Source organism: Oncorhynchus keta, chromosome 28 (assembly GCF_023373465.1).
Source record: "Oncorhynchus keta strain PuntledgeMale-10-30-2019 chromosome 28, Oket_V2, whole genome shotgun sequence".
In the NCBI taxonomy this organism is placed as follows: Eukaryota; Metazoa; Chordata; class Actinopteri; order Salmoniformes; family Salmonidae; genus Oncorhynchus; species Oncorhynchus keta.
Window position 1 is genome coordinate 67,443,005 of NC_068448.1, and position 288,358 is coordinate 67,731,362.

General features: G+C 47.5%; 7 protein-coding genes across 47 annotated transcripts in view; 1 reads left to right on the forward strand and 6 right to left on the reverse strand.

The window, feature by feature from the left end:
- LOC118374197 (suppressor of tumorigenicity 14 protein) overlaps positions 1-19,366 on the reverse strand; it is a 44,480-nt gene extending 25,114 nt beyond the window's left edge. The window contains exons 1-7 of the mRNA XM_052484243.1: positions 19,233-19,366; positions 15,330-15,537; positions 14,198-14,322; positions 8,188-8,255; positions 7,782-7,972; positions 7,362-7,466; positions 6,990-7,209 (exon numbers count right to left, since the gene is read on the reverse strand). Coding sequence (XP_052340203.1) covers positions 6,990-7,209; positions 7,362-7,466; positions 7,782-7,972; positions 8,188-8,255; positions 14,198-14,322; positions 15,330-15,537; positions 19,233-19,319 — 1,004 coding nt within the window. The 5' untranslated portion in view covers positions 19,320-19,366. The remainder of the gene's footprint in view (positions 1-6,989; positions 7,210-7,361; positions 7,467-7,781; positions 7,973-8,187; positions 8,256-14,197; positions 14,323-15,329; positions 15,538-19,232) is intronic.
- A 5,122-nt stretch (positions 19,367-24,488) lies between these two features.
- On the reverse strand, positions 24,489-45,359 carry tmprss7 (transmembrane serine protease 7). Its single transcript, XM_035760575.2, has 18 exons — positions 45,034-45,359; positions 34,400-34,625; positions 34,155-34,285; positions 33,938-34,005; positions 33,656-33,846; positions 33,552-33,587; positions 33,200-33,428; positions 32,968-33,092; positions 32,151-32,257; positions 31,960-32,066; positions 31,430-31,566; positions 28,366-28,473; positions 28,146-28,253; positions 26,656-26,772; positions 25,552-25,744; positions 25,028-25,296; positions 24,810-24,946; positions 24,489-24,656 (listed from the first exon to the last, which is right to left on the reverse strand). The coding sequence occupies exons 1-18, from the start codon at positions 45,097-45,099 to the stop codon at positions 24,489-24,491; spliced, it is 2,523 nt and encodes an 840-aa protein (XP_035616468.1). The 5' UTR covers positions 45,100-45,359.
- Positions 45,360-45,627: 268 nt separating this feature from the next.
- spata13 (spermatogenesis associated 13) lies at positions 45,628-136,072 on the reverse strand. Of its 2 annotated transcripts, XM_035760573.2 has the most exons (14): positions 135,486-136,070; positions 118,843-120,492; positions 114,600-114,641; positions 112,249-112,692; positions 109,384-109,534; positions 108,989-109,116; positions 108,356-108,535; positions 107,187-107,384; positions 106,336-106,515; positions 105,836-106,068; positions 105,584-105,713; positions 104,316-104,694; positions 46,496-46,570; positions 45,628-46,390 (listed from the first exon to the last, which is right to left on the reverse strand). In XM_035760573.2, the coding sequence occupies exons 1-14, from the start codon at positions 135,492-135,494 to the stop codon at positions 46,200-46,202; spliced, it is 3,990 nt and encodes a 1,329-aa protein (XP_035616466.1). In that variant the 5' UTR covers positions 135,495-136,070; the 3' UTR covers positions 45,628-46,199. The 2 variants fall into 2 exon arrangements, with proteins under 2 accessions (XP_035616466.1, XP_035616467.1); XM_035760574.2 differs by lacking the exons at positions 112,249-112,692; positions 114,600-114,641 and having other exon boundaries at positions 135,486-136,072.
- Positions 136,073-136,685: 613 nt separating this feature from the next.
- Positions 136,686-138,033, reverse strand: c1qtnf9 (C1q and TNF related 9). The gene is given in 5 exon segments (XM_052484244.1): positions 136,686-136,870; positions 136,955-137,234; positions 137,237-137,480; positions 137,586-137,640; positions 137,751-138,033. Coding segments are annotated over 5 exon segments (951 nt in total). The 5' UTR covers positions 137,938-138,033.
- A 989-nt stretch (positions 138,034-139,022) lies between these two features.
- Positions 139,023-143,952, reverse strand: tagln3b (transgelin 3b). Its single transcript, XM_052483723.1, has 4 exons — positions 141,458-143,952; positions 141,090-141,264; positions 140,554-140,656; positions 139,023-140,441 (listed from the first exon to the last, which is right to left on the reverse strand). The coding sequence occupies exons 1-4, from the start codon at positions 141,635-141,637 to the stop codon at positions 140,300-140,302; spliced, it is 600 nt and encodes a 199-aa protein (XP_052339683.1). The 5' UTR covers positions 141,638-143,952; the 3' UTR covers positions 139,023-140,299.
- Positions 143,953-144,125: 173 nt separating this feature from the next.
- On the reverse strand, positions 144,126-153,849 carry abhd10b (abhydrolase domain containing 10, depalmitoylase b). The gene is made up of 5 exons (XM_035760578.2): positions 153,692-153,849; positions 152,499-152,682; positions 152,067-152,178; positions 145,096-145,233; positions 144,126-144,923 (listed from the first exon to the last, which is right to left on the reverse strand). The coding sequence occupies exons 1-5, from the start codon at positions 153,813-153,815 to the stop codon at positions 144,582-144,584; spliced, it is 900 nt and encodes a 299-aa protein (XP_035616471.1). The 5' UTR covers positions 153,816-153,849; the 3' UTR covers positions 144,126-144,581.
- A 312-nt stretch (positions 153,850-154,161) lies between these two features.
- Positions 154,162-161,545, forward strand: LOC118374201 (YTH domain-containing family protein 3-like). 40 transcript variants are annotated; one of them, XR_008083887.1, is made up of 6 exons: positions 154,162-155,308; positions 156,032-156,056; positions 156,471-156,550; positions 157,554-160,106; positions 160,267-160,330; positions 160,363-161,545. XR_008083887.1 is itself a non-coding variant. In XM_035760576.2 (4 exons), the coding sequence occupies exons 1-4, from the start codon at positions 155,285-155,287 to the stop codon at positions 159,273-159,275; spliced, it is 1,851 nt and encodes a 616-aa protein (XP_035616469.2). In that variant the 5' UTR covers positions 154,162-155,284; the 3' UTR covers positions 159,276-161,545. The 40 variants fall into 40 exon arrangements, 1 of the variants encoding a protein (XP_035616469.2); XR_008083886.1 differs by adding an exon at positions 160,139-160,170 and having other exon boundaries at positions 157,554-160,074; positions 160,267-161,545; XR_008083894.1 differs by adding an exon at positions 160,139-160,170 and having other exon boundaries at positions 157,554-160,074; positions 160,299-161,545.
- The last annotated feature ends 126,813 nt before the right edge of the window (positions 161,546-288,358 follow it).

A 288,358-nucleotide genomic window follows, 5' to 3' on the forward strand; every position in this document is an offset into this window, starting at 1 on the left:
CTCGGTAGTTCAAAGGGCCCATCTGCTCCACAATTCTATATGGTCCTTGCCATTTAGGAGCAAGCTTGGCCGAGAAGAATTGTTCAGCTTTCGAGTAAGGATGAGAGCGAAGCCACACCCGATCACGAAGCTGGAAATGCATGTCTCGTCTGTTCTTATCATAATTTTCTCTGCTTGAGTCGAGCCTGGATCATGTTCTTTGAGACAAGAGCTCAAGTCATGGAGATGGCCTACCTACGCAAGCAGCGTCTGGAGTAAGCTGCTGGGGCTGTAGCACCATATCCAAGGGTCCTCTGAGAGGACGACTTAGGTTCAGCTCTGCAGGTGTGACTCCAGTGGACTCTGCACAGCAGAATTCAGGGCAAATCGAAACTTGTGAAGGTGCTTGTCCCAGTGTTTGTGCTGGGTCCCTACATAGGAAGCAATCATTGTCTTCAATGTTCGATTTACTCTCTCAGTGAGATTGGTCTGTGGGTGATAGGCGTGGTCAACTTCTGTCTCAGGTTCCATCTTTGGCAGGTCTCCTCAAAGAGATCAGAGACAAATTGGGAACCTCGATCAGACAGGATGTAATCAGGCACTCCCCAGCGAGTCAGGATCTCTTTCGTAAGGATGTTAGAGACGGTCCTTGCTGTGGCCTGACGCAGGGAAAAGAGCTCCACCCACTTTGAATAATAATCAACAAAAACAAGCATGTACACATTCTGATTGGAGATTCTAGGAAATGGACCCATCAAATCCACTCCTAACATTTCCCAAGGTCGGGTAACCACCGTTTGCTGCAACTTGCCAGCAGGCTTTCTACCTTCTGGTTTGTACATTTGACAAACCTGACAATTTCGGATGTGTGACTTCACATCCATGCTCAGATGTGGCCAGTACAGTAACGCTTGCAACCGCTTGTAGGTTTTGAACCTGCCCAAATGACCAGCTAATGGGTCTTCATGGAAATGTTGAAGCAGTTGAAGGCGTAGAGTTTCCGGTATGTACATTTGGTAGAGTGTTCTGTGAGGTAGTTGTACAACTCGATAGACTTTATCTTCAATGATGGTCAGCTTTGTGGTAGGATTGACCATCTTTTCTCCATCTTCCAGGATAGTCTGGTACAAAGCCTGTACTTCTGGATCATCCTGTTGAGCTTTCCATATGGCCTCATCAGAGATGGGAAAGTCCGTTTTGGGCGAGTCTCGACTGCTTGACAGGACAGTAGCACATGTAAGATGAGGGCCACCGTTATCACAAGCAGGAGCTCTGGACAAGGCATCTGGAACAGTGTTGTATTTTCCTTTCCTGTATTCTACTGCAAATGTGAACTCTTGCAACCGTAGAGCCCATCTTATGAGTCTGGTGCTTGGTTTGTTGGTCTTGAACACCCACACAAGGGAGGAATGGTCAGTGACCACAGTGAAGTGTCTTCCTCCAAGTAGTACCTCCACTTTTCCAAAGCCCAGACAACTGCAAGGCACTCTTGCTCGGTTGTGGAGTAGTTCCGCTCTGCTCCATTCAATGTCCGACTGGTGAACGCTAGCACTTCTTCAGTGCCAAGTCCAGTCTGTTGACTAGGATAGCACCAAGTCCAACATCACTTGCATCAGTGTAAACAACAAAAGGGCAATCGAAGTTGGGATGACATAAAATGGGAGGTGTGACAAGGTGTCGTTTCAGGGTTTCAAAGGAGGTCTGGCACTCTGCCGTCCATTGGAATTTCACTCCTTTTCGCTTCAACGCGTTGAGGGGTTCTGCCACCTGGGAGAAGTTTGACACAAACCGATGGTACCATCCAGCCATACCAAGGAACCGTTGAAGGGCCTTGAGTGTGGTTGGCACAGGGAAGTCTTGTACAGCCTTTGTCTTTTCAGGATCCACATGAATGCCGTCGAAAGACACAATATGGCCAAGGAACTTCAGGGAGGTTTGGCAGAAGTTGCTCTTCTTCATATTTAAGGTCAGACCAGCTTCTCTTAGCTTGTCCAACACTGCTTGAAGATCTTGAAAGTGTCTTTCTCTGTTCTGAGAGTAGATAATTATATCGTCCAGGTAGACGAAACAGATCTTCCCTTTGAGCTCACCTAACGCAATCTCCATGAGTCTTTGGAAAGTGGCAGGGGCATTCTATAATCCAAAGGGCATCACCTTAAAGGAAAACAAGCCCTCGGCACAGACAAACGCAGTCTTGTCCTTGCTTTCCTGGTCCATCTCAACCTGCCAATAACCACTATTGAGGTCAAGGGTAGTGAACACAACAGCGCCAGACAATGACTCCAGGATCTCATGGATGGTGGGAAGAGGATAGGCATCAGTCTGGGAAACATTGTTGGTCTTCCTATAGTCCACACAAAATCTAAGACCACCAGTCTTTTTTGGGATGAGGACAACAGGAGCAGCCCAGGGAGAGGAGGAACGTTCTATTATATCTTGGGTTAACATATCATTTATGAGTCCCTTTTGATGATTAGCTTCGCTGGGGACAAACGATATGGCTTTTGCTTGATCGGCATTTCCGTGTAAGGAATATTTTGTGCTTCAGGAGCCTGGTGCGTCCCAGCTTTGAAGTACATACATCAGCATTATTCTGCAGCTGTTCCAACAGCCTTAACTCCTCTGGCTGTTCCAGCTGAGCTCTTCTCACAGCCTGTAAAAGGAGATCGTCAGAAGGATTATCGAGGGTTAGTGGTACCGGAGCAATGGCAGAGAAGACTGCCACATTTGAACCCCAATCATGTAACTTCATAGCTTCTGATTGGAAGAAATGCTTCTCGCTCGGATTGTATGGAAACCAGTAGCAATTGTGTGCGATATCAATCTGGACACCACTGAAGTACATGAAATCAATTCCCAACACGACAGGAAAAGCAAGGTTCCTGGTTTGTAGGATAACAGAAGGAATCATATAGGAGCGGTTACACAGGCGGAACTCTACCTCACTCCATCCAAGTGGTCGTCTAGCCTCACCATCAGCCAAATAGAGTGGACCTTCTGTCCACGGCTTCAAGTTGTATTGTGGACCGTTAACCTCCTTCCACAGTTTCTCATTGAGCAGTGTGTAGGATGACCCGGTATCCAAGATGGCTCTTCCTGTCCATGGGCCTATGGACAGGGTAACACCAGTTGGTGCGGTATTAACTGAAAGGAAGGGGATGTCGATGGGGGGCATAGGCAGTGACTCTTGGGTTTCAGCTCTGGTTAAAGCACCCAGAGAAGGATGGTCATTGCTGCGAAGACAGTTAGGTGTGTTGGCCTGTTGTGATTTGTGGTTTCTGGAAGGGTTTACTTGATACGGTCTTGGACATGTAGCTGAAGAATGTCCCTTTGGCTACATCTCCAACAAAACATGAGAGGGGTCTTGGCTGGAGACTCTGGCTGTTGTTGATGGTCTGTCTTGGGTAACTGTTTGGGTGTCTGTTTCTTTCTCTGGTCATATTGCTGTTGGCATTCTCTGTCCTTCTCAAACTGCTGTCCCAAGCGAACCAGTCCATCGACAGTGGTGACTCGTTCTCGGAGTTGACTGGCTAGTAGTGGGTTGATGTTCTTCAAGATCAATTTAATGACCTCTTCCTCCTCAATGCCAGGTTTCCACCTTCTGCACAGGGAGTGGTAACCGTATGCAAAGTCACGGATACTCTCTTTCTCTCCTTGTACTCGATTTCTGACTCTGTCTGCCAATTCATCTGTGTAGTCCTCAGATAGAAATGCAGAGGAAAACTTGGCCTCAAAGTCAGCCCAGGAGGTAGTGGTGAGCCGTGCCACATCCCACCAGTCTCGAGCTGTTCCATGCAACACATTCCTCAATGTGGCAAGGAGTTCTTCGTCAGCCAGGGATTGAGGGCAAGAAAGTCACGACATCTTTCTAGATACATTAGCGGATCAGGACTGTCATCTTTTTTTTTTCCCAAAGGTGGGAAATTGCAATTTAATGGGCATCGCCCCCAGATGAAGTCTACTCAAATCACCATGAACAAACGAGCTAGGAGGGATTGAGGAAGTAGAGGGGGAGTGCGTTATCGGACAATGAAAATGAACACCAGGATGCATGGTGGATTGCATCCTGCAAGGGGTGGCTGCAGCATGGCCTGGTCTTGGCTGTTCAGAGGTGCCAGCTTGGCCCTCAGTGGTCTGAACTGAAGTGGACACCAGGGAAACTCTGTGTAAGGAGTTGTGCCTAATGGAGGCCATGTCCACAGACACGTCATCCAACATTTTAACACAATTAGAGAGCTCTGTCTGCAAGTGGTCTACAGTGTTAACCATGGGAGAAAAAACAGAATTAACGTCCTTGAGGACCTCAGTGTGGTGATGTTGCAGGCGCCATTGGAGAGTGGCAGTGAGTTGGTTTCGTTGGTAGTCACACTGCCTGTCCATGGCACCAGTCATTTCCGTCTTCCACTCTCACTGAGCTCTGTCAGGTGTGGGTTAGAGTGCTCAGTGAGTTTCTGAATTCCATGGCACTCTGTTGTTGCTCTTCCCTCAGACATTTGAATTTATGGTGGATAAGAGTTTGGAGATGTTGTTGAGTCCGACGAATATCAAGGATGTCACCTTGAAGTTGTAAGACTACAACCTCTGGAGATAAACCAGACAATGGAGGAAGGTTGGGTGTCAGAGGGAGGACTAGCTCAGTACTTCCACACAGATCCATGTCAATAAGTGAGTAACTGGTTAGACCTCCTGTGGCCTGTGGCTCAGACCGAGCATTCAGATTCCCAGGGCTCTGGCCCAAATCAACTCCATTATCTCCATTCACATTATGATTTGTGTTGTCAGCTTGATGGTCAGAATGGCCCTGTGTATTCCCATTGACAGGTATGACATGGATGAGCACATTATCTTGGGGTGAATCCATTGTTTTAATTCCACACAAAATATTTGCTTTGGTTAGTTCTCAATGTTGAGCGGTCCCATCTGGGGTGCCATTTTTATGTAACGGTTTTGACTTGAGGTTATTATTTATAGGGGTGCCAGGTAGGTTGTGCCTACCAGAGAAAACATTGGTTTCTCCTTTTAGTTTGGGTGGGAATGAGTCCTATCTGGTCCGTCAAGTCTACACCAATACAAAGGACTTATGTAAAAGTCAGGATGGAAATAAACTTTTCATAAACCCTTAAAACATTGGAAAGAACTTCAAAAACAACTATATTCTGTTGCGTGGGTTGTATTAGCAACAACAATGATTACACACACACACATATATAATAATATCACAATGAGTTCTGGTTCCTCCAGAAATGTCCTGTACCTCGGGCCTAAAAAGAGTCCAGCCCGGTAAAGGAGTTCAGTGAACTCAAGTGACTTTTGTTACCAATGTTTGTCCGTTCATTCAGTGTAGCGTAAACCCAGTACTAAACATACAATCAATATCAATAACAATTACTTTACCACAGAACTTTAAAGCGGATCAACTCTTAATTAAGTCCTCAACTACAACTAACTACATAAATCACAGTATACATCACATCCAAACAAATGAAATACCGTATACAAAAAGGTGGTAGTCAGTCGGTCAGTCAGACAATCCAATCCGCCAATAGATCTCCAGCGGAGAAAGGCCACGAAGAACGGAGAGGTAGTCCAGGGACGCAAAGAGTGGATCCGATCCTGGGTAAACTCTCTTAAGCTACAAAACACACGTTTAACGGCAACAAAACAAACGGAATAGAGAAGCTTCGGAACTGAGGGTTGAACACATCCTCATGCACGTCTCCATCACAACCCCCTTTCGCGCAGCTGATGCTGGCTATTTAATTGGGAATTAAAGGGAAAGCGCCCTATTGGAAGGAGCTGCACTGAGACGGTTCAGAAAAATTCAGGGCCGTCACAGCACGCACGCACCCACGCATCCACGCACCCCACGCATCCACGCACCCCACGCACCCACGCACGCACCCACCCACGCACGCACGCACCCACGCACCCACCCACGCACGCACCCATGCACCCACGCACCAACGCACCAACGCACGCACCCACGTACGCACGGACGCATGCACCCACGCACGCACCCACGCACCCACCTACGCACCCACCCACCCACGCATGCACGCTAAATACACAAGAGTGTGAATGACACCCCTTCAATTTAGTGGAAGTGGCTATTTCAGCCACACCTGTTGCTGATAGGTTTGTAAAATCGAGCACACAGCCATGCAATCTCCATAGACAAGCATTGGCAGTAGAATGGCCTTACTGAAGAGCTCGCAGACTTTCCACGTGGCAGTCAGTTCATCAAATTTCTGCACTGCTTGAGCTGCCCCAGGCAACTGTAAGTGCTGTTATTGTGAAGTGGAAATGTCTAAGAGCAACAATGGCTCAGCCCCGAAGTGGTAGGCCACACCAGCTCACAGAACAGGACCGCTGAGTACTTAACTGCGTAAAAATTGTCTGTCCTCATTGCAACAGTCACTAACAAATTCCAAACTGCCTCTGGAGGCAATGTCAGCACAATAACTGTTCGTCGGAAGCTTCATGAAATGGGTTTCCGTGGCAGATCTGCCGCACACAAGCCTAAGATCACCATGCGCAATGCCAAGCGTCGGCTGGAGTTGTGTAAAGCTTGCCGCCATTTTACTCTGGAGCAGGGTAATTGCGTTCTCTGTAGTGTTGAATCATGATCATGAATCATGAATCATTCATCATCTGGCAGTCTGACCAACGAATCTGGGTTTGGCGGATGCCATGAGAACGCTACCTGCCCGAATGCATCGTGCCAACTGAAAAATTTGGTGGAGAAGGAATCATGTTCTGTTCTGTTCTGTTTTAAATTTTTCTTGACTGGCCTGCACAGAGCCCTGACCTCAATCCCATCGAACACCTTCGGGATGAATTGGAACACTGACTGTGAGCCAGGCCTAATCATACAACATCAGTGCCCAACCTCACTAATGCTTTTGTGACTGAATGGAAGCAAGTCCAAGCAGCAATGTTCCAACATCTAATGGAAAGGCATCCCAGAGGAATGGAGGCTGTTATAGTTCATGTATTGTTATATGTCCTACCTGGCGATGATCTTGTTCTGTAGTGGCAACAGGAAGTCGTAGGCAGACAGTTTGTGGGAGGAGCAGCTTCCGGGTGTGGCTCCGTGCAGGGTGAGGACAACCAGACGCACCACATGACCTGACGGGACACGAAGGCGCCACTGGTAGTATGGCTTCTTGGGACTCACCAAGCTCAGGGTACGGTTGTTACCGTACTTCGCATAGAGGTCAAAGGACATTGCTAGGGAGAGGAAAAGATTGGTGGAAGTGTGGGGTTGCTGTCACCAAGGTTGTGGGTTCATACTTTATAGGTCATACCAGGAAGTGTCTTTGGGTGAAGAGTCTTTGGAGTGACCGTATGTTTATGTTCTAAGAAAGACAATGATTCCTCACCTTGGAATCCCAGCTGCCACTTGCCACTCTGTAGAGAGTTCTGCAGGGAGTTGGGGTTCTTGATTTTAGCTGCCTTGTCATCTGAATCATAGTCATTGTCTAAACCTGTACACAAATACATACAATATGGTAGGTACAAAATTGAGTTTTAAATGGCATGAGAAGCAAGAATACACACTAAAGAAAGGATTCTGGGAGCTGTAGTCACAGAGAGACAGAGCGTGAGTGAGCGAGAGAGAAGCAGAGAGGGAGAGAAAGAGAGAGAGAGAGAGATAAAGGGATAAAGAGAGAGACAGAGAAAGAGAGAGAGAGAGAGAGGGAGAGGGCAAGGGTGAGAGAGGGAGAGAGAGAGGGATACAGAAACAGAGAGAGAGAGAGAGGGAGAGGGTGAGGGTGAGAGAGGGAGAGAAGTTACAGTACCCAGCAGGTTGAGTGATTCGTCGTCTCTCTCCATGTAATAGCGCTCCTCGTTCTGGCTGTACAGCAGCTTATTGATGCCAGGGAGACGGCGCTGTACACGCTTTGTACTCCACCGCTGGATCTCCATGGCAACGCCCCCAGGGCCCGAGAACTTACTCCAGTAGAACACGTTCAGTCCATCTGCTCCTTCACTGTCAACACACACACACACACACACACACACACACACACACACACACACACACACACACACACACACACACACACACACACACACACACACACACACACACACACACACACACACACACACACACACACACGGAAGCAAACACCGTTACAAAGGGACTGCATTACTAACAGTGATTATCTGGTTTCCTGGTGTAGGCTGACATCCAGGGCTCACCTGAAGGCAGTAATTCCTGAGCGTAGGTAGTAGGCGCTCCAGGGAGAGGACTCATACAGCTCTGAGAACTGATCACAACATTGTTATAATGCCATCTCAACATTGAGAAAAAAACACACATTGGAAAACATACAATGGGATAAACTTTTAACTGAGGAAATGTTCAACTGAATGTGATGTCACAGAGTGACATCACAGCACCAAGACTGAGGTCACAACTGTGTGTGTGTGCATATGTGAGTGTTTTTGAGTATGTCTGTGTATATGTGACACCAGCGCACCTGGCAGAACCTGCAACCTGAGAACAAAAGCCCTTCTCTTTTTGTGTGTGTGTGTGTGTGTGTGGGGGGGGGGGGCATGTGGATGTCTGTGTGCATGTGGATGTGTGCATGTGTGTCTGTGTGTGTCTGTCTGTGCCCATCTGTGTGTGTGACTGGTTTTGTGCAGCACAGAGCTCCATTGTCTCCATACATCCCAGTCAGCCATGTAGAGGTAATGTATATCCTTGGTGATATGGGTCTGTGGCCCCGGGTTTAATCAACAGAGACCTAATATGGTAACGGAGACCAGTATAGCCAAATTACAGCAATTACTGCAGACCTATTAGAACTTTCAACCCTTCAATTAACTCTACCATGTATATTAACCTTTCTCTGTCTAAAGAGTGTATTCATCTCTTCTCTTGTCTTTCAATGCTTTTCACTCTCTCCTTACACTATCTCTGTGAGTCCTGATCCTTCCTTTCAATCAGTCTCCGCAGTTTCCCTCTCTCTTTGTCTCCACCGCGGCACCTAAATCCATCTCCTTCCTCACCCTGTCCCAACCTGATCTCTCTCTCCTTCCTCACCCTGTCCCAACCTGATCTCTCTCTCCTTCCTCACCCTTTCCCAACCTGATCTCTCTCTCCTTTCTCACCCTGTCCCAACCTGATCTCTCTCTCCTTCCTCACCCTGTCCCAACCTGATCTCTCTCCTTCCTCACCCTGTCCCAACCTGATCTCTCTCTCCTCTCCTCTCCCTGTCCCTCTCTCTCTCTCTCTCTCTCTTCCTCACCCTGTCCCAACCTGATCTCTCTCTCTCTCCTTCCTCACCCTGTCCCAACCTGATCTCTCTCTCCTTCCTCACCCTGTCCCAACCTGATCTCTCTCTCTCTATCTCCCTCCTCATCCTGTCCCAACCTGATCTCTCTCTCTCCTTCCTCACCCTGTCTCAACCTGATCTCTCTCGCTCCTTCCTCACCCTGTCCCAACCTGATCTCTCTCTCTCCTTCCTCACCCTGTCCCAACCTGATCTCTCTCTCTCTCTCTCCTTCCTCACCCTGTCCCAACCTCTCTCTCTCTCTCCTTCCTCACCCTGTCCCAACCTGATCTCTCTCTCTCCTTCCTCACCCTGTCCCAACCTGATCTCTCTCTCTCCTTCCTCACCCTGTCCCAACCTGATCTCTCTCTCTCTCTCTCCTTCCACCCTGTCCCAACCTCTCTCTCTCTCTCTCTCTCTCTTCCTCACCCTGTCCCAACCTGATCTCTCTCTCTCTCCTTCCTCACCCTGTCCCAACCTGATCTCTCTCTCTCCTTCCTCACCCTGTCCCAACCTGATCTCTCTCTCTATCTCCTCCTCATCCTGTCCCAACCTGATCTCTCTCTCTCCTTCCTCTGTCTCAACCTGATCTCTCTCTCTCCTTCCTCACCCTGTCCCAACCTGATCTCTCTCTCTCCTTCCTCACCCTGTCCCAACCTGATCTCTCTCTCTCTCTCCTTCCTTACCCTGTCCCAACCTGATCTCTCTCTCTCGCCTTCCTCACCCTGTCCCAACCTGATCTCTCTCTCTCCTTCCTCACCCTGTCCCAACCTCTCTCTCTCTCTCTCCTTCCTCACCCTGTCCCAACCTGATCTCTCTCTCTCCTTCCTCACCCTGTCCCAACCTGATCTCTCTCTCTCTCTCTCTCTCTCTCCTCTCCTCTCTCCGAATCTCTCCTCTCTCTCTCTCTCTCTCTCTCTCTCTTCCTCTCTTCCTCACCCTGTCCCAACCTGATCTCTCTATCTCTCTCTCCTTCCTCACTCTGTCCCAACATGATCTCTCTCTCTCTCCTTCCTCACCCTGTCCCAACCTGATCTCTCTCTCCTTCCTCACCCTGTCCCAACCTCCTCTCTCCTTCCTCACCCTGTCCCTCCTCTCTCTCTCTCCCTCCTTCCCTCCTTCCCTCCCTCCTCCCAACCCTTTCCCCTCCCTCCTCCCAACCCCCTCCCCTCCCTCCTCCCAACCCCTTTCCCCCCCTCCCTCCTCCCAACCCCTTCCCCTCCCCTCCTTCCCCTCCCTCCTCCCAACCCCTTCCCCTCCCCTCCTTCCCCTCCCTCCTCCCAACCCCTTCCCCTCCCCTCCTTCCCCTCCTCCTCCCAACCCCTTCCCTCCCCTCCTTCCCCTCCCTCCTCCCAACCCCTTCCCTCCCCTCCTTCCCCTCCCTCCTCTGTAGCTCCCTGGTAGAGCATGGCGCTTGTTGTCCCACCTGTAAGTCGCCTCCCAACCCCTTCCCCTCCCCTCCCCCTCCTCCTCCCAATTATCCCCTCCTCCCTCCCTCCTCCCAACCCCTTCCCCTAAATCCTTCCCCTTCCTCCCAACCCCTTCCCCTTATTATTCCCCCCCTTCCCAACCCCTTCCCTCCCCTCCTTCCCCTCCCTCCTCCCAACCCCTTCCCCTCCCCTCCTTCCCCTCCCTCCCCCCAACCCCTTCCCCCCCCCCCCTTCCCCTCCCTCCTCCCAACCCCTTCCCCTCCTCCTCCCCTCCTCCTCCCCCCCTTCCCAACCCCTCCTTCCCCTCCCTCCTCCCAACCCCTTCCCTCCCCTCCTTCCCCTCCCTCCTCCCAACCCCTTCCCCTCCCCTCCTTCCCCTCCCTCCTCCCCACCCCTTCCCCTCCCCTCCTTCCCCTCCCTCCTCCCAACCCCTTCCCCTCCCCTCCTTCCCCTCCCTCCTCCCAACCCCTTCCCCTCCCCTCCTTCCCCTCCCTCCTCCCAACCCCTTCCCCTCCCCTCCTTCCCCTCCCTCCTCCCAACCCCTTCCCCTCCCCCCCTCCTCCTCCCAACCCCTTTCCCCTCCTTCCCCTCCCTCCTCCCAACCCCTTCCCCTCCCCTCCTTCCCCTCCCTCCTCCCAACCCCTTCCCCTCCCCTCCTTTCCCCTCCCTTCCCTCCTTCCCCTCCCTCCTCCCAACCCCTTCCCCTCCCCTCGTTCCCCTCCCTCCTCCCAATCCCTTCCCCCCCTCCTTCCCCCTCCCCTCCTCCCAACCCCTTCCCCTCCCCTCCTTCCCCTCCCTCCTCCCAACCCCTTCCCCTCCCTCCTTCCCCTCCCTCCTCCCAACCCCTTCCCCTCCCCTCCTTCCCCTCCCTCCTCCCAACCCCTTCCCCTCCCCTCCTTCCCCTCCCTCCTCCCAACCCCTTCCCCTCCCCTCCTTCCCCTCCCTCCTCCCAACCCCCTCCCCAGTAGATATGGGAGTTTATTAAAATTGCATTTGTTTTTGATGTTCTTGTGGGTCTGTGCGATCTGAGGAAAATATGTGTCTCTAATATGGTCATACATTTGGCAGGAGGTTAGGAAGTGCAGCTCAGTTTCCACCTCATTTTGTGGGCAGTGAGCATATAGCCTGTCTTCTCTTGAGAGCCATGTCTGCCTACGGCGGCAATTCTCAATAGCAAGGCTATGCTCACTGAGTCTGTACATAGTCAAAGCTTTCCTTAAGTTTGGGTCAGTGAGTACTCTCTCTCAGTTTTTTTGTCAATTCTTTCCAATGTGTCAAGTAATTATTTGTATTTGTATTTGTGCTCATGGCAACTGAACCTTTTTTGGAACACCATTATTTTTTGTCTTACTGAGATGGACTGTCAGGGCCCAGGTCTGACAGAGTCTGTGCAGAAGATCTAGGTGCTGCTGTAGGCCCTCCTTGGTTGGTGACAGAAGCACCAGATCATCAGCAAACAGTAGACATTTGACTTCAGATTGTAGTAGGGTGAGGCCAGGTGCTGCAGACTGTTCTTGTGCCCTCGCCAAATCATTGATATATATGTTGAAGAGTGTGTGGCTTAAGCTGTATCCCTGACTCACCCCACGGCCTTGTGAAATGAAATGTGTGTGTTTTTTGCCCATTTTAACTGCACAATTTTTATTTGTCTTTGTTTTGGTCTCTCTCTCTCTCTCTCTCTCTCTCTCTCTCTCTCTCTCCTGTCTCTCCCTCTCCTCTCTCTCTCTCTCTCTCTCTCTCTCTCTCTCTCTCTCTCTCTCTCTCTCTCTCTCTCTCTCTCTCTCTCTCTCTCTCTCTCTCTGCCAAAGCAAATGGAATAGACAATAAACAAGGGAAACATAAGTAAACATGAAAAGAGTATTGACATTTCAAATGTTATATAATTGGCTATGTGCAGTGTTGTAACAATGTGCAAATAGTTGCAGTAAGAAAGGGAAAATAAATTAACAGAAAACGGCCACAAATCTTGGTATTTCGCCTAACAGATATGGGAATTTATCAATGTTCGATTTGTTTTCAAATTCTTTGCGGGTCTGTGTGATCTGTGGGAAATATGTATCTCTAATGTGGTCATACATTTGGCAGGAGGTTTGGAAGTGCAGCTCAGTTCTCTCTCTCTCTCTTTCTGTGTGGTGTGGCGGTAGTGAGACACAGAGTAGCTGATTGTGTGAAAGCCAGATAGACAATGTTTTTATTGAGGGCCTGCTCTTCCTCTCACTCCAGCTACTTGGGCCCTGCGGTTCTCACAAACGCTGGGCTTGTCCTCGCTGCTGAAAAGGGCCTGGTCTCTAGGGGCCTCAGACCTCAGCGCCCCAGGACTCACACACACACACAGACCTGGGCTCCTGTTACACACCCGCTTTACATTTAGCATTGAGACACAGAGAAGGAGGGGGAGAAAGGGAGGAAGGGATATGGGGGAGAGAAGCTGGGTGCTTATATTTGTCCTGTTTCACACATGTACAAGGGGAGAGAGAGACGGGAGAGAAGGAAAGAAGGAAGAGAGGAGAGAGAGACCAGCAGCCTTCAGGAGTAGAATTAGTACCTCAGCATTCTTTAAAGTGCCAAATAGATGCATATCATTCAGGAGTATGCTCGAAAATGACACAGGGAGGGAGGTTCTAGAAACACCAGGGTTCTAGACTTGATATGTTCTAATCTGAGTGTACAAAACATTAGGAACAGCTACACTTTCCAGGTGAACGCTATGGTCCCTTATTTATGTCACTTGTTAAATCCATTTCAATCAGTGTAGATGAAGGGGAGGAGACAGGTTAAATAAGGATTTTTAAGCCTTGAGACAATTGAGACATGGATTGTGTATGTGTGCCATTCAGAAGGGTGAATGGACAAGACAAAAGACTTAAGTGCCTTTGAACAGGGTATGGTACTAGGTACCTTTGAACAGGGTATGGTAGTAGGTACCTTTGAACAGGGTATGGTAGTAGGTACCTTTGAACAGGGTATGGTAGTAGGTACCTTTGAACAGGGTATGGTAGTAGGTACCTTTGAACAGGGTATGGTAGTAGGTACCTTTGAACAGGGTATGGTAGTAGGTGCCTTTGAACAGGGTATGGTACTAGGTGCCTGGCACACCGGTTTGAGTGTGTCAAGAACTTCAACGCTCAACAGTTTCCTGTGTGTATCAAGAATGGTCCACCACCCAAAGAATATCTGGCCAACTTGACACAACTGTGGGAAGCATTGGAGTCAACATGGGCTAACAGCACTGTGGAACACTTTTGATACCTTGTAGTCTATGCCCCAATGGATTGAAGCTGTTCTGTGGGCAAAACGGTGTGCAACTCAATATTAGAAACGTGTTCCTAATGTTTTGTACCATCAGTGTATTTATGAGAGAGAGGAGAAAAAGAGAGAAGTATTATCTCAGAGCATCACAGGACAGGAAAAGACAGGGCAGGACAGGGCAGGACAGGGCAGGGCAGGACAGGGCAGGACAGGGCAGGAAAAGACAGGACAGGGCAGATAGACCATAACACTTACATAAATGCTTAGAGCCTGAGCCTGAAGGCGGAACTGTGGAGAGGCGGGGTCAGTCAGGTCCAATGAGAAGCTAATGTTGGGAAACTCCACGCTGCCACCAAGGTAGAACACGGAAGGGGGTGGAGCTTGAAGGCAAACACATTATTGTTATGCTTTTTAGCCAGTAGTCCTGAAAGTAGAGCTCACGAGCCAAAAATGGTCCCCTGAAAATTGCATTCTGCGTGACATATGTGCATATGTAGGTACCACATCACTGCTCTGCTGTGGGTGCATCATGTGCATATGTAGGTACCACATCACTGCTCTGCTGTGGGTGCATCATGTGCATATGTAGGTACCACATCACTGCTCTGCTGTGGGTGGTGCATCATGTAGGTACCACATCACTGCTCTGCTGTGGGTGCATCATGTGCATATGTAGGTACCACATCACTGCTCTGCTGTGGGCATCATGTGGTGCATCACTGCTCTGCTGTGGGTGCATCATCACTGGTACCACATCACTGCTCTGCTGTGGGTGCATCATGTGCATATGTAGGTACCACATCACTGCTCTGCTGTGGGTGCATCATGTGCATATGTAGGTACCACATCACTGCTCTGCTGTGGGTGCATCATGTGCATATGTAGGTACCACATCACTGCTCTGCTGTGGGTGCATCATGTGCATATGTAGGTACCACATCACTGCTCTGCTGTGGGTGCATCATGTGCCTCTTGCTAGCTGTCAGTTATATGACGAGGGGTTGGAAGCTCACTGATTGAACTTGAATTGCTAGGTGGCTGGCCCACCTGGGGGAAAAGGCAGCACAGCTTCCAGATAAACAGTTGCTTTCAAACTAAGGATTTCACGGCTAATTGGGGTAAGACAGTAATTCTGTTCACAGATTATGCACATATGAACTACAGATTATGCACACCCAGCCCAAAGCGGGAGGTTTAAAAAATACTAGTCACCAAAGATCCAGACCATGTCTTTAAATAATTGAAGCATAATTTCTAAGAATATATAAAAAAGGGAGGGTTTGTGTCGAAACCCAGAGTCTGCACACACACACACACACACACACACACACACACACACACACACACACACACACACACACACACAAACGTGATACTGCTTACTTACATGTAAAGAAATGGAGACTCAGTGCAATGGCGGCAGTGAAGGGCAGGAGGGGTAGGACCCCCAGAGCCCACCTCCTCCTTCCCAAACAGACAGGTCCTCTGCCTCCCTGGTCCTCCTGGCCTCCCTTGTCCCGCTGGTCCTTCCAGTCGCTCTGAGCCTTGGACTCCGTGGGGGGGCTAAGTGACTGGGTGGGCTCTGTAATGACCCCCTATATCAGATACAAACCTGCTTCACTTATTCACATCACAACACCCCCCGTCTCTCTTTGTGTGTGAGTAGACCTCTCTCTTTGTGTGTGAGTAGACCTCTCTCTTTGTGTGTGAGTAGGTTTCTCTCTTTGTGTGTGAGTAGGTTTCTCTCTTTGTGTGTGAGTAGGTTTCTCTCTTTGTGTGTGAGTAGGCTTCTCTCTTTGTGTGTGAGTAGGCTTCTCTCTTTGTGTGTGAGTAGACCTCTCTCTTTGTGTGTGAGTAGGTTTCTCTCTTTGTGTGTGAGTAGGCTTCTCTCTTTGTGTGTGAGTAGGCTTCTCTCTTTGTGTGTGAGTAGACCTCTCTCTTTGTGTGTGAGTAGGCTTCTCTCTTTGTGTGTGAGTAGGCCTCTCTCTTTGTGTGTGAGTAGGCCTCTCTCTTTGTGTGTGAGTAGGCCTCTCTCTTTGTGTGTGAGTAGGCCTCTCTCTTTGTGTGTGAGTAGGCTTCTCTCTTTGTGTGTGAGTAGGCCTCTCTCTTTGTGTGTGAGTAGGCCTCTCTCTTTGTGTGTGAGTAGGCCTCTCTCTTTGTGTGTGAGTAGGCTCTCTCTTTGTGTGTGAGTAGGCCTCTCTCTTTGTGTGTGAGTAGGCCTCTCTCTTTGTGTGTGAGTAGGCCTCTCTCTTTGTGTGTGAGTAGGCCTCTCTCTTTGTGTGTGAGTAGGCTTCTCTCTTTGTGTGTGAGTAGGCCTCTCTCTTTGTGTGTGAGTAGGCCTCTCTCTTTGTGTGTAAGTAGGTGTGAGTAGGCCTCTCTCTTGTGTGTGAGTAGGCCTATCTCTTTTGTGTGAGTCTCTTTGTGTGTGTGAGTAGGCCTCTCTCTTTGTGTGTGAGTAGGCTCTCTCTTTGTGTGTGAGTAGGCCTCTCTCTTTGTGTGTGAGTAGGCCTCTCTCTTTGTGTGTGAGTAGGCCTCTCTCTTTGTGTGTGAGTAGGCCTCTCTCTTTGTGTGTGAGTAGGCCTCTCTCTTTGTGTGTGAGTAGGCCTCTCTCTTTGTGTGTGAGTAGGCCTCTCTCTTTGTGTGTGAGTAGGCCTCTCTCTTTGTGTGTGAGTAGGCTTCTCTCTTTGTGTGTGAGTAGGCCTCTCTCTTTGTGTGTGAGTAGGTTTCTCTCTTTGTGTGCGAGTAGGCCTCTCCCATTGTGTGTGAGTAGACCTCTCTCTTTGTGTGTGAGTAGGTCTCTCCCATTGTGTGTGAGTAGGCAATGTCAGGTAGCAGGTAGCCTAGTGGTTAGAGCGTTAGGCCAGTAACCAAAAGGTTGCTAGATTGAATCCTCGAGCCGACAAGGTAAAAATCTGTCGTTCTGCCCCTGAACAAGGCAGTTAACCCACTGTTCCTAGGCCATCATTATAAATAAGAATTTGTTCTTAACTGACTTGCCTAGAAAATAAGAAAATATGTCTGTATGGTCTCTCTCGCACTCCCTCTCTGTCTCAGCATATTTAGTTTCTGCCAGTCCCCAACCACCGGATGTGCCGGTTTTCAGGGAAAATGGAAATAGAACCCATAACACAAGTTCCTCTTTTGGACATTAATAACAAGGTGACACCAAAGATCATGGATATACTGACAAGATACTTTTCTATCCGCTCTAACAATGGTAGTCGTTGTCCACAAAGCGGCACGGCGGACTGTCTAACTCCCACCTATCTTTTCTTTGGATTGGTGAATACATCTCGTTACTTTTTGCACTATTCGATGAGGTTTGTTGATGTCAACTGCCTGTATTCAATGGAGAGAGATGCTATGCTACAAGCCTCATGCCATGAACATGCATAGCCATCTGGAGACAACTTCAATATGAAGTATTTTTACTCAAAGTTGTGGGCTTGTCATATCAGTACACTCATAACAACGTAAGAATTACGAAACGTATATTAAATCAAATAAACCTCTGTAGCAAAAAGCCATAAATGTTTTTGTTGACCAAATTCGACACTCTCTCATAGAGCCCCACAGTGGATGTGTCATAATACCCATAAAACCAAGCGGTCAAACAGGGAAAGTGTTCCAATCGTTTTTCCACCATTCATTTGTTGAATTTGGCTCGTGTAGGCTGACCCTGGCATGATGTTTTGATAACTGTGTAAATCTCTCTCGGACAAGGTGACTTTTATCAATATATTCGTCTCTATCTACTTTCGGATTAGAAAATGCGAATTAGCATAAAAGTAGACATCATGCAAGACTTCAACTCCCTGCTAGCTCCTACACGCCATCTCTAGCTGAGACCTGTTCTTACAGGTATTGTGTCAATTTAAAACTTGCACAAGACAATTTACAGATTTGTCAATTTAAAGAAATGTAGCTAATTTATTCATTACTAAATTTAGCTAATTTATTCATTACTAAATTTAGCTAATTTACTCATTACTACATTTAGCTAATTTATTCATTACTAAATTTAGCTAATTTATTCATTACTAAATTTAGCTAACATTAGATAGTTAATCCAGAGATTCTTCCCTTTGCCTTGATTCAGCAGTCTCATCCAGATCATCATGGCATTTGTAGTTCTTTATGATAGCGACATTAGCAGCTAGAAAGCACTTCATTTTTGCGGGGTAAATACCTTGTGCTAGAGAGATTTAAACAGTTATCAAAATGTCACGCCAGGGTAAGACTACACGAAACACAGCCATTATTTGAAGTTTATTAAATCCCCAATGGGAAAAATGAATGGTGGAAAAATTATTGGAATAATTTCTTTGTTTGACCGCTAGGTTTTATGGGTATTATAACTCATACTGTGGTAGCCTATAGACCTCCATAGAAAAACTCCTTGCTTGGTTGGTGGGAGACAGTTGGGCCTCTCTCTTTACCTCTTCCTCTCTGGCCACACTCCATCTTAACTCCTCTACATTTACAGGATTGGTTGAACAGTTTAGAAGTCAACCTCTACCCCCGTTTTTTATTTATTCTCATCAAGATCAGTATGTAGGGAATCTAGTTTCAGCCATTTATTTTATGCCTGCTACATTATAGGTTAGAGCATATTCAAGTGATGGGTCAGCATTACAAAGGTTTAACAGGCCACATCGTCAATAAAAATAATAATTAAAAACGTAATTTATCTTACATGTAGGCCTACCCAGTACCCATCTTTCCATTCCACCATGTAGCCTACTGTTTACTTAGCGCAGTAGGGTAAACACCAAACACATACCTAAATCAAGTTACCCGAGAGCGACAACAGCAGCGAACCGTCCTTTGTTTCTGAAGGAATTGAAGTAAAACATTTGGCGTCTTGGCAGGATTCCCCAAGGGAGCACACAAAGCGTGGCTCCAGGGGTCTGCTTTCCCACGGCCTTGCGCAGCAGTGTCAGCACTGAATCAAGCCGCGTCCTCTGACGGACATTCATGAGAGTGAGAACCAGATATCCCTAGAGACTGATTTTACAATTAAGATGAACCAGAACTAAGTGGGGAAAGTTGGCGACCGACTCAAAACCATTACCGGTGAGCCAGCACATCCAATTATAACAGCACATCCAATTGAAACAATTTATAACAGCTAAAAGTAGACCTAATATGATGAAAAGTAAATTGATAAAAACCTATACCTGAGAAGACTGTTGCTTTGATTGTGCAGCCTGAACAGCATCCCTTTGTCTCCCCTTGTCTGTGCGAACAGGGTGAAAAGTGCAGTGAGTGTTGAAGCCATCTCTCTTACCTGTGCAGGTGAACCAACAGCAGAACAATGTCCATATCCCGAGACACTGTAAACCTCACAAGTTCTGCTTTTAGGGAAAGTCCTCATGGCACTGTCCCGTTTGGCTCCGTGGCGGCGATATGCAATGATACCCCAGGCATAGAAATTACCGAGGGAGGAGATCCTTTTTGCGACCCTAAAGTTCCTTTGAAAAAGCTCAGAAACCGGACCTGAGCGGGTCGGATGCGGCGGGAGCATTCACTCACTCACTCACTCCCCCATATACCTGTGCGAGCAGGTGTCACACGGAGCCCCAGCATGCAGTGCGGCACAATGGGACCACTATGAAAGAGTACAATCCACACAACCATCCGTGCGACAGAAATTGGGGGCAAACTTGCTCCCCCGCGTGCCTGGCTGGACAAAAGAATGTTTGATGCCACTGTGTGTAAGGTATTACAAAAATGGAAACTTGGCTGCCATGTCCGTGGGTGTTACATAGGGCTCTGTGGAACCACAATAACCTGTAATTATTGGCCAGACAGTGTAACAAGACAGATCGAAATTTACTGGGGGTTTAGGAGCCAGGTCCAACTCGCGGTGTCATAAAAACATATCGCCCTCCCCCAACGTTACAAATATTATCACATGACCCTCCCCTTGTACTGTAAATAAAAATGTGCACATCCTCCCCAGTCATAGACTTTACCAAAAAATGATTAGCACCACAAGTAATGACTTTAGCAACTTGGTGTTTATGTGGATGTCACTTGACCACTTCAGCATGGTTTTGTGGGACAGTCGATGCCACGCTGGGCTACAACCCAGAAGGTTGAGGAGCTCTCTTCTCCCTGTCTGTTTCATTACTTGACAATCAGAGCAGACCCGAGAGCGGGTCGCTAGGAGGAAATCAGATTAACATTCTGATGCTATATTTGTAATTATATAAAATACATGCAATGCATTTCAATGCACCACACAACCAATGAGCAACACTGCATACATATTACTTGGAGCATTTCATCATGGTTTGCATTTTCCACACCACAATCAAATAGAGCATGTCGATCTTGACAAACAGAAATAACATCCCTCCTTACTCATATACGAAGGTTTGGCTTGACAATCTCCAAATGTCATTAAACTTTTTATTGTTTTGTAATAGATGTCTCTTTCCATTCATCGCATGGCAGGTGGGCAGTTTGGACCCTGGAAAAAATATAAGAGTGTCGTAGATGAACATGTGCAGGTAGCCTACAGGAGACTTTTGAAGTAGTCTGATCAGATTAACACATTGTGACTGGTTGTGTTTATGCCACACATAAATTAAATGACAAATGGAATATCTACATAGGCGTACAGAAGCCCATTATCAGCAACCATCACTGTTCCAATGGCACTTTGTGTTAGCTAATCCAAGTTTATCATTTTATGTTAGCACAGCTGAAAACTGTGGTACTGATTAAAGAAGCAATAAAACTGGCCTTCTTTAGAAGAGTTGAGTATCTGGAGCATCAGCATTTGTGGGTTCGATTACAGGCTTAAAATGGCCAGAAACAAAGAACTGGAGCTCGGCCCCAGTGATGTACTGGGCTGTCCGCACCAACCTCTGTAACCAAGATAGAGCACAGCCCATCGTTTCAAATGGAAACAAATGAGTCATAGTGGGCAGATCAAGCAAGCAGGTGGGCAGAACCAAGCACGAGCCAGCAGGATCCTATTGACACATTTGTAGCATGCCAGTAGGGTCTTGCTAGTTGGTTTTAGTATACGTGTATAATAACTCAATTAATTGTTGCACTCCTAAACACTACTTTGGAAAAGGGTAAAGTCTACAAAACTTAGTCCACTCTGTCCGTAACAGATTCTAGTTTTGGGAACAGAAAACTATATTGATGTGGATGGGGGTTTGCTCTCCCCTCTTTCTCCTATAGTCCTACAGCCTTTTGGTCTTACTGAAGTTGAGGGAGGTTGTTGTCCTGGCACAACACTGCTAAGTCTCTGACTTCCCTGTAGGCTGACTCATCGCCATCAGTGATCAGGCCTACCATGTCGTGTCAACAGGAAACTTGATGGTGTTGGAGTTGTTTGCGGCCATGCAGTGTGGGTGAACAGGGAGTACAGGAGGGGACTAAGCCCACACCCCCGAGGGTTCCCCTTGTTGAGGTACACTGTGGCGGAAGTGTTATTGCCTACCCTCACCACCTGGGGCCAGCCTTTCAGGAGGTCTAGGATCCAGTCGCAGAGGGAGGGGTTCATTCCCAGGGTCCATAGCTTGGTGATGAGCTTTTCGGGGAACAGGGTGTTGAACGCTGAGCTGTAGTCTATGAACACCATTCTCACATAGTTTTTTCCTCTTTTGTCCAGGTGGGAGAGGGCAGTATGAAGTGCAACTGAGATTGTGTCATCTGTGGATCTGTCGGGACGATATGTGAATTGGAGTGGGTCTAGGATGTCTAGATGATGGTATTGATGTGTGTCATGACCAGTCTTTCAAAGCACTTCATAATTACAGTTGTGAGTGCTACAGGGCGATAGTTATTTAGGCAGTTTACCTTGGAGGTCAATGCTGATCATCTTGAAACATTTTGGGATTACAGACTTGGACAAGGAGAGATTGTAAATGTCTGAGGACACCTGCCAGCTGGTCTGTGCATGCTTTGAGAGCGTGCCCTGGTATTTTGTCTGGCCTGTTAACCTGTTTAACTTTTTGTGGCTGGGGGGCAGTACTGAGTAGCTTGGATGAATAAGGTTCCCAATGTAAATGGCCTACTCCTCAGTCTCAGTTGCTAATATATGTATATTATTATTAGTGTTGGATAGAAAACACTCTAAAGTTTCTAAAACTGTTTGAATGATGTCTGTGAGTATAACAGAACTCATATGACAAGCAAAATCCTGAGGAGAAATCAAAACAGGAAGTGAGATAATGAAATCCCCTTGAGATATGAATGATGTTGCACTGCCTAGGGTTTCCACTAGATGTCAACCATCAATAGAAATTATAATGAGGCTTCTATGTTGTTGTGGGAGTGAATGAGAGCAGAATATATCAGCTGTCCATCAAGCAGCCATTTTGTGATTGCGCTTTTTCCTCATGGTACCCACTTGCGTTCCATGGCTCACGAAGACTAGAAGGAATACTCTGGTTGGAACTTTATTGAAGCTATATGTTAAAAACATTCTAATGATTGATTCTGTACTTAGTTTGAAATGTTTCTTCAACCGCTAATATCACTTTTTGAAGTTTTTGTCCGATATAATGCTGACCAGAATTAGCGTTTGGATATGTATACCAAACGCTCTAACAAATGAAGGTATTTGGACATAAATAACAGACATTTTTGAACAAAACAAACATTTGTTGTGGACCTGGGATTCCTGGAGTGCTTTCTGATGTAGATCATCAAAGGTAAGGGAATATTTATCATATAATTTCTTGATTATGTTGACGCCATCTTCGCCATCTTTGCTATATTCCTCAAAGAGAGCATAAAACGCATTTAGCTCGTTTGGGAGTTCTTTATTGCTGGGCAACTCATGGCTGGGTTTCCCTTTGTAATCTGGTATCGTCTGCAAGCCCTGCCATATACAACGAGCGTCGTAGCCGGTGTCATCGGATTCCACCTTCCTCCTATACTGTCCTTTTGCATGTTTGTAGCGGAACTTCTTTTGTGCGTCCATGTCATTGTTTATGTTCTTATAGTCACTGTGGGGACGACATCCTCTATGCACTTATTGATGAAGCCTGTGACTGTTGTGGTAAACTCCTCAATGTTATCGAATGAATCCCGGAACATATCCCAGTCTGTACTAGCAAAACAGTCTTGTAGCCTCGCGTCTGCTTCGTTCGACCACTTCCGTGCATCACTGGTACTTCCTGTTTGAGCTTTTGTTTATAAACAGGAAGGAATCCAAATAAATCACACATCCCTCAAAACCAAAAAGTAAGCTAGACAACCCTCCCCTATTTTGGACCAGCCCCCCCCACCCCAGTACATTTTAAATTGTCTCTTAGAACCTCTAAGGATTTATGAGTTACAAAGTTGTAGCCTTATAAATGACAAATAGCGTACTCGACATTAAGGGGGAAATTTAGTCTCCGAGAAGCAGTTTTTTCATGGAATATTTATTGTTGAAAGTGATGACTCAACAACATATCAGTTACTGTTACATAGAGTACAGTATATAGCTGAGCCAGTGTAGCCCAGGCAGCAGCCATGGATGTGCAACATCCTAAATTGTCAGAAAATGCAAAAATGGTGGGAAATTGTTTCATGACGAAAGTATGCATATTTCCCCCGTTTTCTCTGCCTTCTCTTCATTAAAGGGGCGGCAGGGTAGCCTAGTGGTTAGATCGTTGGACTAGTAACCGGAAGGTTGCAAGTTCAAACCCCCGAGCTGACAAGATACAAATCTGTCGTTCTGCCCCTGAACAGGCAGTTAAAAAGGTAGTTAAGGAGGAAAATGACGCCTTCACAGCTTGAATAGACGATGCTTTACGTACGAGCAGTTCCACAGGGGACTCAAGTGTATTACCAGGAATGGACATAGTACCTAAATGATAGTGCAGGCAGCCTAGGCTAGAGCTAGACATACAGAGACAGAGATTTGGAGGCCATATGGTTTAGGTCTACGCTCTAAAAATGTCTAGGTTAAAAACAACCCAATTTGGTAACCAAGCGCTGGGTAAATATTGGACAGAACACACGCTGGGTTACTTTGACCCAGACAGCTGGGTTGCGTGAATAACACAACAAGTTGGGTTGTTGGGATTACTCAAACATGGGTTAATTTAACCATCAACTGGGTATTTTATACTCTCATGCTGGGTTGATTTAGCAGCTGGGTATTTTATACTCTCATGCTGGGTTGATTTAGCAGCTGGGTATTTTATACTCTCATGCTGGGTTGATTTAGCAGCTGGGTATTTTTTATGCTATTTTCAGGAGCCGTGGCTTATTAGGGGTGTGGCCTTCAGCTAGATCTAATGCAACATTTGGGTCAACCAAACATATCTATTTTTTTACACTATGTTTGTGGTTAGGGTTGATTGGCTGAAGGGGACCAGTGCTGCGTCTAACTTGTCAGTCTCTCCTGATCTTCATTCCTGTAACAGCTTTATATACTGTCCACTCATTACCTGGTGTTTTCGAAGATGATATAGATAGTAATTACATTTTATATGGGATTCATTGAAGTAGACACCAGAAAGTACACATTGTAATTTCATAGTAAATACCAGTTGACAATGAAATAAAGGGTGTTGAAATTGACTCAGGTGACGATGTGGCTCTGGATCCAGGTGGTGAACTTGTTGACACGGGTGTAGACGCCTGGTAGGTTTGGTCTGCCGCACCCCGCCCCCCAACTCACGATTCCTGTGAGGAACCATCGCCCCTCTGAGCCTGGGGCCCAGCACGACAGAGGACCCCCTGAGTCCCCCTGGGGAGGGCGAAAAGGGCACAGTAAGGATTAGGGCCTATGGGTAAAGGGGATAAGGACATACTATGAAAGAGGGCTAAATGGTACACTTAATGTAAAGGGCATAGGAGAATAGGAGCACACTAAGTCTGAGGGTGATTGTGGGCCACTCACCCTACAGGCGTCCCGCTGTCCAGAGGGGACTCCGGCACACAGCATGCGGGGCGAGACGGGGCCGTACCTCCTCTTACACTCACTCTGATCCAGGACAGAAACCTCTGCCTTCTGTAACACTGTGGGAAGGGTCTTATCTGAGGATAGAAGGGAACATGATCTCTGTATGTGTGATTCTTGTACACCAAACTCTGTATATCCATGGTTCTGTCTCTCACCCTCCTCAGAGCGGTACCCCCATCCTGTGACCCAGCAGCGGTGTGCATGTGTGAGGGTCTGTGAGGTGGCCGGCAGACACACGGGCTGGATGAGGAAGCTGAGGGAGGGAGGCCAGGGGCTCCTCAGCTGCAGCAGGGCGATGTCGTAGTCAAAGGTCAGCCTGTTGTAGTACTCGTGCACAACGATGCGCTGGATCTCTGCCACGTGCCTGGCACTACCCTGGTACAGCATACCCAGATGGGCACTCCACTGGCGCGGGTCTGACAGCCTGGGGAGCGTCAAGAGAAAGTGGTTAGAGGTCAAAGGTTATGGCTGAACAGGGATCATGTAAATAAACTGTATTCAATGAAGTGAAAAGCTAATTTGGTTCATTACTGTCATTGCCAGAGAAACGTTGCATGTGGATGATGATGTTGGGCTGGGGTCAATCTGGTATCAGTGTGTATCTGGTCCACTTCTATTCAGTACAGTAGTTATAACAGGATCATAATGTGGTCAGTCAGTCTGTAGACTGCATACACACCTGTCCCTGCTGAAGCAGTGTGCTGCTGAGATGAGCCAATCAGAAGAGAGGACAGAGGCTCCACAGTACAGGTAGCCAGAGAAGTGCAAGCTGACCTGCCATGGCCACTCCCCCTCCAGGGCATTGCTTCCACCGACCACCCGAAGACCCGAGGTCGAGTCTACTTTCTTCACAGTAGAGGACCGGCCACAGGCTGTGATGCAGATCGTTAATAAAACTTTGGAAAGTGTGTGTGTGTGTGCATGTCTCTTATGTGTACATTATGTGTCTTTGTGTGAATATCTCTGTCTGTGTGAGTATATACATGTATGTTGGTGTGTGTGTATAGTACGGTACACGTGTGCTGAGTCACTTCTGTGACAAACTGTTCTGCCGCAGCCTGATTAAAAACGATCGCTCTATGAGGTGTGTGATCAAAGCCTCGGCCGCTCCAATCACAGCATATTACCAGCAAACACAGAGAGCCATTACAGTGGGGGCAGAACAGAGCTACAGGGAAGCAGCTGCAGTACCCCACTAAATAACTGCAGCATAGTAAATACACATAATCAGAGGAAGGCTCACACAAAGCCACGTGGGGATTCTTTGGGTCTGGCTAGACTGATTGAAACTGTGTAGATAAATGGTAGTGATTAAAGTGGTTGAGACACAAGGTTGGATCATTTGTTTGTGTGTTTTTATATTGAGGTTTAGTTGCCATAAATGGAATATGTTCACGTTGTGGTTGAGATGAACTAAATGAATGGTTATGTTGTGGTTGAGATGAACCAAATGAATGGTTACGTTGTGGTTGAGATGAACCAAATGAATGGTTATGTTGTGGTTGAGATGAACTAAATGAAATGGTTATGGGTTGAGATGAACCAAATGAATGGTTATGTTGTGGTTGAGATGAACTAAATGAATGGTTATGTTGTGGTTGAGATGAACCAAATGAATGGTTATGTTGTGGTTGAGATGAACTAAATGAATGGTTATGTTGTGGTTGAGATGAACCAAATGAATGGTTATGTTGTGGTTGAGATTAACCAAATGAATGGTTATGTGGTGGTTGAGATGAACCAAATGAATGGTTATGTTGTTTCGTTCCGGTTGAGGACTCACCACAGTCCCTCTCGTCACTGTGGTCTGAGCAGTCGGTGACTCCATCACACCTGGCGTTCTTCTTCAAGATGCAGGACCCACTGTTACACCTGTACCTGATGTCAGAGCAGTTCGTCTCTGTACAGCACCAGGGAACACACACTCAGTATACTCATCCACAATGGCAGATTAGTGGTACACACACATATGGACAGAGACATGCATACTGTAAAGCTTATTAAAGAGCAGTGATACTAGCAAGAGCAGTGTGCCGGTTTCTTCTTTTTCCTCATACATTACATGACCAAAAGTATGTGAACACCTGCTCGTCAAACATCTCATTCCAAAATCATGGGAATTAATATGGGAATTAATATGTCCCCCTTTTGCTGCTATAACAGCCTTCTGGGAAGGATTTCCACTAGATGTTGGAACATTTCCGCAGGGACTTGCTTCCATTTAACCATGAGCATTCCTGAGGTCAGCCACTGATGTTGGGCGAATAGTCCTGGCTCGCAGTAGGCATTCCAATTCATCCCAAAGGTGTTCGATGGGGTTGAGGTCCTCACTTTGTGCACGGAGGCTGAAACAGGAAAGGGTCTTCACCAAACTTTTAGTCAGTGGTACAACTTGGGGATTCGATCCAGCAACCTTTTGGTTACTGGCCCAACGCTCTAACCACTAGGCTACCTACCTTGCCACAAAGTTGGAAGCACAGAATCGTCAAGAATGTCATTGTATGCTGTAGCGTTAAGATTTCCCTTCATTGGAACTAAGGGACCTAGCCCGAACCATGAAAAACAGCCCCAGACCATTATTCCTCCTCCACCAAACTTTACAGTTGGCACTATACATTCAGGCAGGTAGCATTCTCCTGGCATCCGCCAAACCCAGATTTGTCTGTCGGACTGCCAGATGCTGAAATATGATTCATCACTCCAGAGGACGTCTTTCCACTGCTCCATAGTCCAATGGTGGCGAGCTTTATACCACTCCAGCCGACGCTAGGCATTGCCAATGGTGATCTTAGGCTTGTGTGCGGCTACTCGACCATGGAAACCCACTTCATGAAGCTCCCGACGAACAGTTATTGTGCTGACATTGCTTCCAGAGGCAGTTTGGAACTCGGTAGAGTGTTGCAAAGTTTTGTGAGCTTGTGTGGCCTACCACTTTGCAACTAATCCATTGTTGCTCCAAGACGTTTCCACTTCACAATAACAAAATTTACAGTTGATTGGAGAAGCTCTAGCAGAGCAGATATTTGACTAATTGACTTGTTGGAAAGGTGGCATCCTATGACAGTGCCACGTTGAAAGCCACTGAGCTCTTTAGTAAGGCCATTCCACTGCCAATGTTTGTCTATGAACATTTTATGGCCTTGTGCTCAATTTCATACACCTGTCAGCAACGGTTGTGGCAGAAATATCCAAATGCACTAATTTGAAGGGATGTCCACATACTTTTGTATATATAGTGTACACACACAAAAACAGGATAGGATTCCTTTCTACCCAGAGTGCAGTTGGTTTCGTCCCTGCCGTCATTGCAGTCTCTCTCTCCGTTGCACATGTACAGTGGGTGAAGAGGACTGGAGCCTCCACAGTTCTTACTAGGCCTTGCTGAACAGGAAAATATCAATTCAAAGGAATATATCAGTTCTTAACAACATTTTTGATGTCAATACTGAAGTTCTAGCATGTATGATGCTGTTGTTAATTCCTGTTTACATACCACAGAAGACCTCATCACTCTCGTCCTGACAGTCATCCAGGCCGTCACAGCGTCGGGTCTTCTCCACACACAGCCCTGTGGAGCACAGGAAATGGCCCTCTGCACACGCTGGGGGAGACAGGGGTGAGGGAAGGGGGAGACAGGGGTGAGGGAAGGGGGAGACAGGGGTGAGGGAAGGGGGAGACAGGGGTGAGGGAAGGGGGAGACAGGGGAGAGGGAAGGGGGAGACAGCGGAGAGGGAGACAGGGGGAGACAGCGGAGAGGCAGACGGGGGAGACAGCGGAGAGGCAGACAGCGGAGAGGGAAGGGGCAGACAGCGGAGAGGGAAGGGGCAGACAGCGGAGAGGGAAGGGGCAGACAGCGGAGAGGGAAGGGGCAGACAGCGGAGACAGCGGGAAGGGAAGGGGAGACAGCGGAGAGGGAAGGGGGAGACAGCGGAGAGGGAAGGGGGAGACAGCGGAGAGGGAAGGGGGAGACAGCGGAGAGGGAAGGGGGAGACAGCGGAGGGGAGACAGCGGAGAGGGGAGACGGAGAGGGAAGGGGGAGACAGCGGAGAGGAGACAGGGGAGACAGCGGAGAGGGAGACAGCGGAGAGGCAGACAGCGGAGAGGCAGACAGCGGAGAGGGAAGGGGAGACAGCGGAGAGGGAAGGGGAGACAGCGGAGAGGGAAGGGGGAGACAGGGGAGAGGGAAGGGGGAGACAGGGGAGAGGGAAGGGGGGAGAGGGAAGGGGAGACAGGGGAGACAGGGGAAGGGGGAGACAGGGAGAGGGAAGGGGGAGACAGCGGAGAGGGAAGGGGGAGACAGCGGAGAGGGAGACAGCGGAGAGGGAGACAGCGGAGAGGGAAGGGGGAGACAGCGGAGAGGGAGACAGCGGAGAGGAAGGGGAAGACAGCGAGAGGGAAGGGGGAAGCGGAGAGGGAGACAGCGGAGAGGGAAGGGGGAGACAGCGGAGAGGGAAGGGGGAGACAGCGGAGAGGGAAGGGGGAGACAGCGGAGAGGGAAGGGGGAGACAGCGGAGAGGGAAGGGGAAGACAGCGGAGGGGGAAGGGGGAGACAGCGGAGAGGGAAGGGGGAGACAGCGGAAGGGGGAGGCAGCGGAGGGGGAAGGGGGAGACAGCGGAGGGGGAAAGGGGAGACAGCGGAGGGGAAGGGGAGACAGAGGAGGGGGAAGGGGAAGACAGCGGAGAGGGAGACAGCGGAGAGGGAGACAGCGGAGGGGAGACAGCGGAGAGGGAGACAGCGGAGAGGGAGACAGCGGAGAGGGAAGGGGGAGACAGCGGAGAGGGAGACAGCTGAGAGGGAAGGGGGAGACAGCTGAGAGGAAGGGGGAGACAGCGGAGAGGGAAGGGGGAGACAGCGGAGAGGGAAGGGAGACAGCGGAGAGGGAAGGGGAGACAGCGGAGAGGGAAGGGGAGACAGCGGAGAGGGAAGGGGGAGACAGCGGAGAGGGAGACAGCGGAGAGGGAGACAGCGGAGAGGGAAGGGGGAGACAGCGGAGGGGGAAGGGGGAGACAGCGGAGAGGGAAGGGGAGACAGCGGAGGGGAAGGGGAGACAGCGGAGAGGGAAGGGGAGACAGCGGAAGGGGAGGCAGCGGAGGGGAAGGGGGAGACAGCGGAGGGGGAAGGGGAAGACAGCGGAGAGGGGAAGCGGAGAGGGAGACAGCGGAGGGGGAGAAGGGGGAGACAGCGGAGAGGGGAAGGGAGAGGGAGGGAAGGGGGAGGCGGGAGAGGGAGGGGAGAGGGAGACAGAGGAGGGAAGGGGTGACAGCGGAGGGGGAGACAGCGGAGGGGGAGACAGCGGAGAGGGAAGACAGCGGAGGGGAGACAGCGGAGAGGGAGACAGCGGAGAGACAGCGGAGAGGGAGACAGCGGAGAGAGAGGGAAGGGGAAGACAGCGGAGAGGGAAGGGGGAGACAGCGGAGAGGGAGACAGCGGAGAGGGAGACAGCGGAGAGGGAGACAGCGGAGAGGGAAGGGGGAGACAGCGGAGAGGGAAGGGGGAGACAGCGGAGGGGAGACAGCGGAGAGGGAAGGGGAGACAGCGGAGAGGGAAGGGGAGACAGCGGAGAGGGAGACAGCGGAGAGGGAAGGGGGAGACAGCGGAGAGGGAGACAGCGGAGAGGGAAGGGGAGACAGCGGAGAGGAAGGGGGAGACAGCGGAGAGGGAAGGGGGAGACAGCGGAGAGGAAGGGGGAGACAGCGAAGAGGAGACAGCGGAGAGGGAGACAGCGGAGAGGGAAGGGGGAGACAGCGGAGAGGGAGACAGCGGAGAGGGAAGGAGGGAAGACAGCGGAGAGGGAAGGGGAGACAGCGGAGAGCGGAAGGGGGAGACAGCGGAGAGGGAGACAGCGGAGAGGGAAGGGGGAGACAGCGGAGAGGGAGACAGCGGAGAGGGTGACAGCGGAGAGGGAAGGGGGAGACAGCGGAGAGGGAAGGGGGAGACAGCGGAGAGGGAGACAGCTGAGAGGGAAGGGGGAGACAGCGGAGAGGGAAGGGGGAGACAGCGGAGAGGGAAGGGGGAGACAGCGGAGAGGGAGACAGCGGAGACAGCAGAGAGGGGAGGAGACAGCGGAGAGGGAAGCGGGAGACAGCGGAGAGGGAAGGGGGAGACAGCGGAGAGGGAAGGGGAGACAGCGGAGAGGGAAGAGGGAGACAGCGGAGAGGGAAGGGGGAGACAGCGGAGAGGGAAGGGGGAGACAGCGGAGAGGGAAGGGGGAGACAGCGGAGAGGGAAGGGGGAGACAGCGGAGAGGGAAGGGGGAGACAGCGGAGAGGGAGACAGCGGAGAGGGAGACAGCGGAGAGGGAAGGGGGAGACAGCGGAGAGGGAACAGGGAGACAGGGGTGTGGGAACAGGGAGACAGGGGTGTGGGAACAGGGAGACAGGGTGTATAGTAGAAGAGAGGTGAGTGAGCAGTGTGGTTCTTCTACTGTCTCAGGACTATGGTAGTGAAATAAAATGAATATATAAATGAACAAGATGCAGATTCAGTGAAGGTGATGGGTAAGGAAGTAGTGAGAGAAGGAAGGAAGACTGAGAAAAAGGTCCTGGTGAAGTTGTTACGTTGGCTGATGTTGAAGCTACTAGATTCGGCCTGGAAGGGTTGATCAGAGCTCCGGGAGCTGCTGCGAAACTCCACCTCAGCGGTGGTGTCAGGGATACGGAACACTGTGGTGTGGCCTATGTAGCTTCCACAGTATCTATGGACATCAGCACACAATCAATCAAATAACAAACCAATCTGGAAATCAATCTGTCCATCGGTTCTGGAACACAACATACACAGTCATTTTACCCCTACCTACATCTACAAATGATCTCGACTAACCTCTACCCCTGCACGTTGACTCAGTACCCCCTGTACACAGCCTTGTTATTGTTATTTAATTATGTTACTTTTTATAATTCTTTACTTTATTTTATTTGGTAAATATTTTCTTAACTCTTTCTTGAACTGCATTGTTGGTTAGGGGCTTGTAAGTAAGCATTTCACGGTAAGGTCTACCTACACCTGTTGTATTCGGAGCATGTGACAAATCAAGTTTGATTTCGATTTGAGGTTAAAACAGACAGTCACACACACACACTCTTACATGATCTCCTTGACCTTCCACCAGCCGTGCTCACAGGCCGCTATGTCCTTCAGCTTCAGCACATAATTGTGGAACTTCAGAGCCACTCCCAGAGCAATGTGGGGGGTCTGTGGATGACAACACATGACGTCTGTTGACATTTCATCAATATTAGTCAGTGGGGTGAATGTGAACCAAATAGACTTAAATACCTGAAACCTCCATATGAAGGAGCACTGAGGAGGCAGCAGACTGGGGTAGAAGGGACTGGTGATCTGACTGGAGAAATCTGGCTCTGCCTGGATCTCTACGTAAGTCACTGTTAAGGGAATTTTTATCAATGATGACTATGTATACATTTCAATCAGAACTGACTAATCAGAATACTATTATGTTACTGTATATGTACTAATCAGAATACTATTATGTTACTGTATATGTACTAATCAGAATACTATTATGTTACTGTATATGTACTAATCAGAATACTATTATGTTACTGTATATGTACTAATCAGAATACTATTATGTTACTGTATATGTATGAATTTTCTTTTTAATCTTAGTACTGAATATATGTGTGTGAATATAATCAAGAATTAGAACAATGACTGTTCCTTGATAGAAATAAATGAACTATATCATCAGAAGGCTTATCTTCAGAAGCATGTCCTTGGCTTGGTCGTATATTATCTTAATAGGGAAAGACGATGTGAGAACCATGCAGCCTTGGAACTGGAACTAATGACGTCATTTTAAGTTAATAACCTGTGGTAAAATGTGTAAGGAGTAGTACTCTCGTGAATAAAGGCTGCTGTTTGACTTTAAGACTGGGCTCTGTCCATTACTATAAAATAAGGGTCTTACAAATCCTTATGAATTGACAGTGTCTCATTTTAATTGGGTGTTAAAACATAGAGCAATTTAATTCCTGCAACAGTCACATGCTCTGGTAGGGAGACACACATCAACGAGATAAAATACCAGTCTGTCAGTAGTATAGTATTATTGTCAGAGAATCTGTCTTACGTTCCTCAGCGATGGCCTGGAAGTGTCCTCTGAAGTGCTTGTTGCCCTGGGTCATCCTGAGGGACAGCAGCATGACGTTGGACGTGGAGACCAGAGACAGGGACTGGGACACGGGCTCACACACCCTGCAGGGTATGGGCAGAGTTAGACTGTTCGGTCGGTCGGGGGTTCTGTCAGTCTGTCTGTCTATTCAACTTCATCCGTAGATCCATCCAGAGTCACACTGACTCACCTGTAGAGAGTACGCCCCCTCATGGGCAGCAGGGCGTCGTACATGGTGAGGGCATCACTGACACAGTCGCTGGGCTCAATGTGCAGGGAGGTAATGGTGAGGCGGATCAGAGAGCCAGGGGTAGACGTCAGCTTGATGTAGCAGCTCAGACCTCCCCATGACGAGTAGACGTTTAGGGGAACACTGGAGCCTGGCAGGCTGGCATACAGCTTGTCCACACACTGAGAGCCTGTAGCACAGAGAGAGAGACAAGGGATTTGGCTTGTACTCTTACTCTACCACAGCCATGCTAGTAAGTAGGAAGATACTCAACATAATATGGCAATAAAACAGATGAATTGAGTTAACTCACCCGCTGCAATTGATGTATAATCTGATCGTAGAGCAGCTGAGGAGAACAAAAAGAACATCAACAAAGGATATATAGAGATCACACAAACTTACACACACACTCACCATTAACGAGTATGGAATCTATGTCTACGGGCAGGCCCAGTAGGTACCCTACAGAAGACCTGTTCCTCAGGCTGGTGAGGACTGAGTCTCTGAGGATAGCTCCTACACACTCCTCACACACGGCTGGGGTCTTCAGTCTCGGCACCACAAACACCATCCAGAAATGCACCAGCAGACCACCCTTGTTATCACTGTGAGGAGATGTATGTGTGTACAGGGGTTTGTTCCAACCAAGCACTATAACATCTTATTCAACCAATCACTGACTGATTCACAGTGTACCTGAGGTCTGATATGGCGGTGAGTTTGTAGAGTTTGGAAACTGAGGACATTCTGTACACACTGCTCACCTGTGGGGGGATACGTTTAGTAACCATGAACATAATGAAGGACTTGTATTTCTACGCTATAGATATAGATATAGAGTTCCAAGCTTAGGGTGTGTGTTTGCTCAGTGTATTTGACCACTGCAGAAAACAGTAAATCGTCTCACACACACCACGTGCTGTATCTTGTTTGCCATGGAAACAAACTCATGGGACTCTGCCTGGCGGTACTCGGGGATGAAATCTACGTTGGCAACACGGAACATTCCGGCAAAATACACTCCGCTGTTGCTCTCCCTGCGAACTGGAAATAAATATACAATGTAAGAAACTATTCATGAAGATTTAGATAACTAAAATGTTTGTGTGTACATGTGAGAAAGACATTGCGTTTGAGTCTCCTTGTAAGTTAACTCACATATGAAGACCCAGAGCAGTGACCACACGATGACCACGACCACAAATACAACCACGGTGATGAGGATGGTCAGGTTCTGGAGGTTCCACAGAGGAGCCCAGCTCTTCCTGGGCAGCTGGGTCCTGATGCGTGACATACGTCTGGCTCTGCTGCGGCCGTTGTACCTCGTACACAGCCTCTGGAGGGTGTGGTCAACCGTGGCCACCTCCACAGTCACATCCTTAACCTGGAGATCATACAGCACATCAACACGTAACAGCATCTCCCCACACTGCAAGACAGCAGAACAAATAGGGCATAAAGTGCCACTGTCTTTGTGGGCCAGTATACTGTAAGTCACCAACACTCTCAGTCGTATCATCAACGGAGCGCAGACTGTTTAATATACGCAGTATGTATGTACACTGTTGCTTATCAACCACAGACATCATGGTAACAAATGGTGTTTAATTACATTTACAGTGACACTTTATTTGCAGATATCATGGCGCCGTTTGTTGCCATGATATCTGTGTTTGATAAGCAACAGTGTACATACAGTTGAAGTCGGAGGTTTACATACACTTAGGTTGGAGTCATTAAAACTCGTTTTTTCAACCACTCCACAAATTTCTCGTTAACAAACTATAGTTTTGGCAAGTCGGTTAGGCAATCTACTTAGTGCATGACACAAGTCATTTTTCCAACAATTGTTAAACAATTTAAAGGCAATGCTACCAAATACTAATTGAGTGTATGTAAACTGGGAATGTGATGAAAGAAATAAAAGCTGAAATAAATCATTCTCTCTACTATTATTCAGACATTTCACATTCTTCAAATAAAGTGGTGATCCTAACTGACCTAAGACAGGGACTTTTTACTAGGATTAAATGTCAGGAATTGTGATCCTGACACTTGGCGATCAAATAGATATTACCTTTTTTTCTCACGGAAGGCGTACTAAACAGGCACTGTGACTAGTACTGTTCTTGGGGACTGGAGGGTCGGAAACCAATGGGTACGGTAGGGAAGGAAGGACTGGTCAAATGGCCTATGTTCAGAACCATTTCCATTTTTACCCGTGCTTAATGGCGGTGTAGGGAAAACTGGAGTCGACGTTATTTATAATAAGGGTTACATTGAGAAAATGAATGGCCCTCCCTTCAGCTAAATATATTTGACCTAAACCCTCCATGAACACTTAAAACTAAAAAGTGACCCTACCCTATATCCCAAATAATAATTACAACATAAAGTGACCCTACCCTATATCCCAAATAATATTTACAACATAAAGTGACCCTACCCTATATCCCAAATAATAATTACAACATAAAGTGACCCTACCCTATATCCCAAATAATAATTACAACATAAAGTGACCCTACCCTATATCCCAAATAATAATTACAACATAAAGTGACCCTACCCTATATCCCAAATAATAATTACAACATAAAGTGACCCTACCCTATATCCCAAATAATAATTACAACATAAAGTGACCCTACCCTATATCCCAAATAATAATTACAACATAAAATGACCCTACCCTATATCCCAAATAATAATTACAACATAAAGTGACCCTACCCTATATCCCAAATAATAATTACAGCATAAAGTCGATAGCAGAGAACATGTCTACCCTCACTTCTTGGACAGACCAGAGCCTTAGATATGCAGTTTTAGAAACTGTTCTTCGTCCTGTAAGCCTTATATGGCAACGAAGGAATGTTGATAGCACGCAGGGTTGCAGGCCAGAAGGTTGTTGGTTCACAGACCACCGTGGACAAGAGTAGGGGTGGAGAGACCTTTATAGTAAAAACATTGAGTGAATCTATGATCGTACTTGCAGGTCAGATATATATATTTTTTATAAACATTTCATGCAATTCTACGTCATTTTACATATTACCAGAATATTTTTTAATACAACACTAATGACCGAAATTGCAGAATGAACAGAGATAGGCACGTAGGCCTTTCTTATCATATTTCTCCAATGACAAATCAGTATGTCTTGTTTGCAACAAAACTGTCCCTGTTTGCAAATAATTAAATCTGAGATATTATTAGGGATCTGAGCATAGTACTTTAAAAAATTAGGCCTACTTTTCCACCCTAGACAGCGTAGAACTACCGACACAGAAACATTCACGTTTTAACTGCTGGTTATTCTTCTGTGGCTTAACCCAACGACAGGTCACCAGTGTTTCCCTAAAAGGTGTCTGGGTTTAAACATGTATTGTACAGTCCCAAGCAAAGTCCATTTTTTGTCTCCTCGGCTATAGAAGGTTGTAGCTCAGCCTCATCCAACCTCAGCCTCAACCCCACATATCTACCCCAATCTCTCATATTTTTAATAAGTGGTTGATGTATGGGGTGTGCCCAGAAGTCAAAGGTTATTCCACTACCTAAGGGAAAAGGATCTGCATTCACTGGTTCTAATAGTCATCCTATAAGCTTGCTGCCTGTGTTAAGTAAATTATTGGAAAAAAATGTGTCAGTACAAATTAAGGATTATTTCTCATATGATCTGATAACAGGTTTCCGGCATGCATACAAGAAGGGCATTCTACGAGTACGGCCTTTAAACAAATGACAGATGATTGGTTAAAGAGCATGGATGACAGGAAGTTAGTTGGTGCAGTGTTGCTAGATTTCAGTGCTTCTTTTGATGTAAATGAACATGAACTGTTACTAGGTAAACTCAAATGTTATGGTTTTAAGTCTGCAGCTCTATCCAGGATGGAAAGCTGTCTATCCAGGAGAAGGCAAAAAGTGTTCTTTAATGGTAGCTTTTTAAACAGTAAATGTAAACAATGTGGTGTTCCTCAAGGAAGCTGCCTAGGCCCACTTCTCTACTCTCTTTACTAATGATTTAGCTTCAGTAATGAACAAAGCAAGAGTGGTAATGTATGCTGATGACTCTACAATGTATAGTGCAGCATCAGAATGTAATGAGCTAACAGATGTACTGAGCAGTGAATTAAGAATGGTCTCTGAATGGGTTGATATGAACAAATTGATGTTGAACATTTCTAAAACTAAATGTATTGTATTTGGTTCAAGATATATGCTTACAACATTGATGATCCCTACCCTGAATTTGTTCCCAAATAAGAATTACAGACATAAAGTGAAAACCCTATATCCCAAATGTTAATTACAGCTTTATCATGGTCAATAACAATTACTGGTCAAAAGTTTTAGAACACCTACTATTCAAGGATTTTTCTTCATTTTTTACTATTTTCTACATTGTAGAATAATAGTGAAGACATCAAAACTATGAAATAACACATATGGAATCATGTAGCAACCCCCAAAAGTGTTGGGGGGTATGCAGCAAAGAAATCACTCAGAACAGGGCTGCCATATTAGCTCTTCATTGCTCTATCCAAATGAATGCATCAGAATCTCTCATGGATTCACATTGTGAAACAAATTACTATCCAGTCTTCTGATTTTCGTTAGGAATGGTATACACACAGTATTTTTCAGGCCAGTTAGTACATAATAGCAACATGCATAACCACCAAACCAGACAGGTAAGTTCAGGGCATCTAGGACAACCCAAGCCAAGGACAAATCGACTTAAATCTACAGTTTTATATACAGCCATAGTTGAATGGAACGCTAAATCAATGCATATTTCTCAGGCAAAAACTAAATCCACCTTCAATAATTTTTTAAAAGACATCTAACCATATGACTGGACAGGGAATAGAAAGCATCAACTGAATGTTAAATGTGCTTCCTGTCAGGTAATTTAATTGTCTGTATTGTCTATTTGGTAATTGTTTGTAATGTCTTACTAAACTGGTGTTGGACCCCAGGAAGATTAGCTAACGTTATGGCGTTAGCTAATGGGGATCCTAATAAAAATTAGCAAATTCTCTGAATATTAAAGAAAAGAAACCAAGACATCCCCATATGCTTCAGAATCACGTATTTTCAGGTATTTTCCAGCTTGTTTCTAGCATAAAACATTGCGGACCAAAGGGCTGTTACAGATAACTTTTTGTCAACTGTATGGGTCGAGCCCTGAATGCTGATTGGTTGGCAGCCGTAATATATCAGACCGTATACCACGGGTATGGCTAAACACTTATTTTTACTGCTCTAATTATGTTGGTAACCTACAAATCTATGGCTATAGCAGCCTATAGCCTAATTTAATCTGTCAAACAGGTAGGCCTACCCCATATTTTTTTAAATAGGAAGAAATAGGCTGCAACACAAAGCCCTCTTGTTGTTAGTAAAGTGTAATTAAAATGAAGACAGTTAAAATGAATTATGCTTAGTCGAATTTGACTACTTTCAGCACCACAAGCTGTCCATTTCTGATTGATTGTGCCACAGCTGCTGCTTCAGGTTTCAGCACCAAAGTAAATCACTCAAATCTGGTTTATTGTGAGGTCAATAACTCTGATAAATAGGCCTACATCACAGGCAAGAAACATATTGTTTATAATAAAAATCAATTATAGTAGTAGCAAAGCTAGTCCGCATGCATTTTCTAGACTAGACTTAATCAAAAATAAATTCAGAAGGAGCCTTTGAATCTCCTCCTGAACTGCCCCTGTAAGCCTACACAGCACAGCCATTGGTTAGGCAGCCCACAAAACAGTTTTTGATCGGCAAGAGCAGAGCAGACCAAGGCTTGGAACATCCATTGTTATGTGTAATGCAGCCTAGTTTTATTTACACCATCCCAGCAGCTCTCTTAGAAATATAACTTTGCTCTGTACTTCTCCGAGCATGCACTTCATAACCTATAGGCTTTGGATCATTTGATTGAGGCCACACTAAATAGCCTATAGGCGCACTTGACATTGTGCGCCCAGTTGGAGTCAGATGAGGTGCGACATCAGGCACCCATCTATGTATAGTCTAATAAGCAACTAATACTAAAACACTGAGACATATAAACATTGTTAACTTCCGGCGCCGACAGAGATGGCCGCCTCGCTTCGCGTTCCTAGGAAACTATGCAGTTTTTTGTTTTTTTACGTGTTATTTCTTACATTAGTACCCCAGGTCATCTTAGGTTTCATTACATACAGTCGAGAAGAACTACTGAATATAAGATCAGCGTCAACTCACCATCAGTACGACCAAGAATATGTTTTCCGCGACGCGGATCCTGTGTTCTGCCTTACAAACAGGACAACGGAATGGATCGCATGCAGCGACCCAAGAAAACGACTCCGAAAAAAAAAAATAGGGAAACGAGGCGGTATTCTGGTCAGACTCCGAAAAAGGGCACATCGCGCACCACTCCCCAGCATTCTTCTTGCCAATGTCCAGTCTCTTGACAACAAGGTTGACGAAATCCGAGCAAGGGTGGCATTCCAGAGGGACATCAGAGACTGCAACGTTCTCTGCTTCACGGAAACATGGCTCACTGGAGAGACGCTATCCGATGCGGTGCAGCCAACGGGTTTCTCCACGCATCGCACCGACAGAAACAAACATCTTTCTGGTAAGAAGAGTGGCGGGGGCGTATGCCTCATGACTAACGAGACATGGTGTGATGAAGGAAACATACAGGAACTCAAATCCTTCTGTTCACCTGATTTAGAATTCCTCACAATCAAATGTAGACCGCATTATCTTCCAAGAGAATTCTCTTCGATTATAATCACAGCCGTATATATCCCCCCCCAAGCAGACACATCGATGGCTCTGAACGAACTTTATTTAACTCTTTGCAAACTGGAAACCATTTATCCGGAGGCTGCATTCATTGTAGCTGGGGATTTTAACAAAGCTAATCTGAAAACAAGACTCCCTAAATTTTATCAGCATATCGATTGCGCAACCAGGGGTGGTAAAACCTTGGATCATTGTTACTCTAACCTCCACGACGCATATAAGGCCCTGCCCCGCCCCCCTTTCGGAAAAGCTGACCACGACTCCATTTTGCTGATCCCTGCCTACAGGCAGAAACTAAAACAAGAGGCTCCCACGCTGAGGTCTGTCCAACGCTGGTCCGACCAAGCTGACTCCACACTCCAAGACTGCTTCCATCACGTGGACTGGGACATGTTTCGTATTGCGTCAGATAAAAATATTGACGAATACGCTGATTCGGTATGCGAGTTCATTAGAACGTGCGTCGAAGATGTCGTTCCCATAGCAACGATAAAAACATTCCCTAACCAGAAACCGTGGATTGATGGCAGCATTCGCGTGAAACTGAAAGCGCGAACCACTGCTTTTAATCAGGGCAAGGTGTCTGGTAACATGTCCGAATATAAACAATGCAGCTATTCCCTCCGCAAGGCTATTAAACAAGCTAAGCGTCAGTACAGAGACAAAGTGGAATCTCAATTCAATGGCTCAGACACAAGAGGCATGTGGCAGGGTCTACAGTCAATCACAGACTACAAGAAGAAACCCAGCCCAGTCATGGACCAGGATGTCTTGCTCCCAGGCAGACTAAATAACTTTTTTGCCCGCTTTGAGGAAAATACAGTACCACTGACACGGCCTGCAACGAAAACATGCGGTCTCTCCTTCACTGCAGCCGAGGTGAGTAAGACATTTAAACGTGTTAACCCTCGCAAGGCTGCAGGCCCAGACGGAATCCCCAGCCGCGCCCTCAGAGCATGCGCAGACCAGCTGGCCGGTGTGTTTACGGACATATTCAATGAATCCCTATACCAGTCTGCTGTTCCCACATGCTTCAAGAGGGCCACCATTGTTCCTGTTCCCAAGAAAGCTAAGGTAACTGAGCTAAACGACTACCGCCCCGTAGCACTCACTTCCGTCATCATGAAGTGCTTTGAGAGACTAGTCAAGGACCATATCACCTCCACCCTACCTGACACCCTAGACCCACTCCAATTTGCTTACCGCCCAAATAGGTCCACAGACGATGCACTCTCAACCACACTGCACACTGCCCTAACCCACCTGGACAAGAGGAATACCTATGTGAGAATGCTGTTCATTGACTACAGCTCGGCATTCAACACCATAGTACCCTCCAAGCTCGTCATCAAGCTCGAGACCCTGGGTCTCGACCCCGCCCTGTGCAACTGGGTACTGGACTTCCTGACGGGCCGCCCCCAGGTGGTGAGGGTAGGCAACAACATCTCCTCCCCGCTGATCCTCAACACGGGGCCCCACAAGGGTGCGTTCTGAGTCCTCTCCTGTACTCCCTGTTCACCCACGACTGCGTGGCCACGCACGCCCCAACTCAATCATCAAGTTTGCGGGCGACACAACAGTGGTAGGCTTGATTACCAACAACGACGAGACGGCCTACAGGGAGGAGGTGAGGGCCCTCTGAGTGTGGTGTCAGGAAAATAACCTCACACTCAACGTCAACAAAATTAAGGAGATGATTGTGGACTTCAGGAAACAGCAGAGGGAACACCCCCTATCCACATCGATGGAACAGTAGTGGAGAGGGTAGCAAGTTTTAAGTTCCTCGGCATACACATCACAGACAAACTGAATTGGTCCACTCACACTGACAGCGTCGTGATGAAGGCGCAGCAGCGCCTCTTCAACCTCAGGAGGCTGAAGAAATTTGGCTTGTCACCAAAAGCACTCACAAACTTCTACAGATGCACAATCGAGAGCATCCTGGCGGGCTGTATCACCGCCTGGTACGGCAACTGCTCCGCCCTCAACCGTAAGGCTCTCCAGAGGGTAGTGAGGTCTGCACAACGCATCACCGGGGGCAAACTACCTGCCCTCCAGGACACCTACACCACCCGATGTTACAGGAAGGCCATAAAGATCATCAAGGACATCAACCACCCGAACCACTGCCTGTTCACCCCGCTATCATCCAGAAGGCGAGGTCAGTACAGGTGCATCAAAGCTGGGACCGAGAGACTGAAAAACAGCTTCTATCTCAAGGCCATCAGACTGTTAAACAGCCACCACTAACATTGAGTGGCTGCTGCCAACACACTGTCATTGACTCTGACCCAACTCCAGCCACTTTAATAATGGGATTGATGGGAAATGATGTAAATATATCACTAGCCACTTTAAACAATGCTACCTTATATAATGTTACTTACCCTACATTATTCATCTCATATGCATACGTATATACTGTACTCTACATCATCGACTGCATCCTTATGTAATACATGTATCACTAGCCACTTTAACTGTGCCACTTTGTTTACTTTGTCTACATACTCATCTCATATGTATATACTGTACTCGATACCATCTACTGTATGCTGCTCTGTACCATCACTCATTCATATATCCTTATGTACATATTCTTTATCCCCTTACACTGTGTATAAGACAGTAGTTTTGGAATTGTTAGTTAGATTACTTGTTGGTTATCACTGCATTGTCGGAACTAGAAGCACAAGCATTTCGCTACACTCGCATTAACATCTGCTAACCATGTGTATGTGACAAATAAAATTGGATTTGATTTGATTTAATCAATTACAAATTGCATGAACCTTCCCTGGACTAGATTTAAAAAAAGACTAAAGCCTCCTTGACTGAAACTGAAAAAGCATGACCCTTCCCCATTTCCTCCAGGTACTCATTATGTAAATGTTGATCCATCCTTAGGCTGGATCACATGGAAAAACCATCTGTAACGGGTTGCATAAGGTGGTACCGGTATGTATATTCTGTTTTAATGTCTCAGGTCTTGGCGAGGTGCCATGTAACCCCATCGGCTCCAAAACGCTCATGCTCTGCATTATTCATGTCGCGTCATCCCATCCTGTGCGTGGAACTTAATCCACCATGAGATAAATGGGGGTGTAGATTCTCTCCATGGAAACGACCATAGCCGAAAGAAGTAGGAGTGCTGCAGCACCCCTGAAAAATCTGAATTTAAAAAAAGTATATTAATAAAAAATATGTTTTAAATCCTCACAAAAATAGTACACTGGGCCTTTACTAGTCCTATATAGCGGTCTGGAGCACGAGAAAAAAACATCTTACAAAAGTAGTACACTGGTCCTGTATTAGTGGACCGATTATAGCCTTCTGCAGCACAGCCCCAAAATGTTTTACAGCCCCGCAATATATCTCCGTTTATTCCATAAATCGTGCATGCATTGGATTGCAATGCTGGTGCGGTAAAATGATCCAGTTTAATGAATTACAGTGTAGGCTTATCCAAGTGTAGGCTATGACACAATGTAAATGGAGAAGAAACCCTGTTCATAATGAGCAGGTGATGGTTGCAGTTTGCGGGGAACACATGCAGCACAGAGACACCCCTGTCTACAGACCATAAATCTTACTTGCAGTGGTGTAGCGCAAAAATATGTATATGACGTCACCATTCTCTCAAAGTTTGTAAGGACAGATGTAGTCAAAAATCTGCATAAAATGCGTCTGCCTATGCCCACACATATTGCCTCAAGAAAATTTTATATTTTTAAAACCCATTATCACTGGCAATTGTGAATGCTAAATATTCACGTTTTACCGGTGAAACTGCATCTCCATGCCAATTTTTTGATTGATCTCAATCAGTTTAATGGGAATCAGCATTTCCATCTTCCCGAGTTACTGTTTCGTGAGACAATTAGAGCGGATGATGTTAACTATTAGCCTTTCTTGCATTTTGTTTCAATTAAACCATATATCCTGCATAGTGGCTCTGAGTTTTGGCGCATTCTATATTTTTTTAGACTATTCAGCTTCAACTAACCATCTTAAAATCTCATTAGAAATTAGGTGTTTTTGGTGTAACAGTGGTGTTATTGGCCTGCTATGCTATTAGGTTCTGTTATATAAAATCCGAATTAATCGTTGTGTGATCTTGCAAGACATTGACTCAGATTTGATCTACCTTTGCTAAACGAGCACCATTGTGAGAAGTGATAGTCTACTATTTATAATAATAATAATGTGATGAGTAGGAATATTAGGTAACATCTTGATGAGGGTTATTTTTAAAAGATTGGCGCGCCCTTCGTTGTTTTAAACGGACAGCGCTGAACTTTGATTTGATTAGCTTGAATACATGGTTAAAATATTCCTATTACAGAATAAAAGAAAAGGGCTGAACTATCAATTCATATAATTTATTTGCATAGATTTAATAATTAAATCAATTGTCCAAGTAGTGAAGATAAATCATTACCACACATAATGGCAGGAAATTTGTTTGAAAATAGCCATAAAAACAAGCTTTTGGTGTGATGTATTCATGCCACTCAATAAACTATAACCTAAATACATTACTACCTCCAACTTGGCCCAATTCACATGTCCAATTTCCCACCCTGACATAGTCTTCCCTAACGGGTCCTGAGTCTCAACCAATAGTCAATATAGGCTAAAGATCCCAAGCAGGGCTACAGCAAAGGCTCTTGGGCATTACTGTGGACACTGGTTTGGGTGTCCTCAGAAGAACGGTGTCGCTGTAACCAAGTGGTCACATAGTCAGTCACACACTGTACACGTTTTTATTTTAGTGTATGCCTAAAACCTACGTTCTCTATTAAGGAACTTAAAGCTAATTTTATGGAGACGAAAAGTGCGTAATAATTCCAACTCATAGGCTTCTCGGGTGATATGACAACAAAATTAGTTTTACTCGTCACTTGTTTTGGTTGTTAATTAAAAAATCGAATTATTCCCATTCACCAACATCAGGTAATAATATTCCAATAATATGCTATACTTACACTGGCAGTGTCTCCGGCATTGCCATCTCTGTCATCTCCGCTCGTCAGCTCGCGCTCTGTCCCCATGACACCGGCAAAGGGACATTACTTCCCGCCTCTCATATCATCCGATTGTTCGCTTCTGAGTGAGATCGGTCATTTCTACTGTTCCACTCTAAGATGAAAAATATAAAGATGGAAAAAGCAGCACCCCTGTGTACTGGTTAAACCGTGCTACTGTGGGGCGTCTCGCTATCTACCCTGAGCCGCCAGGTGAATGTAACCAGATCCGACCGCACAGGTGAGGAAGCAGCGACTAGCTGGGGCTCCTTCAGGGTTTCCACTAGTTACCACAGCCACAAAGTATAAATAGGTTATATCGTAAAGAAAGTATATTAACAAACATTTGCTTTTTGTTCTTAATTTAAGGTTAGGTATAAGATAAATTGTAGAAATAGGCGGGTTTATAACTTTGTGGCTGTGGTAACTAGTGACGTCCCTCATTCATGTTGACAGAATTCTATGATTATAATTCATGATTACAGCAGATGTTACATATCTTTGAGAGATACATTTCTCACAACCAACCAATAAAATTATTGTGAAATACACTACTTGTATTTGGTACTTTTTGTAAAAGAGTTTATTTACAACAGTGTTAACAGGGTTACTGAATGTGCAAATGCATGTGTAGACTGTCCTCTGGGCATTCAGCTCTCAGAAGAGCCACTTGTGCCTTCACTAGCAGTCCAACTCCAACAGGGACCAGCCTCAGAGAAATGAACTAAAACCAAGGTAGCAGGTAAGTACTCAACTCCTAATTGAAAAGCTAAAATGTACTGCACATCATGGTCATAATTACATGAATACAGGTTTGTGTTGGGCGGTTGGGAACCTCAGACCTACAAAAAGCAGCATCTTTACCACACCAGCACATGGAGGGAGTCCGTCTCTATGCATATTAACACTTATGGGAAATCTCTCCCAATTTGCAGGCACAGATTTGAATAGACACAAATAGAAACCGAACAGCCATAATGCACACAAGACCACAACAAAATATACATACACTTTAAGAGGCACACAAACACATTGATAAAACACACAAAGTAGTACATGCACAGATACTATGCTGAAATATGTAGGTCCATAATTGTATGTTTTTCTGAGTCCTCAGGGCGAGATCCTCACTTCCTGAACAAGGCATGTCGGGTAAAGGTGTACCACAGGTGGGCGGGCTTTTGCTTGGGCTCGGCCAATGTGAACACCTGCTGCTGAGGCACACTGGTTGGCACAGTAACATGGCGCTGGTGAATTGGATGCAGGGGTTGGTGGTGGTGGTGGTGGTGGGGCGGGACAGAGCCAGAGTAGCCTATGGCTGAGAATAAAGAACATTTTTAAAACATTATTTGCAATAAGAGTATTTTACTAAATCCAACACCACAGCAATTGTAAGAACACAGAAGTATGATTGCTTGCTTACTCTTCATTTTCCCTTGTTTGGATCTTCTTGCATTGAAGATTGCTTGTTTTCTCTGCGTTTCACTGATCTTCATTCCTGTCATGAATTTAAAAAAATACCAGTCAACCCAATGTCATTCAACATGGACTTACTTACACGTTCTCCTCTTGTGAATGGTTTTCGATTTTATTTATTTGAAACCAAAGAAGAAAAGTGAAAGACAAAACAGTACAGAAAACAGTTTGCAGGTGAGGTTGAAAACAAGAGCTTATACAATAACCACACACACAAAAAAAAAAAAAATATATATATATATATATATATATATATATACACTACCATTCAGACGTTTGGGGGTCACTTAGAAATGTCCTTGCTTTTGAAAGAAAAGCACATTTCAAGTCCATTAAAATAACATCAAATTGATCAGAAATACAGTGTACATGTTGTAAATGACTATTATTGTAGCTGGAAACGGCAGATTTCTTATGGAATATCTACATAGGCGTACAGAGGCCCATTATCAGCAACCATCACTCCTGTGTTCCAATGGCACGTTGTGTTAGTTAATCCAAGTTTATCATTTTAAAAAGGCTAATTGATCATTAGAAAACCCTTTTGCAATTATGTTAGAACAGCTGAAAACTGTTCTTCTGATTAAAGAAGCAATACACCTGGCCTTCTTTAGACTAGTTGAGTATCTGGAGCATTGGCATTTGTGGGTTCAATTACAGGCTCAAAATGGCCAGAAACAAATAACTTTCTTATGAAACTTGTCAGTCTATTCTTGTTCTGAGAAATGAAGGTGATTCCATGCGAGAAATTGCCAAGAAACTGAAGATCTTGTACAACGCTGTGTACTACTCCCTTCACAGAACAGCAAACTGGCTCTAACCAGAATAGAAAGAGGAGAGTGGGAGGCCCCGGTGCACAACTGAGCAAGAGGACAAATACATTGGAGTGTCTAGTTTGAGAAACCGACACCTCACAAGTCCTCAACTGGCAGCTTCATTATATAATACAGTCTCAACTTCAACAGTGAAGAGGCGACTCCGGGATGCTGGCCTTCTAGGCAGAGTTGCAAAGAAAGAGCCATATCTCAGGACTGACCAATAAAAATAAAAGGTTAAGATGGGCGAAAGAACACAGACACTGGACAGAGGAACTCTGATGTACTCCTCTTGCTCAGTTGTGCACCGGGGCCACCTTTCTATTCTGGTTTAAGCCAGTTTGCACTGTTCTGTGAAGGGTGTAGTATACAGCGGTGTACGAGATCTTCTGAGAAATGAAGGCTAGAGAAATTGCCAAGACTCTGAACATGAAAAGATTGATGAGTTTCAGAAGAAAGTTATTTGTTTCTTGCCATTTTGAGCCTATAATCTCCCAAATTCTGATGCTACAGATAATCAATTAGTCTAAAGGCCAGTTTTATTGCTTCTTTAAGCAGAACAACAGTTTTCAGCTGTGCTAATGTAGCAGTATGATGTTGTTCCCCTAGATTATGCACCAAGTTGCACACAAGGACCAATTCAAATAGGCCAGGTCAAGGGGGGATGTTAATAATTTGATAATAATCATTCAATGTGTTTTTTAAATTGAATTACAGCTGCATAGCTAATGTTATTCTTTCGTGTACAAACACTTTTTCATATCAACATTTGTGATTGTAAAAGTGTTGTATATTTTGGTTTGGCCCATCGCGGGTTATCTGTATTTCCATACCCCCTTATTGTTCTCTTTCGCCTGACCTTCGGCTAGCAAGGTGCCTGAGAGCTATGACTGCGCCAAGGGCTAACATAATGTGTGTTGTCTCTTCGTGCGTAGTGCAAATAAAAATTATTCAACTAGCAGACCTCCAGTTGTGGCAGCGTCGTAATTAAAAGTACACAACGCAGAACGAACCACGCTACACTAACATATTTGCAAAAGGGTTATCTAATGATCAATTAGCCTTTTAAAATGATAACCTTGGATTAGCTAACACAATATGCCATTGGAACACAGGAGTGATGGTTGCTGATAGTGGGCCTCTGTACGACTATGTAGATATCCCATAAAAAATCTGGCATTTCCAGCAAAAATAGTCATTTACAACATTAACAATGTCTACACTGTATTTCTGATCAATTTGATGTTATTTTAATGGACCAAAAAATGTGCTTTTCTTTCAAAAACAAGGACATTTCTAAGTGGCCCCAAACTTTTGAACGGCAGTATTTGTATTTGTGTTTAATCAGTTAAAGCATAATAATTATAGCAGAACTTGCTAGTCAGTATACAAAAAAAATGTGCATGAATGTGTGTGTTTAAGAGTTAGGCTACATGAAGAAGACATGGGAAACACCTTCCCATCAACCCCTCTTCTAGTCGCCACCCCTTAACACTTCCCTCATCAGTCTCTCCTTCCCTTTCCACTTTCTCCATCCTTTTCCACTTCCCTCAGTCTTTCCATCCCTTTCCACTTCCCTCATCAGTCTCTCCTTCCCTTTCCTCTTCCCTCCTCAGTATCTCCATCCCTTTCCACTTCCCTCATCAGTCTCTCCTTCCCTTTCCTCTTCCCTCCTCAGTATCTCCATCCCTTTCCACTTCCCTCATCAGTCTCTCCTTCCCACTCCTTCTCACCCATCTCCTGTACCCTCTGTCTCTCCATCCCTTTCCACTTCCCTCAGTCTCTCCATCCCTTTCCACTTCCCTCATCAGTCTCTCCATCCCTTTCCACTTCCCTCATCAGTCTCTCCATCCCTTTCCACTTCCCTCATCAGTCTCTCCTTCCCTTTCCTCTTCCCTCCTCAGTCTCTCCATCCCTTTCCACTTCCCTCATCAGTATCTCCATCCCTTTCCACTTCCCTCATCAGTCTCTCCATCCCTTTCCACTTCCCTCAGTCTCTCCTTCCCCCTCATGTCTCTCCATCCCTTTCCACTTCCCTCAGTCCCTCCATCCTTTCCACTTCCCTCATCAGTCTCTATCATTTTCCACTTCCCTCATCAGTCTCTCCATCCTTTTCCACTTCCCTCATCAGTCTCTCCATCCTTTTCCACTTCCCTCATCAGTCTCTCCTTCCATTTCCACTTCCCTCATCAGTCTCCTTCCCTTTCCTCTTCCCTCCTCAGTATCTCCATCCTTTCCACTTCCCTCATCAGTCTCTCCATCCCTTTCCACTTCCCACATCAGTCTCCTTCCCTTTGCACTTCCCTCAGTCTCTCCATCCTTTTCCAAGTCCCTCAGTCTCTCCATCCTTTTCCTCTTCCCTCCTCAGTCTTTCCATCCCTTTCCACTTCCCTCCTCAGTATCTCCTTCCCTTTCCTCTTCCCTCCTCAGTATCTCCATCCCTTTCCACTTCCCTCCTCAGTATCTCCTTCCCTTTCCTCTTCCCTCTTCAGTATCTCCATCCCTTTCCACTTCCCTCATCAGTCTCTCCATCCCTTTCCACTTCCCTCATCAGTCTCTCCATCCCTTTCCACTTCCCTCATCAGTCTCTCCATCCTTTTCTACTTCCCTCATCAGTCTCTCCATCCTTTTCCTCTTCCCTCATCAGTCTCTCCTTCCCACTCCTTCTCACCCATCTCCTGTACCCTCTGTCTCTCATTCCTTTTCCACTTCCCTCAGTCTCTCCTTCCTTTTCCACTTCCCTCAGTCTCTCCATCCCTTTCCACTTCCCTCATCAGTCTCTCCATCCTTTTCCACTTCCCTCAGTATCTCCATCCCTTTCCACTTCCCTCCTCAGTCTCTCCATCCCTTTCCTCTTCCCTCCTCAGTATCTCCATCCCTTTCCACTTCCCTCAGTCTCTCCATCCCTTTCCACTTCCCTCATCAGTCTCTCCATCCCTTTCCTCTTCCCTCATCAGTCTCTCCATCCCTTTCCTCTTCCCTCCTCAGTCTCTCCATCCCATTCCACTTCCCTCATCAGTCTCTCCATCCTTTTCCTCTCTCTCCTCCTTTTCCAGTCAGTCTTTCCATCCCTTTCCACTTCCCTCATCAGTCTCTCCTTCCCTTTCCTCTTCCCTCCTCAGTATCTCCATCCCTTTCCACTTCCCTCATCAGTCTCTCCTTCCCACTCCTTCTCACCCATCTCCTGTACCCTCTGTCTCTCCATCCCTTTCCACTTCCCTCATCAGTCTCTCCATCCTTTTCCACTTCCTCAGTCTCTCCATCCTTTTCCACTTCCCTCAGTCTTTCCATCCCTTTCCACTTCCCTCATCAGTCTCTCCTTCCCTTTCCTCTTCCCTCCTCAGTATCTCCATCCCTTTCCACTTCCCTCATCAGTCTCTCCTTCCCACTCCTTCTCACCCATCTCCTGTACCCTCTGTCTCTCCATCCCTTTCCACTTCCCTCATCAGTCTCTCCATCCCTTTCCACTTCCCTCATCAGTCTCTCCATCCCTTTCCACTTCCCTCATCAGTCTCTCCATCCCTTTCCACTTCCCTCATCAGTCTCTCCTTCCCTTTCCTCTTCCCTCATCAGTATCTCCATCCCTTTCCACTTCCCTCATCAGTCTCTCCATCCCGTTCCACTTCCCTCAGTCTCTCCATCCCTTTCCACTTCCCTCATCAGTATCTCCATCCCTTTCCACTTCCCTCATCAGTCTCTCCATCCCTTTCCACTTCCCTCATCAGTCTCTCCTTCCCTTTCCTCTTCCCTCCTCAGTCTCTCCTTCCCTTTCCTCTTCCCTCCTCAGTATCTCCATCCCTTTCCACTTCCCTCATCAGTATCTCGATCCCTTTCCACTTCCCTCATCAGTCTCTCCATCCCTTTCCACTTCCCTCAGTCTCTCCTTCCCACTCATTCTCACCCATCTCCTGTACCCTCTGTCTCTCCATCCCTTTCCACTTCCCTCAGTCTCTCCATCCTTTTCCACTTCCCTCATCAGTCTCTCCATCCTTTTCCACTTCCCTCATCAGTCTCTCCATCCTTTTCCACTTCCCTCATCAGTCTCTCCATCCTTTTCCACTTCCCTCATCAGTCTCTCCTTCCTTTTCCACTTCCCTCATCAGTCTCCTTCCCTTTCCACTTCCCTCATCAGTCTCCTTCCCTTTCCTCTTCCCTCATCAGTCTCTCCTTCCCTTTCCACTTCCCTCATCAGTCTCCATCCCTTTCCACTTCCCTCATCAGTCTCTCCATCCCTTTCCACTTCCCTCATCAGTCTCCTTCCCTTTCCACTTCCCTCAGTCTCTCCATCCTTTTCCAAGTCCCTCAGTCTTTCCATCCCTTTCCACTTCCCTCCTCAGTCTTTCCATCCCTTTCCACTTCCCTCCTCAGTATCTCCTTCCCTTTCCACTTCCCTCATCAGTCTCTCCATCCCTTTCCACTTCCCTCATCAGTCTCACCATCCTTTTCCTCTTCCCTCCTCAGTCTTTCCATCCCTTTCCACTTCCCTCCTCAGTATCTCCTTCCCTTTCCTCTTCCCTCCTCAGTATCTCCATCCCTTTCCACTTCCCTCCTCAGTATCTCCTTCCCTTTCCTCTTCCCTCCTCAGTATCTCCATCCCTTTCCACTTCCCTCATCAGTCTCTCCATCCCTTTCCACTTCCCTCATCAGTCTCCTTCCCTTTCCACTTCCCTCAGTCTCTCCATCCTTTTCCAAGTCCCTCAGTCTCTCCATCCTTTTCCACTTCCCTCATCAGTCTCTCCATCCCTTTCCACTTCCCTCCTCAGTATCTCCTTCCCTTTCCACTTCCCTCATCAGCCTCTCCATCCCTTTCCACTTCCCTCATCAGTATCTCCATCCCTTTCCACTTCCCTCCTCAGTATCTCCTTCCCTTTCCTCTTCCCTCCTCAGTATCTCCATCCCTTTCCACTTCCCTCATCAGTCTCTCCATCCCTTTCCACTTCCCTCATCAGTCTCTCCATCCCTTTCCACTTCCCTCATCAGTCTCTCCATCCTTTTCTACTTCCCTCATCAGTCTCTCCATCCTTTTCTACTTCCCTCATCAGTCTCTCCATCCTTTTCCTCTTCCCTCATCAGTCTCTCCTTCCCACTCCTTCTCACCCATCTCCTGTACCCTCTGTCTCTCATTCCTTTTCCACTTCCCTCAGTCTCTCCTTCCTTTTCCACTTCCCTCAGTCTCTCCTTCCTTTTCCACTTCCCTCATCAGTCTCTCCATCCTTTTCCACTTCCCTCAGTATCTCCATCCTTTCCACTTCCCTCAGTATCTCCATCCCTTTCCACTTCCCTCCTCAGTATCTCCTTCCCTTTCCTCTTCCCTCCTCAGTATCTCCATCCCTTTCCACTTCCCTCATCAGTATCTCCATCCCTTTCCACTTCCCTCATCAGTCTCTCCATCCCTTTCCTCTTCCCTCCTCAGTATCTCCATCCCTTTCCACTTCCCTCAGTCTCTCCATCCCATTCCACTTCCCTCATCAGTCTCTCCATCCTTTTCCACTTCCCTCATCAGTCTCTCCATCCTTTTCCACTTCCCTCAGTCTCTCCATCCTTTTCCACTTCCCTCAGTCTCTCCATCCCTTTCCACTTCCCTCATCAGTCTCTCCTTCCTTTTCCACTTCCCTCAGTCTCTCCATCCTTTTCCTCTTCCCTCATCAGTCTCTCCATCCTTTTCCACTTCCCTCATCAGTCTCTCCATCCTTTTCCACTTCCCTCAGTCTCTCCATCCTTTTCCACTTCCCTCAGTCTCTCCATCCTTTTCCACTTCCCTCAGTCTCTCCATCCTTTTCCACTTCCCTCAGTCTCTCCATCCTTTTCCACTTCCCTCAGTCTCTCCATCCTTTTCCACTTCCCTCAGTCTCTCCATCCTTTTCCACTTCCCTCAGTCTCTCCATCCCTTTCCACTTCCCTCATCAGTCTCTCCTTCCTTTTCCACTTCCCTCAGTCTCTCCATCCTTTTCCTCTTCCCTCATCAGTCTCTCCTTCCCACTCCTTCTCACTCATCTCCTGTACCCTCTGTCTCTCCATCCCTTTCCACTTCCCTCATCAGTCTCTCCATCCCTTTCCTCTTCCCTCCTCAGTCTCTCCATCTCTTTCCACTTCCCTCATCAGTATCTCCATCCCTTTCCACTTCCCTCAGTCTCTCCATCCCTTTCCACTTCCCTCAGTCTCTCCATCCCTTTCCTCTTCCCTCAGTCTCTCCATCCATTTCCACTTCCATCAGTCTCTCCTTCCCTTTCCTCTTCCCTCCTCAGTATCTCCATCCCTTTCCACTTCCCTCAGTCTCTCCTTCCCTTTCCTCTTCCCTCATCAGTCTCTCCATCCCTTTCCACTTCCCTCATCAGTCTCTCCTTCCCACTCCTTCTCACCCATCTCCTGTACCCTCCGTCTCTCCATCCCTTTCCACTTCCCTCAGTCTCTCCATCCTTTTCTATTTCCCTCAGTTTCTCCTTCCTTTTCCACTTCCCTCAGTCTCTCCATCCTTTTCCTCTTCCCTCAGTCTCTCCATCCATTTCCACTTCCATCAGTCTCTCCATCCTTTTCCAAGTCCCTCAGTCTCTCCATCCCTTTCCTCTTCCCTCCTCAGTCTCTCCATCCCTTTCCTCTTCCCTCAGTCTCTCCATCCTTTTCCAAGTCCCTCAGTCTCTCCATCCTTTTCCTCTTCACTCCTCAGTCTTTCCATCCCTTTCCACTTCCCTCCTCAGTATCTCCTTCCCTTTCCACTTCCCTCATCAGTCTCACCATCCTTTTCCTCTTCCCTCCTCAGTCTTTCCATCCCTTTCCACTTCCCTCCTCAGTATCTCCTTCCCTTTCCTCTTCCCTCCTCAGTATCTCCATCCCTTTCCACTTCCCTCCTCAGTATCTCCATCCCTTTCCACTTCCCTCCTCAGTATCTCCATCCCTTTCCACTTCCCTCATCAGTCTCTCCATCCCTTTCCACTTCCCTCAGTCTCTCCATCCCTTTCCACTTCCCTCATCAGTCTCTCCATCCCTTTCCACTTCCCTCATCAGTCTCTCCATCCCTTTCCACTTCCCTCATCAGTCTCTCCATCCCTTTCCTCTTCCCTCCTCAGTATCTCCATCCCTTTCCACTTCCCTCATCAGTCTCTCCTTCTCACCCATCTCCTGTACCCCTCTGTCTCTCCATCCCTTTCCACTTCCCTCATCAGTCTCTCCATCCTTTTCCACTTCCCTCAGTCTCTCCATCCCTTTCCACTTCCATCAGTCTCTCCATCCTTTTCCACTTCCCTCAGTCTCTCCATCCTTTTCCACTTCCCTCAGTCTCTCCATCCTTTTCCACTTCCCTCAGTCTCTCCATCCCTTTCCACTTCCCTCATCAGTCTCTCCTTCCCTTTCCACTTCCCTCATCAGTCTCTCCATCCCTTTCCACTTCCCTCATCAGTCTCTCCATCCCTTTCCACTTCCCTCATCAGTCTCTCCATCCCTTTCCACTTCCCTCATCAGTCTCTCCATCCCTTTCCTCTTCCCTCATCAGTCTCTCCATCCCTTTCCTCTTCCCTCCTCAGTATCTCCATCCCTTTCCACTTCCCTCAGTCTCTCCATCCCATTCCACTTCCCTCATCAGTCTCTCCTTCTCACCCATCTCCTGTACCCCTCTGTCTCTCCATCCCTTTCCACTTCCCTCATCAGTCTCTCCATCCTTTTCCACTTCCCTCAGTCTCTCCATCCCTTTCCACTTCCATCAGTCTCTCCATCCTTTTCCACTTCCCTCAGTCTCTCCATCCTTTTCCACTTCCCTCAGTCTCTCCATCCTTTTCCACTTCCCTCATCAGTCTCTCCTTCCTTTTCCACTTCCCTCAGTCTCTCCATCCTTTTCCTCTTCCCTCCTCAGTATCTCCATCCCTTTCCACTTCCCTCATCAGTCTCTCCTTCCCTTTCCACTTCCCTCATCAGTCTCTCCTTCCCTCTCCTCTTCCCTCATCAGTCTCTCCTTCCCTCTCCTCTTCCCTCCTCAGTATCTCCATCCATTTCCACTTCCCTCATCAGTCTCTCCATCCCTTTCCACTTCCCTCATCAGTCTCTCCATCCCTTTCCTCTTCCCTCCTCAGTATCTCCATCCCTTTCCACTTCCCTCATCAGTCTCTCCATCCCTTTCCACTTCCCTCATCAGTCTCTCCATCCCTTTCCACTTCCCTCATCAGTCTCTCCATCCCTTTCCACTTCCCTCATCAGTCTCTCCATCCCTTTCCACTTCCCCATCAGTCTTTTCCTTCTCACCCATCTCCTGTACCCTCTGTCTTCCATGTTTCCAATCAGTCTCTCCATCCTTTACTTCCTCAGTCTCTCCATCCTTTTCCACTTCCCTCAGTCTCTCCTTCCCTTTCCTCTTCCCTCATCAGTCTCTCCATCCCTTTCCACTTCCCTCAGTCTCTCCTTCCCTTTTCTCTTCCCTCCTCAGTATCTCCATCCCTTTCCACTTCCCTCATCAGTCTCTCCTTCCCACTCCTTCTCACCCATCTCCTGTACCCTCTGTCTCTCCATCCTTTTCCACTTCCATCAGTCTCTCCATCCTTTTCCACTTCCCTCAGTCTCTCCATCCCTTTCCACTTCCCTCAGTCTCTCCATCCCTTTCCACTTCCCTCATCAGTCTCTCCATCCCTTTCCACTTCCCTCATCAGTCTCTCCTTCCCTTTCCTCTTCCCTCCTCAGTATCTCCATCCCTTTCCACTTCCCTCATCAGTATCTCCATCCCTTTCCACTTCCCTCATCAGTCTCTCCATCCCTTTCCACTTCCCTCAGTCTCTCCTTCCCACTCATTCTCACCCATCTCCTGTACCCTCTGTCTCTCCATCCCTTTCCACTTCCCTCAGTCTCTCCATCCTTTTCCACTTCCCTCATCAGTCTCTATCATTTTCCACTTCCCTCATCAGTCTCTCCATCCTTTTCCACTTCCCTCATCAGTCTCTCCTTCCCTTTCCACTTCCCTCATCAGTCTCCTTCCCTTTCCTCTTCCCTCCTCAGTATCTCCATCCCTTTCCACTTCCCTCATCAGTCTCTCCATCCCTTTCCACTTCCCACATCAGTCTCCTTCCCTTTGCACTTCCCTCAGTCTCTCCATCCTTTTCCAAGTCCCTCAGTCTCTCCATCCTTTTCCTCTTCCCTCCTCAGTCTTTCCATCCCTTTCCACTTCCCTCCTCAGTATCTCCTTCCCTTTCCTCTTCCCTCCTCAGTATCTCCATCCCTTTCCACTTCCCTCCTCAGTATCTCCTTCCCTTTCCTCTTCCCTCAGTCTCTCCATCCTTTTCCACTTCCCTCATCAGTCTCTATCATTTTCCACTTCCCTCATCAGTCTCTCCATCCTTTTCCACTTCCCTCATCAGTCTCTCCTTCCCTTTCCACTTCCCTCATCAGTCTCCTTCCCTTTCCTCTTCCCTCCTCAGTATCTCCATCCCTTTCCACTTCCCTCATCAGTCTCTCCTTCCCTTTCCACTTCCCTCATCAGTCTCCTTCCCTTTCCTCTTCCCTCATCAGTATCTCCATCCCTTTCCACTTCCCTCAGTCTCTCCATCCCTTTCCACTTCCCTCAGTCTCTCCATCCCTTTCCTCTTCCCTCCTCAGTCTCTCCATCCCTTTCCTCTTCCCTCAGTCTCTCCATCCCTTTCCACTTCCATCAGTCTCTCCTTCCCTTTCCTCTTCCCTCCTCAGTATCTCCATCCCTTTCCACTTCCCTCAGTCTCTCCTTCCCTTTCCTCTTCCCTCATCAGTCTCTCCATCCCTTTCCACTTCCCTCATCAGTCTCTCCTTCCCACTCCTTCTCACCCATCTCCTGTACCCTCCGTCTCTCCATCCCTTTCCACTTCCCTCAGTCTCTCCATCCTTTTCTATTTCCCTCAGTTTCTCCTTCCTTTTCCACTTCCCTCAGTCTCTCCATCCTTTTCCTCTTCCCTCTTCAGTCTCTCCATCCCTTTCCTCTTCCCTCAGTCTCTCCATCCTTTTCCAAGTCCCTCAGTCTCTCCATCCTTTTCCTCTTCCCTCCTCAGTCTTTCCATCCCTTTCCACTTCCCTCCTCAGTATCTCATTCCCTTTCCACTTCCCTCATCAGTCTCACCATCCTTTTCCTCTTCCCTCCTCAGTCTTTCCATCCCTTTCCACTTCCCTCCTCAGTATCTCCTTCCCAGTCTCTCCTCCCTTTCCCTCCCTCAGTATCTCCATCCCTTTCCACTTCCCTCCTCAGTATCTCCATCCCTTTCCACTTCCCTCCTCAGTATCTCCATCCCTTTCCACTTCCCTCATCAGTCTCTCCATCCCTTTCCACTTCCCTCATCAGTCTCTCCATCCCTTTCCACTTCCCTCATCAGTCTCTCCATCCCTTTCCACTTCCCTCATCAGTCTCTCCATCCCTTTCCTCTTCCCTCATCAGTCTCTCCATCCCTTTCCTCTTCCCTCCTCAGTATCTCCATCCCTTTCCACTTCCCTCAGTCTCTCCATCCCATTCCACTTCCCTCATCAGTCTCTCCTTCTCACCCATCTCCTGTACCCCTCTGTCTCTCCATCCCTTTCCACTTCCCTCATCAGTCTCTCCATCCTTTTCCACTTCCCTCAGTCTCTCCATCCCTTTCCACTTCCCTCATCAGTCTCCTTCCCTTTCCTCTTCCCTCCTCAGTATCTCCATCCCTTTCCACTTCCCTCATCAGTCTCTCCTTCCCTTTCCACTTCCCTCATCAGTCTCCTTCCCTTTCCTCTTCCCTCATCAGTATCTCCATCCCTTTCCACTTCCCTCAGTCTCTCCATCCCTTTCCACTTCCCTCAGTCTCTCCATCCCTTTCCTCTTCCCTCCTCAGTCTCTCCATCCCTTTCCTCTTCCCTCAGTCTCTCCTTCCCTTTCCTCTTCCCTCCTCAGTATCTCCATCCCTTTCCACTTCCCTCAGTCTCTCCTTCCCTTTCCTCTTCCCTCATCAGTCTCTCCATCCCTTTCCACTTCCCTCATCAGTCTCTCCTTCCCACTCCTTCTCACCCATCTCCTGTACCCTCAGTCTCTCCATCCCTTTCCACTTCCCTCAGTCTCTCCTTCCCTTTCCTCTTCCCTCCTCAGTATCTCCATCCCTTTCCACTTCCCTCAGTCTCTCCATCCTTTTCCACTTCCCTCAGTCTCTCCATCTTTTCCACTTCCATCAGTCTCTCCATCCTTTTCCAAGTCCCTCAGTCTCTCCATCCCTTTCCTCTTCCCTCTTCAGTCTCTCCATCCCTTTCCTCTTCCCTCAGTCTCTCCATCCTTTTCAGTCCCTCATCTCTCCATCCTTTTCCTCTTCCTCCTCAGTCTTTCCATCCCTTTCCACTTCCCTCTCAGTCTCTCCATCCCTTTCCACTTCCCTCATCAGTCTCTCCATCCTTTTCCACTTCCCTCCTCAGTCTCTCCATCCCTTTCCACTTCCCTCCTCAGTATCTCCTTCCTTTCCACTTCCCTCCTCAGTATCTCCATCCCTTTCCACTTCCCTCATCAGTATCTCCATCCCTTTCCACTTCCCTCCTCAGTATCTCCATCCCTTTCCACTTCCCTCATCAGTCTCTCCATCCTTTTCCACTTCCCTCAGTCTCTCCATCCCTTTCACTTCTCAGTCTCCCATCCTTTCCACTTCCCTCAGTCTCTCCATCCTTTTCCACTTCCCTCAGTCTCTCCATCCTTTTCCACTTCCCTCAGTCTCTCCATCCCTTTCCACTTCCCTCATCAGTCTCTCCATCCTTTCCACTTCCCTCATCAGTCTCTCCATCCCTTTCCACTTCCCTCATCAGTCTCTCCATCCCTTTCCCTTCCCTCATCAGTCTCTCCATCCTTTCCACTTCCCTCTCAGTCTCTCCATCCCTTTCCACTTCCCTCATCAGTCTCTCCATCCCTTTCCTCTTCCCTCCTCAGTATCTCCATCCCTTTCCACTTCCCTCAGTCTCTCCATCCCATTCCACTTCCCTCATCAGTCTCTCCTTCTCACCCATCTCCTGTACCCTCTGTCTCTCCATCCCTTTCCACTTCCCTCATCAGTCTCTCCATCCCTTTCCACTTCCCTCAGTCTCTCCATCCCTTTCCACTTCCATCAGTCTCTCCATCCTTTTCCACTTCCCTCAGTCTCTCCATCCTTTTCCACTTCCCTCAGTCTCTCCATCCTTTTCCACTTCCCTCAGTCTCTCCATCCCTTTCCACTTCCCTCATCAGTCTCTCCTTCCTTTTCCACTTCCCTCAGTCTCTCCATCCTTTTCCTCTTCCCTCCTCAGTATCTCCATCCCTTTCCACTTCCCTCATCAGTCTCTCCTTCCCTTTCCACTTCCCTCATCAGTCTCTCCTTCCCTCTCCTCTTCCCTCATCAGTCTCTCCTTCCCTCTCCTCTTCCCTCCTCAGTATCTCCATCCATTTCCACTTCCCTCATCAGTCTCTCCATCCTTTCCACTTCCCCATCAGTCTCTCCATCCCTTTCCACTTCCCTCCTCAGTATCTCCATCCCTTTCCACTTCCCTCTCAGTCTCTCCATCCCTTTCCACTTCCCTCATCAGTCTCTCCATCCCTTTCCACTTCCCTCATCAGTCTCTCCATCCCTTTCCACTTCCTCTCAGTCTCTCCATCCCTTTCCACTTCCCTCAGTCTCTCCTTCCCATTCCTTCTCACCCATCTCCTGTACCCTCTGTCTCTCCATCCTTTCCACTTCCCATCAGTCTCTCCATCCTTTTCCACTTCCCTCAGTCTCTCCATCCTTTTCCACTTCCCTCAGTCTCAAAATCCCTTTGACTTCCCTCATCAGTCTTTCCATCCCTTTTAGGCTTCCCTCAGTCTCTCCTTCCTTTTCTCTTCCCTCCTCAGTCTCTCCATCCCTTTCCACTTCCCTCATCAGTCTCTCCTTCCCCTCCTTTCACCCATCTCCTGTACCCTCTGTCTCTCCATCCCTTTCCACTTCCCCTCAGTCTCTCCATCCCTTTCCACTTCCCTCATCAGTCTCTCCATCCCTTTCCACTTCCCTCATCAGTCTCTCCTTCCCTTTCCTCTTCCCTCCTCAGTATCTCCATCCCTTTCCACTTCCCTCATCAGTATCTCCATCCTTTCCACTTCCCTCATCAGTCTCTCCATCCCTTTCCACTTCCCTTCTCTCTCCTTCCCCTCATTCTCACCCATCTCCTGTACCCTCTGTCTCTCCATCCCTTTCCACTTCCCTCAGTCTCTCCATCCTTTTCCACTTCCCTCATCAGTCTCTCCATCCTTTTCCACTTCCCTCATCAGTCTCTCCATCCTTTCCACTTCCCTCATCAGTCTCTCCTTCCCTTTCCACTTCCCTCATCAGTCTCTCCTTCCTTTCCTCTTCCCTCCTCAGTATCTCCATCCCTTTCCACTTCCCTCATCAGTCTCTCCATCCTTTCCACTTCCCCATCAGTCTCCTTCCTTTCCACTTCCCTCAGTCTCTCCATCCTTTTCCAAGTCCCTCATCTCTCCTTTTCCTCTTCCCTCCTCAGTCTTTCCATCCCTTTCCACTTCCCTCTCAGTCTCTCCATCCCTTTCCACTTCCCTCAGTATCTCCATCCCTTTCCACTTCCCTCTCAGTCTCTCCATCCCTTTCCACTTCCCTCATCAGTCTCTCCATCCTTTTCCACTTCCCTCATCAGTCTCTCCATCCTTTTCCACTTCCCTCAGTCTCTCCATCCTTTTCCACTTCCCTCATCAGTCTCTCCTTCCCTTTCCACTTCCCTCATCAGTCTCCTTCCCTTTCCTCTTCCCTCCTCAGTATCTCCATCCCTTTCCACTTCCCTCATCAGTCTCTCCATCCTTTCCACTTCCCTCATCAGTCTCCTTCCTTCCACTTCCCTCAGTCTTCCATCCTTTTCCAATTCCCTCAGTCTCTCCATCCTTTTCCTCTTCCCTCCTCAGTCTTTCCATCCCTTTCCACTTCCCTCCTCAGTATCTCCTTCCCTTTCCTCTTCCCTCCTCAGTATCTCCATCCCTTTCCACTTCCCTCCTCAGTATCTCCTTCCCTTTCCTCTTCCCTCCTCAGTATCTCCATCCCTTTCCACTTCCCTCATCAGTCTCTCCATCCCTTTCCACTTCCCTCATCAGTCTCTCCATCCCTTTCCACTTCCCTCATCAGTCTCTCCATCCTTTTCTACTTCCCTCATCAGTCTCTCCATCCTTTTCCTCTTCCCTCATCAGTCTCTCCTTCCCACTCCTTCTCACCCATCTCCTGTACCCTCTGTCTCTCATTCCTTTTCCACTTCCCTCAGTCTCTCCTTCCTTTTCCACTTCCCTCAGTCTCTCCATCCCTTTCCACTTCCCTCATCAGTCTCTCCATCCTTTTCCACTTCCCTCAGTATCTCCATCCCTTTCCACTTCCCTCCTCAGTCTCTCCATCCCTTTCCTCTTCCCTCCTCAGTATCTCCATCCCTTTCCACTTCCCTCAGTCTCTCCTTCCCACTCATTCTCACCCATCTCCTGTACCCTCTGTCTCTCATTCCTTTTCCACTTCCCTCAGTCTCTCCATCCCTTTCCACTTCCCTCCTCAGTCTCTCCATCCTTTTCCACTTCCCTCATCAGTCTCTATCATTTTCCACTTCCCTCATCAGTCTCTCCATCCTTTTCCACTTCCCTCATCAGTCTCTCCTTCCCTTTCCACTTCCCTCATCAGTCTCCTTCCCTTTCCTCTTCCCTCCTCAGTATCTCCATCCCTTTCCACTTCCCTCATCAGTCTCTCCATCCCTTTCCACTTCCCTCATCAGTCTCCTTCCCTTTGCACTTCCCCATCATCCTTTTCCACTTCCCTCAGTCTCTCCATCCTTTTCCTCTTCCCTCCTCAGTCTCTCCATCCCTTTCCACTTCCCTCCTCAGTATCTCCTTCCTTTCCTCTTCCCTCCTCAGTATCTCCATCCCTTTCCACTTCCCTCCTCAGTATCTCCTTCCCTTTCCTCTTCCCTCAGTCTCTCCATCCTTTTCCACTTCCCTCATCAGTCTCTCATCCTTTCCACTTCCCTCAGTCTCTCCATCCTTTCCACTTCCCTCATCAGTCTCTCCATCCTTTTCCACTTCCCTCATCAGTCTCTCCATCCATCCCTTTCCACTTCCCTCATCAGTCTCTCCATCCCTTTCCACTTCCCTCATCAGTCTCCCTCCTTCCCTCTTTCCACTTCCCTCCTCAGTCTCTCCTTCCTTTTCCTCTTCCCTCCTCAGTCTCCATCCCTTTCCACTTCCCTCCTCAGTATCTCCTTCCCTTTCCTCTTCCCTCCTCAGTATCTCCATCCCTTTCCACTTCCCTCCTCAGTATCTCCTTCCCTTTCCTCTTCCCTCTTCAGTATCTCCATCCCTTTCCACTTCCCTCATCAGTCTCTCCATCCCTTTCCACTTCCCTCATCAGTCTCTCCATCCCTTTCCACTTCCCTCATCAGTCTCTCCATCCTTTTCCACTTCCCTCATCAGTCTCTCCATCCTTTTCCTCTTCCCTCATCAGTCTCTCCTTCCCACTCCTTCTCACCCATCTCCTGTACCCTCTGTCTCCATTCCTTTTCCACTTCCCTCAGTCTCTCCTTCCTTTTCCACTTCCCCTCAGTCTCTCCATCCTTTCCACTTCCCTCATCAGTCTCTCCATCTTTTCCACTTCCCCTCAGTATCTCCATCCCTTTCCACTTCCCTCCTCAGTCTCTCCATCCCTTTCCTCTTCCCTCCTCAGTATCTCCATCCCTTTCCACTTCCCTCAGTCTCTCCATCCCTTTCCACTTCCCTCATCAGTCTCTCCATCCCTTTCCTCTTCCCTCATCAGTCTCTCCATCCCTTTCCTCTTCCCTCCTCAGTCTCTCCATCCCATTCCACTTCCCTCATCAGTCTCTCCATCCTTTTCCACTTCCTCAGTCTCTCCATCCTTTTCCACTTCCCTCAGTCTTTCCATCCCTTTCCACTTCCCTCATCAGTCTCTCCTTCCCTTTCCTCTTCCCCATCAGTATCTCCATCCCTTTCCACTTCCCTCATCAGTCTCTTCCATCCTTTTCCACTTCCCCCTCAGTCTCTCCATCCTTTCCACTTCCCTCATCAGTCTCTCCATCCCTTTCCACTTCCTCAGTCTCTCCATCCTTTTCCACTTCCCTCAGTCTCTCCATCCCTTTCCACTTCCCTCAGTCTTTCCATCCTTTTCCACTTCCCTCATCAGTCTCTCCATCCCTTTCCACTTCCCTCCTCAGTCTCTCCATCCCTTTCCACTTCCCTCATCAGTCTCTCCTTCCTTTTCCACTTCCCTCAGTCTCTCATCCTTTTCCACTTCCCTCATCAGTCTCTCCATCCCTTTCCACTTCCCTCATCAGTCTCTCCATCCCTTTCCACTTCCCTCATCAGTCTCTCCATCCCTTTCCTCTTCCCTCATCAGTATCTCCATCCCTTTCCACTTCTCATCAGTCTCTCCTTCCCTCCTTCTCCCATCCCTACCCTCAGTCTCTCCATCCCTTTCCACTTCCCTCAGTCTCTCCATCCTTTCCACTTCCCTCATCAGTCTCTCCATCCCTTTCCACTTCCCTCATCAGTCTCTCCATCCCTTTCCACTTCCCTCATCAGTCTCTCCTCCCTTTCCTCTTCCCTCTCAGTCTCTCCTTCCCTTTCCTCTTCCCTCCTCAGTATCTCCATCCCTTTCCACTTCCCTCATCAGTCATCCTTTCCACTTTCATCAGTCTCTCCATCCCTTTCCACTTCCCTCAGTCTCTCCTTCTCATTCTCACCCATCTCCTGTACCCTCTGTCTCTCCATCCCTTTCCACTTCCCTCAGTCTCTCCATCCTTTCCACTTCCCTCATCAGTCTCTCCATCCTTTTCCACTTCCCTCATCAGTCTCTCCATCCTTTTCCACTTCCCCTCATCAGTCTCTCCATCCTTTTCCACTTCCCTCATCAGTCTCTCCATCCTTTCCACTTCCCTCATCAGTCTCTCCTTCCTTTCCACTTCCCTCATCAGTCTCCTTCCCTTTCCTCTTCCCTCATCAGTCTCTCCTTCCCTTTCCACTTCCCTCATCAGTCTCCATCCCTTTCCACTTCCCTCATCAGTCTCTCCATCCCTTTCCACTTCCCTCATCAGTCTCCTTCCCTTTCCACTTCCCTCAGTCTCTCCATCCTTTTCCAAGTCCCTCAGTCTCTCCATCCTTTTCCTCTTCCCTCCTCAGTCTTTCCATCCCTTTCCACTTCCCTCCTCAGTCTCTCCATCCCTTTCCACTTCCCTCATCAGTCTCTCCATCCCTTTCCACTTCCCTCATCAGTCTCTCCATCCTTTTCTACTTCCCTCATCAGTCTCTCCATCCTTTTCCTCTTCCCTCATCAGTCTCTCCATCCCTTTCCACTTCCCTCATCAGTCTCTCCTTCCCTTTCCTCTTCCCTCATCAGTATCTCCATCCCTTTCCACTTCCCTCATCAGTCTATCTTTCCTTCCCTCCCTTTCATCCCTTTCCACTTCCCTCTCAGTCTCTCCATCCCTTTCCACTTCCCTCATCAGTCTCTCCATCCCTTTCCACTTCCCTCATCAGTCTCTCCATCCCTTTCCTCTTCCCTCATCAGTCTCTCCATCCTTTCCATCTCCTTCCCTCAGTCTCTCCATCCTTTTCCACTTCCCTCAGTCTCTCCATCCTTTCCACTTCCTCATCAGTCTCTCCATCCCTTTCCACTTCCCTCATCAGTCTCTCCATCCTTTCCACTTCCCTCTCAGTATCTCCATCCCTTTCCACTTCCCTCCTCAGTCTCTCCATCCCTTTCCTCTTCCCTCCTCAGTATCTCCATCCCTTTCCACTTCCCTCATCAGTCTCTCCATCCCTTTCCACTTCCCTCATCAGTCCTCCATCCCTTTCCTCTTCCTCCTCAGTCTCTCCATCCCTTTCCACTTCCCTCCTCAGTCTCTCCATCCTTTTCCACTTCCCTCTCAGTCTCTCCATCCTTTCTCCATCCTTTTCCCTTCCCTCAGTCTCTCCATCCCTTTCCACTTCCCTCATCAGTCTCTCCTTCCCTTTCCACTTCCCTCCTCAGTCTCTCCATCCCTTTCCACTTCCCTCATCAGTCTCTCCTTCCCTTTCCATCTCCTGTACCCTCTGTCTCTCCATCCCTTTCCACTTCCCTCATCAGTCTCTCCATCCTTTTCCACTTCCCTCAGTCTCTCCATCCTTTTCCACTTCCCTCAGTCTCTCCATCCCTTTCCTCTTCCCTCATCAGTCTCTCCATCCCTTTCCACTTCCATCAGTCTCTCCTTCCTTCTCACCCTTCCCTCCTCAGTCTCTCCATCCCTTTCCACTTCCCTCAGTCTCTCCATCCCTTTCTTCCCTCATCAGTCTCTTCCTTTCCACTTCCCTCATCAGTCTCTCCATCCTTTTCCACTTCCCTCATCAGTCTCTCCATCCTTTCCTCTTCCCTCAGTATCTCCATCCCTTTCCACTTCCCTCATCAGTCTCTCCTTCCCCTTTCCACTCTCCCTCCTCAGTCTCTCCATCCCTTTCCACTTCCCTCATCAGTCTCTCCATCCCCCTTTCCACTTCCCTCATCAGTCTCTCCATCCTTTTCCACTTCCCTCATCAGTCTCTCCATCCTTTCCACTTCCCTCATCAGTCTCTCCTTCCTTTCCTCTTCCCTCATCAGTATCTCCATCCTTTCCACTTCCCTCAAAATCTCCATCCTTTCCACTTCCCTCATCAGTCTCCATCCTTTCCACTTCCCTCATCAGTCTCTCCATCCCTTTCCACTTCCCTCATCAGTCTCCATCCCTTTCCCCATCCCTTCCACCCTCAGTCTCTCCATCCTTTCCACTTCCCTCAGTCTCTCCATCCTTTTCCACTTCCCTCCTCAGTCTCTCCATCCCTTTCCACTTCCCTCATCAGTCTCTCCATCCCTTTCCACTTCCCTCATCAGTCTCTCCATCCCTTTCCACTTCCCTCATCAGTCTCTCCATCCTTTTCCTCTTCCCTCATCAGTCTCTCCATCCCTTTCCACTTCCCTCATCAGTCTCTCCTTCCCTTTCCACTTCCCTCATCAGTCTCTCCATCCCTTTCCACTTCCCTCATCAGTCTTCAGTCTCCTTCCCTCCTTCCCTCCTCAGTATCTCCTCCCTTTCCTCTTCCCTCCTCAGTATCTCCATCCTTTCCACTTCCCTCCTCAGTATCTCCATCCTTTTCCACTTCCCTCATCAGTCTCTCCATCCTTTTCCACTTCCCTCATCAGTCTCTCCATCCTTTTCCACTTCCCTCATCAGTCTCTCCTTCCATTTCCACTTCCCTCATCAGTCTCTCCTTCCCTTTCCTCTTCCCTCCTCAGTCTCTCCTTCCCTTTCCTCTTCCCTCCTCAGTATCTCCATCCCTTTCCACTTCCCTCATCAGTATCTCGATCCCTTTCCACTTCCCTCATCAGTCTCTCCATCCCTTTCCACTTCCCTCAGTCTCTCCTTCCCACTCATTCTCACCCATCTCCTGTACCCTCTGTCTCTCCATCCCTTTCCACTTCCCTCAGTCTCTCCATCCTTTTCCACTTCCCTCATCAGTCTCTCCATCCTTTTCCACTTCCCTCATCAGTCTCTCCATCCTTTTCCACTTCCCTCATCAGTCTCTCCATCCTTTTCCACTTCCCTCATCAGTCTCTCCTTCCATTTCCACTTCCCTCATCAGTCTCTCCTTCCCTTTCCACTTCCCTCATCAGTCTCCTTCCTTTCCTCTTCCCTCAGTATCTCCATCCCTTTCCACTTCCCTCATCAGTCATCTTTCCACTTTCCTTCCTTTTTCCCCAGTCTCTCCATCCTTTTCCAAGTCCCTCAGTCTCTCCATCCCTCTTCCCTCCTCAGTCTTTCCATCCCTTTCCACTTCCTCAGTATCTCCTTCCCTTTCCACTTCCCTCATCAGTCTCTCCATCCCTTTCCACTTCCCTCATCAGTCTCTCCATCCTTTTCCTCTTCCCTCAGTCTTTCCATCCCTTTCCACTTCCCTCCTCAGTATCTCCTTCCCTTTCCTCTTCCCTCCTCAGTATCTCCATCCCTTTCCACTTCCCTCCTCAGTATCTCCTTCCCTTTCCTCTTCCCTCCTCAGTATCTCCATCCCTTTCCACTTCCCTCATCAGTCTCTCCATCCCTTTCCACTTCCCTCATCAGTCTCTCCATCCCTTTCCACTTCCCTCATCAGTCTCTCCATCCTTTTCTACTTCCCTCATCAGTCTCTCCATCCTTTTCCTCTTCCCTCATCAGTCTTCCAGTGGCCCCAAACTTTTCGGCAGTATTTGTATTTGTGTTTAATCAGTTAAAGCATAATAATTATAGCCTAGTCAGTATACAAAAAAAAATGTGCATGAATGTGTGTGTTTAAGAGTTAGGCCATCAGACATGGGAAACACCTTTCCCATCAGTCTCTCCATCCCTTTCCACTTCCCTCAGTCTCTCCATCCCTTTCCACTTCCTCATCAGCATCTCCATCCCTTTCCACTTCCCTCATCAGTCTCTCCATCCCTTTCCACTTCCCTCATCAGTCTCTCCACCCCTTTCCACTTCCTCATCAGTCTCTCCTTCCTTTCCTCTTCCCTCAGTATCTCCATCCCTTTCCACTTCCCTCATCAGTATCTCGATCCTTTCCACTTCCCTCATCAGTCTCTCCATCCCTTTCCCTTTCAGTCTCTCTTCCCTCATTCTCACCCATCTCCTGTACCCTCTGTCTCTCCATCCCTTTCCACTTCCCTCAGTCTCTCCATCCTTTCCACTTCCCTCATCAGTCTCTCCATCCTTTCCACTTCCCTCATCAGTCTCTCCATCCCTTTCACTTCCCTCAGTCTCTCCTTCCCTCATTCTCCATCTCCTGTACCCTCTGTTTCCCTTTCCTTCCCTCAGTCTCTCCATCCTTTTCCAGTCCCTCAGTCTCTCCATCCTTTTCCTCTTCCCTCCTCAGTCTCTCCATCCCTTTCCACTTCCCTCCTCAGTATCTCCATCCCTTTCCACTTCCCTCATCAGTCTCTCCATCCCTTTCCACTTCCCTCATCAGTCTCACCATCCTTTTCCTCTTCCCTCCTCAGTCTCTCCATCCCTTTCCACTTCCCTCCTCAGTATCTCCTTCCTTTCCTCTTCCCTCCCAGTCTCCATCCCTTTCCACTTCCCTCCTCAGTCTCTCCTTCCCTTTCCTCTTCCCTCCTCAGTATCTCCATCCCTTTCCACTTCCCTCATCAGTCTCTCCATCCCTTTCCACTTCCCTCATCAGTCTCCTTCCTTTCCACTTCCCTCAGTCTCTCCATCCTTTTCCAGTCCCTCAGTCTCTCCATCCTTTTCCACTTCCCTCATCAGTCCATCCTTTCCACTTCCCTCCCAGTATCTCCTTCCTTTCCACTTCCCTCATCAGTCTCTCCATCCTTTCCACTTCCCTCCTCAGTCTCTCCTTCCCTTTCCTCTTCCCTCCTCAGTATCTCCATCCCTTTCCACTTCCCTCCTCAGTCTCTCCTTCCCTTTCCTCTTCCCTCCTCAGTATCTCCATCCCTTTCCACTTCCCTCCTCAGTCTCTCCTTCCCTTTCCTCTTCCCTCATCAGTCTCTCCTTCCCTTTCCACTTCCCTCATCAGTCTCCATCCCTTTCCACTTCCCTCATCAGTCTCTCCATCCCTTTCCACTTCCCTCATCAGTCTCTCCATCCTTTTCACTTCCCTCATCAGTCTCTCCATCCTTTTCCTCTTCCCTCATCAGTCTCTCCTTCTCCTTTCACCCATCTCCTGTACCCTCTGTCTCTCCATCCTTTTCCACTTCCCTCAGTCTCTCCTTCCTTTTCCACTTCCCTCAGTCTCTCCATCCCTTTCCACTTCCCTCATCAGTCTCTCCATCCTTTTCCACTTCCCTCAGTATCTCCATCCCTTTCCACTTCCCTCCTCAGTATCTCCTTCCCTTTCCTCTTCCCTCCTCAGTATCTCCATCCCTTTCCACTTCCCTCATCAGTATCTCCATCCCTTTCCACTTCCCTCATCAGTCTCTCCATCCCTTTCCTCTTCCCTCCTCAGTATCTCCATCCCTTTCCACTTCCCTCAGTCTCTCCATCCCATTCCACTTCCCTCATCAGTCTCTCCATCCTACTCCTTCTCACCCATCTCCTGTACCCTCTGTCTCTCCATCCCTTTCCACTTCCCTCATCAGTCTCTCCATCCTTTTCCACTTCCCTCATCAGTCTCTCCATCCTTTTCCACTTCCCTCAGTCTCTCCATCCTTTTCCACTTCCCTCAGTCTCTCCATCCTTTTCCACTTCCCTCAGTCTCTCCATCCTTTTCCACTTCCCTCAGTCTCTCCATCCCTTTCCACTTCCCTCATCAGTCTCTCCTTCCTTTTCCACTTCCCTCAGTCTCTCCATCCTTTTCCTCTTCCCTCATCAGTCTCTCCTTCCCACTCCTTCTCACTCATCTCCTGTACCCTCTGTCTCTCCATCCCTTTCCACTTCCCTCATCAGTCTCTCCTTCCTTTTCCACTTCCCTCAGTCTCTCCATCCTTTTCCTCTTCCCTCAGTCTCTCCATCCATTTCCACTTCCATCAGTCTCTCCTTCCCTTTTCTCTTCCCTCCTCAGTATCTCCATCCCTTTCCACTTCCCTCAGTCTCTCCTTCCCTTTCCTCTTCCCTCATCAGTCTCTCCATCCCTTTCCACTTCCCTCATCAGTCTCTCCATCCTTTTCCTCTTCCCTCATCAGTCTTCTAAGTGGCCCCAAACTTTTCAGTATTTGTATTTGTGTTTAATCAGTTCTAGCAGAACTTGCTAGTCAGTATACAAAAAATGTGCATGAATGTGTGTGTTTAAGAGTTAGGCTACATGAAGAAGACATTCCCTTTCCCATCAGTCTCTCCATCCCTTTCCACTTCCCTCATCAGTCTCTCCATCCCTTTCCACTTCCCTCATCAGTATCTCCATCCCTTTCCACTTCCCTCATCAGTCTCTCCATCCCTTTCCACTTCCCTCATCAGTCTCTCCACCCCTTTCCACTTCCCTCATCAGTCTCTCCTTCCCTTTCCTCTTCCCTCATCAGTATCTCCATCCTTTCCACTTCCCTCATCAGTATCTCCATCCCTTTCCACTTCCCTCAGTCTCTCCTTCTCATTCTCACCCATCTCCTGTACCCTCTGTCTCTCCATCCCTTTCCCTTCCTCAGTCTTCCTTCCTTTTCCTTCCCTCAGTCTCTCCATCCCTTTCCACTTCCCTCATCAGTCTCTCCATCCTTTTCCACTTCCCTCAGTCATCTCCATCCTTTCCCTTCCCTCCTCAGTCTCCTTCCCTTTCCTCTTCCCTCCTCAGTATCTCCATCCCTTTCCACTTCCCTCATCAGTATCTCCATCCCTTTCCACTTCCCTCATCAGTCTCTCCATCCCTTTCCCTTTTCAGTATCTCTTCCCTTTCCACTTCCCTCAGTCTCTCCATCCCTTTCTTCCCTCATTCCCTCACCCATCTCCTGTACCCTCTGTCTCTCCATCCCTTTCCACTTCCCTCATCAGTCTCTCCATCCTTTTCCACTTCCCTCATCAGTCTCTCCATCCTTTTCCACTTCCCTCAGTCTCTCCATCCTTTTCCACTTCCCTCAGTCTCTCCATCCTTTTTTCCCCAGTCTTCCCTCCATCAGTCTCTCCATCCCTTTCCACTTCCCTCATCAGTCTCTCCTTCCTTTTCCACTTCCCTCAGTCTCTCCATCCTTTTCCTCTTCCCTCATCATCTCCTTTCCTTTCACTTCCCTGTCAGTCTCTCCATCCCTTTCCACTTCCCTCATCAGTCTCTCCTTCCTTTCCACTTCCCCAGTCTCTCCATCCTTTTCCTCTTCCCTCAGTCTCTCCATCCATTTCCCTTTCCTTCCCTTTCCTCTTCCCTCTCAGTATCTCCATCCCTTTCCACTTCCCCTCAGTCTCTCCTTCCCTTTCCTCTTCCCTCATCAGTCTCTCCATCCTTTTCCACTTCCCTCATCAGTCTCTCCATCCTTTTCCACTTCCCTCATCAGTCTCTCCATCCTTTTCACTTCCCTCATCAGTCTCTCCATCCTTTTCCTCTTCCCTCCTCAGTCTCTCCATCCCTTTCCACTTCCCTCCTCAGTATCTCCTTCCCTTTCCTCTTCCCTCCCAGTATCTCCATCCTTTCCACTTCCCTCCTCAGTCTCTCCTTCCCTTTCCTCTTCCCTCCTCAGTATCTCCATCCCTTTCCACTTCCCTCATCAGTCTCTCCATCCCTTTCCACTTCCCTCATCAGTCTCCTTCCCTTTCCACTTCCCTCAGTCTCTCCATCCTTTTCCAAGTCCCTCAGTCTCTCCATCCTTTTCCACTTCCCTCATCAGTCTCTCCATCCCTTTCCACTTCCCTCCTCAGTATCTCCTTCCCTTTCCACTTCCCTCAGCCTCTCCATCCCTTTCCACTTCCCTCCTCAGTCTTTCCATCCCTTTCCACTTCCCTCCTCAGTATCTCCATCCCTTTCCACTTCCCTCCTCAGTATCTCCTTCCCTTTCCTCTTCCCTCCTCAGTATCTCCATCCCTTTCCACTTCCCTCATCAGTCTCTCCATCCCTTTCCACTTCCCTCATCAGTCTCTCCATCCCTTTCCACTTCCCTCCTCAGTATCTCCATCCCTTTCCACTTCCCTCAGTCTCTCATCATTCCACTTCCCTTCCTCTCCTTCTCACCCATCTCCTGTACCCTCTGTCTCTCCATCCTTTCCACTTCCCTCATCAGTCTCTCCATCCTTTTCCACTTCCCTCATCAGTCTCTCCATCCTTTTCCACTTCCCTCAGTCTCTCCATCCTTTCCACTTCCCTCAGTCTCTCCATCCTTTTCCACTTCCCTCAGTCTCTCCATCCTTTTCCACTTCCCTCAGTCTCTCCATCCCTTTCCCTTCCCTTCAGTCTCTCCTTCCTTTTCCCTCCTCAGTCTCTCCATCCTTTTCCTCTTCCCTCATCAGTCTCTCCTTCCCCTTTCTCACTCATCTCCTACCCTCTGTCTCTCCATCCCTTTCCACTTCCCTCATCAGTCTCTCCTTCCCTTTCCACTTCCCTCAGTCTCTCCATCCTTTTCCTCTTCCCCTCAGTCTCTCCATCCATTTCCACTTCCATCAGTCTCTCCTTCCCTTTCCTCTTCCCTCCTCAGTCTCTCCATCCACTTCCCTTTCTCCTTCCCTCCTCAGTCTCTCTCTCCATCCTTTTCCACTTCCCTCATCAGTCTCTCCATCCTTTTCCACTTCCCTCATCAGTCTCTCCATCCTTTTCTACTTCCCTCATCAGTCTCTCCATCCTTTTCCTCTTCCCTCCTCAGTCTTTCCATCCCTTTCCACTTCCCTCCTCAGTATCTCCTTCCCTTTCCTCTTCCCTCCTCAGTATCTCCATCCTTTCCACTTCCCTCCTCAGTATCTCCTCCCTTTCCTCAGTATCTCCATCCCTTTCCACTTCCCTCATCAGTCTCTCCATCCCTTTCCACTTCCCTCATCAGTCTCTCCCTTTCCACTTCCCCTTTCCATCCTTCCCTCCCTCAGTCTCTCCATCCTTTTCCACTTCCCTCATCAGTCTCTCCATCCCTTTCCACTTCCCTCCTCAGTCTCTCCATCCTTTCCACTTCCCTCAGTATCTCAGTCTCTCCATCCTTTTCCTCTTCCCTCCTCAGTCTTTCCATCCCTTTCCACTTCCCTCCTCATCTCCTTCCCTTTCCTCTTCCCTCCTCAGTCTCTCCATCCCTTTCCACTTCCCTCCTCAGTCTCTCCATCCCTTTCCTCTTCCCTCCTCAGTCTCTCCATCCCTTTCCACTTCCCTCATCAGTCTCTCCATCCCTTTCCACTTCCCTCATCAGTCTCTCCATCCCTTTCCACTTCCCTCAGTCTCTCCATCCCTTTCCACTTCCCTCATCAGTCTCTCCTTCCCACTCCTTCTCACCCATCTCCTGTACCCTCTGTCTCTCCATCCCTTTCCACTTCCCTCATCAGTCTCTCCATCCCTTTCCACTTCCCTCATCAGTCTCTCCATCCCTTTCCACTTCCCTCAGTCTCTCCATCCCTTTCCACTTCCCTCAGTCTCTCCATCCTTTTCCACTTCCCTCAGTCTCTCCATCCTTTTCCACTTCCCTCAGTCTCTCCATCCCTTTCCACTTCCCTCATCAGTCTCTCCTTCCTTTTCCACTTCCCTCAGTCTCTCCATCCTTCTCCATCTCCTACCCTCAGTCTCTCCATCCCTTTCCACTTCCCTCATCAGTCTCTCCTTCCTTTTCCACTTCCCTCAGTCTCTCCATCCTTTCCTCTTCCCTCATCAGTCTCTCCATCCCTTTCCTCTTCCCTCCTCAGTCTCTCCATCCCTTTCCACTTCCCTCATCAGTCTCTCCTTCCATCCTTTCCCTCTCCTGTACCCTCCGTCTCTCCATCCCTTTCCACTTCCCTCATCAGCCTCTCCTTCCTTTTCCACTTCTCAGTCCCTCCATCCCTTTCCTCTTCCCTCCTCAGTCTTTCCATCCCTTTCCACTTCCCTCAGTCCCTCCTTCCCATTCCTCTTCCCTCATCAGTATCTCCATCCCTTTCCACTTCCCTCATCAGTCTCTCCATCCTTTTCCACTTCCCTCATCAGTCTCTCCATCCCTTTCCCCTTCCCTCAGTCTCTCCATCCCTTTCCACTTCCCTCATCAGTCTCTCCATCCCTTTCCTCTTCCCTCCTCAGTCTCTCCATCCCTTTCCTCTTCCCTCCTCAGTCTCTCCATCTCTTTCCACTTCCCTCATCAGTATCTCCATCCCTTTCCACTTCCCCAGTTTCCATCCCTTTCCCTCCTCAGTCTCTCCATCCCTTTCCTCTTCCCTCCTCAGTCTCTCCATCCCTTTCCTCTTCCCTCCTCTGTCTCTCCATCCCTTTCCACTTCCCCTCAGTCTCTCCATCCTTTCCACTTCCCTCAGTCTCTCCATCCCTTTCCACTTCCCTCATCAGTCTCTCCATCCTTTTCCACTTCCCTCAGTCAGTCTCTCCATCCTTTTCCACTTCCCTCATCAGTCTCTCCATCCTTTTCCACTTCCCTCATCAGTCTCTCCATCCTTTTCCACTTCCCTCATCAGTCTCTCCATCCTTTTCCTCTTCCCTCATCAGTCTCTCCATCCTTTCCACTTCCCTCCTCAGTATCTCCATCCCTTTCCACTTCCCCAGTCTTCCATCCCTTTCTCCATCCTTTTCCACTTCCCTCATCAGTCTCTCCATCCTTTTCCACTTCCCTCATCAGTCTCTCCATCCCTTTCCACTTCCCTCATCAGTCTCTCCATCCTTTTCCTCTTCCCTCTCAGTCTCTCCATCCTTTTCCTCTTCCCTCCTCAGTATCTCTCCTTTCCTCAGTATCTCCATCCCTTTCCCTTCCCTCTCAGTCTCTCCATCCCTTTCCACTTCCCTCATCAGTCTCCATCCTTTTCCCTTTCCTCTTCCCTCCCCTCATCAGTCATTCTTTTCACTTCCCTCCTTTTTCCTCTTCCCTCCTCAGTCTCTCCATCCCTTTCCACTTCCCTCATCAGTCTCTCCATCCTTTTCCACTTCCCTCAGTCTCTCATCCTTTTCCACTTCCCTCATCAGTCTCTCCACTTCCCTTTCCTCCCTTTCCTCTTCCCTCCTCAGTCTCTCCATCCCTTTCCACTTCCCTCATCAGTCTCCTTCCCTTTCCTCTTCCCTCCTCAGTATCTCCATCCCTTTCCACTTCCCTCATCAGTCTCTCCATCCCTTTCCACTTCCCTCATCAGTCTCCTTCCCTTTCCACTTCCCTCATCAGTCTCCTTCCCTTTCCACTTCCCTCAGTCTCTCCATCCTTTTCCAAGTCCCTCAGTCTCTCCATCCTTTTCCTCTTCACTCCTCAGTCTTTCCATCCCTTTCCACTTCCCTCCTCAGTATCTCCTTCCCTTTCCACTTCCCTCATCAGTCTCACCATCCTTTTCCTCTTCCCTCCTCAGTCTTTCCATCCCTTTCCACTTCCCTCCTCAGTATCTCCTTCCCTTTCCTCTTCCCTCAGTCAGTCTCATCCTTTCCCTTCCCTCATCAGTATCTCCATCCCTTTCCACTTCCCTCAGTCTCTCCATCCCTTTCCACTTCCCTCATCAGTCTCTCCATCCCTTTCCACTTCCCTCATCAGTCTCTCCATCCTTTTCCACTTCCTCATCAGTCTCTCCATCCTTTTTTTCCATCAGTCTCCCTCCCTCTTCTCACCATCTCCTGTACCCTCTTCTCCATTCCTTTTCCCTCCCTCAGTCTCTCCTTCCTTTTCCACTTCCCTCAGTCTCTCCATCCCTTTCCACTTCCCTCATTCTCTCCATCCTTTTCCCTCCCTCAGTCTCTCCATCCCTTTCCACTTCCCTCATCAGTCTCTCCATCCCTTTCCACTTCCCTCATCAGTCTCTCCATCCCTTTCCACTTCCCTCATCAGTCTCTCCATCCTTTCCACTTCCCTCATCAGTCTCTCCATCCCTTTCCACTTCCCTCATCAGTCTCTCCATCCCTTTCCACTTCCCTCCCTCATCCCTTTCCTCTTCCCTCCTCAGTCTCTCCATCCCTTTCCACTTCCCTCAGTCTCTCCATCAATTCCCTCATCAGTCTCTCCTTCTCACCCATCTCCACCCCTCTGTCTCTCCATCCCTTTCCACTTCCCTCTCAGTCTCTCCATCCTTTTCCTCTTCCCTCCTCAGTATCTCCATCCCTTTCCACTTCCCTCAGTATCTCCATCCCTTTCCACTTCCCTCAGTCTCTCCATCCTTTTCCTCTTCCCTCAGTCTCTCCATCCTTTTCCTCTTCCCTCCTCAGTATCTCCATCCCTTTCCACTTCCCTCAGTATCTCCATCCCTTTCCACTTCCCTCTGTCTCTCCATCCTTTCCACTTCCCTCATCAGTCTCTCCATCCTTTTCCACTTCCCTCAGTCTCTTCATCCTTTTCCACTTCCCTCATCAGTCTCTCATTCCTTTTCCACTTCCCTCAGTCTCTCCTTCCTTTTCCACTTCCCTCAGTCTCCCCATCCTTTCCTCTTCCCTCCTCAGTCTCTCCATCCCTTTCCTCTTCCCTCCTCTGTCTCTCCATCCCTTTCCACTTCCCTCATCAGTCTCTCCATCCTTTTCCACTTCCCTCAGTCTCTCCATCCCTTTCCACTTCCCTCATCAGTCTCTCCATCCTTTTCCACTTCCCTCAGTCTCTTCATCCTTTTCCACTTCCCTCATCAGTCTCTCCATCCTTTTCCACTTCCCTCATCAGTCTCTCCATCCTTTTCCACTTCCCTCATCAGTCTCTCCATCCTTTTCCTCTTCCCTCATCAGTCTCTCCATCCTTTTCCTCTTCCCTCCTCAGTATCTCATCCCTTTCCACTTCCCTCAGTATCTCCATCCCTTTCCCTTCCCTCAGTCTCTCCATCCCTTTCCACTTCCCTCATCAGTCCATCCTCCACTTGCCTCCTTTCCCTTTTCCCTTCCCTCATCAGTCTCTCCATCCTTTTCCACTTCCCTCATCAGTCTCTCCATCCTTTTCCACTTCCCTCATCAGTCTCCTTTTCCACTTCCCTCATCAGTCTCTCCATCCTTTTCCTCTTCCTCTCAGTCTCTCCATCCTTTTCCTCTTCCCTCCTCAGTATCTCCATCCCTTTCCACTTCCCTCAGTATCTCCATCCTTTCCACTTCCCTCTGTCTCTCCATCCTTTCCACTTCCCTCATCAGTCTCTCCATCCTTTTCCACTTCCCTCAGTCTCTTCATCCTTTTCCACTTCCCTCTCAGTCTCTCATTCCTTTTCTCCCTCAGTCTCTCCTTTCCACTTCCCTCCTCAGTCTCTCCATCCCTTTCCACTTCCCTCATCAGTCTCATCCTTTTCCATCCTCTTTCCACTTCCCTCATCAGTCTCTCCTTCCTTTTCCACTTCCCTCAGTCTCCCCCTCCTTTCCTCTTCCCTCCTCAGTATCTCCATCCCTTTCCACTTCCCTCATCAGTCTCTCCATCCTTTTCCACTTCCCTCAGTCTCTTCATCTCCACTTCCCCCAGTTTCCTTCCTTTTCCCTCCCTCAGTCTCTCCATCCCTTTCCTCTTCCCTCCTCAGTATCTCCATCCTTTCCACTTCCCTCATCAGTCTCCTTCCCTTTCCTCTTCCCTCCTCAGTATCTCCATCCCTTTCCACTTCCCTCATCAGTCATCTTTCCATCCTCTTTCCACTTCCCTCATCAGTCTCCTTCCCTTTCCACTTCCCTCAGTCTCTCCATCCTTTTCCAAGTCCCTCAGTCTCTCCATCCTTTTCCTCTTCCCTCCTCAGTCTTTCCATCCCTTTCCACTTCCCTCCTCAGTATCTCCTTCCCTTTCCACTTCCCCTCAGTCTCATCCTTTTCCTCTTCCATCCCCTTTTCCCTTTCCACTTCCCTCAGTCTCTCCATCCCTTTCCACTTCCCTCATCAGTCTCTCCATCCTTTTCTACTTCCCTCATCAGTCTCTCCATCCTTTTCCTCATCAGTCTCTCCTTCCCACTCCTTCTCACCCATCTCCTGTACCCTCTGTCTCTCATTCCTTTTCCACTTCCCTCAGTCTCTCCATCCCTTTCCACTTCCCTCATCAGTCTCTCCATCCTTTTCCACTTCCCTCAGTATCTCCATCCCTTTCCACTTCCCTCCTCAGTATCTCCATCCCTTTCCACTTCCCTCATCAGTCTCTCCATCCCTTTCCACTTCCCTCATCAGTCTCTCCATCCCTTTCCACTTCCCTCAGTCTCTCCATCCCTTTCCACTTCCCTCATCAGTCTCTCCATCCCTTTCCACTTCCCTCATCAGTCTCTCCATCCCTTTCCTCTTCCCTCCTCAGTATCTCCATCCCTTTCCACTTCCCTCAGTCTCTCCATCCCATTCCACTTCCCTCATCAGTCTCTCCTTCTCACCCATCTCCTGTACCCCTCTGTCTCTCCATCCCTTTCCACTTCCCTCATCAGTCTCTCCATCCTTTTCCTCTTCCCTCCTCAGTATCTCCATCCCTTTCCACTTCCCTCAGTATCTTCCCTTTCCACTTCCCTCAGTCTCTCCATCCCTTTCCACTTCCCTCATCAGTCTCTCCATCCTTTTCCACTTCCCTCAGTCTCTTCATCCTTTTCCACTTCCCTCATCAGTCTCTCCATCCTTTTCCTCTTCCCTCATCAGTCTCTCCATCCTTTTCCTCTTCCCTCCTCAGTATCTCCATCCTTTCCACTTCCCTCAGTATCTCCATCCTTTCCACTTCCCTCCTCTCCATCCCTTTCTTCCCTCATCAGTCTCTCCATCCTTTTCCACTTCCCTCAGTCTCTTCATCCTTTTCCACTTCCCTCATCAGTCTCCATTCCTTTTCCACTTCCCTCAGTCTCTCCTTCCTTTTCCACTTCCCTCAGTCTCCCCCTCCCTTTCCTCTTCCCTCCTCAGTCTCTCCATCCCTTTCCTCTTCCCTCCTCTGTCTCTCCATCCCTTTCCTTCCCTCATCAGTCTCTCCATCCTTTTCCACTTCCCTCAGTCTCTCCATCCCTTTCCACTTCCCTCATCAGTCTCTCCATCCTTTTCCACTTCCCTCAGTCTCTTCATCCTTTTCCACTTCCCTCTCAGTCTCTCCATCCTTTTCCACTTCCCTGATCAGTCTCTCCATCCTTTTCCACTTCCCTCATCAGTCTCTCCATCCTTTCCTCTTCCCTCATCAGTCTCTCCATCCTTTTCCTCTTCCCTCCTCAGTATCTCCATCTCCATCCCTCAGTATTCCATCCTTCCCTCCCTCAGTCTCTCCATCCCTTTCCACTTCCCTCATCAGTCTCTCCATCCTTTTCCACTTGCCTCAGTCTCTTCATCCTTTTCCACTTCCCCATCAGTCTCTCCATCCTTTTCCACTTCCCTCAGTCTCTCCATCCTTTTCCACTTCCCTCTCAGTCTCTCCATCCCTTTTCCTCTTCCCTCATCAGTCTCTCCATCCTTTTCCTCTTCCCTCATCAGTCTCTCCATCCTTTTCCTCTTCCCTCCTCAGTATCTCCATCCCTTTCCACTTCCCTCAGTATCTCATCCCTTTCCACTTCCCTCTGTCTCTCCATCCCTTTCCACTTCCCTCATCAGTCTCTCCATCCTTTTCCACTTCCCTCAGTTCTTCATCCTTTTCCACTTCCCTCATCAGTCTCTCATTCCTTTTCCACTTCCCTCTCTCCATCCTTTCCTCTTCCCTCCTCAGTCTCTCCATCCCTTTCCACTTCCCTCATCAGTCTCTCCATCCTTTTCCACTTCCCTCAGTCTCTTCATCCTTTTTTCCAGTCTTCCTTCCCTCAGTCCCTCTCCCCATCCCTTTCCTCTTCCCTCCTCAGTATCTCCATCCCTTTCCACTTCCCTCATCAGTCTCTTCCCTTTCCTCTTCCCTCCTCTTCTCCCCTTTCCACTTCCCTCATCAGTCTCTCCATCCCTTTCCACTTCCCTCATCAGTCTCCTTCCCTTTCCACTTCCCTCATCAGTCTCCTTCCCTTTCCACTTCCCTCAGTCTCTCCATCCTTTTCCAAGTCCCTCAGTCTCTCCATCCTTTTCCTCTTCCCTCCTCAGTCTTTCCATCCCTTTCCACTTCCCTCCTCAGTATCTCCTTCCTTTCCACTTCCCTCATCAGTCTCACCATCCTCCAGTCTTTCCCTTTCCACTTCCCTCCTCAGTCTCTCCTTCCTTTCCTCTTCCCTCAGTATCTCCATCCCTTTCCACTTCCCTCATCAGTATCTCCATCCTTTCCACTTCCCTCAGTCTCTCCATCCCTTTCCACTTCCCTCATCAGTCTCTCCATCCCTTTCCCTTCCCTCATCAGTCTCTCCATCCTTTTCTACTTCTCTCATCAGTCTCTCCATCCCTTTCCACTTCCCTCATCAGTCTCTCCATCCCTTTCCTCTTCCCTCCTCAGTATCTCCATCCCTTTCCACTTCCCTCAGTCTCTCCATCCCATTCAATTCCCTCATCAGTCTCTCCTTCTCACCCATCTCCTGTACCCCTCTGTCTCTCCATCCCTTTCCACTTCCCTCATCAGTCTCCTTCCTTTCCACTTCCCTCATCAGTCTCCTTCCCTTTCCACTTCCCTCAGTCTCTCCATCCTTTTCCAAGTCCCTCAGTCTCTCCATCCTTTTCCTCTTCCCTCCTCAGTCTTTCCATCCCTTTCCACTTCCCTCCTCAGTATCTCCTTCCCTTTCCACTTCCCTCATCAGTCTCACCATCCTTTTCCTCTTCCCTCCTCAGTCTTTCCATCCCTTTCCACTTCCCTCCTCAGTATCTCCTTCCCTTTCCACTTCCCTCAGTCTCTCCATCCTTTTCTACTTCCCTCATCAGTCTCTCCATCCTTTTTCCTCATCAGTCTCTCCTTCCCCTCCTTCTCACCCATCTCCTACCCTCTGTCTCTCATTCCTTTTCCACTTCCCTTTCTCCTTCCTTTTCCACTTCCCTCAGTCTCTCCATCCCTTTCCACTTCCCTCATCAGTCTCTCCATCCTTTTCCACTTCCCTCAGTATCTCCATCCCTTTCACTTCCCTCTCAGTATCTCCATCCTTTCCACTTCCCTCAGTCTCTCCATCCCTTTCCACTTCCCTCATCAGTCTCTCCATCCTTTCCACTTCCCTCATCAGTCTCTCCATCCCTTTCCACTTCCCTCTCAGTCTCTCCATCCTTTCCACTTCCCTCATCAGTCTCTCCATCCCTTTCCTCTTCCCTCCTCAGTCTCTCCATCCCTTTCCACTTCCCTCAGTCTCTCCATCTCTTTCCACTTCCCTCATCAGTATCTCCATCCCTTTCCACTTCCCTCAGTCTCTCCATCCCTTTCCACTTCCCTCAGTCTCTCCATCCCTTTCCTCTTCCCTCAGTCTCTCCATCCCTTTCCTCTTCCCTCCTCTGTCTCTCCATCCCTTTCCACTTCCCTCAGTCTCTCCATCCTTTTCCACTTCCCTCAGTCTCTCCATCCCTTTCCACTTCCCTCATCAGTCTCTCCATCCTTTTCCACTTCCCTCAGTCTCTTCATCCTTTTCCACTTCCCTCATCAGTCTCTCCATCCTTTTCCACTTCCCTCAGTCTCTCCATCCTTTTCCACTTCCCTCATCAGTCTCTCCATCCTTTTCCTCTTCCCTCAGTCTCTCCATCCTTTTCCTCTTCCCTCCTCAGTATCTCCATCCCTTTCCACTTCCCTCAGTATCTCCATCCCTTTCCACTTCCCTCAGTCTCTCCATCCCTTTCCACTTCCCTCATCAGTCTCTCCATCCCTTTCCACTTGCCTCAGTCTCTTCATCCTCTCCATCCTTTTCCACTTCCCTCAGTCTCTCCATCCTTTTCCACTTCCCTCATCAGTCTCTCCATCCTTTTCCTCTTCCCTCATCAGTCTCTCCATCCTTTTCCTCTTCCCTCCAGTCTCTCCATCCTTTTCCTCTTCCCTCCTCAGTATCTCCATCCTTTCCACTTCCCTCAGTATCTCATCCCTTTCCATCCCTCTGTCTCTCCATCCCTTTCCACTTCCCTCATCAGTCTCTCCATCCTTTTCCACTTCCCTCAGTCTCTTCATCCTTTTCCACTTCCCTCATCAGTCCTCATTCCTTTTCCACTTCCCTCAGTCTCTCCTTTCCTCTTCCCTCCTCAGTCTCTCCATCCCTTTCCACTTCCCTCATCAGTCTCTCCATCCTTTTCCACTTCCCTCAGTCTCTTCATCCTTTTCCACTTCCCTCATCAGTCTCTCCTTCCTTTTCCACTTCCCTCAGTCTCTCCATCCCTTTCCTCTTCCCTCCTCAGTATCTCCATCCCTTTCCACTTCCCTCATCAGTCTCCTTCCTTTCCTCTTCCCTCCTCAGTATCTCCATCCCTTTCCACTTCCCTCATCAGTCTCTCCATCCCTTTCCACTTCCCTCATCAGTCTCTTCCCTTTCCACTTCCCTCATCAGTCTCCTTCCCTTTCCACTTCCCTCAGTCTCTCCATCCTTTTCCAGTCCCTCAGTCTCTCCATCCTTTTCCTCTTCCTCCTCAGTCTTTCCATCCCTTTCCACTTCCCTCCTCAGTATCTCCTTCTTTCCACTTTCCATCCTTTCCTCTTCCCTCCTCAGTCTTTCTCCCTTTCCACTTCCCTCCTCAGTATCTCCTTCCCTTTCCTCTTCCCTCAGTATCTCCATCCCTTTCCACTTCCCTCATCAGTATCTCCACTTTCCCTTCCCTCAGTCTCTCCATCCTTTCCACTTCCCTCAGTCAGTCTCTCCATCCCTTTCCACTTCCCTCATCAGTCTCTCCATCCTTTTCCACTTCTCTCAGTCTCTCCATCCCTTTCCACTTCCCTCATCAGTCTCTCCATCCCTTTCCTCTTTCCTCAGTATCTCCATCCCTTTCACTTCCCTCAGTCTCTCCATCCCCCAATTCCCTCATCAGTCTCTCCTTCTCACCCATCTCCTGTACCCCTCTGTCTCTCCATCCCTTTCCACTTCCCTCATCAGTCCCTTTCCACTTCCCTCATCAGTCTCCTTCCCTTTCCACTTCCCTCAGTCTCTCCATCCTTTTCCAAGTCCCTCAGTCTCTCCATCCTTTTCCTCTTCCCTCCTCAGTCTTTCCATCCCTTTCCACTTCCCTCCTCAGTATCTCCTTCCCTTTCACTTCCCTCCATCCATCCTTTTCCTCTTCCCTCCTCAGTCTTTCCATCCCTTTCCACTTCCCTCCTCAGTATCTCCATCCTTTTCCACTTCCCTCAGTCTCTCCATCCTTTTCTCTTCTCTCATCAGTCTCTCCATCCTTTTCCTCATCAGTCTCTCCTTTCCTTCTCACCCATCTCCTGTACCCTCTGTCTCCATCCTTTTCCACTTCCCTCAGTCTCCTTCCTTTTCCACTTCCCTCAGTCTCTCCATCCCTTTCCACTTCCCTCATCAGTCTCTCCATCCTTTCCACTTCCCTCAGTATCTCCATCCCTTTCCCTTCCCTCCTCAGTATCTCCATCCCTTTTCCTCTCTCTCCATCCTTTCTCCCTCCATCCCTTTCCACTTCCTCATCAGTCTCTCCATCCCTTTCCACTTCCCTCATCAGTCTCTCCATCCCTTTCAACTTCCCTCATCAGTCTCTCCATCCCTTTCCTCTTCCCTCCTCAGTATCTCCATCCTTTCCACTTCCCTCAGTCTCTCCATCCCATTCCTTTCCAGTCTTCCTTCTCACCCATCTCACCCCTCTGTCTCTCCATCCCTTTCCACTTCCCTCATCAGTCTCTCCATCCTTTTCCTCTTCCCTCCTCAGTATCTCCATCCCTTTCCACTTCCCTCAGTATCCCTTTCCACTTCCCTCAGTCTCTCCATCCATTCCACTTCCCTCATCAGTCTCTCCATCTCCTTTTCCACTTCCCTCAGTCTCTTCATCCTTTTCCACTTCCTCTCAGTCTCTCCATCCTTTTCCTCTTCCCTCATCAGTCTCTCCATCCTTTTCCTCTTCCCTCCTCAGTATCTCCATCCCTTTCCACTTCCCCCTCATCCCTTTTTCAGTCTCTCCATCCCTTTCCACTTCCCTCATCAGTCTCTCCATCCTTTTCCACTTCCCTCAGTCTCTTCATCCTTTTCCACTTCCCTCATCAGTCTCTCATTCCTTTTCCACTTCCCTCAGTCTCTCCCTTTTCACTTCCCTCAGTCTCCCCCTCCCTTTCCACCTCCTCAGTCTCTCCATCCCTTTCCTCTTCCCTCCTCTGTCTCTCCATCCCTTTCCACTTCCCTCATCAGTCTCTCCATCCCTTTTCCACTTCCCTCAGTCTCTCCATCCCTTTCCACTTCCCTCATCAGTCTCTCCATCCTTTTCCACTTCCCTCAGTCTCTTCATCCTTTTCCACTTCCCTCATCAGTCTCTCCATCCTTTTCCACTTCCCTCAGTCTCTCCATCCTTTTCCACTTCCCTCATCAGTCTCTCCATCCTTTTCCTCTTCCCTCATCAGTCTCTCCATCCTTTTCCTCTTCCCTCCTCAGTATCTCCATCCTTTCCACTTCCCTCAGTATCTCCATCCCTTTCTTCCCTCAGTCTCTCCATCCCATTCCACTTCCCTCATCAGTCTCTCCATCCTTTTCCACTTCCCTCAGTCTCTTCATCCTTTTCCACTTCCCTCATCAGTCTCTCCATCCTTTTCCACTTCCCTCAGTCTCTCCATCCTTTTCCACTTCCCTCATCAGTCTCTCCATCCTTTTCCTCTTCCCTCATCAGTCTCTCCATCCTTTTCCTCTTCCCTCTCAGTCTCTCCATCCTTTTCCTCTTCCCTCCTCAGTATCTCCATCCCTTTCCACTTCCCTCAGTATCTCCATCCCTTTCCACTTCCCTCAGTCTCTCCATCCCCTTCCACTTCCCTCATCAGTCTCTCCATCCTTTTCCACTTCCCTCAGTCTCTCCATCCTTTTCCACTTCCCTCATCAGTCTCTCATTCCTTTTCCACTTCCCTCAGTCTCCCCCTCCCTTTCCTCTTCCCTCCTCAGTCTCTCCATCCCTTTCCACTTCCCTCATCAGTCTCTCCATCCTTTTCCACTTCCCTCAGTCTCTTCATCCTTTTCCACTTCCCTCATCAGTCTCTCCTTCCTTTTCCACTTCCCTCAGTCTCCCCCTCCTTTCCTCTTCCCTCCTCAGTATCTCCATCCCTTTCCACTTCCCTCATCAGTCTCCTTCCCTTTCCTCTTCCCTCCTCAGTATCTCCATCCCTTTCCACTTCCCTCATCAGTCTCTCCATCCCTTTCCACTTCCCTCATCAGTCTCCTTCCTTTCCCTTTTCAGTCTTCCTTTCCACTTCCCTCAGTCTCTCCATCCTTTTCCAAGTCCCTCAGTCTCTCCATCCTTTTCCTCTTCACTCCTCAGTCTTTCCATCCCTTTCCACTTCCCTCCTCAGTATCTCCTTCCCTTTCCACTTCCCTCATCAGTCTCACCATCCTTTTCCTCTTCCCTCCTCAGTCTTTCCATCCCTTTCCACTTCCCTCCTCAGTATCTCCTTCCCTTTCCTCTTCCCTCAGTATCTCCATCCCTTTCCACTTCCCTCATCAGTCTCCATCCCTTTCCACTTCCCTTTCTCCATCCCTTTCCACTTCCCTCATCAGTCTCTCCATCCTTTCCACTTCCCTCATCAGTCTCTCCATCCTTTTCACTTCCTCATCAGTCTCTCCATCCCTTTCCACTTCCCTCATCAGTCTCTCCATCCCTTTCCTCTTCCCTCCTCAGTATCTCCATCCCTTTCCACTTCCCTCAGTCTCTCCATCCCATTCAATTCCCTCATCAGTCTCTCCTTCTCACCCATCTCCTACCCCTCTGTCTCTCCATCCCTTTCCACTTCCCTCATCAGTCTCCTTCTTTCTTCCCCATCAGTCTTTCCCTTTCCACTTCCCTCAGTCTCTCCATCCTTTTCCACTTCCCTCAGTCTCTCCATCCTTTTCCTCTTCCTCCTCAGTCTTTCCATCCCTTTCCACTTCCCTCTCAGTATCTCCTTCCTTTCCACTTCCCTCATCAGTCTCACCATCCTTTTCCTCTTCCCTCAGTCTTTCCCCTTTCCACTTCCCTCCTCAGTATCTCCATCCTTTTCCACTTCCCTCAGTCTCTCCATCCTTTTCTACTTTTCCAGTCTTCCATCCTTTTCCTCATCAGTCTCTCCTTCCATCCTTTCCACTTCCTACCCTCTGTCATTCTTTTCCACTTCCCTCAGTCTTCCTTCCTTTTCCACTTCCCTCAGTCTCTCCATCCCTTTCCACTTCCCTCATCAGTCTCTCCATCCTTTTCCACTTCCTCAGTATCTCCATCCTTTCCACTTCCCTCCTCAGTATCTCCATCCCTTTCCACTTCCCTCAGTCTCTCCATCCCTTTCCACTTCCCTCATCAGTCTCTCCATCCCTTTCCACTTCCCTCATCAGTCTCTCCATCCCTTTCCACTTCCCTCATCAGTCTCTCCATCCCTTTCCACTTCCCTCATCAGTCTCTCCATCCCTTTCCTCTTCCCTCCTCAGTATCTCCATCCCTTTCCACTTCCCTCAGTCTCTCCATCCCATTCCACTTCCCTCATCAGTCTCTCCTTCTCACCCATCTCCTGTACCCCTCTGTCTCTCCATCCCTTTCCACTTCCCTCATCAGTCTCTCCATCCCAGTATCTCCATCCCTTTCCACTTCCCTCAGTATCTCCATCCCTTTCCACTTCCCTCAGTCTCTCCATCATTCCACTTCCCTCATCAGTCTCTCCATCCTTTTCCACTTCCCTCAGTCTCTTCATCCTTTTCCACTTCCCTCATCAGTCTCTCCATCCTTTTCCTCTTCCCTCATCAGTCTCTCCATCCTTTTCCTCTTCCCTCCTCAGTATCTCCATCCTTTCCACTTCCCTCAGTATCTCCATCCCTTTCCACTTCCCTCTGTCTCTCCATCCCTTTCCACTTCCCTCATCAGTCTCTCCATCCTTTTCCACTTCCCTCAGTCTCTTCATCCTTTTCCACTTCCCTCATCAGTCTCTCATTCCTTTTCCACTTCCCTCAGTCTCTCCTTCCTTTTCCACTTCCCTCAGTCTCCCCCTCCCTTTCCTCACCTCCTCAGTTCTCCATCCCTTTCCTCTTCCCTCCTCTGTCTCTCCATCCCTTTCCACTTCCCTCATCAGTCTCTCCATCCTTTTCCACTTCCCTCAGTCTCTCCATCCTTTCCACTTTCCAGTCTCTCCCCTTTTCCACTTCCCTCAGTCTCTTCATCCTTTTCCACTTCCCCATCAGTCTCTCCATCCCCTTTTCCACTTCCCTCATCAGTCTCTCCATCCTTTTCCACTTCCCCATCAGTCTCTCCATCCTTTTCCTCTTCCCTCATCAGTCTCTCCATCCTTTTCCTCTTCCTTTCCATCCTTTCCTCCTCAGTATCTCCATCCCTTTCCACTTCCCTCAGTCTCTCCATCCCATTCTTCCCTCATCAGTCTCTCCATCCCTTTTCCCTTCCTCAGTCTCTCCATCCTTTTCCCTTTCCAGTCTCTCCATCCTTTTCCACTTCCCTCAGTCTCTCCATCCTTTCCACTTCCCTCATCAGTCTCTCCATCCTTTTCCACTTCCCTCATCAGTCTCTCCATCCTTTTCCTCTTTCTCAGTCTCTCCATCCTTTTCCTCTTCCTCCTCAGTATCTCCATCCCTTTCCACTTCCCTCCTCAGTCTCTCCCCTGTCTCTCCATCCCTTTCCACTTCCCTCATCAGTCTCTCCATCCTTTTCCACTTCCCTCAGTCTCTTCATCCTTTTCCACTTCTCATCAGTCTCTCCTTCCTTTCCACTTCCCTCAGTCTCTCCATCCCTTTCCTCTTCCCCCTCAGTCTCTCCATCCCTTTCCACTTCCCTCATCAGTCTCTCCATCCTTTTCCACTTCCCTCAGTCTCTCCATCCTTTTCCACTTCCCTCATCAGTCTCTCCTTCCTTTTCCACTTCCCTCAGTCTCCCCCTCCCTTTCCTCTTCCCTCCTCAGTATCTCCATCCCTTTCCACTTCCTCATCAGTCTCCTTTCCTCTTCCCTCCTCAGTTCTCCATCCCTTTCCCTTCCCTCATCAGTCTCTCCATCCCTTTCCACTTCCCCATCAGTCTCTCCCTTTCCCTTCCCTCATCAGTCTCCTTCCCTTTCCACTTCCCTCAGTCTCTCCATCCTTTTCCAAGTCCCTCAGTCTCTCCATCCTTTTCCTCTTCACTCCTCAGTCTTTCCATCCCTTTCCACTTCCCTCCTCAGTATCTCCTTCCCTTTCCACTTCCCTCATCAGTCTCACCATCCTTTTCCTCTTCCCTCCTCAGTCTTTCCATCCCTTTCCACTTCCCTCCTCAGTATCTCCTTCCCTTTCCTCTTCCCTCAGTATCTCCATCCCTTTCCACTTCCCTCATCAGTATCTCCATCCCTTTCCACTTCCCTCAGTCTCTCCATCCCTTTCCACTTCCCTCATCAGTCTCTCCATCCTTTTCTACTTCCCTCATCAGTCTCTCCATCCTTTTCCTCATCAGTCTCTCCATCCCTTTCCACTTCCCTCATCAGTCTCTCCATCCCTTTCCTCTTCCCTCCTCAGTATCTCCATCCCTTTCCACTTCCCTCAGTCTCTCCATCCCATTCCAATTCCCTCATCAGTCTCTCCTTCTCACCCATCTCCACCCCTCTGTCTCTCCATCCTTTCCACTTCCCTCATCAGTCTCTCCATCCTTTTCCTCTTCCCTCCTCAGTCCATCTCCACTTCCCTCTTCTCCATCCTTTCCCTTCCCTCAGTCTCTCCATCCCTTTCCACTTCCCTCATCAGTCTCTCATCCTTTTCCACTTCCCTTCTTCATCCTTTCCACTTCCCTCATCAGTCCCTCCATCCCTTTCCTCTTCCCTCCTCAGTCTCTCCATCCCTTTCCACTTCCCTCATCTCCATCCCTTTCCACTTCCCTCTGTATCTCCATCCCTTTCCACTTCCTCTCAGTCTCTCCATCCTCTTCCCCATCATCCTTTTCCACTTCCCTCATCAGTCTCTCATTCCTTTTCCACTTCCCTCAGTCTCTCCATCCCTTTCCACTTCCCTCAGTCTCTCTTTCTCTTCCCTTTCCATCCCTTTCCTCTTCCCTCCTCTGTCTCTCCATCCCTTTCCACTTCCCTCATCAGTCTCTCCATCCTTTTCCACTTCCCTCAGTCTCTCCATCCCTTTCCACTTCCCTCATCAGTCTCTCCATCCTTTTCCACTTCCCTTTCCATCCTTTTCTTCCCTCATCAGTCTCTCCATCCTTTTCCACTTCCCTGATCAGTCTCTCCATCCTTTTCCACTTCCCTCATCAGTCTCTCCATCCTTTTCCTCTTCCTCATCAGTCTCTCCATCCTTTTCCTCTTCCCTCCTCAGTATCTCCATCCCTTTTCAGTCTCTCCATCCCTTTCCACTTCCCTCAGTCTCTCCATCCCTTTCCACTTCCCTCATCAGTCTCTCCATCCTTTCTTGCCTCAGTCTCTTCATCCTTTTCCCTCATCAGTCTCTCCATCCTTTTCCCTCTCAGTCTCTCCATCCTTTTCCACTTCCCTCATCAGTCTCTCCATCCTTTTCCACTTCCCTCATCAGTCTCTCCATCCTTTTCCTCTTCCTCTCAGTCTCTCCATCCCTTTCCTCTTCCCTCCTCAGTATCTCCATCCCTTTCCACTTCCCTCAGTATCTCCATCCCTTTCCACTTCCCTCTGTCTCTCCATCCCTTTCCACTTCCCTCATCAGTCTCTCCATCCTTTTCCACTTCCTCAGTCTCCCATCCTTTTCCACTTCCCTCCTCCTTTTCCACTTCCCCAGTCTCTCCTCCTTTCCTCTTCCCTCCTCAGTCTCTCCATCCCTTTCCACTTCCCTCATCAGTCTCTCCATCCTTTTCCACTTCCCTCAGTCTCTTCATCCTTTCCTCTTTCAGTCTCTCCTTCCTTTTCCACTTCCCTCAGTCTCTCCATCCCTTTCCTCTTCCCTCTCAGTATCTCCATCCTTTCCACTTCCCTCATCAGTCTCCTTCCTTTCCTCTTCCCTCCTCAGTATCTCCATCCTTTCCACTTCCCTCATCAGTCTCTCCATCCCTTTCCACTTCCCTCATCAGTCTCCTTCCATCCTTTCCACTTCCCTCATCAGTCTCCTTCCCTTTCCACTTCCCTCAGTCTCTCCATCCTTTTCCAAGTCCCTCAGTCTCTCCATCCTTTTCCTCTTCCTCCTCAGTCTTTCCATCCCTTTCCACTTCCCTCCTCAGTATCTCCTTCCTTTCCACTTCCCTCATCAGTCTCACCATCCTTTCCTCTTCCCTCCTCAGTCTTTCCATCCCTTTCCACTTCCCTCCTCAGTATCTCCTTCCTTTCCTCTTCCTCAGTTTCCATCCCTTCCCTTCCCTCATCAGTATCTCCATCCTTTCCACTTCCCTCAGTCTCTCCATCCTTTCCACTTCCCTCATCAGTCTCTCCATCCTTTCCACTTCCCTCATCAGTCTCTCCATCCTTTTCACTTCCCTCATCAGTCTCTCCATCCTTTTCCTCATCAGTCTCTCCTTCCATCCTTCTCACCCATCTCATGTACCCTCTGTCTCTCATTCCTTTTCCACTTCCCTCAGTCTCTCCTTCCTTTCCACTTCCCTCCTCAGTATCTCCATCCTTTCCACTTCCCTCAGTCTCTCCATCCCTTTCCACTTCCCTCATCAGTCTCTCCATCCCTTTCCACTTCCCCATCAGTTCTCCATCCCTTTCCACTTCCCTCATCAGTCCTCTCCATCCTTTCCACTTCCCTCTCAGTCTCTCCATCCTTTCCTCTTCCCTCCTCAGTATCTCCATCCCTTTCCACTTCCCTCAGTCTCTCCATCCATTCAATTCCTTTCTCTCCTTCCCATCTCCACCCCTCTGTCTCTCCATCCCTTTCCACTTCCCTCATCAGTCTCTCCATCCTTTTCCTCTTCCCTCCTCAGTATCTCCATCCCTTTCCACTTCCCTTCCATCCTTTCCACTTCCCTCAGTCTCTCCATCCCTTTCCACTTCCCTCATCAGTCTCTCCATCCTTTTCCACTTCCCCAGTTTCCATCCTTCCCTCCCTCATCAGTCTCTCCATCCTTTTCCACTTCCTCATCAGTCTCTCCATCCTTTTCCTCTTCCCTCATCAGTCTCTCCATCCTTTTCCTCTTCCCTCCTCAGTATCTCCATCCCTTTCCACTTCCCTCAGTATCTCCATCCCTTTCCACTTCCCTCTGTCTCTCCATCCTTTCCACTTCCCTCATCAGTCTCTCCATCCTTTTCCACTTCCCTCAGTCTCTCCATCCTTTTCCACTTCCCTCAGTCTCCCCATCCCTTTCCTCTTCCCCTCAGTCTCTCCATCCCTTTCCACTTCCCTCTCAGTCTCTCAATCCCTTTCCTCTTCCCTCCTCAGTATCTCCATCCCTTTCCACTTCCCTCATCAGTCTCCTTCCTTTCCTCTTCCCTCCTCAGTATCTCCATCCCTTTCCACTTCCCTCATCAGTCTCTCCATCCCTTTCCACTTCCCTCATCAGTCTCCTTCCTTTCCACTTCCTCATCAGTCTCCTTCCTTTCCCTCCCTCAGTCTCTCCATCCTTTTCCAAGTCCTCAGTCTCTCCATCCTTTTCCTCTTCCCTCCTCAGTCTTTCCATCCCTTTCCACTTCCCTCCTCAGTATCTCCTTCCTCATCAGTCTCACCATCCTTTTCCTCTTCCCTCCTCAGTCTTTCCATCCCTTTCACTTCCCTCCTCAGTATCTCCTTCCTTTCCTATTCCCTCAGTATCTCCATCCCTTTCCACTTCCCTCATCAGTATCTCCATCCCTTTCCACTTCCCTCAGTCTCTCCATCCCTTTCCACTTCCCTCATCAGTCTCTCCATCCCTTTCCACTTCCCTCATCAGTCTCTCCATCCTTTTCCTTCCCCCAGTCTTCCATCCTTTTCCTCATCAGTCTCTCCTTCCATCCTTTTCTCCTGTCCCTCTGTCTCTCATTCCTTTTCCACTTCCCTCAGTCTCTCCTTCCTTTTCCACTTCCCTCAGTCTCTCCATCCCTTTCCACTTCCCTCATCAGTCTCTCCATCCTTTTCCACTTCCCTCAGTATCTCCATCCCTTTCCACTTCCCTCCTCAGTATCTCCATCCTTTCCACTTCCCTCATCAGTCTCTCCATCCCTTTCCACTTCCCTCATCAGTCTCTCCATCCTTTCCACTTCCCTCATCAGTCTCTCCATCCCTTTCCACTTCCCCTCAGTCTCTCCATCCCTTTCCACTTCCCTCATCAGTATCTCCATCCCTTTCCACTTCCCTCAGTCTCTCCATCCCTTTCCACTTCCCTCATCAGTCTCTCCTTCTCCATACCCCTCTGTCTCTCCATCCCTTTCCACTTCCCTCATCAGTCTCTCCATCCTTTTCCACTTCCCTCAGTCTCTCCTCCTTTCCACTTCCATCAGTCTCTCCATCCTTTTCCACTTCCCTCAGTCTCTCCATCCTTTTCCACTTCCCTCAGTCTCTCCATCCTTTTCCACTTCCCTCAGTCTCTCCATCCCTTTCCACTTCCCTCATCAGTCTCTCCTTCCTTTTCCACTTCCCTCAGTCTCTCCATCCTTTTCCTCTTCCCTCCTCAGTATCTCCATCCCTTTCCACTTCCCTCATCAGTCTCTCCCATCCTTCTCACCCATCTCCTCCCTCTGTCTCTCCATCCCTTTCCACTTCCCTCATCAGTCTCTCCTTCCTTTCCACTTCCCTTTTCAGTCTCTCCTTCCCTTTCCTCTTCCCTCCTCAGTATCTCCATCCCTTTCCACTTCCCTCCTCAGTCTCTCCATCCCTTTCCACTTCCTCTCAGTCTCTCCATCCCTTTCCACTTCCCTCATCAGTCTCTACATCCCTTTCCTCTTCCCTCCTCAGTATCTCCATCCCTTTCCACTTCCCTCATCAGTCTCTCCATCCCTTTCCACTTCCCTCATCAGTCTCTCCATCCCTTTCCACTTCCCTCATCAGTCTCTCCATCCCTTTCCACTTCCCTCATCAGTCTCTCCATCCCTTTCCACTTCCCTCATCAGTCTCTCCTTCCCATTCCTTCTCACCCATCTCCTGTACCCTCTGTCTCTCCATCCTTTTCCACTTCCATCAGTCTCTCCATCCTTTTCCACTTCCCTCAGTCTCTCCATCCTTTTCCACTTCCCTCAGTCTCTCCTTCCCTTTCCTCTTCCCTCATCAGTCTCTCCATCCCTTTCCACTTCCCTCAGTCTCTCCTTCCCTTTTCTCTTCCCTCCTCAGTATCTCCATCCCTTTCCACTTCCCTCATCAGTCTCTCCTTCCCTTTCCTCTTCCCTCATCAGTCTCTCCATCCCTTTCCACTTCCCTCATCAGTCTCTCCTTCCCACTCCTTCTCACCCATCTCCTGTACCCTCCGTCTCTCCATCCCTTTCCACTTCCCTCAGTCTCTCCATCCTTTTCTATTTCCCTCAGTTTCTCCTTCCCTTTCCACTTCCCTCATCAGCCTCTCCTTCCTTTTCCACTTCCCTCAGTCTCTCCATCCTTTTCCACTCTCTCAGTCTCTCCATCCCTTTCCTCTTCCCTCCTCAGTCTTTCCATCCCTTTCCACTTCCCTCAGTCCCTCCTTCCCTTTCCTCTTCCCTCATCAGTATCTCCATCCCTTTCCACTTCCCTCATCAGTCTCTCCATCCTTTTCCACTTCCCTCAGTCTCTCCATCCTTTTCCACTTCCATCAGTCTCTCCATCCTTTTCCACTTCCCTCAGTCTCTCCATTCCTTTCCACTTCCCTCATCAGTCTCTCCTTCCTTTTCAACTTCCCTCAGTCTCTCCATCCTTTTCCTCTTCCCTCATCAGTCTCTCCATCTCACCCATCTCCTGTACCCTCTGTCTCTCCATCGCTTTCCACTTCCCTCATCAGTCTCTCCATCCTTTTCCACTTCCCTCAGTCTCTCCTTCCCTTTCCACTTCCCTCATCAGTATCTCCATCCCTTTCCACTTCCCTCATCAGTCTCTCCATCCTTTTCCACTTCCCTCAGTCTCTCCTTCCCTTTCCACTTCCCTCATCAGTATCTCCATCCCTTTCCACTTCCCTCAGTCTCTCCATCCTTTTCCACTTCCCCTCTTCCATCCTTTTCCACTTCCCTCTGTCTCTCCATCCTTTTCCACTTCCCTCAGTCTCTCCATCCTTTTCCACTTCCCCTCAGTCTCTCCATCCCTTTCCACTTCCCTCATCAGTATCTCCATCCCTTTCCACTTCCCTCATCAGTATCTCCATCCTTTCCACTTCCCTCATCAGTATCTCCATCCCTTTCCACTTCCCTCATCAGTCTCTCCATCCTTTTCCACTTCCCTCAGTCTCTCCATCCTTTTCCACTTCTCAGTCTTCATCCTTTTCACTTCCCTCAGTCTCTCCATCCTTTTCCTCTTCCCTCATCAGTCTCTCCATCCCTTTCCTCTTCCCTCCTCAGTATCTCCATCCCTTTCCACTTCCCTCATCAGTCTCTCCATCCCTTTCCACTTCCCTCATCAGTCTCTCCATCCCTTTCCACTTCCCTCATCAGTCTCTCCATCCCTTTCCACTTCCCTCATCAGTCATCCCTTTCCACTTCCCTCATCAGTCTCTCCTTCCTTCTCACCCATCTCTCCTCTGTCTCTCCATTCTTTTCCACTTCCTCAGTCTCTCCATCCTTTTCCACTTCCCTCAGTCTCTCCATCCTTTTCCACTTCCCTCAGTCTCTCCTTCCCTTTCCTCTTCCCTCATCAGTCTCTCCTTCCCTTTCCACTTCCCTCAGTCTCTTCCTTTCCTCTTTCCAGTATCTTCCCTTTCACTTCCCTCATCAGTCTCCCTTCCCTTTCCTCTTCCCTCATCAGTCTCTCCATCCCTTTCCACTTCCCTCATCAGTCACTCTTCTCCTTTCCATCTCCTTACCCTCCGTCTCTCCATCCCTTTCCACTTCCCTCAGTCTCTCCATCCTATTTCCCTCAGTTTCTTCTTCCTTTCCACTTCCCTCATCAGCCTCTCCTTCCTTTTCCACTTCCCTCAGTCTCTCCATCCTTTTCCACTTCTCTCAGTCTCTCATCCTTTCCTCTTTTCAGTCTTTCCATCCCTTTCCACTTCCCTCAGTCCCTCCTTCCCTTTCCTCTTCCCTCATCAGTATCTCCATCCCTTTCCACTTCCCTCATCAGTCTCCATCCTTTTCCCCTTCCATCCTTTTCCACTTCCATCAGTCTCTCCATCCTTTTCCACTTCCCTCAGTCTCTCCATTCCTTTCCACTTCCCTCATCAGTCTCTCCTTCCTTTTCCACTTCCCTCAGTCTCTCCATCCTTTTCCTCTTCCCTCATCAGTCTCTCCATCTCACCCATCTCCTGTACCCTCTGTCTCTCCATCGCTTTCCACTTCCCTCATCAGTCTCTCCATCCTTTTCCACTTCCCTCAGTCTCTCCTTCCCTTTCCACTTCCCTCATCAGTCTCTCCATCCCTTTCCACTTCCCTCATCAGTCTCTCCATCCTTTTCCACTTCCCTCAGTCTCTCCTTCCCTTTCCACTTCCCTCATCAGTATCTCCATCCCTTTCCACTTCCCTCATCAGTCTCTCCATCCTTTTCCACTTCCCTCAGTCTCTCCATCCTTTTCCACTTCCCTCAGTCTCTACATCCTTTTCCACTTCCCTCAGTCTCTCCATCCTTTTCCACTTCCTTCAGTCTCTACATCCTTTTCCACTTCCCTCAGTCTCTCCATTCCTTTCCACTTCCCTCATCAGTCTCTCCTTCCCTTTCCACTTCCATCAGTCTCTCCTTCCTTTTTCCACTTCCCTCAGTCTCTCCATCCTTTTCCTCTTCCCTCCTCAGTCTCTCCATCCCTTTCCACTTCCCTCATCAGTCTCTCCATCCCTTTCCTCTTCCCTCCTCAGTATCTCCATCCCTTTCCACTTCCCTCATCAGTCTCCTTCCCTTTCCTCTTCCCTCCTCAGTATCTCCATCCCTTTCCACTTCCCTCATCAGTCTCTCCATCCCTTTCCACTTCCCTCATCAGTCTCCTTCCCTTTCCACTTCCCTCATCAGTCTCTCCTTCCCTTTCCACTTCCCTCAGTCTCTCCATCCTTTTCCAAGTCCCTCAGTCTCTCCATCCTTTTCCTCTTCACTCCTCAGTCTTTCCATCCCTTTCCACTTCCCTCCTTATCTCCTTCCCTCATCAGTCTCACCATCCTTTTCCTCTTCCCTCCTCAGTCTTTCCATCCCTTTCCACTTCCCTCCTCAGTATCTCCTTCCCTTTCCTCTTCCCTCAGTATCTCCATCCCTTTCCACTTCCCTCATCAGTATCTCCATCCCTTTCCACTTCCCTCAGTCTCTCCATCCCTTTCCACTTCCCTCATCAGTCTCTCCTTCCCTTTCCACTTCCCTCATCAGTCTCTCCTTCCCTTTCCACTTCCCTCATCAGTCTCTCCATCCTTTCCACTTCCCTCATCAGTCTCTCCATCCCTTTCCTCTTCCCTCCTCAGTATCTCCATCCCTTTCCACTTCCCTCATCAGTCTCTCCATCCCTTTCCACTTCCCTCATCAGTCTCTCCATCCCTTTCCACTTCCCTCATCAGTCTCTCCATCCCTTTCCACTTCCCTCATCAGTCTCTCCATCCCTTTCCACTTCCCTCATCAGTCTCTCCTCCCATTCCATCCATCTCCTTACCCTCTGTCTTCCATCCTTTTCCCTTCCATCAGTCTCTCCATCCTTTTCCACTTCCCTCAGTCTCTCCATCCTTTTCCACTTCCCTCAGTCTCTCCTTCCCTTTCCTCTTCCCTCATCAGTCTCTCCTTCCTTTCCTCTTCCCTCAGTCTCTCCTTCCCTTTCCTCTTCCCTCCCTCAGTATCTCCATCCCTTTCCACTTCCCTCATCAGTCTCTCCTTCCCTTTCCTCTTCCTCATCAGTCTCTCCATCCCTTTCCACTTCCTCATCAGTCTCCTTCCTCCTTTTCCACTTCCCTCAGTCTCTCCATCCCTTTCCACTTCCCTCAGTCTCTCCATCCCTTTTCCAGTCTCTCCATCCCTTTCCACTTCCCTCTCAGCCTCTCCTTCCTTTTCCACTTCCAGTCTCTCCATCCTTTTCCTCAGTCTCTCCATCCCTTTCCTCTTCCCTCTCAGTCTTTCCATCCCTTTCCACTTCCCTCAGTCCCTCCTTCTTTCTCTTCCTCCTCAGTTTCCATCCCTTTCCACTTCCCTCATCAGTCTCTCCATCCCTTTCCACTTCCCTCATCAGTCTCTCCATCCCTTTCCACTTCCCTCATCAGTCTCTCCATCCCTTTCCACTTCCCTCATCAGTCTCTCCATCCCTTTCCACTTCCCTCATCAGTCTCTCCTTCCCATTCCTTCTCCATCTCCTGTCCTCTGTTCTCCATCCTTTTCCACTTCCATCAGTCTCTCCATCCTTTTCCACTTCCCTCAGTCTCTCCATCCCTTTCCACTTCCCTCAGTCTCTCCTTCCCTTTCCTCTTCCCTCATCAGTCTCTCCTTCCCTTTCCTCTTCCCTCAGTCTCTCCTTCCCCCTTCCCTCCTCAGTATCTCCATCCCTTTCCACTTCCCTCATCAGTCTCTCCTTCCTTTCCTCTTCCCTCATCAGTCTCTCCATCCCTTTCCACTTCCCTCATCAGTCTCCTTCCTCCTTTCACCCATCTCCTGTACCCTCCGTCTCTCCATCCCTTTCCACTTCCCTCAGTCTCTCCATCCTTTTTCTATTTCCCTCAGTCTCTCCATCCCTTTCCACTTCCCTCATCAGTCTCTCCTTCCTTTTCCACTTCCCTCAGTCTCTCCATCCTTTTCCACTTTCTCAGTCTCTCCATCCCTTTCCTCTTCCCTCCTCAGTCTTTCCATCCCTTTCCACTTCCCTCAGTCCCTCCTTCCCTTTCCTCTTCCCTCATCAGTATCTCCATCCCTTTCCACTTCCCTCATCAGTCTCTCCATCTTTTCCACTTCCCTCAGTCTCTCCATCCTTTTCCACTTCCATCCCTCCATCCTTTTCACTTCCCTCAGTCTCCATTCCTTTCCACTTCCCTCATTCCACTTCCCTCAGTCTCTCCATCCTTTTCCACTTCCCTCATCAGTCTCTCCATCTCACCCATCTCCTGTACCCTCTGTCTCTCCATCCTTTCCACTTCCCTCATCAGTCTCTCCATCCTTTCCACTTCCCTCAGTCTCTCCATCCCTTTCCACTTCCCTCCAGTTTCCATCCTTCACTTCCCTCATCAGTATCTCCATCCTTTCCACTTCCCTCATCAGTATCTCCATCCCTTTCCACTTCCCTCATCAGTATCTCCATCCCTTTCCACTTCCCTCATCAGTCTTCCATCCTTTTCCCTTCCCTCAGTCTCTCCATCCTTTTCCACTTCCCTCAGTCTCTCCATCCTTTCCACTTCCCTCAGTCTCTCATCTTTTCCATCCCTTTCCATTCCTTTCCCTCATCAGTCTCTCCATCCCTTTCCACTTCCCTCATCAGTATCTCCATCCCTTTCCACTTCCCTCATCAGTATCTCCATCCCTTTCCACTTCCCTCATCAGTATCTCCATCCCTTTCCACTTCCCTCATCCTCTCCATCCTTTTCCACTTCCCTCAGTCTCTCCATCCTTTTCCACTTCCCTCAGTCTCTCATCCTTTTCCACTTCCCTCAGTCTCTCCATCCTTTTCCTCTTCCCATCTTCTCCATCCCTTTCCTCTTCCCTCCTCAGTATCTCCATCCTTTCCACTTCCCTCATCAGTCTCTCCATCCTTTCCACTTCCCTCATCAGTCTCTCCATCCCTTTCCACTTCCCTCATCAGTCTCTCCATCCCTTTCCACTTCCCTCATCAGTCTCTCCATCCCTTTCCACTTCCCTCATCAGTCTCTCCTTCCCATTCCTTCTCACCCATCTCCTGTACCCTCTGTCTCTCCATCCTTTTCCACTTCCATCAGTCTCTCCATCCTTTTCCACTTCCCCAGTCTCTCCATCCTTTTCCTCTTCCCTCATCAGTCTCTCCTTCCTTTCCTCTTCCCTCAGTCTCTCCTTCCCTTTCCTCTTCCCTCCTCAGTATCTCCATCCTTTCCACTTCCCTCATCAGTCACTCCTTCCCTCCTTCTCACCCATCTCCTGTACCCTCGTCTCTCCATCCCTTTCCACTTCCCTCAGTCTCTCCATCCTTTTCTATTTCCCCAGTTTCTTCTTCCCTTTCCACTTCCCTCATCAGCCTCTCCTTCTTTTCCACTTCCCTCAGTCTTCCATCCTTTTCCCTTCTCTCAGTCTCTCCATCCCTTTCCTCTTTCCAGTCTTTCCATCCCTTTCACTTCCCTCAGTCCCTCCTTCCTTTCCTCTTCCCTCATCAGTATCTCCATCCCTTTCCACTTCCCTCATCAGTCTCTCCATCCTTTTCCACTTCCCTCAGTCTCTCCATCCTTTTCCACTTCCATCAGTCCATCCTTTTCCACTTCCTCAGTTTCCACTTCCCTCATCAGTCTCTACTTCCTCAACTTCCCTCAGTCTCTCCATCCTTTCCACTTCCCTCATCAGTCTCTCCTCACCCATCTCCTGTCTCTCTTTCCACTTCCCTCATCAGTCTCTCCATCCTTTTCCACTTCCCTCAGTCTCTCCATCCCTTTCCACTTCCCTCATCAGTCTCTCCATCCTTTCCACTTCCCTCTTCTCCATCCCTTTCCACTTCCCTCATCAGTCTCCATCCCTTTCCACTTCCCTCATCAGTATCTCCATCCCTTTCCACTTCCCTCATCAGTCTCTCCATCCTTTTCCACTTCCTCAGTCTCTCCATCCTTTTCCACTTCCCTCAGTCTCTACATCCTTTTCCACTTCCCTCAGTCTCTACATCCTTTTCCACTTCCCTCAGTCTCTCCATCCTTTTCCACTTCCCTCAGTCTCTCCATTCCTTTCCACTTCCCTCATCAGTCTCTCCTTCCCTTTCTCCATTCTCTTTCCTTTTCCCTTCCTCAGTCTCATCCTTTTCCCTTTTCAGTCTCTCCATCCCTTCCCTTCCCTCAGTCTCTTTCCACTTCCCTCATCTTCTCCATCCCTTTCCACTTCCCTCATCAGTCTCTCCATCCTTTTCCACTTCTCAGTCTCTCCATCCTTTTCCACTTCCCTCAGTCTCTCCATCCTTTTCCACTTCCCTCAGTCTTCCCTCATCCTTTCCCTTTCCCTTCCATCAGTCTCTCCTTCCTTTTCCACTTCCCTCAGTCTCTCCATCCCTTTCCACTTCCCTCATCAGTCTCTCCTTCCCTTTCTTCTTCCCTCCTCAGTATCTCCATCCCTTTCCACTTCCCTCAGTCTCTCCTTCCCTTTCCACTTCCCTCAGTCTCTCTTCCTTTTCCATCAGTCTCTTTCCTTTTCCACTTCCCTCAGTCTCTCCATCCCTTTCCACTTCCCTCAGTCTCTCCATCCCTTTCCACTTCCCTCATCAGTCTTCCCTCCAGTCTCTCCATCCCTTTCCACTTCCCTCATCAGTCTCTCCATACCCTCCGTTTCCATCCTTTCCCTCCCTCAGTCTCATCCTTTTCTATTTCCAGTTTCTTTTCCACTTCCCTCATCAGTCTTCCTTTTCCATCCCTCAGTTTCCATCCTTTTCCACCCTCAGTCTCTCCATCCCTTTCCTCTTCCCTCTCAGTCTTTCCATCCTTTCCACTTCCCTCAGTCCCTCTTCCTTTCCTCTTCCCTCATCAGTATCTCCATCCTTTCCACTTCCCTCATCAGTCTCTTTTCCACTTCCCTCAGTCAGTCATCTCCACTTCCCAGTTTCCATCCTTCCACTTCCTCAGTCTCTCCATTCCTTTCCACTTCCCTCATCAGTCTCTCCATCCTTTTCAACTTCCCTCAGTCTCTCCATCCTTTTCCACTTCCCTCATCAGTCCATCTCCATCCCTTTCCACTTCCCTCATCAGTCTCTCCATCCTTTTCCACTTCCCTCAGTCTCTCCATCCTTTCCACTTCCTCATCAGTTTCCATCCCTTTCCACCCTCATCAGTATCTCCATCCCCACTTCCCTCCAGTATCTCCATCCTTTCCACTTCCCTCATCAGTCTCCATCCTTTCCACTTCCCTCAGTCTTTCCTTTTCCACTTCCCTCAGTCTCTCCATCCTTTTCCACTTCCCTCAGTCTCTACATCTTTTCCACTTCCCTCAGTTCTCCACTTTCCCTCCACTTCCCTCAGTCTCTCATTCTTTCCACTTCCCTTCTCCTTCCCTTTCCCTTCCATCAGTCTTCTCCACTTCCCCAGTCTTCCATCCTTTTCCACTTCCCTCATCAGTCTCTCCATCCCTTTCCACTTCCCTCAGTCTCTCCTTCCCTTTCCACTTCCCTCATCAGTATCTCCATCCCTTTCCACTTCCCTCATCAGTCTCTCCATCCTTTTCCACTTCCCTCAGTCTCTCCATCCTTTTCCACTTCCCTCAGTCTCTCCATCCTTTTCCACTTCCCTCAGTCTCTCCATTCCTTTCCACTTCCCTCATCAGTCTCTCCTTCCCTTTCCACTTCCATCAGTCTCTCCTTCCTTTTCCACTTCCCTCAGTCTCTCCATCCCTTTCCACTTCCCTCATCAGTCTCTCCTTCCCTTTCTTCTTCCCTCCTCAGTATCTCCATCCCTTTCCACTTCCCTCAGTCTCTCCTTCCCTTTCCACTTCCCTCATCAGTCTCTCCTTCCTTTTCCACTTCCTCAGTCAGTCTCTTTTCCACTTCCCCTTTTCCATCCTTTCCACTTCCCTCAGTCTCCATCCCACTTCCCTCATCAGTCCTCCTTTCCTTCTCACCCATCTCCTGTACCCTCAGTCTCTCCATCCTTTCCACTTCCCTCATCAGTCTCTCCTTCCTTTTCCACTTCCCTCAGTCTCTCCTTCCTTTTCCACTTCCCTCAGTCTCTCCTTCCTTTTCCACTTCCCTCAGTCTCTCCATCCCTTTCCACTTCCCTCAGTCTCTCCATCCCTTTCCACTTCCCTCAGTCTCTCCATCCTTTTCCACTTCCCTCAGTCTCTCCTTCCTTTTCCACTTCCCTCAGTCTCTCCATCCTTTTCCACTTCTCTCAGTCTCTCCATCCCTTTCCTCTTCCCTCATCAGTATCTCCATCCCTTTCCACTTCCCTCATCAGTCTCTCCATCCTTTTCCACTTCCCTCAGTCTCTCCATTCCTTTCCACTTCCCTCATCAGTCTCTCCATCCCTTTCCACATCAGTCACTACTTCCTTTTCCACTTCCCTCAGTCTCTACATCCTTTTCCACTTCCCTCAGTCTCTACATCCTTTTCCACTTCCCTCAGTCTCATCCTTTTCCACTTCCCTCAGTCTCTCCATTCCTTTCCACTTCCCTCATCAGTCTCTCCTTCCCTTTCCACTTCCATCAGTCTCTCCTTCCTTTTTCCACTTCCTCAGTCTCTCCATCCTTTCCACTTCCTCTCAGTCTCTCCATCCTTTCCACTTCCCTCAGTCTCTCCTTCCTTTCACTTCCCTCATCAGTATCTCCATCCTTTCCACTTCCCTCATCAGTCTCTCCATCCTTTTCCACTTCCCTCAGTCTCTCCATCCTTTTCCACTTCCCTCAGTCTCTCCATCCTTTTCCACTTCCCTCAGTCTCTCCATTCCTTTCCTCTTCCCTCATCAGTCTCTCCTTCCCTTCCACTTCCATCAGTCTCTCCTTCCTTTTCCCTTCCTCATCTCTCCATCCCTTTCCACTTCCCTCCTCAGTCTCTCTCCCTTTCTTCTTCCTCAGTATCTCCATCCCTTTTCTCAGTCTCTCCTTCCTTTTCCACTTCCCTCAGTCTCTCCTTCCTTTTCCACTTCTCTCAGTCTCTCCTTCCTTTTCCACTTCCCTCAGTCTCTCCATCCCTTTCCACTTCCCTCAGTCTCTCCATCCCTTTCCACTTCCCTCATCAGTCTCTCCTTCCCACTCCTTCTCACCCATCTCCTGTACCCTCTGTCTCTCCATCCCTTTCCACTTCCCTTCCCTCCATCCTTTTCCACTTCTCTCTCCATCCTTTCCACTTCCCTCATCAGTCTCTCTCCCACTTCCTTTTCCACTTCCTCATCAGTCTCTCCATCCCTTTCCACTTCCCTCATCAGTCTCTCCATCCTTTCCACTTCCCTCAGTCTCTCCTTCCCTTTCCACTTCCCTCTCAGTCTCTCCATCCTTTTCCACTTCCCTCTCAGTCTCTCCATCCTTTCCACTCCTCTCTCTCTCCATCCCTTTCCACTTCCCTCTCAGTATCTCCATCCCTTTCCACTTCCCTCATCAGTCTCTCCATCCTGTTCCACTTCCCTCAGTCTCTCCATTCCTTTCCACTTCCCTCAGTCTCTCCATCCCTTTTCCCTCAGTCTTTCCATCCCAGTTCTTTTCCACTTCCCTCAGTCTCTACATCCTTTTCCACTTCCCTCAGTCTCTCCATCCCTGTCCACTTCCCTCATCAGTCTCTCCATCCCTTTCCACTTCCCTCAGTCTCTCCTTCCCACTCCTTCTCACCCATCTCCTGTACCCTCTGTCTCTCCATCCCTTTCCACTTCCCTCATCAGTCTCTCCTTCCCACTCCTTCTCACCCATCTCCTGTACCCTCTGTCTCTCCATCCCTTTCCCCACTTCCTTTTCCCTCCCTCAGTCTCTCCATCCTTTTCCACTTCCCTCATCAGTCTCTCCATCTTTGCATCCCTTCCATCCCTTTCCACTTCCCTCATCAGTCTCTCCATCCCTTTCCACTTCCCTCATCAGTCTCTTCCATCCCTTTCCACTTCCCTTTCACTTCCCTCAGTCTCTCCATCCCTTTCCACTTCCCTCAACAGTCTCTCCTTCCCACTCCTTCTCACCCATCTCCTGTACCCTCTGTCACTCCATCCCTTTCCACTTCCCTCAGTCTCTCCATCCCATTCCACTTCCCTCATCAGTCTCTCCTTCCCACTCCTTCTCACCCATCTCCTGTACCCTCTGTCTCTCCATCCCTTTCCACTTCCCTCTGTCTCTCCATCCCTTTCCTCTTTTCCATCTCCATCCCTTTCCATCAGTCTCTCCATCCCTTTCCACTTCCTCTCAGTCTCTCCATCCCTTTCCACTTCCCTCAGTCTCTCCATCCCTTTCCACTTCCCTCATCAGTCTCCCTTTCCCTTCCCCAGTCTCTCCTTCTCACCCATCTCACCCATCTCCTGTACCCTCTGTCTCTCCATCCCTTTCCACTTCCCTCCTCAGTCTCTCCATCCCTTTCCTCTTCCCTCTCAGCATCATCCCTTTCCACTTCCCTCATCAGTCTCTCCATCCCTTTCCACTTCCCTCAGTCTCTCCATCCCTTTCCACTTCCCTCAGTCTCTCCATCCCTTTCCACTTCCTCTCAGTCTCTTCCATCCCATCCATTCCACCCTCTGTCTCTCAATCCCTTTCCACTTCCCTCATCAGTCTCTCCATCCCTTTCCCCTTCCCTCCTCAGTCTCTCCATCCCTTTCCACTTCCCTCAGTCTCTCCATCCCTTTCCACTTCCCTCAGTCTCTCCATCCCTTTCCACTTCCCTCAGTCTCTCCATCCCTTTCCACTTCCCTCAGTCTCTCCATCCCTTTCCACTTCCCTCAGTCTCTCCATCCTTTTCCACTTCCCTCATCAGTCTCTCCATCCTTTTCCACTTCCCTCATCAGTCTCTCCATCCCTTTCCACTTCCCTCATCAGTCTCTCCTTCCCACTCCTTCTCACCCATCTCCTGGTCCTCCTGTACCCTCTGTCTCTCCCTGGCGAAGGCCTGCAGCCAGCGCTGTCTATCCTGTGGTTTCCTGCAGCAGAGGTAACACAGGGTCTCCAGGGTAGAGCTGTTCCGGAGCCGCAAGGCGTTCCTCAGCGAGATGCCCAGCTCGGGGTCCCTGCCATCGGGCATCTGCAACACCGATGTGTTGTCCATGTCCAGGCGACCACGGTAGTGCAGCAGGTCGCGGCGCAGTACGTCCTTCTTACAGAACACCAGCTGGTGGTCGAACAGGAAGAAGCTGCGCTGCTGCGTCTTGTTGCCCTGCCGGACAATCCGGGTGAGTTCTCCAGAGTGGATCAGCTCCGAGCTGCACTCCAGAACATCTGCTCCCTGGGAGAGAGCACACAGAGAGAGAGAGGGGGGTGAACCAGTATCTGGGCAGAGAAGGAGACGATGAATATGACTAGTCTCATCTCTTGCCCAGCTTGCTACCATTCATTTTCCCATTAGACAGCTCTGCAAGCATTATGTCAAAATACATCGTTACCTCACTAAATATGTTTTGCTGAGCAACTATCGTCATTTACTGCCGTCACACCAGGTATGTACATCCCAAAAAAAGTCCACATAAAAATGTACATGTGCCAAATCCACCTCTTTGGGAAAGCTCTCTAAAAACATACCCTATATGGTCTACTTGATCTCTAAAAACATACCCTATATGGTCTACTTAACCTACTTGATCTCTATTAACATGGTCTACTTAACCTACTTGCATTAAATATGATTACAGGTTGATTGATGATTGGTTAGTGTACTGCTGCTGGATCAGCCGACATGTACGTGGTGGTAATGAGGGATTTTATTGGCGGTACCGAAGAGGTGATTCTATTCATTCATCGTCTCCTCCTCTGCCCAGATACTGGTTCAGAGAGGGGGTTGCATTTGTCAGATCATTGATTGAGTCATTGTCTACACCTTAAATGGTTAGTGCTAGCCGGGACCCTTGGGAAGTCTCTACCCTAACCTTACCATAACCCTGGACTTTTTTACATTTCAACTTCAAATGGGGTAGGGATGCCCCAAGGACCCCGGACAGCATGGACCCATGTTAAACGACACCTTATTTCCCAGACTGAGTACAGGAGACGAGCACAAGGTTGAAATGGGTTTTGATGCAAAGCCTTAACATAAACACTGTAGTAGCCATGTAATAACAAGGTGACAACAGGTTTCTGCTGCAGTAACAATGTAAAAACGTTGTGAGGAGGAGCCTCACCTCCCAGCGTAGGATGGCCACCTGCCAGTGAGCTATGGCATCAACACTCTCCAGCCTCCTTTTCCCCTCGTTGATCAGGCTCGCCACATTCTTCATCGCCTCGTACGCGTCACTAACTCCACCATAGTCACTACAGAACACAACATCAACAGCATTGGAGAGTGTGAAAAGGTTTGTGTGTGTATTCGTGTGAGTGGGTATATGTTGTGAAGTTCATAAAGGAAAAAGTGTCCAGTGTGTGTTGTGGCCTACCTGTGGTCTTTGGGGGTGTATTTGAGCAGCTCTCCCAGCTGCAGGGGGTACTTGCAGATCTTCTGGACGGGCGTGAGCAGGAAGCCGGCGATGGAGATGTCAATCATCTGCTGCAGCAGCCGGCAGGCCTCAAAGAAGTGCTTGTACCTGCCCAGCTTCATGAGGCGCTGCAGCTCCCCACACGCTGCAGGGTGGGTGTTACAGTACTCAGAGTAAATGGAAAAACCCTCCCCCTGAGAGAGAGGATAAGAGGATGGGGGGGTGAGTGAAGAGGGTGAGAGAGTGGGTAAGGAAGGAAAGAGTGTGGTGGGTGGAAAAGCCGGGAGGGAGAGAGGCAAAATAGTTCAATAGAGCCAAACGGGGATATGACGATGTTGAAATGTATAACTGTGTAATGTACTCACGGAGCAAAAAGATAATGGTGTGGAAAAACGCTGGATCCAATTCTGAAAAAAGTGTGTGTGTGTAAAGAAAGTGTGTACACAAAGGGTATAGCGTACCTGTAAGAGGAAACAGGCTCCTATCTCACTGAGGTGAGGCTGGTCTGTGTTGTACTTCCTCTCCAGGTCTTTGAGGAACTGTCTCTGGAACTTGTAGATGTCCTCGATGTTACTGAAGATGGTCTTTAGCTGCAGCTCAGTGAACATGCCCGGGTGTTTACCACACTGACGGATATAGCCCTGGGAAAAGCATTAGACATTTTGTCTGGGTCAAAATGAGGCTTAAGTGGTGGGGCACGGCCAATGGTGTGGTCTCCGATCAAATATTTTAGAGGCCCTCCTGTTGGGCGCAGTGACAAAATGTAGCTGTTTTAAAGCTAATGTGTACATTTATACACATTTTACATGAGACAGAAAATGTGCAGTTTTAAAGCAAATGTCCTGCAATTCTACACATTTCACCATAGCTTATGCTATCTGAGCAACACAAACAAAATCAAATGGGGGCCCCCCTGACTGTCGCTTTAATTTTTGTGATTGTTAGTTCTCAAAGATGATCTTATCACAAAATACACTAGTATGTTATCTTTTCTACATACTTTATATCTGGTTTTAGTCTTTTAAGTTAACACTGAAAAAAAAAGGTCTATCCTGAAAATAATTTTAATAAAAATAAATAACACTAATAAAAATGTATCTATTTGGATATAGGCCCCTGAAAAAACAGGTGGACCACCCAAGACTTTTCTATGCAGAAAAAAACAGACAGATGTTGTGTTCAACCAGCAGGGGGAGCCAATGGGCAGAAAAGCTGGTGGCAATCCAGAGTCCTAGTTGTAATATCAGTGATGGTGGAAAGAGATGGGTTAGGGGCGGTTAATGTTGGTGGTTGTGGTCGAGCCTCCACCCACCTCACAGATGTCCCGGAGATGTTTGATGTAGATGCGTTCAGTATTCATGATCTCTTTGACCACGTTTGTCCTCATCTGCTCACGGTGCTCGGCGCTGTGTGTGTGAGTGTCACGGGTGTCAGTGTGTGGGTCCTCTTGGTCCAGAGCACAACTCTCTACACTTTCTGCTCCTGAGTCCTCCTCCTGGTTCACACGAACCTGTCAATCAAAACACACTCCCCCACGTTACCAGGGAAACCAGAGTCACACAGTCCACCTAGTTAACTAGCATCTATAAATTAAACTTAACCCAACCTACATCCCTATGGTAACATTGGAAACACCATGTATGGTTAACAAGCCCCTGTCCGTCAACAACAATCACCAATAAGGGAAATTACCAAGCGGTCACCCACCTATTAATTAACTGGCCTCGCCATGGTTACCATAGCTTGCCTTACTAAGACGTAACTGTCAATCAACACAAGTCACCAGGGAAACCACTGAAACCTCTGAACCCCTCAGCTCTTGAACACACACTACTAAGGGGCGTGGTTGGCGCTAAGCCAGTTTCAGAGCCTTTGGCTGGGAGGGTCTACAGTAAACATCAATTACACAGGGAGGTCAATGTCCACTTAGACAAAACATGGACACTTCTTATATTTCAACAACCCAACCATCATGTTTTGTTTGTGGCCCTTTGTTTAGTTTTTTGCTTTATGACCTGAGCTATATCTTGGTGTTGTGTAAAAATATAAATAAAAACATGAAGAAATGGTGAATAATTGACTGATTGAAATTGAAAATGTAAGAAAAATCGGGGTTAGTGCACCAGAAGGACTTGATGACACAGTGCACACAAAACGTCCTTTTCATGTACCGAATAAAATTCTAAAGTTCAATGTGTTTGCATCGCATTTCAACTCCGATAGTTTTGTCACAAAAACGCTTGAGTTAAATAGCAACTGTGCCTACTCTGGTCTTTGGAAATTTCTTGCCATAATACATTTTACCGACACAAAATGATCCCACCATGTCGAACAAACAAATGATCTGTCGGCATTTATAAAATTGTTCCAAAACTTCCTGATTCCATCACAGCTGTTGCGATTTTGTATTTCTTTTTTTTATACGGTATGACTTTACTCACATAAAAACTGTGGATGGAAAAGTGATTAGAGTAGTTTTACCCTGACGAAGCTAGAGGGGAACCAGGCCTCCCTGTCTGCCCCCATGCCCCACCACCAGTCCTTGTGAGGGGCCTCCAGCACCCGGATCACATCCCCCGCCTTGAACGCCAGCTCCTGCTCCTCCATCGTCACATGGTCCCACAGGGCCTCCGCATACACCGCTTGACCCTGGCTTATCCACTGACACACACACACACACACACACACACACACACACACACACACACACACATATATATATATATATATTTAAAAAACTATTACATACATCAGACTGTCTGATGGCTGAAGATTTTCCAGTTAAAGAAATGAGAAGTCACATTATTCCCCTGATGTTTCTCTGTACTCAGAGTTACCGAGTCAGAGATACAGAGTTTCATGTAATGACAGACACACACAGATAAATACAGATTACATGCACAGCACACTCATGTCCGACACACAGATTATGCTTGGACTTGGACACCACAGCCGTGTCCAAATTTGGACCAAAGCAGATCACACACAATCACATAGAAATAGAAACATCAGAGACGACTTGGCAGAAACGGCATGTTGACTTGGAGAGACGTTACGTCTGTTGCCAGGTAACAGAACACACTCTGCAGATCAACACCCAGGTGGGCAGCTCACCTGGCTGAGAGCAGACAGCTCCACCCCAGGCTGCAGGTACGTTGTGACGTCACTGAGCTCATCGAAGCTCCCCTCCTCCTCACTCACACTGTCACCATCCACCGCTGCAGAACGCTCTGAGCCGGCGTCTGCTTTGGGGAGGAGAATACAGTTACAAACACTATACATGCTCACACACACTGAAAGAGGGGAGACATACGTTTACATCACACTTTCAAAGAGCTCGTCTGTTTTGCTGTTAATTTACAGACACACTCTGCCTCATTCTCACACACCCTCACCACTCAACCCCCCTCTGCCTCTTTCTCACAAACCCTCACCACTCAAGCCCACTCTGCCTCATTCTCACGGACAAGCTCTCTCCATCTTTATTCCTCTCTTTCACACACACACACCCTCAACACTGAGGACTCTGTGTAGTTTGCGTCGTCCGAGGCGGTCCAGTCCGATGGGGGTGCTCTGGGAGAAGGTGGAGGGGCGGAACCTGGCCGACACCGCTTTGTAGGGGGGCACTTGGTGGGACGGGACAGGGGGGCGCGACAGGGGCTAGAGGGACATGGAGAGGACAGTGTTAGGGCCTTTGGGAACAAATCACAAACAGGGCATTATGACACATACTGGGCATTTCCTCTGGAATACAGATGGTGTAAATGATTTCACTGAGTTACAGTTCATAAGGAAATCAGTTAATTCATTAGGCTCGAATCTATGGATTTCACGACTGGAAATACAGATATGTACATTACCAGCCAAAATTGCGGACACCCTACTCATACCAGGGTTTTTCTTAATTTTTCACATTGTAGAATAATAGTGAAGATGTCAAAACTATGAAATAACACATGGAATCATGTAAAAACCAAAAAAAGTGTTAACTAAGTCAAAATACATTTTATATTTGAGATTCTTCAAAGTAGCCAACCTTTGCCTTGATGACAGCTTTGCACACTGTTGGCATTCTCTCAACCAGATTCATGAGTTAGTCGCCTGGAATGTATTTCAATTAACATGTGTGACATGTTAAAAGTTAATTTGTGGAATTTCTTTCCTTCTTAATGAGCTAATCAATTGTGTTGTGACAAGGTAGGGGTGGTATACAGAAGAAACCCTATTTGGTAAAATACCAAGTCCATATTATGGTAGGAACGACAGTCCATTACTTTAAGACAGAAAGGTCAGTCAACACGGAACATTTCAAGAACTTTAAAAGTTCCTTCAACTGCAGTCGCAGAAACCATCAAGTGCTATGATGAAACTGGCTCTCATGAGGACAGCCACAGGAAAGGAATGCCCAGAGTTACCTCTGCTGCAGAGGATAAGTTCATTAGTAAACTGCACCTCAGATTATTTGGGCTGCAAAAGCTTCAGAGTTTAAGTAACAGATAGTCTCCTCTGAACAGTTGAGATGTATGTGAATCAGGTCTTCATGGTCGAATTGCTGCAAACAAACCACTACTAAAGGAAACCAATAATAAGAAGAGTCTGTCCTTTGGTCTGATGAGTCCGAATTAGATTTTTGGTTCCAACCGCCGTGTCTTTGTGAGACGTAGAGTAGGTGAACAGATGATCTCTGCATGTGTGGTTCCCACCGTGAAGCATGGAGGTGGTGTGATTGTGCTTTGCTGGTGACACTGTCTGTGATTTATTTAGAATTCAAGGCACACAACCAGCATGGTTACCACAGCATTCTGCAGTGATACACATATGTGGGAACTCCTTCAAGACTGTTGGAAAAACATTCCTCATGAAGCTGGTTGAGAGAATGCCAATAGTGTGCAAAGCTATCAAAGGCAAAGAGTAGCTACTTTGAAGAATCTAAAATATATCTTGATTTGTTTAACACTTTTTTAGTTACTACATGATGTCATGTGTTATTTCATAGTTTTGATGTCTTCAATATTATTCTACAATGTATAAAATAGTAAAAATAAAGAAAAACCCTTGAATGAGTAGGTGTGTCCAAACTTTAGACTGGTTCTGTATCTGTTGGTCACAGATACATTTAAAAAAAGGGAGAGGCATGGATCCTAAAACCAGGCAGTATTTGGTGTGATCACCACACGTCGCATAGAGTTGATCAGACTGTTGATCGTGGCCTGTGGAATGCTGTCCCACTCCTCTTCCATGGCTGTGTGAAGTTGCTTGATATAGGAGGGAACTGGACCACTGTCATACATGTCGAACCAGAGAATCCCAAACATGCTCAATGGGTGACATGTCTGGTGAGTATGCATGCATTGAAGAACTGGGACATATTCAGCTTCAAGTAATTACTTACAGATTCTTGCAACATGGGGCCGTGCATCATCATGCTGAAACATGAGGTGATGGTGGCAGATGAATGGTACGACAACGGGCCTCAGAATCCCGTCACCGTATAGCTGTGCATTCAAAATGCCATTGGTAAAATGCTAAATGGGTTTGTTGTCTGTAACTTTTGCCTGCCCATACCATAACCTTGCCGCCACCATTCTGTTCACAACGTTGACATCAGCAAACCGCTCGCCCACACAACACCATATACGCATGCTGCCAGCCATTTGCCCGTGAAGAGAACACTTATCCAACGTGCCAGTGGCAATCGAAGGTGAGCATTTTTCCACTAAAGTCAGTTATGACGCCGAACTGCAGTCAAGTCAAGACCCTGGTGAAGACGACAGGCAGCCAGATGAGCTTCCCTGAGACGTTTCTAACAGTTTGTGCAGAAATTCTTCAGTTAAACAAACCCACAGTTTCATCAGCTGTCTAGGTGGCTGGTCTCAGACAATCCCGCAGGTGAAGATGTGGATGTCCTGGGCTGGCGTGGTTACATGTGGTCTGCGGTTGTGAGGCCAGTTGGTCGCACTGCCAAATTCTCTAAAATGACGTTGGAGGTGGCTTATGGTAGAGAAATTAACATTCAATTCTGACAACAACTTAAGACATCTGTGGCATGGTGTTGTGACAAAACTGCACATGATAGAGGGGCCTTTTATTGCCCCCAGCACAAGGTGCACCTGTGTAATGATCGTGCTGTTTAATCAGATTCTCAATATGCCACACCTGTCAGGTGGATGGGTTATCTTGGCAATGGAGAACTGCTCACTAACAGGGATGTAAAGAAATCTGCACAAAATGGGAGAAACCAGCTTTTGGTTCATATGTAAAATTTCTGGGATCTTTAATATCAGCTCATGAAACATGGGACGAACACTTTACATGTTGCGTTTATATTTCTGTTCAGTATATATCTAGCCATTGTTTAGAGGTGAGGTTCTTACAGAAGGCAGACGGTCCTCTCTCTCCTCAGCTCCTCCAATAACAGACATTGGCTGTCTCCTCCAGCACGGGAGATCTCCATTCATATTGTAGTTCTCTGTTCTGTCACTGTCCTGCGAGCCCCCATTGCTTTTGCTGTCTTGACAGGGAGTTCCATTTGTAGTCCTCTCCTTAGGATGTAGCTCCGTCTCCTCCTCGGGGATGGCGTACTTCCTGGCTACCAGCTGAGCGTAGTCAGAGATTGGCCGAGGCCTCGATCGGCCCGCCCTTTGCCTGGGGATGAAGGACGTGGACGTTTCTGTGGAACCTATTTTCGTCGGTGACATGGGTGAAGTGGGAGACTCTGGGGGCCATGTTGGTGTGAGAGAAGGGGTACTGGTGGCTGAAGGAGGGGGCGTCTCTTCACCCCCTAATAGTGCCTCTCTGCCCTGTTCGTCTAACGTACCCTGAAGGTGAGAGCAAAGATGAAAGGTCAATGAGATGCCCCACAATGTTTGCTTCTAACAAACATCTGCAGGAAGGAAGGTCTGAATCAAAAACAGAGCATGCCATTTAGTTGACGTGTCATTAATGTGGAAAGTTATTACTAATATCTTTGGACTCTAATATATATTTGCACATTCTTTTTCACATTACCTCAAGAAATAAAAAGGTCTTATCAAATTATATGTGTACACACAAGTAGGAGCGATAGCAGAGTACACATTTATTCCTGATTAGGTTACTGGTCATTTAAAAAATAGAGCAATGTTTAATCTAACTGACCAGAAAGCTTACTACTGTAAAGTGTTCTGTTCTGTTTTAGGCTAGTTTGACATTAGTATTGTTTCCCCCCCCAAAGAGAGAGGGGTAAACTCATTTGAACTCAATCACTTTGACAGTACCCCTTTTAAATTTGAACGAAACCTTTCATACATACAGTGCCTTCAGAAAGTATACATACCCCTTGACTTATTCTACAGCCTGTGTTACAGCCTGAATTCAAAATGGATTAAATACATTTTTCTATTTATACAACTCCAGTACGAACTTGGGAGAGACGAAGGTCGAGAGCCATGCGTCCTCCGAAACACAACCCAACCAAGCCGCACTGCTTCTTAACACAGCGCGCATCCAACTAAGAAGCCAGCCGCACCAATGTGTCGGAGGGAACACCGTACACCTAGCGGCCCGCCACAGGAGTCGCTAGAGCGCGATGAGACAAGGATATCCCTACCGGACAAACCCTCCCTAACCCAGACGACGCTAGGCCAATTGTGCATCGCCCCATGGACCTACCGGTCGCGGCCGGCTGCGACAGAGCATGGACTCGAACCAGTCTCTCTGGTGGCACAGCCTTAGACCACTGCGCCAACCAGGAGGCCCCAGACAACCATTTAAGTCTAGCCATAGATTTTTCAAGCAGGTTTAAGTCAAAACTGTAACTCAGGAACATTCAATCTTCTTGGTAAGCAACTCCAAAGTAGATTTGGCCCTCTTGTTTTAGGTTATTGTCCTGCTGAAAGGTGAATTAATCTTCTAGTGGCTGGTGGAAAGCAGACTGAACCAGATTTTCCTCTAGGATTTTGCCTGTGCTTAGCTCAATTCCATTTCATACTGAAAAACACCCAGTTCTTAAAGATTACAAGCATACCCATAACATGATACAGCCACCACCATGCTTGAAAAAATTGAACGGTACTCAGTAATGTGTTGTATTGGATTTGCCCCAAACCTAACTTTGTATGTATTCAGGACAAAAAGTGTATTACTTTGCCAATTTTTTTCAGTATTACTTTAGTTCCTTCTTGCAAACAGGATGCACGTTGTGGAATAGTTTTATTCTGTTAGGATTCCTTCTTTTCACTGTCAATTAGGTTAGTGTTGTGGAGTAACTACAATGTTGTTGATACATCCTCAGTTTTCTCCTACAACAGCCATTAAACTCCATAACCGGTTTAAAGTCACAATTGGCCTCTCCGGCAAATAAGTTCGGAAGAAAGACCATCTTCATAGTGACTGGGTGTATTGATACACCATCCAAAGTATAACTGATAACTTCTCCATGCTCAAAGGGATATTCAATGTCTGCTTTTAAATGTTTGTTTTTTTACCTATCTACAAACAGGTGATCTTTGCATTGGAAAACCTCCATGGTCTTTGTGGTTGAATCTATGTTTGAAATTCACTGCTCGACTAAGGGACCTTACAGATAATTGTATGTTTGGGGTAGAGAGAGTAATTCAAAAATAATTTTAAAACACTTATTGCACAGAGTGAGTCCATGCAAATTATGTAACTTTGTTTAAATCAAAAGGGATGGTGTCAAATAGTGATTGAATTCAATTGTATTTACCCAGAGATGTCCTCTTACCTGCTGGTCCTCCTGATCTTGGTCTGGTCTGGTCCATACGCACTGGAAATGTACACAGTGGATCAGCATCATGGTCAAATGTCAACCCATTGGCAGGCCTCTGTCCCGAGGCCTGGGTCTCCCTCTCCTTTAGTCCTCTACTGTACTTTCCCCTGCTTCTCGCTCTTCAACCAAAGTAAATGTGCTCCTTCCCCTCATCTTAATCAACTAAAATCTGCCATCATGGTCCTCGATCAAATAAACCAGTCTTCTGATCGACCTCTAGTCCTCTAACAACCCTAGTGTATTATTCCTGGTTGTGTCTGTAGCGTTTTCCTACAACTCCCTCAGTAAACTCTCCCAGGCTCAGTGTGACTAGTGGCCTTTGTCCCCGTGGCCTGCCTGCTGTTGAGGGCAGAGAGGGGCTGGCTGGGGGGGTAAGGGAGGGGACAGCAGTGCATTTACTGATAACCACACAGCCAACCAGCCACAGCACACTGGAACGGGAACACTGCTTGCTTACGCAATCCCACCACCACCAATCATAAACCAATCCTAATAATTAACTGTGCCTGTTCTACTCCTTCAGAGTGGCTGGGCTCCACAGCTGGCCTCTACAGTCACACAATCAAAGTGGGGACAAATACACTGCCAACGCAGAGACACAGAAAGTAGAGTGACAGTAGATACGACACAGGGCTGGAGCCAATCAGCTGGGCTGTAGAGCTTGATTGACAATTGACTTGACCAATTAGGGTAGCTAGGTTTGAGTGATGTTAAGACTGTCGCATGCTTCCTAGTCAAAACAGTTCACGTAAACATGAACATTTGGTATAGTTTTGGTGTTCGGCAGTTTCGTTTTCCTGGCTGTTCGTGCACACACATTGAGGCAAGTCGAAGCTCGGGGAACGAAGTCTACGCCCCTTCATCAGTGACTGGTCAACAGTACTACTCTTAAGCCTTATTCAGACAGGATGAGTTTTACTGGGGGTGGTCGGGTAATGTAATTATGTACACAAGCACAAAACACCACATGTCATTTTAGCCCCATCTGAATCTGCCATGTCAGTAATCGTTACATGGTAGGAGAGTAACAATTTCAACCAGAACATACTGAAAATACTAGTCGGTGTGTTTTGAGAGAATTGTCTGAGTTTGACAGGTGTTGCTTGCAGTTTCAGCAAGAAAACAATAACTTCAACAAAGTGCTGCGCATAAGCTATATATGAATGGCCTGCATGTATTCACTTTCACAGTGAATACTTTTGTTTATATGTTTTGTGTATGAATTGAATATTGCCAAATGCATCAGTCAAAAATATGATGCCTATTTAATGGAACCCTTGCTGTTAATAGATCACAAAGCAGCAGCATACAACTGACCTAAATGTTGGGAAATTACAACTTTTTCATCCAGTAGCTTTAAAATACATCTCAAGTGCACTGTTTAGCTCCCATCTGAAGGCTGGGGGGCATTCAGGACATACTGTTTAGCTCCCATCTGAAGGCTGGGGGGCATTCAGGACATACTGTTTAGCTCCCATCTGAAGGCTGGGGGGCATTCAGGACATACTGTTTAGCTCCCATCTGAAGGCTGGGGGGCATTCAGGACATACTGTTTAGCTCCCATCTGAAGGCTGGGGGGCATTCAGGACATACTGTTTAGCTCCCATCTGAAGGCTGGGGGCATTCAGGACATACTGTTTAGCTCCCATCTGAAGGCTGGGGGGCATTCAGGACATACTGTTTAGCTCCCATCTGAAGGCTGGGGGGCATTCAGGACATACTGTTTAGCTCCCATCTGAAGGCTGGGGGGCATTCAGGACATACTGTTTAGCTCCCATCTGAAGGCTGGGGGGCATTCAGGACATACTGTTTAGCTCCCATCTGAAGGCTGGGGGGCATTCAGGACATACTGTTTAGCTCCCATCTGAAGGCTGGGGGCATTCAGGACATACTGTTTAGCTCCCATCTGAAGGCTGGGGGCATTCAGGACATACTGTTTAGCTCCCATCTGAAGGCTGGGGGCATTCAGGACATACTGTTTAGCTCCCATCTGAAGGCTGGGGGCATTCAGGACATACTGTTTAGCTCCCATCTGAAGGCTGGGGGCATTCAGGACATACTGTTTAGCTCCCATCTGAAGGCTGGGGGGCATTCAGGACATACCGTTTAGCTCCCATCTGAAGGCTGGGGGCATTCCATCGTTTAGCTCCCACCTGAAGGCTGGGGGCATTCAGGACATACTGTTTAGCTCCCACCTGAAGGCTGGGGGCATTCAGGACATACTGTTTAGCTCCCACCTGAAGGCTGGGGGCATTCAGGACATACTGTTCAGCTCCCACCTGAAGGCTGGGGGCATTCAGAACATACTGTTCATCTCCCACCTGAAGGCTGGGGGCATTCAGAACATACTGTTCAGCTCCCACCTGAAGGCTGGGGGCATTCAGAACATACTGTTCAGCTCCCACCTGAAGGCTGGGGGCATTCAGAACATACTGTTCAGCTCCCACCTGAAGGCTGGGGGCATTCATAACATACTGTTCATCTCCCACCTGAAGGCTGGGGGCATTCATAACATACTGTTCATCTCCCACCTGAAGGCTGGGGGCATTCAGAACATACTGTTCATCTCCCACCTGAAGGCTGGGGGCATTCAGAACATATACTCCCACCTGAAGGCTGGGGGCATTCAGGACATACTGTTTAGCTCCCACCTGAAGGCTGGGGGCATTCAGAACATACTGTTCATCTCCCACCTGAAAGGCTGGGGGGCATTCAGAACATACTGTTCAGCCTCCACCTGAAGGCTGGGGGGCATTCAGAACATACTGTTCATCTCCCACCTGAAGGCTGGGGGGCATTCAGAACATACTGTTCATCTCCCACCTGAAGGCTGGGGGGCATTCAGAACATACTGTTCATCTCCCACCTGAAGGCTGGGGGGCATTCAGAACATACTGTTCATCTCCCACCTGAAGGCTGGGGGGCATTCAGAACATACTGTTCAGCTCCCATCTGAAGGCTGGGGGGCATTCAGAACATACTGTTCAGCTCCCATCTGAAGGCTGGGGGGCATTCAGAACATACTGTTCATCTCCCACCTGAAGGCTGGGGGGCATTCAGAACATACTGTTTAGCTCCCACCTGAAGGCTGGGGGGCATTCAGGACATACTGTTTAGCTCCCACCTGAAGGCTGGGGGGCATTCAGAACATACTGTTCATCTCCCACCTGAAAGGCTGGGGGGCATTCAGAACATACTGTTCAGCCTCCACCTGAAGGCTGGGGGGCATTCAGAACATACTGTTCATCTCCCACCTGAAGGCTGGGGGGCATTCAGAACATACTGTTCATCTCCCACCTGAAGGCTGGGGGGCATTCAGAACATACTGTTCATCTCCCACCTGAAGGCTGGGGGGCATTCAGAACATACTGTTCATCTCCCACCTGAAGGCTGGGGGGCATTCAGAACATACTGTTCAGCTCCCATCTGAAGGCTGGGGGGCATTCAGAACATACTGTTCAGCTCCCATCTGAAGGCTGGGGGGCATTCAGAACATACTGTTCATCTCCCACCTGAAGGCTGGGGGGCATTCAGAACATACTGTTTAGCTCCCACCTGAAGGCTGGGTGGCATTCAGAACATACTGTTCAGCTCCCACCTGAAGGCTGGGGGGCATTCAGAACATACTGTTTAGCTCCCACCTGAAGGCTGGGGGGCATTCAGAACATACTGTTCAGCTCCCACCTGAAGGCTGGGGGGCATTCAGAACATACTGTTCAGCTCCCACCTGAAGGCTGGGGGGCATTCAGAACATACTGTTCAGCTCCCATCTGAAGGCTGGGGGGCATTCAGAACATACTGTTTAGCTCCCACCTGAAGGCTGGGGGGCATTCAGAACATACTGTTCAGCTCCCACCTGAAGGCTGGGGGGCATTCAGGACATATTGCGGGTTGCCAACATATCCTAATGACTATGATCACACTTCCTCAATTCAAATATTATGGTGACACTATAACAAAGATGGTTGACAACGACAGTGTTTCCACTTTACTTCTTAATATAAATCCACAAGCTTTCTATGATCAAATCACTGTTCCCTTTGAGCCCGCTGATCAACAACAATATGTAGAGGATGGGGTCACTACCAAGCACATCACTTTCACCTGATAACACCTTTCAGATCAGTAGGCAAGCCATTCCAAAGCACTACAGGACAGAGCCAGTGTAGCATTTTGGACTATCAAAGTATTCTCTTACCTGCTTTGGTTCCGTCTTTCCCTCTGCGTTGACGTCTGGCTGGTGTTTGCTGTGACTCCCACAGGGCTCCCGCTGGGGGTGTGGAGCGGAATCACACCGTGCTCTCCACCCATCTCCCTGTCTCTCCTGAGGCCTGTCCCCCTCACACAGGCTGCTCCTCTGAGCACGAGCACTCAGGGAAAATGAGGTTGTAGTGAAAGGCTGGTTAATGCTGGGAAAAGCGAAGACATGGTCTGGTCCCTCCTGGGGCTCTATGGGGAATAGGGCTGGGTGGTACTCAGACTGGGGCTGGGGGTGGATGGTAGGCGTGTGTTCCAGTCGTACTGAAGTGCTATTCCTCTTCCTCTCCGCTGCAGCTCTCGTTCTGGCGGGCGAGGGCCGGCGTTGGCGGTCGCTGGCGGGCAGGCAGGGCGTGCGGCGTGAGTAGTCATCATGGAGACGGCTGAGGGGTGACAAGGGGGTCACGGGGGAGCCCGGGGAGGTGACAGGAGGCGGGTTAGGTCTGCGTCTCACGGTCAGGTCAGTTATACTGCCCACTAGCTTCAACATGTGGCCCTTGGCCCCCACTGGACTCCTAAAGCGAACAGGGCTCTGGCTGCGGTCCCTAAGGTCACCGGATGAGGCACTGGCTGTTCTCTGGATGCTGGAGTCCCCATTGGCACCCAGGGAGTCTGTCTGAGGAGAGGGACAGGGGACTTTGTGTCTGAAAGGGCCCTTGAAGAGGTGTAGGTTGTCTGCACTCTTGCTCAGTCTGCTTAGCGCATTCACGTTTTCATTCACACTCTCCTCCAAATGGAGGTTCACCTCTGACACTGAACCGGAGCCTGAATCTGGCCTCTGATTGGTTGAAACCCCCAGTCCTGGACCCTCCCCTCGTTTCCCCTCCCCAGCATCCAGCAGTGAGATGCGCCCCGCCCCGTACGCTCTCCGGATACTCCTGGAGAACCATGTGTTTCTCTGTAGTCCATCTTCCTCATCTACTACTTCCTCCTCATCTTCATTGTCAGAACCATAAGGGCTCAACCCAGCAATCTGTTGGCCAATAGACACCCCATTGGAGACTCTATAGCCCTTTCCACATCTAAGTCTTGGGCTCTGATTGGTTGTGACCATTACATTATCTCCACTCTGGATGGCTGCTGAGGTGTACTCGTCATCCTGATTGGCTGTCCCTCGGTTCTGGATACCCTGGAGCACTGAGGAGCGTAGCTTCTTAAAGGAGCCCATGACGGTCAGCCCTGACAGGCCTGGCCAAACCTGTGGGACCCCGGCACTGGATGGAGGACCCTGGAAGGAGAGGGGCCTGGTAGAGCCCTGACTGTCCCCAGGAACAGTGCACTTCTTCTGGGTAGAGAAGAGCCTCATGATCCTGGAGGGGTGGCCTATCACAGGGCTGGACCAGGTGGCTGTGTTGGACCCATTCAGTCTACTCTCTTCACTGTTAAAGTCACAGGTCATGGGCTGTACCTGAGCATCACACCCAGTCAGCAGAGACGGGGGCACTGCCACCGTAACATGAGCTTTCAAGGGGTAAAGGTCGCTGAGGGGTCGGGGTCGGGCTGGAGGTCGAAGGTCAGGGTCGGATGTGGAGCCACGGCGGTAGGAGAGAGAGTCCTCGCTGGTGGACGGGGTTCCATCGCTCTGCCATGCCTAAAGAAACAATAGACATGTTATATCATTGTTTTATCACTTACTATGTACAGTGTCCTTGAAGACACTTCGATTTCAATGTTTTATTATCCCTTATTACAATGCTAAACACAGTGAAAATAAGAGCAGGTTAGCCCCCTATTACCAGTAGCCTTTAACTAGCATTAACACTAGGCCTTTTATATTAACGTCATTTAGCAGATCTAAAACAGGTCTTATTCAGAGCCACTTAAAGGGGCAATTAGGGTTAAGAGTGCCTTGCCCAAGGACACAGACAGAATTCCCCCAAACCTAGTCAGCTTGGGGATTCAAACCAACGACCTTTCGGCTACTGGCCCAGTGCTCTTAACCGCGAGCCTACCTGCAGTCTCCTTACACACAGCCCTCAATGTGGAACAAGACAGCAGGTGTACACCGTCAACTCTAAAGACCTTTCATTAAGTATTTTACACCAGAGGCACACAAAAACACACTGCAAATTCAGAATGTCATTCAGAGAAACAGAGAAAATACACATTATTCAAGTAACAGATGTAAAGAAGGACTAATTATCTGTTCCGACAAATGAAGAACGAGTGCCACGGTCAGTATAATGTTTAGCCAATAATACTATGCATTTATGAGTGTGCGAACGGCATGTTGCTGTGAAGAGTGAATTGAATCTCTTACAGTAACCTAAACCTTAGTGTGTATGTGAGTGCAAGAAAAAGAGAGGGCATGAGATTCCTCTGCTTTGTCTCTACAGCATGTGTTTCTCAGCTTTGAGTGAGAGAGGATGAGAGAAAGATATCGCGTGTCTCTCACTGTGGGATGCCATGTGAATCTCCTTGGCAATATATATTTTCTATGGGCAAGGAGCAGTAGGCCCCAGTGCAGGGATGAGTGTGTGTGCGTGAGCGCAGAGGTTAATGCAGGCCAGTCTTCGATGAAAGGCTTTGTGAGCATGACTAAGCAATGAGAATCACTAATCCATTGTGATTAATGCCACAAATTGCCCATTTTCTCCAGATTTGGCCGATGGAGAGTGGGAAAGCTGGTGTGACCCCTGCCTGTGCTTCCATCCTGGGATCTGTGCAGTTTAACGCTCTCTACATCGGTTTGCCTCACTCTACCTACCTCCCTCCCCGTCCACATCTCTCTCCCCCCTACTCGTGTCTCACTCTCTCGCCACTTGACTCCTCTCCCTCCCGCTACTTCACTCCTCTCCCTCTCTCCACTTCACTCCTCTCCCTCCCTCCTCCCTCCTCCCTCTCCACTCCCGCCTCTCCCGCTCCACTTCCTCCGCTCCCTCTCCACTTCACACACACTCCCTCCCTCCCTCTCCACACACACTCCCTCCCTCCCTCTCCACACACTCCCTCTCCACACTCAATCCCTCTCTACACTCAATCCCTCTCCACACTCAATCCCTCTCCACACTCAATCCCTCTCCACACTCAATCCCTCTCCACACTCAATCCCTCTCCACACTCAATCCCTCTCCACACTCATTCCCTCTCCACACTCATTCCCTCTCCACACTCATTCCCTCTCCACACTCATTCCCTCTCCACACTCATTCCCTCTCCACACTCATTCCCTCTCCCTCTCCACACGCTCTCTACATCGGTTTGCCTCCTCTACCTACCTCCTCCCGTCCACATCTCTCTCCCCCTACTCGTGTCTCACTCTCTCTCCACTTGACTCTCTCCACTTGACTCTCCTCCCTCCCTCTACTTCCTCCTCTCCCTCCCTCACTTCACTCCTCTCCTCCCTCTAATTCCCTCTCCCTCCCTCTCAATCCCTCTCCACACTCAATCCCTCTCCACACTCAATCCCTCTCCACACTCAATCCCTCTCCACACTCAATCCCTCTCCACACTCAATCCCTCTCCACACTCATTCCCTCTCCACACTCATTCCCTCTCCACACTCATTCCCTCTCCACACTCATTCCCTCTCCACACTCATTCCCTCTCCACACTCATTCCCTCTCCCACTCTCCACACGCTCTCTACATCGGTTTGCCTCACTCTACCTACCTCCCTCCCCGTCCACATCTCTCTCCCCCCTACTCGTGTCTCACTCTCTCTCCACTTGACTCTCTCCACTTGACTCTCCTCCCTCCCTCTACTTCACTCCTCTCCCTCCCTCTACTTCACTCCTCTCCCTCCCTCTAATTCACTCCTCTCCCTCCCTCTCCACGCCCCACTTCACTCACTCCTCTCCCGCTCCACTTCACTCCTCCCCCGCTCCACTTCACTCCTCTCCCCTTCACTCCCGCTCCACTTCACTCCTCTCCCCTTCACTCCCGCTCCACACGCTCCCGCTCCACTTCACTCCACTTCCGCTCCACTTCACTCTCCCGCTCCCCTTCACTCCCGCTCCACTTCACTTCACTCCTCTCCCGCTCCCCTTCACTCCACACACTCCCTCTCAACTCACACTCCACTCTACTTCACTCCCTCTCCACACACACACACTCCCTCTCCACACACACACACTCCCTCTCCACACACACTCCCTCTCCACACACACTCCCTCTCCACACACACACTCCCTCTCCACACACACACTCCCACTCCACACACACACTCCCACTCCACACTCAATCCTCTCCCACGCCCCTTCGCTCTCCCCCTCTCTCTACACTCCACTTCTCTACACTCCACTTCTCTACACTCCACTTCTCTACACACTCCACTTCTCTACACTCTCCACACTCCATTTCTCTACACTCTCCACACTCCATTTCTCTACACTCTCCACACTCCGTTTCTCCCCACACTCTCAATTTCTCCCCACTCCACACTCCATTTCTCTACACTCCACTTCTCTACACTCCACTTCTCTACACTCCACTTCTCTACACTCCACTTCTCTACACTCCACTTCTCTACACTCCACTTCTCCACACACTCCATTTTTATACACTCCACACTCCACTTATCCACACTCCACTTATCCACACTCCACTTATCCACACTCCACTTATCCACACTCCACTTATCCACACTCCACTTATCCACACTCCACTTATCCACACTCCACTTATCCACACTCCACTTATCCACACTCCACACTCTACACTCCATTTCTATACACTCCACTTCTCCACTCTCCACTTCTCTACACTCCACTTCTCTACACTCCACTTCTCTACACTCCACTCTCCATTTCTCTACACTCCACTCTCCATTTCACTACACTCCACTTCATTTTTCCACACTCCATTTCTCTACACCCCACACTCCATTTCTCTACACCCCACACTCCATTTCTCCACACACACACTCCACTCTCCATTTCTCCACACACACTCCACTCCATTTCTCCACACACACTCCACTCTCCATTTCTCCCCACACTCCATTTCTCCCCACACTCCATTTCTCCCCACACTCCATTTCTCCACACACTCCTCTCCATTTCTCCCCACACTCCATTTCTCCACACTCCATTTCTCCCCACACTCTCCATTTCTCCCCACACTCCATTTCTCCACACACTCCATTTCTCCACACACACTCCTCTCCATACTCCATTTCTCCACACACACTCCACTCCATTTCTCCACACACACACTCCTCTCCATTTCTCCCCACTTCTCTACACTCCACTCTCCATTTCTCTACACTCCACCCTCCACTTCATTTTTCCAAACTCCACTTCATTTTTCCACACTCCATTTCTCTACACCCCACACTCCACTCTCCATTTCTCTACACACACACACTCCACTCTCCATTTCTCCCCACACTCTCCACCCCCTCTCCATTTCTCCACACCCTCCTCTCCATTTCTCCACACCCTCCTCTCCATTTCTCCACACCCTCCTCTCCATTTCTCCACACCCTCCTCTCCATTTCTCCACACCCTCCTCTCCATTTCTCCACACCCTCCTCTCCATTTCTCCACAGTCTCCTCTCCATTTCTCCACAGTCTCCTCTCCATTTCTCCACAGTCTCCTCTCCATTTCTCCACACCCTCCTCTCCATTTCTCCACAGTCTCCTCTCCATTTCTCCACAGTCTCCTCTCCATTTCTCCACAGTCTCCTCTCCATTTCACAGTGACTCAATTGATCTCACAGTAGCTTAGTGGCTCTGAACCTTTAATGAAATACAGACTTAGTGGCTAAATTTCAGGACCCAATGTGATTGATTTGACTGCCTTTGTCTGGCACAGACTTGCACTGAGCTTTTCCACTCTCTGTAGCACAGGGATGGGCAACTGGTGGCCCGCGGCCCTCCTTTTGTAGGCCCGCGGACCAATTTCCAAAAACAATTATCATTATAGAAAATAAAATAACTCAGTTGGGGTCTCAACTTACTGTAGAGTTAGAATAGTAGAACACACAAGGTGCAATTTCAAAATTAGGTTGTGCATCAGCAGTTTCTCTCTAATGTCAGTCACTGACATCTCAGAAAAAAAAGTTTGTTTGGTAAATTAGTCTAGCTAAGTATCTAAAATTGCAGTAATCATGGTCGAATGAACGATTGGGGGGACCCCATTGATTTTGTTAGTCACTCTCACTCAGATATCATATTTAAAACTGGAAACATCTCTCCACCCTACGGCAAAATGAGTAGAATTACATGGAATGAGTTATAAAAATTGTAAAATCTCTACACCCCATGGCCAAATGTGTAGAATCTTCTCTCTCTGCTGTCCCAACAAAATGTTGCTTAGGGCCCCCAAAAGGCTAGGGCCTGACTGCATGTGTGGGTATGGATGTGGGTAAACAGACCCACAAGACACCTCATCAGTTCAGATCGTTTTGTGGGCCCCATCCCCATCAAAGTTGCTCACCCTGCTCTAACACCTGAGAGTGGGAGGTAGACTACATGATGTTAGCATACTCTTTTACCAAAATGATTCTCCGGCACGTATAATGTCTGTTTTTTATAGTTTACTCCATTTGCTGCTGCATGCCGCTAACTTATTTGTTTGTGTATCTTACGGTCTGTAAACTACTGTTTGCTAGTTTGTCTTTTCTTAGCAAGGTCTTGTTAAAATAATTTGTGTTAGCCGCTGATGCTAATCGGCAGTTAGCTGGCCAACATGCTAAATGTACTAAGAGTGACAGCAAATGTAACTAGCTAGCTAATACAGCCTGGTACCAGTGCTGGTGTAGGTCTAGATAAGCATGTTTGTGCAACGCTATCTTATCAGAGAGGAATATGCGATGTATGAATATGTTGGCTAGCTGGCTAAAACATGTAATGTAACCTCTAATTAGGAAACACTGACCAACACTTTGGTTCCCACCCTGTCAATAATTCCTCCCCGGTTTAATAATTTGTCGTCATGTCAAACAATGTATTCTAGGTGCTACCCACTATATTCAAACCATAGAATAATCACTATTTGTCCATGATTCCAACAGTTCAATTAACTAGACCTAGATGTTTTTGCCCAGATCATGCTGTGTGAAACAGTGTGGGAAATGATAGTAAAATTGAAGGAAATGCAGAAATGTATAAATGCTGAAAATGATTTTTGTATGGAGTTGGATTGAACAGTATAAATTGAGAAAGCCCCATTGAAATCCCTTATAATGTATGTGTTGTCCCACTAGGGTCATGAACTAATGAGAAAGCATATTTAGAACATGTATTATTCAAAAACATGAAATACCGCCAAAAATGTGACAAATATCGTGACATGATATTTTGTCCATATCGGCAGCCCTAAGTAAGACAAGGTTGGGGAATGAAAGAGACTGCTCTAGCACTGAAAGGGCACACCAAGGCAGTCCTCTATCAATGCATTACCTCATACTCACCTTATCTTCCTATTCTACCACCCGCTCCACTACCTTGCACAATGCACACTACCCCTATGGCTTCTCTCTCAACCTGGTGCCAACATCCACAGCCCAGTTGGGACCTGTTTATTTGGCACGATACATCATAGGGTTCTGTTTCAAAGGAGTTGGAGTTACTGCCAGTACTTCAAATCTAGAGATCAGCCAACTTATTGTGTAGTTTTGCCCTGGCCAGCACAATAAGCTGCGTAGGACAGTGGAACCTCCTACCGTACTAGGTGCTACTCTACCCTCTTAGTACAACTAGTACATACAGTTGAAGTCAGAAGTTTACATACACCTTAGCCAATTACATTTAAAGACAATTCCTGACATTTAATCCTAGTAAAAATTCCCTGTTTTAGGTCAGTTAGGATCCCCACTTTATTTTAAGAATGTGACATGTCAGAATAATAGTAGAGAGAATGATTTTTCAGCTTTCTATTTCTTTCATCACATTCCCAGTGGGTCCGAGGTTTACATATACTCAATTAGTATTTTGTAGCATTGCCTTTAAATTGTTTAACTTGGGTCAAACGCTTCAGACAGAGCTGGTGTAACGGAGTCAGGTTTGTAGGCCTCCTTGCTCGCACAAGCTTTTTCAGTTCTGCCCACACATTTTCTGTGGGATTGAAGTCAGTGCTTTGTGATGGCCACTCTAATACCTTGACCTTGTTGTCCTTAAGCCATTTTGCCACAACTTTGGATGTATGCTTGGGGTCATTGTCCATTTGCAAAACGTAGTCTGGCTTTATGGCCGTTTTGGAGCAGTGGCTTCTTCCTTGCTGAGCGGCCTTTCAGGTTAAGTTGATATAGGACTCGTTTTACTGTGGATATAGATACTTTTGTACCCATTTCCTCCAGCATCTTCACAAGGTCCTTTGCTGTTGTTCTGGGATTGATTTGCACCAAACTACCTTCATCTCTAGGAAACAGAATGCGTCTCCATCCTGAGCGGTATGACGGCTGCGTGGTCCCATGGTGTTTATACTTGCGTACTATTGTTTGTACAGATTAACATGGTACCTTTAGACGTTTGGAAATTGCTCCCAAGAATGAACCAGACTTGTGGAGGTCTCAAAAAATAAAAATAAAAAATCTGAGGTCTTGGCTTATTTCTTTTGATTTTCCCATGATGTCAAGCAAAGGAGGTACTGAGTTTGAAAGTAGGCCTTGAAATACATCCACAGGAACACCTCCAATTCACTCAAATGATGTCAATTAGCCTATCAGAAGCTTCGAAAGCCATGACATAATTTTCTGGAATTTTCTAAGCTGTTTAAAGGCACAGTCAACTTAGTGTATGTAAACTTCTGACCCACTGGAATTGTCATACAGTGAATTATAAGTGAAATAATCAGTTTGTAAACAATCGTTGGAAAAATTACTTGTGTCATGCACAAAGTAGATGTTCTAACCGACTTGCCAAAACTATAGTTTAACAAGAAATCTGTGGAGTGGTTGAAAAACAAGTTTTAATGACTCCAACCTAAGTGTATGTAAACTTCTGACTTAAACTGTACTACAGCACTATGCAGGCCATTTAAGATATGCTTGAACAATATGGAAGCTGAATGAGAGTGGTTCTCTGGGGTTACCTTTCCAGGTCAGGGTTCCTGTGTGGTTGCAGGTGAAGCCTGGGAGCTAGTGGTGCTCTGGCTCTCAGGTCCAGAGTTAATTAAGAGAGAGGAGAGAAGAGTAGCCCCCCACACAACTGCCAGCTGGAGCCAGCCTCAGATTAGACTCCCAGAGAGAGGAGGGCTGGGGTCACACAAACTGAAAGACATGCACATTTACACATACTTCAGAAGACACCGTCAAGGCCAACTCAGTATACATGTGCCCCCCCACACACACGGGGGGGACGGGCACTTAGGCAGGCATTCTCTTGGTCATCAACTCCCTTCCCTTTGGGCTGATGAAGTCACAGCCTTATGTAAGGAGTCATAAACATATAATCATTAATGAACTCCAGCCCCCAATTCAGCTTCACAGAACCAACGTATGTCCTGCCCCAGGCCGAGTTCAAGCTAATTGGGCAGAGATGAGCGGAGAGTTAAACTAAATAGACGTCTAGACAGAGAATATCAAGGGAAAGCCACTTCTCTAGTGGTTTCTCTCATTTTGGTAGCTAAGCCATGGGACCCAGACAGAATTGGCCAAAAGCACTAGCACAGCCATTCTTTGGTAAGCTGCTCATTTTACTGGTTGTCTGCTTAGCTGAGTGATCAAATCTAGCTAGCCAGGCTCATCAGTGCTGTCCTGACCACATGTTCAGGAAAAATAACTTCATAAAACACTAAAAACTGACAACTAGTGAGAGTATGCAAATGGTTTATTCTTTGTATCCCTTCCATGTTAGCCACGCTGATACGCATGTAGGAGACCTTCCATGTTAGCCACGCTGATACGCATGTAGGAGACCTTCCATGTTAGCCACGCTGATACGCATGTAGGAGACCTTCCATGTTAGCCACGCTGATACGCATGTAGGAGACCTTCCATGTTAGCCACGCTGATACGCATGTAGGAGACCTTCCATGTTAGCCACGCTGATACGCATGTAGGAGACCTTCCATGTTAGCCACGCTGATACGCATGTAGGAGACCTTCCATGTTAGCCACGCTGATACGCATGTAGGAGACCTTCCATGTTAGCCACGCTGATACGCATGTAGGAGACCTTCCATGTTAGCCACGCTGATACGCATGTAGGAGACCTTCCATGTTAGCCACGCTGATACGCATGTAGGAGACCTTCCATGTTAGCCACACTGATACATATGTAGGAGACCTTCCATGTTAGCCACGCTGATACGCATGTAGGAGACCTTCCATGTTAGCCACGCTGATACGTATGTAGGAGAGCTTCCATGTTAGCCACGCTGATAAGTATGTAGGAGAGCTTCCATGTTAGCCACGCTGATACGCATGTAGGAGACATTCCATGTTAGCCACGCTGATACGTATGTAGGAGACCTTCCATGTTAGCCACGCTGATACGTATGTAGGAGACCTTCCATGTTAGCCACGCTGATACGTATGAGACCATCGGGCATGAAACAGGGGCGGCAGGTAGCCTAATTGTTAGAGCATTGGGCCAGTAACTGAAAGATTGCTGGATCGAATCCCAGAGCTGACAAAGTAAAAATCTGTCATTCTGCCCCCGAACAAGGCAGTTAACGCACTGTGCCCCGGTAGGGGGTCATTGTAAATAAGAATTTGTTCTTAACTCACTTGCCTAGTTAAAGGTTAAATAAAATAATAAAAACAGACCTAAGTGACTACACATGGAGTGGTTGTGTGCGTGTGTAAAACTAACCATTCTGTGGTCCAAAGAGAAGTGGAGTTTCTCTGAGTTAAAGGAAACACAGATGGCTCCCTACACCAAGCCCCTTTCAGCATGTGTTTGTTCCTCTCCCAGGACTAATCAGGGGGCTTTACCAGTCTGTACAGCACTTGTTTCCTCTATGGCACAGTCAAAAAGCAACACACACTATGAGTTGGTCATATATAATACTTAATGCCTTCAGAAACTAATGTAGATTTAGCCTAGAATTTTAGGTTATTGTCCTGCTGAAATGTGAATTTGTCTCCCAGTCTGAAAGCAGACAACCAGCTTTTCCCTGTGCTTCGCTCTATTCGTTACTTATCACAAAAAACTATGTAGTCCTTGCCGATGACAAACATACCCATAACATGATGCAGCCACAACCATGCTTGAAAATATGAAGAGTGGTACTCAGTGATGTGTTGTGTTTGCCCCAAGCAACATTTTTAGCAGTTTTACAAAAAGTATGCATTTAAAAATATATATATATTTTTAAAATTCTGTACAGGCTTCCTTCCTTCTTTTCACTTTGTCAATTAGGTTAGTATTGTAGAGTAACTACAATGTTGTTGATCCATCCTCAGTTCTCCTATCAAAGCCATTAAAGGACACTATCTTTGTAATGACACACCATCCAAAGTGTAATAACTTCACCGTGCACAAAAGAACATTCAATGTCTTTTTTCACCCCTTTTTTAAATCTATCAATAGGTGCCCTACCTTAAGAGGCATTGGAAAACCTCCCTGGTCTTTGTGGTTGAATCTGTTTCAAATTCACTGCTCAACTGAGGGACCATACTGATAGTTGTATGTGTGGGGTAAAGAGATGTTACACCTTATTATTGCACAACTAGTGCACAACTTGTGACTTAAGCAAATGTACTCCTGAAATGATTTAGGCTTGCCATAACAAAAGGTTTTAATATTTATTGACTCAAGACATTTCAGCTTTTCATTTTCTATTCATTTGTTTAAAAACATGATTCCATTTTGACATTATGGGGTAGTGTGTGTAGGAAATTGAAGAAAATAAACATCTACATTTGATCAATTTAGGCTGTAAAACAACAAAATATAGACAAAGTCCAGGGGTGTGAATACTTTATGAAGGCACTGTATAGTCTGAATCAGGGAAGCCTTTCGACCAGTTTGGGAAATTCCACCCACTCATACTTTCCCACCAACCCATCCACTTCCTGTTCTAGAGGCGGGACTTCTGCCACACCCACTCTGCCTTTAAATGGCAGCCTGACAAACCTACCTGTCGTATTCCGTGTTAGTATCAGTTCAGTTATTTCTTACCTTTCCCCCTCACTATGGATGTTTTCTGTTTTTCCTGTTCCTGTTATATTGTTCCTTTGAGCACAGTATTGTTTAATTGCCCCCGTTGTGTGCCATGTGCTCATTGGTTTGCCTTAAAGGTCCAATGCAGCCGTTATCTTAATATCAAATCAAATTTCTGGGCAACAAAACCTCTACAGGATTGGTGGGTCCCCCTGCGGGACGGTTGAGCTAACGTAGACTAATGCGATTAGCATGAGGTTCTAAGTAACAAGACAATTAGACATAGACATATGTGATATTGGCAGAAAAATTCATGTTAATCTAACTGCACTCTCCATTTTACAGTGAAATAATACCATGCTATTGTTTGAGGAGAGTGCACAGTCATAAACTTGAAAATGTATTAACAAACCAATTAGGTCCATTTGGGCAGTCTTGATACAACATTTTGAACAGAAATGCAATGGTTAATTGGATCAGTCTAAAACTTTGCACATTCCCTTCCTACCATATACTGGCCAAAATCTAAATTGCACCTGGGCTGGAATAATACATTATGGTCTTTCTCTGGCATTTCAAAGATGGTACAAAAAAAAAAAAAATTCTTTGTATTATCTTTTACCAGATCTGATGTGTTATATTATACTACATTCATTTCACTTTTCCACAAACTTCAAAGTGTTTCCTTTCAAATGATATCAAGAAAGAATATGCAAATCCTTGCTCAGGTCCTGAGCTACAGGCAGTTAGATTTGGGTATGTCACTTTAGGCGAAAATTGAAGAAAAAAAGGTTCAATCCTTAAGAGGTTTTTAAGTACCTTATGGTGGTTGATTTAAATTAAACATGGTCAAAAAGAAATAGCTTCATAGCCAAGAGCAAACTGAAAACTAGCTGTTTTTAGCAGAGAGGTTTGGAACATTTTCTTATTGATCTATTAACCCTTTACACTCGTACCCATATAAAAGTTCAAAAATTGCAGATTTGGGCATTGATAAGCTCCTAAATTGGAGCACAGTGGCTGTACAGTAACATGCCATAAATGACATCAGAGCTCAGGCTCTGCGCTTCACAGCGCTGTATGAGTTTTGACTGACAGATGTTCTTTGTTGTCTTGGTGAGGAAATGTTGTAAATGAAGAGAATTTTAAAAGATGAGATGTTGAGGATTATAATAACACAGCTTTGATGTCATACAAGCAAGCCAAACACCCGTGAGTCCAAATGTGCACTTCACATTTCCACATCATAAAACTCACAAAACTCACAGTGTCAACGTTTATAATCACTATGTTTGATGTACACTACAAGATGACATTGCGTCATACCCTGGGTTTTCCGGAACAGAACAAGCCCGTTTGTCTATTGTGAGGAAGATTTGGCGCGGAACACACCTTAATGCACTCATGACTCCTTACTATGCGCACCAAAATTACAATCGGTTTCTTAAGCCCATACCAACAACAAACCAACCTTCAATACAGTCCTTTGCCTAAAAACCTTATCAGTTTTAACAACCAGAAGGAGTACTGCACTCTACAGCTAATGAAAAACAACTCTAGACTCCAGCTTATTGGAATGGATCATTTAAATATTCTGCCATATTGGTGGATCCATGTAACATAATATGGAATTTAGAACCATGTGTTTCTAGGCTATATAAAGTATACTCAGAAAACAATATCTTTGGATGCCATCTATATAAGGAATCCGATGGAATCTAGATCACAGAGAGCACCTGATAATTGTGTATATAGTAGACTGCTCTAGCTACTATCAGGGAGGGAAAGAGGAAGATAAAATCATTCACTTTCCTCCCATCACAGTCTGCCCTTTATAACTGTTAAAATGTCTTTAAGTCATCTTTTATCATTTAGCCTATATAGAATCACATCTAAATTCTGAGGAAGTGATTTCCAAAGATAGGGCACTGGGCAGCCTTGTCTGTGTGCTTGTTCACAAGAATCATCCTAAGCCTGGCACAGGGCAGATTCACTAATCTCTATATACACGGCACAATCTCTTATTGCCCAGTTTGCCATTTGGGCTGATTTATGGAATCTGACTAGCTCAGGCCTGCATACAAGCAGAAGCCTACTCCTAAATGTTCCAAGATGCTGCCGATAGAAATGTCCAGTATAGAACAGCTGACACAACTGACTATTCTCTGTAGCAAAGTTCCATTTTTATTTTATCTACACAATATAGCCCATTTCTGTCTGAATGTTCTGTAACACCGCACCTTCCTAAATAAGCACATGTTGCTTATTGAAGTCATCTCACAATGACCCAATTCCTTTTCTATAATATAATAATAATAATAATATATGCCATTTAGCAGACGCTTTTATCCAAAGCGACTTACAGTCCATGTGTGCATACATTCTACGTATGGGTGGTCCCGGGAATCGAACCCACTACCCTGGCGTTACAAGCGCCATGCTCTACCAACTGAGCTACAGAAGGACCACTTATGACAGAGGGCATACCGAGAGCGAGACCACGCCCCTCCCCCTCTTGATCGTGGGAAGCCAGGTATTGGGTAGAGGGTGTCACCCACTTTCTCCGTCTCGTTCACACATGCACCTGATATGCTACTGTCTGTGGTCTGTCAGAACTGAATGGGAAATCCAACACCAAGCTCAAGAGGACAAAACGCTAATATGAACACTAGGACATGTAGGAATGCTAAACGCATACATATCTGACCTAATAAGACAGTAGCAGCATTCTACAGGAGTGGGCTATATACAATAAACTGGTTCCTGAATGCTGATTGGAAAGCCGTGGTATATTGAAAGCCATGGTATATCAGACCGTATACCACGGGTATAACAAAACATTTATTTCTACTGTTCCAATTATGTTGGTAACCAGTTTATAATAGTAATAAGACACCTCAGGGGCTTGTGGTATATGGCTAAAATGCCACGTAGAGGTCGACCAATTATGATTTTTCAGCGCCGATACCGATTAATCGGACAATTTTTATTTATTTATTTGTAATAATGACAATTACAACAATACTGAATGTTACTACATTCGCGTAACAGGCAGTCAGTCTCCTTGTGGAGTGCAACGAGAGAGAGGCAGGTCGTTATTGCATTGGACTAGTTAACTGTAAGGTTGCAAGATTGGATCCCCGAGCTGACAAGGTGAAAATCTGACATTCTGCCCCTGAACAAGGCAGTTAACCCACCGTTCCTAGGCCGTCATTGAAAATAAGAATGTGTTCTTAACTGACTTACCTAGTTAAATAAAAGGTGTAATTTTTTTTTTTTTAATAATCAAAATCGGGGGGCTCAAAAATACTGATTTCCGATTGTTATGAAAACTTGAAATCGGCCCTAATTAAATCGCCCATTTCGATTAAACGGTCGACCTCTAATACCACAGCTAAGGGCTGTATACATACACTCTGCATTGCGGTGTGCTCAAGAAGTTTTGTACTTGCTTCATTAACAGCTGATCTTCATAACTAAAGCTGGGGGACAGCTGTGAGTGGAAAAACAAGCTCTGAGCAAGTTCTAAAAGCCATTAAATATGTTTGACTGAAAAGCATTTGAGATTTGGTATGCTACAATACTTTGTAATGGTCAAAATTCATACAATTTCCTACTTAGTGGTTTCAAATAAAGTCTAAACTTAATATGAAGAATTATGGTTTCATTCGGAAATGACTAAATTTACTTGTGGATGCTCAGGTTGACTTTCCCACAGAATTACCCATAAGCTTCTCTGAGACCATGGACATGAGCATTTATGAGGCAAAGTTCAAACAAAGTTGGACAATCACAAAGATCCATATAAGTTCCACCCACTGCTGTGACACGGTGGATTTACAAGTGTGTAAAACAGAACCTGTCTCCTATATACCAGTGTTAATATATGGATACTGGAACGAAAAAGCAAAGTTTGTGTGATGTGTTCAGATAGATATGAGAGTTCTCCCCTGACACAGGATAGAACCTGACTTGCATAGTTAAATAAAACTCTCCATCTATACAGGTCGAACTGTTCTGTGGTTCCATCTCCCTGGTGTACGGGCGCGTGACAGTTGGGTTTGCGAGTCTACAAAGATGTCATTCAGTGGGAAACAATCTACTACTGTTACAAATCCATACTGAAAAGGAAGTATAAGTAACAGGGAATTTTTCAAATGAAAAAGAGCTGGAGAATGACATGTTAAAGGCGATTATGTTACAGTTCTTCCGCGTAAGGCAGCAAAACACCCCCGAGGAAAAAGTGCTTATTTATTTGTGCTTTTAATTAACTTATGTTTTCGCCATAAACCTCTTACTTTGTAGTTGACCGAGCCCCCACCCCTCCTCTCCACCTCTATAGAAGTGCCTGGCATCCCCCACATCACTATAACAACCGGGGGAGTAATGCACTACAACAACCCCCCTATTTTCTTCGTTAACGTTACAGAAACAAACCAATGCTAGAACCCAAACGAATTTGATCAATAAACTGAATGACACATTTAAATCCTAAAAATAAAAATAGTTAACCAGTTTGATGTAAGCCATACATTTTTTACAATTGAACAATTGATATGGCATTGAACTGCAAGTTGGTCACATTTGCTTACCCTTCTCATACTCGTGTTGTTCTGTGCCACCGATATTTGTCATCAACAGAGTAGCAGCTGTTTTTGTTGATTAGTTAGCCATCCTCGGTCAACGTTTTACTAAAATGGTTAGTTAGCAAGCTAGCTACTTAAGTCCAAAGGTCTGCTGGTTCATGCAATCGATGATTACACACGAAAACATGTCGGAAGTAGCAGGCTACTGCTGCTGGTTAAACTGGCTTGCAAGATGTCGAGACAAATGGCTAACTTCGCTCCTTGCAACATGAAACAGTAGGCTAACATTAGTTAGCAACCTGGGAAGTTCTAAAATATTCACAAAACGGAAAACTCAATTGTGAAAGGTTTCGGGCAAGTAAGCATCTGCCGTTGGGTATGCCAGTGGATAAATGATAAAAGTGGTTCAAACAAACTCAGAAATCCGTTGGTACTCAAGTGTGAGAGGCTGGTCGATTCTTTGAAGCTCGAGCTGTCGTTACTGGACGGCTTCGGTGCACTTGTTGCAGTGATTGCTTGGGGGCGGAGTTTGAGTTCCACATTGACTCAAAGGACGTTTTGCACTGATTATTTTGTGGTCTGACCGCAAGAGGCCCTCACCGCCGAGAGCCAAGTTAAACAGAACGTGAACACTGCAGTAAAGCACGCCCATAGCAGGTTGCGCTCCATTGAGAAAAAACAGCCGTGTATTATATATATAAGTGCTAACGTCTTTGGACGTCATTTCTGGCACCAACATTTGGAATGCCTTTAAAACAATTACATAATCTTCCAGTTTGTGGTATTGCGAAGCTCATCCTGTTTTCTGATCATTCCCGCACCCAGGAAGTCATGACATTGCACTAGCTGATACAGCCTATTGCCACACATTGATTTATGAATATTGTAGCCAACATATTACATTGTACACAGGAGTAGTAAATTAAAGACAGTCAATGGGATTTTACATTGTATATTATGGTATTGAAATCAAAACAAGATACAATAACACTTGTCACATGAAATCTGTCAGATTGGTGAGGAGGAGATATGATCTTAAATAATAGGCTATATCAGCTGTAGCATAAAAATATTACAAAAACGTAATTTATATTCATATTTGATTAAAACATGTTTTATTACTGTAGGCTATTACATTCATCTATAACAGGTGGTAATAATTTCCCATGTAACATCCCATGAGCAAATTCACTGAGTCATGTGGGCCTAATCTGCACCGAAGAGCAGGAACCCAGAGAAGGTTGTATCATCATCTTCATCAGCAAACAGCCCGTTAAAGAGCTCTCCTCCAACCACCTGCAGCCACACTTTGTCCCCCTTCTCCAGGTGCAGGACAGCCCCGCCTGCTGCCTGGTCCTCACTGCTCGTGTAGTTATCCATAATGTGGATAACTACTCACTGCTCGTGTAGTTATCCATAATGTGGATAACTACTCACTGCTCGTGTAGTTATCCATAATGTGGATAACTACTCACTGCTCGTGTAGTTATCCTTCAACCTGTTTCTCACTAATGCTACTTTTACATTACGGGAGAACACAGTGATGTGGTAGGTGAAGTAGTAGGCCCCAGCCAGAGCGCAGGTGAACCGTCCGGTCTGTGCGTCGTAATGGTTCTGCCTGTTGTAGATCACCTTGTCGAACCTGATCGGCATGTTCTCTGGTGGGAGTTTGGTGTATTCGGTTAAACCGGCTGAGAACGCACTTTTTGGGATGAGGGATGTGTCCCCCTTCTCCCCCTTGTCCCTTGTCTCGCCGCCTGATTCCCTTGCTCTCCATCGTAACCAATGTTGCCTTTGAACCCTGGGGGGCCGAGATCTCCCTTCGGACCTGGTCGTCCTGGGGGTCCCAAGGGCCCTTGGATGCCTCGCTCTGGTAACCTGATCTCCTTGAGACCCATGTGCCCTGAGACTCCTTGGGGCCCCATCTTCCCCGGTGGCCCCTTCTCTCCATTCTCACCCCATTTTCCCTTTATTCCTGCCAGGCCAGCCGTACCTGCAGATACAAGGATAATATAATTATGTTAATACTGCTTGTCAGAGAAAGCCAGTGGTGATAACTGTACAAAGTATTTTCATGATAAAATAAAATACAGTCTCACCCAACTCCCCTTGTCTTCTTTGGGGCCACTCTGTACTGTTCGTCCGGTGATACTGATTTCCCCTTTAATGAATAAAATGACCAAGAACTTTCAAAAATGTATCAGCATGGGACCAGAAAAGCTGATTTCAATTGAGACTTATCTAACAGAGGAGGTTGTGCCATTGTCTTACCTCGGTCTCCCTTGTCACCTCTGAACCCGTCTCGTCCATCTCGGCCTGGCATTCCGTTGTGGCCTGGGTCTCCTGGTATTCCTGGGTATCCACAAACACATCAGTTCTTCTTGAATTTTTCATGTGCTATGCACCTCACAGCCAGCAGGAGGAGCAAGAGAGTGACTCTGAGTCTAACCCCCATCATGGGCCCTCAAGGGCCAATGCTTCAAAGACTTCCAATTGAGTATTCTCAGCACTAGATGCACAAGATAGAAGAGTGGGGTAATCCAGCGCAACACATTATGTCCAACGCACACCCACACATTGACACACATATACATGCACAGACACACACATGCATATGAACTGAGAGGTAGAGACAGCTGAATGTTTGGAGAGCCAAGACACCAAAGAAGGCCACACAAACATTACCAAGGACTGAAAAGCTAGTGAAATCACCAAGCCAGCCGCCTCATTGGTTCGACAAGGATAACGGCTATTTTAGGTTACTTATTCTGTCTGTCCAGCCCTCACCGTTCCATATCACCTGTCCCCTTCTAGAACGTTCTCCATTCTCTGGATTTGTAATGACCAGCTTGAGCTGTGCTGGGAGTACAGTATCTATCACCATAGGGATGTTAGCAAGGCAACAAAATGGTGGTGTTCCGTATTGCTTCCCTGTAGCAATACATGCAGGATTTCAATTCTGGCCTGTGGTTATTACATCCGCACAGTAATTTGAGTGGCTGTCTAGCTCCTCTTGAATGAGGTCATCAAACGAAAATGTGCAGGGAGTATCAGGGATAAAGAGCAAGATTAATATTGGATGCCTAATTTGTCCTAATCGATTTCATTTTTAATGTCAAAGTAGGATAAAACGTCCCCTAGCTAGCGCCTGAAATCATTAGCAACAGAACACAATAGTAGGGACACTCCGGATGGGGAGATGTTACCTCGTGTGTTTATCTTCTATATCTGAAACATCAATAGAACAATGTTGTTAAAATGTTTGCCCCCATAAATTAGACCATTACCATAAACTCTGACCTTTCCAGCTAGTGTTCTAGAACCTTTACATCTGTCCCTACCCCCATCGGAATGCCTAGGAAGAGTGATTGTTTTAAACAACATTCTCCTATCTTCACACATAGCATTCCTTAGAAGTCTGGTATATACTTTCCTGATACTGGAAATCCATTGGGATATATATTAGAAAACCAAAGATATAGATGTCCAAGAGCAATGACTTTGGTATATTTCACAGATCAGAAAAACAATACGATTCCAGAGTCAGTTTTCACCTAATTTATTTTTCTACACACAATGATTCAGATATAAACATATTTGTTTATGTAAACATGACAAATTACATTGAAGGGGAAAACAAATACATTCAAGCAATATCAGGCCTGGAACAAAATGATCCTACTCTCACTTTCATACTGTGGGTCTTTAACAATCATGGGATTGGCTGAAACACACATGGACAGTGGGCACATACAAGTACATTACATCAATTATACATAAGTAATAAATGCACAGCACAGAATGTTAGTACAAAAACAGAACTGAATTTAGGTCTATGAATTCCTCTGCATTTGGGTGGGTGGCATCTCTTATACAAGGCATAGTTTATGGTCCCTTTGCTATATTAACCAGGCACAATGTGATGGTCATTTGGTTACAGAAGTTACCACAAAGTCTTCACATATTGACACAAGACATCCGAGGCATCATCGTTCACTGAGTTCCATTCGGTTACACATTAAACTTTTCATGAGGTATAGCAAACCCTCCCAAATGACTATACAATGACTCAGACACACCTACTGTACATACAAACAAACAGTTCATTAAAATATGTAACATGCTATAACGTTTCGTGCTATAATATTTGTTAGAAGTGTAAAATACCATTTGCTTGTTTTGTAGAGGGATGACTTCAATCTTGGGTTCTCTGTACCGACTGAATTACGAAGACTTCATCCACTGAAGGGAATGGCTAGCAGGACTATATGGACGGAGAGAGTGGGACCATATGGACGGAGAGAGTGGGACCATATGGACGGAGAGAGTGGGACCATATGGACGGAGAGAGTGGGACCATATGGACGGAGAGAGTGGGACCATATGGACGGAGAGAGTGGGACCATATGGACGGAGAGAGTGGGACCATATGGACGGAGAGAGTGGGACCATATGGACGGAGAGAGTGGGACCATATGGACGGAGAGAGTGGGACCATATGGACGGAGAGCGGGGGTGGGGGAAGCAGAAAGCACTGAGGTCTATAGAATTGTGGTTGGGGTATAAGGAGCACTCTGTTTGGGTTGAGGATGAACAGTAAAAGCGTGTGTGTGTGTGTGTGTGTGTGTGTGTGTGTGTGTGTGTGTGTGTGTGTGTGTGTGTGTGTGTGTGTGTGTGTGATTTGCTAGTGCTTCTGGGGAAGGCGGAAAAGTGGTTGGGTCATATCATGAGGTTCCAGGGGCGGGATGGAGCTTTCTTCTGGAGTACACAGCCATGCAGAGGGAGCGGCTGGCAGCTGGCTGAGCGGCTGGCTGGTGTCTCTACATGATCTGGCGGTGCGATCCGTAGCCTGTCATGCCGGACTGAGAGGCCCCGCGGTTGCTTCCCATCTGCAGACCAATCAGACTCTGGCCCTGACGAAGCTGGTCCTCAGAGAACTCCCGCCGGTAACCCTGGGCTTTCCTACACAGGCCAGGACAGACAGGACAGTTGAGACAAAGAACAACACTCACACAACATTAAGATGACACTGCCACAGAGTTTTCCAAGTAAGGGGTCGTGGCCAGTCCATTACCTGTGGAACCAGTCGCGGTCGCCACGGTAATGTCCATCGTCCTTGGTGAGGGCGACACTACCTAGGGCCATCAGGGTTCTCTGCACTGCGGCCATATCCTTCCCTGTAACCATAGCAACAGTCCTCACAAACACTGGATCACACCCAGACAGCAAAGAACAGGCAAACAGGTTCCAAATAAAACAAACTTTAAACACAGCTACCTCTTGAGTCATATGTCATATGTCTCCATGGAGTATCACCCATATAGTGGACTATAAATAGCCTGGGTACCAACCAGTCTGTTTAGCTATCATTCCACTTCCTGCCACTCTGTGTCATATGACACGGTTTACAATGAGCGGAATGTTAGCAGAAACAGACTGGCTCCCAGACTATACAGGCTCTTATAAATGTAATGTGAGTATTGAAGGTACTTTACAGGCAGAAAGAGCTCAGCAGAGACAAGACTGTGAGAGTCTCCGTAATTGGACATGTATGTCAATGTCACATGGATGTATGGAGACATGATCTGTGTCAGTGAACGTGCAGCCCACCTTCCCACAGGTCCACGGTCTGGAAGATGTCTGTGGTGATGACTCCGTAGACCTCTGCTGCCTGCAGGAACTGGGAGATCTTCTCCATCTGCTTAAAGGCCATCTGAGTCTCCAGAATCTTCTTGATGGGCTCCTTACCACGCGGGTACAGGCTATTGATGAGCCTACAGAGAATCTACAGGGAGGAGGAGAGAACGGGGGAGTAAGAGGAATACAGATACATTCGTCAATGAAAATGAGGGAGAGAGAAACAAAGCAGAGGTAAGCATAAATTGGTCTCATTGTTAGCTTGTATAAGCGATCGTGCTCTATCAATGACTGCAGTCCAGTCAATCTTATTGAGCTTGTTCATTGTCATGCAGACTCACTGTTCCATCCATCAGCCATGTCTGGAAGTTCTGTCTGCCTGGCTGTGGTCTCTCCAGGTTCCCCCCACACTGAGCTACGATCCAGTCCACCAGCCGGGCCTCCAAGTCTAGATTATACTTCAGCTCTATCTTCTCCTGCACCTCCTTGCTCAGCCCGTAACTGGGTCCCCTGTTAGCCATTGCTCCTTCTGTCCTGCTCACCCAGACAGACAGACAGACAGACAGACAGACAGACAGACAGACAGACAGACAGACAGACAGACAGACAGACGGACAAGTAGTCTGCAGCTCTGCTGACCAACACCCTGGAGCAGTTTCAGCACTGGCAGCCTGCACCTGCTATACAAAAACAATACATCATGTACAAAACTGAACATTGTCAAGCAATATAATGTTTGTATTAAAGTCCAGTTATTGACATCAGAGCCATAAATAATGCATAGGCTTCATGGTAGTCACTTTGTTCATTCTGAGCCAGCATTTCTTAATTGTTTAATTTTTTTGTACATTTTAGTCATTTAAAAGACACTCTTATCCAGACCGACTTATATGATACATTAGGTTTAGTGCCTTGCTCAACTAAATGTTTTTCACCTAATCGGCTCAGGATTCGAACTTTTCGCTTACTGGCTCAACGCTTTTAACCATTAGTCTAGTCTACCTGTCGTCGTTGTTCTATCATAAACTACATCACCTGTTGGTTTCCTAATTTCACGTCCTTTCCTCACACTCCATCCTCTGCTTTCTCCCTAATGGCAACTGTGTCCCTTACAGGACGGGCACATCACCAGAGAACCAGAGCACTTGCCGGAATGGGTGTGGTCCTTGGCACCCGTCCTGCACAGGGACACGCACATTCTAATGAGGTAGCCTATGGTAGCCTTGAATGTGTATGGGATGAGCATAAAAATCGAAAAGCAATCGCATTGCATTGATTGTGTAGCCAACTATGAACGCGAAAAAAAGCGTAACTTTTTTCACAATAAAACTGATTTAGAAATTAGGAAGGCAGATGATATTTTTTAATCATACACATTTTCGTAATAGCCCCTTTGAGATTGAATAAACTAGCAGTGACGTTTAATTATTAATCCACACATATATATATTTTGAAACGAACGTTTCACGCTCTGAATAAATAATGATGAATAAAAGCTCTGGGCACACTTACTATAAAGAAGAGGAGAGTTATTTTGTCCGGTAGCTGTTGTGCTGTTAATTCCACTGAGCTGGTCGGGGCAGAGGATGCTGAACTGCTGAAGCATGCATTAAGCGGTGACGCGTGCGTGGGGCGAGGCTGGACTCAGTGTCCGGGAGTTGCAAACCACTGGTTTTATATGTGCGGGCGCCACGAGGAGGCTCCCTCGAGATGTCACATTCAGAATGAGACAGGACAGCAGAAACAAGAGGATGTGGACAGCAAGGCAAGGCGAGTCCCCAGCCAGCTAAGGTGGGTCCCCCTCCCCCATCCCCAGCCCAGCTAAGGATGGGTGATTTCCAAAAGGTGCATGACAAAGTGTTCACTTCTCATTGTTGATGTATTTGGCCTTACTACTCACATATGTAGTATTTTATTAGGATCCTCACTAGTTGCTGCTACAACAATACACCTGATGGCGTGCAGAATCAATATTTACAGAAGAGAAACAAAATATTTTCACCTTTATAGCTATCTTAAATTTTTCTGCAGATTTGGAAGGCACAGAACAGCCTGTGGCTGTTGCCTCTCAGTTTCAATAATGAAAGCCATTGCTCTGCTTTAATTGGGTTACAGTTACAGAAGTGGACACCAGATAGATCTGGAAAGAGAGGCTGGGTGCGGGTGACTCCACAGTACTGATATGACAACATGCGTCAGACTGGAAAAAGTCTCTAGACAACATTGAAATACAGGAAATAGAGATTCATGCTTTTCTAGAACGTCTGAATATCAGAAAAGCTTTTGAACATGTCATTGCTATACTACTGTACCCTTTGACTGTCAGGCTAAAATAACTTCAGTATTATTCTCACCATCACTGTATCTGTGTGTTTGCATTTCCAGCCCTTGTCTCTACATATTAGTCAGTTACTCAGTGATCTATATTAAACATAAACCAGGCAGGTTCTTCTTACTCCCTGATGCATGCATATGTTTGAGTGATGTCACCCAGTTGGTGTTGTGATGCGGAGGTGACTGATTGCATATATTCTGCCTAAGAGTGAAAGGTCAGAGCAGCAGTTAGAGGGTCAGAGAGAGTTACTGTGTCTGCTGCAGCAGGTCTGGCTTTCTGCCCCATTGAACACAGTCCAATGACCAACAACATGCTAATCAACAGCCCATTGGCTCCAACAGGGCCAGGCACTTCATTACACCAAACCAATGGCATGTATATTTTGAAAATAAATTAAACAAGGCCATCTTTGGTGGTTAGTTGAACATTCTATGGGGCCTCTGGGATGTGGTGCTCATAGTATTAACCTTTATTTGAAGTTTCCTCTTAACTTGAAGGGGTTTCTTTTGCCATTTTGAGATAGTGTGATGCTCAGTCCTAACTAAAAGACGACGTCACAGTGCTTCTGCATACGAGGCAGTTTGACGGAGCTTGTCGTTTGTGTGGATTGTATTAACTCAATAACAGCTCATATATCTGCATGCACAGTAACAGACCAGACCTGCACTCCACTCTGGTGTGCAGAGGCTTTATTGGGCCAACGGGGTGAGACGTGGTAAAAAGGCACAGGAAAACTACTGGGGTCTGGCAAAAGCACCAGCATGTTCTGTCAATCAAACAGCAGCAGCAGTGGCAGCATGGCCCATAGAAAGCTTGACCAAAACAACACTGCACAGAGTAAACTGGAACTAGTAAAAGTCACACTCCCTCCAAGGCACGCATCAAGAACCTGGCTGAGGTTATTGACAGACGTGCTCCTCGTTCCATCAGTTTGTACTTTCGGTGATCCTCGTTTCTCTCCTTCTCTTTGTAACAGCATAATTAGGATAAACTGACCAGGGGCAGACTGGGAGGAAGGGTAAGGGGAGAGCTGGGATAAAGGGATCTTATATGGCTGGGAGGTAGGAGCAGCTCCAATGGGGGGGGGGGGATTTCCAACTCACCCCCCCTTCCCTAACCCTTCCACCGACTCAAACGAGCGTGGTCAGCTTGTCTATGAGGTCGTCAATGGTGTAGACCATGAGCTTGATGTCGTCCTTCTCGGCCATGCGGTGCTGACCGTGGCGGCGGAGGATGACGTCCACGTCGGGGCTGAGGACGCGCTGGGCCACTTGCATGGAGATGTGCCAGGGCACGTCGTCGTCCTTCAGGCCGTGGATGAGCCTCACGGGGCAGGTGATGGGGATGGGGCTCTGGAGGACACAGTGGTTCTCCGCCTCCTTCAGGAAGTCCATGGTGAATGTGTAGACGCCCTCCTCTCTGTGCTTGCTGGGCATCGTCAGCACGCCCTTCTCTTCAATCTCCTTACGCACCTGTGGTGAAATGGGATCAAATCTATTTTAAATCTAAAAATGAATTGACATTCACACAGATGACTGAATTTCAATTAACAACACACCTGAATTGCCTGAATAGAAATGGAATTCACATTAGTTAATGTCATTCATAGTAATCCAGGGTTTATTTCACGATGTCCTCTCTCACCTCTAGAGACATTGACTTGAAGGCTGTGACGACATGGTCTGCTGCCGTGGAGATCCCCACCAGAGCTGCAGTCTTCTCCGGCCTGGCGATCGCTGCCAACAGCATGAGCCAGCCGCCCATACTGGACCCCACCATGATCTAAACAGAGACCATGGGGAAAGACATGATTACATTAAAGATGCCTAGACCTAAGATAGGGAGCCATGGTACATAGAAATACCAATAGTTTAATATGGATTGTTTCGCTTGTCTCCCCTCTTCCATTTGAACTGACTCCGTAGAGAAGCACCATGTGTGACAGTATCTAGCAATCGCTACAATAAAGAGAGAAGAACAGCAGTTTGTAAACACAAATGTGATTCTAACCACTAATCGTAACCACAACATATAGTCCTAACCTTGACTGTAAATCATCATCACAGGCACATTGGGAGTAATATCAGCCATTGGTGAGTCTGGCCCTGCTAATGGTGTCATTCACTAGCTGTGTGTCTGATTAATGACTAAGACAACATTGAATCCTGGCATGGAGGCTATGATACTCTCATAATGATTGAATGGTGTGAACTTTACATGGTGGCGAGATGCTCTTACATTTGTGACACAGTGCCCCCTTGTGGAAACATGTGTCACTAAAAACACCACAGCAGAGTCAAATACAGCGTATACAGTGCTTACAGAAATCTTCAGACGCCCTGACCTATTCAACATTTTGTTACATTACAGCCTTATTCTAAAATAGATCAAATGAAGTCCTCATTAATCTACACACAATACCACAGAATGACAAAGTAAAAAAAAGGTTTTTAGAAATGTTCGCAAATGTATTAAAAATAGGAGAAAAACATTATTTACATAAGCATTCAGACCCTTTGCTATGGGATTCAAAATTGAGCTCATGTGCATCCTGTTTCCATTGATCATCCTTGAGATGTTTCTTCAACTTGATTGGAGTCCGCCTGTGGTAAATTCAATTGATTGGACATGATCTGTAAAAGCACACACCTGTCTATATAAGGTCCCATAGTTGACAGTGTCTGTCAAAGCAAAAACCAAGCCATGAGTTGAAAGGAATTGTCTGTAGAGATCGGAGACAGGATTGTGTCGAGGCACAGCTCTGGGGAAGGGTACCAAAAGATGTCTGCAGCAATGAAGGTCCACAAGAACACAGTGGCCTCCATCATTCTTAAGTGGAAGAAGTTTGGAACCACCCAGACTCTTCCTAGAGCTGGCTGCCGGGCCAAACTGAGCAACTGGGGGAGAAGGGACTTGGTCAGCGAGGTGACCAACAACCCAATGGTCACTCCAACAGAGCTCCTCTGTGGAGATTGGAGAACCTTCCAGAAGGACAACCATCTCTGCAGAACTCCACCATATCAGGCCTTTAGGGCAGAGTGGCCAGACGGAAGCCACTCCTCAGTAAAAGGCACATGACAAGCCCGCATGGAGTTTGCCAGAAGGCACCTAAAGGACTCTCAGACCATGAGAAACTAGATTCTCTGGTCTGATGAAACCAAGATTGGAGTTCCTTCCACCTGGCACTATCCCTATGATGAAGCATGGTGGTGGCAGCATCGTGCCATGGGGATGTTTTTCAGCAGCAGGGACTGGGAGACTAGTCAGAAACAAGGGACAGATGAACGGAGCAAAGTACTGAGAGATCCTTGATGAAAATCAGCTCCAGAGCGCTCAGGACCTGGGGGTGAAGATTCACCTTCCAACAGGACAACGACCCTAAGCACACAGCAAAGACCACGCAGGAGTGGCTTCGGGACAAGTCTTTGAATGCCCTCGAGTAGCCAGCCAGAGCCTGGACTTGAACCCGATCGAACATCTCAGCGAAGCTCCCCATCCAACCGGACAGAGCTTGAGGATCTGCAGTGAAGAATGGGAGAAACTCCCCAAATACAGGTGCCAAGCTTGTAGCGTCATACCCAAAAAGACTTGAGGCTGCAGTCGCTGCCAAAGATACTTCAACAAAGTACTGAGTAAAGGGTCTGAATACTTATGTAAGTGTGATATCATTTTTAATACATTTGCTAAAATGTCCAAAAACCTGTTTTTGCGTTGTTATTATGGGGTGTTCTGTATAGATTGTTTTTTTCCCCTCATCAATTTAATCATTTTTAGAATAAGGCTGTAATGTAACAAAATGTGGAGAAAAGAAGAACTTTTCAAATGCACAGAGTTCGGCCAGGTTTTAGAATGGCTGCCATGTTAGCGCCTTAATTATCTTAATTTTGATGATACAACAATACGAGAGCGCCTCCGACAGTTCCCTATTAAATAACCCGCTGTAAACAAGCTAAACAGAGCAGCAAATTTAACAGACGTTTTTATTGATGAGCATACGGGATAATGTACTGTGTTGTCAACAAATTGCATTTCTGCTTTCACTGAACATCTTCATAGGTTTTGAAAACTACCCACCCTCCCCCAAAAAAATAGCACAAGGTGGAAGCATCAATTATGACTACTAAGGAGAAGTCTTGGAGCATTCAGAGAGAATCTCCCCCCCTTCTTTTTTTTTTAACAGATTCTAACTGAAATATTACACCACAAATGTAATAACTACTATGGAGGGTAAAACTGACAGAACATATTTTTAAATATCAATGTCATTGAAGGAACGTTCTATAACTGGGTTATAACAGGACGGTCTATAACTGGGTTATAACAGGACGGTCTATACCTGGGTTATAACGGGACGGTCTATACCTGGGTTATAACGGGACGGTCTATAACGAGACGGTCTATACCTGGGTTATAACGGGACGGTCTATAACTGGGTTATAACGGGACGGTCTATAACTGTTATAACGAGACGGTCTATAACTGGGTTATAACGAGACGGTCTATACCTGGGTTATAACGGGACGGTCTATAACTGGGTTATAACGAGACGGTCTATACCTGGGTTATAACGGGACGGTCTATACCTGGGTTATAACGGGACGGTCTATACCTGGGTTATAACGGGACGGTCTATACCTGGGTTATAACGGGACGGTCTATAACTGGGTTATAACGGGACGGTCTATACCTGGGTTATAACGGGACGGTCTATAACTGGGTTATAACGGGACGGTCTATACCTGGGTTATAACGGGACGGTCTATAACTGGGTTATAACGGGACGGTCTATACCTGGGTTATAACGGGACGGTCTATACCTGGGTTATAACGGGACGGTCTATACCTGGGTTATAACGGGACGGTCTATACCTGGGTTATAACGGGACGGTCTATAACTGGGTTATAACGGGACGGTCTATACCTGGGTTATAACGGGACGGTCTATACCTGGGTTATAACGGGACGGTCTATACCTGGGTTATAACGGGACGGTCTATAACTGGGTTATAACGGGACGGTCTATAACTGGGTTATAACGGGACGGTCTATAACTGGGTTATAACGGGACGGTCTATAACTGGGTTATAACGGGACGGTCTATACCTGGGTTATAACGGGACGGTCTATAACTGGGTTATAACGGGACGGTCTATAACTGGGTTATAACGGGACGGTCTATACCTGGGTTATAACGGGACGGTCTATAACTGGGTTATAACAGGACGGTCTATAACTGGGTTATAACGGGACGGTCTATAACTGGACGGTCTATAACTGGGTTATAACGGGACGGTCTATAACTGGGTTATAACGGGACGGTCTATAACTGGGTTATAACGGGACGGTCTATAACAGGACGGTCTATAACCTGGGTTATAACGGGACGGTCTATAACGGGACGGTCTATAACGGGACGGTCTATAACTGGGTTATAACGGGACGGTCTATACCTGGGTTATAACGGGACGGTCTATAACTGGGTTATAACGGGACGGTCTATAACGGGACGGTCTATAACGGGACGGTCTATACCTGGGTTATAACGGGACGGTCTATAACTGGGTTATAACGGGACGGTCTATAACTGGGTTATAACGGGGGTCTATAAGGGACGGTCTATAACTGGGTTATAACGGGACGGTCTATAACTGGGTTATAACGGGACGGTCTATTACTGGGTTATAACGGGACGGTCTATAACTGGGTTATAACGGGACGGTCTATAACTGGGTTATAACGGGACGGTCTATAACGAGACGGTCTATAACTGGTTATAATGGGACGGTCTCTAATGGGACAGTCTATACCTGGGTTATAACGGGACGGTCTATACCTGGGTTATAACAGGAGGGTCTATACCTGGGTTATAACGGGACGGTCTATAACAGGACGGTCTATAACTGGGTTATAACGGGACGGTCTATAACTGGGTTATAACAGGAGGGTCTATACCTGGGTTATAACGGGACGGTCTATAACAGGACGGTCTATAACTGGGTTATAACGGGACGGTCTATAACTGGGTTATAACGGAACGGTCTATAACTGGGTTATAACGGAACGGTCTATAACTGGGTTATAACGGAACGGTCTATTACTGGGTTATAACGGAACGGTCTATTACTGGGTTATAACGGAACGGTCTATTACTGGGTTATAACGGAACGGTCTATTACTGGGTTATAACGGAACGGTCTATTACTGGGTTATAACGGAACGGTCTATAACTGGGTTATAACGGGACGGTCTATAACTGGGTTATAACGGAACGGTCTATTACTGGGTTATAACGGAACGGTCTATACTGGGTTATAACGGAACGGTCTATAACTGGGTTATAACGGGACGGTCTATAACTGGTTATAATGGGACGGTCTATACCTGGGTTATAACGGGACGGTCTATAACTGGGTTATACGACGGTCTATAACGGTCTATACTGGGTTATAACGGGACGGTCTATAACTGGGTTATAACGGGACGGTCTATAACTGGGTTATAACGGGACGGTCTATAACTGGGTTATAACGGAACGGTCTATTACTGGGTTATAACGGAACGGTCTATTACTGGGTTATAACGGAACGGTCTATAACTGGACGGTCTATTACTGGGTTATAACGGAACGGTCTATTACTGGGTTATAACGGAACGGTCTATAACTGGGTTATAACGGGACGGTCTATAACTGGACGGTCTATTACTGGGTTATAACGGAACGGTCTATTACTGGGTTATAACGGAACGGTCTATTACTGGGTTATAACGGAACGGTCTATAACTGGGTTATAACGGAACGGTCTATAACTGGACGGTCTATTACTGGGTTATAACGGAACGGTCTATAACTGGGTTATAACGGGACGGTCTATAACTGGACGGTCTATTACTGGGTTATAACGGGACGGTCTATTACTGGGTTATAACGGAACGGTCTATAACTGGGTTATAACGGGACGGTCTATACCTGGGTTATAACGGAACGGTCTATAACTGGGTTATAACGGGACGGTCTATACCTGGGTTATAACGGGACGGTCTATACCTGGGTTATAACGGGACGGTCTATAACGGGACGGTCTATAACTGGGTTATAACGGGACGGTCTATAACTGGGTTATAACGGGACGGTCTATAACTGGGTTATAACGGGACGGTCTATAACTGGGTTATAACGGGACGGTCTATAACTGGGTTATAACGGGACGGTCTATAACTGGGTTATAACGGGACGGTCTATACTGGGTTATAACTGGACGGTCTATTACTGACGGTTATAACTGGGGAACGGTCTATAACTGGGGGACGGTCTATACCTGGGTTATAACGGGACGGTCTATAACGGGACGGTCTATACCTGGGTTATAATGGGACAGTCTATAACGGGACAGTCTATAACTGGACGGTCTATACTGGGTTATAACGGGACGGTCTATAACTGGGTTATAACGGGACGGTCTATAACTGGGTTATAACGGGACGGTCTATAACTGGGTTATAACGGGACGGTCTATACCTGGGTTATAACGGGACGGTCTATTACTGGGTTATAACGGAACGGTCTATTACTGGGTTATAACGGAACGGTCTATTACTGGGTTATAACGGAACGGTCTATTACTGGGTTATAACGGGACGGTCTATTACTGGGTTATAACGGAACGGTCTATTACTGGGTTATAACGGAACGGTCTATAACTGGGTTATAACGGGACGGTCTATAACGAGACGGTCTATAACTGGTTATAATGGGACGGTCTATAATGGGACAGTCTATAACTGGACGGTCTATAACTGGGTTATAACGGGACGGTCTATAACTGGGTTATAACGGGACGGTCTATAACTGGGTTATAACGGGACGGTCTATAACTGGGTTATAACGGGACGGTCTATAACTGGGTTATAACGGGACGGTCTATAACTGGGTTATAACGGGACGGTCTATAACTGGGTTATAACGGGACGGTCTATAACTGGGTTATAACGGGACGGTCTATAACTGGGTTATAACGGGACGGTCTATACCTGGGTTATAACTGGACGGTATATACCGGGACGGTCTATACCTGGGTTATAACGGGACGGTCTATAACTGGGTTATAACGGGGACGGTCTATAACTGGGTTATAACGGGGGTCTATAACGGTTATAACGGGACGGTCTATACCTGGGTTATAACTGGACGGTCTATAACTGGGTTATACGGGACGGTCTATAACTGGGTTATAACGGGACGGTCTATAACTGGGTTATAACGGGACGGTCTATAACTGGGTTATAACGGGACGGTCTATAACTGGGTTATAACGGGACGGTCTATAACTGGGTTATAACGGGACGGTCTATAACTGGGTTATAACGGGACGGTCTATAACTGGGTTATAACGGGACGGTCTATAACTGGGTTATAACGGGACGGTCTATAACTGGGTTATAACGGGACGGTCTATAACTGGGTTATAACGGGACGGTCTATAACGGGACAGTTTATAACTGGGTTATGAATTGGAATCACAATAAATGCATATATAAATACATGCATATGGATATGAGGGTTATCTAAAGGCTAGTATAGAAATGATTCTAGATCCACCAGTAGAGAGTTAGTTCACCTGTGGGCCCTCTGCTAGTTCATCCAACACAAAGAGAACGTCTTTCTTCCAGGTGCCAATGGTCCCGTCAGTTAACACCCCCTCTGATAACCCATGGCCAGTGTAGTCAAACCTGGGGAAACACAAACACAACATGAGCCTGGAGGACCACAGTTAGAAATACAATTAAACATCTGACAAAATATGTCCTATGCTAGCATAATAATTCAGAGAGAGTACAGAATCTGAGTAACATACGTTAGAGGGTGGTCTATTTGCATAACATACCTAACGTATAGGCTAGGGAGTCTATTCAGGTAATGGGAGTCTATTCAGGTAATGCTAAATGACTTAAATGTAATGATGATGTAATGTAATGAACCTCATGTGTATGGCCTTAGGGTCTTAAATTACATTTGCATGGCCTTAAGGAGACCGTGTAATGTACAGTACCTTAGGTATGAATGTCCTAGTGACCTGCAGAACTCCTCCAGGGCCTCAGCTTTCAGGCCGTTCATGTTGGATCCATAACCAGGCAGGAAGACCACGCCTGGACTCTTCCCCTTTACCCTGCGGTAGGCCAGCTTAGGGAGCTCTGGCCTTGTCACATACTGCACATAGGACTTCTGTCTCACCCCTGTTGGACACACACACCACACACACACACCAACCACACACACACAGTTATTTAATGCAAAAGATGAGAATGGAGTGTGTCTTGTAAAATTGTAGGTTTTATATGGGTGATTCATGCAATACTCTTGAAGGATAAAATCAACATGAAGTCAAGACAAGGAATGATCAGCTATGGCAGTCTTACGTAATATTTTGAAAATAGAACTGGGCCAGTGCTGTGGGGCAAGGCATTGTTGACATCATAACCAGTGAGTCAAACCGACTGAACAGAGGCAGATATGGAGTAGCCTATGATGCAATGCAAGTAGACAATTGTGTTACTTACCTCAATACAAGAAAGATAACATTAGAATACCATGACCATCTAGAACATTAAAACTAAATGGTTTGATAAAAGCTATACTTAATTTACCAGCATTTGCATTAATTGTATGGTCTAAAAACTAGGCTACCCCGAGTTTTAAAACTGGAAAACTGTGCCCTGCAAACACGCTCAAGTTGAATAATCCGTTTTTTTGTTGTGAGTACGCTTTACCAAATCTCAACAACATATGAACAGTCCGGTATAGCGCCGCTCGGAAGAGTATTCCTACCACCAATGTGCGAGATCTTAGAATATGCGCAGATGCTGCGCAGTTTATATGCGCACGAGCTAACCAATACATTCAGATGACGGGCCCTGCCTCTGCCACTCCCCCCACCTGTACCTTTTAATGCCGCGTTCAAAACAACTGGAAACATCTGACTTCCGAGCGTACAAACAACTGGGACCTCGAAAACAACGACCTCCAACTGGGAAAAATATTTTGAACGGTCATCCAACTCAGAACTCCAACTCGATAACTCGAGCCTCTTTCTAGAGCTCCGACTTTCCAAGCTGAACATCACTGATGTAATGATTTGACCTCGTATTTTTTCGAGTTCCCAGTTGTTTTGAACGCGGCATAATTCCGTAGCCTATACATTTTACAGTGAAATCGTTACATTGTGAACTGCAGTATCATACTCACCTCCCAAAGTCTTTGGCAAGATAGTAGCGACTCCTCCATTCTTCAAAATGTGAGAAAGTCCTTTGCGGCAGGACCTCAGCACGACGGCTGCCATATTTCTGGCTTTCCCACCCACTGAGAACATATCGCGAGAAGACCAATGTTGCCAGACGGATCGTTATTCTTTTATCACGGCTGTCCCTAATCAAATCAAATTGTAATAGTCATATTCACCGAATACAACAGGTGCAGACCTTACAGAGTGAATGCTTACTTACAAGCCCTTAACCAACAATGTAGTTTTAATAAATATAAGTATTAAGTAAAAAAATAGATAAGTAAAACATAAAATTAACCAATAGTTAAAGAGAAGCAGTAAAATAACAGTAGCGAGACTATGTACAAGGGGTATAAGTACAGAGTCAATGTGCAGGGGCACAGGTTAATCGAGGTAATTGAGGTAATATGTACATGTAGGTCGAGTTAAAGTGACTTTGCATAGATAATAATCAGAGAGTAGCAGCAGCCTAACAAATGGGGTGGGACAGTGCAAATAGTATTGGTAGCCATTTGATTAGCTGTTCAGGAGTCTTATGGCTTGGGGGTAGAAGCTGTTTAGAAGCCTCTTGGATCTAGACTTGGCGCTCCGGTACCACTTGCCGTGCGGTAGCAGAGAGAACAGTCTATGACAAGGTCGGCTGGAGTCTTTGACAATTTTTAGGGCTTTCCTCAGACACCGCCTATGTGTGTTGTACATGCACCCTGGGTTAATTTTCCTGTTTTAAGGACATCTCCCAATCTCTCTGTTATGTGGTAAACGTTCATCTCTGGGTCTTTGGGTTTGGTATAAGAGCTTGAGATAGGCTATTGCACCTGTCCATAAATCCACAATAGCCTACAATTTATAATTCAGGAAAATGACTATATGTAGAATCCTGTAGAATGGTATATACAGCATGCCATACAAGTCCACGAGGAGACCTGACCAATTAAGCCTTTCATGAATACCATATGCAATAAAAACGTCCCATGACGGTAATCTTTATTTAGCCAAGGCATAGATCTGGAGAGAGACATATTCAAATTAAATTGAACAGACAGAGACAGATCTGCCTGAAGTTACACAGTTTGTCACAACACAGGGAACACATTTATTTCAACATGTGAAACAATCGTCTGTTGTGTACTAGAATAAAGAGGAAATCTTCTGAGACATGTCATGTGAAATATGACTGTAAGTCTGTAACATGACTCAGAACGTCACAGGCGGAAGGTCATGGAGCAATAGAACGGAAGCGAGAGTAATAGCACATCCGCCGTTGTGGAATAGTGTATTCCAATCGGGCATTAGGCAGTTTCAGAGTGAGTGATATATTTTAGCCGAACGTCAATTAGATTGGAAACATATAGGCTTACATCATTGACAGATACAAAGACGCAATCCTCGGCGCTCGAGAAAAGATTGTAGCGATCTGACGACTGGAGAAAAACACCGCCTCTACATACACAGAGAGATTGGATAACCCGAGACTCGCTGAGAAAAAAATATCGGAGTGCAGAAGCAGGAGAAACCGTGGACAGTCACAAACCGCATTCAGTTTCGGCTCCTGGAGGATGTCTGGAACCACCGTCGATCAGGTGCGTATTTTTGGACAACCCACTGTCGTGACGTGTGTCGTTGCAATATGAACTTTGTCAACACTTTCGCCAGCTGCTATCATTCAGAGCTGTGGTTATGCTAAATAACACAGACAAAAGTATTTGATATATGATAGCTAGCTGCTATGTAGGCCGAACCTTGAAGTAGCGTACCGGCTGCAACAAACTGATATCATTCAGAGCGGTGGTCATGCTAAATAACACAGACAAAAGTATTTGATATATGATAGCTAGCTGCTATGTAGGCCGAACCTTGAAGTAGCGTACCGGCTGCAACAAACTGATATCATTCAGAGCGGTGGTCATGCTAAATAACACAGACAAAAGTATTTGATATATGATAGCTAGCTGCTATGTAGGCCGAACCTTGAAGTAGCGTACCGGCTGCAACAAACTCCAGCTTGAGCCGGTTGCTGTATTTTGTACTTGTCTATGCGACACGTTTACTGGATGTTAGGTGCGTTTGAAAATAATGCAAAGGAAGCCTTGGATCGATAGGCTAGGACTGAATGCGCTTTAATATGTCGTGATATACAGCCACTGTTATGGAATCATTGCATGTATTTCAGTAGCTTAGGCCTTGCTCACCTCGCATGTTTGCTACCATCACTCTTCCTATCAAACATTTCCCTAATAGGCCCATGCACAATCTGATAAATCTCTCTTCCCTATCACGTTTGCACTCATCCATTCTGATGTCAGAGACCCAAAGGACAAGGAAATAAAGGTATGTTTGTCACCTTATTCTTCTACGATGGCATGGTTGTTGTGGAGTTTGATGACAGTCAAACTAACTGCTGTACTAACTAAATAGTGTAATTAAATAACTGCTCTGATTACCCTTCAACCACCTTTGTTTTGATCTGGTGACCTGGTGTCATCAGCCAAAAGTAGGTAAACTAACTCACTTAGCCCTATAACCATTACACCACTCTTCTTGTCATATTCTTGGGTGATGTTATCATCTATATTGTCATACCCCAACTACTTAATGGGAATGTAAGGGGGTTTATATTTAGTTTATCAATTGTTCATTATTGGTTTGTAGATCTGTAAAAACACTAGTTGAATTTAGCTGAGGGACCTTTATGGTTCTATCACATCTAAAGAATAACCTAAGAAAATCATTTTCCCTCTCCAGTACAAAACGGATCAATGCATCAGAAGGAGGGAGTAAACGATGAAGACTTTGAACCTTACCTAAGCAGCCAGACAAATCAGGTGTGTGTGAATTCCAAATCTAGCCTATCAGCCATGCAGCTTGACATTTCATAGCGTATAGAGGGTTAGCCTTGTGATCTTTATGGACCCTCATAATTGTGTCTGAGGGTCAGGGTCAGGCTTCATATGAGGGTGTATAGCAGGGGTACTCAAATACTACTTGAGAAGGTCCGGTCACACAGATTTCCTAGGTGGCAAAGGTGTCATTTATCGGCATAGTAACCAACCCCCATCTCGCGACCCATGTGAACAAAGAGAGCTTCAAACCTCTCTGCCAATAACAGCTAGTTTTCCCCTCCCAGACAGTTATAGCAAAATTCTTGCTTGAGAAATTGTTTTTTTACTAAAATAGCCATTTTTGCCCATTTGAATGGAAATATATTATAGGAAGGTACTTACTTGTTACCCTGAAATTATTTTAATGTTATTTTTTAATTATTATTTTGTGTTGACCCTGTTCTGTGTCTGGATACGGACTGCTGTCTGCCTATTGAGGATGGCTGGTGTATAGAGTATTACCTCTGAATGAAAACACTGTATAGTAAGTCTATGTAATTAAGAAGCCATTGATAGATAACTAACTCACAGCTCTCTTTTTTTTTTTAACTTTTCCATTTAAAAAATGAGCTGTGAGGGAAATTATTGTTGATTAAAAAGACTCTAGTGAAATGAAGAATTCTAGTGAAATGTAGCCAAAAACAAATCCACCATTGGCCATGCCAATTTACTTGTGAAATTAATCTATACAAACTCAGACAATTATTACAACAACAACTGACAGATTATTTGAACACTGTTGCTGTCTTCACTTCTTGTTAAGGGAATCAGACATTTTATAGAGCTAGCATCCATTTTTTCCTCTGAAAGCCAGTCTGGCTCCTTTGAAGAAACGCTAATTTATTTCTTAGTTACGCTTTTGAGCAGAGATGGGCAAGATTAGGTTAGTCTTAGCTTCTATCACTAAGGTCATCCATTAACTGTCCACTGTTCTCCCCATCTACAGAATAACAGCTACCCACCAATGTCCGACCCCTACATACCCAGCTACTATGCTCCTTCCATCGGCTTCCCTTACTCCCTGGGGGAGGCCCCCTGGTCCACTGCGGGGGACCCCCCCATGCCCTACCTGACCACCTATGGACAGATGAGCAATGGCGAGCACCACTTTATCCCCGACGGGGTGTTCAGCCAGCCGGGCGCCCTGGGCAACACCCCTCCCTTCCTCAGCCAGCACGGCTTCAACTTCTTCCCTGGAAACGCAGACTATTCCACCTGGGGCACCAGTGTCTCTCAGGGCCAGTCCACACAGAGCAATGCCTATAGTAATAGTTATGGTTACACCCCTAGTTCCCTGGGGAGGGCTATAGCTGATGGACAGGCAGGCTTCAGCAGTGATGCCCAGATCAGTAAGGTCCCGGTACTGAGCAGCATCGAGCAGGGCATGACTGGGTTAAAACTGGACATGGGCGCCGCCGTCACCAAGACTGTCGGCTCGCCCCTTGGGGGCACGTTGGGCATGAGTAGCATGGCGGCCAATAACATGCCTCCATTGGTTAGTTCCTCTGCCCCCAAACCCACGTCCTGGGCAGCCATTGCCAGGAAGCCGGCCAAGCCCCAACCCAAGGTCAAGCCCAAAGCCAACATGGGGATGGGAGCCCCTGCCATTCCCCCGCCGCCCATAAAGCACAACATGAACATTGGCACCTGGGACGATAAGGGCTCCGTCAACAAGCCCCCCTTAGCTCAGGCCATGATGCAACCTCAGACCATGGTGCAGCAGACCCTGATGGGCCAGCCCCAGCCCCTGCTGCAGAGCCCTCTGCCCCACCAGCACCCACACCAGCACCAACATCAGCACCAGCAGCACCACCAACCCTTTCAGCTGCAGTCCCTCCAGTCTCCCCAACACCCCCAGCAGATGCCTCCAGGCCCCCCTCACCACCACCAACACACCCACCAGAACTTCTCCTCCCAGCCTGGCCCCCCTCAACCTATGCATCAACACCAACATCCCCAACCCCCACCCCAGAACCGCTGGGTGGCACCCCGGAACAGGGGCACCTTCAACCAAGGAGGGGCGGAAGGCTTTGGGATGGGTGTTGGTGGGGTCCCCCTTAGTGCCTCTCCCAGCTCCGGGGAGGTGCACCCGGTGTTAGAGAAACTGCGGGCCCTCAACAACTACAACCCCAAAGACTTTGACTGGAACCTGAAGAACGGCCGCGTGTTCATCATCAAGAGCTACTCTGAGGACGACATCCACCGCTCCATCAAGTACTCCATCTGGTGCAGCACCGAGCACGGCAACAAGCGCCTGGACGGGGCCTACCGCTCGCTGGGGGCCAAGGGGCCCCTCTACCTGTTGTTCAGCGTCAACGGCAGCGGTCATTTCTGCGGCGTGGCAGAGATGCGCTCGCCCGTGGATTACAACGCCTACGCAGGCGTCTGGTCTCAGGACAAGTGGAAGGGCAAGTTTGAGGTGAAGTGGGCATTTGTGAAGGACGTGCCCAACAGCCAGCTGAGGCACATCAGACTGGAGAACAATGACAACAAGCCCGTCACCAACTCCAGGGACACTCAAGAGGTGCCTCTGGAAAAGGCCAAGCAAGTGCTTAAAATTATTGCCACTTTCAAGCATACCACCTCAATCTTTGATGACTTTGCACATTACGAGAAGCGCCAGGAGGAGGAAGAGGCCCTGCGGAGGGTGAGAGAACCGTGCTGCTGACACACACAGCCTTTTCCTTTTGGGGACCGGCGAAGTGGCAGCACTTGTCTGAATTTTCCTTGTTTTACGATCCTTGTGAGGACTTCTGGTCCCCACAAGGATAGTAAAACCACACACACACACACACACACACACACACACACACACACAGCCCTATTGTATCAGCTGGCAGCAGAGTGTGTATGTGTGTGAGATGGTCACTCAGTCATACAGTGTAATACTGGTCAGTGGTCAACAGCGGTCATCATCTGGCCTCTCTTAGTTCGTAGGCTTCTTGTCTACTCTAACAATCCATTTCTACCAGTGTCATTAGTCCAAGGTGGTGGGTTCTACCAGTGTCATTAGTCCAAGGTGGTGGGTTCTACAAGTGTCACTAGTCCATGGTAGTGGGTTCTACCAGTGTCACCAGTCCATGGTGGTGGGTTCTACCAGTGTCACTAGTCCATGGTAGTGGGTTCTACCAGTGTCACTAGTCCATGGTAGTGGGTTCTACCAGTGTCACTAGTCCAAGGTGGTGGGTTCTACCAGTGTCACTAGTCCATGGTAGTGGGTTCTACCAGTGTCACTAGTCCATGGTAGTGGGTTCTACCAGTGTCACTAGTCCAAGGTGGTGGGTTCTACCAGTGTCACTAGTCCATGGTAGTGGGTTCTACCAGTGTCACTAGTCCAAGGTGGTGGGTTCTACCAGTGTCACTAGTCCAAGGTGGTGGGTTCTACCAGTGTCACTAGTCCAAGGTGGTGGGTTCTACCAGTGTCACTAGTCCAAGGTGGTGGGTTCTACCAGTGTCACTAGTCCAAGGTGGTGGGTTCTACCAGTGTCATTAGTCCATGGTGGTGGGTTCTACTAGTGTCATTAGTCCAAGGTGGTGGGTTCTACCAGTGTCACTAGTCCATGGTAGTGGGTTCTACCAGTGTCATTAGTCCAAGGTGGTGGGTTCTACCAGTGTCATTAGTCCACGGTGGTGGGTTCTACCAGTGTCATTAGTCCAAGGTGGTGGGTTCTACCAGTGTCATTAGTCCAAGGTGGTGGGTTCTACCAGTGTCATTAGTCCAAGGTGGTGGGTTCTACCAGTGTCATTAGACCAAGGTGGTGGGTTCTACTAGTGTCATTAGTCCAAGGTGGTGGGTTCTACCAGTGTCACTACATTAGTCCAAGGTGGTGGGTTCTACTAGTGCCATTACTCTAAGGTGGTGAGGTAGGTTCATGTGTTGAATTAGCAGCTCATCCCTCAGGCCTGACCATCTCTGCATTGGTCCAACCAGGAAACACTATCTGATCTGGCAGCCATTTTGTGTGACTGTGTGCTTCTATTAGAGTGATGATTCGCCCACGGAACTGGAGAGTGGGACACGCAGGGGTTTCCTGAAATTGGCTGCATTCCTCACATACCTCCTCTCAGACAAAGGCAGAAGCGGCTCTGATCTACCTTTGAACACCAGGCCTCTGGCAGAGACGGGCTCCTCTTGCTTCATTAGCTGTACAGCCCCACTCTATATGCCTAATGTATATCACTGGGTTTCTATGGGTTCCGTTTTAACATTGTTTATGTTTCGGGGTTATTTCACAATGTTTTGGGAAACAATTACATTATTCAATGGTTCTTACTTGCGCAAGCCGACACACTTTGAGCAATAATATACATACAACCTATTGAAGGCAGAGAACTGAGACAATTCCAATTCACACATGAGTATAATACACACTTGTACATGTGTGAAATAAGACAAATATAAGCACCCAGCTAATTATTATCATTGTTATAGGATGGACCAGCTAGGAAATCTAGGAAACACATTCTTAATTAAAAATACATATTCTAATCTCATTATATTAAAGGCCCAGTGCAGTCAAAATGTGATTTTCCCTGTGTTTTATGTATATTTCTACACTGAGGTTGGAATAGTACTGTGAAAATGATGATAATGTCCTTTTAGTGTAAGAGCTGTTTGAAAAGACCATCTGAAATGTCAGCCTGTTTTGGTGGGGTGGAGTTTTGGCCTGCCTGATGACCTCACCAGGTGGTAAATGAGTTAATAGACCAATAAGGAGTTCCAAACCTCTCGGCCAATAACAGCCAGTTTGCTGTTTTCCCGTCCCCACTCAGACCACTCCCAGATAGTCCTAGCACAATTCTTGCTTTAGAAATGACTCCTTGCAAAGAAGATATTTTTGTTTCTTTTTGAAAACAATCACATTAAGGTACTTCATTGTTACCCAGAAATGATTTGATATTGAGCTAAAAAAAATGTCAGGATTGGACCGTTAAGAACCCCCCACACACACACAACCTTTTATTTTTCTTCTTCCTACTCTCTGTCCGTCTCTCCATTTCCCTCCCCCTTGCTCTCCTTCTCCCTTTATCTCCCCCATCTATCTATCTCTCCTTCCCTCTGTCCTTCTCCCTCTCTGGCTCCCTCCCTCTATTGATGCTGGTGTACTGATTATTGGTTCCTGACCTTGTTAATATTTACCGGGTAACACTCATAAATATTTCAAGTCCATGTTTTCAGGCGCACTGAAAACAACCTGTCAGTAGGAAATGTGTTTTGACTGAAGCCAAGGTAGCGTTGTGTAGCCTAGCGTGGGGCAAGCGGCTGGCGCTGCTTTTGTAGCCCTGACCCCTCTACATGACAGCCCAGGACCTGACAGAACCCATCCTCCTCCCTCCCTCACCCTCCCCAGCCTGACAAGGTTAATTGACCTCCATTGTTAGGCCTCTTCTCTCACTCTGAGGGCTGTCAGATGCTAAGCAGAAGCTAACTGTGGAGACTGAGGTTGTATACAGGGTTGAGGATATAGACCGATACTGAACACAATTTGGCCCTAATCTATGGATTTCACATTGGAAGGGGACTTAGCCATGGGTGGGCCTGGGAAGGCATAGGCCCACACACTTGGGAGCCAGGTCTAGCCAATCAGAATTAGTTTTTCCCCACAAAAGGGCTTTACTACAGACATAAATACTCCTCTGTTTCATCAGCTGTCTGGGTGGCTGGTCTCAGACCATCAAGGTGAAGAAGCTGGAAGTGGAGGTCCTGGGCTGGCGTGGTTACACGTGGTCTGCTGTTGTGAGGCCTGTTGGATGTATTGCCAAATTCTCTAAAATGAAGTTCGTGGCGGCTTATGGTAGAGAAATTAACATTAGATTCTTTGGCAACAACACTGGTGGACATTCCTGCAGTCAGCATGCCAATTGCATGCTCCCTCAAATCTGGCGTTGTGAAAAAACTGCTAATTTTAGAGTGCCCTTTTATTGTCCCCAGCACAGGGTGCAACCCTGTCATGATCATGCTGTTGAATCAGCTTCTTGATATGCCACACCTGTCAGGTGGATGGATTATCTTGGCAAAGGAGAAATGCTTTCTAACAGGGATGTAAACAAATTTGAGAGAAATAAGCATTTTGTGCAGATGGAACATTACTGGGATCTTTTAATTTCAGCTCATGAAGCATGGGATCAACACTTTACATGTTGCGTTAATATTTTTGTTCAATATAGATCAGTGGATTGAATATATGCAGAGGTGTGTTTGTCAGGGTCATGTGTGTGTCCTATGGCAGTCAAATCAATTTTGATTTGTCACATGCTTAAACAACAGGTGTAGACTAACAATGATGCTTAATGGGCCCTTCCCAGCAATGTAGAGAGAAAGAAAATAGAGAAATAATAGAAAAGTAATAACAAATAATACACGTCATAATAAACCCTTCAGTAGGTGGGTGGATGTGAGTGAGTGGGTGGGTGGATGTGAGTGAGTGGGTGGGTGGATGTGAGTGAGTGGGTGGGTGGGTGGATGAGAGTGGGTGGGTGGATGTGCGTGGGTGGGTGCGTGGGTGGATGTGAGTGTGTGGGTGGATGTGCGTGCGTGGGTGGATGTGCGTGCGTGGGTGGGTGGATGGATGGATGTGCGTGCGTGGGTGGATGGATGGATGGATGTGCGTGCGTGGGTGGATGTGAGTGGGTGGGTGGATGTGCGTGGGTGTGTGGGTGGGTGTGCGTGGGTGGATGTGTGGGTGGATGTGCGTGCGTGGGTGGGTGGATGTGCGTGCGTGGGTGGATGTGCGTGCGTGGGTGGATGGATGGATGTGCGTGCGTGGGTGGATGGATGTGCGTGCGTGCGTGGGTGGAGGTGGGTGGGTGGGTGGGTGGGTGGGTGGATGTGCGTGGGTGGGTGCGTGGGTGGGTGGATGTGCGTGAGTGGGTGGATGTGCGTGCGTGGGTGGGCGTGCGTGCGTGGGTGGATGTGCGTGGGTGGATGTGCGTGTGCGGTGGATGTGCGTGGGTGGTGGTGGATGTGCGTGGGTGGATGGATGTGCGTGGGTGGGTGGATGGATGGATGTGGTGGGTGGGTGGGTGGATGGATGTGCGTGTGCGTGGGTGGATGTGCGTGGGTGGATGGGTGGATGTGCGTGCGTGGGTGGATGTGCGTGGTGCGTGGGTGGATGGATGTGCGTGGGTGGATGTGCGTGCGTGGGTGGATGTGCGTGCGTGGGTGGATGGATGTGCGTGCGTAGGTGGATGGATGTGCGTGCGTGGGTGGATGGATGTGCGTGCGTGCGTGGGTGGATGGATGGATGTGCGTGCGTGGGTGGATGTGCGTGCGTGGGTGGGTGGATGGATGGATGTGCGTGGGTGGATGTGAGTGGGTGGGTGGATGTGAGTGGGTGGGTGGATGTGCGTGCGTGGGTGGATGTGCGTGGGTGCGTGGGTGGATGTGCGTGCGTGGGTGGGTGGATGGATGGATGTGCGTGCGTGGGTGGATGGATGTGCGTGCGTGCGTGCGTGGGTGGATGTGCGTGCGTGGGTGGGTGGGTGGATGTGCGTGCGTGGGTGGGTGGATGGATGTGCATGGGTGTGCGTGTGTGGATGTGCGTGCGTGTGTGGATGTGCGTGCGTGGGTGGTGGGTGGATGTGCGTGGGTGGATGTGTGTGGGTGGATGTGCGTGCGTGGTGGGTGGATGTGCGTGGGTGGATGTGGGTGGGTGGATGTGCGTGGTGATGTGGGTGGATGTGCGTGGGTGGGTGGATGTGCGTGGGTGGGTGGATGTGCGTGGGTGTGTGGATGTGTGGGCGGATGTGCGTGGGTGGATGGGTGGATGTGCGTGGGTGGATGTGGGTGGGTGGATGTGCGTGCGTGGGTGGGTGGATGTGCGTGGGTGGGCGTGCGTGCGTGCGTGGGTGGATGTGCGTGCGTGCGTGGGTGGATGTGCGTGCGTGCGTGGATGTGCGTGCGTGCGTGCGTGCGTGGGTGGGTGGATGTGTGTGGGTGGATGTGCGTGCGTGCGTGGGTGGATGTGCGTGCGTGGGTGCGTGCGTGCGTGGGTGGATGTGCGTAGGTGGATATGCGTGGGTGGATGTGGTAGCCTCAGGTGAGTGAATAAAGGATGGTCTCTGTGGGCACAGACACACTGAGGAGGCCTTTGTTTCCCCAGCCACCCAGGCCAGGTCAGGCTTCAGCCCCAGCACCAGACAGAGTATCCCTACTGGGGATAGAGTTACTCTGGAGGCCCAGGTCTCACTGGGGCGTTCCCTTGCTGTGTCCACTGACACTGACACCTTCCTTCCCTCAAAGGGACCACTGTTTTCCCTGGGAAATGGGAGAATTAGTCTATATAAAGCCCTGAAGTTTGTCAAGTCCGTACATTGTTTTGAGTTTTACTGTGTTTTTATAGCTTGGATAAGCACAACTTTGTGTACAAACTTTGCTTGACAGCGAATTTTGGAAGTGATGTGTGTGTTGTTGTGTGTGTGTGAGTATTAGAATGCACTGTGCAGCCAGGCCTGTATTTGTGTATGTCAATAAATGAACAGTTGGGGAGTAAACTGACAGACCTGCTTTTCTCATGGTTTTAAGGAGTTAATAGAGCACGACCATGCCAGTCCTCCTTCTGATCTTGCTCTCTTTTATTTATTTATTTATATATATACACACAGTTGAAGTCGGAAGTTTACATACACTTAGGGTGGAGTCATTAAAACTCGTTTTTCAACCACTCCACAAATTTCTTGTTAACAAACTATAGTTTTGGCAAGTTGGTTAGGACATCTACTTTGTTCATGACAAGTAATATTTCCAACAATTGTTTACAGACAGATTATTTCACTGTATCACAATTCCAGTAGGTCAGAAGTTTACATACACTAAGTTGATTGTGCCTTTAAACAGCTTGGAAAATTCCAGAAAATGATGTCATGGCTTTAGAAGCTTCTGATAGGCTAATTGACAATTTATTTTTTTGTTTGTTTGTTTAATTTTTACCCCTTTTTCTCCCCAATTTCATGGTATCCAATTGTTGTAGTAGCTACTATCTTGTCTCATCGCTACAACTCCTGTACGGGCTCAGGAGAGACGAAGGTTGAATGTCATGCGTCCTCCGATACACAACCCAACCGCACTGCTTCTTAACACAACCCAGAAGCCAGCCGCACCAATGCGCCGGAGGAAACACCGTGCACCTGGCCACCTTGGCTAGCGCACACTGTGCTCAGCCCGCCACAGGAGTCGCTGGTGCGCGATGAGACAAGGACACCCCTACCGACCAAGCCCTCCCTAACCCGGGCGACGCTAGGCCAATTGTGCGTCGCCCCACGGACCTCCCGGTCGCGGCCGGTTACGACAGAGCCTGGGCGCGAACCCAGGGACTCTGATGGCACAGCTGGCGCTGCAGTACAGCTCCCTTAACCACTGCGCCACCCGGGAGGCCCTAATTGACATAATTTGAGTCAATTGGAGGTTTACCCGTGGATGTATTTCAAAGCCTACCTTCAAACTCAGTGCCTCTTTGCTTGACATCATGGGAAAATCAACCAAGACCTCAGAAAAACATTGTAGACCTCCACAAGTCTGGTTCATCCTTGGGAGCCATTTCCAAATGCCTAAAGGTACCACGTTCATCTGTACAAACAATAGTACGCAAGTATAAACACTGTGGGATAAAGCAGCCGTCATACCGCTCAGGAAGGAGACTCGTTCTGTCTCCTCGAGATGAACGTACGTTGGTGTGAAAAGTGAAAATCAATACCAGAACAACAGCAAAAGACATTGTGAAGATGCTGGAGGAAACAGGTACAAAAGTATCTATATCCACAGTAAAATGAGTCCTATATCGACATAACCTGAAAGGCCGCTCAGCCAGGAAGAAGCCACTGCTCCAAAACCGCCATAAAAAAGCCAGACTACGTTTTGCAACTGCACATGGGAACAAAGATTGTAATTTTTGGAGAAATGTCCTCTGGTCTGATGAAACCAAAATAGAACTGTTTGGCCATAATGACCATTGTTATGTTTGGAGGAAAAGGGGGAGGCTTGCAAGCTGGAGAACACCATCCCAACCATGAAGCACGGGGTGGCAGCATCGTATTGTGGGGGTGCTTTGCTGCAGGAGGGACTGGTGCACTTCACAAAAGAGATGGCATCATGAGGCAGGTAAATTATGTGGATATATTGAAGCAAGATCTCAAGACATCAGTCAGAAAGTTAAAGCTTGGTCACAAATGGGTCTTCCAAATGGACAATGGCCCCAAGCATATTTCCAAAGTTGTGGCAAAATGGCCTACGGTCAACAAAGTCAGGGTATTGGAGTGGTCATCACAAAGCCCTGACCTCAATCCCATTGAAAATATGTGGGCAGAACTGAAAAGGCGTGTGTGAGCAATGAGGCCCACAAACCTGTCTCATTTACACCAGCTCTGTCAGGAGGAACTTATTGTGGGAAGCTTGTGGAAGGCTATCTGAACCGTTTCACCCACTTTAAAGACAATGCTACCAAATACTAATTGAGTGCATGTAAACTTCTGACCTGCTGGGAATGTGATGAATTCTCTCTACTATTATTCTGACATTTCACATTCTTAAAATAAAGTGGGGAGCCTAACTGACCTAAAACAGGGAATTTTTACTAGGATTAAATGTCAGGAAATGTGAAAAACTGAGTTTAAATGTATTTGACTTAGGTGTATGTAAACTCCCGACTTCAACTGTGTATATATATCCCCCTCTTTCATTCTCTCTCTATTTATCCCTCTCGCTCTCTCTCTCTCTATCTATCTATCCCTCTCTCTCTTTCTCCCTCTTTCTCCCTCTCCTACTCTCTTTCTTTCTCTTTCTCCCTCTCCTACTCCCTCTTTCTCTCTCTCCTACTCCCTCTCTCTCTCTTTCTTTCTCCTCATCTCTTTCCTCCATCTCCCCCTCTTCATCATAGTGATTAACTGTGCCATGATTTATTAGCCTTCCTGCCTGCTCATAAAAATGACTACAACCAGACAGACCTTCTGGTGGATGGAGATTGGAGGTGGTAGAGATGGGGGTTGGAGAGGGGGAGGGGTACAGATGGAGATTGGAGTAGGGGGAGGGGTACAGATGGAGATTGGAGGAGGGGGTAGAGATGGGGTATGGTGGAGTTGGAGATTTGAAGAGGGGGCAAGGATGGGGATTGGAGGGGGCGGAGATGGGGTTTGGAAGTGGGGAGGAGGGGCAGGGATGAGAATTGGAGAGGAAAGAGGGGCAGAGATGGACATGGGGAGGAGGGGGCAGAGATGGACATTGGAAGGGGGGGGGGGCAGAGATGGGGTTTGGAAGTGGGGAGGAGGGGCAGGGATGGGAATTGGAAGGGGGGCAGAGATGGGGTTTGGAAGTGGGGAGGAGGGGCAGGGATGGGAATTGGAGGGGCAGAGATGGAGATTGCAGGGGAGGAGGAGGGGGCAGAGATGGAGATTGGAAGGGGGGAGGAGTGGGTAGAGATGGACATTGGAAGGGGGAGGAGGGGGCAGAGATGGACATTGGAGGGGGCAGAGTTGGACATTGGAGGGGGTAGAGATGGACATTGGAAGGGGGAGGAGGGGGCAGAGATGGACATTGGAAGGGGGAGGAGGGGGTAGAGATGGACATTGGAAGGGGGAGGAGGGGGCAGAGATGGAGATTGGAAGGGGGGAGGAAGGGGCAGAGATGGACATTGGAGGGGGCAGAGATGGACATTGGAAGGGGGAGGAGGGGGCAGAGATGGACATTGGAAGGGGAGGAGGGGGCAGAGATTGGAGGGGGCAGAGATGTACATTGGAAGGGGGAGGAGGGGGTAGAGATGGACATTGGAGGGGCAGAGATGGGATTGGAAGTGGGGGAGGAAGGGCAGAGATGGGGATTGGAAGTGGGGAGGAGGGGCAGAGATGGGATTGGAAGTGGGGAAGGAAGGGCAGAGATGGGATTGGAAGTGGGGGAGGGGGGCAGAGATGGGATTGGAAGTGGGGGAGGAAGGGCAGAGATGGGATTGGAAGTGGGGGAGGAGGGGGCAGAGATGGGATTGGAAGTGGGGGAGGAAGGGCAGAGATGGGGATTGGAAGTGGGGAGGAGGGGCAGAGATGGGATTGGAAGTGGGGGAGGAGGGGGCAGAGATGGGATTGGAAGTGGGGAGGAGGGGGCAGAGATGGGATTGGAAGTGGGGAGGAGGGGGCAGAGATGGGATTGGAAGTGGGGAGGAGGGGGCAGAGGGATTGGAAGTGGGGAGGAGGGGGCAGAGATGGGATTGGAAGTGGGGGGAGGAGGGGGCAGAGATGGGATTGGAAGTGGGGAAGGAAGGGCAGAGATGGGGATTGGAAGTGGGGAGGAGGGGGCAGAGATGGGATTGGAAGTGGGGGAGGAAGGGCAGAGATGGGGATTGGAAGTGGGGAGGAGGGGGCAGAGATGGGATTGGAAGTGGGGAGGAGGGGGCAGAGATGGGATTGGAAGTGGGGGAGGAGGGGGCAGAGAGGAAGTGGGGAAGGAAGGGCAGAGATGGGGATTGGAAGTGGGGAGGAGGGGGCAGAGATGGGATTGGAAGTGGGGAAGGAAGGGCAGAGATGGGGATTGGAAGTGGGGGAGGAGGGGGCAGAGATGGGATTGGAAGTGGGGGAGGAAGGGCAGAGATGGGATTGGAAGTGGGGGAGGAAGGGCAGAGATGGGATTGGAAGTGGGGAGGAGGGGGCAGAGATGGGATTGGAAGTGGGGAGGAGGGGCAGAGATGGGATTGGAAGTGGGGGAGGAGGGGGCAGAGATGGGATTGGAAGTGGGGGAGGAGGGGGCAGAGATGGGATTGGAAGTGGGGAAGGAAGGGCAGAGATGGGGATTGGAAGTGGGGGAGGAGGGGGCAGAGATGGGATTGGAAGTGGGGGAGGAAGGGCAGAGATGGGGATTGGAAGTGGGGAGGAGGGGGCAGAGATGGGATTGGAAGTGGGGAGGAGGGGGCAGAGATGGGATTGGAAGTGGGGGAGGAGGGGGCAGAGATGGGATTGGAAGTGGGGAAGGAAGGGCAGAGATGGGGATTGGAAGTGGGGGAGGAGGGGGCAGAGATGGGATTGGAAGTGGGGAAGGAAGGGCAGAGATGGGGATTGGAAGTGGGGGAGGAGGGGGCAGAGATGGGATTGGAAGTGGGGGAGGAAGGGCAGAGATGGGATTGGAATGGGGAGGAAGGGCAGAGATGGGATTGGAAGTGGGGAGGAGGGGGCAGAGATGGGATTGGAAGTGGGGAGGAGGGGGCAGAGATGGGATTGGAAGTGGGGGAGGAGGGGGCAGAGATGGGATTGGAAGTGGGGAAGGAAGGGCAGAGATGGGATTGGAAGTGGGGAAGGAAGGGCAGAGATGGGATTGGAAGTGGGGAGGAGGGGGCAGAGATGGGATTGGAAGTGGGGAGGAGGGGCAGAGATGGGATTGGAAGTGGGGGAGGAGGGGGCAGAGATGGGATTGGAAGTGGGGAAGGAAGGGCAGAGATGGGGATTGGAAGTGGGGGAGGAGGGGGCAGAGATGGGATTGGAAGTGGGGGAGAAGGGCAGAGATGGGGATTTGGGGAGGAGGGGGCAGAGATGGGATTGGAAGGAGGAGGGGGCAGAGATGGGATTGGAAGTGGGGGAGGAGGGGGCAGAGATGGGATTGGAAGTGGGGAAGGAAGGGCAGAGATGGGGATTGGAAGTGGGGGAGGAGGGGGCAGAGATGGGATTGGAAGTGGGGAAGGAAGGGCAGAGATGGGGATTGGAAGTGGGGGAGGAGGGGCAGAGATGGGATTGGAAGTGGGGGAGGAAGGGCAGAGATGGGATTGGAAGTGGGGAAGGAAGGGCAGAGATGGGATTGGAAGTGGGGAAGGAAGGGCAGAGATGGGATTGGAAGTGGGGAGGAGGGGGCAGAGATGGGATTGGAAGTGGGGAAGGAAGGGCAGAGATGGGATTGGAAGTGGGGAAGGAAGGGCAGAGATGGGATTGGAAGTGGGGAAGGAAGGGCAGAGATGGGATTGGAATGGGGAAGGAAGGGCAGAGATGGGATTGGAAGTGGGGGAGGAGGGGGCAGAGATGGGATTGGAAGTGGGGAAGGAAGGGCAGAGATGGGATTGGAGTGGGGAAGGAAGGGCAGAGATGGGATTGGAAGTGGGGGAGGAAGGGCAGAGATGGGATTGGAAGTGGGGAAGGAAGGGCAGAGATGGGATTGGAAGTGGGGAAGGAAGGGCAGAGATGGGATTGGAAGTGGGGAAGGAAGGGCAGAGATGGGATTGGAAGTGGGGAAGGAAGGGCAGAGATGGGATTGGAAGTGGGGAAGGAAGGGCAGAGATGGGATTGGAAGTGGGGAAGGAAGGGCAGAGATGGGATTGGAAGTGGGGAAGGAAGGGCAGAGATGGGATTGGAAGGGGGGAGGAGGGGGCAGAGATGGGATTGGAAGTGGGGAAGGAAGGGCAGAGATGGGATTGGAAGTGGGGAAGGAAGGGCAGAGATGGGATTGGAAGTGGGGGAAGGAAGGGCAGAGATGGGATTGGAAGTGGGGAAGGAAGGGCAGAGATGGGGATTGGAAGTGGGGGAGGAGGGGCAGAGATGGGGATTGGAAGTGGGGGAGGAGGGGGCAGAGATGGGATTGGAAGTGGGGAAGGAAGGGCAGAGATGGGATTGGAAGTGGGGGAGGAGAGGGCAGAGATGGGATTGGAAGTGGGGAAGGAAGGGCAGAGATGGGATTGGAAGTGGGGAAGGAAGGGCAGAGATGGGGATTGGAAGTGGGGGAGGAGGGGGCAGAGATGGGATTGGAAGTTGGGGAGGAGGGGGCAGAGATGGGGGGTGTATTTCAGCTGGTGTTAATAAGGATGAAATAAAAGTAGGTTTTGAGTTCCACATGCAGAAACTCAACTCTGGAAATCTTCAGTAGACACCACTGTGTGACAAATTGTGAAGCGAAGCATTTCTTCCGTTAGCTTACATCCAAGGGCCAAATCCTATCACAGAGCTTTCATCACATGAACAGAGAACAAGAGATTGAGTCAAAAAAATACATTACCCTGAGTATGTTTTGTAACACCATTCCATTTGTTTTTTTCTCCCACTTAAATATCCTCTAATTTTGTCCCCCCCCCCCCTCTCTCCCTCTCCCCAGGAGCGGAATAGAAATCAACAGTAACTTTAGAGAGAACTCCTTGCTAGAGGTACAACACTAACGACGTATGACCTTAAATAATTAGCCTAACTACGCAGAAGAAAGGGTCCTGCCATCTTTTCTGCTGAAGACAACAAAGAGGCCATATCTCACGATGTGAACACGACGATGGAATCACCTGTGTCAGTTCTCTGGTGCATCAATCTACCCCAGTGTTCCTGTCTCTGAAGAAAAATAAAGAACATTACTCACTTTAAAGTCTCTCTTTAAGCACTTTCAGTCCACCTAAAGCAGCCTCTACCAATACCCTTTACTCTCTAATAACTCTTATATCTCACTTATATCTCTCTTTCTGGACTTCTGTTTGTAATAACTGACTAACCAGTGTAGTTAGTTTTTCTGAGGATTTTACCAGACTTGTAGTTTTTTTTTTCCATTTTTTTTTTAATGCCTCCAAAATATTGGGGAAGAAAATGTGTTCTCCCCTCCCCCTCGATGTGTTCTCCCCTCCCCCTGGATGAGCGTTAGCGCCTTCAGAAGAGATTCAAACATATAACATGTATAACTAAATATTTGACTTGAATCTACACTCAGCTTGTGATTGATTGACAGGTGAGGGGAACGACAGGAAACGGCCATAATCATGCCAATCATTAGATGGACCCCCCCTTACTCCCGCCTCTTTGTTTCTGCATCTTTTTCTGTGTACCAAAAGACGAGGTGGATGATGTAGTGAGCTGGGCTGGGTGAATGCCAGTTAATGCACATGTTAGTCTTTTCTCTCCTGATTATTATGTCATTCTGAAGTCCATTTGTCTGAGGAGAAATCTGCTCCACGGTAACGGTTGCCTTGGTAGCTGTCAGTATCTTCAGGCTAAAGCTGGGGCCTGTTCAGGAGGTTGCAATGTTACACAACATTCAGATAGAAAATGTGTCCAATAGATATGATTCTCTGTCATGTAGATGAGAACAGGAAATTGTTTTAGCTTTAAACATTACGTTTCTATCAGCAGTGTTGTGCAACGTTTCACCTGACTGAACAGGCTTCAGGCTCTCTGTCTCTGAAGAACTCTGTAATGCTTTTGGGATGACCCTCCCTGGTGTTCCTGGGTCCAGGTATAAGTTACTGTTAACCACATATCTGGGACCAGATGCTCTACCCCATTTCCTAACCTAAACCATTAGGGGGATGAAAATATATCTGGTCCTGGATCAGTGGTTAGGAGTGATTTTGGCCTACTGCCGATTGCTGCTTGGTTACAGAGGGGTATCCCAAAAGCTGAACATCACCAAGGAAGTGAGCGTTTCTCCTCAAGGTGATTCACTAGCGAAAAATAAACATTACCCATGTTTAGCATAACAAACGCTTCTGCAATGTGTCTTCTTGCGGTCTGTTGTGTGTATGTGATTGTATCGATGTGTGAGCAATAACCCTGTCATTCATTTTCTGTTTCTGCACTTGGATGATCCTAATATTACAGAATTTTTACTGACACCAAGACACATCACAGGCTGTGCCCCAACACTCTAGCATGGCTTCCTCCACTCCTCCATCAAGATTGATACTGTCGGGCATGGATCATCAGCTAGATTCAAACGCAGGACAATCATTTTTTGGAGCAGATGGTTGGTGGGCTGGAACATAATTACAAATCATTTGTAGACTGCAAATTGATGGCAAGAAGCCCAAACAGATATAATATTTGACTTAAACATAATCATTTTAAACCTTGCTTACATTTGTATACATTCACGTCTCTATTATGCGTGGGAATACTTGGGAACATATTTCCTAAATTAAAATAACTTTTAGCTGATTTCCTGGTGATTTTTGTCTTTTATGTCCAACAATGAAAATAATGTATATGTACTGTATCATTGTTTGAATATGTACAGTACCAGTCAAAAGTTTGGACACACCTACTCATTCAAGGGTTTTTCTTTATTTTTACTATTTTCTACATTGTAGAATAATAGTGAAGACATCAAAACTACGAAATAACACATATGGAATCAAGTAGTAACCAGAAAGGGTTAAACAAATCAAAATATATTTGAGATTCTTCAATGTAGCCACCCTTTGTCACCTAGAATGCATTTCAATTAACAGGTGTGCCTCGTTCATTTGTGGAATGTCTTTCCTTTAATGAGTTTGAGCCAATCAGTTGTGATGTGACAAGGTAAACAGAAGACAGCCCTATTTGGTAAAACACCAAGTCCATATTATGGCAGGAACCGCTCAAATAAGCAAAGAGAAACGACAGTCCCTCATTACTTTAAGACATCAGTCAATCTATCGAAAAACCATCAAGCGCTTTGACGAAACTGGCTCTCATGAGCACCACCACAGAGTTACCTCTGCTGTTACCAGAGTTACCTCTGCTGTTACCAGAGTTACCTCTGCTGTTACCAGAGTTACCTCTGCTGTTACCAGAGTTACCTCTGCTGTTACCAGAGTTACCTCTGCTGTTACCAGAGTTACCTCTGCTGCAGAGGATACGTTCATTCGAGTTGTTTTTGGTTGCTACTTGATGTTAGTTCTGATGTCTTCACTAGCACCCTCTTTGGGTCATTGTCCTGGTTGAAGTATCTCAAATATAAAATATATTTTCATTTGTTTAACCCTTTCTGGTTACTACTTGATTCCATCTGTGTTATTTCGTAGTTTTGATGTCTTCACTATTATTCTACAATAAAGAAAAAAGAACAAAAAACCCTTGAATGAGAAGGTTTTTCCAAACCTTTGACTGGTACTGTATATTACTGTTCAAAATGTTGGGGTCACTTAGAAATGTCCTTGTTTTTGAAAGAAAGCCATTTTCTGTCCATTAAAATAACATCAAATTGATCAGAAATACAGTGTAGACATTGTTAATGTTGTAAATGACTATTGTAGCTGGAAAAGGCAGATTATTTTATGGAATATCTACATAGGTGTACAGAGGCCCATTATCAGCAACCATCACTCCTGTGTTCCAATGGCACATTGTGTTAGCTAATCCAAGTTTATCATTTTAAAAGGCTAATTGATCATTAGAAAACCCTTTCGCAATTATGTTAGCACAGCTGAAAACTGTTGTGCTAATTAAAGAAGCAATAAAACTGTTCTTTAGACAAGTTGAGTATCTGGAGCATCAGCATTTGTGGGTTCGATCACAGGCGCAAAATGGCCAGAAACAAATAACTTTCCTGTGAAACTCGTCAATTTCTCGTCAGAAATTAAGGCTAATCCATGGGAGACATTGCAAATAGTACAATACTATACATACATTTATACATACACACTGCATATATACAGATACATAATATGTACATGTAGGTAGAGTTATTGAAGTGACTATGCATAGATAATAGCAGAGAGTAGCAGCAGCGTAGAAGAGGGGGGTGGGGGGCAATTCAAATAGTCTGGGTAGCATGCATGTGTAGGTTAATCTTGAGTTCCTGTGGTAAATCACTCACTTTGACTATTGAATTAATAGTCGGCCATTGAACGTTTCTTCATAATGTTTAATTTCCTTGAAACCTTGTATCTCTTAGTTGCTACTCTCTAATACAAAGTAGCACAATAAAAATCTTTAAATAATTATTTATATTTATGGAAGTAATAAGGAAGTAGTATAATTTATTTCAAACCGCATCACATCTGCCCTATTTTCAGGATTATATACAGTATGTTGCTGGACTATGCTATCCATGAGGTACATGAACGTTGTGTTTCAGTATATGGCCACCAGATAGCGCCATTGTATCATTTGCAACTTAACTCCCATTAACTCCTGTGTGCAGTGCTCCTATGTGCAGTGCTCTTGTGTGTAGTAATGCTATGTGTAGTAATGCTGTAGGTTCTATATTCTGTGATTTATCTTCCTTGTATCAAAGGCACCTTGTTACTCAACAGCTTCTCCAACCCCTCCACAAGCGATTATATAGAGAGTACAGACACTTGTTGTGCAAAGTACACCTTTGTCTGAGCAATTCATGTCGGGGGAGTGAGGGAGAGAGAGGGAGAGGGAGAGAGGGAGGGAGGGAGAGAGAGAGAGAGAGAGGGAAAAGAGAGAGAGAGGGAGAGAGAGAGAGAGAGAGAGAGAGAGAGAGAGAGAGACAGAGAGAGAGAGAGAGAGAGAGAGAGAGAGAGACAGAGAGAGAGAGAGAGAGAGAGAGAGAGAGAGACAGAGAGAGAGGACCCTCTGTGTGTGATGAGGAGGGATAAAGAGTTGTAATTATATCGGAGGAGGCTTTTGATTGCGACTCTCCTCTCTGTTCTCTGCCTGTTAATTTGTACATCCATCAGGCTTTCTGCAGACACTCGCTGCATTCATCTGTGAAGGCAGCCAAAACATTCATCTGTGAAGGCAGCCAAAGCAGACCGCTCGATTAACAGTACAATAATAGAAAAGCAGAATGCTCACCGCAATTACCGGTTTCTAGCAGCACGTGGCAGTGTTGTTGAGATGCACAGAGCCAAATATGCTAATGGTGGTATGTGCCGTGAGGGTGATTCCCACCTTGTTTGTTCAGAGGTTGAATTAGCTTGCTGTAGCCCTAACACAGTAGAGAGCACGACCTCTGACCTCAACTCTATTAGCTCAGCTAATACCTGATGATGATGTCCAGGCTTTAGTAATGCAGAGTACCTTATTGTATTTGTTGTGTTTAGGCTGCTATTATATTTGTGTATATTTGACTCAAATTGATTGTGCTTGTTATAGTCTGTTGTGTATGTTGCCAATGGACTCGTTAACATGGATGTGCTGCTTCTGTGGTCAAAACGGCTCTAAAGGAAGGAATGCCTTTCACAACCCCCAAATGGCCTCTCTTTTCAGAGGAGAATTCTATGGCGTGATGAGAAAAGATGACAGGGAAGGAGACTTCTCTCCTGCATTCCACTGCTTCCTTTGAACATTCAGTCACATTGAAGACTCGTCAAGACATGGCTGGGGGGCAAGGTTAGGTCACGTCTCTGCTCCGCTGACATCTATCTCCTCTCTGTGTTGAAGGTTTCCACGCTCTCGGCCCCGGCACAGCTCTCTCTCCTACAAGCCCAACCTTGACATGAGGCGTATTGATGACCATGCTCAGTGACATTTAGGGCTCTTAGGGTAACCTGGCATTGTTTCAAATAATGTTGTTGTTTGTCAGTTCTGAGCGGTTGGAATCAGGGGTTGAAAGGGTGGGCAACCCAATACCGAATAAGGGACCCCCCAGTAAGTGTTGAAATATTAACATGGGACCCCAATCCCCATAACCATTCATAATATTACCATTGGTCCAGACCCACTATGTTTAGAGCACCCCCACAAAGGGACAATGAGTAATTCCAACCCTTGGAGTCTTGCTTTGAGTGACACTAATGTGTAGATTTCCTCTCAGTATGCTGACATGCTATCTGTGTTGCCATGGTTATATCATTATCTTTGAATTGAAAGTGGAGCCTGAACCTGTTCTCCAACATAATGATATGAGGTAGTTTACAGCACAGAAGATGTCATCATGCTACACGCAATGTGGCACGCATTAGAGTCTGACATTTATACTGTCACTCTCAACATTTACTGCACTGATGATGAAGATGTTGAAATGAGGTGTAATTGAACTGTGAGTAGTGTGGACGCTGTAGGTGCTGTCCACTGGTGGCTCTGTTTGGTTGTTCTGTCAATGGTTTTATTCTCTTATCACGCTTCGGCCCCATATTCTATATAAATGCAGATTTGTGAAAATGATTCAAATGTTGACAACTAAAATAATCTTTCCCAAAACAGTGAGAGCAAGTGCACTTCTATCTAAGGTGTATTTGTCCTAGTCTCCATGAAGTGGCGCCCTAGGTAACAGTAACATCTCTCTGCTACTCTGTTTTTAGGACAGACCACTCTAGTAGACTCGCCATTTCTTTATCTTCTTTACATTCACAACTCTTTTTTTTTGCTTTTTTTCCCAGCATGCAGCGTTGAGTCTAAAAGGCAAGTGAAGACAAACAAATAGAGGAACAGAAACGGATCACAAACATCACAAACATCACAACACATGAGTCTGTATCTGATGTTATTGGAAGTCCAGTCTGTATCTGATGTTATTGGAAGTCCAGTCTGTATCTGATGTTATTGGAAGTCCAGTCTGTATCTGATGTTATTGGAAGTCCAGTCTGTATCTGATGTTATTGGAAGTCCAGTCTGTATCTGATGTTATTGGAAGTCCAGTCTGTATCTGATGTTATTGGAAGTCCAGTCTGTATCTGATGGTATTGGAAGTCCAGTCTGTATCTGATGTTATTGGAAGTCCAGTCTGTACCTGATGTTATTGGAAGTCCAGTCTGTAGCTGATGTTATTGGAAGTCCAGTCTGTATCTGATGTTATTGGAAGTCTAGTCTGTAGCTGATGTTATTGGAAGTCCAGTCTGTATCTGATGTTATTGGAAGTCCAGTCTGTATCTGATGTTATTGGAAGTCCAGTCTGTATCTGATGTTATTGGAAGTCCAGTCTGTATCTGATGTTATTGGAAGTCCAGTCTGTATCTGATGTTATTGGAAGTCCAGTCTGTATCTGATGTTATTGGAAGTCCAGTCTGTATCTGATGTTATTGGAAGTCCAGTCTGTATCTGATGTTATTGGAAGTCCAGTCTGTAGCTGATGTTATTGGAAGTCCAGTCTGTATCTGATGTTATTGGAAGTCCAGTCTGTAGCTGATGCTATTGGAAGTCCAGTCTGTAGCTGATGCTATTGGAAGTCTAGTATGTAGCTGATGTTATTGGAAGTCTAGTCTGTAGCTGATGCTATTGGAAGTCTAGTCTGTAGCTGATGTTATTGGAAGTCCAGTCTTTAGCTGATGTTATTGGAAGTCTAGTCTGTAGCTGATGTTATTGGAAGTCCAGTCTGTAGCTGATGTTATTGGAAGTCCAGTCTGTAGCTGATGCTATTGGAAGTCCAGTCTGTAGCTGATGTTATTGGAAGTCCAGTCTGTAGCTGATGTTATTGGAAGTCCAGTCTGTAGCTGATGCTATTGGAAGTCCAGTCTGTAGCTGATGTTATTGGAAGTCTAGTCTGTAGCTGATGTTATTGGAAGTCTAGTCTGTAGCTGATGTTATTGGAAGTCCAGTCTGTAGCTGATGTTATTGGAAGTCCAGTCTGTATCTGATGTTATTGGAAGTCCAGTCTGTAGCTGATGTTATTGGAAGTCTAGTCTGTAGCTGATGTTATTGGAAGTCTAGTCTGTAGCTGATGTTATTGGAAGTCCAGTCTGTAGCTGATGTTATTGGAAGTCCAGTCTGTATCTGATGTTATTGGAAGTCCAGTCTGTAGCTGATGTTATTGGAAGTCCAGTCTGTAGCTGATGCTATTGGAAGTCTAGTCTGTAGCTGATGTTATTGGAAGTCCAGTCTGTAGCTGATGTTATTGGAAGTCCAGTCTGTAGCTGATGTTATTGGAAGTCTAGTCTGTAGCTGATGTTATTGGAAGTCCAGTCTGTAGCTGATGTTATTGGAAGTCCAGTCTGTAGCTGATGTTATTGGAAGTCCAGTCTGTAGCTGATGTTATTGGAAGTCTAGTCTGTAGCTGATGCTATTGGAAGTCTAGTCTGTAGCTGATGTTATTGGAAGTCCAGTCTGTAGCTGATGCTATTGGAAGTCCAGTCTGTAGCTGATGCTATTGGAAGTCCAGTCTGTAGCTGATGTTATTGGAAGTCCAGTCTGTAGCTGATGTTATTGGAAGTCCAGTCTGTAGCAGTCCAGTCTGTAGCTGATGCTATTGGAAGTCTAGTCTGTAGCTGATGTTATTGGAAGTCCAGTCTGTAGCTGATGCTATTGGAAGTCCAGTCTGTAGCTGATGCTATTGGAAGTCTAGTCTGTAGCTGATGTTATTGGAAGTCCAGTCTGTAGCTGATGTTATTGGAAGTCCAGTCTGTATCTGATGTTATTGGAAGTCCAGTCTGTAGCTGATGTTATTGGAAGTCTAGTCTGTAGCTGATGTTATTGGAAGTCTAGTCTGTAGCTGATGTTATTGGAAGTCCAGTCTGTAGCTGATGTTATTGGAAGTCCAGTCTGTATCTGATGTTATTGGAAGTCCAGTCTGTAGCTGATGTTATTGGAAGTCCAGTCTGTAGCTGATGTTATTGGAAGTCTAGTCTGTAGCTGATGTTATTGGAAGTCCAGTCTGTAGCTGATGCTATTGGAAGTCCAGTCTGTAGCTGATGCTATTGGAAGTCTAGTCTGTAGCTGATGTTATTGGAAGTCCAGTCTGTAGCTGATGTTATTGGAAGTCCAGTCTGTAGCTGATGTTATTGGAAGTCCAGTCTGTAGCTGATGCTATTGGAAGTCTAGTCTGTAGCTGATGCTATTGGAAGTCTAGATGGAGATTTGTGAACTTTTTCCTAAACAGAATGTTTAATCTATGAATCTATGACTTCTCGGAGTCTCTGTGTGGAATGTCTATTGTTCATCCCTTATTAATTCAGTCGTACTCAACAGTCTCACATTTGTCTTGAATACATTTTTTATAAAAACTGAAAAGAATAGTATCTCAAATCTTTCAGACAATCTGCATGACTTTCCATAGCCTGTATGAACAATACAAATTATGTGAAATATATTGACATTATTATAGTCTACTTCGATAACTTTTCCAAATATACTAACACACTGCCACCACTGGCCTTGACAACAGTTACTAGAATGATTCAACAGAACCTTGCCTTGTCATCATAATCAATATGTGTCTCTAGAGACATTTCTACATGACTGGATCCATTTAACTGTAAGGACCAATGAGAACACTGTGATGCTGCCAGCAAGTCAATCCGATTGGATGTGATTGACAATCACATGACTCTCAGTTCTAATTACAGTTGAGTTCAATTCTCATCCCAGAATCCTTCTCTCTGCCATCATCTGTGACTCAAATGACACCGTATTCCTCAGTCTCCATATAGTACACTACAAGTAGTTTTACCCAGAGTCCAAAAGTAGGGAATGGGGTGTCATTTGAGACATACCCTTATATTCAGGCTCCAGGTAGGTAGGATGTTTACTTTAGGAGACTTCAACATGTAAAGGCCATTATTATTAACTCTGTTGTAGCCCATCCACACCGCTCTGCCCGAAGGTGTCAGGTTAATACCTTTCTGCAGCTCTGCCCTCCTCTTTTATTTATGAGCTAGAAGTGAGAGAGAGAGTGAGACAGGGTGTGGATCCCAAATGGTGCCCTATTCCCTATATAGTGCGCTACTTTTGCACAGGGCCCATAGGGCTCTGGTCAAAAGTAGTGCGCTATGTAGGGAATAGGTTGCCATTTAGGTAGGACGCAGGTCTTGATTCCCAGCGTATTTAATTCACCAGATTTCTATCTGCATATCTGAACATGCAGTGGCCAGACATGGCACACATATCCCGCCACAGTTTACCCAACACCACGTATCTTAGAGGAGGAGTTCTGTAACTTTAATCCAGGTCATGTTGGATGGACTCTTCAGACAGGAAGTGTAGAGGGGAAGTGACTACAGCAGGACTAGTCAAGGGGCTTGGAGCTCAGTAGTACACCACGATGAGAGGCAGCGTAGTGATGATGTCATTGCTTCTTGTCCCTCCTATTGATACTTGAGGGTGGTAATAGCTCTATGGGGGTAAGGGCAGGAATTGGAATGGAGGCTGGTGGTGGTCGTGGCTGTTGGGGGTCTAAAATGCAATGCATTTGAAATGAAATAATATACAGAGAAATTATATACTAGTAGGATAGGAGCCAGGGGAGTCTGGATTGGTGTGTGCACGTGTGTGTGTGTGTGTGTGTGTCTATGTGCTTGTGTGGTGTGGGGACTTTTTAACCTGACACTGTGTGTGTGTCTAAGCATAAAGTAAGCATACATACTTGTATAATGTGATGCAGCACCTCTGTTTCGGTGACACCCTTCCTCGCTCGCTGTCAGACGTGAAGGAGATTAAGGGCCATTCAGTTTCTATTGATCACGTCCACTTAATTTGCTTTAGCCAATGATCTGATTACACATGTTGTCCTCACTCCTCCCCCTTCATCATCCTCCTCTTATCTGACTGCTCACCTCCACACACCAGGACCTTCCCTTATAGTATTTATATAGTATAGGATTATAGTATTCTCTCCTCCCCCTCTTCTTCCTCCTCTCCATCCTCACCTTCCTCACTCCTTACCACCCCCTTCCCCTTCTCCTCCCCCTCTTCTTCCTCCTCTCCCCCTTCCTCCTTTCCCTTCCCCTTCCCCTTACTCCTCCCCTCCCCTTCCTCCCCCCTCTTCTTCCTTCACTCCCCCTCTTCATCTTCCTCTCCTCCCCCTCCTCTCCTCCCACTCCCCTTCCTCCTCTCCTTCTTCTTCCTCTCCTCTCCCCCTCTTCCGCTTCTCCTCCCCCTCCCCTTCCTCCTCTCCTTCTTCTTCCCCCCCCCCTCTTCCTCCTCTCCTCCCCCTCTTCTTCCTCCTCTCCTCTCCCTCCCCTTCTTCTTCTCCTCTCCCTCCTCCTATCCTCCCTGTCTTCTTCCTCCTCTGCTCCCTCTCTGCCCCCATCTGAGTCTTAGTTCTCCATGGGGCTGTGGTCACCCATACTGGTGTAAGCACTAGGGGCACCCCAGCAGACCCTAACCAAACCCAGAGTGAGGTCTCTCTCTCTCCCCCTCACCCTTCCTGTCATGTCCATCAGTCCATCAGTCCATCAGGCCCCAGGGGAGTGTTCTGGAGACCAGTGTGGTTTTTAACGTTGACATAGCCTCTGGTTAATCTGCTTAGGTTAGATTCCACTGTAGTGAAACTGTCCTAGTAGGCATAGACTCCTCCGGATTCAGGGGGTTTCTCCACTGCACTGACAACCTGCTGTCTCCCCAGTCTCCCCAGATTTACTGTAGATAGGGTTTAATACCATGGGGTGTATGTATCAAGCATCTCAGAATACAAGTGCTGATCTAGGATCAGTTCTTCCCTGTCCATGTAACCTTATTTATTATAATCTGAACAGTAAAGCTGATCTTAAATCATCAATCTAAGAAGTTTGATACATACGGCCCCATGTCTCAACTCGTGGCTCAATGTCCATGTCTTGACTCCATAAAACTATCTGAGACTAAATCAGACTGGACTTGTGCTATTTCAATCTAGGCCAAATATACATGTATGAAATGTGCACCCAAGTTTTGTGTAAATCATTCATTGATGTCAATAGTAAACTTGCTCATCTCTCAAATGAGGATTTGTCCCATTGTGACTAAGATGTAAGGTATTTATTGATAGCATGCATCAACAACAAAACTTTATTCAGGTTGAATCTCCCCAAATACCTGAAAATCTTTTTTTTTGACACATGGTGATGCATACTTTTGTTATTAGGTCTATACATTAGTGACAGAACAGGGTCTGAGTCCGTCCACAAGGTTCTAGTCCTGGTTGTAACAATCACCACCAGAGAACAGTGTTATAGGACAGAAATAACCAGTGAATCACACTGAGGAAATCACAAAGACATATTCAGCACAGATCAAATCATTTGAACATGGTTCTCTACAAATTAGAGCTGAAAAAGATGATAGCATAGTATTGTTTTGTTTAGTAGGAAAACTATAACTTCTTCATAAACAATATTGACTAAATCGTGTTCATTGAGTAGACTGTGGAGACTGAAGAGGGAGAGTGTTACGTCCGTTGTTGGAATGAGACCAAGGTGCAGCGTGGTAAGTGTACATCTTTCTTTATTTTGATGAACACCAAAAAAAAAAAAAAAAAGATAAACAAACGTAAAGTTCTGCAGGATATACAGCAACTAACAAAATCATGATCCCACAACAGAAGGTGGGAAAAAGGGCTGCCTAAGTATGATCCCCAATCAGAGACAACGATAAACAGCTGCCTCTGATTGGAAACCATACCAGGCCAACAAAGAAAAAGAAACATAGATTTGCCCACCCAAGTCACACCCTGACCTAACCAAATAGAGAATAAAAAAGGCTCTCTAAGGTCAGGGTGTGACAGAGTCCGGCCGCAAACCTGAACCAATAGGGGAGGGTCCGGGTGGGCATCTCATCTTGGTGGAGGCTCCGGTGGGGACGCAGACCCCGCTCCGCTTGAGGCTCCCCCCACTTCGGTTGGAGCCTCTGGTGCGGGGATCATCGCCGGGGACTCCGGACCGTCGATCGTTGTCGCGGACTCCGGACCGTAGATCGTTGTCGCGGACTCCGGACCGTAGATCCCTGCTGGAGGAACCGAACCACCGCTCGTTGCCGGAGGCTCCCGGCTGAGGACCGTCGCCAGAGGCTCCCGAATGGGGACCGTCGCCGGAGGCTCCGGATTGGGAACCCTCGCAGGCGGCTCCGGACTGGGAACCCTCGCAGGCGGCTCCGGACTGGGAACCCTCGCAGGCGGCTCCGGACTGCAGACCGTCGCTGGAGATTCCTGACTGCGGATCATCACTGGGTCGATGCCACAGGACGCACTGGGCTGTGAAGGCGCACCGGAGACACATTACGCAGAGCCGGCGCAGAATATTCTGGGCCGAAGAGGTCAGGGCGTGACAGTACCCCCCCCCCCTCTCTAAGGTCAGGGCGTGACAGTACCCGCCTTCTCTAAGGTCAGGGCGTGACAGTACCCCCTCTCTAAGGTCGGGGCATGACAGTACCCCCCTCTCTAAGGTCAGGGCGTGACAGTACCCCCCTCTCTAAGGTCAGGGCGTGACAGTACCCCCTCTAAGGTCAGGGCCCACCCCCCTCTCTAAGGTCAGGGCATGACAGTACCCTCCCCCTCTCTAAGGTCAGGGCGTGACAGTACCCCCCCCCTCTCTAAGGTCAGGGCGTGACAGTACCCCCCTCTCTAAGGTCAGGGGCGTGACAGTACCCCCCCTCTCTAAGGTCGGGGCATGACAGTACCCCCCTCTCTAAGGTCAGGGCGTGACAGTACCCCCCCTCTCTAAGGTCAGGGCGTGACAGTACCCCCCTCTCTAAGGTCAGGGCGTGACAGTACCCCCCTCTCTCTAAGGTCAGGGCGTGACAGTACCCCCACCCCCTCTCTAAGGTCAGGGGCGTGACAGTACCCCCCTCTCTAAAGTCAGGGCATGACAGTACCCCCCCTCTAAGGTCAGGGTGTGACAGTACCCCCCACCCCCTCTAAGGTCAGGGTGTGACAGTACCCCCCTCACTAAGGTCAGGGTGTGACAGTACCCCCCCCCCTCTAAGGTCAGGGTGTGACAGTACCCCCCTCACTAAGGTCAGGGTGTGACAGTACCCCCCTCCCCCCCCTCTAAGGTCAGGGTGTGACAGTACCCCCCTCACTAAGGTCAGGGTGTGACAGTACCCCCCCCCCCTCTAAGGTCAGGGTGTGACAGTACCCCCCCCTCACTAAGGTCAGGGCGTGACAGTGCCCCCCCCCCTCTAAGGTCAGGGTGTGACAGTACCCCCCCCTCACTAAGGTCAGGGTGTGACAGTACCCCCCTCCCCCCCCTCTAAGGTCAGGGTGTGACAGTACCCCCCCCTCACTAAGGTCAGGGCGTGACAGAGAGAGAGAAACAAAATGTATTCATGAACTGTAGCTCAAGGTCTTGCTTGACTCTTTTGGAATTGGGAGTGGGAGTGGGAGAAATGTTTTATTATTCCAATAAATTACTCACTTATGATAGAATGGTGTAGGTAGGGCAGGGCGTTATTTTCATTTTAATATTATATATTTTTTGACGGTATTTGATGTTTTATGTTTTTGAATAATAAAAGTTCAACATTTGGTTTGTGAGCAGGGCATGAACCTACGGTGCAAACGCATACATTCTAAGTGATTTCAATGGGTCTTTCTCCATTCTGATCGATTGTTTTAGATTGTTCAATTCAACTTCAAACTAAAATAATTTCCTGAAATTCCATACATTTCTGCATTTCCTGAGATACACTCAGGTCGTTTTTTACTTTTTCCACATTTTGTTACTTTACAGCCTTTTTCTAAAATGGATTTTTAAACATTTTTCCCTTCATCAATCTACACACAATACCTTGCTAATTTATAAAAAAACTGAAATATCACATTTACATAAGTATTCAGAACCTTTACTCAGTACTTTGTTGAAGCACCTTTGGCAGCAATTACAGCATTGAGTCTTCTTGGGTATGACGCTACAAGTATGGCACACCTGTATTTGGGGAGTTTCTCCCATTCTTCTCTGCAGATCCTCTCAAGCTCAGTCAGGTTGAATCCAAGCTTCAAGATTGTTTTGATCACGGGGACTGGGATATGTCCAGAATAGCTTCAGAAAAACTGCTATATCTGATGATGTGCTGGCTCTCTCTATTTTACGTTGTATTAATTGCAAAGGGAATATCATGGCTGGAAATGGCTGTGTCGTAGGGGCCTGCTCTTGCAAAGCCATAACTACTGCTAGCCTAGATGTTAACTGCTTGAATAGGGTTGTAGATAGGTACTGCTAGCCTAGATGCTATCTGCTTTTATAGGGCTGGAGATGGGTACTGCTAGCCTAGATGTTATCTGCTTTTATAGGGTTGGAGATGGGTACTGCTAGTCTAGATGCTAACTGCTTTTAAAGGCTGAGTGATGGATACTGCTAGTCTAGATGCTAACTGATTTTATAGGGTGAGTGATGGGTACTGTGTGAGTGACGGATACTGCTAGTCTAGATGCTAACTGCTTTTATAGGGTTCGTGATGGGTATGGATGCTATGTGTATATGGCTGAATGCTAATACAGACTTTTATTGCTGCGTAACGACTCGCCAGGATGGTCTGAGATAGTGGTTTAATAGCCATAGGACTTTTCACGCACACACATACATGTACAATCTTAACTTTCATGGTAAATACATATCCCTTCAAATGTAATATCTACAATTTTAATCAGAATCTCATCATTTAAATACGTTTGATTTGATTCAAAATCACATCAACACACACCAAACACATCCTCTGCACTTATGTGTTTGTAATATTTAAAAAGGGGGGGTAGATCAGCTTTAATATTGCAGATAGATTGTAACGTCCATCAATGTAATTGTCTGCACCATTTCCAATCCCCCATATATTGTATTGCTTTTTAACATTCATGAAGCTACTCTGTTTCACTCGTCTGTGTCTGTTTAAATGGCGGAGGTCAGAGGTGTGGAGTCAGTGTCCCCTGTCACTGTCCCCCTGTCACACTGACCCCCAGAGGTCAGCCACGCTTCACATGAGGTCACCACAGGTCTTTTCACGAGACCTGGGTGAGTTGATGGGGAGAGGCACTTGACTTGAACCATAGTTGGCGAGTCAAAGGGAGATGATATTGTAGTGTTGTCTAGATGTGAACTCTGACTCGACTATGTTACCTTGTACAGCCTCGGTTAAATGGTGCACTGATGATATGCAAATTATTTGTGAGTGAAGTAGCGTCATCACACAAATAGGCCTACAGCAGTGTCCTCACGTCTATGCTCTCTATTCTATGACACAGAGTTACTGTCCAGATGCCCCTGTATCAAATTTCTACTGCATATCTCCCATTATAAAAAATGACAAATTCCAGTTACTGTACAGTATGTGTAGATGTATCTCCAGTAAGGAGCTTCTATTGCATCTCTCTCTCTCTCTCTCTCTCTCTCTCTCTCTCTCTCTCTCTCTCTCTCTCTCTCTCTCTCTCTCTCTCTCTCTCTCTCTCGCTATCGCTCTCTCTCTCTCCCTCTATCGCCGTTTCTCTCTCTCCCTCTGATTAAATACATGGTATGTTACACTCCCTCACTGCACTCTCAGCGCTGGTCATCTCCATTGATCCTCTATGCTCCTCACTTCCTGTCTCGAAATAAAGACAACCAGATTGAGTAACATCTGAACTCACCTCCATTCATTAACTAAGGGACTGTTTTAGAATGAGAAGTGACTCTTCTTTAGAATAGAATGAGAAGGGATTGTTCTTTAAAATGAGAAGCAACTCTTCTATAGAATGAGAAGCAACTCTTCTATAGAATGAGAAGATACTCTTATTTAGAATGAGAAGAGATTCTTCGTTAGAATGAGAAGGGATTGTTCTTTAGAATGAGAAGAGATTGTTCTTTGGAATGAGAAGATACTCTTATTTAGAATGAGAAGATACTCTTATTTAGAATGAGAATAGATTGTTCTTTAGAATGAGAAGGGATTGTTCTTTAGAATGAGAAGCAACTCATCTATAGAATGAGAAGATACTCTTATTTAGAATGAGAAGAGATTCTTCGTTAGAATGAGAAGGGATTGTTCTTTAGAATGAGAAGCAACTCTTCTATAGAATGAGAAGATACTCTTATTTAGAATGAGAAGAGATTCTTCTTTAGAATGAGAAGAGATTCTTATTTAGAATGAGAAGAGATTCTTCTTTAGAATGAGAAGAGATTCTTCTTTAGAATGAGAAGACTCTTATTTAGAATGAGAAGAGACTTTTCTTTAGAATGAGAAGAGATTCTTCTTTAGAATGAGAAGACTCTTATTTAGAATGAGAAGAGACTCTTCTTTAGAATGAGAAGACTCTTATTTAGAATGAGAAGAGACTCTTCTTTAGAATGAGAAGACTCTTATTTAGAATGAGAAGAGACTCTTTAGAATGAGAAGAGACTTCTAAATAATGATACATGAGAAGAGCCTTTTTATATAATGATACATGAGAAGAGCCTTTTTATATAATGATAAATAAGAAGAGACTCTTCTATATAATTATAATGATATTTTATTGTTCTTTAGAATGAGAAGAGACTGCTCTTTAGAATGAGAATATCCTCTTTTTTAGAATGAGAATATACTCTTCTTCAGAATGTGAAGAGACTGATCTTTATAATGAGTCTTTGAAAAAACTAAATTAATGATTAATTCTGATTTTGTCATGATTATGCATCCTTGAAATGTGTAAACTAGTTTTGAGGGAATCAGTCACAATAAAAATAGAAAATATGTCATTTAGAAATTAAACATATATTTTTATTTAAATAAAAACATTCACAAATACAACACATTTCATCAGCTGCTAAAAACCATGAAGTCCATAAAAAGCTTGTAGTGGAATTCTAAATGAAAGCCATAGATCACTTAACATACAGTGCATTCGGAAAGTATTCAGATCACTTGATCTTTTCCACATTTTTTTCTTCCCTCATCAATCTACAATCAATACCCCATAATGACAAAGAAAAATGTAAAAAAAAAAAAGATTTACAAATGTATAATAATAATAATTCCTTATTTACATAAGAATTCACACCCTTTGCTATGAGACTCGAAATTGAGCTCAGGTGCATCCTGTTTCCATTGATCATTCTTGAGATGTTTCTACAACTTGTGGTAAATTCAACTGATTGGACATGATTTGGAAAGGCACACAACTGCCTATATAATGTCCCACATTTGGCAGTGCATGTCAGAGACACTGCCAAAAGATCTGGGAAAGGGTACCAAAACATTTCTGCAGCATCGAAGGTTCCCAAGAACACAGTAGCCATTTCTAAATGGAAGAAGTTTGGAACCACCAAGACTGTTCATAGAGCTGGCCACCCGGCCAAACTGCGGAATCGGGGGAGAAGGGCCTTGGTCAAGGAAGTGACCAAGAACCTGATGGTCACTCTGAAAGAGCTCCAGAGTTCCTCTGTGGAGTGAGGAGAACCTTCCAGAAGGACAACCATCTCTGCAGCACTCCACCACTCCGCCTTTATGGTAGAGTGGCCAGACGGAAGCTACTCCTCAGTGAAAGGCACATGACATCCCACTTGGAGTTTGCCAAAAGGCACCTAAAGGACTCTCAGACCATGAGAAACAACATTGTCCGGTCTAATGAAAACAAGATTGAACTCTTTGACCTGAATGCCAAGCGTCACTTCTGGAGGGAAAAAAATGAATACAAATAAGTGTTAAGTAAAATATTGATCAGCAAATAATAGGAAATAGAAAATAAAAGTAACAAATAATTAAAAAGCAGCAGTAAAAAAACAGAGGGGGTACCGGTTCCCAGTCAATGTGCGGGGGCGTAATTGAAGTAATATGCACATGTAGGTAGAGTTCAAGTGACTATGGATAGATTATAAACAGAGAGTAGCAGCAGCGTAAAATCAGGAGTCTTATGGCTTGGGGGTAGAAGCTGTTTAGAAGCCTCTTGGATCTAGACTTGACGCTCCAGTATCGCTTGCCGTGCGGTAGAAGAGAGAACAGTCTATGACTAGGGTGGCTGGAGTCTTTGACAATTTTTAGGGCCTTCCTCTGACACTGCATGATATAGAGGTCCTGGATGGTAGGAAGCTTGGCCCCAGTGATGTACTGGGCCGTACCCATTACCCTGTATGGCAACTGCCGGAGGTCGAGCAGTTGCCATACCAGGCAGTGATGCAACCATTCAGGATGCTATTGATGGTGCAGCCGTAGAACCTTTTGAGGATCTGAGGACCCATGCCAAATATTTTCAGTCTCCTGAGGGAGAATGGGCTTTGTCGTGCCCTCTTCACTACTGTCTTAGTGTGTTTAGACCAGGATAGTTTGTTGGTGATGTGGACACCAAGGAACTTGAAGCTCTCAACCTGTTCCACTCTGGCCCCATCGATGAGAATGGGGGCGTGCTTGGTCCTCATTTTCCTGTAGTCCGCAATCAGCTCCTTTGTCTTGATCATGTTGAGGGAGAGGTTGTCTCATCGTTGTCAGTGATCAGGCCTACCACTGTTGTGTCATCTGCAAACTTGGCCTGACCATGCAGTCATGACTGAACAGGGAGCACAGTAGGGGACTGAGCACGCACACCTGAGGGGCCCCCGTGTTGAGGATCAGCGTGGCGGATGTGTTGTTCCCTACCTTTACCACCTGGTGGCGGCCCATCAGGAATCCAGGGTCCAGTTGCAGAGGGAGGTATTTAGTCCCAGGGTCCTTAGCTTAGTGATGAGCTTTGAGGGCACTATGGTGTTGAACGCTGAGCTGTAGTCAATAAATAGCATTCTCACATAGGTGTTCCTTTTGTCCAGGTGGGAAAAGGCAGTGTTGAGTGCAATAGATATTGCGTCATCTGTGGATCTGTTGGGGCGGTATGCAAATTGGAGTGGGAATAGTGTTTCTGGGATAAGGGTGTTGATGTGAGCCTTGACCAGCCTTTCAAAGCACTTCATGGCTACAGACGTGAGTGCTACGGGTCGGTAGTCATTTAGGCAGGTTACCTCAGTATTCTTGGGCACAGGGACTATGTTTGTCTGCTTGAAACATGTTGGTATTACAAACTGTCAGTGAAGACACTTGCCAGTTGGTCAGCGCATGCTCGGAGTACTGGTAATCCATCTGGCCCTGAAGCCTTGTGAATGTTGACCTGTTTATTGGTCTGACTCACATCGGTTACGGAGAGTGTGATCACACAGTCGTCCAGAACAGCTGGTGCTCTCATGCATGTTTCAGAGTTACTTGCCTCGAAGCGAGCATAGAAGTAATTTAGCTTGTCTGGTAGGTTTGTGTCACTGGGCAGCTCGTGGCTGTGCTTCCCTTTGTAGTCTGTAATAGTTTGCAAGCCCTTCTACATGCAACGAGTGTCGGAGTCGGTGTAGTACGATTCAATCTTAGTCCTATATTGATGCTTTCCCTGTTTGATGGTTCATTGGAGGGCATAGCGGGATTTCTTATAAGCTTCTGGGTTAGAGTCCCACTCCTTGAAAGTGACAGCTCTACCCTTTAGCTCAGTGCTGATGTTGCCATTGCTTTTGGTTGGGGTATGTACAGTTTAAAAAAATAATTTTTTATTTCACCTTTATTTAACCAGGTAGGCTAGTTGAGAACAAGTTCTCATTTGCAACTGCGACCTGGCCAGGTGCATCCTGTTTCCATTGATCAGTACGTACAGTCACTGTAGAGATGATGTCATCAATGCACTTATTGATGAAGCCAGTGACTGATGTGATATACTCCTCAATGCCATCGGAAGAATCCTGGAATATATTCCAGTCTGTGCTTGCAAACAGTCCTGTATCTTAGCATCTGCTTCATCTGACCACTTTCTTATTGACAGAGTCACTGGTGATTCCTGCATTAGCTTTTGCTTGCAAGCAGGAATCAGGGGGATATAATTATGGTCAGATTTGCCAAATGGATGGCGAGGGACGGCTTTGTACGCTTCTCTGTGTGTGGAGTGAAGGTGGTACAGAGTTTTCCCCCTCTGGTTGCACATTTAACATGCTGATAGAAATGAGGTAAAACTGATTTGAGTTTCCCTGCATTAAAGTCCCCGGCCACTAGGAGCTTCACCTCTGGATGAGTGCTTTCCTGTTTGCTTATGGCCATGCACAGCTCATTGAGTGCTGTGTTAGTGGCAGCATCGGTCTGCGGTGGTATATACTGTAGACAGCTACGAAAAGTATAGATTTGAACTCTCTTGGTAAATAGTGTGGTCTACAGCTTATCATGAGATACACTATTTCAGGTTAGCAAAACCTCGAGACTTCCTTAGATATCATGCACCAGCTGTTGTTTACAGATATACATTTGTATATATACACCCTTGTCTTACCAGATGCTGCTGTTCTATCCTGCCGAAAAAGCTTCAAACCCTCCAGCTGTATGTTATTCATATCGTCATTCAGCCACGACTTGGTGAAACATAAGATATTACCGTTTTTAATGTCCTGTTGGTAGTATATACGTGACCGTCGTTTGTCTATTTTATTATTGATTGATTGTACGATGGCTAATAGGACCGATGAGGGGCTTGTTGGTCATCTGAAGTAAATCCTTCCTGTCCTACTCGTTAAAGAAAAAGTATTCATCCAGTACGGGATGAGTAATCACTGTCCTGATATCTAGAAGCTCTTTTCGGTCATAAGACACAGTAGTAGAAACATTACGTACAAAGTAAGTACAAATAACGCAAAGAAACATACACAATAGTACAATTGGTTATGGGATTGTGAAATGGTGGCCATCTCCTTGGCTTCATACCCAAGACCACTTGAGGTTGTAATGGCTGCCAATGGTGCTTCAACACAGTATTAAGGGTCTGAATACTGATGTAAATGTGATATTTCCATTTCTTTATTTTTTGTCATTGTGGGGTATTGTGTGTAGATTGATGAGGGAAAAATAGCAATTGAATACATTTTAGAATAAGGCTGTAACATAACAAAATGTGGGAAAAGTCCAGAGGATTTAAGAAGGCTGTGTATAATTGCACAAAACCACAACCGAGAATTACGGCTTCAGTCATGAATAATTTATCTGTGAGGAATCGATTAATCGACAATACTATTCAACCAACAATCCCCCTGTTCCACACACCCCTGTGTCCTCTCTCTCTCTCTCTCTCTCTCTCTCTCTCTCTCTCTCTCTCTCTCTCTCTCTCTGTGTGTGTGTGTGTGTGTGTGTGTGTGTGTGTGTGTGTGTGTGTGTGTGTGTGTGTGTGTGTGTGTGTGTGTGTGTGTGTGTGTGTGTGTGTGTGTGTGTGTGTGTGTGTGTGTGTGTGTGTGTGTGTGTGTGTGTGTGTGTTTACAGGCACATGCGATGCACACACACACATGTAGGACAATTTACATATCATCTGCAGCCATCAGTTTTAAATTATGGGTAATTAACTCAGGGCCTTTGTCTCTGTGGCTGAATGGCTGAAATATACACTCTTCAACAGCATATATATATATATATATATATATATATATATATATATATATATATATATATATATAGAGAGAGAGAGAGGTAGAGAGGTAGAGAGAGGTAGAGAGAGAGAGGTAGAGAGAGAGAGAGAGAGAGAGAGAGAGAGAGAGAGAGAGAGAGAGAGAGAGAGAGAGAGAGAGAGAGAGAGAGAGAATAAGTTAAAGGGTTTTCAGTGTGAATGATGCTGCCTGGCGGACCCAGAAAAAGACAATGGAAGGAGGACAGGTCAGAGAGGAAGAGAGAGGACACACACATGCACAAACTGATGTGCGTGTGTATGAATCTGCCCACCAACAGCTTCCTGGTCAAGGTCATTCAGTATTACACAGAGCAGCTTTGGTCTTCTGTTGTTGAAATACTCCCCTTCCAAAACAATACATTATTGTAGCCAGCCAATCTTCTATTTAGGCTACATCACTTTCAGTTTTTCTAAAATATGCTTTTATCTTCAGTGACTTACAAGCATCTGGATCTGATGATAACTGTACTGTTTATACATGGGTTTGTTGTTTGTGTTCTATGTTCTATGTTATGTGTTCTATGTTCTGTGCGTCTTGGGTGTGAGAAAAGCGCTTGAATTTTTTAATTTTATATTATTATTATTATTTTTATTAGTGGGATTAACAACAGTATATCATGAACAAAATGCTTCCAAAGCAAGTCGTTGTTCTAAAGCAACAAGCCGTGTCTCAATATCTACATTTCCACCTCCATTATAAAAGGTCTACATGTTCTCAAGTAATGACTGGGAAAGAGGGGAGGAGAAGAGCCCGCTGTGTTTGGGAGGACCTAGATACAGTTCTGGAGTAAGATCTAGAACAGTAGACAGATGTGATTTGTCTCTTGTTTCATGTTAAATGAAGTTCCCATGCTCCCTTACACCTTTGACCAGAGATCTGCTCTCTGTAAATATTGTAATTACCCACTGCTGGCTCTACATATAAACCCAACGCCAGTTCTGTCCAAGACACACACTCACGCATGTACGCACGCACGAACGCACACACACATGCGCACACACACACATGCGCACACACACACATGCGCACACACACACATGCGCGCACACACACACACACACACACACACACACACACACACACACACACACACACACACACACACACACACACACACACACACACACACACACACACACACACACACACACACACACACACACACACACACACACACACACACACACACACACAGAGTGATAATGAGTGTAGCCTATGTAGAGGAAGCTGGTCACAGTCAGAGGTAACAGGAGACATGGGAGACGAACCTAGTTAAACATGATGTCACGTCCTGACCTTAATTAATTTTTATGTCCCTATTTTAGTTTGGTCAGGGCGTGAGTTGGGGTGGGCATTCTATGTTTTTGTTCTATGTGTATGGCCTGGTATGGTTCCCAATCAGAGGCAGCTGTCTATCGTTTGAGAACCATACTTAGGTAGCCTGTTCCCACCTGGTGTTTGTGGGTAGTTATTTTCTGTTTAGTGTGTTTTGCACCTGACGGAGCTGTTTTGCTTGTTCTTTTGTTGCTTGTTTGATAGTGTTCAGTTTTCCATTAAAATGATGAACACTTACCACGCTGCACCTTGGTCCTCACCTTCTTCCCACGACAGCCGTTACACATGACCTCTCCTCTACTCTCCTGAATAGAGAGCTGCTGTGACTCAGACTGGGAAAGGAGGAACTTCAATCAGCCAATAGAACAGTTTTAGAGTATCAAGAATACGTGATCTCCTTGCGGAGATTATTTGAAAATGAACATAAAGAGAACATGAACATCTCAGGTTCAACATAGGTTGAACAATAAGGCAGAGCTGGAGAGAACAAGACATCTCCCTGCTTGGACTACTGTATATGGATGTTTTCAATTGTGATAAAACAGTACACACAAACATGTCATTAGATCAGAACATAGATGCAGTAAAGAGATCAATCAAACTCGACCAAAACAATGGAACACCATGGCACCATGGCAACACCATTCACAATGGTGTAAAGTGCTTAAGTAATAATTAAAGTCCTACTTAAGTAGTTTTTTGGGGTGTCTGTACTTTACTTTACTATTTCCATGTATACTTCAGTACATTCCTGAAGAAAATAATATACTTTTTGCTCCATACATTTTTCCTGACACCTAAAAGTACTCGTTACATTTTGACAGGAAAATAGTCCAATTCACGCACTTATCAAGAGAACATCCCTGGTCATCCTTACTGCCTCTGATCGGACGGACTCACTAAACACAAATGCTTAGTTTGTAAATTATGTCTGAGAGTTGGAGTGTGCTCCTGGCTATCTGTAAATTTAAAAAAACAATAGTAACATTGTTCTGTCTAGTTTTGATTAATATAAGCAATTAGAAATGATTCATACTTTTACTTTTACTGTTTATATTGTCGTGGAAATTCTACACAGGGACACACAAAGTCAGTCTGAGATGAATGATTCTGGAGAGGTTCTAACCTACTCAATGCTCAGTACACGTCGACCCGGACCTCCTCCGGTGCAGTCCTGCGAGTTCTCTTATAAACTGCAGACAAGTTATATTTGCATGATTTCGTTTATTCATCATTCATAATTAATTCATCATTAACGTTTGTTGCATTCCTGTTACATGCACGACCAATACTGGGTCATGCATGTAACAGACCTTACAAGGCTTCTTCTCTCTAAGCTGAGACCTTGAAACTAAGATATCTTTCATTCTCAAAACAATGGTCTGGGCGTACTGCCAAATTGCAGATACTGATAGTGAGGATTCATTCAATCAGTCAGTTGCATGAACACATAAATTGATTATTAGAAAAGCACAAACATGGATCACAGAAAATGGATAAAAGAAAGGCACAAACATAGAATTACATAGAATCACATTCCCTCCTCTTATCACTCAATCTGTGATAATTATCATGACATTTTAAGGTAAGCATTAAACTATAGCTTCTATCAAAAGGTTATATACTTCTATTAATGTAAGGGAAATCAACACATAAAACCAGACACTTCATCATTTCAAACCTTTCATTCTGGGTTGTACAATCCTTCTGGTAAAACCATGGCTTAAGAACTTAGCTTCTTACAGTTACACACGTGACCCACCTCCTCGATTCAGTCCTGTGTAGCAAAATTTGAAATTGTGGTTACATTGGATTAAAGCAGAGACACAGAGCTACATAATGGTATATCACACACTGTATTTGAGGAACAATGGGAAAGCAATTCTGCTTTGAAAGTTGAGGGTTCAAATTAATCCATTTTAAAACAAGGCTGTAATGTAACTAAATGTGGAAAACTCAAGGGTCTGAATTCTTTCCGAATGCACTGTATGTTCCAGTGACATCAACTAGCCAAAATATAAAACTATGCCCAAATGATAGCCCAGTTTTCAGCTTTTATTATCCTAATTTCAATCAGCTTAGTAGCCAAATTTCAAAACTGCTATTATCCCAATTTCAATCAGCTCAATACTTTCCACACTCACACAACTTTCACATCCACGTTCACTACACTCACACTATTCTCATCAACATTCACTACACTCACACTATTCTCATCAACATTCACTACACTCACACTATTCACATCAACATTCACTACACTCACACAACTCACATCCACATTCACTACACTCACACAACTCACATCCACATTCACTACACTCACACTATTCACATCAACATTCACTACACTCACACAACTCACATCCACATTCACTACACTCACATCACATTCACTAAACTCACACAACTCACATCCACATTCACTACACTCACACAACTCACATCCACATCCACATTCACTAGACTCACACAACTTACATAACATTCACTACACTCACACAACTCACATTCACTACACTCACACAACTCACATCCACATTCACTACACTCACATCAACATTCACTACACTCACACAACTCACATCAACATTCACTAGACTCACACTATTCACATCAACATTCACTACACTCACACTATTCACATCAACATTCACTACACTCACACAACTCACATCCACATTCACTACACTCACACTATTCACATCAACATTCACTACACTCACACTATTCACATCAACATTCACTACACTCACACAACTCACATCCACATTCACTACACTCACACTATTCACATCAACATTCACTACACTCCCACTATTCACATCAACATTCACTACACTCACACAACTCACATCCACATTCACTACACTCACACTATTCACATCAACATTCACTACACTCACACTACTCACATCAACATTCACTACACTCACACAACTCACATCCACATTCACTAGACTCACACTACTCACATCAACATTCACTACACTCACACAACTCACATCCACATTCACTACACTCACATCAACTCACATCCACATTCACTACACTCACACAACTCACATCAACATTCACTAGACTCACACTATTCACATCAACATTCACTACACTCACACAACTCACATCCACATTCACTCACACACTCACACTCACACAACTCACTCACATCAACATTCACTACACTACTCACATCAACATTCACTACACTCACATCATTCACTCAACTCACATCAACATTCACTACACTCACACAATCATCACATTCACTACACTCACACACAACATCCACATCAACATTCACTACACTCACACTATTCACATCACATTCACTACACTCATTCACACTTCACATCAACATTCACTACACTCACACAACTCACATCCACATTCACTACACTCACACTATTCACATCAACATTCACTACACTCACACTATTCACATCAACATTCACTACACTCACACAACTCACATCCACATTCACTACACTCACACTATTCACATCAACATTCACTACACTCACACTATTCACATCAACATTCACTACACTCACACAACTCACATCCACATTCACTACACTCACACTATTCACATCAACATTCACTAGACTCACACTATTCACATCAACATTCACTACACTCACACAACTCACATCCACATTCACTACATCACACATTCACTTACATCAACATTCACTAACTCACACTATTCACATCAACATTCACTACACTCACACAACTCACATCAACATTCACTACACTCACAACAACTCACATCAACATTCACTAGACTCACACAACCCATTCACATCAACTCACACATTCACTACACTCAAACTATTCACATATCCACATTCACTACACTCACACAACTCACATCCATTCACTACACTCACACAACTCACATCCATATTCACTACACTCACACAACCCATATCCATTCACTTCACTATTCACATCACATTCACACACCACTATTCACATCCACATTCACTACACTCACACAACTCACATCCACATTCACTAGACTCACACTACTCACATCCACATTCACTAGACTCACACTACTCACATCAACATTCACTACACTCACACAACTCACATCCACATTCACTAGACTCACACTACTCACATCAACATTCACTAGACTCACACAACTCACATCAACATTCACTACACTCACACAACTCACATCCACATTCACTAGACTCACACTACTCACATCAACATTCACTACACTCACACAACTCACATCCACATTCACTACACTCCACACAAACATCCACACATCACACAACCACATCATATTCACTAGACTCACACTATTCACTACATCACTCACATCCACATTCACTACACTCACACAACTCACATCCACATTCACTACACTCACACAACTCACATCCACATTCACTACACTCACACAACTCACATCACATTCACTACACTCACACAACTCACATCACATTCACTACACTCACACAACTCACATCACATTCACTACACTCACACAACTCACATCCACATTCACTACACTCACACAACTCACATCCACATTCACTACACTCACACAACTCACATCACATTCACTACACTCACACAACTCACATCACATTCACTACACTCACACAACTCACATCATCCACATTCACTACACTCACACAACTCACATCCACATTCACTAGACTCACACTACTCACATCCACATTCACTAGACTCACACTACTCACATCAACATTCACTACACTCACACAACTCACATCCATATTCACTACACTCACACTACTCACATCAACATTCACTACACTCACACAATTGACATCACATTCACTACACTCACACAACTCACATCAACATTCACTACACTCACACAACTCACATCCACATCCACATTCACTACACTCACACAACTCACATCCACATTCACTACACTCAAACAACCCATATCCACATTCACTAGACTCACACAACTCATATCACATTCACAACACTCACACAACACACATCCACTAGACTCACACAACTCACATAAACATCCACGAGACTCACACAACTCACATCCACATTCACTACACTCACACAACTCACATCCATATTCACTACACTCACACAACTCATATAAACATCCACGAGACTCACACAACTCACATCCACATTCACTACACTCACACAACCCATATCCACATTCACTACACTCACACAACTCACATCCATATTCACTACACTCACACAACTCACATAAACATCCACGAGACTCACACTATTCACATCAACATTCACTACACTCACACAACTCACATCCACATTCACTACACTCAAACAACCCACATCCACATTCACTACACTCACACAACTCATATCACATTCACAACACTCACACAACACACATCCACTAGACTCACACAAGTCATATCACATTCACAAGACTCACACAACTTACATAACATTCACTACACTCACACAACTCACATTCACTACACTCACACAACTCACATCCATATTCACTACACTCACACAACTCACATCCACATTCACTACACTCACACAACTCACATCCACATTCACTAGACTCACACAACTCACATCAACATTCACTACACTCACACAACTCATCCACATTCACTACACTCACACTACTCACATCAACATTCACTACACTCACACAACTCACATCCACATTCACTACACTCACACAACTCACATCCACATTCACTAGACTCACACTACTCACATCAACATTCACTACACTCACACAACTCACATCCACATTCACTACACTCACACAACTCACATCAACATTCACTACACTCACACAACTCACATCAACATTCACTAGACTCACACAACTCACATCCACATCCACATTCACTAGACTCACACTACTCACATCAACATTCACTACACTCACACAACTCACATCCATATTCACTACACTCACACTACTCACATCAACATTCACTACACTCACACAATTGACATCACATTCACTACACTCACACAACATCACATTCACTTCACACACTACATCAACATTCACATTCACTAGACTCACACAACTCACATCCACATTCACTACACTCACACAACTCACATCCACATTCACTACACTCATATCCACATTCACTAGACTCACACACTCACATCACATCACATTCATACACTCACAAAACTCACACACTCACACTCACACACACATCCACTAGACTCATCACATTCACTACACTCACACAACTCACAGCCACATTCACTAGAGACTCACACAACTCACATCCATTTTTAGACTTGTTTTCTCATTTGTACTCACATCCATATTCACTATACTCACACAAATTACATCCACGGACTCACACAACTCACATCCACATTCATTCACGGATGATCTTCACAACTCCATATCAGCATCATTCACTACACTCACACACTCACATCACATTCACATCCATAAAATGCGCCATTCACTACACTCACACACACATCCACTCAATACATAAACATCCACGAGACTCACACTATTCACATCAACATTCATCTACACTCACACAACTCACATCCACATTCACTACACTCAAACAATCCATTCACATCCACATTCACTACATTCAGGCTCACATCACATTCACAACACTCACACATTCACACTCACATCCACTCAACAGACTCAATTGACATCACATTCACTAGATCACACTCACATCAACATTCACTAGACTCACACAACTTACATATCCACATTCACTACACTCACACAACATTCTACATTCACTCACACTCACACATTCACATCCATGTCTTCTGAGACTCACACTCACACAATTCACATCCACATTCACTACACTCACACAACTCACATCCACATTCACTACACTCACACATGTACACACATCACATCCACATTCACTACACTCACACAACTCACATCACACATTCACACACTCACATAACTCACATTGGGATAGAAACACACTCACATACTCACATCCACAAACAAACAAACATTCACATTCACATTCACTAACATCACATCCACATCCACTACACTCACACAACTCACTAAGACACTCACATCACATTCACATTCACTCACACAAATTCACTCACATCACATTCACTACACTCACACTACTTCACATAACATTCACTACACTCACACAACTCACATTCACTCACACTCAACACACAACTCACATCCATATTCACTACACTCACACAATTCACATCCACATTCACTACACTCACACAACTCACATCAACATTCACTACACTCACACAACTCACATCCACATCCACATTCACTAGACTCACACAACTCACATCCACATCCACATTCACCAGACTCACACAACTCACATTCACTACACTCACACAACTCACATCACATTCACTACACTCACACAACTCACATCCACATCCACATTCACAAGACTCACACAACTCACATCCACATCCACATTCATTACACTCACACAACTCACATCCACATTCAATAGACTCACACAACTCACATCCACATCCACATTCACTACACTCACACAACTCACATCCTCATTCACTAGACTCACACAACTCACATCCACATTCACTACACTCACACAACTCACATCAACATTCATTACACTCACACAACTCACATAACATTCACTACACTCACACAACTCACATTCACTACACTCACACAACTCACATCCACATTCACTACACTCACACTATTCACATCAACATTCACAACTCACATCCACATTCACTACACTCACATCAACATGCAATAGACTCACACAACTCACATCCACATCCACATTCATTACACTCACACAACTCACATCCACATCCACATCCACATTCACTACACTCACACAACTCACATCCACATTCACTACACTCACACAACTCACATCCACATTCACTAGACTCAGACAACTCACATCCACATTCACTAGACTCACACAACTCACATCCACATTCACTACACTCACACAACTCACATCCACATTCACTACATTCACACTATTCACAAGACTCACACAACTCACATCCACATCCACATTCATTACACTCACACAACTCACATCCACATTCAATAGACTCACACAACTCACATCCACATCCACATTCACTACACTCACACAACTCACATCCTCATTCACTACACTCACACAACCCACATCCACTAGACTCACACACCTCATATCAAATTCACTACACTCACACAACTCACATCCACTAGACTCACACAACTCACATCCACATTCACTTCACTCACACAACTCACATCCACATTCACTACACTTACACAACTCACATCACATTCACTAGACTCACACAACTCACATCCACATTCACTACACTCACACAACTCACATCCACATTCCCTAGACTCACACAACTCACATTCACATTCACCACACTCACAAAACTCACATTCACCACACTCACACAACTCACATCCACATTCACCACACTCACACAACTCACATCCACATTCTCTACCCTCACACAACTCACAGCCACATTCATTGCACTCATAGCGCACCATAAAGCACCATACGAGACTCAGCGCCAAAGCACCATATATAGCGCCATTAAAGCACACATAAAGCACCATATAGCGCCTAAAGCACCATATAACTTAGATTTATAGATTTTTTAGACTTGTTTTCTATTTGTATACAAATTCATTTATATTTTCTTACCAAAATTAAGTCAATGTTTTCTTCAATTGTTTGCGGATGATCTGTCTCCTCCTGGGCAGCTCAATGTTAGGGTCTGGGTGGGTCTCATTGTCTTTTGGTTGGACGGGAATTTCACGCTTCATAAAATGCGCCACTGGTGGAAATTCTACACAGGGTGGAAAAAGGTAAGGGATCTGAATACTTTCCGAATGCACTGTATGTGTGCGTTCATCAGAATTGAGCAAAAATAACTACAGTATAGGGGAGGAGAAAAGTCACCATATAGATATATGGGTGATCCCATACCGCCTCTGCATTCTCAGGCCAGTCATGTTGTGTGTAGGGTGTGGGCTAACAGAGACACTGATAGATGACCCAATGCAGTATTTTCCTCCTCCATAGTGTGTGTTTAGCTACATTCTCTCTCTGCCTGAATCATTTTGTCATGTCTGCTCTGAGACTTCAGAGCTGCACAGCTATCCAATCTACCTCCCATATCTGTAGTAATCTTAGCACAGGACACACACCCACATGTACACACACACTCACATGCACACGCACACATGTGCACACACACACACACACTACTATAATTCTCATTGGGATAGAAACACACTAATACAGCATTCTGACAAACAAACAAACAGGGGTTGCCGTGGTAATTGCAGTGATTAGGAGATAAGCGTTAGCGGGTAGAGAGGAGGCCACCCTCCCCCGCGCCTGACCTTTAAACATGCAATTAAGACACTGATACAATCTTACTGCTAAGCTTTTGGGTCATACACACAGCAGCACATTATCACAGTAACCACCCGTTAATATGCTGTCCACAGAGAGGCAAAACACCACGCCAGAGGATTGCACCGTAAAGCGCCATAAAGCGCCATACCATATAGCGCCATATAGCGCCATAAAGCACCATATATCACCATATAGCCCCATAAAGCACCATACCATATAGCGCCATATAGCGCCATAAAGCACCATAAAGCGCCATAAAGCACCATAAATCACCATATAGCACCATATAGCCCCATAAAGCACCATAAAGCACCATAAAGCACCATAAAGCACCATATAGCCATAAAGCACCATAAAGGTCACATTCACCATATAGCACCATAAAGCACCATAAAGCACCATATAGCCCCATAAAGTACCATAAAGTACCATAAAGTCCACTCATAAAGCACCATAAAGAGCATAAACCTACCATATACGGGACACCATATAGTTAGTTAAAGACATACCATATAGCGCCAGGTTATAGCGCCATAAAGACACCATAAAGTCACTATATAGCGCATAAAGCACCATAAAGCACCATATAGCACCATATAGCCCCATAAAGCTGAGGTATAAATACCATAAAGCACCATAAAGCACCATATAGCGCCATAAAGCACCATAAAGCACCATATAGCCCATAAACACCATAAACACCATAAACACCATATAGAGCCATAAAGCACCATAAAGCACCATACCATATAGCGCCATAAAGCACCATAAAGCACCATATAGCGCCTTAAAGCACCATAAAGCACCATATAGCGCCATGAAGCACCATAAAGCACCATATAGCGCCTTAAAGCACCATAAAGCACTATATAGCGCCATAAAGCACCATAAAGCACCATAAAGCACCATAAAACACCATACCATATAGCGCCATAAAGCACCATAAAGCACCATAAAGCACCATATAGCGCCATAAAGCACCATAAAGCACCATATAGCCCCATAAAGCACCATAAAGCACCATAAAGCACCATAAAGCACCATATAGCACCATAAAGCACCATATAGCCCCATAAAGCACCATAAAGCACCATAAAGCACCATAAAGCACCATAAAGCACCATATAGCGCCATAAAGCACCATAAAGCACCATATAGCGCCTTAAAGCACCATATAGCACCATATAGCGCCTTAAAGCACCATAAAGCACTATATAGCGCCATAAAGCACCATAAAGCACCATATAGCGCCATAAAGCACCATAAAGCACCATATAGCGCCTTAAAGCACCATAAAGCGCCTTAAAGCACCATAAAGCACCATATAGCGCCATAAAGCACCATATAGCGCCATAAAGCACCATAAAGCACCATATAGCCCCATAAAGCACCATATAGCCCCATAAAGCACCATAAAGCACCATAAAGCACCATAAAGCACCATAAAGCCCCATAAAGCACCATAAAGCACCATAAAGCACCATAAAGCACCATATAGCCCCATAAAGCACCATAAAGCACCATAAAGCACCATAAAGCACCATATAGCCCCATAAAGCACCATAAAGCACCATAAAGCACCATATAGCGCCATAAAGCACCATAAAGCACCATATAGCGCCTTAAAGCACCATATAGCACCATATAGCGCCTTAAAGCACCATAAAGCACTATATAGCGCCATAAAGCACCATAAAGCACCATATAGCGCCATAAAGCACCATAAAGCACCATATAGCGCCTTAAAGCACCATAAAGCGCCTTAAAGCACCATAAAGCACCATATAGCGCCATAAAGCACCATATAGCGCCATAAAGTACCATAAAGCACCATATAGCCCATAAAGCACCATAAAGCACCATAAAGCACCATATAGCGCCATAAAGCACCATAAAGCACTATATAGCACCATAAAGCCCCATATAGCGCCTTAAAGCACCATATTATTATTATTATTATTATATAGCGCCATAAAGCACCATAAAGCACCATAAAGCACCATAAAGCCCCATATAGCGCCATAAAGCACCATATAGCGGCTTAAAGCACCATAAAGCACTATATAGCTCCATAAAGCACCATAAAGCACCATATAGTGCCATAAAGCACCATAAAGCACCATATAGCCCCATAAAGCACCATATAGCACCATAAAGCACCATATAGTGCCATAAAGCACCATAAAGCACCATATAGCGCCATAAAGCACCATAAAGCACCATATAGTGCCATATAACACCATATAACACCATATAGCGCCTTAAAGCACCATAAAGCACCATATAGCGCCTTAAAGTGCCATAAAGCTCCATACCATATAGCACCATAAAGCCCCATATTACACCATATACATGTACATTTAAGTTATTTAGCAGACGCTCTTATCCAGAGCGACTTACAAATTGGTGCATACACCTTATGACATCCAGTGGAACAGCCACTTTACAATAGTGCATCTAAATCTTTTTAGGGGGGTGAGAAGGATTACTTACCCTATCCTAGGTATTCCTTGAAGAGGTGGGGTTTCAGGTGTCTCCGGAAGGTGGTGATTGACTCCGCTGACCTGGCGTCGTGAGGGAGTTTGTTCCACCATTGGGGGGCCAGAGCAGCGAACAGTTTTGACTGGGCTGAGCGGGAACTGTACTTCCTCAGTGGTAGGGAGGCGAGCAGGCCAGAGGTGGATGAACGCAGTGCCCTTGTTTGGGTGTAGGGCCTGATCAGAGCCTGGAGGTACTGAGGTGCCGTTCCCCTCACAGCTCCGTAGGCAAGCACCATGGTCTTGTAGCGGATGCGAGCTTCAACTGGAAGCCAGTGGAGAGAGCGGAGGAGCGGGGTGACGTGAGAGAACTTAGGAAGGTTGAACACCAGACGGGCTGCGGCGTTCTGGATGAGTTGTAGGGGTTTAATGGCACAGGCAGGGAGCCCAGCCAACAGCGAGTTGCAGTAATCAAGACGGGAGATGACAAGTGCCTGGATTAGGACCTGCGCCGCTTCCTGTGTGAGGCAGGGTCGTACTCTGCGGATGTTGTAGAGCATGAACCTACAGGAACGGGACACCGCCTTGATGTTAGTTGAGAACGACAGGGTGTTGTCCAGGATCACGCCAAGGTTCTTAGCGCTCTGGGAGGAGGACACAATGGAGTTGTCAACCGTGATGGCGAGATCATGGAACGGGCAGTCCTTCCCCGGGAGGAAGAGGAGCTCCGTCTTGCTGAGGTATATATATATATATATAACACCATATAACACCATATAGCGCCATAAAGCACCATATAGCACCATAAAGCACCATATAACACCATATAACACCATATAACACCATATAGAGCCTTAAAGCTCCATAAAGCGCCATACCGTATAGCGCCATAAATCGCCATAAAGCGCCATAGAGCGCCATAAAGCGCCATAAAGCACCATATAACACCATATAGCCCCATAAAGCACCACAAAGCACCATATAGCACCATAAAGCACCATATAGCACCATAAAGCGCCTTAAAGCACTACCGAGTTGGGTGGGTTTGGGTGGGGTTTGGTGTGGTGTGGCGTGTGTGTTAAAGGCCCAGTGCACTACTTTTGTGAAGAACATTTTCAAGGGGTGCTGCTGCACCATCAACACCCCTACATCCCACGGCGTTGCCTAAGTGTAACATATCATTACATTGCCTTTTGAAAACTACACATTTCCACAGCATTACTATTTTCAGCAGTTCCTTAAAAGGCCTGACCATGTTCCTACTTGTTTTTCTCATGGATGTACTGCTGCTTTTATGTTCTGTTCTTTGTCATGGCAACGTCATGGGCAGTAAAAGAAGCGTCGCCATGGAGACAGGGCTTTAAGGTGTCAGTGGGACATCAATGGGAGGATGCAAAGTAAAAACCTCAGGGTCAGCTAGCGAGAGAGTTACCACTACTGTTAGCATTAGCAAAGGGTCAAGCAACATCTGAGAAACACACAAACACACAACACACACACACACACACACACACACACACACACACACACACCCAAGTGAATGCATGCACACACAGTACACACGTGCAGAATCTTTCTTGTTCTGTGTCAGGCTTGCAGAATAATACATCAATAGTCATCAACTAGATGACACACAATTGTCCTACACACATTATCCAAGATGGCCACAAATTATTTTGTAATAGAGAGCGCGAGAGACACAGTTAGGTAGCTTCTCATCGGTAGAGCGCTGTTTCTCATACATTGGTTATTGTGAAAAGTCTTCCATCCTACCCCCCCAACCCCAAAGATTGAATGTACATCACACCTGTAATCCTGAGAAATCTTGTCCCAAATCCTGTCTTTGAATTATTGAAGGGGAGTAGGGAGCATGTCAGCTTGACTCTAATTATCTCCTGATCAATACGCCTCGCCTCTTCTCCTATAACATCAAACGCCTCCGCGATCCACCCAAACAAACACAGAGGCCGCTACCGCTGAAAATGCACCGAGTATTGTTCTGGGTTGGTCACACACACACACACATACACACACACACACACACACACACACACACACACACACACACACACACACACACACACACACACACACACACACACACGCACGCACGCACGCACATACACACACATACACACACACACACACACACACACACACACACACACACACACACACACACACACACACATATACACACACGCACACACACACACACACACACACACACACACACACACACACACACACACACACACACACACACACACACACACACACACACACACACACACACACACACACACACACACACACACACATCCAGTCAGTACCATCCAAGCATTTCTATCCATATACAGTACTTATTTGATAAACATTTAAACATGGATTTCTTCAGAGCAACATCAGACATTTTGTGGACATGTAAACACACACACACACACGCACACACACACAGGCAAGCACACCACACATGCACAGGCAAGCACACACGCACAGGCACGCACACGCACACGCACAGGCAAGCACACACACACACGCACACACACACGCACACACACACACATACACACGCACAGGCACGCACACACGCACACACACCCATGCACAGGCACACACACACACACATGCACACAAACACACGCACACACACGCACACGCACGCACACGCACACGCACGCACACGCACACACACACACACAGACCAGCATCCTACACATATTCATTCATTTTCAGCCCAGCCTGGACCCACTCCTACGAGACCTCCACCTCAAGTGAGTTCTATTGATTTTCTTTTTCAATGACATGCTGAAAGGGAAATCAACATCAGCCACCTTCTACAACCAACAGAATAAATACCAACATATGCCTGTGACCGTGCTATTACTGTATACAAGCCCCACGCCCTCACTCCCCAGCTCCCCAGCTCCCCAGCGCCACATCTCCACATCACCCCAGCTCCACATCTCCACATCTCCACATCACCCCAGTTCCACATCTCCACATCTCCCCAGTTCCACATCTCCACATCTCCACATCTCCCCAGCTCCCCAGCTCCCCATCTCCCCAGCTCCACATCTCCCCATCTCCACATCTCCCCAGCTCCACATCTCCCCAGTTCCACATTTCCCCAGCTCCCCATCTCCACATCTCCCCATCTCCACATCTCCCCATCTCCACATCTCCCCACCTCCACATCTCTCCATCTCCACATCTCCCCAGCTCCCCATCTCCACATCTCCACATCTCCCCATCTCCACATCTCCCAATCTCCACAGCTCCCCACCTTCACAGCTCCAAAGCTCACCAGCTCCCCATCTCCCCAGCTCCCCATCTCCCCAGCTCCACATCTCCCCATCTCCACATCTCCCCAGCTCCCCATCTCCCCATCTCCCAATCTCACCAGCTCCCCATCTCCCCAGCTCCCCATCGCCCCAGCTCCCCATCTCCACAGATCCCCAGCTCCCCATCTCCCCAGCTCCCCATCGCCCCAGCTCCCCATCTCCACAGATCCCCAGCTCCCCATCTCCACAGCTCCCCATCTCCCCAGCTCCCCATCTCCCCAGCTCCCCATCTCCCAAGCTCCACAGCTCCACAGTTCCAAAGCTCCACAGCTCCACAGCTCCACATCTCCACAGCTCCCCATCTCCCCAGCTCCCCAGCTCCACAGCTCCCCATCTCCCCAGCTCCACAGCTCCCAATTTCCACAGCTTCACATCTCCACAGCTCCACAGCTCCCCATCTCCACAGCTCCACAGGTCCCCAGCTCCACAGTTCCACAGCTCCCCATCTCCCCATCTCCACAGCTCCCCATCTCCCCAGCTCCCCAGCTCCCCATCTCCCAAGCTCCACAGCTCCACAGTTCCACAAGCTCCATAGCTCCACAGCTCCCCATCTCCACAGCTCCCCATCTCCACAGCTCCCCATCTCCCCATCTCCCCAGCTCCACAGGCTCCCATCTCCACAGCTCCCCATCTTCCCAGCTCCACAGCCCCACGCCCTCACTCCCCCACTTCCCAGCTCCACATCTCCCCAGCTCTACAGCCCCACGCCCTCACTCCCCAGCTCCACATCTCCCCAGTTCCACAGCCCCACACCCTCAATCCCCCATCTCCCCAGCTCCACATCTCCCCAGCTCTACAGCCCCACGCCCTCACTCCCCAGCTCCACATCTCCCCAGTTCCACAGCCCCACACCCTCAATCCCCCATCTCCCCAGCTCCACATCTCCCCAGCTCTACAGCCCCACGCCGTCACTACCCAGCTCCACATCTCCCCAGTTCCACAGCCCCACACCCTCAATCCCCCATCTCCCCAGCTCCACATCTCCCCAGCTCTACAGCCCCACGCCCTCACTCCCCAGCTCCACATCTCCCCAGCTCCACAGCCCCACGCCCTCACCCCCCAGCTCCACATCTTTCCAGCTCCACAGCCCCACGCCCTCACTCCCCAGCTCCACATCTCCCCAGTTCCATAGCCCCATGCCCTCAGTCCCCAGCTCCACAGCTCCACACCCTCACACCCCAGCTCCACATCTCCCCAGTTCCACAGCCCCACGCCCTCACTCCCCAGCTCCACAGGTCCACACCCTCGCTCCCCAGGTCCACATCTCCCCAGCTCCACATCTCCACATCTCCACAGCCCCACGCCCTCATTCCCCATCTCCCCAGCGCCCCAGCTCCAAAGCCCCAAGCCCTCACTCCCCAGTTCCCCATCTCCCCAGCTCCACAGCTTCACGCCCTCACTCCCCAGCTCCATGCCCTCACTCCCCAGCTCCACATCTCCCTAGCTCCACAGCCCCACGCCCTCACCCCCCAGCTCCACATCTCCCCAGCTCCACAGCTTCACGCCCTCACTCCCCAGCTCCATGCCCTCACTCCCCAGCTCCACATCTCCCCAGCTCCACAGCCCCATGCCCTCACCCCCCAGCTCCACATCTCCCCAGCTCCACAGCCCCACGCCCTCACTCCCCAGCTCCCCATCTCCCCAGTTCCACAGCCCCACGCCCTCACTCACCAGCTCCACATCTCCCCATCCCCCCAGCTCCCCATCTCCACATCTCCCCAGCTCCCCATCTCCCAACCTCCACAGCTCCCCAGCATCACAGCTTCAAAGCTCACCAGCTCCCCAGCTCCCCATCCCCCAGCTCCCCATCGCCCCAGCTCCCCATCTCCCCATCTCCCCAGCTCCCCATCTCCACAGCTCCCCATCTCCCCAGCTCCCCATCTCCCCAGATCCCAATCTCCCGAGCTCCACAGCTCCACAGTTCCAAAGCTCCACAGCTCCACAGCTCCACATCTCCACTGCTCCCCATCTCCCCAGCTACACAGCTCCCCATCTCCCCAGCTCCACAGCTCCCAATTTCCACAGCTTCACATCTCCACAGCTCCACAGCTCCCCATCTCCACAGCTCCCCATTCTCCACAGCTCCACAGGTCCACAGCTCCAGAGTTCCACAGCTCCCCATCTCCACAGCTCCACAGCTCCCCATCTCCCCAGCTCCCCATCTCCCCAGCTCCCCATGTCCCAAGCTCCACAGCTCCACAGTTCCCCAAGCTCCACAGCTCCACAGCTCCCCATCTCCACAGCTCCCCATCTCCCCAGCTCCACAGCTTCCCATCTCCACAGCTCCCCATCTTCCCAGCTCCACAGCCCCACGCCCTCCTCACTCCCCAGCTCCACATACAGCCCCACGCCCTCCCCAGCTCCACAGCCCCACGCCCTCACTCCCCAGCTCCACATCTCCCCAGTTCCACAGCCCCACGCCCTCACTCCCCCATCTCCCCAGCTCCACATCTCCCCAGCTCTACAGCCCCACGCCCTCACTCCCCAGCTCCACATCTCCCCAGTTCCACAGCCCCACGCCCTCACTCCCCCATCTCCCCAGCTCCACATCTCCCCAGCTCTACAGCCCCACGCCCTCACTCCCCAGCTCCACATCTCCCCAGTTCCACAGCCCCACGCCCTCACTCCCCAGCTCCCCATCCCCCCAGCTCCCCATCTCCACATCTCCCCAGCTTCACAGCTCCAAAGCTCACCAGCTCCCCATCTCCCCAGCTCCCCATCTCCACAGCTCCCCAGCTCCCCATCTCCACAGCTCCCCATCTCCCCAGCTCCCCATCTCCCCAGCTCCCCATCTCCCAAGCTCCACAGCTCCACAGTTCCAAAGCTCCAGAGCTCCACAGCTCCACAGCTCCCCATCACCACAGCTCCGCATCTCCCCAGCTCCACAGCTCCCCAGCTCCACAGCTCCCATTTCCACACCTTCACATCTCCACAGCTCCACAGCTCCCCAAGCTCCACAGCTCCACAGCTCCCCATCTCCACAGCTCCCCATCTCCCCAGCTCCACATCTCCCCAGCTCCACAGCCCCACGCCCTCACTCCCCAGCTCCACATCTCCCCAGTTCCACAGCCCCACGCCCTCACTCCCCAGCTCCCCATCTCCCCAGTTCCACAGCCCCACGCCCTCACTCCACATCTCCCCATCCCCCCAGCTCCCCATCTCCACATTTCCCCAGCTCCCCATCTCCCCATCTCCACAGCTCCCCAGCTTCACAGCTCCAAAGCTCCCCAGCTCCACATCTCCCCAGTTCCACAGCCCCACGCCCTCACTCCCTCGGTCCACATCTCCCCAGCTCCACATCTCCACATCTCCACAGCCCCACGCCCTCACTCCCCAGCGCCCCAGCTCCAAAGCCCCAAGCCCTCACTCCCCAGGTCCACATCTCCCCAGTTCCAAATCTCCCCAGCTCTACAGCCCCACGCCCTCACCCCCAGCTCCACATCTCCCCAGCTCCACAGCCCCACGCCCTCACTCCCCAGCTCCACATCTCCCCAGTTCCACAGCCCCACGCCCTCACTCCCCAGCTCCCCATCTCCCCAGTTCCACAGCCCCACGCCCTCACTCCCCAGCTCCAAATCTCCCAACCTCCACAGCTCCCCAGCATCACAGCTTCAAAGCTCACCAGCTCCCCAGCTCCCCATCTCCCCAGCTCCCCATCGCCCCAGCTCCCCATCTCCCCATCTCCCCAGCTCCCCATCTCCACAGCTCCCCATCTCCCCAGCTCCCCATCTCCCCAGATCCCCATCTCCCAAGCTCCACAGCTCCACAATTCCAAAGCTCCACAGCTCCACAGCTCCACAGCCCCCCATCTCCACTGCTCCCCATTTCCCCAGCTACACAGCTCCCCATCTCCCCAGCTCCACAGCTCCCAATTTCCACAGCTTCACATCTCCACAGCTCCACAGCTCCCCATCTCCACAGCTCCCCATTCTCCACAGCTCCACAGGTCCACAGCTCCAGAGTTCCACAGCTCCCCATCTCCACAGCTCCACAGCTCCCCATCTCCCCAGCTCCCCATCTCCCCAGCTCCCCATGTCCCAAGCTCCACAGCTCCACAGTTCCCCAAGCTCCACAGCTCCACAGCTCCCCATCTCCACAGCTCCCCATCTCCCCAGCTCCACAGCTTCCCATCTCCACAGCTCCCCATCTTCCCAGCTCCACAGCCCCACGCCCTCACTCCCCCACTCCCCAGCTCCACATCTCCCCAGCTCTACAGCCCCACGCCCTCACTCCCCAGCTCCACATCTCCCCAGCTCCACAGCCCCACGCCCTCACTCCCCAGCTCCACATCTCCCCAGTTCCACAGCCCCACGCCCTCACTCCCCCATCTCCCCAGCTCCACATCTCCCCAGCTCTACAGCCCCACGCCCTCACTCCCCAGCTCCACATCTCCCCAGTTCCACAGCCCCACGCCCTCACTCCCCCATCTCCCCAGCTCCACATCTCCCCAGCTCTACAGCCCCACGCCCTCACTCCCCAGCTCCACATCTCCCCAGTTCCACAGCCCCACGCCCTCACTCCCCAGCTCCCCATCCCCCCAGCTCCCCATCTCCACATCTCCCCAGCTTCACAGCTCCAAAGCTCACCAGCTCCCCATCTCCCCAGCTCCCCATCTCCACAGCTCCCCAGCTCCCCATCTCCACAGCTCCCCATCTCCCCAGCTCCCCATCTCCCCAGCTCCCCATCTCCCAAGCTCCACAGCTCCACAGTTCCAAAGCTCCAGAGCTCCACAGCTCCACAGCTCCCCATCACCACAGCTCCCCATCTCCCCAGCTCCACAGCTCCCCAGCTCCACAGCTCCCAATTTCCACAGCTTCACATCTCCACAGCTCCACAGCTCCCCAAGCTCCACAGCTCCACAGCTCCCCATCTCCACAGCTCCCCATCTCCCCAGCTCCACATCTCCCCAGCTCCACAGCCCCACGCCCTCACTCCCCAGCTCGACATCTCCCCAGTTCCACAGCCCCACGCCCTCACTCCCCAGCTCCCCATCTCCCCAGTTCCACAGCCCCACGCCCTCACTCCACATCTCCCCATCCACCCAGCTCCCCATCTCCACATTTCCCCAGCTCCCCAGCTCCCCATCTCCCAATCTCCACAGCTCCCCAGCTTCACAGCTCCAAAGCTCCCCAGCTCCACATCTCCCCAGTTCCACAGCCCCACGCCCTCACTCCCCAGGTCCACATCTCCCCAGCTCCACATCTCCACATCTCCACAGCCCCACGCCCTCACTCCCCAGCGCCCCAGCTCCAAAGCCCCAAGCCCTCACTCCCCAGGTCCACATCTCCCCAGTTCCAAATCTCCCCAGCTCCACAGCCCCACGCCCTCACCCCCAGCTCCACATCTCCCCAGCTCCACAGCCCCACGCCCTCACTCCCCAGCTCCACATCTCCCCAGTTCCACAGCCCCACGCCCTCACTCCCCAGCTCCCCATCTCCCCAGTTCCACAGCCCCACACCCTCACTCCCCAGCTCCAAATCTCCCCATCCCCCCAGCTCCCCATCTCCACATTTCCCCAGCTCCCCATCTCCCAATCTCCACAGCTCCCCAGCTTCACAGATCCACAGCTCCCCAGCTCCCCATCGCCCCAGCTCCACAGCTCCACAGCTCCACGCCCTCGCTCCCCAGCTCCCCAGCTCCACAGCTCCACAGTTCCACAGCTCCACAGCTCCCCAGCTCCACAGTTCCACAGCTCCCCAGCTCCCCAGCTCCCCAGCTCCCCAGCTCCACAGCTCCACAGTTCCACAGCTCCACAGCTCCACAGCTCCACAGTTCCACAGCTCCACAGCTCCACAGCTCCCCAGCTCCCCAGCTCCACAGCTCCACAGTTCCACAGCTCCCCAGCTCCCCAGCTCCACAGTTCCACAGCTCCACAGCTCCACAGTTCCCCAACTCCACAGCTCCACAGCTCCCCAGCTCCACAGCTCCACAGCTCCCCATCTCCACAGCTCCCCATCTCCACAGCTCCACATCTCCCCAGCTCCACAGCTCCCCATCTCCCCAGCTCCACATCTCCCCATCTCCCCAGCTCCCCAGTTGCCCAGCTTCACAGCTCCACAGCTCCCCAGCTCCACAGCTCCACAGCTCCCCAGCACCCCAGCTCCACAGCTCCACAGTTCCCCAACTCCACAGCTCCACAGCTCCCCAGCTCCACAGCTCCACAGCTCCCCATCTCCACAGCTCCACAGGTCCCCAGCTCCACAGCTCCACAGCTCCCCATCCCCACAGCTCCCCATCACCCCAGCTCCCCATCTACCCAGCTCCCCATCTCCCAAGCTCCACAGCTCCACAGCTCCCCATCTCCCCAGCTCCACAGCTCCACAGCTCCACAGCTCCACAGCTCCCCATGTGCCCAGCTCCACAGCTCCCAATTTCCACAGCTTCACAGCTCCACAGCTCCCCATCTCCGCAGCTCCACAAGTCCCCAGCTCCACAGCTCCACAGCTCCCCATCTCCCCAGCTCCACAGAAACCCATCTCCCCAGCTCCCCATCTCCCAAGCTCCACAGCTCCACAGTTCCCAAGCTCCACAGCTCCCCATCTCCACAGCTCCCCATCTTCCCATTTCCACAGCTCCCCAGCTCCCCAGCTCCCCAGCTTCCCATCTCCCAATCTCCCCAGCTCCACAGCTCCATGCCCTCACTCCCCAGCTCCCCAGTTCCCCAGCTCCACAGCTCCACAGTTCCACAACTCCACAGCTCCCCAGCTCCACAGCTCCACAGCTCCACAGTTCCACAGCTCCACAGCTCCCCAGCACCCCAGCTCCACAGCTCCACCGTTCCCCAGCTCCACAGTTCCCCAGCTCCCCAGCTCCACAGCTCCACAGGTCCCCAGCTCCACAGCTCCACAGCTCCCCATCTCCCCAGCTACACAGCTCCCCATCGCCCCAGCTCCCCATCACCCCAGCTCCCCATCTCCCAAGCTCCACAGCTCCACAGTTCCAAAGCTCCACAGCTCCCCATCTCCCCAGCTCCCCAGCTCCCAATTTCCACAGCTTCACAGCTCCACAGCTCCACATCTCCACAGTTCCACAGCTCCCCATCTCCACAGCTCCCCATCTCCACAGCTCCCCATCTCCCCAGCTCCACAGCTCCCAATTTCCACAGCTTCACAGCTCCACAGCTCCCCATCTCCACAGCTCCCCATCTCCACATCTCCCCATCTCCACAGCTCCATAGCTCCACAGCTCCCCATCTCCACAGCTCCCCATCTCCACAGCTCCCCATCTCCACAGCTCCACAGCTCCACAGCTCCCCAGCTCCACAGAGAAGGTGATGATTGCGGGAGCTAGTGGGGGAACTGTTATTTGTCAGATGGAATTGAATTGACAGTTTGCCACCAGTCCTGTCTGACTGTTGTGAAGGACTTCTTAACTTCTCTTTTCTCCAGGCCTCAGAGGCACACGGGCCTGCCCAGAAAATTACAATGGGACATCTAAATTTGAATGACAAATTCTACGAGCCAACCTGGGCACCAAATCTGAAATACTGAAAAGAAAAAACATTTATACAGCTCTTTCTTGTTCACAGTTAATTTACAAATTCTATACATGTTATTCTTGCACATTACATCATTACTTCAATCACCTCTGCATATATGCTATACACTGTGTATATCATATATGACCAGTCCTGTAAGTATTGAGCAGATGAAACAGACCTTTCAGATTGTGTCTTGCATCTACAATATCTCTCTAATTGTCTGCTGCTGGAACATATTTGAATGGGGCCAGAAGATGGCAGTCTACTCAATTCAATTCAATTCAAGGGCCTTTATTGGCATGTGAAACATGTGCTAACATTGCCAAAGCAAGTGAGGTAGATAATATACAAAAGTGAAATAAACAATAAAAAATGTACAGTAAACATTACACATAGAGACGTTTCAAAACAATAAAGACATTACAAATGTCATATTATATATATATATATATATACAGTGTTGTAACAATGTACAAATGGTTAAAGTACACAAGGGAAAATAAATAAGCATAAATATGGGTTGTATTTATAATGGTGTTTGTTCTTCACTGGTTGCCCTTTTCTTGTGGCAACAGGTCACACATCTTGCTGCTGTGATGGCACACTGTGGAATTTCACCCAGTAGATATGGGAGTTTATCAAAATTGGGTTTGTTTTCGAATTCTTTGTGGATCTGTGTAATCTGAGGGAAATATGTCTCTCTAATATGGTCATACATTGGGCAGGAGGTTAGGAAGTGCAGCTCCGTTTCCACCTCATTTTGTGGGCAGTGAGCACATAGCCTGTCTTCTCTTGAGAGCCATATCTGCCTACGGCGGCCTTTCTCAATAGCAAGGCAATGCTCACTGAGTCTGTACATAGTCAAAGCTTTCCTTAAGTTTGGGTCAGTCACAGTGGTCAGGTATTCTGCCACTGTGTACTCTTTGTTAAGGGCCAAATAGCATTCTAGTTTGCTCTGTTTTTTTGTTAATTCTTTCCAATGTGTCAAGTAATTATCTTTTTGTTTTCTCATGATTTGGTTGGGTCTAATTGTGCTGTTGTCCTGGGGCTCTGTGGGGTGTGTTTGTGTTTGTGAACAGAGCCCCAGGACCAGCTTGCTTAGGGGACTCTTCTCCAGGTTCATCTCTCTGTAGGTGATGGCTTTGTTATGGAAGGTTTGGGAATCGCTTCCTTTTAGGCGGTTGTAGAATTTAACGGCTCTTTACTCGATTTTGATAATTAGTGGGTATCGGCCTAATTCTGCTCTGCATGCATTATTTGGTGTTCTATGTTGCACACGGAGGATATTTTTGCAGACTTCTGCATGCAGTCTCAACTCTCTGAGTCTGTACCAGGCCCAACGTGTTCCATACAGTCTCTTGCTATGTCTCTCTCTCTCTCTCTCTCTCTCTCTCTCTCTCTCTCTCTCTCTCTCTCTCTCTTTTTCTCTTTCTCTTTCTCCTTCTCTTTTTCTGTCTGTCTGTCTCTGTCTCTGTCTCTGTCTCTGTCTCTGTCTCTGTCTCTCTCTCTCTCTCTCTCTCTCTCTCTCTTTCTCTTTCTCTTTCTCTTTCTCTTTCTCTTTCTCTTTCTCTTTCTCTTTCTCTTTCTCTTTTCTGTCTGTCTGTCTCTGTCTCTGTCTCTGTCTCTGTCTCTGTCTCTGTCTCTGTCTCTGTCTCTGTCTCTGTCTCTGTCTCTGTCTCTGTCTCTGTCTCTCTCTCTCTCTCTCTCTCTCTCTTTCTTTCTCTTTCTCTTTCTCTTTCTCTTTCTCTTTCTCTTTCTCTTTCTCTTTCTCTTTCTCTTTCTCTTTCTCTTTCTCTTTCTCTGTCTCTGTCTCTGTCTCTGTCTCTGTCTCTGTCTCTGTCTCTCTCTCTTTCTCTGTATTACAGTTCTAGCATTCGGAATGCAGATGCCCTGATTGTAAGGATTTACTCATCTCAGGACGGCCACATGTTCCAGCGGCTTGATTGAGTTTATCCCTATTGATAGAGATCAGTAGCCTGGAGACCTGACTACAGTACGGTAGCAACCTCTGGAACCGCTACATGATTGAAAGTGCTTTTCTCCTCTGATGGCTGTTTTGATCCTGCCGCTACGACATTCACCCTGGGGATAGAGGAGAGACAGGGGGGAATGGAGGAGAGGAGAAGAGAGGAGAGGAGAGACAGGGAAGAATAGAGGAGAGGAGAGAGGAGAGACAGGGAGGAATAGAGGAGAGGAGAGAGGAGAGACAGGGGGGAATGGAGGAGAGGAGAAGAGAGGAGAGGAGAGACAGGGAAGAATAGAGGAGAGGAGAGAGGAGAGACAGGGAGGAATAGAGGAGAGGAGAGAGGAGAGACAGGGGGAATGGAGGAGAGGAGAGAGAGAGAGAGACAGGGAAGAATAGAGGAGAGGAGAGAGGAGAGACAGGGGGAATGGAGGAGAGGAGAAGAGAGGAGAGACAGGGAAGAATAGAGGAGAGGAGAGAGGAGAGACAGGGAGGAATAGAGGAGAGGAGAGAGGAGAGACAGGGGGAATGGAGGAGAGGAGAGAGGAGAGACAGGGAGGAATGGAGGAGAGGAGAAGAGAGGAGAGACAGGGGGAATGGAGGAGAGGACAGAGGAGAGACAGGGGGAATTGAGGAGAGGAGAGAGGAGAGACAGGGGGAATGGAGGAGGGAGAGAGGAGAGACAGGGGGAATAGAGGAGAGGAGAGAGGAGACACAGGGAGGAATAGAGGAGAGGAGAGAGGAGAGACAGGGGGAATAGAGGAGAGGAGAGAGGAGAGACAGGGAGGAATTGAGGAGAGGAGAGACAGGGGGGAATAGAGGAGAGGAGAGAGGAGAGACAGGGAGGAATAGAGGAGAGGAGAGAGGAGAGACAGGGGGAATGGAGGAGAGGACAGAGGAGAGACAGGGAAGAATGGAGGAGAGGAGAAGAGAGGAGAGACAGGGAAGAATAGAGGAGAGGAGAGAGGAGAGAGGGAGGAATAGAGGAGAGGAGAGAGGAGAGACAGGTGAATGGAGGAGAGGAGAGACAGGGGGAATGGAGGAGAGGAGAGATGAGAGACAGGGAAGAATAGAGGAGAGAGGAGAGACAGGGGGAATGGAGGAGAGGAGAAGAGAGGAGAGACAGGGAGGAATAGAGGAGAGGAGAAGAGAGGAGAGACAGGGAGGAATAGAGGAGAGGATAGAGGAGAGACAGGGGGAATGGAGGAGAGAGGAGAGACAGGGGAAATGGAGGAGAGGGTTACTACTGTAACCCTTTGGTGTGGAGCGGTTGGGGTTGAGCTTTACTTCTACTGTAACTCCTGTAACTTTTTATTGGTATGAACACTGAAATGTTGGTTCATTTGAATTATCCACGCTATGTCTACGATGCCAATGTAGAACAAGATATCCTGTAAATGTATAGAATAAAATACAATTATAGTTAACTAAGTAAGATCAAATGAAACACAGAAATCTAGTGTACGGCCACCTGGTAACCCACAGCAGGCTGGCGTGTGTAGTCCTCTGCCCTACCATCCCTATCCCCATAGCCTGAACCCTGAGAGGGCCTTTTGAGCAGGACAGAGAGGGTCAGACCACAGATCCCAGGGCAACACCAGGTGACAGGAGATGGGCCAGAGAGGGAGAACAGATGGATGTGGTAGCACATGGAGAGGAGGTAGGTAAGAAACACATACTGTAGATTACTAACACAGGGCCCTTTAGTACGTGGACCAGAATCACAGAGCACAGAATCTATGAAACGGCCAGCAGGTCAGAACAACAGCGTGACCCCTAACCCTCACTAACACACACTCCTCCCCACATAGCCCTTCCTGGAACACAACATAGATCGGAACACACACACCTTCCAATAGGTTCTGATTGGTCTAGTCATGATGGGGCAAAGCAATTTATTTTTCCCTGAAGACAACAGTCCCTCCATGTGACTGGGCATGCTCAGTTCATTCTCTCCATTGACGCTGAAGGCCCATGCACTATGGATTTCTGGGATGTGTCATGTGCTTGTGAGTGTGTGTGTGTTTGTATGTGTGTGTATAGGTATGGGGGAGGAGGTGAATTTTAATGTGGTGATGACGGCAAACCACTGGGGCCAGTTGATCTACCAGTACAGTGTAGTAACATGGGGCCAGTCGGTCTCCCAGTACAGTGTAGTAACAGGGGGCCAGTTGGTCTCCCAGTACAGTGTAGTAACAGGGGGCCAGTTGGTCTCCCAGTACAGTGTAGTAACAGGGGGCCAGTCGGTCTCCCAGTACAGTGTAGTAACAGGGGGCCAGTTGGTCTCCCAGTACAGTGTAGTAACAGGGGGCAAGTCGATCTCCCAGTACAGTGTAGTAACAGGGGGCCAGTTGGTCTCCCAGTACAGTGTAGTAACAGGGGGCCAGTTGGTCTACCAGTACAGTGTAGTAACAGGGGGCCAGTTGGTCTCCCAGTACAGTGTAGTAACAGGGGGCCAGTTGGTCTCCCAGTACAGTGTCAGTCTCCCAACAGTGTAGGGGGCCAGTTGGTCTACCCAGTGTAGTACAGTGTAGCAACAGGGGGCCAGTTGGTCTCCCGGTACAGTGTAGTAACATGGGGCAACAGGGGGCCAGTTGGTCTCCCAGTACAGTGTCGTAACAGGGGGCCAGTTGGTCTCCCAGTACAGTGTAGTAACAGGGGGGGTCTCCCAGTACAGTGGTGACAGGGGGCCAGTTGGTCCCAGTACAGTGTAGTAACAGGGGGTAACAGGGGGCCAGTTGGTCTAGTAACCCAGTTGGTCTACCAGTACAGTGTAGTGCTCTACCAGTACAGTGTAGGGGGCCAGTTGGGTCTAGCAACAGGGGGCCAGTTGGTCTCCCAGTACAGTGTAGTAACAGGGGGCCAGTTGGTCTACCAGTACAGTGTAGTGACAGGGGGCCAGTTGGTCTACCAGTACAGTGTAGTGACAGGGGGCCAGTTGGTCTACCAGTACAGTGTAGTAACAGGGGGCCAGTTGGTCTACCAGTACAGTGTAGTAACAGGGGGCCAGTTGGTCTACCAGTACAGTGTAGTAACAGGGGGCCAGTTGGTCTACCAGTACAGTGTAGTAACAGGGGGCCAGTTGGTCTACCAGTACAGTGTAGTAACAGGGGGCCAGTTGGTCTCCCAGTACAGTGTAGGAACAGGGGGCCAGTTGGTCTACCAGTACAGTGTAGTAACAGGGGGCCAGTCGGTCTCCCAGTACAGTGTAGTAACACGGGGCCAGTCAGTCTCCCAGTACAGTGTAGTGACAGGGGGCATGCTTGCTAGGGCTCCAAGGTCAACTGGAGGACGGCGACAGTGGAAACGACATGGTGGGGAGAATGCAGTGTGCGGCTGTAAAAATAGAACTGGAAGTCTCTAGCCTCATTCTGCATTAGGGCCGCGCTGCAGAGGGAGACCAGAAAATAGCACACAACACCGGAGAGAGGGAATGATAGAGGATCGGAAAGAGAGAGAGAGGGAATGACAGAGGAACGGAAAGAGAGAGAGAGAGAGGGATTGACAGAGGAAAGGGAAGAGAGAGAGAGAACGACAGAGGAAAGGGAAGGGGGAGAGAGAGGGATATCAATTAAGATAGAAGTAGAAAGCAAAAGAGACAGCGAGATACCCCCTCCGCTTACTGATCCCACAGCAGGGTACACTCTTTAAAAAAAAGGTGCTATCTAGAACCCAAAATTGTTATTTTTTTGTCCCTTTTTGGTTCCAAGTAGAACCCTTTTGATTCCAGGTAGAACCGTTTTGGGTTTCATGTTAAACCCTTTCCACAGATGGTTCTACATGGAACCCAAAAGAGTTCTACCTGGAACCAAAAAGGGTTATCCTAAGGGGATAGCTGAAGAACCCATTTGGAACCCTTTTTTCTGACAGTGTAGGTCAAGAAGGGACAAAACAGGACAAGACAGGACAGACAGGACAGACAGGACAGACAGGACAGACAGTACAGACAGGACAGACAGGACAGACAGACACTCATGTAAAGAATTTATTATACAAGAGACAAAATTTACAAATTCTACAGCACAACGGTAGAGTGATGTCTTAAGTGTAAAACAAATAATGATTGAATAATCCATGCTTTCTGGGGAATGCTATGAAGTCCAGAAGTTATGGGCTGAGCTAGAAAATTATTACAATGTAAACTACAGTTTTATCATTCGTCTGCGTATTTCAAAACATGGCATATGGGGGTGTAGTGAAATACCAATGGGCTGGACGATCCTCTTCTCATCACTCATCTTGAAAAAACTAATACTAAACACATGGAAATCAATTATTCCACCATCATTAACACAACGGAAACATCTAATGATTTACTATTGAAATATTGTAATAGTATGGGAGCCCGAGAAAAACAAATTGATTTAATTTAAGGTGAAGTGGAAAACAATAATGCCGGCATTAGGGATGGGGGTGGGAGGAACGAGATGAGATGCTCAGTCAGCATGGGTCTGGGAAGATGAGATGTAGTCATTGATTGTGTGCGTCTGTATGTGGTTGTTTGTATGTATACGTTTGTATCTGGAGTAAAAAATACAATTATATATATACATATACATATATATATATATATATATATATATATATATATATATATATATATATATATATATAGTACCAGTCAAAAGTTTGGACACACCTACTCATTCAAGGTTTTTATTTGTACTATTTTCTACATTTTCTACTCTGAAATAACACATATGGAATCACGTAGTAACCAAAAAAGTGTTAAACAAATTAAAAACGATATATATTTGAGATTCTTCAAAGTAGCCACCCTTTGCCTTGATGACAGCTTTGCACACTCTTCTCTCAACCAGCTTCACCTGGAATGCTTTTCCAACAGTCTTGAAGGAGTTCTCACATGTTGGCTGCTTTTCCTTCGCTCTGAGGTCCAACTCATCCAAAACCATCTCAATTGGGTTGAAGTCGGGTGATTGTGGAGGCCAGGTCATCTGATGCAGCACTCCATCATTCAACTTCTTGGTCCAATAGCCCTTACACAGCCTGGAGGTGTGTTGGGTCAATGTTCTGTTGAAAAACAAATGATAGTCCCACTAAGAGCAAACCAGATGGGTTGGTGTATATCTGCAGAATGCTGTCGTAGCTATGCTGGTGAAGAGTGCCTTGAATGCGAAATAAATCACTGGCAGTGTCACCAGCAAAGCACACCCACACCATCACACCTCCTCCTCCTCCATGCTTCACTGTGGGAACCACACATGCAGAGATCATCCGTTCACCTACTCTACGTCTCACAAAGACACGGTAGTTAAAACCAAAAACCTCACATTTGGACACATCAGACAAAAGGACAGTTTTCCACCGGTCTCTTCTTCTTATTGGTGTCCTTTAGTTGTGGTTTCTTTGCAGCAATTCGACCATGAAGGCCGGATTCACGCAGTCTCTTCTGAACAGTTGATGTTGAGATGTGTCAGTTACTTGAACTCTGTGAAGCATTTATTTGGGCTGCAATTTCTGACGCTGGTAACTCGAATGAACTTATCCTTTGCATCAGAGGTAACTCTGGGTCTTCCTTTCCTGTGGTGGTCCTCATGAGAGCCCGTTTCATCATAACGCTTGATGGTTTTTGTAACTGCACAAAGTTCTTGAAATGTTCTGTATTGGCTGACCTTCATGTCTTAAAGTAATGATGGACTGTTGTTTCTTTTTGCTTATTTGAGGTGTTCTTGTCATAATATGGGCTTGGCCTTCTACCAAATAGGGCGTCTGTATACAAACCCTACCTTGTCACAACACAACTGATTGGCTCAAACGCATTAAGAAGGAAAGAAATACCACTCATACCTGTTAATTGAAATGCATTCCAAGTGACTACCTCATGAAACTGGTTGAGAGAATGCCAAGAGTGTGCAAAGCTATCATCAAGGCAATGCGTGGCTACTTTGGAGAATCTAAAATCTGAAATATATCTTGATTTGTTTAACACTTTTTTGCTTACTACCTCATTCCATATGTGTTATTTCATAGTTTTGATGTCTCCACTAATATTGTACAATCAAACTTTTGACCTGTACTGTAAACAGTATATATATAAAAAATAAAATACTGTCCAAGTCAGTGATGATAAATAGAGTTAGTTTATGCATAGGTTTCAGCACCTGCTAGTGGACAGCACCTAACAAGGGATGTTGGGGCTTTCTGTCTCTCTCTCTCTCTGTCGCTCTCTCTGTTTCTCTCTCTCTCATCCTCTTTCTCCCTCTCTCACCCTCTCTCTCTCTCTCTCTCTCTCTCTCTCTCTCTCTCTCTCTCTCTCTCTCTCTCTCTCTCTCTCTCTCTCTCTCTCTCTCTCTCTCTCTCTCTCTCTCTCTCTCTCTGTCTCTCTCTCTGTTTCTCTCTCTCTCTCTCTCTCTCTTCTCTCTCTCTCTCTCTCTCTCTCTCTCTCTCTCTCTCTCTCTCTCGCTCTCTCTGTCTCTCTCTCTCTCTTTCTCTCTCTCTCTCTCTCTCTCTCTCTCTCTTCTCTCTCTCTCCTCTCTCTCCTCTCTCGCTCTCTCTGTTTCTCTCTCTCTCTCTCTCTCTCTCTCTCTCTCTCTCTCTCTCTCTCTCTCTCTCCCTCACACACACACACACACACACACACACACACACACACACACACACACACACACACACACACACACACACACACACACACACACACACACACACACACACACACACACACACACACACACACACACACACACACACACACACACACACACACACACACACACACACACACACACACACACAGACACACACCCTCTATCTTTTTCTCTACCCCCGTTCTCTTCCTCTCTCACTTTTTTTCTTTCTCATTCTTTCTATCATCTCTATCTTTTTGTTTGTTTGTTTTTTTGCAGTGTCATCTATCATGGGACATTTTAATCAGGTGGTCAGTAAGACAGTATCACTGAGAGATGTATCCAGGTCTCACCTCTAGCTGCCAGGTCTTATTAACATTAGTTATCTGGTCAGTGTAAATCTAAACCCTGTCCTCTGTGGACATAATGACAGAATTAGAGGACATGCAGGTTTGTAGAAAGGAGATGCTCACTCAGTAAGGACTCAGTCACAATCACTAGCTACTGTAGATTGCTTTCTGTGAGACTTTCAAAATATAGGCCTGGCTGATCTTTTTACATTTTTTATAATGTGAGATATATTTTCAATTTTGTGATGTATAATGACTTTCTTCTCTTCCTCAAATAACGCCAATAATTACAAAATAATAATGATGTTCTATCTAGGCCATTATGATTTATAGCAATTATTATTATTAAGGAAAAAGGTTCAAAGTTGGTGAGCTGCTTGGAATGTGCAGTATATGTTGACTGGACACATCTGGAGCTACATATATTTACTTCCAGAAATACAAACAATAATGTCCACTTAACTAATTCTATTGGTTTTATAAAAAACAATATAGTCATTATTTGAGTAGAGGTAGGTGGTATGTAAATACATTTTTTTTACAGAAGCATATGCTACACATAACTTTCCCCTGTTGGCAAATGAAATAACAGAATGGTTTTGAGAACTGTAAAAATAGCAGGTAGAGTCCCCCCCAGTTAGAAGCTTCCCATTTTTTGAGAAAGATGTGCTTGCAGGTAGTAGTTGGGTAAACAATGATACACACTACATCATCATTACCATGACAGGTTTTTGATTGGATCCAGGCCTTTTCTAAGATGCTAACCAACAGAATGGAGTATGGTTTTGTTTGGTCAGCGTCGCTCTGGCCACCCTTAACAGTTCTTCTGAACACTAGGAGTCTTCCAGAAGCTATTGAAAACCTTATTGTGGGTTAGATGTTTTCATGCTTGCAGGCATATCCTTTTATCTCGCATCGCAACAATTAAAATCGTCTGGAAGGTAAAACATAATGAATCAAAACTAATGGATTAGTGCGTTTCCATAGAAACCTGTATAATTATGAGAATTAGTGTAGCGTTAACACCATTCCTCCAAATGAAGTAAATATGCACCAAGAGAAAAGATATTCTATTGAGGGAAACAATAAATAAACAGCAGGGTTGTTCATTTCTAATTCAAAAACAAAACGTTCCACCTCTTCAGAAGTAACGGTGTTTATTTGAATATACATAAACTTCTTTGTTTTAAAAATTAAAACAAAAATAAGTATAAAAAACACTATGCAGCGGAATTGCTATTTTCCATTTTGTTGCTAATGAATATTCATATACAGTGCCTTGCGAAAGTATTCGGCCCCCTTGAACTTTGCGACCTTTTGCCACATTTCAGACTTCAAACATAAAGATATAAAACTGTATTTTTTTGTGAAGAATCAACAACAAGTGGGACACAATCATGAAGTGGAACGACATTTATTGGATATTTCAAACTTTTTTAACAAATCAAAAACTGAAAAATTGGGCGTGCAAAATTATTCCATCAATGTAATTGTCTGCACCATTTCCAATCCCTCATATATTGTATTGCTTTTTAACATTCATGAAGCTACTCTGTTTCACTCGTCTGTGTCTGTTTAAATGGCGGAGGTCAGAGGTGTGGAGTCAGTGTCCCCTGTCACTGTCCCCCTGTCACACTGACCCCCAGAGGTCAGCCACGCTTCACATGAGGTCACCACAGGTCTTTTCACGAGACCAGGGTGAGTTGATGGGGAGAGGCACTTGACTTGAACCATAGTTGGCGAGTCAAAGGGAGATGATATTGTAGTGTTGTCTAGATGTGAACTCTGACTCGACTATGTTACCTTGTACAGCCTCGGTTAAATGGTGCACTGATGATATGTAAATTATTTGTGAGTGAAGTAGCGCCATCACACAAATAGGCCTACAGCAGTGTCCTCATGTCTATGCTCTCTATTCTATGACACAGAGTTACTGTCCAGATGGACCTTTCTCTTTCACTTTCTCTCTCTCTCTCTCTCTCTCTCTCTCTCTCTCTCTCTCTCTCTCTCTCTCTCTCTCTCTCTCTCTCTCTCTCTCTCTCTCTCTCTCAGTAAGTAAGTTAAGAGCTGACACTGCCACTCCTCTCCTCTCCTCTCCTCTCCTCTCCTCTCCTCTCCTCTCCTCTCCTCTCCTCTCCTCTCCTCTCCTCTCCTCTCCTCTCCTCTCCTCTCTGTCTTGATCAGCCAATCATTCCTCTTCATTGTGAATAGCAGCCTTTGAAATTCTGACCCATCAATTTCTTCAGATTATGAGGGAAATATTAGCCTGGTAATTGTGCGCTTATTGATTAGTGCATTGACAGTTGAAAATGCATTCATAATTTCAGAGTGCTCAGCAGATACGATAATTCATATATATTGATGGAAGCCGATACTGAGCTCAAACAGCACATCGACCTGTAGAAGTATAGGGAAAATGGGATTTAAAAATGCAGCCTCTTCTGTCCTGAGTGTCCTCCAAGGTCTTATGTTCCTCTCTACAACATTTAAGAAGTGAAGGAAAATAGATATGTAGATATGTGGTTGTAATTTAAAGCTATTATCAAAATGCACCCTTTTTATATTATTCAGATTCAAATAGCCTCATTTGAATGGAGCACATTTCACAGTCCTCTGCTTTGATTGCAAATTGAGGGAGAAAATGGTGATCGCTGCTTTAAATGACACATGTGAAGAGCTAGGATGAGTACCTGTCTTCTGTGTCTGTCTACAAGTTCACACAATTTAAACTGCAAATGAGAAAAATTATATATTTGATATACGCACTACTGTGCTATTACATTAAAAAGGAAATATCTGAGAATCACTTGTAATGGGGCTTTGTATTAAAATGATTACCCTGTCATTGCCAAGTACCATTATGAATGACATTATTTTACCCATAATATGTCTCTACATTTCATGAATGGAATTAAGAGACTTGCAAGTGGACACTCCAGCCCACAGCTGTCTTCTAGAAGCATTACATGAACTGTCTTCTCCTGATTTTGGGATATATAATGCTCTGCACATTCTCTAGCCCCTCCCCAATCCAGTGGACTTCCTTTAGTCACCTCTACCCAGCTGAGAAAGAGAGCCTAGTCAATCGCTGTTGAAATGGCACCTGGCTTTACTATAGCTCTCCTGTCCTCGCCTCCGATCTGTTCAATTCTCCAGGCTCATTTGTCATACAAACATGTCCTCTTGCTGGGACTAAAGATCCTCCGCCCCTTGATCTCTGTATGATTGCCACTTCCTGACAAACTCCCACAACCCCTCTGTGCTCAGCCAATCATGTCCCCGACTCTCCACAAGCAGGGCCCTCTGAGTGGTAGATCTCTCTAGGGGATTGACAGAGGTTCATACAGTACGTACACGTAACAAGCCCCGCTATATTTAGTTCTGTTGGAAATATCAAGATGCTTGAACCTTGCTCTCCCCTGATACCCTGAGGTCCTACAATCACATACTGTACGTTGAACGCTGTAATTGTGAACATGTACGTTCAGAAGGAGAGTGAATTAAAACGCTAATCTCTTCCTCTGATGGATATTTTTTATTTGATTTATTTGATTTTATTTCACCTTTATTTAACCAGGTAGGCTAGTTGAGAACAAGTTCTCATTTACAACTGCGACCTGGCCAAGATAAAGCAAAGCAGTGTGACACAGACAACAACACAGAGTTACACATGGAGTAAACAATTAACAAGCCAGTAACACAATAAACAAGTCATTGACACAGTAGAAAAAAATAAAGTCTATATACAGTGTGTGCAAAAGGCAAGAGGAGGTAGGCAATAAATAGGCCAATAGGAGCGAACAGTTACAATTTAGCAGATTAACACTGGAGTGATAAATGAGCAGATGATGATGTGCAAGTAGAGATACTGATGTGCAGAAGAGCAGAAAAGGAAATCAAATAAAAACAGTATGGGGATGAGGTAGATAGATTGGGTGGGCAATTTACAGATGGACTATGTACAGCTGCAGCGATCGGTTAGCTGCTCAGATATTTGATGTTTAAAGTTGGTGAGGGAAATAAAAGTCTCCAACTTCAGAGATTTTTGCAATTAGTTCCAGTCATTGGCAGCAGAGAACTTGAAGGAAAGGCGGCCAAATGGGGTGTTTGCTTTGGGGATGATCAGTAAGATACACCTGCTGGAACGTGTGCTACGGGTGGGTGTTGTTATCGTGACCAGTGAACTGAGATAACGCAGAGCTTTACCTAGCATAGACTTATAGATGACCTGGAGCCAGTGGGTCTGGCGACGAATATGTAGCGAGGGCCAGCCGATTAGAGAATACTGGCCACAGTGGTGGGTGGTATAAGGTGATTTCGTAACAAAACGGATGGCACTGTGATAGACTGCATCCAGTTTGCTGAGTAGAGTGTTGGAAGCTATTTTGTAGATGACATCGCCAAAGTCTAGGATCGGTAGGATAGTTAGTTTTACTAGGGTAAGTTTGGCGGCGTGAGTGAAGGAGGCTTTGTTGCGAAATAGAAAGCCGATTCTAGATCTGATTTTTGATTGGAGATGTTTAATATGAGTCTGGGAGGAGAGTTTATAGTCTAGCCTAAGTATTTATAGTTGTCCACATATTCTAGGTCGGAACCGTCCAGGGTGGTGATGCTAGTCGGGCAGGCGGGTGTGGGCAGCGAATGGTTGAAAAGCATGCATTTGGTTTTACTAGCGTTTAAGAGCAGTTGGAGGACACGGAAGGAGTGTTGTATGGCATTGAAGCTCGTTTTGAGGATAGTTAGCGCAGTGTCCAAGGAAGGGCCAGATGTATACAGAATGGTGTCGTCTGCGTAGATGTGGATCAGGGAATCGCCCCCAACAAGAGCGACATCATTGATATACACAGAGAAAAGAGTCGGCCCGAGAATTGAACCCTGTGGTACCCCTTAGAGACTGAGGTCCGGACAACATGCCAGAGGTCCAGACAACATGCCCTCCAATTTAACACACTGAACTCTGTCTGCAAAGTAGTTTGTGAACCAAGTGAAGCAATCATTAGAAAAACCAAGGCTATTGAGTCTGCCGATAAGAATACGGTGATTGACAGAGTCGAAAGCTTTGGCACGGCTGCACAGTACTGACTTTTATGGATGGCGGTTATGATATCGTTTTATTGCCTTGAGCGTGGCTGAGGTGCACCCGTGACCAGCTCGGAAACCGGATTGCACAGCGGAGAAGGTACGGTGGGATTCGAAATGGTCAGTAATCTGTTTATTAACTTGGCTTTCAAAGACTTTATAGAGGCAGGGCAGGATGGATATAGGTCTGTAACAGTTTGGGTCTAGGGTGTCACCCCCTTTGAAGAGGGGGATGACCGCGGCAGCTTTCCAATCTTTTGGGATCTCGGACGATATGAAAGAGAGGTTGAACAGGCTTGTAATAGGGGTTGCAACAATGGTGGCGGATAGTTTTAGAAAGAGAGGGTCCAGATTGTCAAGCCCAGCTGATATGAGAGGACATTGTATTCATAGTCATGACCTGATCGTTTTCTATCACATTTATTCACCTTTTCCATCAAATTAAAAACAATAAAAGTCATAACATACGTATTTGTTTGTTGTCCTTTCATGAAAAATGTGCCCTTATGATAAACATGTAAATGAAAAGAGAAGTAACATTTCAATGTCTCTGTGAGATGGAGGGAGGCTGCTCAAACACCTCTCATCAATCACATCATACCACTGTATTAAACAAATACTCTGGATATGCCACAGTTCATTTCACTGAGAATCTGACCTGTGTCTGAAAATAGAATCATCTAAAACTGTCATGTTTGTCTGCATGAGATGTACAATTAAATCCATCATATTTATCAATATACTGTAGATGCCGGAAGGTCATTATTGCAGGAAGGTCATTATTATTGTATGATACGTACTTTTGCAATAACACTATGACCCAATGAAAAATATTTATGATTTACCGGTGGCAAAATGACACTTTCCCTTTCATTTCTGTCACGATTGTATCTATAATCAGTTAAATACCCATTTATACAAGTCAACCCATGGTTGCCACATCCTAACTAATAACAAGTTAGTTAAATGTTTACAATTACTCCTATAGAGTCATCCCTTAACTCACACTTTATGCCACTTCCTTGTCATATCATGCCATAACACCTTTAACAAATACATTTTAATAATACATTTCAAATGTAGCATTATAACCATTGTGGCTCAAAATGGATCTATCCTGCTATTGTTTCCCCAGAGAAAGAGCATGGGATGTGCGACTGGAAGCCATGTTGGTCCCAACCAGGTAAGTAGAGGGCTGTGTATCGTGTTCATAGAAAACAGCAGACGTGGATTTATCAAATGTCGAGGGATAGCAGCATAGAAAATCCTGTGAGGCAGAGTGTTCCATCTGAGAAACCACTAAAGAGAGAGAGAGTGTTCCATCTGAGAAACCACTGAAGAGAGAGAGAGTGTTCCATCTGAGAAACCACTAAAGAGAGAGAGAGAGTGTTCCATCTGAGAAACCACTAGAGAGAGAGAGAGAGAGTGTTACATCTGAGAAACCACGGAAGAGAGAGAGAGTGTTCCATCTGAGAAACCACTAAAGAGAGAGAGAATGTTCCATCTGAGAAACCACTAAAGAGAGAGAGTGTTCCATCTGAAAAACCACTAGAGAGAGAGAGAGTTTTCCATCTGAGAAACCACTAGAGAGAGAGAGAGTATTCCATCTGAGAAACCACTAGAGAGAGAGAGAGTGTTCCATCTGAGAAACCACTAGAGAGAGAGAGTGTTCCATCTGAAAAACCACTAGAGAGAGAGAGAGTGTTCCATCTGAGAAACCACTAGAGAGAGAGAGTGTTCCATCTGAGAAACCACTGAAGAGAGAGAGAGTGTTCCATCTGAGAAACCACTAAAGAGAGAGAGAGTGTTCCATCTGAGAAACCACTAAAGAGAGAGAGGGTGAGAGATATATATATACATATATATATAGAGAGAGAGTGTGTTCCATCTGAGAAACCACTGGAGAGAGAGAGTGTTCCATCTGAGAAACCACTAAAGAGAGAGAGTGTTCCATCTGAGAAACCACTGATGAGAGAGAGAGTGTTGCATCTGAGAAACCACTAAAGAGAGAGAGAGTGTTCCATCTAAGAAACCACTAAAGAGAGAGAGGGTGAGAGATATATATACATATATATATAGAGAGAGAGTGTTCCATCTGAGAAACCACTGGAGAGAGAGAGTGTTCCATCTGAGAAACCACTAAAGAGAGAGAGTGTTCCATCTGAAAAACCACTAGAGAGAGAGAGAGAGAGTGTTCCATCTGAGAAACCACTAGAGAGAGAGAGAGTGTTCCATCTGAGAAACCACTAGAGAGAGAGAGTGTTCCATCTGAGAAACCACTAGAGAGAGAGAGAGTGTTCCATCTGAAAAACCACTAGAGAGAGAGAGTGTTCCATCTGAGAAACCACTAAAGAGAGAGAGTGTTCCATCTGAGAAACCACTAGAGAGAGAGAGAGTGTTGCATCTGAGAAACCACTAGAGAGAGAGAGAGTGTTCCATCTGAAAAACCACTAGAGAGAGAGAGTGTTCCATCTGAGAAACCACTAAAGAGAGAGAGTGTTCCATCTGAGAAACCACTAGAGAGAGAGAGAGTGTTGCATCTGAGAAACCACTAAAGAGAGAGAGAGTGTTGCATCTAAGAAACCACTAGAGAGAGAGAGTGTTCCATCTGAGAAACCACTGAAGAGAGAGAGAGTGTTCCATCTGAGAAACCACTAGAGAGAGAGAGTGTTCCATCTGAGAAACCACTGAAGAGAGAGAGAGTGTTCCATCTGAGAAACTACTGAAGAGAGAGAGAGTGTTCCATCTGAGAAACCACTGAAGAGAGAGAGAGTGTTCCATCTGAGAAACCACTAGAGAGAGAGAGAGTGTTCCATCTGAAAAACCACTAGAGAGAGAGAGTGTTACATCTGAGAAACCACTAAAGAGAGAGTGTTACACCTGAGAAACCACTAAAGAGAGAGAGTGTTACATCTGAGAAACCACTAGAGAGAGAGAGTGTGAGTATATATATATATATATATATATATATATATATATATATAATATATATATATATATATATATATAGAGAGAGAGAGAGAGAGAGAGAGTGAGAGTGAGATATATATATATATATATAGAGAGAGTGAGAGAGTGATATATATATTTATATATATATATATATATATATATAGAGAGAGAGAGAGAGAGAGAGAGAAGAGAGAGATGGATGGAGAGAGAGAGAGAGAGAGAGAGAGAGAGAGAGAGAGAGAGAGAGAGAGAGAGAGAGAGAGAGAGAGTGATATATAGAGATTCTGAGATTCCTCCACATGCCGTCTTGCCATTTGCTGAAATCCAGAATCCTGTATCCTCCCACCTTTTCCCGAGCAGGGCTCTTTCTCACCAATCATCATGTTTCCACCAATAGCACCATCCAGAAGGATGACAATACCCTGAATTAATTTTCATCCACATGGTTTCTTTTCACTGTGGTCTTTATCTTTTTATGTCACCAAAATAAATGTATCTACACGCCTCAGCTCCCCTTTTGTTGCCTTGCTGACTCTTCCCCTTGCCGTGACGGTAACACATTTTTGCTTGGTTTTCCGTCTCCAGCTGTGACCAGAAAAAAAAATGTGCTGCACAGCACAACAATCTTCTCCTAGAATCTAAATGGGCCGGCCTCACCCCTCGTTATATTTTCAATGGCGAATGTGCGCTAATGCAGTCGGTTTAGGGAATCACTTCAGGCCTGACTCTCTCTGTATACTGCATCTCTCCTCTTTCTTTCTCTCATCTCCTCTCTATCTGTCTCCCCTCTCTCTCCTCTTCCCTATCTCCTCTCTATCTGTCTCCCCTCTCTCTCCTCTTCCCTATCTCCTCTCTATCTGTCTCCCCTCTCTCTCCTCTTCCCTATCTCCTCTCTATCTGTCTCCCCTCTCTCTCCTCTTCCCTATCTCCTCTCTATCTGTCTCCCCTCTCTCTCCTCTTCCCTATCTCCTCTCTATCTGTCTCCCCTCTCTCTCCTCTTCCCTATCTCCTCTCTATCTGTCTCCCCTCTCTCTCCTCTTCCCTATCTCCTCTCTATCTGTCTCCCCTCTCTCTCCTCTTCCCTATCTCCTCTCTATCTGTCTCCCCTCTCTCTCCTCTTCCCTATCTCCTCTCTATCTGTCTCCCCTCTCTCTCCTCTTCCCTATCTCCTCTCTATCTGTCTCCCCTCTCTCTCCTCTTCCCTATCTCCTCTCTATCTGTCTCCCTCTCTCTCCTCTTCCCTATCTCCTCTCTATCTGTCTCCCCTCTCTCTCCTCTTCCCTATCTCCTCTCTGTCTGTCTCCCCTCTCTCCTCTTCCCTATCTCCTCTCTATCTGTCTCCCCTCTCTCTCCTCTTCCCTATCTCCTCTCTATCTGTCTCCCCTCTCTCTCCTCTTCCCTATCTCCTCTCTATCTGTCTCCCCTCTCTCTCCTCTTCCCTATCTCCTCTCTATCTGTCTCCCCTCTCTCTCCTCTTCCCTATCTCCTCTCTATCTGTCTCCCCTCTCCCTCCTCCACTCTGCCTCAGGGCACTTGCTGCCCTTCTGAAATAAATCACCCCCCGCATCACTGGAGATGAGCAGAGAGGACACCCCACCATCCCTAAAATAAAACCATCACCTCCCTCCTGCCTCCCTCCTGCTGCTCTATCTCGCTTGTCCAATCACTTTCCTCTTGCAGGTGAGGAGGGATCTCTCTCTCGCTTTCTATCTCTGTCTCTGTGTCTCCCTGAAGACTTGCAAACCAGAGCCCTCATTGAGATTCAGTGTAAACCCTAAATCGTCCAGCAGCCACGATGGTTGTTCATGTTTGACTCAAGCTCACATACTAGATTTTAAATCATATATGAATATTGCCATCTACACTTTTTCCAAATTGGGTCAATAAGTCAAAACTGCATGGATGTGAGATGATCATTGGAAGCTGCATCAAAATGCATTTCTTCCCCTTTCAAAAACGGTCTACTATACATAACATTGACGACACATGTGTCCGTTTCTGTGAGGTGGAATCCAGTGATGTTCCAGGCTTGGCGAAGGACTGTCACGGCCAGAGCGGAAGCCTCAATAGATTGGTTCCAGAGGCTTTCATCCCAGGCGGTGTTCTTAGCAGAGCTCCCTCCATTACACATTCTCCACTCCATGCAGTGGTTCCAAAATGGCCGCCGCCGCTGTGTCCCTCTGGCTGATGTTACAGAAGGGTAGAGCAGAGCAGAGTAGAGCAGAGCAGAGCAGAGTAGAGCAGAGCAGAGCAGAGCAGGAAATCTCCCTGATGCAAATTCCTGCAGATTAGGATTAAACCAGAGTGTGTTGGGGCATTTGTCATTAATAGTGAGGGCTAATCAGGGTCTCTCCCAGGGCTCTTCTAACCTCGAGAGCGTGAGCCACATCCACTGAGACAGAGGGAGAAATTAAGAAATGGAGGGAGGTAGGGAGGGATGAAGGGAGGAGAGAGAGAGAGAGCGAGAGATGAGAATTAGAACGAGAGAGATTGAGATGAGGGATCTGCTGTACAACCGGGTGGTGTATGAGAGATGGGGAGGGCTGTGGGTGGATCTCTGCCTCGGCTTGCTCTATACAGTAACATCCAAGATGACGGTACGAGGCTCCCCTGAGTCATACAGTACAGTGCACACTCCGAACACTCTCATTGATTTTCCTGTGGCCAGGCATCCCTGTATTATTTAAATGTTAAGACGTCAGTGTAGGTAATCTCAGTAAGGGGCCGTTAAAAGCAGGGCTGTCCCACCGCAGCAGCTCTGCAGAGAACCAGTCAGGCAGGCAGCCAGCAAAGCATGATTGAGGCGAGGCAGTGTGGATTAATTATTAAATGGACTATGAGGTGGTGGGACGTTTCACTGCCACCGCTACCCCACCGCCATATCACCCCATCCCGCTCTGCCAGGAGAGACACAGCCAGGCAAGGCAACGGGGCTCGCTTGACAAAAATCGACAGTGACTTTCACCTCCCCCACCCCGGAACCGGTTTGATCCTGATTGCAGACACTGCAGCTGGCAATTTCCAGAATAATCTGCAGCAGCTCCAGCCCTACCCCCCACAAATCCTGCACCGTGCATCGCATCGCATCCCATCCTATCCCACCCCCCGCCCTGCCTCTCCTCTCCTCTCTCAGCTCATCATCCTCCACCTTGCATGGCCCTCCAGCATCGATAATATGGAGAGGGAGGGGAGAGGGGCTTTGATTTGCTGAATCGGAGGGTCCCATTTGACCACGGCTGTGTGAACATGCAGATGAGAGAGAACAAGACAGAGGAGAGATGAGAGATGGAGAGAGAGAGATATAGAGATATGAGAGATGGAGAGACAGAGATGGATAGAGAGATATGGAGAGATGAGAGATGACGAGATGAGAGATGAAGAGATGAGAGATGGATAGAGAGAGATGGAGAGATGATGAGAGAGATGAAGAGAGATGGAGAGATGGAGAGAGAGATATGGAGAGGGAGAGAGAGATTGAGAGTGATGGAGAGAGAAAGATTGAGAGATGGAGAGAGAGATTGAGAGATGGAGAGAGAGATATGGAGAGGGAGAGAGAGAGATGGAGGGAGAGAGAGAGAGAGATTGAGAGGTGGAGAGATGAGAGATATGGAGAGAGAGAGATGGAGAGAGAGAGAGATGGAGAGGGAGAGAGGGAGAGAGAGAGAGATGGAGAGGGAGAGAGAGATGGAGAGAGAGAGATGGAGAGAGAGAGAGATGGAGAGGGAGAGAGAGATGGAGAGAGAGAGATGGAGAGAGAGAGAGATGGAGAGAGAGATATGGAGAGGGAGAGAGAGAGATGGAGGGAGAGAGATGGAGAGGTGGAGAGATGAGAGATGGAGAGAGAGAGATGCGTGACGATACAACAGTTACATCACTGTTCTACATGCTTCATATGTAATATATTGTTATTTTCTAATTCCACATTCATTAGCATCTGAAATCATGACCTGGAGGTTATTACACCGCAGATAACAATGCTGTCTCATCACACTAGTCATGCATGTGTATTCCTGTGTAGCCTGAATTACAGCAACTATACACTATTACTTATTGAGATCGACATTTCAATCTGTATAACCTTAAACAACAGAACTGTTGGTGGGGAAATAAAATGCATTCCAAATCTAAATTAAAACAACAAAAAAATAACCATCCCCTCTGCCTGTCCCTATCTCCCTATCTCCCTAACCCCTCTCCCCATCCCCCCTGCCTGTCCCTATCTCCCTAACCCCTCTCCCCATCCCACCTGCCTGTCCCTATCTCCCTAACCCCTCTCCCCATCCCCTCTGCCTGTCCCTATCTCCCTAACGCCTCTCCCCATCGCCTCTGCCTGTCCCTATCTCCCTAACCCCTCTCCCCATCCCCTCTGCCTGTCCCTATCTCCCTAACCACTCTCCCCATCCCCTCTGCCTGTCCCTATCTCCCTAACCCTCTCCCCATCCCCCTGCCTGTCCCTATCTACCTAACCCCTCTCCCCATCCCCCTGCCTGTCCCTATCTCCCCCCCTAACCCCTCTCCCCATCCCCCTGCCTGTCCCTATCTCCCTAACCCCTCTCCCCATCCCCTCAGCCTGTCCCTATCTCCCTATCTCCTCTCCACATCCCCCTGCCTGTCCCTATCTCCCTAACCCCTCTCCCCATCCCCCTGCCTGTCCCTATCTCCCTAACCCCTCTCCCCATCCCCCCTGCCTGTCCCTATCTCCCTAACCCCTCTCCCCATCCCCTCTGCCTGTCCCTATCTCCCTAACCCCTCTCCCCATCCCCTCTGCCTGTCCCTATCTCCCTAACACATCTCCCCATCCCCCCTGCCTGTCCCTATCTCCCTAACCCCTCTCCCCATCCCCCTGCCTGTCCCTATCTCCCTAACCCCTCTCCCCATCCCCCTGCCTGTCCCTATCTCCCTAACCCCTCTCCCCATCCCCCCTGCCTGTCCCTATCTCCCTAACCCCTCTCCCCATCCCCCCTGCCTGTCCCTATCTCCCTAACCCCTCTCCCCATCCCCCTGCCTGTCCCTATCTCCCTAACCCCTCTCCCCATCCCCCTGCCTGTCCCTATCTCCCTAACCCCTCTCCCCATCCCCCTGCCTGTCCCTATCTCCCTAACCCCTCTCCCCATCCCCTCAGCCTGTCCCTATCTCCCTAACCCCTCTCCCCATCCCCCTGCCTGTCCCTATCTCCCTAACCCCTCTCCCCATCCCCTCAGCCTGTCCCTATCTCCCTAACCCCTCTCCCAATCCCCTGCCTGTCCCTATCTCCCTAACCCCTCTCCCCATCCCCCCTGCCTGTCCCTATCTCCCTAACCCCTCTCCCCATCCCCTCTGCCTGTCCCTATCTCCCTAACCCCTCTCCCCATCCCCTCTGCCTGTCCCTATCTCCCTAACCCCTCTCCCTAACCACTCTCCCCATCCCCTCTGCCTGTCCCTATCTCCCTAACCCCTCTCCCCATCCCCCTGCCTGTCCCTATCTACCTAACCCCTCTCCCCATCCCCCTGCCTGTCCCTATCTCCCTAACCCCTCTCCCCATCCCCCTGCCTGTCCCTATCTCCCTAACCCCTCTCCCCTCCCCATCCCCCTGCCTGTCCCTATCTCCCTAACCCCTCTCCCCATCCCTCAGCCTGTCCCTATCTCCCTATCTCCTCTCCACATCCCCCTGCCTGTCCCTATCTCCTAACCCTCTCCCCATCCCCCTGCCTGTCCCTATCTCCTAACCCCTCTCCCCATCCCCCTGCCTGTCCCTATCTCCTAACCCTCTCCCCATCCCCCTGCCTGTCCCTATCTCCTAACCCCTCTCCCCATCCCCTCTGCCTGTCCCTATCTCCCTCCTCTCCCCATCCCCCCTGCCTGTCCCTATCTCCTAACCCCTCTCCCCATCCCCCTGCCTGTCCCTATCTCCCTAACCCCTCTCCCCATCCCCTGCCTGTCCCTATCTCCCTAACCCCTCTCCCCATCCCCCTGCCTGTCCCTATCTCCCTAAATCCCCTGCCTCCCTATCTCCCTAACCCCTCTCCCCCCCCTGCCTGTCCCTATCTCCCTAACCCCTCTCCCCATCCCTCTGTCCCTATCTCCTAACCCCTCTCCCCATCCCCCTGCCTGTCCCTATCTCCCTAACCCCTCTCCCCATCCCCTGCCTGTCCCTATCTCCTAACCCTCTCCCCATCCCCTCTGCCTGTCCCTATCTCCCTAACCCTCTCCCCATCCCTCTGCCTGTCCCTATCTCCCTAACCCCTCTCCCCATCCCCTCTGCCTGTCCCTATCCCTAACCCCTCTCCCCATCCCCTCTGCCTGTCCCTATCTCCCTAACCCCTCTCCCCATCCCCTAACCCTATCTCCCTAACCCCTCTCCCCATCCCCCTGCCTGTCCCTATCTATCTCCCTAACCCCTCTCCCCATCCCCCTGCCTGTCCCTATCTCCCTAACCCCTCTCCCCATCCCCTCTGCCTGTCCCTATCTCCCTAACCCCTCTCCATCCCCTCTCCTGTCCCATCCCCCCATCCCTCTGCCTGTCCCTATCTCCCTAACCCCTCTCCCCATCCCCCTGCCTGTCCCTATCTCCCTAATCCCCATCCCCCTGCCTGTCCCTATCTCCCCCTCTCCCCATCCCCCTCTGCCTGTCCCTATCCCCTAACCCTCTCCCCATCCCCCTGCCTGTCCCTATCTCCCTAACCCCTCTCCCCATCCCCTCTGCCTGTCCCTATCTCCCTAACCCCTCTCCCCATCCCCCTGCCTGTCCCCTATCTCCTAACCCCTCTCCCCATCCCCTCTGCCTGTCCCTATCTCCCCATCCTCTGCCTGTCCCTATCTCCCTAACCCCTCTCTCCACAGCCTGTCCCTATCTCCCTAACCCCTCTCCCCATCCCCTCTGCCTGTCCCTATCTCCTAACCCCTCTCCCCATCCCCCTGCCTGTCCCTATCTCCCTAATCCCCCCTCTCTCCCATCCCCCTGCCTGTCCCTATCTCCCTAACCCTCTCCCCATCCCCCTGCCTGTCCCTATCTCCCTAACCCCTCTCCCCATCCCCCTGCCTGTCCCTATCTCCCTAACCCCTCTCCCCATCCCTCTGCCCCTATCTCCCCCCTCTCCCCCCTCTGCCTGTCCCTATCTCCCTAACCCCTCTCCCCATCCCCTCTGCCTGTCCCTATCTCCTAACCCCTCTCCCCATCCCCCTGCCTGTCCCTATCTCTAACCCCCTCCCCATCCCCTCAGCCTGTCCCTATCCCTAATCCCCATCCCCTGCCTGTCCCTATCTCCCTAACCCCTCTCCCCATCCCCCTGCCTGTCCCTATCTCCCTAACCCCTCTCCCCATCCCCTCTGCCTGTCCCTATCTCCCTAACCCCTCTCCCCATCCCCTCTGCCTGTCCCTCCCCATCTCTATCCTAACCCCTCTCCCCATCCCTCTGCCTGTCCCTATCTCCCTAACCCCTCTCCCCATCCCCTCTGCCTGTCCCTATCTCCTAAACCCCCCCCCCATCCCCCCTGCCTGTCCCTATCTCCCTAACCCCTCTCCCCATCCCCCTGCCTGTCCCTATCTCCCTAACCCCTCTCCCCATCCCCTCTGCCTGTCCTTATCTCCCTAACCCCTCTCCCCATCCCCTCTGCCTGTCCTATCTCCCTAACCCTCTATCCCTCTCCCTAACCCTCTCCCCATCCCCTCTGCCTGTCCCTATCTCCCTACCCCCTAACCTCCCCATCCCCCTGCCTGTCCCCCATCCCCATCCTCTGCCTGTCCCTATCTCCCTATCCCCCTCTGTCCCATAACCCCCTCCCCATCCCCTGCCTGTCCCTATCTCCCTAACCCCTCTCCCCATCCCCTCTGCCTGTCCCTATCTCCCTAACCCTCTCCCCATCCCCCTCTGTCCCTATCTCCCTAACCCCTCTCCCCATCCCCTGCCTGTCCCTATCTCCTAACCCCTCTCCCCATCCCCCTGCCTGTCCCTATCTCCCTAACCCCTCTCCCCATCCCCTGCCTCCCTATCCCTATCTCCCCATCCCCTCTGCCTGTCCCTATCCCCTAACCCCTCTCCCCATCCCTCTGCCTGTCCCTATCTCCTAACCCCTCTCCTATCCCCATCCCCTCTGCCTGTCCCTATCTCCTAACCCCTCTCTCCATCCCCTCTGCCTGTCCCTATCTCCCTAACCCTCTCCCCATCCCCTCTGCCTGTCCCTATCTCCCTAACCCCTCTCCCCATGCCTGTCCCCATCTCTAACCCCTCCCCATCCCCCTGCCTGTCCCTATCTCCCTAACCCCTCTCCCCATCTGCCTGTCCCTATCTCCCTAACCCCTCTCCCCATCCCCTCTGCCTGTCCCTATCTCCCTAACCCCTCTCCCCATCCCCCCCTCTGCCTGTCCCTATCTCCCTAACCCCTCTCCCCATCCCCCTGCCTGTAACCCCCTCCCCATCCCCCTCTGCCTATCCCTAACCCCTCTCCCCATCCCCCTGCCTGTCCCTATCTCCCTAACCCCTCTGCCTGTCCCCTAATCCCCTCTGCCTGTCCCTATCTCCCTAACCCCTCTCCCCATCCCCTCTGCCTGTCCCTATCTCCCTAACCCCTCTCCCCATCCCCTCTGCCTGTCCCTATCTCCCTAACCCCTCTCCCCATCCCCTCTGCCTGTCCCTATCTCCCTAACCCCTCTCCCCATCCCCTCTGCCTGTCCCTATCTCCCTAACCCCTCTCCCCATCCCCTCTGCCTGTCCCTATCTCCCTAACCCCTCTCCCCATCCCCTGCCTGTCCCTATCTCCCTAACCCCTCTCCCCATCCCCTCTGCCTGTCCCTATCTCCCTAACCCTCTCCCCATCCCTCTGCCTGTCCCTATCTCCCTAACCCCTCTCCCCATCCCCTCTGCCTGTCCCTATCTCCCTAACCCCTCTCCCCATCCCCCTGCCTGTCCCTATCTCCCTAACCCCTCTCCCCATCCCCTCTGCCTGTCCCTATCTCCCTAACCCCTCTCCCCATCCCCTCTGCCTGTCCCTATCTCCCTAACCCCTCTCCCCATCCCCCTGCCTGCCTCTCCCATCCCCATCCCTGCCTGTCCCTATCTCCCTAACTCTCCATCCCCTCTGCCTGTCCCTATCTCCTAACCCCTCTCCCCATCCCCCTGTCCCCATCTCCCTAACCCCTCTCCCCATCCCCCTGCCTGTCCCTACCCCTCTCCCCATCCCCCTGCCTCTATCTCCCTAACCCCTCTCCCCATCCCCCTGCCTGTCCCTATCTCCCCTAACCCCTCTCCCCATCCCCTCTGCCTGTCCCTATCTCTAACCCCCTCCCCATCCCCCTGCCTGTCCCTACCCCCTCTCCATCCCCCTGCCTGTCCCTATCTCCCTAACCCCCTCCCCATCCCCTCTGCCTGTCCCTATCTCCCTAACCCCTCTCCCCATCCCTCTGCCTGTCCCCCATCCCTATCCCCATCTGCCTGTCCCTATCTCCTAACCCCTCTCCCCATCCCCTGCCTGCCTGTGCCTGTCCCTATCTCCCTAACCCCTCTCCCCATCCCTCTGCCTGTCCCTATCTCCCTAACCCCTCTCCCCATCCCCTCTGCCTGTCCCTATCTCCCTAACCCCTCTCCCCATCCCCCTGCCTGTCCCTATCTCCTAACCCCTCTCCCCATCCCCCTGCCTGTCCTATCTCCCTAACCCCTCCCTAACCCCTGCCTGTCCCTATCTCCCTATCCCATCCCCTCTGCCTGTCCCTATCTCCCTAACCCCTCTCCCCATCCCCCTGCCTGTCCCTATCTCCCTAACCCCTCTCCCCATCCCCCTGCCTGTCCCTATCTCCCTCTCCCAACCCCTCCCTCCCCTAATCCCCATCCCCCTGCCTGTCCCTATCTCCCTAACCCCTCTCCCTATCCCTCTGCCTGTCCTATCCCATCCCCATCCCCCTGCCTGTCCCTATCTCCCTAACCCCTCTCCCCATCCCCCTGCCTGTCCCTATCTCCCTAACCCTCTCCCCATCCCCCTGCCTGTCCCTATCTCCCTAACCCCTCTCCCCATCCCTCTGCCTGTCCCTATCTCCCTATCCCTAACCCCTCTCCCCATCCCTCTGCCTGTCCCTATCTCCCTAACCCCTCTCCCCATCCCCCTGCCTGTCCCTATCTCCTAACCCCTCTCCCCATCCCCTCTGCCTGTCCCTATCTCCCTAACCCCTCTCCCCATCCCCCTGCCTGTCCCTATCTCCCTAACCCCTCTCCCATCCCTCTGCCTGTCCCTATCCTAACCCCTCTCCCCATCCCCTCTGCCTGTCCCTATCTCCCTAACCCCTCTCCCCATCCCCCCTGCCTGTCCCTATCTCCCTAACCCCTCTCCCCATCCCCCTGCCTGTCCCTATCTCCCTACCCCTCTCCCCATCTCCCCATCCCCCTCTGCCTGTCCCTATCTCCCTAACCCCTCTCCCCATCCCCCTGCCTGTCCCTATCTCCCTAACCCCCTCCCCATCCCCTGCCTGTCCCTATCCCTAACCCCTCTCCCCATCCCCCTGCCTGTCCCTATCTCCTCCCTGTCCCTATCTCCCTAACCCCTCTCCCCATCCCCCTGCCTGTCCCTATCTCTAACCCCCTATCCCCTAATCCCTATCTCCCTCCATCCCCTCTGCCTGTCCCTATCTCCCTATCCCCTCTCCCCATCCCCTCTGCCTGTCCCTATCTCCCTATCCCCAACCCCCTCTCTATCCCCCATGCCCCTATCTCCCTATCCCTCTCCCCATCCCCTCTGCCTGTCCCTATCTCCCTATCCCCTAACCCCTCTCCCCATCCCCTCTGCCTGTCCCTATCGTCCTAACCCCTGTCCCCATCCCCTCTGCCTGTCCCTATCTCCCTATCCCCTCTCCACCATCCCCTCTGCCTGTCCCTATCTCCCTATCCCCTAACCCCTCTCCCCATCCCCTCTGCCTGTCCCTATCGTCCTAACCCCTGTCCCCATCCCCTCTGCCTGTCCCTATCTCCCTATCCCCTCTCCACCATCCCCTCTGCCTGTCCCTATTGTCCTAACCCCTCTCCCCATCCCCTCTGCCTGTCCCTATCTCCCTATCCCCTCTCCCCATCCCCTCTGCCTGTCCCTATCTCCCTATCCCCTCTCCCCATCCCCTCTGCCTGTCCCTATCGTCCTAACCCCTGTCCCCATCCCCTCAGCCTGTCCCTATCTCCCTATCCCCTCTCCCCATCCCCTTTGCCTGTCCCTATCTCACTAACCCCTCTCCCCATTCCCTTTGCCTGTCCCTATCTCCTCTCCCCATCCCCTCTGCCTGTCCCTATCTCCCTAACCCCTCTCCCCATCCCCTTTGCCTGTCCCTATCTCCTCTCCCCATCCCCTCTGCCTGTCCCTATCTCCCTAACCCCTCTACCCATCCCCTTTGCCTGTCCCTATCTCCCTATCTCCTCTCCCCATCCCCTCTGCCTGTCCCTATCTCCCTAACCCCTCTTCCCATCCCCTTTGCCTGTCCCTATCTCCCTAACCCCTCTCCCCATCCCAGGTGAGCTACCAGCTAACTAGTCCCTCTGCCTGTCTCTCTTGTTTATCAAGGATTCCCAGATCATTACCATGTATTATTTGGCAGCCTTATCCATGCGCTGGATCGATTGTGAACGCTGATAAAATTCGGACCCCTTTAATAGATTCAGCGTGTCAGTCACTCCTGGTGACTAAGTGGAAACCTTGTCTCTCTCTTCTGCTCTTTCTCTCTCTGTCTCTCTCCACCACCATCCCCCTCTCGGCATCCCCTCTCCCCCTACTCTACCCTGGGGTGAGTGCTCACAACACAATGAATAACCGTGTCAAAGAGGTTTGCAGCATCTCCTGTCCAACCCCCTATCAGCCAGCCAACATATCTACTGCTCCACTGTTCAGGTGTCTGTCTGTGTTCATAATCCACTGATGTCACTGTACCAGTGTACTGCGTATAGGATATTCTATAAGGTAGTTTTGTTCTTGTACACGTTTCTGTCTTGATAAAAATGAAGAATGTGTGTGTGTGTGGGTATGTTAATGTCTTTATACATCGTTGACATAAATGTTTTCACTCTGATTTTGTATTTATGTATTTTCAGCGAGCCTTTCACATCTCACCAACCAAAAGCTATTCTCATCATCCGGCACAGAAAAGGCCTGCCTGCTGAAAAATGAACAATGCTCTCTCTAATTAAAAGGGAACTCTATGGGGAAATAAGGCAAGGTAGTGTTAACAACCTTCTGCCTGAGATAATTACTGTGGGTTATGCACGTGACTAATTATCTAGTAGTATTAAAAGCCCTGAGTCGTACCACATGAGAGGAGGGGAGGAAAAAGACTTCATCTCAGGTTGATGTCTCTATATATTTTAGATCATCAAGGAAACAATGTTAAGCCACGTCATTTAAAGTTGTTCTGTTTTAGCTTAGGAAGAATTATACGAAACACGTTATCACTACATGGGAATGTCACTATGGGTTATTGGCATCCTGTAGTTCCACAACTGTGTGACAAACGTCCTAGCAAACGTTGCTACATTTCCCACTAAATGATTCCTAAATGTTTCAGTCATTTTGCACACTATTTTCAATGTTAACACTGTTTAGAATGATAGAAGGGGAAAATGTATGTGTGACATTGTTTGTTGAGGGAAAACCACACGGACAGTGAAGAAATCTATTTGGACACCTCTGACTCTGTGACATAACACAGCGGAACTGAATTCAAATGACTCCTTTTATTACCAAAGTGAAACATTTGTCTCTCTATTTGTAGATAGACGGTCTTCCTCCAGCCAGACAACCAGACAGAGAGGTAATGAGATGTAAATTGTCTGGGTGTAGATATAGGAAAACTAGTGGAGGAGCAGGAGCAGCAATTAACCACAGGAAGGGCCAAGAGCAGGCTGCCGCCATGGGAGACATGTGCAGGCACGGAATGGCCGCTGCCTACAGAGAGGAAAAACAGCATACCAACACAACGTGTCCTCAGCAGCAGGACCAGGCTAAATGAGGGAATTCTTGGGCTGTTATTAGTACACTTATTGTGTTTTGACTGTGCTATCGATTGGTGTGCTATCGATTGGTCTTATCGCTATCATTATATTCATAGGCTACTAATGCCATGATCATTTTTTGTTAATTGACTCAATCTATATGATAGTGATTAGCACCTGCTGTACTATGCTTGGGTGAACACTTGGCTCCGATTGGTTGGATGGTGTTATGACTGTCGGCTAGGTCGCGGGAACCGTGTCACACCCCGTCGTTGTGGTATATTTTCCCAGAATCACACAACCACTATAAGAATGACAGAAATGTTGGTCATTTGGTCTACATTTAATTTGACCCTGCTTCTCAAAGCAGGAAAATAATCCTGCAGCAAAAGGAAATGTGATATATCACGTGGATTCTAATTCATGGACATTTTTGTAGGGGTTGATACATTTGTTGTTATGGCAAATCAAGTCTGACATTTTTAAATGGAAATCACAAACTTTAGAATCCTTTTTTAAACCTTCAATACACTACAATTTGCATTTCCTGCTGTGCAGAAAATGTCTCTGTGACAACTAACTGATCAAATTAAGATAGCAGATCTGTAACAGATATCTTTAAAGAAAACCATTCTAGCCTCTCCTGCTGTGTTTTAACAATCATAGCCATGGATTAGCCACTTACAACCCTCTCATTTGTACCCAGATTATTCTGTTGGCTATCTGACAAGATACAAATGTGTCTGATGGATGTGTTTTTGTTCCGTTAAGCATTCACAATTTATGGGCTTAAAGATGTTTGTGGCTCGTGGGCATCCAACGTAATGCCAGAGTGATGTTTACAAATTGGCTGAAGAATTAATGGGGACTTGGGGGAGTCAATTGGCCCTTTGTACATATTGCTGGGAGCAGGGAGCGAGTGAGTGAGTGAATGAGCAAGCGCGTTGTTGGTGTGTATTCATGCGTGACTGCATGTCTGCACGTGTGTGTGTGTGTGTGTTTGCTTTACTTTTAGGCACTGGTCTTAGAAATTGGCTTTGGGCCTGCAGGGCCATTCTTGAGCTCCATGGCTGTTTCTATATATTGTTGCCCATTCCGAGTGCCTCTGAATGGGCTGCTGGCATTGCAGGATTGGGCCATTTAACCCCCTGAGAAATACCATCACTATTTATGGTTAACTTGTTGAACGTCTATATATCTAGGTTAACCCAGAACTAAAATCTCACGTAATTTGGTCAGATGCTAATCTGTACACAACAGATTGAACATCGATAGACATATCAAATTGGTGCTATTGAATTAATGTTCTCCAAAAGTATGGTAGAACTTAGGTTTGAATTGTCCAAGGTAGAAGTGGTGCCTTGTCTTTACATACACACATACAGGCCTCAAGGTGTATCTCTGTAACAGATACTGTGTGGTTCTGTAGAATAGGGATTTATGTTCTATCACAGCTGGGTGAGTGGGATGATTCCTGTACATTTTCAAATGACCTCTGTAGCAGCCAGCACTGCTCTGAGCTGTGAGCCATGTCACCAGCCTTGCCTGTTACCCTGGAGATGGATACCAGCAGCACTGCAGGGCACACCATGCTAATCAATGACACGCTAACGGGCCAGGGGACGGAAAGAGAGGTGGGTCACTAACCATACACACACAGACCTGCAATTGGGATATTATATGCGGGCGTGTTTCAAACATGATTGGTTCAGTTTGGGAATTCATGGTGGCCTTGGACCAGGGATGTAGAATATGTGAAGGGATAAAAATAAAGTTAGAGTTTTTAAAAGTACCTATTTATCAGATGTCTTACCAGTATGACTATGCTAGGCATTGCTTGCTTCCTGTGCAGTGGGTTCAATGCCGTGTGGCAGATTTCTGTCTGTCTCCCGCTGTGTGTGTGTGTGTGTGTGTGTGTGTGTGTGTGTGTGTGTGTGTGTGTGTGTGTGTGTGTGTGTGTGTGTGTGTGTGTGTGTGTGTGTGTGTGTGTGTGTGTGTGTGTGTGTGTGTGTGTGTTTTTGCACTGTAAAGGGGTTAACATGAATTTGACAGTAATTTACAGGAGGCTCCATGGCAAGTAGAATTCTGTATTTTATACACCTACTTTAATATAAATACTGTATCAAAGCAAGTACTGTGTAAGGACATACTGTAAAATTGATTGTAGTTAAGTTAATGCTACAGTAATTGAAAAAAAAAAGAATGAATGAATGTAATTAATTGGGGGCCGGGGGGTATTTTACTGTATTTACAAGGGATTGGTGAAAGCAAGGTTGGTTGCTAGGTAATGTGTTTACACAATACAGCATATGAATTCACATTTTGTGTTTATATCACTTGTGCTTCTAGAGGCCTTATCAAAGGCTTCCACACATGCAGTGACTTCAGGGCAAAAGGAACCAAAAGAACATAGCACAATACTTGACATTAAGGTTGAAGACTAGTTGCCACTACAATCAGTACCCTGTACATTTGAAGTTGATGGGGTTCTCTAAACACATAGCAGTTGAATTGGTACAGCATTTTCACTCACGGGTGCAAAATATATACCCTCTTACAAGACACACCTCAAAATATGGTAATGAGACAAATACAACAATACCATGCATCCACTACTGGTCAAAAGGTTTTTGGTGCTCCAAAGATACGGTACAGTACTGTATTCTGTGGGGTGGAATTACAGTACCATTAGAAATACAGCAATTTTCCCACAATGCACCACCATTTACAGTATGCTGCAGTAAAACATTCAAACATTTTTACTGTTGATAATAGGTAAAATTACTGAATAAAATACAATTTTCCATTACAGCATGTGTGTGTGAGTGAGTCAATTGGAGACGCAATTTAATTATTGTTTGTATATAATTTGGTTTACCCTACTGCTCTCTGAGTCTGTTGGAATGCTGCCCACTCTAGGCTGTGTGTGTGTGTGTGTGTGTGTGTGTGTGTGTGTGTGTGTGTGTGTGTGTGTGTGTGTGTGTGTGTGTGTGTGTGTGTGTGTGTGTGTGTGTGTGTGTGTGTGTGTGTGTGTGTGTGTGTGTGTGTGTGTGTGTGTGTGTGTGTGTGTCCTCTGCGTATTCTATCCCTCTGACCCTCTAACAGAGCATCGCTTGCTCTCTTCCACCCTAATGACCTCTCTGGTTCCTACTTCTCTCCCTAACAACGCCTCCCTAACCTTAGGACACAGTTATCCACCCACCCCTCTGCTAACCACACCACAGTCCCATACACTATCTGGACCTGTATCTATCTGTCTGTGGATCGTAAAGTAATGTAGTTGGGAATCTATATACTGCAAACCACTAGCACAGCCATCTTCACTGTGTTCTGTCTCTAACCTAGACGGATGAGGAGTGGCTAGCACCGCAGCTAATCTGGTGTAGTGCTGGCACAGGGAAAACCCCACCTGCTGCTATATCGGAGCAGCTAGCTAGGGGAGCGCTAATTGCAGGAGAGTGATGGGGACCATAGCCGTCTTTACAGCCGCCTGTCTGCCAGTAACAACGTCAACACTCGCTTCAGCCTCTAATACATTTAGCTGGCATGTTCTCCTCTTGCACAATTGAGTAACGTTTTATTTTATTTTTTATTTTCAATTCATTTAGCTGCCACAAAATGAAACAATATCAGGAAACGAGATAATGAGAGAGAACTGATATTGAAACGTGCCTCTACTGAAATGTTATATATTTATGGCAACAGCAATAGTCCTACTACACTCACCACACACATAACATAAAACATAAACACAGGCCTGCTCACTGATAATCAATAAGACTTCAACATTGACCTGCTCACTGATAATCAATAAGACTTCAACACAGACCTGCTCACTGATAATCAATAAGACTTCAACACAGACCTGCTCACTGATAATCAATAAGACTTCAACACAAACCTGCTCACTGATAATCAATAAGACTTCAACACAGACCTGCTCACTGATAATCAATAAGACTTCAACACAGGCCTGCTCACTGATAATCAATAAGACTTCAACACAGACCTGCTCACTGATAATCAATAAGACTTCAACATTGACCTGCTCACTGATAATCAATAAGACTTCAACACAGACCTGCTCACTGATAATCAATAAGACTTCAACACAGACCTGCTCACTGATAATCAATAATACTTCAACACTGACCTGCTCACTGATAATCAATAAGACTTCAACACAGGCCTGCTCACTGATAATCAATAAGACTTCAACACAGGCCTGCTCACTGATAATCAATAAGACTTCAACACAGACCTGCTCACTGATAATCAATAAGACTTCAACACAGACCTGCTCACTGATAATCAATAAGACTTCAACATTGACCTGCTCACTGATAATCAATAAGATTTCAACACAGACCTGCTCACTAATAATCAATAAGACTTCAACACAGACCTGCTCACTGATAATCAATAAGACTTCAACACAGACCTGCTCACTAATAATCAATAAGACTTCAACACAGGCCTGCTCACTGATAATCAATAAGACTTCAACACAGACCTGCTCACTGATAATCAATAAGACTTCAACACAGACCTGCTCACTGATAATCAATAAGACTTCAACACAGACCTGCTCACTGATAATCAATAAGACTTCAACACAGGCCTGCTCACTGATAATCAATAAGACTTCAACACAGACCTTCTCACTGATAATCAATAAGACTTCAACACAGGCCTGCTCACTGATAATCAATAAGACTTCAACACAGGCCTGCTCACTGATAATCAATAAGACTTCAACACAGGCCTGCTCACTGATCATCAATAAGACTTCAACACAGACCTGCTCACTGATAATCAATAAGACTTCAACACAGGCCTGCTCACTGATAATCAATAAGACTTCAACACAGACCTGCTCACTGATAATCAATAAGACTTCAACACAGGCCTGCTCACTGATAATCAATAAGACTTCAACACAGACCTGCTCACTGATAATCAATAAGACTTCAACACAGACCTGCTCACTGTAACTTATTTTTTAACTTATTGTGTACATAATGTTGCTGCTACCGTCTCTTATGACCGAAAATAACTTCTGGACATCAGAACAGTGATTACTCACCGCGGACTGGAAGAAACCTTTTCCTTTATTAACGAGTCCGATGAGAAGGAGATCCTGCTTTCACTGGAACAGGCTGAGACCCAGGCAACCTTCTGAGAATCTGTAGGCGAGCGAGTAAACTCCCACTGCCATTCGTTCTTCTTGCTAACGTGCAATCATTGGAAAATTACATTTATGACCTACGATTAAGATTATCCTACCAGCGGGACATCAAAACTTTAGCATCATATGTTTCACCGTGTGATGTGGCTGAACGACGATACGCACAATATAGAACTATCGGGATTTTCCATGCACTGGTTGATCAGAGACGCTACATCTGGTAAGATGAGGGGTGGGGGTGTGTGTCTATTTGTCAATAACAGCTGGTGTGCAATGTCTAATATTACAGATGTCTTGAGGTATTGCTCGCCTGAGGTAGAGTACCTTATGATAAGCTGTAGACCAAACTATATACCAAGACAGTTCTCATCTATATTATTCGTAGCCATCTATTTACCATCACAGAATGAAGCTGGCACTAAGACCTCTCTCAACCAACTCTATAAGGCCGTAAGCAAAGAAGAAAATGCTCACCCAGAAGCGGCGCTCCTAGTGGCCGGGGACTTTAATGTAGGCAAACTTTAAATCAGTTTTACCAAATTTTACCAGCATGTCACATTTTTTATTTATTTTTTTTAACCTTTATTTAACCAGGCAAGTCAGTTAAGAACACATTCTTATTTTCAATGACAGTGGGTTAACTGCCTGTTCAGGGGAAGAACGACAGATTTGTACCTTGTCAGCTCAGGGGTTTGAACTCACAACCTTCCGGTTACTAGTCCAACGTTCTAACCACTAGGCTACGCTGCCGCCACATGAGCAACCAGAGAAAAAAAATCCTTGACCACCGTTACATCACACACAGAGATGCATACAAAGCTCTCCCCCGCCCTCCATTTGGCAAGTCTGACCATAATTATATCCTCCTGATTCCTGCTTACAAGCAAAAGCTAAAGCAGGAAGTACCAGTGACTCCCTCAATATGGAAGTGGTCAGATAACGCGGATGCTACGCTACAGGACTGTTTTGCAGCACAGACTGGAATATTTTCCGGGATTCATCCAATGGCGTTGAGGAGTACACCACTTCAGTCATCGGCTTCATCAATAAGTGCATTGACGTCGTCCCCACAGTGACTGTACGTTCTTATCCCAACCAGAAGCCATGGATTAAAGGCAACATCCGCATCGAGCTAAAGGCTAGAGCTGCCGCTTTCAAGGAGTGGGACACAAATACACCGGCTCTGACGCTCGTCAGATGTGGCAGGGCTTGAAAACTATTACGGGCTACAAAGGGAACAGACGCGAGCCAGACGCAAGCCTACCAGACGAGCTAAATGCCTTTTATGCTTGCTTCGAGGCAAGCAACACTGAAGCATGTACGAGAGTAGCCGACGTGAACAAAACCTTTAAACAGGTCAACATTAACCAAGCTGCTGGGCCAGACGGATTACCAGGACGTGTACTCAAAGCATGCACGGACCAACTGTCAAGCATCTTCACTGACATTTTCAACCTATCCCTGACCGAGTCTGTAATACCTACATGTTTGAAGCAGACCACCGTAGTCCCTGCGCCCAAGGAAGCGAAAGCAACCTGCCTAAATGTGGCATTCACGTCAGTAGCCAAGAAGTGCTTGGTTCACATCAACAGTAATAAGTCAATAAGACTTAAACACAGGCCTAACACGTTTTTAAAAAATTGAGAGATGAGTTTAAAGTTTTCTTTACTAACCATCATTTTCACTTGTCTGTCCCCTTGCAAGATGATGAGCTTCTCACACGACTGGCCTATCTGGGTGATGATTTTTCTCGGCTGAATGATCTGAATCTAGGATTACAGACACTCTCCGCAACTATATTCATTGTGCAGGACAAAATTGAGGCTATGATTAAGAAGTTGGAGCTCTTTTCTGTCTGCATTAACAAGGACAACACACAGGTCTTTCCATCATTGTATGATTTTTTTGTGTGCAAATGAACTCAAGCTTACGGACAATGTCAAATGTGATATAGCGAAGCATTTGAGTGAGTTGGGTGAGCAATTATGCAGGTACATTCCCGAAACGGATGACACAAACAACTGGATTCGTTATCCCTTTCATGCCCTGCCTCCATTACATTTACCTATATCTGAACAAGAGAGACTCATCGAAATTGCAACAAGCGGTTCTGTGAAAATGTAATTTAATCAGAAGCCACTGCCAGATTTCTGGATTGGGCTGCGCTCAGTGTATCCTGCCTTGGCAAATCACGCTGTTAAGACACTGATGCCCTTTGCAGCCACGTACCTATGTGAGAGTGGATTCTCGGCCCTCACCAGCTTGAAAACTAAATACAGGCACAGACTGTGCGGAAAATGATTTAAGACTGAGACTCTCTCCAATACAACACAACATTGCAGAGTTATGTGCATCCTTTCAATGACACCCTTCCCATTAACCTGCGGGAAGTTATTCACCATTTCCGATGAACAAATAAGGTTTTATATGTACGATGGTTAAATGAAGAGATTAAAAGACAGAGAGAGCGGGAACTGCATTGACTCCTCTCCCAGGCTTTGATAAATAATCAATCTCACAGCAATACAGCGTGTACATGTACACACACAGACACACACACACAGACACACACAGACACACACAGACACACAGACACAGACACACACACACACACACACACACACACACACACACACACACACACACACACACACACACACACACACACACACACACACACACACACACACACACACACACACACACACACACACACACACACACATACACTGTGCCCCCGTATGCCAGTTGGGTTGGCTTGCATGGTGTATAGAAATGTTTATCCTAATCACTCCATAATGACAGCGACTTATGTCCTTAGTATAGTTGATTTGTTTCCTGGGTTTTAAAAGTAGATTATTTCCATGGTACAGACTTAGCATAAGCCCTTCAGAAACCACAAGCACTGCACTTCAGCCCCGGTTTGGGATTTTAGCCAAACCTAATCAGATTAAAGCTCTGTTTTCTCCCCCCTCTCTTCTCTTCTTTTTCTTAAACAACATGCCACACTGGTCTCTCTCTCTCTCTCTCTCTCTCTCTCTCTCTCTCTCTCTCTCTCTCTCTCTCTCTCTCTCTCTCTCTCTCTCTCTCTCTCTCTCTCTCTCTCTCTCTCTCTGAGTCCTGCACCTGGCACGGGCCGGGAGAACTGGGCCATAAACAAATTGCTTTTAGTCCGGCCTGACAAGTCAGTGTGGAGGAAATAAAAGGTTGTTTGGCGCAGATGAATTCTCCTTCACAGGAGAGGCTGGGTTAGTGGCTGGCTGGCGTGGCGCGTGCATTCTCCCCCTCAGTGTTAGGGAGAACCGGGTGATTTGGGAAGTGAGACGAGCTGAGCCGTTTTAGACACAGCCTGGCTGCTCTCTGGTTGTTTTAGTGGACAAATGTTGTAATCAATACAAGTTAAATAAACTGTGGATAGGTCTAATAAACATCTATGGTTTTATGATTTGATTCAGCTCAATTCAGGTCAGTAAAGCTGTATTTATCAGACACAGGGTGATTGAGCTGGACCAAGCAGTCGGAACTCCAAACCTCGCACTGCTTTTACAGAGTCCTATAAAGTCCTCTTCACAACCTATATACTGTAACTGTTTACATCTTCATTTCTGCTCCAAACTGTAGTTAATGGCACAGGAAAGACCTGTGTTTCTGTACGGTGTAACACGGTGTATAGTGAAGCCCTGACTCCTAACCTGTGACGTGAACAATAGCAGATCAGGCTGAGTGATGGATCCACAGCCCTTTGTGTTACCAAACCACTCCTGAGAGGCCAGCACAGATGACAAACCCTGTGGTGATACATCACATTTACTTTGCACCCTAGGCCCTGGCTCCAAATGCAGGATTTATAGCAAAAATAGAAAGTATAAAATCCCCTTTTGCATTGAGAACCACAATGGACTAAAGTGGAAACTGTTGGGAGGGAGAAAAGCACCTCGGTTCAGAGCTTGGTGTCGCTGAGTTCGACAGGTGCAGCAAATCTCCTATTGATTTTTAACCCTGGAAATATAAGACTATGAATGGCAAGGAGCAGTGATATCCATGGATGTTGGTCTTGGTCTCTCTGCTTCTACATAATTTGTCATTCGTCGTAGAAAGCATGAACAAACCAATGCTCTGACAATCATGTGAAGATGTTTAGGGAATACACACACAGAGAGTTTACAGACGGGACACCAGATTGAAAAGATGCGCTGTGAATCTAATATAGAGAGAAATCCATTTCTATTGTAGATTGTATTAAAATCAAACATGGTGGTTGTTGTACTATACCATGGTATAACATGTACCATGGTACCATGACTTACCAGGTTAAAGCCATGTACCATGGTATCATGACTTACTGGGTTAGAGGCATGTACCATGGTGCCATGACTTACTGGGTTAAATCCATGTACCATGGTGCCATGACTTACTGGGTTAAAGGCATGTCCGTGGTACCATGACTTACTGGGTTAGAGGCATGTACCATGGTGCCATGACTTACTGGGTTAAAGCCATGTACCATGGTACCATGACTTACTGGGTTAAAGGCATGTCCGTGGTACCATGACTTACTGGGTTAAAGGCATGTACCATGGTACCATGACTTACTGGGTTAAAGGCATGTACCATGGTACCATGACTTACTGGGTTAAAGACATGTACCATGGTACCATGACTTACTGGGTTAAAGACATGTACCATGGTACCATGACTTACTGGGTTAAAGACATGTCCCATGGTACCATGACTTACTGGGTTAAAGCCATGTACTATGGTACCATAACTTACTGGGTTAACGGCATGTCCGCGGTACCATGACTTACTGGGTTAAAGGCATGTACCATGGTACCATACTGGGTTAAAGGCATGTACCATGGTATCATGACTTACTGGGTTAAAGTCATGTACCATGGTACCATGACTTACTGGGTTAAAGGCATGTACCATGGTACCATGACTTACTGGGTTAAAGACATGTACCATGGTACCATGACTTACTGGGTTAAAGGCATGTCCCATGGTACCATGACTTACTGGGTTAAAGACATGTACCATGGTACCATAACTTACTGGGTTAAAGGCATGTCCCATGGTACCATGACTTACTGGGTTAAAGCCATGTACTATGGTACCATAACTTACTGGGTTAACGGCATGTCCGCGGTACCATGACTTACTGGGTTAAAGGCATGTACCATGGTACCATGACTTACTGGGTTAAAGGCATGTACCATGGTACCATGACTTACTGGATTAAAGGCATGTACCATGGTACCATGACTTACTGGGTTAAAGACATGTACCATGGTACCATAACTTACTGGGTTAAAGGCATGTACCATGATACCATGACTTACTGGGTTAAAGCAGCTCCTTCACTGGCCTTAAAATAAATAAATAAAAGTTGATGTTTCTTTGCGAGACCATTTAGTGGATACATTTTCTGAGATATGAAAATAAGTGGAGAATGGAGAGAAAGTGTACACACACACACACACACACACACACACACACACACACACACACACACACACACACACACACACACACACACACACACACACACACACACACACACACACACACACACACACACACACCTGTCAGAAGGAGTCTCTAATGGGAGACTAAATGGAGGGCTGGCTGGTTGAATTCCATGCTGTGGACTCTCTAAGTATCACACTGCAGACAGTCAAGCATTCACCCAGCTGACAGGCAGGCCCAGGGCTCAAACCTTCAAGGTCTTCTCTCTGTCCCCCATGACAGTCCCTTCGCACCGTAATGACTTATACTGCCATTAAGGACAGGGAGAGAATGCAGGGGATGCAGAGAGCAGGCAGCATGTGGACAGGGATGTGTGTGTGTGTGTGTGTGTGTGTGTGTGTGTGTGTGTGTGTGTGTGTGTGTGTGTGTGTGTGTGTGTGTGTGTGTGTGTGTGTGTGTGTGTGTGTGTGTGTGTGTGTGTGTGTGTGTGTGTGTGTGTGTGTGTGTGTGTGTGCGCGCGCGTGCGCGTGCGCGTGTGCGTGTACGTGTGCGTGTGTGTGTGTGCGTGTCTGTACACTACTAGCTTTCTCTCCGGTTCAACAATGAGACTTTTTTCCATCAGTGTTCAGAGCTCGGGGAATGGCGTCTTTATGGCGTCTTCTAGGACGAGGAGGCCTTGTTTTAAAGACACAGTCTCAAAGCCCTGAATCTCTCAGAGGGAGAGGGGGACATAAAGGCTGATGCACTGATGTTAAGTCACAGCTCCATTCAGTTGGCTTGCAGCAATACTATAAAAGAAGAGTTGTAAAAGAAGAGCATTCAGTTGGGAAGGGTCTATTCAAAGGACAGAAACATTGCTATTTTACTTGCTCACCCAAACTGAAAACTGTATTCTGAACATTTTAATTTCGAAAAAAGGAAGGAAAAAAAACTCTCTTTGACCTTATGCCATAAATGTTAATGTTAGGCAGGGTTAAAGTTGGACATGTGTCTGTGTGGTCAACGTCCAGTCCTAATGATCCAATCCAATCACAGCTTTGTATATCTGCTGAAGGACCTTACTTACCATCACTAACATATAAACCACGCCACACGGCAAGAGGTGATGAAGGATTGTCCCAAAGGGATTTGATAATGTGCCCTATCAGACCTCCACACGCCACCGATATCTGTATGACAAAGTAAGCCTTCTCCGTTTTCTACTGCACGCATGTTCCTGAGTGTGAGAGAAGAGGGGGGTGACAAGGAGGGGTGAAGTGGTTGAGGACCCCGGGTCAGAGAGGAGGGGGTCCAGCTGGTCGCTATATCTCAAAATGGACTGATTTCAGAACTGTGTCATTACATTGGACGTGTGGCTATTGTTCTGGGACGGTATTAAAACACATGGCTTTCTGTCACTCTCATTCCCTGCTGATTGACCTTATTAGTTATTAAGGTAAATACATAAAACATTACCTTTACGACCATAACAGAAATGTGTGCATTTGAACCGCAACAGTCAACCATTTATATATTTTTTATTTCACCTTTATTTAACCAGGTAGGCCAGTTGAGAACAAGTTCTCATTTACAACTGTGACCTGGCCAAGATAAAGCAAAGCAGTGCGACAAAACCAACAGCACAGAGTTACACATGGAGTAAACAAACGTACAGTCAATAACACAATAGAAAATCTGTACACAGTGTGCGCAAATGAGGTAAGGAGGTAAGGCAATAAAGGCTATAGTGGTGAAGTAATTACAATTTAGCAATTTAACACTGGAGTGATAGATGTGCAGATGAGGATGTGCAAGTAGAAATACTGGGGTGCAAAAGAGCAGAAAAAAAACCCCCAAAAAACAAATATGGGGATGAGGTAGTTGGTTGGATGGATGGGCTATTTACAGATGGGCTGTGTACAGCTGCAGTGATCGGTAAGCTGCTCCGACAGCCGATGCTTAAAGTTAGCGAGGGAGCTATAAGTCTCCAACTTCAGTGATTTTTGCAATTCGTTTGAGTTGTGTTTAAATGCAGTAGCCCTATCCATACATAAAATGCATTATGTAGTATATCATAATACAATACCAAGCAAATATTCAACAATTGTTTCTAATGGAACAACATATTTTCAGTCAATAGGAACGAAAAAAAATGTATGACCAAAGAAAATCACACTGGGTGGGAATGAGAGAAAATAAGTCATGAAAGAGCAGCACGGTGATGGAGAGAAAGAGAAGGTAAGATGGAGAGAGTGGGAGCATTGATAGTCAGTAACTGAAGACCAGTCACTGCTGAGCTGCAGGGTCTAGGGATGAAATCTATTCCGTTTTCTCTCCTTTATCCTGGGACTGACAGCTATTGGCGAGTCCCTGGTCTGACAGGCCTAACCGATGGCCGTCACCATGTCCAACCTCTCTCAGAGCAGATCCTTCACCAAGACACACACACACAAACAAGCAAATAAACACACTCGGCTTTCACTTGCTCACTTAAGCAGCACGACAGTTGACCCGTGACATAATTTAGAAAGAAATAACATACACCTCTCCGTCAACACAGTGAGCTGAATATACATCATCATCATTTCACCCTGGGGTTGTGAGTTTTAAATCTGCTTCAAAATGTTTCATCTATGGAAAAATGTACAGAATCTGCTATAATAACAATTGTTTATTTAGCATTTTTCCTCTTACTGTGCAATACCAGAGGAATAGTGGAACTAGCGTTACTTTTTTTACCAATTAAAAGTGTTACACTCACTGAAATAACAGCAGTGTAGCATTTATTTAAAGACTCTGTAGTGCCATTCTGTCTCCCAAATGAGAACCTATGAAGTAGCAGAACATCGTAGAACAGCCCTGGTCTGATGCAGTGGGGATAAAAGTGGATACATTTAAACCACCCAACAATGCTGTCTCTGATCTTTGTGCCTCCCTATTTGTTCTCATGTGGTAGCCTGGAATATAGAAAAGCAGATTATACATGTATTCCACTCCTTAAAATTGCAGTTATTTTAATTCCACATTTGTACTGGAAATGCAATGGAAGCAGATTACCAAAAACATCTAAACATCAAACAAATCATCTACCTATCAGAACAACTGAATGAGGATGCAGTGACATGTCAGCACCTGGACAATTGTAGTAAATTAATTATAATATTTTTTTACTGTAAAATCAGGTTCTGTCTAAAATAATTACGAGGTTCACAGCACCCAAACATTCACAGCACCCAATTAATTATTTAGTGTGCTTCCAAGGAAGTGTTTATATATGTGTGTGTGTGTGTGTGTGTGTGTGTGTGTGTGTGTGTGTGTGTGTGTGTGTGTGTGTGTGTGTGTGTGTGTGTGTGTGTGTGTGTGTGTGTGTGTGTGTGTGTGTGTGTGTGTGTGTGTGTGTGTTGTGTGTGTGTGTGTGTGTGTGTGTGTGTCTTTTGTTGAATCGAACAGCTACTGCAGTATTTAGAGTACCTGCAGGAACAGCAGCACTGGCTCTCCTCCCCTCTCTCTCTCTCTCTCTCTCTCTCTCTCTCTCTCTCTCTCTCTCTCTCTCTCTCTCTATATATATATATATATATATATATATATATATATATATATCTATCTCTGTGCTCATGGTCTGTCCTCTCTCTCTCCCTCTCTCTGTGCTCATGGTCTGTCCTTTCTCTCTCTCCCTCTCTCTGTGCTCATGGTCTGTCCTTTCTCTCTCTCTCTCTCTCTCTCTCTCTCTCTCTCTCTCTCTCTCTCTCTCTCTCTCTCTCTCTCTCTCTCTCTGCGTATCTGACCCTGTGACTCCTCTCAATGACAATGTGTCCTCCTTCTGCACAGACAAGCTGAGGCCCAGCTCACATAATGACACAGAGAGAACCCATCTGCCTTTCAACCAGCCCGGCAGCACGGGGTTGACTCGTGTGTGTGTGCGTGCGTGCAGGCATTCGTGCATGCATGTGTGTGTGTCCCATCTGCCCTTTCAGCCAGGGAAGCAGTGTGAAGCTGACCTTTGACCCCTGGGATTATGTGCTGCTGAGCAGGGTGATGAGATTGACCTGGGTGTGCCTCTCTCTCTCTGTGTGTCTGTGTGTGTTTGTTCAAAACAACCCACATCCCGAACAGGGATCACTGAGAACCTACAATAAAATGTCCTCTCCTATTTCAATAATAGAACACACAAAATCAATACATTTTCCATCAAAATAGGTATTATTAAACGTTGCCCAATTTGAAACTCTTCTTCATATGGTTAATTGATTTTGAGGGTAAGGTTAGATCTGTGCAGTTTGGTCTGGTGTGTGCCTGTGTTGTGCCTGTATGTCTGTAGTCTTTACATTGTATAAATGCCACCTGAAAGGTGTGGCCTAATGCAGATCTGAAGACAATCAGACATCCTGAGCTCTGTCACAACCAATCACTGCAAGCCAACCGGATCGTCTTGGCAACTCCTTCCACATTCTATACAGGTAAACCGGCACCTCCTCCAATCAGTACTCTACACTGCATTTTTTAGCTCCAGCTACACGAGGCCCGGCGTCAGTGATTGGTGGAGAGCATGCAGCGTGATCAACGGGTTTAATCTGCGTTGGTAATCCCAGATTAGGCTTCTGAGGGATTAAGACATGCTGATGCACAGGTTTGCAGCCTACTACCATACCTAGTCACATCCAATCCCAAACCTCTCAATCTCTCCATCTGACGCCATACATTCACAAAGTTTCAATTTGCATTCGCACTGTGTGTTTCATTGAAACTCCAAATGGAAATGCATTGTGCTTGTGTCAGTGGTGCCTGAAATGAGATATCTTGTCTGAGGTGCTGTCACGTACCAATCAGACCATGTCTGCTTTGTGGAGGGAGATGTTTTGTTCATATTCTGGTCTGAAAGCACAAGTCGACTGAATGAATGACTGAGATTGATTGTGTGTGTGTGTGTGTGTGTGTGTGTGTGTGTGTGTGTGTGTGTGTGTGTGTGTGTGTGTGTGTGTGTGTGTGTGTGTGTGTGTGTGTGTGTGTGTGTGTGTGTGTGTGTGTGTGTGTGAGCGCGTGCGTGCGTGCGCGTGTTTGTGTGTGTGTGTGCGAGTGTTTGCGTGTGTGCGTGTGTGTGTGTGTGTGTGTTTGTACAGTATGCATGCAAACTTGTGTGTGTGTTTTGTTGCAGTCTCCCATTGAACACAGTGGGTTAGTGGAAATGAATGTTTCTGTCTGTCTTCACTGTCCTCGTGAGCAGACGTGACGGTGCAGGAGAGAGGTAAACAAACGATGGGATAACATGGGGCAGGAGAGAGGTAAACAAACGATGGGATAACATGGGGCAGGAGAGAGGTAAACAAACGATGGGATAACACGGGGCAGGAGAGAGATACACAAATGATGGGATAACCCGGGGCAGGAGAGAGGTAAACAAACGATGGGATAACATGGGGCAGGAGAGAGGTAAACAAACGATGAGATAACATGGGGCAGGAGAGAGGTAAACAAACGATGGGATAACATGGGGCAGGAGAGAGGTAAACAAACGATGGGATAACATGGGGCAGGAGAGAGGTAAACAAACGATGGGATAACCCGGGGCAGGAGAGAGGTAAACAAATGATGGGATAACACGAGGCAGGAGAGAGGTAAACAAACGATGGGATAACATGGGGCAGGAGAGAGGTAAACAAACAATGGGATAACACGAGGCAGGAGAGAGAGGTAAACAAACGATGGGATAACATGGGGCAGGAGATAGGTAAACAAACGATGGGATAACATGGGGCAGGAGAGAGGTAAACAAATGATGGGATAACATGGGGCAGGAGAGAGGTAAACAAACGATGATGGGGCAGGGATAACATGGGGGGCAGGAGAGAGGTAAACAAATGATGGGATAACATGGGGCAGGAGAGAGGTAAACAAACGATGGGATAACATGGGGCAGGAGAGAGGTAAACAAATGATGGGATATCATGGGGCAGGATAGAGGTAAACAAACGATGGGATATCATGGGGCAGGAGAGAGGTAAACAAATGATGGGATATCATGGGGCAGGAGAGAGGTAAACAAACGATGGGATATCATGGGGCAGGATAGAGGTAAACAAACGATGGGATATCATGGGGCAGGAGAGAGGTAAACAAATGATGGGATATCATGGGGCAGGAGAGAGGTAAACAAACGATGGGATATCATGGGGCAGGATAGAGGTAAACAAACGATGGGATAACAAGGGGCAGGAGAGAGGTAAACAAACGATAGGATAACACGAGGCAGGAGAGAGGTAAACAAACGATGGGATAACATGGGGCAGGAGAGAGGTAAACAAACAATGGGATAACACGAGGCAGGAGAGAGAGGTAAACAAACGATGGGATAACATGGGGCAGGAGATAGGTAAACAAACGATGGGATAACATGGGGCAGGAGAGAGGTAAACAAATGATGGGATAACCCGGGGCAGGAGAGAGGTAAACAAACGATGGGATAACATGGGGCAGGACAGAGGTAAACAAACGATGGGATAACCCGGGCAGGAGAGAGGTAAACAAATGATGGGATAACATGGGGCAGGAGAGAGGTAAACAAACGATGGGATAACATGGGGCAGGAGAGAGGTAAACAAATGATGGGATAACATGGGGCAGGAGAGAGGTAAACAAACGATGGGATAACATGGGGCAGGAGAGAGGTAAACAAACAATGGGATAACACGAGGCAGGAGAGAGGTAAACAAACAATGGGATAACACGAGGCAGGAGAGAGGTAAACAAACGATGGGATAACATGGGGCAGGACAGAGGTAAACAAACGATGGGATAACCCGGGGCAGGAGAGAGATAAACAAACAATGGGATAACATGGGGCAGGAGAGAGGTAAACAAACGATGGGATAACATGGGGCAGGAGAGAGGTAAACAAATGATGGGATAACATGGGGCAGGAGAGAGGTAAACAAATGATGGGATAACATGGGGCAGGAGAGAGGTAAACAAATGATGGGATAACACGGGGCAGGAGAGAGGTAAACAAACGATGGGATAACATGGGGCAGGAGAGAGGTAAACAAACTATGGTATAACACGAGGCAGGAGAGAGGTAAACAAACGATGGGATAACATGGGGCAGGAGAGAGGTAAACAAACGATGGGATAACATGGGGCAGGAGAGAGGTAAACAAACGATGGGATAACATGGGGCAGGAGAGAGGTAAACAAACGATGGGATAACATGGGGCAGGAGAGAGGTAAACAAACGATGGGATAACACACTTCATAGAGTGGAAAGAAGAAGAAAACACAGAAAATGTTTTAGGTAAAATTAACACAAACACGGACACAATCCCAGGTCATAACTGTTCTCTTGTTTTTCATGCCGTTCTACGTCTGTGTCGGCAAGATGTACATTTCACACATTAGCAAAAGTTGTTATATTGTAATGCATACTTTTAACCCGAAACATGAGCAAGCATGAGTAAGCATGTTGTACTCGGCGCATGTGACAAATTAAATTGAATTTGAAACCAACAAATTCCCTCAAAGCAGTTGAAAAGCTATGGTATGATAAGACTCTCTCCCTGTAGAGGTTATAAGGTTTCCATCCAGGATTCCACTTTAAATTACATTCTGTTTATAAAGGCTTCATGAATCCTTCATAATGCCTTCTTAAGCACTAAATACATGTAATCTACAAATCATCTATAACCATATGTCAGGCTATATAAAAGGTCCATAAATGTGGCATAACTGTGTGACAATCGCCAATGTCAAATGTGACATAATCCACTATGTTGAATATGATATAAACATGTGCTTTATAAAGGGTGAAGTGTTGAGCTGAAGGATCGCACACACTCTAAAGTGATGTCCTTTTAGCCATGTTACACCTACTGTGCGGAAGGTCTGGTGGACCAACATATCAAACTTGGCCTTCATTAGTTAGAGTTAAATTGATAAAGATAAATTGTGGAAATGGGAAGGTTTATCAATAATTATGACTTTCTGACTGTATTAAGTAGTGACAATAGCAAATACTTTACGCAGTAAGTTCCTCCTGTAAAATTCTATGGTCACTCCCACTAAGGCAAACTTTGAATGGTTGATATCCCAGGATTATACTGTATGTGTTGTGTGTGCAATAGCCTGGGGGACGATTTTACACCAAGAAACACTTACTGTACCTTGATGAAAGCCCCCAACCTAAAGACATTGAAATAGTCTTTCTTCTGGAACCAAGTTCCCAAGGACACACACATTCACACAACAAAAACAAGCTGTACCGTGGGGTGCTAGACCCAGTGACACATTCACCCACTCCCCTGCTGAAAGGTCAGCCACAAAATGTTGGCACCATTGTAACAGGTTGTCTCCAGCATGGGAACAGAAGACTGGTGCTGTGGTCTCAGGTTGGACTGCTCCAAATCATCTTGGTTCTGACACACACACACACATACACACACACACACACACACACACACACACACACACACACACACACACACACACACCACCCTCCCACACACACACACACACGCACGCACACACACACGCACGCACGCACACACCCGCAGACACACACGCACACACGCACACACACACACACACACACACACACACACACACACACACACACACACACACACACACACACCCCTCCCACACACACACACACGCACGCACACACACACGCACGCACGCACGCACACACGCAGACACGCACACACACACACACACACACACACACACACACACACACACACACACACACACACACACACACACACACACACACACACACACACACACACACACACGCACGCACACGCACGCACGCACGCACACACAGACACGCAGACACGCACACACACACACACACACACACACACACACACACACACACACACACACACACACACACACACACACACACACACACACACACCCACCCACACACACACCCACACACACACACGCACACACACACACACACACACACACACACACACACACACACACACACACACACACACACACACACACACGCACGCACGCGCGCGCACACACACACACACACACACACACACACACACACACACACACACACACACACACACACACACACACACACACACACACACACACACACACACACACACACACACACACACACACACACACACACACACACACACACACACACATACACACACACACACACACACACAAATGCAAGTGTTGCTGGTCTATAAAACCATTTAAATAACTGTCACACCCTACAGTAAACCGTGGGTCATGAGAGAACCTTCATAAATCAGCAGAACGCAAATGACCTTTATTGACACTTTATGTAGTCTTGTAATACTTAGTTTGAAGTGAGGCACCTTCGGTCATTCATAACACATTCATAAAGACTGTATATCCCATGACGCTGTACTTACTATAAAGTCAGACACCTTTGGTCATTCATAACACACACTTAAAGGCTTAATGATGTAAACCCAATGCATTAACACCTAGGAAATGATCACTAATAGCTAAAACAAATAAACATTAAAGATGTGTTTAAACCACACATTTCCTTTTATTTGTACTTTTTTTTTACAATAAAAATGCATGAAGTATCATGCATCTCTCTCTTCCTGCTGGAGGTATTGCATGCTGGTTCCAACCTTAAAAGTAACAACAAAGAAAGTTAGCAGGTTTGTTCGCAAATGCCTTCGTCACACCTTCTGGATAAGGGCATTTCTGTGCTGCGCCAGAAACTCTAAATAGGAAGATGGGAAACTCCATTCAATTCCTATTATTATATTTGTCTTTCCTTTACAAATCTCATGATGTGACTATGAGATGTGACTGTATTCAGTGGGATTTGTATTTAGCTGAGCCTGCTAGCAATTGCTTTGAAGTCCCCATAGTTATTTGAAATATTGCTTGTAACTCAACACTTAACTACTACAAACAAATGTAAATGACAATAAATTAAGGTTAACTTGCTCTTTTGTTTTGTTGTCCAGGGCATTGATTTGTGAACTCATCACATGATCAGCTTCTCGTCAGCAACACAAAAAAATGCTTCCAAGTCACGAAATGTTGGACATGTTCTAACTAAAAGTCCCCTACGTAATAGTAGAAAAGTGTCAATAACCATTCATGATATATGAAAACGATTGTCTAAACATTAACAATGATTCATATTTGTTCATATTTAGGTGATATTTCAATTACATTTGGATTTTAAAACATGTTCCAAGGTCCAATAAATGCCCCCTATGCAAATCCCTGCATATGGAATCCCTATTGGTTTAGAGAAAAAACTGTGTGTCACGCCTTGGTCTTAGTATTTTGTGTTTTCTTTAATTATTTGTTCAGGCCAGGGTGTGACATGGGTTTATTGTGTTGTCGTATTGTTTTTTTTGTAGGCATTGGGATTGTGGCTGATTAGGGGTGTGTCTAGTATAGGCTTGGCTGCCTGAGGCGGTTCTCAATCAGAGTCAGGTGATTCTCGTTGTCTCTGATTGGGAATCATATTTAGGTAGCCTGGGTTTCACTGTGTATTTTGTGGGTGATTGTTCCTGTCTCTGTGTAGTTTCACCAGATAGGCTGTGATAGGTTTTCTCGTTCCGTTTGTTGTTTTGTATTTATTTAGTTATTTCATGTATCGCTATATTCTTCATTAAAGAACATGATTAACCACCACGCTGCATTTTGGTCCGACTCTCCTTCAACAGACGAACGCCTTTACATTGTGCCACAGTAAAAGTGTTCATGAAGGCCTTATGAAGCCTTTAGAAGCTGCATGTCATTTAAATTGAGACCCCATCCAGATTTTCTCTTTTCTAATGTGTTTTTCTGATTCTAAACAAACTCCCCTAGAGTAGTTGGAAAGCAACAGCATATCCTGACTTCTAACCACAGGCGTACACCTCTGTCCTCCTCGTGTGTAAGGCCCATCTGATTTATGAGTGGCTGACATCACAAACGACACAGGCCTGTTGACTGACAGGATCTAAGATGCATGAACCCCCGACGCCAGGGAGGGAGAGAGAGAGAGAGGGAGAGAGAGATAATGAGAGAAGGAGAGAGGGAGAAGGAGAGAGGGAGAGGGAGAGAAAGATAATGAGAGAGGGAGAGAGGGAGAAGGAGAGGGTGGTGGGGAGAGAGGTGAGACAAAATAACAATCCAAACACTCTTCATTACAATAATTCATATATCACTGTGGTGATGCCTAAATGAGGAGCTCAGAGTCAACACGAGCGCAAATAATTAAATTTAAATATTAATGATGAAATGTCCTCAGTATCCTAGCGGCTCATGATCAATCTGGGGCTAATGAGTCGTTTATATCCGTCCAATCCCAACGCTTCATTTGCCTCCGCGCTGCCGGGGCGACACGTGCTTAGAGGTCATTGATAAAGTGTGACTAAATGTTCAAATCATCTCCTAAACAAAAGCAATCTTTCCTTAATGGAGGATTGGAGGGACGAGGAACGAGGGAAGACAGGGGTCGAGGAGGACGTGTACAGGGACACAGAGGTGGTGAGGGTTGTAATGTATGAACATTAAAGGTTCTCTTTAGTTTTAGTTTTCATTGTGTGAAACATTGTGTGAAACATAATAATACACTAAAGAAAATCACTGGGATTCTCTAGGATTTATATGTTGTACCTTTTCCATATTTCCTCTATCTCATTTCAAAAGGCATGTGCAGCACTTGCATCATCAAGAAGGAAAAACTGTTATCAGTCATTGTAGTGGATCAATCGATCGATCAAAACTAGGACTTTGTTTCTCTCATTGGCAGATCACGCTTGGCCTCCCTGCTGACTCAGTCACTCCACTGTGTGTGCGTGTGCACGTGTGTGCGCACGTGTGTGTCTGTGTGTGTGGATGACGTGATGCCTGTTTGCATTGGGCAGCTGCAGGAACAGCAGCACTGGCTCTCCTCCCCTCTCTCTCTCTCTCTCTCTCTCTCTCTCTCTCTCTCTCTCTCTCTCTCTCTCTCTCTATCTCTCTCTCTCTCTCTCTCTGTGCTCATGGTCTGTCTCTCTCTCTCCCTCTCTCTGTGCTCATGGTCTGTCCTTTCTCTCTCTCTCTCTCTCTCTCTCTCTCTCTCTCTCTCTCTCTCTCTCTCTCTCTCTCTCTCTCTCTCTCTCTCTCTCTCCCCCTCTCTATCTCTTTCCTCTCGTGTTGAGGCTGATTACTCCTGACCTGCTCAATCCAGTGCTGCTACATCCAATCAGCCTAATCGCTCAAACTCCTGTCTCCCCCCTCCTGCACGCTAATGGGCTTTCCCTGCACCGGTGACTTAGCACTTAAGAGCTAGGGGGTCACAACTACTTGAGGAAGAGGGGGGAGTAAAGCCCAGTTTAAACCATTTACCCACTTAGTGAGCTGACGTTGCTGTCCTCCAATAGAACAAGAAGTGTGTCGGATGTCTGTTGGTATTTAACGCTAAATAACTTGTGCCATTGATGATCCTTGTTGTTTGTATTCACTCACATGAGCCGAGAATAGGCAAGTTGGCTGTGCCGGGTGGTGGGCAACTATGGCTTTGTTTGAATATGTATCACCTCCCAAGGGGCTAGCAAGTGAATGAATATTCACACTTAATCTATAGCCCACGGCTGCTCTGCAATATTCATGAGCTGTTGTTGGCGTGCGGCACATATCAAGCTTTGTCACCGCAAATCATTATTTCATTAATTCACTCACTGTCCGCCAAGTGAGCAGTGCACCTATTTTTCCTCGTCTCATAGAGAATCATTGAATTGAATGTGACTATACTCATAAGTATCACATAGTTTTTAGCCAAGTTAGAGAGAGTCAGATAGAGCGCTACTGCGAAGAGAGATTCATGCGCTGCTGCTTGCAATTACATCACAGTAAGAATTTGGGAACACTGATTCCCCCTCTCAAGTTCACTGTTTAAGTATCTGATTATATCAGCAAGAAATCAACCACTCACCAGGAAGGAGAGCTGACTGGGAGAATAGTAATGTGATGTCTCTTCACCCACCTTCTGGATTGAAGTAACTCAACCACATACATTTCACACAATATACACACACCTTATCGGTAATTGAATTAACTACTACCTCTGAATACAACGCAGGCAGGGGAATACTATTAGAGCTCTATTCAGGCCTCTATTGTCCAACATGGAGGAGAGGACTGCTAAAAGGCTTCTCTGTGGATGAGAGAGAGAGAGAGAGAGAGAGAGAGAGAGAGAGAGAGAGAGAGAGAGAGAGAGAGAAATATAGAGAGAAATATATATATAGAGAGAGAAGCCTTGTGCTATTGCGAGAGACCACCATGCAGAAGACAGGCTATGTGCACACTGCCCACAAAATGAAGTGGTACCTGAGCTGCACTTCCTAACCTCCTTCCAAATGTATGACCATATTAGAGACACATATTTCCCTTAGATTACACAGACCCACAAAGAATTTGAAAAAGTCCTATATAAATGGTAGATTATTGGACACTCAACAAGAAGGTCTGATTTCATTATTACTGAAACAGAATCCAAGTGGTGTATATAAAGATTCCAGTCCATTTTTTAAAATCCAGTCCATTTAAAAACGTACACTTCAGTGTTGTGAACCAGGCCTGGTTTTCATAGCTGACTTTGTAAAGGCTTTTGATAAAGTATGTTTATATATAAACATAAACATATATAAACATATAGTTTATATATAATTGCCTGGAATATTTCAATTTTGGAGAATATAGTAAACCTAGGTGTAAAATAGTCAATAATGGCTACATCACATAACGTTTCAAACTGTCTTGAGGAGTAAAACAAGGTTGTCTACTATCAGCATATCTATTTATTATTGCCATTGAAATGTTAGCTGTTAAAATCAGTTCAAACAATAATATTAAGGGATTAGAAATACGTGGCTTAAAAGAAAAGGTGTCATTGTACGCTGATGATTCATGTTTCCTTTTAATACCACAATTAGAATCCCCCAACAGCCCCAACAGCCCCAACAGCCCCAACAGCCTCATAGAGGATCTAGATACTTTTTCTAACCTCTCTGGATTGCAACTAAATGATGATACGTACGTATTAGATCACTAAAAAATACAACTTCTCCATTACCATGTACTTTACCAATAAAATGATCTGACGGTGATGTGGACATACTCGGTATACACATCCTGAAAGATAGAAATGATCTCACTCCATTCAATTTTTATAGAAATGTAGCAAAAAATATATAAGATCTTGCTACCATGGAAAGGAAAATACCTGTCTATTTGTGGAAAAATCAATAATTTTCCCCCCTTATTCAGAATACAACTGCTCACTTTCAGTTATTTGAAAATGAAATAATCTCCAAAATATTGTTATTTTTTAAACATATATACTATTTGATTAAAATAAAACACGTTATTTTTCGATATTTTTTTATAGAGAAGGTATAATCTTTGTAAGTGATATCATAAATAGGACTGGTGGAGTTATGTCACACATGCAGCTAACACAGACATGTCTGCTCTACCCAAAATTACCCCAAATTACCCAAAATTACAATCAACTAATTGCAGCATTGTGGAAGGGGGGAAAAGTAAGTAACTTATCTGTCGGTCCCTGCATTAAAGACCAAAGCTAGTTGAAGAAAATTGTGATAAATAAAAATATATACCAGTTTCATTTAAGGACCAAAAAATTGCCAGCTGTGCCATATAAATTGCAAAATAGTTGGGAAGAGATTTCCGATGTACCGATTCCATGGCACATGGTTTATAAATTGACACGCAAAACGACACCGGCTTCAAAACTTTGAATTTTTCAATGTAAATTATTACACAAAATTCTTGCAACCAATAGAATGTTATATATATATATATATATATATATATATATATATATATATATATATATATATATATATATATATATATATATGGGGGTTACAACCATCCCAGCTATGCAGATTTTGCTGCGAGGAGGCAGAGTCACTAGATAAATGATTTTGGTACTGTCCAAGTTGGAAGTTTACATGCTGTTACGACAAATGAGTGAGGAGGTGTGGAGTCAGGCGCAGAGAGCAAAAGATGTGGGAAAAAACACGCTTTAATGTCCCGGAAAAATAACATGAACAAAAGTGATCAGAAATATAAACGGACAGCGTGAAACCCAAAATACAAACAAAATACACTTTATTTTAAGAATGTGAAATGTCAGAATAATAGTAGAGAGAATGATTTATTTCAGCTTTTATTGCTTACATCACATTCCCAGTGGGTCAGAAGTTTACATACACTCAAATAGTACTTGGTAGCATTGCCTTTAAATTGTTTAACTTGGATCAAACGTTTTAGGTAGCCTTCCACAATCTTTCCCACAATCAGTTGGGTGAATTTTGGCCCGTTCCTCCTGACAGAGCAGGTGTAACTGAGTCAGGTTTGTAGGCCTCCTTGCTCACACGCGCTTTTCCAGCTCTGCCCACAAATTTTCTATAGTATTGAGGTCAGGGCTTTGTGATGGCCACTCCAATATCTTGACTTTGTTGTCCTTTAACCATTTTGCCACAACTTTGGAAGTATGCTTCAGGTCATTGTCCATTTGGAAGACCCAATTGCGACCAAGCTTTAACTTCCTGACAGATGTCTTGAGTTGTTGCTTCAATATATCCACAAAATGATGCCATCTATTTTGTGAAGCACACCAATCTCTCCTGAAGCAAAGCAACCCCACAACATGATGCTGCCACCCCTTTTCCCTCCAAACATAACAATGGTCATTATGGTCAAACATGTATTTTTTTGTTTCATAAGACCAGAGACCAGACCAGATTTTCTCATGATGTCAAGCAAAGAGGTACTGAGTTTAAAGGTAGGCCTTGAAATACATCCACAGGTACACCTCCATTTGACTCAAATTATTTCAATTAGCCTATCAGAAGCTTCTGAAGCCGTGACATCATTTTTTGGAGTTCTCCATGCTGTTTAAAGGTACAGTCAACTTTACGTCAAGTTTACATACACAGTCAACTTAGTGTATGCAAACTTCTGACCCACTGGAATTGTGATACCGTGATCTGTAATCTGTAAATAATTGTTGGAAAAAATACTTGTGTCATGCACAAAGTAGATGTCCTTACCGAACTTGCCAAAACTATAGTTTGTTAACAAGAAATTTGTGGAGTGGTTGAAAAACGTGTTTTAATGACTCCAACCCAAGTGTATGTAAATTTCCGACTTCAACTGTATGTTCAGAACTTTTGTGAAATTGCACAGTTACAAATGTATGGCTAATAGAAATCACACTGGATGGACATGAGAAATATAGGAGGGCCAGGACAAAAAAATTAACAAAACATTACTATGGTTAAATAGATTGTGTCTGTAAAATGTGTATAATAAGTATAAACTGGAAGTAGAAGCCTAAGTGTTATTTTTAATTAGTTTACTCCAAATGGGGGAAGGGTGGTAGGTTTTGTGGGGAATAATAAAGGAAGGTATATTCTAAAAATATGTGTATATGTGTATATGTATATATGTATGTATATGTATGTGTATACATATGCATGTTTATATATGTATACAGTATATCTTGGTATGTACACGTGTGTTTGTACAGTATGTATGTATACATATAGATATATTTACCCCAAAACTATATGGGGGACTGGAAAGGATGCAGACAATTACATTGATGGAAACAACAATCTACCTGCAATATTAAAGCTGATCCTTCCTCTAAAAATACCTTAATTAAGAAAAAAAGAAAAAAAGAAAAATAATTTGAAAACTAATCCAATTTTGATAAACTCCTATATCTGTTAGGTGAAATATCACAGTGTGCCATGACAGCAGCAAGCTTTGTGACCTATTGCTACAAGAAAAGGGTAACCAGTGAAGCACAAACACCATTGTAAATACAAACTATATTTATCTGTCTATTTATTTTCCCTTTTGTGCATAGCCATAATAACGTACATAGCCATAATATAACATTTGAAATGTCTCTTTTCTTCTGAAGCTTTTGTGAGTGTATTTTTTTACTGTTAATACTTAATTGTTTATTTCACTTTTGTTTATTATCTATTTCACTTTCTTTGGCAATGTTAACATGTTTCCCATGTCAATACTGCCCTTGAATTGAACTGAGAGAGAGAGTGAGGTGACAGTTTAAAAGCCTAGCTCGCCTCTCAAGGAAATGGGCCTATCAACACAATTGCCCCACCAAGTCTAATTGCATTAGTAATGCACAATACTTTCATACCAAATCACAATGGAACCCAAATATGGGAGCTTTGAGTCAATGTTTTGAGAGCATTTCATCTTTATAGGGAAAGATTGGAGGGACGTTGGATATTCTCTCTCACAACAAAATTAAATATATACTCCCATGTGACTCTTGGCTTTGTGAAGTGTTTTCCAAAATGACTTGAAGAACAGACCATGACAAAAGGCCGCAATACGACAAATGAAATAAAAACCTATTATGATTGAGAACACACTTCATAATAATCTCTACTTGAAGAGAAACTCATTTTTAAGATAAAAATGTAGCAACACTGTAGTTTCATCTCACTATTTCACTCTCTGTGGATAATTGGTTACACTTTCAAAAAAACAATTTCAAAAAGACTTTGTGCTTCAATAAACAACACAATACACATGCAAATACGAATAACGTTTAATTACTACAAAATCCTACATAATTGCTGTACTTTGTGGTCAGTTATGAATAGTCAGAGTCCCTGGATGTGTTGTGTGGGGAACTGATTAGGTTATTTGTTTATTTGTCCCAGGGAAAACATCTTAATGAGAACATATTATTCAGCCTGTAGAAGGAGGTGAAGATGTGTTGTTTACACCGCCTTCAGATACAACTTAAACATACACTAACAAACAAGACTTTACAAACAAACAAATGTAAGAAACACACAACATCCTCTGATCACCTGTGTTAGATGGCTGTGTTTGCTCCCTGCATTGACATATAAGGAGGAGAAAAATTAGAAAATGGGAAAATAGCCTTTCAGTTTAATTGTAACACATACAGTGAGTTGACATTTATGCCGATACGAAGAGAGAGACAGGGGAGAGAGAGAGAGAGAGAGAGACAGAGAGAGAGCGACAGAGCGAGAGACAGAGAGAGTGAGTGAGAGAGAGAGAGAGAGAGAGAGAGAGAGAGAGAGAGAGAGAGAGAGAGAGAGAGAGAGAGAGAGAGCGAGAGAGAGAGGGAGAGAGATAGAGAGAGAGAGAGAGAGAGAGAGCGGGAGAGAGATAGCGAGAGAGAGAGGGAGAGAGAGAGAGAGAGAGAGAGAGAAGAGAGAGAGAGTTGGCCTTTTCAACAGCTGTAATGAAAGGTCAATGGCCTCCTCAGTGTTTGCGTCCACTAATGTAGTTTGAAGAAGCTCTCTCCTCCAGCCTCTATTGAGATAGCACAGCCCTGCTCAGGAGATAAAACAGTGAAGCTGCTGGTCAAAGGTTAAACAGCACGAAATGCCATGTCACTGGTTATGCTCCAATGACCACCTATTCCCCATAGAGTCCACTATGCTTTTGTGGCTCTGGCCTTATTTCAATATAATAACTGATACGTTAGCTCACTTAGCCCTATTCACAGAGCAAGCCTCAAATATGTTGAGGAAGACAACGGAGCAGAGATGAGAAGAGGAAGAGCCAGGGGGATAGAGAGAACAACTTCAGCCTCCTGCTCACACTGATAACACGTGTGCTCACAGACACACGGTAAGCACACAGACACACGGTAAGCACACAGACACATGGTAAGCACACAGACACGCACACCGACACACGGTAAGCTCACAGACACACGGTAAGCTCACAGACACACGGTAAGCTCACAGACACACGGTAAGCTCACAGACACACGGTAAGCACACAGACACACGGTAAGCTCACAGACACACGGTAAGCACACAGACACACGGTAAGCTCACAGACACACGGTAAGCACACAGACACACGGTAAGCACACAGACACATGGTAAGCACACAGACACGCACACCGACACACGGTAAGCACACAGACACACGGTAAGCACACAGACACACAGTAAGCACACAGACACACGGTAAGCACACAGACACACACAGACACATTGTAAGCACACAGACACACGGTAAGCTCACAGACACACGGTAAGCACACAGACACATGGTAAGCACACAGACACGCACACCGACACACGGTAAGCACACAGACACACGGTAAGCACACAGACACACAGTAAGCACACAGACACACGGTAAGCACACAGACACACAGTAAGCACACAGACACACGGTAAGCACACAGACACACACACAGACACATTGTAAGCACACAAACACGCACACAGACATATGGTAAGCACACAGACACATGGTAAGCACACAGACACACGGTAAGCACACAGACACATTGTAAACACACAGACACGCACACAGACACACGGTAAGCACACAGACACATGGTAAGCACACAGACACGCACACAGACACACGGTAAGCACACAGACACACGGTAAGCACACAGACACACGGTAAGCACACAGACACACGGTAAGCACACAGACACACGGTAAGCACACAGACACAAGGTAAGCACACAGACACACGGTAAGCACACAGACACACGGTAAGCACACAGACACACGGTAAGCACACAGACACATGGTAAGCACACAGACACACGGTAAGCACACAGACATGTATGCGCTCACGTTCTCGCTTCACACAGAACGCTCCCATTCAAATTAGACACTACATGGATATCACTGCAGTTTAAAATGTTTCTCTTTCAGACAACAAGACGAGTCAGTTATCGTACAGTCTTTGCCTCATGCGGAATCATCTGGAACATTTCTGATGCCGACGCACTATTTTCTTTCTTCTTTGAGTCAGATGATGCTGCAGCCCTTCTCTGTTAATCTGTTTCTAAAGCTCTCTCTCTGGCAGAGAAGGGGAAGCTGTATTGATAAATAGGTCAGAGATCTTTTCTGTTGAACATAATTAAGGCCCAAGGCAAAGGTTGCACTTTCCTTGAAATAGCAACCAGAGTGGTGCAGGAGGCAGGCAGAGGAGGAGGACAAGGGAATCCATGCATGTGTACCCTGTGCTGTGCTGCATGTCTGTACAGGGTGGATTCACCAAAGAGGAGGAGGAGAAAGAGGGGGGAGGAGGAAGAGGGGGGAGGATGAAGAGGATGGCAGTGGCAGCCATTACAGGAGTGCACTAACACACAAAGACACACACACACACACACACAATTTGAGTGTTTGAGATTATAGTCTTTGAACTGCAATATATATGAAATATTTGGCTAATTGTGTGGAGAGAACTGCTGGGAGGACATTAGCTGAGCTTGGCCAGACAGGACACGACAAGACAGTAGAGGCTGGGTTAAAGCCACATTATTAAGGGACAATTGTTAAGGGACTTTTAATGGGAAGTGTTAAGACCAGGCAAGGCAAAGCTGCAGTAGGAAGATCCACCACTCTAGTGCTCATAGTCCTTTACAGATTAAATGAGATTAGGGGCTCGCAGGATAAGAGTGCTAGCCTCATTTACTCCACAGCAACATCCCCGACCATGCTAATCACAGCCCTGGCAGGGCAAAGAGTCTGTCTGCAGCTCTGCAGGGGATCCACGTAGCCTAGCTTTCTTTCCCTAGCTTCAGCAGGCAGCATTAGACAACTCTATTATGGATGTTCGCAGTTACACTGAGGAAGTACATTTTTACAAACTGACTGTTTGTTAGCATAACGATACAGACGGACATAATACAACTACTAATTTTGTGGAGATACTATTTGTAAAATATGGTATGTTGAACATAGGCACAGAAAAACAATGAAACACTACGTAGCGGAGACAATATGCACTGTAGCATTGTGAGAAAGCACTGCAGGAATACAATATCTCCAATGTATACAGAGATAAGTACACAGTGAGGAGACATTCATAGTTACAGTACATATGAAATAAGATTCATAATATTGTGCCAGTTTTTCCACTCGAGATACTGCACTGAATACAATATTGTATTACTGCAGTATGTGACTTTCATTGACAAATGAACACGGTTGTTTTATTGTATCACATGATCAAAGTGACAACGTAATGCATGTGTCAGTTTGAAACGATGGCTTGCCGGAAATAAATACAGTATATTTTGAACATACAACATGAACATGTTTTTGAGTGCAAGAAGAAGAATCCATTTTCTACAGAAGGCTAACATAACTGTGTGAATTATTCCAATACAATCCAGGCCCAGTGTGGATGTTATAACGTTGGGGAGAAAGAAGTGAAATGAGACCAATAGAACTAGCTCCTAACGCAGTCTTCTAAATTCAATCTTGGGTAAATGTTTTACAGTAAATGAGTAAATTCCTGCTACTGCTCTTCCATGCAGGTCTTAATGGTGCAGAAAGGGATTTCATTTCATTTAAACCAATTCTCAATACAATAAGAATTCCGACACAAAAATGTGTCTGAATCCAATACAACATGAATTTTAAGAGACATTTTTGTTCCCTTATCCACTGGAAAACATTTGAATGACCTTATTAAAATGTAGTGTACTATAATTAATTGACTTTGCTAATAATAATGGATATAGCTTAAATGCTTTGAAAACGTTATTACATATTATTGGGAAATGTAGATGATTTAACATGAACATATTTTAAACAAAAAAGAGAGTTTGCAAATAATTCCACTGCAATAGGAATCCACCGTCTATTTAAAAAAAAGAGAGCCAATAACAGCAAATACCAGGCCAGAAATAGAGGTAACTTGTGCTGTACCCAGGGCTTTTTAAAATTCACCTTCTAATTTCAGAAATGGATGTGCAATAATGTATCACACCGGTGCTCTGCTCTGCCTGTCATTCCCCCTCCGAGTGTGACCGGACGCCATATGGCGTAAGAGTTACCATGGCGATGACGACAAGGGAGGAGATTCTATCTCAGCTCCTCAGACGAATGTCAAGTAATGTCAGATAGGTAAGAGAGAGAAGGAGAGAGAGAGAGAGAGACACAGAGAGACACAGAGAGACACAGAGAGACACAGAGAGACAGAGAGAGATGAAGGGGAGGGAAAATGCAGGAGGTCATATGATAGAGTAGCATGGTTCCCTGTTTCCTCTGTGTGACAGCCTCAGACTCAGCTGGTATTGCAGGGAGGCAGTCCCAGTCCCAGTCCCAGTCTCCTCAGCCTCGTAACAATAATGGTTGAAAATTACAACCTGGGTGGTTTGATCCCCTAAAGGGGCCCTGAGACCTGATCAATATGTAGCTTTATATAGTGTGTGTGACACCTGCTGGTATCAAATCCTAGAAGCCATTGTCCGCAGTTATTCCTTTGAGCAAGGCACTTAACCCCCCTACAACAGCTCCCTAGGCACCCAGTGTGGCAGGCCCCCCGCCCCCCTACAACAGCTCCCTAGGCACCCAGTGTGGCAGGCCCCCGCCCCCTACTACAGCTCCCTAGGCACCCAGTGTGGCAGCTCCCCCTACAACAGCTCCCTAGGCACCCAGTGTGGCAGGCCCCCGCCCCCTACTACAGCTCCCTAGGCACCCAGTGTGGCAGGCCCCCGCCCCCCTACAACAGCTCCCTAGGCACCCAGTGTGGCAGCCCCCCGCCCCCTACAACAACTCCCTAGGCACCCAGTGTGGCAGCCCCCCTACAACAGCTCCCTAGGCACCCAGTGTGGCAGCCCCCCGCCCCTACAACAGCTCCCTAGGCACCCAGTGTGGCAGCCCCCGCCCCCTACTACAGCTCCCTAGGCACCCAGTGTGGCAGCCCCCCGCCTCCCTACAACAGCTCCCTAGGCACCCAGTGTGGTAGCCCCCCGCCCCCTACTACTACTCCCTAGGCACCCAGTGTGGCAGCCCCCGCCCCTACAACAGCTCCCTAGGCACCCAGTGTGGCAGCCCCCCCCCCCCTACAACAGCTCCCAAGGCACCCAGTGTGGCAGCCCCCCGCCCCTACAACAGCTCCCTAGGCACCCAGTGTGGCAGCCCCCCGCCCCTACTACAGCTCCCTAGGCACCCAGTGTGGCAGCCCCCTGCCCTCCTACTACAGCTCCCTAGGCACCCAGTGTGGCAGCCCCCGCCCCTACAACAGCTCCCTAGGCACCCAGTGTGGCAGCCCCCCCCCCCCCTACTACAGCTCCCTAGGCACCCAGTGTGGCAGCCCCCCCGCCCCTACTACAGCTCCCTAGGCACCCAGTGTGGCAGCCCCCCCCCCCTACAACAGCTCCCTAGGCACCCAGTGTGGCAGCCCCCCCGCCCCCTACAACAGCTCCCTAGGCACCCAGTGTGGCAGCCCCCCGCCCCTACTACAGCTCCCTAGGTACCCAGTGTGGCAGCCCCCTACAACAGCTCCCTAGGCACCCAGTGTGGCAGCCCCCCCGCCCCCTACAACAGCTCCCTAGGCACCCAGTGTGGCAGCCCCCCGCCCCCCTACTACAGCTCCCTAGGCACCCAGTGTGGCAGCCCCCGCCCCTACAACAGCTCCCTAGGCACCCAGTGTGGCAGCCCCCCGCCCCCTACAACAGCTCCCAAGGCACCCAGTGTGGCAGCCCCCGCCCCCTACAACAGCTCCCTAGGCACCCAGTGTGGCAGCCCCCGCCCCCTACTACAGCTCCCTAGGCACCCAGTGTGGCAGCCCCCGCCCCCTACTACAGCTCCCTAGGCACCCAGTGTGGCAGCCCCCTGCCCCCTACAACAGCTCCCTAGGCACCCAGTGTGGCAGCCCCCCGCCCCTACTACAGCTCCCTAGGCACCCAGTGTGGCAGCCCCCCGCCCCTACTACAGCTCCCTAGGCACCCAGTGTGGCAGCCCCCCGCCCCTACAACAGCTCCCTAGGCACCCAGTGTGGCAGCCCCCCGCCCCCTACTACAGCTCCCTAGGCACCCAGTGTGGCAGCCCCCGCCCCTTACGACAGCTCCCTAGGCACCCAGTGTGGCAGCCCCCCTCCGCCCCTACTACAGCTCCCTAGGCACCCAGTGTGGCAGCCCCCCCGCCCCCCTACCACAGCTCCCTAGGCACCCAGTGTGGCAGCCCCCCCGCCCCCTACAACAGCTCCCTAGGCACCCAGTGTGGCAGCCCCCCGCCCCCTACAACAGCTCCCTAGGCACCCAGTGTGGCAGCCCCCCCGGCCCCCTACTACAGCTCCCTAGGCACCCAGTGTGGCAGCCCCCCGCCCCCTACAACAGCTCCCTAGGCACCCAGTGTGGCAGCCCCCCGCCCCTACTACAGCTCCCTAGGTACCCAGTGTGGCAGCCCCCGCCCGCTACAACAGCTCCCTAGGCACCCAGTGTGGCAGCCCCCCCCCCCCCCTACTACAGCTCCCTAGGCACCCAGTGTGGCAGCCCCCCCGCCCCCTACAACAGCTCCCTAGGCACCCAGTGTGGCAGCCCCCCCGCCCCCCTACTACAGCTCCCTAGGCACCCAGTGTGGCAGCCCCCCCGCCCCCTACAACAGCTCCCTAGGCACCCAGTGTGGCAGCCCCCCCGGCCCCCTACTACAGCTCCCTAGGCACCCAGTGTGGCAGCCCCCCGCCCCTACAACAGCTCCCTAGGCACCCAGTGTGGCTGCCCCCCTACAACACAGCTCCCTAGGCACCCAGTGTGGCAGCCCCCCCGCCCCCTACAACAGCTCCCTAGGCACCCAGTGTGGCAGCCCCCCTACAACAGCTCCCTAGGCACCCAGTGTGGCAGCCCCCGCCCCTACAACAGGTCCCTAGGCACCCAGTGTGGCAGCCCCCCCCCCTACAACAGCTCCCTAGGCACCCAGTGTGGCAGCCCCCCTACAACAGCTCCCTAGGCACCCAGTGTGGCAGCCCCCGCCCCCTACAACAGCTCCCTAGGCACCCAGTGTGGCAGCCCCCCCCCCCCCTACAACAGCTCCCTAGGCACCCAGTGTGGCAGCCCCCCGCCCCTACAACAGCTCCCTAGGCACCCAGTGTGGCAGCCCCCCTACAACAGCTCCCTAGGCACCCAGTGTGGCAGCCCCCGCCCCTACAACAGCTCCCTAGGCACCCAGTGTGGCAGCCCCCCGCCCCTACAACAGCTCCCTAGGCACCCAGTGTGGCAGCCCCCCTACAACAGCTCCCTAGGCACCCAGTGTGGCAGCCCCCCCCCCCCCCCCTACAACAGCTCCCTAGGCACCCAGTGTGGCAGCCCCCCCTACAACAGCTCCCTAGGCACCCAGTGTGGCAGCCCCCGCCCCTAAAACAGCTCCCTAGGCACCCAGTGTGGCAGCCCCCCCCCCCCCCTACAACAGCTCCCTAGGCACCCAGTGTGGCAGCCCCCCTACAACAGCTCCCTAGGCACCCAGTGTGGCAGCCCCCCTACAACAGCTCCCTAGGCACCCAGTGTGGCAGCCCCCCGCCCCCTACAACAGCTCCCTAGGCACCCAGTGTGGCAGCCCCCCCCCCTACAACAGCTCCCTAGGCACCCAGTGTGGCAGCCCCCCTCCCTACAACAGCTCCCTAGGCACCCAGTGTGGCAGCTCCCCCCCAGTGTGGCAGCCCCCCCCCTACAACAGCTCCCTAGGCACCCAGTGTGGCAGCCCCCCGCCCCTACAACAGCTCCCTAGGCACCCAGTGTGGCAGCTCCCTAGGCCCCCGCCCCCTACAACAGCTCCCTAGGCACCCAGTTTGGCAGCCCCCCGCCCCTACAACAGCTCCCTAGGCACCCAGTGTGGCAGCCCCCGCCCCCTACAACAGCTCCCTAGGCACCCAGTGTGGCAGCCCCCCTACAACAGCTCCCTAGGCACCCAGTGTGGCAGCCCCCCGCCCCTACAACAGCTCCCTAGGCACCCAGTGTGGCAGCCCCCCGCCCCCTACAACAGCTCCCTAGGCACCCAGTGTGGCCCCCCCTACAACAGCTCCCTAGGCACCCAGTGTGGCAGCCCCCCTACAACAGCTCCCTAGGCACCCAGTGTGGCAGCCCCCCGCCCCTACAACAGCTCCCTAGGCACCCAGTGTGGCAGCCCCCCCCTACAACAGCTCCCTAGGCACCCAGTGTGGCAGCCCCCCTACAACAGCTCCCTAGGCACCCAGTGTGGCAGCCCCCCTACAACAGCTCCCTAGGCACCCAGTGTGGCAGCCCCCCGCCCCTACAACAGCTCCCTAGGCACCCAGTGTGGCAGCCCCCGCCCCCCCGCCCCTACAACAGCTCCCTAGGCACCCAGTGTGGCAGCCCCCCCCCCTACAACAGCTCCCTAGGCACCCAGTGTGGCAGCCCCCCCGCCCCCTACAACAGCTCCCTAGGCACCCAGTGTGGCAGCCCCCCGCCCCCTACTACAGCTCCCTAGGCACCCAGTGTGGCAGCCCCCGCCCCCTACAACAGGCAGGCACCCAGTGTGGCAGCCCCCCCCCTACAACAGCTCCCTAGGCACCCAGTGTGGCAGCCCCCCGCCCCTACAACAGCTCCCTAGGCACCCAGTGTGGCAGCCCCCCCTCCCCTACAACAGCTCCCAAGGCACCCAGTGTGGCAGGCCCCCGCCCCTACAACAGCTCCCTAGGCACCCAGTGTGGCAGCCCCCCGCCCCTACAACAGCTCCCTAGGCACCCAGTGTGGCAGCCCCCCGCCCTATAACAGCTCCCTAGGCACCCAGTGTGGCAGCCCCCCTACAACAGCTCCCTAGGCACCCAGTGTGGCAGCCCCCTCCCTACAACAGCTCCCTAGGCACCCAGTGTGGCAGCCCCCCGCCCCTACAACAGCTCCCTAGGCACCCAGTGTGGCAGCCCCCCTACTACAGCTCCCTAGGCACCCAGTGTGGCAGCCCCCCCGCCCCTACAACAGCTCTCTAGGCACCCAGTGTGGCAGCCCCCGCCCCCTACTACAGCTCCCTAGGCACCCAGTGTGGCAGCCCCCCGCCCCTACAACAGCTCCCTAGGCACCCAGTGTGGCAGCCCCCCCGCACCCTACAACAGCTCCCTAGGCACCCAGTGTGGCAGCCCCCGCCCCTACAACAGCTCCCTAGGCACCCAGTGTGGCAGCCCCCCTACTACAGCTCCCTAGGCACCCAGTGTGGCAGCCCCCGCCCCTACAACAGCTCCCTAGGCACCCAGTGTGGCAGCCCCCGCCCCTACTACAGCTCCCTAGGCACCCAGTGTGGCAGCCCCCCGCCCCTACAACAGCTCCCTAGGCACCCAGTGTGGCAGCCCCCCCGCACCCTACAACAGCTCCCTAGGCACCCAGTGTGGCAGCCCCCGCCCCCTACTACAGCTCCCTAGGCACCCAGTGTGGCAGCCCCCCGCCCCTACAACAGCTCCCTAGGCACCCAGTGTGGCAGCCCCCCGCACCCTACAACAGCTCCCTAGGCACCCAGTGTGGCAGCCCCCCTACTACAGCTCCCTAGGCACCCAGTGTGTCTTTTGGAGAGGTTGTGTTAACAGTGGAAGTAACATTTCAGTTGGACCTTGTGTGTAATCGTCCGATTTAAAGTGATCTTCATCTTATTATCAACGCTTTGTCCATTCAGATGAATATTTCTATTACACTGACATCACAACTTCTGTCACTGAAGGAATACCATCTCTATGCCTTGTTTTGACTTTTTGAATTTGTTGTTCCAGCATTTTTTCTCTCCATCTCTCTGTGTTTAGTATGTATGTCATCCCTGCCCCCATTCTCTTCATCATACTGTCTCCTCATCCCCCACACAGCAGCATACAGCCTCCCATCCCACCATGAGACACCCCCCCTCCCCACACACACACACACCCTGAGAGGACGGAGCAACCAGAGAGAGAAATTAAATGAAATCTAACCCCAGACTCAGGATTAACTGAGTTAAGTAGGTGAGTTCCATTCGTCACATAATCAGGGCTTGTGTACTATTTGACTTCCATCATTCGGGTCTGAGTGAGACAGAGACCGAGGATAATGACAGGAAAAAGAAAGCCAGCAGCTGTTCCACCCCCCTCTCTCTACCCCCTCTCTCCTCATCCCCTCTCTACCCCCTCTCTCATCATCCCTCTCTCCTCATCCCTCTCTACCCCCTCTCTCCTCATCCCTCTCTACCCCCTCTCTCCTCATCCCTCTCTCTACCCCCTCTCTCCTCATCCCTCTCTCTACCCCCTCTCTCCTCATCCCTCTCTCTACCCCCTCTCTCCTCATCCCTCTCTCTACCCCCCTCTCCTCATCCCTCTCTCTACCCCCTCTCTCCTCATCCCTCTCTCTACCCCCCTCTCTCCTCATCCCTCTCTCTACCCCCTCTCTCCTCATCCCTCTCTGCCCCCTCTCTCCTCATCCCTCTCTCTACCCCCCTCTCTCTACCCCCTCTCTCCTCATCCTCTCTCTACCCCCTCTCTCTTCATCCCTCTCTCTACCCCCTCTCTCCTCATCCCTCTCTACCCCCCTCTCTCCTCATCTCTCTCTCTACCCCCTCTCTCCTCATCCCTCTCTCTACCCCCCCTCTCTCCTCATCCCTCTCTCTACCCCCCTCTCTCCTCATCCCTCTCTCTACCCCCCCTCTCTCCTCATCCCTCTCTCTACCCCAACTCTCTCTCATCCCTCTTTCCATCCCTTCCCTCCTCTCTCCATCTTTTCCCCTATCCTGAATGTATTTGTGATTCCTGGTGAGGCCATGGAGCCAGTGGTGTGTGTTGCAGGAGTCCTCGCCAGGGGTAACATCATAAAGTGTTCCTGTCAGATCTGGTGACCCCTCTGCTTCAGAACGGGAGGCAAATAACTAGCGGTGATCAGCATGTATTACATCAGGAAATACGGAAGATGTGTCTGCCTGGTACGGTATTTACTGTTCTGTATAAACCCAATCAAATGCACTATGTGGGATTTCAGTGGTATTATTATGTATTATGTTGCACTATTATGTGAATAAAAATCATATAATTAAAAATATAATTCCTGATTGTGTGAATGCCACATCATTGTCATTCTTGGTTGTAAGCATATAAGTATGTCTTATATCAATGTAACAGTATGTCCTATATCAATGTAATGGGGTGTCCTATATCAATGTAATAGTATGTGCTATATCAATATAACAGTATGTCCTATATCAATGTAACAATGTGTCCTATATCAATATAACAGTATGTCCTATATCAATGTAACAATGTGTCCTATATCAATATAACAGTATGTCCTATATCAATGTAGCAGTATGTCCTGTATCAATGTGCTTCTGTTCTATATGACTGAGCCATGGTAACATGGTTTACTGTGAGACAACGTACGGTGAACCCGTGATGCTGTAAAGTGGGTCAAGTCTTACCGTGTGTCACGGTTTCCTGTATGTGAAGGAGAGTCAGACCAAAATGCGGCGTGGCTGTTGAGATCCATGTTTAATGAAACAAAGTAAACACCAATCAAATACAAAAACAATAAACGTACCACGAAAACCCAAACAGACTAATACTGGTGCAAAGTAACACAGAGACAGGAACAAGGACATTAATTCAACTAAAATACACACAGGTGAAACTAATCAGACAAAACCAATAGACAAACGAAAAAGGGATCGGTAGTGGCTAGTAGGACGGTGACGACGACCGCCGAGCACCGCCCCAACAGGCAGGAGAGTCAACTTCTAGTAGGACGGTGACGACGACCGCCGAGCACCGCCCCAACAGGCAGGGGAGCCAACTTCTAGTAGGACGGTGACGACGACCGCCGAGCACCGCCCCAACAGGCAGGAGAGCCAACTTCTAGTAGGACGGTGACGACGACCGCCGAGCACCGCCCCAACAGGCAGGAGAGCCAACTTCTAGTAGGACGGTGAGGACCGCCGAGCACCGTGAACAGGCAGGAGAGCCAACTTCTAGTAGGACGGTGACGACCGCCGAGCACCGCCCCAACAGGCAGGAGAGCCAACTTCTAGTAGGACGGTGACGACGACCGCCGAGCACCGCCCCAACAGGCAGGAGAGCCAACTTCTAGTAGGACGGTGACGACGACCGCCGAGCACCGCCCCAACAGGCAGGAGAGCCAACTTCTAGTAGGACGGTGACGACGACCGCCGAGCACCGCCCCAACAGGCAGGAGAGCCAACTTCTAGTAGGACGGTGACGACGACCGCCGAGCACCGCCCCAACAGGCAGGAGAGCCAACTTCTAGTAGGACGGTGACGACGACCGCCGAGCACCGCCCGAACAGGCAGGAGAGCCAACTCTAGTAGGACGGTGAGACGACCGCCGAGCACCGCCCCAACAGGCAGGAGAGACTTCTAGTAGGACGGTGACGACGACCGCCGAGCACCGCCCCAACAGGCAGGAGAGCCAACTTCTAGTAGGACGGTGACGACGACCGCCGAGCACCGCCCCAACAGGCAGGGGAGCCAACTTCTAGTAGGACGGTGACGACGACCGCCGAGCACCGCCCGAACAGGCAGGAGAGCCAACTTCTAGTAGGACGGTGACGACGACCGCCGAGCACCGCCCCAACAGGCAGGGGAGCCAACTTTCGGCGGAAGTCGTGACACCGTGCTCCTGGGATGAAGAATGACTTACTGCAAAATCATCTCTACACATTGGAAGAATGTTCTCTGGCTTTCTAAGGAAGATAGAGAAAATGACAGGACAATGCTGAAGACTTCACATCACACTTTAATTCATGTTCTTAGATTTGAGCTACTTGAAAAT

Excerpts from the sequence above, each read along its gene's own strand:
- tmprss7 (XM_035760575.2), bottom strand. The coding sequence starts at position 45,099 with ATGGGGACAGAGCGCGAGCTGACGAGCGGAGATGACAGAGATGGCAAT. Across the intron at positions 32,067-32,150 it reads CCTTCATATGGAGGTTTCAG|ACCCCCCACATTGCTCTGGG; the intron begins GTATTTAAGTCT and ends TGTCATCCACAG. Across the intron at positions 28,254-28,365 it reads GAGTGATGAGGTCTTCTGTG|CAAGGCCTAGTAAGAACTGT; the intron begins GTATGTAAACAG and ends TTTCCTGTTCAG.
- spata13 (XM_035760573.2), bottom strand. Across the intron at positions 109,535-112,248 it reads GAGAGGACCGTCTGCCTTCT|CCCCTGTCGCGCCCCCCTGT; the intron begins GTAAGAACCTCA and ends ATGTCCCTCTAG. Across the intron at positions 46,391-46,495 it reads CAAACAAGGGAAAATGAAGA|CCATAGGCTACTCTGGCTCT; the intron begins GTAAGCAAGCAA and ends CTTTATTCTCAG.
- tagln3b (XM_052483723.1), bottom strand. The coding sequence starts at position 141,637 with ATGGCTAACAGGGGACCCAGTTACGGGCTGAGCAAGGAGGTGCAGGAG. Across the intron at positions 141,265-141,457 it reads CATGGCTGATGGATGGAACA|ATTCTCTGTAGGCTCATCAA; the intron begins GTGAGTCTGCAT and ends TCCTCCCTGTAG. Across the intron at positions 140,657-141,089 it reads GACCGTGGACCTGTGGGAAG|GGAAGGATATGGCCGCAGTG; the intron begins GTGGGCTGCACG and ends CTATGGTTACAG.
- abhd10b (XM_035760578.2), bottom strand. The coding sequence starts at position 153,815 with ATGTTCTCAGTGGGTGGGAAAGCCAGAAATATGGCAGCCGTCGTGCTG. Across the intron at positions 145,234-152,066 it reads AACTAGCAGAGGGCCCACAG|ATCATGGTGGGGTCCAGTAT; the intron begins GTGAACTAACTC and ends GTCTCTGTTTAG. Across the intron at positions 144,924-145,095 it reads TCAAGTCAATGTCTCTAGAG|GTGCGTAAGGAGATTGAAGA; the intron begins GTGAGAGAGGAC and ends ATTTCACCACAG.
- LOC118374201 (XM_035760576.2), top strand. The coding sequence starts at position 155,285 with ATGTCTGGAACCACCGTCGATCAG. Across the intron at positions 156,057-156,470 it reads CAAAGGACAAGGAAATAAAG|TACAAAACGGATCAATGCAT; the intron begins GTATGTTTGTCA and ends TTCCCTCTCCAG. Across the intron at positions 156,551-157,553 it reads TAAGCAGCCAGACAAATCAG|AATAACAGCTACCCACCAAT; the intron begins GTGTGTGTGAAT and ends CCCCATCTACAG.